General features: G+C 42.8%; 3 protein-coding genes across 15 annotated transcripts; 1 reads left to right on the top strand and 2 right to left on the bottom strand.

The window, feature by feature from the left end:
* Nucleotides 1–14482: 14482 nt before the first annotated feature.
* On the bottom strand, nt 14483–38007 carry Stard10 (StAR related lipid transfer domain containing 10). Of its 2 annotated transcripts, none has more exons than XM_032893080.1 (7): nt 37849–38007; nt 37361–37680; nt 18205–18352; nt 17611–17714; nt 16868–16985; nt 15101–15153; nt 14483–14892 (listed from the first exon to the last, which is right to left on the bottom strand). In XM_032893080.1, exons 2-7 carry the CDS (start codon nt 37565–37567, stop codon nt 14650–14652), a joined length of 873 nt encoding a protein of 290 aa, XP_032748971.1. In that variant the 5' UTR covers nt 37568–37680; nt 37849–38007; the 3' UTR covers nt 14483–14649. The 2 variants fall into 2 exon arrangements, with proteins under 2 accessions (XP_032748971.1, XP_032748970.1); XM_032893079.1 differs by having other exon boundaries at nt 37838–37950.
* A 19869-nt stretch (nt 38008–57876) lies between these two features.
* Nucleotides 57877–70411, top strand: Atg16l2 (autophagy related 16 like 2). 10 transcript variants are annotated; one of them, XM_032893069.1, is made up of 18 exons: nt 57877–58079; nt 59781–59880; nt 60724–60823; nt 62912–62985; nt 63089–63340; nt 63525–63590; nt 63839–63952; nt 65059–65121; nt 66057–66165; nt 66534–66639; nt 67402–67472; nt 67730–67801; nt 67909–68029; nt 68335–68440; nt 69312–69461; nt 69632–69679; nt 69765–69866; nt 70099–70411. In XM_032893069.1, the coding sequence occupies exons 1-18, from the start codon at nt 57908–57910 to the stop codon at nt 70184–70186; spliced, it is 1914 nt and encodes a 637-aa protein (XP_032748960.1). In that variant the 5' UTR covers nt 57877–57907; the 3' UTR covers nt 70187–70411. The 10 variants fall into 10 exon arrangements, with proteins under 10 accessions (XP_032748960.1, XP_032748961.1, XP_032748962.1 ...); XM_032893071.1 differs by having other exon boundaries at nt 57978–58079; nt 60765–60823; XM_032893073.1 differs by having other exon boundaries at nt 58045–58083; nt 60765–60823.
* A 5517-nt stretch (nt 70412–75928) lies between these two features.
* Fchsd2 (FCH and double SH3 domains 2) lies at nt 75929–265761 on the bottom strand. 3 transcript variants are annotated; one of them, XM_032893066.1, is made up of 21 exons: nt 265452–265481; nt 263696–263793; nt 235150–235195; nt 193751–193827; nt 184004–184148; nt 179250–179383; nt 175134–175188; nt 173407–173535; nt 133525–133647; nt 126481–126576; nt 124690–124761; nt 117798–117914; nt 115299–115403; nt 107339–107500; nt 93129–93263; nt 88077–88160; nt 87773–87950; nt 87146–87366; nt 86233–86362; nt 86060–86142; nt 75929–77863 (listed from the first exon to the last, which is right to left on the bottom strand). In XM_032893066.1, the coding sequence occupies exons 1-21, from the start codon at nt 265470–265472 to the stop codon at nt 77780–77782; spliced, it is 2295 nt and encodes a 764-aa protein (XP_032748957.1). In that variant the 5' UTR covers nt 265473–265481; the 3' UTR covers nt 75929–77779. The 3 variants fall into 3 exon arrangements, with proteins under 3 accessions (XP_032748957.1, XP_032748958.1, XP_032748956.1); XM_032893067.1 differs by lacking the exon at nt 124690–124761 and having other exon boundaries at nt 265452–265761; XM_032893065.1 differs by lacking the exons at nt 124690–124761; nt 235150–235195; nt 263696–263793; nt 265452–265481 and having other exon boundaries at nt 193751–193837.
* Nucleotides 265762–288358: the final 22597 nt, after the last annotated feature.

The raw sequence follows: 288358 nt of genomic DNA, 5'->3' as shown, positions 1-288358 counted from the left end.
CTTTCATCTTCTGCTCACTCCTCCTCAGTTCAGGCAGCCACTTCCTGTCCAGTCCTAAGGCCATGACTGGTCCTGACTGGACTTGGTATTTGGGCTTCTAGCCAGGTTCCAGTACCTATTGTTCTCAGGTTTCTGTCACCAATGAGTCTGTCACACCAGATCCAGTGACGTTTTCTAATGGGCTCTGTTCCAGACACCTGTGCTACATGGAACTTAACCCAACACACACACACACACACACACACACACACACACACACACACACACACACACACACACACACACACACCACACGACGCACGCACACACACACACACACACAGACCAGGCTACACACACACACACACACACACACACACACACACACACACACTCTATCCCACATAAACTCCCCCATTGCTCCCCATTTCCAATGCTCCCCACTCTAAATGAACTGCTGTCCCTAAACCAGGTGGGGCCCTTAAATAAATTAGAAAACAGTGCCTCTTCCCTCAGAACCCCACAACAGGATGCAGTTGGTTGTTCTAGGCCTTTCTCTGTAGACCAAGCTGGCCTCAAACTCTGAGATCCGCTTGCCTCTGCCTCCTGAGTGCTGGGATTAAAGGCGTGTATCACTGCCTGGCCTTAACAAACTTTTTATAGCATCTCCCTAATAAAATGCTAACCCACAGTCTTTCAGTAAACAGGAGATGCTAATGACAAAAGGACGGCAGACAAGCCCTGGTCATAATTTCAGGCCTAATTCTTCACTCCTATCCCCATCTTGTATATGTGCACATTTGTGTACTGCTGGGATTTGAACCCAGGAACTCCCACATACCAGGCAAATGTTCTACCACTGAGCTACACAAGCTACATCTTGAAAGACTTTCTACAAATCTCCTGTCTGTGTTGTTTAAAGTTTTAAATAGTGTAATCACTTCTACTATCAGAATGGAGACTGGAGATGAGCTTAGCGGTAGAGCATTGCCTGGCACATGAGGCCTTTGGTTTGATCTCCGTTAGGAGGAAGGCAAGAAGGAAGATGACTTTTTTTATTTTATTTTATTTTATTTTTTTGACACAGGGTCTCGTGCATCCCAGCCTGTCCTCAAACTAACTACGTTGCCTTGAACATCAAATCCTGTCTCTACCACCTGAGTGTTGGGACACAACCATATACCACTATGCCCGGTTTACAGGGAGCTGAAAATTAAACCCTGGTCCTCAAGTATGCTAGGCAAGCAACCTACCAAGAGACTTACATCCCCAACCATGATGTATTTTAAATCACTAGAATTGAGTTCAGGGCTGGGAGTGATGGCCAAGGACTCTGTAAACTGAATCTGGAGACTCAAGAGTTAAGAGGCCAGCCTGAGCTCAGTCCACCTTGCTCGAAAGCAGACAATGAAAGAAGGCTGGGGAGATGGCTCAGTGGGTAAAGCACTTACCACACCTGAGTTCAAATCCCCCGTGCCCATGTAAAGCTAAGGGTAGCAGTAAGCATGCACCTGTAATCCCAGCACAGCCCCAGTAAGACAGGAGGCAGAGACGGGAAAACCAGAAGCTAGCCTGGCGTACACAGTGGTGAAGAACAAAAAGAGGGGATGACACTCTGGGTTGTCTCTGAACCTTCACATAATGCTGTGCGCACACACGCACACGCGCGCGCACACACACACGCACATGCACGCATGTACTCGTGCGTGCACACACAACTTCAAAAATAATATTTCTTAAAGTAAAAAAACAATGGGTTGGCAAGATGGCTCGGCAGGCGAAGGTGCTTGTCACAGAAAGCCTGGTGACACAAGTTTCATCCCTGGAACACATGTAAAGGAGGAAAGAGAATGGATTCTGTAAGCTGTCCTCTGGCTTCCACAGGCACCCTGCGGTGCGTGCCTTCCCCCCGTGTATCATCACGCATGCGCGCACACCACAATAAGTAAAGAAATAAATTTAAACTAAAACACAAAATGAGAGTCAAGGCGGCTTGTTCTCAGAACCAAACATAAGGTAGCCTCATCCTTTGTGATTTTAAATACAACATAGACTTGGTTTGTTTTGGTTTTAATTTTTGCTGTCATCTTATTTATTATTATTTTATTTTATGAGTATTAATTGGTGCTTTGCCTGCATGTATGCCTGCGTGAGGGTGTTGGATCTCCTAGAACTGAAGCTACAGACAGTTGTAAGATGCCATTGTGGGTGCTGGGAATTGAACTGGTAACGTCTGGAAGAGTAGTCAATGGTCTAACCACTGAGCCATTTCTCCAGCCCCGGAGTCGTTATTTTAAGATGGGTCCTCCTATATATAAAACAACCCTGGCTGGCCTGGAATTCAATGTTTGCCAGGCTGATCTCAAACTCGTGACAGTCCTCCTGCCTTTGCCTCCTGAGTACTGGGATTGCAGAAGTGAACCGCCACACCCAGTAATATATATAGATAACTAGCGGAACCATCACCGATTGAATTGATACTGTCCCCGGCCATCTGGTCTAGAGAAGAGACTCATGGCTCCTCCCACTCCATCCTGAACAGCGAGGCTGGGCCTGCTCAATCTCCACCAGGAAGCACAGAACTCCGTTAGTAAACACCAGACTCAGGGACCCTTGCTTTGTTCCCCAAGACAGCATGTGACCCACCACAGCCTCAAACCTCAGCCAGGGCCCCCTCACGCCCAGGCTCCACCCTAGAAGGAGATCACACGGGGAGAAGGTGTAACTTTAGTACCTCACTTGCAAATCAAGAAAGCTGAAAGTCAAAGGGCTGGTTTTAGGCCGCCTGACAAAGTGCTACAAACCATTCCTCTCGTACCCCAACATGAACCTCCTCGTCAACGGGTTCTCCTGCCCCTAGCCATTCCTTTCAGGCATACTTCTAACTCATGCTCCCCCCAATACTTTCCCAGGCCTTTCTGTTTTTGCTAAAGATGGAACCCAGCCCCCTGACACCCCAAGACACACACACAGAGAGAAACCAAGAGACACACACACACACACACACACACACACACACACACACACACACACACACACACAGGGCCTCTACCAGAGCCCCGCCTCAGTCCTTTGCTTTACGCTGTCCGAATCCCGGTTCCTTGCCTTTCCCTGCCCTGCAGATATCAGGCCGCCATGGTCCCCTAACTGTCTCTGCACAGCCGAGGTCCCAAGCCGTGCAGTACTTTCCTGGGGACTGAGACTCCTTGCCCGTACAAGGGCATTCGCTGCCCAAGGTGCCACAGCATGGTTCCAGGAAGATCCTCCTGTGGCCGCTGCACCCTCCACCCAGGGGACCGAGAGACTAAATGGGGTAGAAACAGGAAGCCACTGACCACAGGAGGGAGAGAGGGCACAGGGCTGACCGCAGGATCACAGGCAGCAGGAAGGGACAGTCCAGGCTCACCAGGGGACGGTAGGACCCTCACCACAGGACAGTAGGACCCTCACCACGTACTCGGAGGCTGAAAGCCAGCACTGGCTGCTTGGAGAGGGGAGAAAGCTGGCACCCAAGAGTTCCTGCCCGTGAGGGACGGACTCTGGCTCTCTGTACTGAGAACTAAAGACCCCAGGAAATAGAGACAAGACCTGCCATTTCCTTAGAAGTCCCCCGGGGTTGGCGAGGATGAAGATAATAGGCTGCTGGCCCCTGAAAGGGAAAGCTGCCATGCTGAAGAGGGTCAGCTGGGTGGTCGGGTGGTGGCTGCCCAGGAGCTGGGAATGGAAGAGAGAGGTGGGGAGCAGCCCCACGGGTCACCTCAGCTTCCCCCAGGACACCACCTGACAACCGAAAGGAAGACTCCTTTTTCCACCTCGCCTCTCCAGCCCTCAGGGCGTGTGTGCGTGCGTGTGTCGGGGTGTTCTAGCCTACCCATCATCAGTTTTCCTGCATAGAACACTCCAAGACTGAGCTTATGGAGCCCACACTGTCCAACAAGAATCCCTCCACCACACCACACGCCCTACCTCACAACACTCAACATCCTAGAAAGCAGGTGGTGTGACCAGCGTTACAGATGACTAAAATGAGCCTCGGGAAGGTGAAGTAGCTTACTCACGGTGCCCAAAAGCCAGGATCTGAACCTAGGAAACACTTCATCCATTCAGATTTCCTCAGAAGGGAGAATAAATGTGGAGATGGGCAGGCCCAAGGAGGACACAGGAAGGGCAGAAAGGAAAGAGATAAAGAAGGTGAGTGAGGCCTATGCACGGCCTAGATGACCACCTAAAGATACTCATCCGAGGCAGAGCAGCGGTGACGCATGTCCTTGCTTCCCACACTCTGGAGGCAGAGGCAAGCAGATCCAAGTTCTAGGCCAGCCTGGTCTACAGAGTGAATTCCAGGGCAGCCAGGGCCTCAAAGAGAAACCCTGTCTTGAAAAACCAAATATATAAAAACTAACTAAATAAATAAATAAAAACAAAAAAAGACACGCTTCCATATTGTCCAGGCAATGTTAACAGATGGCCAGACGGACACAGAACACTCAGTGACAGAAGGGTTCCTACTGCTGCGAGACTTGAAATTCACTTGCTTTGTTTTGTTTTTTTCATTTTTTGTGTGTATTTATGTGCACACACACAAACACGCACACATACACACACATGTCCGAGTGAGCACATGCACTCAGACACACACACACACACACACACACTCACATACACACACACACACACACACACACACACACATCTGAGTGAGCATATGCACATTCACAGCTCATGCACACATACAGCATATGCACGCAGAGGCCAGGGAGTTACGCCAAGTGTCTTCGAGTGAGCACATGCACTCTCACACACACACACACACACACACACACATCACACACACACACACACACACACACACACACATCTGAGTGAGCACATGCACACACACACACACACACACACACATCTGAGTGAGCATATGCACATTCACAGCTCATGCACACAGCATACAGCGCAGAGGCCAGGAGTTACGCCAGTGTCTTCGGGAGAGCATGCACACCACACACACACACACACACATCACATCACACACACACACACACACATCTGGTGAGCATATGCACACACAGCTCATGCACACATACAGCATATGCACGCAGAGGCCAGGGAGTTATGCCAAGTGTCTTTTCAATCATTCCCCACCTTAGTTTTTGAGACAGGATCTCTCATTGAACCCAAAGCTCACCAACTTGGCTAGACTGACTACACCGAGCTCTAGGGAGCCCCTTGTCTCCATCCTCCCAGTGCTGGGGTAGCAGCACTGTACCCAGCTCCTGATGTGGGTGCTGGAGATCTGAACTCAGGTCTGATGAAAGCACACCAAGGCACTTTACCACCGAGCTTCTGCTCTAGCCCCCCCGCCCCCCGGAGAATCCTCAGCTACTCTGACATTGCGTTCTTGCTTTCTGTGCTATGAATTTTTTCATTGTCTTTCTTTGGGGGGGCACAGAGGAAGGAGGTATTTGGGGTGTTTAGGGGGCTGTTTTTGTTCCAGTGTTTGTTGTTTAGCCTGGACTGATCTAGAATTGACAGCAGCCTTCAGAATGCAGACACACCACACACAAACAGCAGTGGGGCAGCGTGGGCAGGACAGGATCTACAGATGGCTAGACTAAGCACAACAGCCACCCGGTGAGACAGCAGAGCTGGGCAAGCCACTTGTGAAGTTCAAGGCAGAAGTCTAGGAATCTCTCAGACATAAGGTTCTGGGGTCCCCTGGAATCCTCTGTAGCTGTCTTCCCAAGTGAGGCTGGACCAGCCACTTCCTGTTGGGTAGCTCAATAAATACTTCTGGGGAGCCCACACAGAAGAGAAATGCTGGCTCATACCACCTATGCTGCCCCACAGCCTAACAGGTCTCTGGAACAGCTGACACCTGGCTCCCTGGAATCTGAGCCTGGACACCCTTCTCACTCGATGGCACATGTCCCTCCCCTGCCTGCCCACCTGCCGTCCATTACTGTTCACTGTCCAGGGAGCTCAGACACCAGCCCCATTCCCCTTACAGCCATGCATCCTTCCAGGCCTTGGCTTACACAACTCCTTTTGCCTGGATTACTTCTCCACCCAACCTGCTCCAAAGGACAGTCTCTGACTCCCAGGTCACAGTTGGATCACACGTTTCCTCTCAATCCAATCCAGACAAGGCCAGGGTCTGATTCCCCTGTGGCACAAAGTAAATAACTGGGTGGACATTTCCTGGTTGACACAGGCAGCAGGAACTGCAAGGTCAGCAGCCTTCCCAGCATGGGGACTTTTTATTCTGCTGTACCTGACGCAATTCCACCTCCTACTCTTGACTTCTCAGCACTACCCAGGCCCCAACCACCTGCTCCTAACACATCAGGACTCTCTCATTTCAAGAAGAGGAGTGAGTCCCAGAGAGAGCAAGAGCTTAACCAGGCCCACCTTCAGTGTGGGTTTTCACCTTCCACCTTGCTTGAGAAAGGGTCTCTGGTTGTTCTCTGCTGCATAGACCAGGCTCGTCGGCCCCAAGCTTCTGGACTCTTCTGTCTCTGCCTCACAGCTTCCCGTGGGAGTGCAGGAGTTACAGATGAATGTACTACTGTCAGAGGTTCTGGTCATACGTTATCTGGTTCTCCCACTTGCATGGCAAGTCTTTGCCTCCTGATCGACCTCCTCATCCCAGCCTTACACTTCTGAATCCCCTGCCTCCACCTCCCAGGTGCTGGGATTACAGAAATACTACCATACCCGGTTTTTGCTGTCCTGAGGATTGAACCCAGAACCTAGTGGGTGTTGAATAAACCCTAGTCCAAACTGTGGGGTTTTCTTTCATTTTATTTTACATTGCAGGTGTATATCCCTGCACCGCATGTGTGCCAGTGCCCTCGGTGGGTGGTAGAAGGCATCAGATCCCCCGGAACTAGAGTTAGAGACAGTTGTGAGCTGCCATTTGAGTGCTGGGGATTGGACCTGGGTCCTCTGGAAAAGCAGCCTGTGCTCTCAACCGCTGACCATCTCTCCGGACCTGAAAATGTGGGTTTTCAGGCCACAAGCAGTACAGGCAGGTAAGTGTCCCGGTCAGGTCTCTGATGTTCAGGTCCCTCGGCTCAGTGTGTCATCTTGAGAGCAGAGGAAGGGGCAGCAGGTGTTGGGGACACACACAGCCCATTCTGATGGGGGAAGGTAGACCATTAGCTAATACTCTGGCACCTCTTCACCAAGCAAGCGGGGCCCGCACTCTGGGAAAGTATCTGTCCCAGGCTCTTCCCCTCGGGGAGGGCGTTCCCTTTTCTCCCTGTCAGGTCTGGGGGTCTTGGAGGGCATCATTGCATTTTAGTTACAAAACTACACACAGCCCACTGGAGGTCCTCACTAAGAAGACAGAGAACTGACACTCAGGGGTTTGAAAGCCTAGCCTAGCTCACACACTATGGGTACAGAGAGAGCTCCACCTGACCCAAGTCCTGGACATCAATTGCTGAATCCAATGACAGGGACTCTTCACAGAGGGAATAGCATAGGAAGGGACTGGGAGGTGTACCCCAACCTCCATCAAGGTACCTCCCAGCCAGGGAGCCTTCCGGGAAGCATCACACATACTGTAAGGAACAGGTCTCCTTCCACAAGGGCAGGGCCCAGGTGATGCATTGCTGATGTGGTAAAAATCTAAGGGCACTGGCCAAGGCCCAGCTTCCTGCACCTAAAGATATGAGAGCTCTCCTCAACCTCCTTGACTCAAGCTGCCGCCCACCACCTCTCTCTGTAGGGCCCTCCAGCCTAATCTGATCCTTTGCAGATTTGATCTAGGTCTGCTGAGCCACATCTCATGCTATGTCCGATGACCACAGAGCAACCTTTGACCTTGTTCCATGACCCTGCCAGCCCTTAGGCTGCTGCGCCCTTGTATCCATGCAGCTTCTCCTTCGTGAATGCAGTCAATGGTCCTACCCTCTAGGTTTTCCACTACAAGACTACTGTACTGCATGCTACCCCTGGGCCCCAGAGCTGGCCCTGTGGATTTCTAGAAAGAGAAGCAGCAGAGCAGAACATATGGGGTTGCATGAGCCTGGAGGTCAGCAGGGATTCAAAGGCACTGAGTAACCCACGGTTCCGTAAGCCACAGTCAGATGACGATGTGGCCAAAGGTGACAAAGGGTTTATAGCTTCGGTTCAAGGAGACCCGCTCCAAATCTAAGCTTTGTTGGGCCCTATGACTTCACGTCCTAAAAGCTGGGAACACCTGCGTAAACCAACCCCTCTCTCAAGTCTCTAACGCTTTGCGTGTCAAGACTCGGAATCTTACAAGTCAGTGAACGTGGGTCCAAGGGATGGTGAGCAACACCTCCCTTCCAGCCACAGTCACTCGATCAAGTCCTAGACTGTCTCATTGGTTTCTCTCTAGTGCTGCCCACATATGGGACAGGCAGACCTGGGAAGAGGAAGAAAGAAAAGACTGGAGAGATGGATGCCAATGGGGGAGACCCTGGCACCCAGGAGGCTACAGAGCAAGAACATTTCAGCCTTAAAGTGTTCTGTCCTGAGGATGCAGCCACCTATGGCAGCCTGGCCTGGCCTGGCCCCCTGGAGTCCTGGGCCCCTAAGACTTTAGATGTGGCTCCAGCTCTCTACCCTTAGATGATGACAGAGGAATGGCCCTGAGAGATCCTCACAAAATGAAGCTGAGGGAAAAGAAGATTAGATACATAGGTGGGAGAGTACAACATGGGTCTCTAATCCCTGCACCCTCCCTGGCCCACGGAAGCCCTAAGCACATTGCACTTGACCTCAGGTGGCCTCTGTGTCTTGGTCTCTTGGCTCTGGAAACCTTCCCAGGTTTGTTCAGTCACCAATACCCTACATGGCAGTGATACCAGGGCCCCTAAGAAGAGCTAGCTCCTGGCTATTGAGGACACAGACCTGAGACCTGTGATAAGGCAGTGGGCCTTCTCTGCAAGGACCTCAGGGTGTCAGAGACCACCCTCCCTACCCCGCTGCCCCAGGCAGGAAAGAGAGCACATGTACAGCCCCAGCCTAGACTCCTGTCCCTGCTCTTGTCTCCATGATGCTGACCATCTACAGACCTTGCCTTCCTCAGCAGTAAAATAGAGTCTGGGAAAGCCAGAGGGACAGGGAGGAAATTAATATTTGCCCCGAACTGATCACCACCAATGTCAGGGACTAAGCAACCCCCAGTCTGCCAGTGATTGCAAAGGGAATATTAAGGTAGGGCTGAGTTTGAATCTGCAAAAAATCCTCCCTGTGCTCAAGGATCTCACTCTATGTAACAAAAACGCAGTGTCCCCACGCGTCTAAGAAATGTCTGGTCCCTAGAAAACCACTTTGCCTCGTGGCCTCACTTTGCTCACCTATAAAATGGGAATGGCCAAGAAACAGCAGCTTCTACTGCTGTTATAACTATACTCATATAATAACTTATTATACCGGATAAAATATTAATGTTATTGAGGTAGTCACATAACTCCACATCCCTCCCAGCCACTCTATCCTAGTGATCTAGGACAGAAATCTATTTTCTTCCTTAGTTTTTCTAGACAAGGTTTTTCTATATAGTCCTGGCTTTCCTTGAACTTATTCCGTGGACCAGGCTGGCCTCAAACTCAGAGATCCGCCTGCCTCTGCAGCCTGAGTGTTAGGATTAAAGGGATAGGCCACCACACCTGACTCAGAAATCTTATATAACAGGCTCTTCTTTCTGGCCTATGACCCAAAAGGGGCGTGTGTGTGTGTGTGTGTGTGTGTGTGTGTGTGTGTGTGTGTGTGAGAGAGAGAGAGAGAGAGAGAGAGAGAGAGAGAGAGAGAGAGAGAGAGACAGACAGACAGACAGAGAGAGACAGAGAGAGACAGACAGACAGAGAGAGAGAGACAGAGACAGACAGAGACAGACAGAGACAGACAGACAGAGACAGAGACAGACTGATTGATTCCACAGACTGATTCCACAGGAAAGCTGTGGGTGATGAGTCCTGAGCTGTGTTCCCTCACCACTCCTGATTTCTGTCATCTAGGGGACATTTGCCTCCTTGGGCATGGTCTGACTTCCCCAGAGCCCCAGTTGGAATGTACAGGTCTGGGGGGCCTGGCTTGGGGGAGGGATGGGTGGACAAGAAGTTATGTATTCCCCATTCAGAGCCTGCCCCCACATGTGGCCCATACATATAGAGCCACCCAATTAGACAAGATGGATGAAGCAAAGAGTCAGACCGACAGGAGCTGGATGTAGATCGACCTGAGAGACACAGCCAGAATACAGCAAATACAGAGGCTGCCAGCAGCAAACCACTGAACTGAGAACGGGACCCCAAGGAATCAGAGAATGAACTGGAAGAGCTTGAAGGGGCTTGAGACTCCATATGTACAACAATGCCAAGCAACCAGAGCTTCCAGGGACTAAGCCACTACCTAAAGACTATACATGGACTGACCCTGGACTCTGACCCCATAGGTAGCAATGAATATCCTAGTAAGAGCACCAGTGGAAGGGGAAGCCCTGGGTCCTGCTAAGACTGAACCCCCAGTGAACTAGACTGCCGGGGGGGAGGGCGGCAATGGGGGGAGGGGAACACCCATAAGGAAGGGGGGAGGGAAGGGATGTTTGCCAAATGTACATAAAAATACTGTTAATAAAAAAAAAAAAAAAAAAAAAGAAGTTATGTATTCTGTCAGAACTGGACGAGAGGGATCCTAGTGTTGAGTCAGCTGTAAACTGTGAGTTCTGTCTTTACTTTCAGACACCCGGCAGCCATTCTGAACACAGAACCTCTCTCTAAAGCCCGACACCCTCGCACTGTCTGTGGAGGGACTAAGTCTGGTCTGATGGACTGGACAGGAGTTGAGAGGGTTGATTGCCACCCATGTCCCACATACATGCTCCTCTGAGAAGGGTGTCCTGTCGGGCGCTCTGAAAGAGACAGAGCTCAGAGATCGGAAGCAAGGTGGACAGACAGTTGTAGGACAAGAGTTACCGGCTGTCAAACAGCCCAGTACCCAGTTCAGGCTTCCAAGAGTTAAGACCCACAGCAAAGGGGGAGGCAGGGTCAGTGCTGGACAGGCAGGCCCAGAGCCCAGGGCCTGCCTCCCCTCCCCCTCCTCTAGGAACAGAGGCCACTTGTTTGGGCATTGGCGCTGGCTTTGAGCTCAGCCAAGAAAGTGGAGTGGGGAGGGAGAAGCCCTGGAGAATGTTAGAGGTCCTAGGCCTGGATCTCCGTTAACCAGCACTCTGGTCTTCTGCTCCCCGCTACCCTCTCCTTCACTCAGATCTGGGCAGGATTCACATTGGCCTGACTCTTGCTTTAGCAGTCTGTCCTTGGACCATGAAGCCAGGCTAATCATCCCACCCTCACAGGTGGAAAGGGGACTCTGAAAAGGACGGACCGTGGCAAAGTCACATCAGGCTTGGTAGCAGTGCTAGAATTCCAGACCTGTACCCAGTCTTCATAGACATCCAAGGAAACTTGTCCCAGGCCTTGCCATTACCCGGAACTGAAAACCAAGCTGGAAGGCCCTGCAATCTGCAGCCCACATCTGAACCCCGATGTCTCCGAGAACAAGGGGACTCGGATGAGGAGGACACTTGGCGTGGAGCATCTTTGCACAAAAGCCGATTCTTTGCATGTGGCTGAACTCTGCATGATGGGGGCCAAGGAAGGAGGCCTGAATGTCCAAATGAAACCTGGGGGAGCCGGGGCCATCTCCTCCTCACAGCCATCAGTAACCTGCCTGGGACATCTCACGCGTACTCTATTCCAATGAGCAAATGACCACTGGGGAGCACGGTCCCGGGCTGGGGTCTAAATAAATTCTAGCCAGGATGAGTTCTCTGCACATCTTCCCTTGCCACCCCTTACAGCCACACCCACCTCCCTCGCCTTTGCTCTGGAAGGTTATCAGCATCCCTGCCGCGCGCGGGACAATTTTGCAAACAGCCGCTTAACTACCAAGGTTCATTCAGGCAAACTCTCCTTCCCAGGTCTGCACCTATCCACATCTGTCTCTGGGTTCTGCTGAATTTCTTCCACCCTATAATGACGCTGCTAGGATCGCAGGCTTCCCCTAGCAGACAATCACGACTTTCCGAGAACAGGTATCAGTGTCCCCTGGACCCAGCAGCAGTCAAATCCTTACCTGGGCATCCCCAAGTCCAACCCTGAATCCTCCAGTATAGGTAGGTTTCCCCAAGACACCGGATTTAGAGAAACAGGGCAGACACCTACTGTGCTGGCTCCTAATCACCCAGCACCCAAACCTACCCACGGAGATTTGTGTCCAAACACCTACCCCGCTGCCCCCACCATGCTGCCCCGCCCCCGCTGCACCGCATGCCTGTTCTAAGCCCATCCACCCACTCCCAGCCTGACCCCATTCAACGAACACACCCCTTCTTTCCTGGCAACTGGGCCAGGTAGGCTCTAGAGAAACCATGCCCCCATTAACTGGTGGGGAATTGAGGTGCAAAGGACGGAAGTAGCCTGCCCAAGGTTACCAATGCCTCAGGTCCAGGGCTACGGTCCTAAAGGTTTGAGAGGCTGTAAGAATGTCCGGGGTAGACTAGGTGGGAGTCTTCATTTCTCAAATGGGAAAACCAAGCTGCCTGACGCAACTGGCTCAGAAGCCTGCAATCTGAAAGCAGAAGAGCTGAGGGCTGAAAGCTGGTGTCCACCAGCTCACTTTCCCTGTCCCTACGGGTCTGGCTGGATGCCTCCACCTCCAGAGGCGACCCCACCTTACTTCAACCCCAGGCAAGAGCGCGCACCAGATGACCCCGGGAAAACTGAACGGGGCCTCACCATTCCCCTCTGAGGAATGGGGCCAGTACCGGCCACAACTGGCAATTGGGATGTCCCAGCAACCTCACTGACCTGTTTTGAGCGAAGAGAACTCCACGGGGTGGGACTCGGGGTCCCAGTACCGTCTGTCACACGCGGCCGCAGCCAACTCGCGGCAGCGGTCCGGGCGCGCCCACCTCGCCGGGCGCTTCCGCCCGCCCCACGTGACACCCGGGGGACGTGAGGGCGGGGAACCGGCAGGGAGCCGGCCGGTCCCACCCCCAGCCTTGTCCGGATTCTCAGTACCCTAGACCGACCGGCCCGCCGGGTTTGTGTCTCTCCTTTACCCTTAGCTTACTGAGGCTTTGAAGCTCAGGTCTACCCTGCCCCTGCTGAGACTCTATGGATCCTTGAGTCTCCTTGTCTCGACACCCTTGTTCTAGTGAGTCTACCCTCTGGGAACACACACAGGCAGACACACACAAACACACACCATTGGAGGCGGGACAACCACTTTCCCTGGTTCACCTTCTGCACCATTCTTAGAGAGTACTCTGCTTCGGTCCCTAAGACCACATCTCCCTGCAGAAGGTGCTGGGGAAGTCCCGACAGAGTCTGGAAGCTTCTCACCTCTTCCTCATACAGATGAAATCCTCAGACTTGGCAGGCATTTCTGGGTCCTGAGGCCAGGGCTCCTCTGGGACCAGTGAAGCCAGAGGCCTTAATTTAGCTGCGCTTCCATTTTTCCATAGAACAGTGGGCATATTTGGAAGCTCAGCTTTCAACAGGGTGGGTCAAGGGGGTTTTTCCCTGAGAGAAGGAAGATGCCCTTTAATCAGAGACTACTACATGCCTGGTCCAGTGACGAGCAATTGGTTCTGTTTAATTAAAAAAAAAAAAAACCAAAACAAAACCAAACAAACAATGCTCACACTTGCTTAAAGGTAAAAATAATCACCCTGGGTTATGGGTTAGAAAATCAGAGTCCAAAATTCTCAGGATGTTCTCTAAGTTGCTGACCATTATGGGCAGACCAAGAGCTGGACGTTCCAGGTGACAAAGTCTCCTGTCCAGTCTCTCAGCACTGAAACAGTTCTTCTGGGAAAAACCTGACTGCTAGCCCACTGGTTTTCCACTGGCAGGGATTTCCAGGAGAGGTGAACAGGGTCAGATCTTCCAGACCCCAAGTTCTTGTGGTGCCAAAAATACCGAGAAAAGCAGGGCCTACGACTAACTCTAGGACTCTGGGTATCCCTTGGACAGCAGGGGCAGCCCAGCATAACGTGAGGGCTAGCACCTGGTCAGAGGACCCCTCCGTTCCTGTGACCAGCCTAAGGTCTTTAACATTACGTGCTGTGGGAGTGTCTTCACCAGTACCACCTTTCTCCCTCCTCCAGTATACACACCCCTACCTCAGTTCTGAGTCCTTCAGCCCTGGTCCCTTCCCCTTCCTTCTTAGTGTTCAAGACCAACTGTTCAAAGCTAGCTGGGACCAGAAGTTTGTCACACAGTATAAACCTGACCTCTGGCTAGACCAGCTCCTCTTATGAGCCCTGAAACCACCTTTGTGACCAGCAAAATGAATGTGCAAATGGATGGGGAGAAAGGAAACAAAGGACAAGCCCCATCCTAAATCACACAAGTAGAAAGAAGATGCCTATAGGGACAGAGCCCGGCGAGCAATAATAGTATTGAGGAAAACAACTGTAGAACAGGCAGTGTGGTGCCGGGCAGATGAGAAGCAGGCACAAAGAGCTGGCTGGGGCTGTGTGGTTCATTTATTGGGGCCATGTCCAGCCATGCCGCAGCCACCTGAGCAGGAGCCCAGTGCCCCCAAAAGGCAGGTGGGGGAAGGGAGGAAGTGCAGAAGGCTAGTGCCCCAGGGTTCCACCCCAGTCCTGTCTTGGTCCTTGAAGAGAGGCGGTTCTCAGGTGAGCGAGGTGTCATCATCGCTGCCCTCTCCTGCGCCGCCCACCCGCTCCTCGCGGCTCTCTGTCACGGCGCTCTCGTCGATGTTCTCCAGTGAGTCTGCGTGTTGCACCGACAGCTCTGACAGCGCCAGGCTGGGTAACGGGCTCTGCTCCGGGTGCAGCCATGGCTTGAAATGTGGCTGGTGTTTCTGCTTCCACTCAGGGTACTTGATGCAGGCCTTGTACATCTTCTTCATGGCCTGCAGACCATCGGAACATTGTTAGGGGTGCCTGGAGGGCCACGCCCCTCCAGAGCCCTCCTGCGGTGCACAGCAGGCCCCAGTGTCCCAACTACGGTCATTTGTAAATCTGGTCCATCAGCCATCACCCAGTGTTAACTCTGCCCCTGCCCAACTCCTCGGTGCTACCCGCCCCTCCCCCCATGTCCCAGAGCACACAGCAGCTTACCTTGGGGGCCAGGAACTGAGATGACTTATTCACCACCCACTTGGGTAAGGAGCCTGTGGGGGCAGGGAGAGGCCCTTAAGCACCCAGCCCCACCCACTGCCAGCCCTCCTCCCTCTTCAGAGTTTGTGGGGAGGCCACCCCCTTTCATTCCTTCTCAATGAAGTTCTCAAATCCCCCAAGCTCATCTCTGGCCCCACTGTCTCTCTGCCGAGCTCCAGCTCAGAGAAGAAAACCACAGGATCCTAGGTTACCTCAAGTAACCTGTGGGTTGACATTCTGACCCACCAAGCTCCAGCCTGTCACCTCCCTCTCTCACACTAATAAGCCAGGACTGTCCCCAGTGTTCGGCCTTTCTCTTGTCTGTCCTACTGGGCTTCCTCAGACTCCTGAAGCCCAGCACTCCAGGCGAGCATGCCCTGGAGCTGGACAGGAGCTCCTGTCTCCCTCCAGCTACCTGCTCTGTACACACAAAACACTCTTTAAGGGCCGGGAGCCCTGACCTGGGCCTTGGGGTATTCCTGTCAATGGCAATCCTGTCAATGAGGTTTAACCATCCTCTATTTCCGGGTCCAGTCACCAACTCACTCCACATTCTGGGACACCCACCCTGACCTGCCTGGAGAATCCCAACAGGAATCCAATGTGTGGCATCTTAACACAGACTGATGTTCTACTGGAGGGGATGGGCCCTCGCTCTGGGAATCAGGGACAGAGGAAGGGCCACTTACTTCCTGGACCCCAGGAGCACTGAGGTAGAAGTTGCAGGGAGCTGGCTGAGGACAAAGGCTGGATGGACCTGGAGGTGGGAACTGGAAGGGTGTGAGGGGCTAGAAACCCTGGGCAGGGGCTCAGGCTAGACTCAGGGCGACAGAGTCACAGTGGCATTTTAAGCAGGTTGAGTCAGAGGAAGTAAGTGTTGTTTTTATCTCCTCTAGTAGCTCGATGGACAAAGTGACTGAGTACCAGAATGACAGGCTGGGAGCCATGAGAGGGTAGAAAGGTGAGAACAGGAGGCTGAGTGTGTTAGCATGGAATCCCCAGCACTCCGGAAACAAAGGTGAGTTCAGGACCAGCCTGGGCTACAGAGTGAGTCAGAAGGGAGGGCGGAAGGGACAGAGAGACTAAGTACTGGATTTAGAAGCTGACAAGGAAAAGCTGGCCTCAACTGGCAAGTTCTGACCAGTGGGGGGGCCAGAAAGCAAGCTATTGATCTGAAGAAAGGGTGGGTCTAGGAGGGCAATGGTGAGTTCACAGCTGGATACAGCAAGTCTCAGTGTCCAGAAGACATCCGGAGGCAGACGTCCAGGAGGCTGAGCACCTCCACAGAGATGAGGGCTGAGCACCTCCACAGAGATGAGGGCTGAGCACCTGCACAGAGATGAGGGCTGAGCACCTGCACAGAGATGAGGGCTGAGCACCTCCACAGAGATGAGGGCTGAGCACCTCCACAGAGATGAGGGGTCAGCTGGGGCGGAAGTGAGCTGAAAGAACAGGCTGGAAAACTCAGGCCCCTGGGATGTGGCTGAAGGAGACTTGGCAAGAGCAGGTCCAAGCTAGGAATGCTAGCACCAGGAAGGCAGTTCCAAACTCCTGGGAGGAGCACTGGCTACCTCATGGGTCCATTGCTTTCAAACCACTAGCTTTGGATAGAGATCCCCCCAGTACTAAATGGCTCCTAACAGACGGCCCTCAGGTGGCCTGGCAGATCCAGCTCATTCACTGTACAGAGGAGGAGCCCGTTGATGGGCTGCAGGGCCGAGCCCTCACCTTTGGGGTCCACTTGGGCCAGGTAGGTGATGACACAGCTCTTGGGCCCCGTGCTCTGGATGAGGTAGCCCGTCTGGATGGACACAGCTCGGACCAAGTCTTTCCGAGGTGGGTATTTCTGGGGATGGAAGGCACAGGGAGGTGAGACTTGGGTAGAACAGAGGGAATGTCTCTATAAGGTACACACACACACACACACACACACACACACACACACACACACACACACACACACACACACACACCACGAACCCATAGCTGTTCACTTTTCTCAACAACTGTGCCAAGCCAGGCCTAATGTGGATTAAGGAAAAAAATAATCCGGCCAGGTCATCCTTGCCTCGTCTTATTGTGCCATTAGGAAAGCGCCAGGCTGGGTCAGGGCTTATGAGTGACTGTGAACACTGAACCCTTGCCTAGGCTAATGTACCTGCTGCCCTCTCTGCCCGGGGAGTTCAAGTGAGTCCTACCACAGGATCCTGCCTGTTAGTTCCTGCTAACCCATTTGTAGGTCAGCCTTATCCCAAGGGCTAGTCAACCACATCAGTTCATCCTACCCGCTCACCGCAGACGGCCCACACTGCCCTTTCCCTGGGCTACTTGACAGTCCCCAAAGGGAAGTCATTATCCTCAAAGTGCAGGAAGGAAACTGGCCCCCATGCCTGCCTGAATCACTGGACACCCACAGCCCAGCCCTGCCCATCACCCTTCTGCACACCCAGGGGGAGGGCAGGCCAACTCACAGGGTGTTTCACTGAGTAGTTCATAATGATGTAATCAGCGCCCATGGGGAGCCAGGAGCGGAGGGTGATGACATCACGGTTCTTCAGGGGCTTGGGACACCTCCCTGTAGAGGGCAAGGAATAATTCAGCCAGGCTGCTGGCCCATCTTCCTGTAAGGGAGGGTGTGGTGGAGGCCAGAAATATGGGGATCCTATTAACTGCCATCCAGACAGGAACCCCCAACCCCTACCACAGACATACTGTGAAACCAGAAAGCACAGTAGAATCCTTGTCCCCACTGTCTCCGCCTACCCTGCCTCCCAGGGCCTCACACAGCCCTTACCTCGTTGCTGACTTGACTGATATATGTGAGTATATTTGAATAGCAGACAGTACTGTGAGCTCATGTGCTTGAACGTGTGTCCCTGTGGCATGTGGCACACAACTGTTTGCATGTGTGTCAGTGAGAGCATGTAACTATGACCAAGGAGAGAGCAGCTTTCCCTCTCAGTGTGCCAGCACAGGAGTGGCCACAGCCAGGGAGGGAGAGGAGACCTGGTGGGAGGTGGGGGTGGAGGCTGAGGGGGTTGGAGTCTGGTTCTGCGCCTGCTCACAGGAGTAATATCCTACGTCAGCGTTGACAGTCAGTCGAGCGATGTCGAATGTCTCGATGACATTACTGTCCCACTTCTTTCGATATTCTATGTCGTGCAGGACATCGTAGAGCGTCTCAGCTGGTACGTCACAGCATTCCATCCTGCACTGCAGACAGATATGGGTTGTCAGGGCCACACAGGCACAGGGATGGGAGGGCAGGGCAGAAGAGCAGGGCCCACTTCTCACCAAGAGCCTGGTTCAGATCCCCAGTCAACCCCCAGCTTAAACCCAGATCCTCTTCAGGAGTCCTATTCAGGCCAACCATCCTGCACACTGGCTCTATGCCCTCCCTATCCCCTGGGAGCAGCTTGTGGGCAGACGGTTAATTCAGCAAGGAGCTTGAGACAGGTACACATTAAATGGAAAAATTAAATGCCCAAATATACACCTTACCACCTAGCCACATATCACATATTTGTGTGTGTGTGTGTGTGTGTGTGTGTGTGTGTGTGTGTGTGTGTGTGTGTGTGATTTAACAGCTTTGGAATGCCAGCACTTGAGAGGCTGGGGCAGGAAGATCACCCCAAGTTGATTAAGGGCCAGCCTGGGCTAGATAGTGAGTCGGTAGGAGACTATTTTCAGACATCTTCCTATTATCCGGTTGTACCCTCAAAGAGCTTCCCATCTAGGGGAGAGGACAGCCACACCTTGCTTTATTTAGTCCTTCAAACGATTACGCCAGGTAACAAAGCCAAGGAGGGAATTGAGGTTGAAGAGGTTAAGTACCCAGGCAAGGTCACCTGGCGGGTTAAGTAGCAGGGCTGTGATTTAATCCAGCTCACATGTCTGAGAAGCAAGTAAAGACAGAACCAGGGTTCTCAAGATCTGTATTCAAAGAGGTGAATACAGATCCTTGTTCTATCCTGCCCCAAGAGCCCAACCCCCAGAGCAAAGTATAACGGTTTTTTCCTGTGTAGGCTATAACACGCTCCCAGAACTGACATTCGTCCAACACAGGAAACCCACACACTTTGCTCTCTACCCATGAGAAAGTGAGTACACTCGGCTACACGAGAGGAAGCACTGCCCCCTGCGTCACAGGCCTGGGCACAATGAAAGCACAAGATAGGCTGCTCCTGGCTGGGGGTGCTAAGTATAAGAGATGCACTATGCCCCCCACACCACGTCAGATTACAGAAAATACAGAGCATAGGGGTTGGGGATTTAGCTCAGTGGTAGAGCGCTTGCCTAGGAAGCGCAAGGCCCTGGGTTCGGTCCCCAGCTCCGAAAAAAAGAACCAAAAAAAAAGAAAAAAAAGAAAATACAGAGCACAAGGGAACAAGCGAAGGGACCCCGTGAGAACCGACGTAGACAAAGCCAGGTGCTGGGCCCTGCAGAGCTACTAGCCTGGTCTATGCAGAAGAGTTCTGCTTTGTCAAAAGGTGACGTGAAGGGGCTGGGTGCCACCTTTTGGCTTTTTGTTGTTGGTTTGTTTGTTTTTGAGACAGTTTCCCTGTGTAGCCCTGACTGTCCTAGAACTCACTTAGTAGACCAGGCTAGCCTAGAACTCAGCAATCTGCCCACCTCTACCTCCTAAATGCTCGGATTAAAGGCAAAGGCCTTTTTTTTTTTTTTTTTTGTTAATGAGTTATGTTTATTTTATGTGTTATTTGTGTGTGTGTGTGTTTTGCCTGTACGTGTGTCTGTGTAAGAGTTCAGTCCCCTGGAACTGGAATATCAGACATTCGTGAGCTGCCATGTGCTGGTATTGGGTACTGAACTCAGGTCTTCTGAAAAGGGAAGCCAGTGCTTTTAACTGCTGAGCCATCTCTCCAGCCCTGAGCACCACCATGTAAAGTGTGACTCTGGACTGTGACACATCAGCTATAAATAGGACAATCTTCCTCCTCCTCCTCCTCCTCCAACTCCTCCTCCTCCTCTTCCTCCTCTTCTTCCTCCTCTTCCTCTTCCTCTTCCTCCTCCTTTTACCCAGGGATTTGATCTAGGGCTTCATGCATGCAAGACAAATGTTCTATGACTGAGCTAAATCCCTGGGCCTTTTATTACTTCTTATTTCTGAGATGGGATCTCATTAAGTTGCCTGGGTTGGACTTGCATTTGTGATCTTCCTGCCTCAGCTCTTAAGTGCCTCAGCTGACAGGCCTGAACCACCAGGCCCTGCTTACAAGAGTCGTTCTGGGGGACAACTACAGAAACATGAGGGGTGATCTGAGTCTTAGATGCACTGAAACTGTATGGAAACAAACGGTGGAAATTTCTGCCCCCGACCCCAAGTACATTACAAATTGGAAAGAGCAGGGAGGAAAATCTGTGCTTAGAAAAAGCTCAACCAGCACAAACCTCGGGACAACAGTCGTCTCTGCCAGAGGTGCAGTCTGTTTGCCTGTGTGTTGCCGAGTTTCTGAGATGTCTGTAGTACTGCTTCAGCAGTAACCACCCTCCCCGCCACCCCCCACACACACTTTGGTTTTTTTTGAGATAGGGTTTCTCTGTGTGGCCCTGGCTGTCCTGGAACTCACTCTGTAGACCAGGCTGGTTTTAAACTCAGCCTCAGTGCTGGGATTATAGGTGTGTGCCATCAAGCCTAGCTATTAACAACATTTTTAAAGTGCAAAGATAAGCCAGGTCACTACTACATTCTTAGAGATAAGACCTAGTTTAGAATGAAGAGTTAAGCCATCAGCCAGATAGCGCTGCCTGGCTGAGGACACCAGGTCAGACCTTCAGTCCCTTCTCCACCTTCAGCCTCTGAATAAAATGACTGGAACACACACACAAATGAACAAACACACACACACACGCACACAAACACACATGCATGCACAAGCATGCATATGTGCAGCATTATTAAATTTTATTTTTAAAAGGAGTTTTAAAGTTCAGGCAAGAGGAGGGGACTGGGCTCATTGGCAGAGCTGATGCTTGGCATGGCCAAAGCTATGGGTTCTACCAGCATCAAAAAAATTCAAGATCAACTCCAACCTGTACCTAGAAAACGTGAGTTTGAGGAAGTCATTTCCCTCTGCTCCATTTGCTTTTCTAGTCCATGAAAGCGTGTGACTAGACCCCCATCTATCCAGCAGCGCCCAGTTCCAGCCCTGGCCTGAGTCTGCGGAGGCAGAGGTGAATCTGGCCTGAGCTTAACCTTCCAGACAAGGAAGATGACCTAGCCTTCCCGCTAGGGCCAGAGCAGCCTGGCTCCTCAGGGGCCGGTGTAAAGCAGGCTTCCTGGAGAATCCTTCTAGGAGGGGGATGTTTGCCAAGTTCAGGGGCAGAGAGTGCAGTGAGGACCAAGACCAGAGCCAGACAAGAACACACTCTCCTGGCTGCCTGAGCTTGTCCACCTGGCTCAAGTTTCTGTGGCATGGCCTACATCGCCTAAAACTCAAAACGTCCCTGGTCCCAAACATGCTGGGACCGGTGGATGATTTCAGGTGTGGGTCACAGGAAGTATAGGATGAGCCTGAGACATCTTACTGAGCTAGAAAGGAAGTACTCAAAGAACGCCCCCTCGGGGCAGGTACCACATAAGTGCTGTTCATAGTCTTTCCACTGCATTCTGTTAGGGAACGCACTACTGTAACTTGACCCAGTAACATTCCCGAATCAATCAGCTTTCCCTACTGGGAACTTATTCCTCCCACTTGGTGTTTGGAACCTGGGACCTTTTGAGTATTAGGCTACCCACACCACGCCCCAGAGACTTAGCCAGGTGGACAGCAACTCAGTACACCATGCAATTGCCTGGCTTTGGGCCTTGGTCCTGGCTGCGCTCTCTGCCCCTGTACTTGGATGTGTGCAAGCATGTGCACACGTGTGTAGAGGCCGGAAGTTGACATGGAATGTCTTACTTGATAACTCTCCACTTTGTTTAATGAGACAGGATGCATCAGTGAACCAAGAGCTCACCGATTCAGCTAGTCCAACTAGCCAGCTTACCCCAGGAATCCCCTAGCTCTGCCTGTGGTGTTGGGGGTGCAGGAGGGCTGCCACAGCTGTCCAGCATTTCCAGAGGTGACGGGGACTTCGTTTCAAGTGCTTGCTGAACCATTTCCAGGCTCTTACTGTCCCTTGCAGTTGATAAGCATTTGATAGGCAGTGCCTTGAAACTGTGTACATGATTCAGGTGCGATGCGGAACATTCCTTACTCCGTTGGCCCAGGCGGCTTTATTGAGCTTGGTGTCAGTGCTTACATCTGGTGTCCCCATCTCCTTCACGGCAAATTTCCAAATGTCTTTGAGTGCCTGCCCAAGGGGCACGCTCCTTGAAGCCCACTCCATGGATGCCCGTGTGAATTTTCGGGTCGCCCCCTCGTTGATGGCAAAATGGGCTTTCTTCTCACCACCCTTCTTTGTGGGAGCCATTCTGCTGGGCCCAAGTTGGAAAGGCTACTTTGGTTTCTTATTGGGTTCAGTTTAATCTGCTATCACTGTTTTGTTTTTTTTCATTACTCATTTTAATAAACCTGTCTTAGATGTAATGTGGCTCATGGTAGAGTGATACATGTCTTAGTTTGCCAGGAATTGCAGTCTCCCAGAACTGGCTACTTTCAGTGGTAAAACGTCGAGAGGCCTGGTCAGTCTTGAGAAGTTGGTCAGTCTTCAGGCTGGCTTTCATGTCTACCAGACAAGGTCATTCTTTGTCGTTCTTTGAGTACTTCCTTTCTACCTCAGTGAGATGTCCCAGGCTCGTCCTATACTTCCTGTGACCCACACCTGAAATCATCCACCGGTCCCAGCATATTTGGGACCAGGGACGTTTTGAGTTTTAAGTGATGTAGGCCATGCCACAGAAACTTGAGCCAGGTGGACAAGCTCAGCCAGCCAGGAGAGTGTGCTCTTGTCTGGCTCTGGGCCTTGGTCCTCACTGCACTCTCTGCCCCTGAACTTGGCAAACATCCCCCTCCTAGAAGAGATTCTCCAGGAAGCCTGCTTTACACCGGCCCCTGAGGAGCCAGGCTGCTCTGGCCCTACACCATCCCTTTCCAGTAGTAGCCGGGATTCTCACCTTCCCAGCAGAGGGCTGTCCTAGTCGTCAGCAAGGAGGAGGCCAGGTAGATCTGCCTGGCTGAGGACACCAGGTCAGAACTTCAGCCCCTTCCCCACCTTCAGCCTCTGAATAAAATGATTGGAACACACACATGCACACACATGAGCCCGCACACAAACACACATGCATGCACAAGCAAATACATGTGCAGCATTATTAAATTTTATTTTTAAAAGAGTTTTAAAGTTCAGGCAAGAGGAGGACTGAGCTCATTGGCAGAGCCGATGCTACATGGTCTTAGCTTGTGCAAAGAAAGGAGCTTTAAGTCCCAGCATCTGTACCTGTCAAAGGGGGAGGGGGGGCACCCTTCCCTGGTGCTATGAGGATTAGAGGAGGCTTTCACAGAAAGCCTTCAAATATGTGCCTTCTATAGGCTTCCAGCCCCAGGCTCCTCCCTGAGCTCTCTGGCCGTGCCCAAGGAGTGTCTCCCTGATAACTTCCTAAGGGCAAGGTTATAAAGACAAGGAATTAAAAAAAAAAAAAAATCCAAAAAATGCTGAGAGGTTGGATGGATAGGTAGACACCCGCTATAGGAAGCCCTGCCCAGATCAACCCAGTCACCTTTCATGACCTTCTACTAGGTCCTGGCCTAAGTGGGTGGGACCCAGACCAGGGGTTCTGAGAGGCCCTAACTGCACAAGACACACAGCAGGCCTTGGCCCTCTCTCTACTCTGGCTCTCCCTCCACTTTGCTGTTTCCACAGGAAACCAGGCCCAGGGGATCTGAGAGAGTGCCTGCTTCCTGGGATTTGGGGATCTCCAGAACGGAAGACCCTTCTTCAGTGGCTGGCAAGAGGGAAGAGGAACACATCTGCCAGGCCTACCATGATGTGTAGCAAGGAAGCTCCTCCTCCAAGTCTGTCCCAGATGCCTCCCAGGACATCCCCTCACGGGCTCCTTTCCTAATGTGTCTGCTGTCTTGTCCCTAAATTCTTCAGGCTGTGCTGTGTCCCAGACCTCCTTGTCTTCTCCTCTCCAGGCAATCGTCCTGTCTCAAGTAGGCATTGTATTCTTCTGCCTGAAGTTCTATGGCCCCTGATCATGGCAGCCCCTGACATAAACCAGCTCAGTTAAGACCTGCTTCGTGAACAGGGCCCATAGAGAGGCTGTGCCTGCATAGGCTTCTCTAACTCAGAATGCTGGATGTCAGCTGGTAACTCGTAGTGTTCCAGTTCAATTCAGACGCCTGCACAGCTGGAAAAGACCCTTGGGTACTTGAACAAATTTTTTTGGCTTAAGAAAAATTCCTCTGACAAAGGAGTAGAGGGCTTGGAGTGGATCAGAAATACCAAGAGGCAGGTCCGGGGAAGATCTAGAACTTGTTTTTAAAAGCTGTAATAGTTCTGATAGTCAAAAAAAAAGTTAATCAGGACAGTGGGCCTACAATCTCAGCTCTTTAGGAGCTAAAGAAGGAGGAAGGATGTCTTGAAAACTAGACTGGCCAACATTGTGAGATCTCTGTATCAAATCATCATCATCATCATCATCATCATCATCATCATCATCATCATCATCATCATCATCATCATCATCATCATCATCATCATCTGGCCGGGTGGTGGTGCACATCTTTAATCCCAGCACTCAGGAGGTAGAGGTAGGTGAATCTCTAAGTTCAAGGACAGCCTGTCTACAGAGTGAGTTCCAGGATATCCAAGGCTACACAGAGCAACCCTGCCCTGAAAAACCAATCATCATCATCATCATCACCATCACCATCACCACCTGAAAAATATTGAGGTACCTATTTATACTCATAAACTAACATGAATATACCCACTCCTTATAAGGATGTGGTGACAGTGTGACACAGGGTCTAGGTATAGCTTAGTGATACAAATAAAACAAAGCCTTGGATCAGGCTAAAACAAAGCCTTGGATCAGGCCCTCAGCAGCCCCACCACCCAAGGAAAAGAATGACACACGGTGACAGTAACAACTAGCCATACAGTTCTAGAAAATAATTTGTCAAGCCAGGCCTGATTGGCACAGCCATGAAATCCTAGCTACTTGAGAGGCTAAGGCAGGAAGATTGCAAGTTCAAAGCCAACCTAGACAGCTTAATGAGACCCTGTCTCAAAAGAAGAAAGAAAAACCTCAAAGACAGGGCTGGGGAGAAGGCTCAGTCAGTAAAGTGACTGCTGTGCAAGCATAGGGACCTGGGTTCAGATCCCCAGCACCCAAGTCAAAGCCAGGTGCTGTAGCAGACATCTGTAACCTCAGCACTGTGCTGGAAATAGGTGGGTCCTGAGGCTCACCGCCAGCACTGCAGCTGAAGTAGCACGCACAGACTCAGTGAGGCCATGATCAAAAACTAAGACTGGAGAGTCAAAGAAGAAGACACCAGGTAAAACCTCTGGCCTCTACATTTGCACACACACAGGTGAGTGCACAGGCCCACACACACACACACACACACACACACACACACCCCCCACACACACACACACACACACACACACACACACACACACACACCACACACACACCCCACACACACACACACACCCACACACACACACACACACACACACACACCACACACACCACACACACACATACACACACACCACACACATACACACACACACACCCACACACATATACATACACACCCACACATACATATACACACCCACACATACATACACACACTCACACACATACATACACACCCATACATACATATACACACACATACATATACACACACACACACACATACACACACACACATACACACACACACATACACACACATACACACACACACACATACACACACACACACACACACACACACATACATACACACACGCATACACACACACATACAACTCACACACACCCCAAAAATCAGAAGGCTCAGTTGGTAAAGTATTTGATTTTCAGGAATCAGGACCCGGTTTGATCCTCAAAACTGATATTAAGTGGGGTGGGGGTGGAGCTGCTGCAGAGATGGCTCAGAGGTTAAGAGTACTTGCTCTTCCAGAAGACCTAAGTTCAATTCCTATCACCCACATGGAGCTCACACCATCTATGACTCCAGTCATAGGAGATCTGATGCCTCTTCTGGTTTACACAGGCTCCTGCTACACAGACATACATGCAAGCAAAACACCAACACATAAATTTAATAATAATTTTTTAAAAAGGCAGTAACAAACTTCTAATCCCAGCACTTCAAGAGATAGAGAAAGGCAGATCACTGGTGCTCTTGGACCAGCCTAGTCTCCTTGTCAAATTCCAAGCCATGACAGACACTAGAACAAAAGCAGCAGCAGTAGCAGCAGCAGCAGCAGCAGCAGCAGCAGCAACAGCAAGGTAAATGGTACATGAAGTGTGACAGCCAAGATCTTTCTCTGGCCTCTGTATACATACATGTGCATGCACACACATGCATGTGCACCTAACACACAAAGAACTGAGGTAGAGTGTTTGCCTAGCCTGCATGAGGGCCTGGGTTCAATTCCCAGTACTCAGAAAAAAAACTAAGCTCAGGAAAAAAATAAAGTAAGAAAAGTTCTGTTACAATATTCATGAGCGTGTTATTGAATTTGTAATTAGAAAATTATATTGGAGAACAGCATAAGCAAGGCCTGTTCCATTCAGAATGACACATCACCCTGAGGACTGCGCAGCCATCAAGGGCTGTGTTGTCCACCCCACCCCACCCCCAGGACGGGGGCAGCCTCTCAGCTCTGTAACCCTCGGAGCCCAGAACAGGCTTGGTGGTAAGCCGCTGCCAGAACGGTTCATGAATTACTAACTCTGGTAAGGTGAGCAGCGTCTACCGACGCAGATTCAAATGAGCAAAGCAGCACGCAAACTGTGCCGGTTTCAACCACGCACAGATTACCTGACCCTTGAAAAAGAGCTGGAAGGAATCCTGGGGCTGGTCCCTTTGGGAAACCAGGGTTTAGTTTAGTTTAGTTTTTGGTTTGTTTGGTTTTTTTTTTTAATTAAAAAAAATATTGAGACAGTCTCACACAGACCAGGCTGACCTTGGACTTGCTACATAGCCAAAGATCACCTCAACCCCCGCCCCCTCTGCACCTCCCCAGTACAGAGATCATAGGCTTACACCACTACACCCAGTTTACACAGTTCTGAGAACCAAACACAAGGCTTCACGTGTGTGCCTGCCAGGCAAGCATCTTTCAAATAAGCTACATACCACCGCCTTCTCCCACCGACGCCCTGCCCACAAGGTTTCTGCTGTTTATCCAGGCTGGCCTCCAACTCCTGAGTTTAAGTGGTCCTCCTGCCTCAGCACACCTAGTTATTGAAACTTCGGGCATCTGCCAGGTTTTAATTTTTGGACTCTTCTTACTATTGCTATAATATTTATGAAATGTTTTTTTTAACCCACTTTGCATCTTGTATAGCTGTAATCCTAGTGCATAGGAAACTAATGTAGGAGAATAAATTAGTTTGATGTCAGCCTGACTGTAGTAAGAGCTGTGGAAAAAAAACAACATTTTGGTGTCCTAATTAAAGTTCCATCCAGGCCAGGTGGTAGTGGTGCACACATTTAATCCCAGCACAGGAAGCAGAGGCAAGCTGATCTCTGACTTTGAGGCTAGCCTGGTCTACAGAGCAAGTTCCAGCACAGCTAGGGTGAAACAGAGAAACCCTGTATTAAGAAAGAAAGCGGGAGGGAGAGAAGCTAGGAGGGAAGGAGGAGGAGCAGGAGCAGGAGCAGGAGCAGGAGGAGGAGGAGGAGGAGGGGGAGGAGGAGGAAGAGGAGGGGGAAGAAGTATTGTTGAAGTTGAAGTTGCTGAAGCTTTTCTACCCAGAACCTCTAAGACCTTGTGCCCTGGACCCGAGAGCCCAGGCTCACCCACACCGAGGCCTGACACTGGGCTGACACAGGTTATTGGAAATGCTCAGCAGTATCTGAGCCACTGATCGAGGAAGAGACTATGCTAGAAGTGGGAACCAGAGGGGTCTCAGGTCACTCACTCTTGGGCCAAGGCAGGAAGCAGGCAACGACGACCCTGCAGGACAGAGACAGAAGGATGAGGAACTACAGGCAGAGGAGAACATGGCAAAGCCAAATTCTAAAGGAAAGTCAGATGGGCAGGTGGCACCTAGATGAAAAGGGGGAAAGGCCCTTGGCAGAGACTGGTACAAGCCGGGAACCAGAACTGGCTGGCTTCAGGAAGAAGGCACATGCAGCTGCATGAGGTAACCTGAGTTACCCTGAGTGAACAAGGATAAGGCAGGAAATGGAGCTGTCCCTTGGGTACTCAACCTGCTCATTCATTCATCCATTCAGCCACTGTTAATGGAGTGCCTGCTGTGCCAGGTTCTGTGCTAGTGGCTTGACAGCTTTGCCCACTCTATGGTTAAGTCAGTGTCCCTTAGTGAGTGGCGGTTTGGAAAAAACAGAACCTGCCTAGAGCCAGTGTAACCCAAAGTCTACCCCTAAGCCCGGTCCCTAAGAATGGGCTCTATTCTGTGAGAGAACCAGGGAATACCAGAGGGTCTAGCACTTAGCCAGATGAGGGAGGCCCATGCTAGAGGCTGGAGCTTATAGGGTTATGTGTAGAATGGAGAGGGGCTTTGGGGCTACCTTTGCTTGAGGAGGGCCTACTGGAGGGGTATAGAGAACACACACGCTGTGGACCTAATACAAAGTCCCCGTCCCCCTCTTCCAGCTCAGCAAGCACAGCTGGGAAATGGCCATTGGTCCCCCACAGCCTTCTCTGAAGGGGAGGGATCTGGCAGCAACTACCTGCAACTTAACTCTTCTCAGGCACCCAGGACTGGAGGAGACACAGCCTGCCTGCCGTGTCTTCTATATACAGAGCTGCCTGCAAGGACCCAGCCAGGCCCTTTTCTGCTGCTCCCCATCCAGGGCTGGGTGACTCATCCCTGCCCTGCCTGGTGCCCTCCCTCCCACTGGTCTCCAGCAGCTTCCCTGGACACCCCCATCCCCGGCATCAGCAGCAGGCCCGGCTCTGAGCAGGGATGAAGGGAAGGCCACAGAGGCTGACCTCCTGTCCTCCTGCCTTCCACTCTTACCCACGAGGACAGGGGGAGAGAGATGAAGGAGGGGGAGCTGGGGAAGAGATATTAATGGGAGGCAGAAGAAAGTGAGGTGGAGCAGGGGACCAGTGAGACAAGATTGGACACTGAGACGGATAAAGACAAACACTCCCCGGGTATCAGGGGTCACCGTGGGTGATGATCCCTAAAGATCTAGCAAGCACTGGACTTCTGTCTCAGTAACTTCCTGGGCATCGAGCCCTAGCCAGGCCCCAGGCCACTGGGTACCCCATGCTCAACCCAAGCTTATTAGCTGTCCCAAGTGCCTAGAATCCAAGCTTGGCTCTAAACCAATTCCTTCCTCCCATTTTCCATAGCCCAGCTGAACCGCAGCCTTCCCTCTGGACAAGCCCTCTCTGCTCCACCATCCCTGCTTGGCCTCTGTAGCCACACCCTCCTTTCAAGTCTCCAGGTTCCCAATCAATCGGTTCCCTGAGCTTTCTAAACCAGGAACCAACAATGACTCTGCCAAGCTTGAAAGCCTCTACCTTTCCCGGCTTCAGGATAAAAATCCAACTGTCCTGCCTTCCTCCTTCCTCAGCCCCGTGTGTGCATCCGCCCCATCCAGGAGCTCACAGACTTCCAGAATCTGCCTAGGCCTGGGCACCACTCCCCGTGGAAGTCCTGTCTCCCACCCTGCTCTCATCTTCAGGCTGTTGGTCACTATTCTCAGCACAAGTCTCTGTCCAACACTCCTGCAAAGGCTTTCTCTGTCTCTCCACCAGGCCTGGAGTCTCTGGAGGGGAGCGCCCAGGCCTGATCTGTCGCCATATCCACAACACAATAGCCGGCAGAGTCGGTAGACAGCAGAAGAGGAGGTTTGCTAAGTGAATACACAACTGAGACAAGGAAAGCAAAAGGAGAAGAAGGGCCGAGTAGAGCTATCAGGGACACAGGCAGTTACCAGGCAGGGAGAAGAGAACAGACACAGGGTTGGAAAAGGAATATCCTGAGACCCAGAGAGGAGCTAGAGGCAGACGGAAGCTTTAGAAGCAGCAGGAAGGGGAAGTCATGGTAGAGCCAGAGCTGCACCAGGGGGCGGGAGCTGCCAGGAGACAGCTGAGCAGACATAATTGGATCAGAGACAACTCTGCTCCTGCAGTGAGGGGGTGTGACTCACACACAGAGTAATGCCAGACACAGAAACACAGAGACTCACACTTGGCACACACATGCACTCAGTGTGGAATGACCCAAACGTCTCGGATGCCTGCTTGGGGTTGGGGAACCGTGTACCTGCTTGTGAGGGGGCTCACAGTCCACTCATCCGAAGGCTGTGTCACACACAGCCACCCACAGTCCAGTTCCAAACACAGAAACCTACACGCAGAATCCTCCACCCCCATCAGATTACCCTGTGCTTAGAACAGAACCTCCCTCTGGTATCTTCTTCAGCTGTTTGCTTCTGTTTTGCTTGGCTCCCTGACAGGATATGAACCTCATAACAACAGGGTCTGAGAAGTGTGATTTGGTGCCAAATTCTCACAGAACACTATGCTTGGCATAGAGTATAACGTATGGACTCCGTGATTAAACATATCTATGCTTGAATGAATGCATGCTGGAGACACACAGGGGAGACAGATCACCTCTAGCTATCAGGCCTCTCTCTCTTGCAAGTCTTATCACCGTTCACCCATTCCTAGGTCCTGGACATCAAGAAATGTCCAAAGACAGAGAGTGGGGTCCAGGGAATGATGAGGGGAACTTCAGGAGCCAGCATCGATAAGAAACCCAGTAAGATTAAATGGCCCAGGTGCCACAAGGAGATCAGAGCAGGTGTCACCCCCTACTTCCCACCTGTGCAGACACTGAATACCTGCCCCGGGCCAGAAAGATTCTAGAGATGTGGCATATGCCTGCCTTCTGGGAGCCCAGGCTGGAAGGCAGGGAGGCAAGGGTATGCCAGAGAGGGCCAGTGAGATGGCTCAGAGAAAGGCACCTGCTACCAAGACTAGGACCTGCATAGTAGAAGGAGAGAACCAAGTCCGTCAAGGTGCCCTCTGACCTCCACACTCCTGCTGTGGCATATGCACATACATGCATATGAGCACATACACATAAAACATACAATACATGCATGCATGCATGCATGCATACATACATACATACATACATACATACATACAAGTTCAGAAAACAGTGTCACATGCCCTGAGCTGCTGGCCACAAGCTCCATTTAATGGCAAGTGAGAAGAGTGTGAATTTGGCATGGGACTCTCCAATCCCATGTTTTTGAGCCTCTTTAGGGACCTACAGCATCTCTACCAACGCAAGCATGCTAGGAGGGGCTTAGAGCTTGCAAAAGAGCGCTGAGAGGGTTGGGAACACTGCCAACCTGACACCTACTCTGAGCCATGCTCCTCCTCCTGTGGCCAGAGGATGATTGTCTGCCCAGGTCAGGGGTCTGGGCTGTGACTGGGTTCTATTCCCATCTATGCTTGTTGGAGACCGCGTGCACACCCAGGCCTTCGGGAACACTCTATAGAAGCCCAGTGTAGGTCCCAGACCTGCACAGAGAGCCAAGTCTCCGGGTCACGGTACCTAGGGCTCTGGCTCCAGGTGTCCAGCCAGGCATAGAGGCACAAGGGGAGAAAGAGGACCCAGCTGTCTCCAGGACTGCTCTTTTCTCTCATCTCCTGAAACTTTAAACACTCTCGGCTGGAAACTGAGCTGAGGCTCGTTAAAGTTTAAAAGCCTGGGGAACTGAGTGTGGAGGGCACTAAGACAACCCAGGAACTGTGGACTCCCCTACCCCCAACAGGGACATAGCCTGCAGGCACCCCACCCACCGCCAGGGCAGGAGCCACAAGGGGCTGTGTGCATCATACCGGCTTCCACCTCAGCCTACTCTGCAAGTCACAGTTTGCACTTTGCTGTCCCATCCCTCCTCATTCCTCTGGGCTCATCCAAGCTGCACTGGCCACAGCCCTGCTCTAGTACAGACTCAGTACCATTACCCAGACAGGTGCAGCCTCTCCCGACGGCAAAACCCTGGTGCCATAAGACCCCCTAGTTCCAGAGTTCCAGAAGGCGGCAGGCCTGGCCTAGCTCACTAGTCCCTTTCTACTCCCTATCCTCAACCAGGGCATCTCGTCCAATGCCCTGTCCTGTCTCCCCCTAACCTCCTCTTTGTATCTGTGCAGAATGCTCCAGATGCTGACAAACTCCCACTCTCTCTCCCCTCAATTCCAAAGCCACCACTCAGGCAGCGTACTCCAGCACTGGCCGGCTCAGTGGCCGCTCTGGGTTCACAGCCCTCCATCCCTGGCTGTCCCCTGCCTCCAGCACAGGTCCAGACAGAGGGGCTATCCAGTGACGTTCACTGAATGAGTAACTGAAGTAGCGGAACGGGCAAACTGATACTTCTGTCCACGTCGAACAGAGACCGAGTAGAAGCAGCCTGCCCAGGGCCATACAACCAAGACTTTGAATCGTGTGTTCTCTCTTGTAGAGTTTCAACTCAAAACAGGCGCCTCAAGCCAGAAAGGTTTCCTCAACACCTGCAGTCACTGCTGACGGTTCCCCCTTTTAGTGCACCTTCCCCATAGCACACGCTATTAGCTCCCTGGGAGCCTCTCTAGAACTCTATTCCCCAGGACATATTTGGGGGCCTCCTCTTCTAGATCTCCTATGTCAGGTCATGGCTGGAGCCAAGGCAGGACTCCTCAGAGCTATCTCTGGATTCAGAGTGCACACCTAGGGGCCTTCCTCGCTGGGATAGACCACCAAGCCTTAGGTGACCATCCTTACCTAGGCCCTGTGGTACTCACATCACCTTCCCAAGCCTAAGATTTAAGATCACCTCTACAAACCACCTGCCCAGCAACTTCCTATAGAAATGGACTCACTGACCCCTGAGAAGCAAAGGCCAAACCAGGAGCTGAACTCCCCCAACTCCTAAAACCATGTCACCTCTCATCCTTGACACCACAGACAAGAAAAACAGATCCAGAGAGGTGAAGTAACCCCTCAGACCACAGTGAGGACTGGACTTTTACCCAGTTGGGTCTCCTTCAAGGTATCCTCTCACAATGACACAGCACAGAGAGACCCAAGGACAGAGGGTAAATCTCCATGGGGTTCTGGAGACAGAGAGGCCCATAGGGCTGAGAGACAGCCCAAGGGGCAGAGAGAAGGCAGTTTTGATTGGGGCGGGGGGGAGGCAAGGACCTGAGTTCTGATCCAGCATCAGCCACTTCTAACTGTTTGGTCTTGTACAAGTGGACCCCTATTCTGAGCCTCCATTTCCCACATCTACTCCATTGGACTGAAGAGTCCTACCTTACAGGACAATGGCAGACTTGGTGGTCCTGGCCCTACATATCCTTGTCTTTCCCAGGACAGCTTTGAGTCCCAGACTCTGAAGGTAAGAAAGGTACTCCGAGATCCCTAGGTGAGCCATATATCACAGGAGAATGCGGTATTCATGAATGGGTACTAAGACCTGGACATTGGCTTGAGAGACTGTACCCTAAGTAGCTGTGTCATGGGACAGGTGGGCAGTGAGCCTAAGCCAGGAGGAGATATTTAGAGCTTTCACCAAAGGAGAAGGAAGGACCACAGGACCAGAAGTCAGGAGACGAGTCCCTATTAATGTTTCCTGGGGCAAGAGGCTCTCAAGAACTCCCACAGATGTTCTAACTCCAAGTCCCCAGAGATCCTGACACCAGTCTGCTCTTGTCATAGGTCCTGGTCCTTCTTGGGTCATCCCTGCTACAGTGTGTGCTCACAAACTAGGGCCTGTAGGCCTGGGTGCACCTAGAATTCCCTTCCCTCTCTCCAGTAAGCGCCGAAAGCATTAGGAAGAAGCCAGGAGTCCTCCTCTGCCTGCCACATAGACAGACATACAGTAAGCAACAGAAGACTTGAGCACAGGTCATCCAGAGCCCACTTGCCAGGGCTTCCTTGTTCTTTCTCTCATGTGTCCTGGCCCAGCCACTGAGTTCAGAGATCCTTCAAATCAGAAAGGCCCAACGGCAGGTAACCAGACAGCCCAGAGAGTGGAAGGGATGTGCCTCAGTCACACAAAGCAAAAAGATACCAGATCTAGACAATTCTCTGGTTGAATGACTGAAAATATTTTTCTATTTCTTCAAGCCTGGGCTTTGAGAAACCTGGGTTTGGGTTCTCTGCTTGTTCTCTGCCATCCATACTCAACATCTGCTCTGGTACAGGGGGCCTAGACTTGCAGGAGGAACTGTTTGCCTCCTGTCCACTAACCCAGAGCCCAGTACAGGCCTGAAGCCAGAGCAGGCCAGAGGCCAGGGGGGAGGGAAAGAGTAGGGGTAGCCTCCATTAGCCTCTTTTATTTGTCCTAGCTGTCGGCTGGGCCCAGAGCCATGGTGGCTTCCAGGGACCTTTGGACAGAGATAGGGAGAAGAGCAAGGTAAAATTGATGAAGAAAATAAGAAGGCACCCCCCTATACACGCACACATGTATACACACACACACACACACACACACACACACACACACACACACACACACACCACCGCACAGGGTGCAGGAGAGGGGGGAAGAAAGGGAAAGAGAGGAACCAGAATTTCAACAAACAACTGGGGTTAAGTCCCAGTTTCCTGCAATGACCCAATGATCCCTGGGATTCTGGTTTCTACCTGATGTATGACCTTGGCAAGAGTCACTCACCCCTCTGGGCCTCAGCTTTGTCATCCATCAAACAAGAGTAGGATGATGGGAACATAGTGTCCTTCAGTTCTTCAAAGAGTTATTGATGGGGTTAAAGGCCAGTGTTGCCCAAGGATGCAAATTCATCAGAGAGGGCAGCAGCACTGGAGCATGCTGACCCGGGTTGCACTCCTACCTGTTGTAGGGTGAGCTTTCTTTTGGTCTGTTTCTTTCTTAGTAACACAGAGACAAACTGAAGACTCTCCAGGACTAGCCTGAGGCTAAATCAGATAACCAAAAGAAAATGCTTGGCTGGGAGGAGGGTGCTTATCAGAAAGAGGCTAACTGTGGCAACTAGAAGTCCTGGAATCTGGGGACGGGAAGCTCAGAGACCTCAGCTCATCTCCCAGAGTTCCATCTGTGCTGAGAAGACCAGACATGGAGCCTGGCCACTGCTGATATCTATAACTAAGGTGTCAGTCTCTTCCCTGGGCCTAGGTTCTGCCTCCCTCCTCTACTGTGGGAAATGGGGCTGAGGCAGTATGGGAGAAAAGTTAGAGACAAGATTAGACTTGGAGACTAACCCATCAGGACTCTAAGTATTCATATTCATATTCATTCTCTCTCTCTCTCTCTCTCTCTCTCTCTCTCTCTCTCTCTCTCTCTCTCTCTTTCCTTAAGCAGGTTGTACAAAAGGCTGCCTAGTACCTTAGCCTCAGTATGTAAAGCACTGGAACCCGGTGTGTTGGAGAAAACATATGTCTTGCCCAGAAGCTCATAACACCACAGCGTCTTCAAATATTCTCCCTTCTCAAGTCTAATCTAGCCACAAGGGGTCTGCTTGAGGCAACCTAGTCTCCAGACTTGCCAACTCCTGTCCATCCTGGGCAAGACTGGGTTTATTCATTAACCAAGCCAGATGGAGGAGGCAACTCCACCCTATTGACAAAGGGTGGGAGTACACACACTCCCCCATACACACACACACACACACACACACACACACACACACACACACACACACACACAGATGAGAGCAGTCCCTTGGGAGGCAAACTTCCCAGCCCCTGCACATTGCTGGCTTTAAGCCTTTCTCATTCAGTCCCCCACCTTTGACTCTGTTCTCGTGTCCTTCTTTCTCCAACACCACTACCCTGGTGGACACTGTAGGGAGGACCCTGAATGCAGTCAGCAACACGCTGACACTACCAGCTGCCCTTTCCGCCCTGCTCCTCAGGCTCAGACCCTAGGCTAGGCCTTGAAGAAGCTCCAGCCCAGGGTCTTTAAGCCTAGGGAGAGACTCAGAGCAAGGAGGTGTACGGAAACCCAGAGAGAGTCAGTCAGCCAGGGCATACAGAGAGAGTCACAGAGGGCAAAGGGACAGCAGGGAGAGCAAGCCAACCATGTGGGGACAGGTGGATCAAGCTATAAATGATTAGGACAAGGCAAAAAAAAAGCACAGGGCCAGAGGGGAAAGGTCAGCACCTCAGGCTCTGGTATAAGGTCAGAAGTCACAGACCAGGCCCTAGGCAGCAGGGACCCTGCTAAGATAGTCCAACACCCTGGCCTCCAAGAGCAGGGATGCATCCCACAGACTCAGAGCTGGAGAAGGGTGCTAGGGCCTTCCAAGAGCCCTCTAAGGGGAAGTCCACACCCTGCAATGTGGCACTCACGACAAAACCACATGAGTGAGAAACAGCTACTGAGGCCCCTAGACCAGGATCTCTGCCCCATCAAACCCTAAGCTGCCCTGTCATGACGGAGAGAAGAGAATCATAGGGCTGGGAGGAGGGGAAATGGCAGTGAGGGGCTGGTGAGTATTCATTCATCTGCCTTCGGAGCTGTTTTCCCTTGACCCTAAGACCCCGCTTCCCCAACTTCACCCCCAGTATGGCTCAGGGCAAGAGAGCCATCAGGAGCTGCCAGCCACAGTCCTAAAGGCCTGCTGAAGACACGGAGCCACTGGGCAGGGACAGGGAGGACTAGAGGAACCAAGCAGGAAGGAATCTCATCCTCTGCACACAAGAGTGCAGAGAGAAGAGCAGAAGACCCATCTCAGACTAGAGAGCCCGGGGTGACAGAGGACGTGGGCCATTCACCCACCTACGGAGTCAAACGAAGGGTCCAAGCAGACGCTACTCTGAAAGACAGACCTCTGAGAAACACTATTCCCCTAAGTATGCCTGGCCATCACCCATCTCCTAAACACACTGGCATACCTAGTTAAGAGTTCCGTGAGCCAGATAAGTGGTATGGCCCATGTGTATAATGGGGGACCATACCTCCTCCTGGCTTATATTAGGAGACTGCGCTCACATGCACCCCTCTATGGGCCCCTGATCTGAGTCCGGACGAGGAGACTCCTGTGAGAGACAGTTCAGGAGGAGTGGAGGCTGCAGGTACCACAGAGCAACCCTACCTTGATCTTGTGCAGAGTTCGATCCATCTCCACAGCCTGCACCCACACAGACACGCCGGCCTTGCTGTAGGTCAGGTTCCAGCCCACCTCGGCCTCACACTCTGACCGAAAACTGCGGAAGTCCTGGTCATCGGGCACCTGGACACTTTCACGGCCCAAAGCGGGCCGAGGCCCTTGGGGTTCTGTTGAGGCAGCTGGCTTTTCCATAGAGAGCGTGGGGAGGCCCGGGGCCCTGGTCCTAGTCCGACTCTCCTGGGTCCTCCGCGGAGGCTCAGACAACGTCGGCGCGGCTGCAGATGCTGACGCCACCTTCCTGGGACCTGCAAGACCGGTTTGGGGACCAGAGTCAGTGCGCTAGGGGCGCGGGTGGGGCTAGCCGGGGTCCCGGACCAGCGGACAGCTTGAGAAGGGCAGGTACTGGCCCCAGGCGGTTGTGCACCGGCACAGGACAGTCACCACCCTCCCACAAGGAGCGACCTCATACTTCCCTGGAGCGGCAGTAGGGTTGCTGCGTAGCGGGTGCAGGAGCCCGCGAGAGCCGGGCGGGACTCTGGGGATCGCAGGTGCGGTTCTGGCACGGAGTCCCCGCGCGGTGCTGGCCGGACTCGCACAACTAACTCGGTAGCAAGCTGCGCGGGGCCATGGTGGGGGCGGGGCGTGGTGGCCGAGTCTCACCTGTACGGGCTTCTCTGCCGGGGCCGGCCGGGGCCGGGGTGCGAGCTCTTCCGCCGGCGCTGCTGCCTCCGCTGCCTGGGCGACCGGGGGCCGCGCAGGGGGGCCCTGGGGAGGAGCAGGGGTCCTGCCGCCGGCCCCTGCCCTGCTCCGCGCCCCCTGCCCCGCGCGCCCCCTCCGCCCCTCCTCCCTCCCGCTAGGCTCGGGGCTCCGGGGCTCCGCTCGCCTCGCTCGGTATTTTCCAGGCTGCGGAGGTAAGAGCTGCGGGAGCACCGCGCCCCGCCCCACCCCGCCGGGTCCTAGCGCCCGCCCCCGTAAGCCCCGGAGAAGGGGCAAAGTCCGGGAGGAGCTGTAGACTAGCAGAAGACCCGGGACCAGTGAGCAGTAGCGATGTAGCCAAAAGGCAAAGTAGCCTGGGCTCTCAGAGTAAGGTGCAGGTGCCAAGAGGGATTCTGGAAGTTAACTGGGAGCCCCTTCTCTACTCCTCGCTCCCACCCTTGCAGGTAGGTACACACTTCTGCAACAGCTTGTTCACACACACACACACACACACACACACACACACCACTTCAGAGATTCAAGGGTGGGCACACACATCCATGACAATTGAGAGCCTAACTAGCAGGGATAGGGATGACAGATCCTCAGTAACTAACTTACAGATGTCCACAGCTTGCAAGCCCCAACAACCAAGAGCATAACGAGCCTCCTCCACACACCCAACTCAATTCCCACTAGAGTGTGCAAACCCAGCCGGAAGTTGATCCAACTTAAAAGGCTCAAGGTTCACAGGCTGGCCAGAATTTGGCAAAATTTCCACTTCAGTCTCACGCGGGCCAGAGAGGGGTCCTGAACCAGCACCCTCTCACATTGCTATTTGATAGCTTCCAAACGCACCCCTCTTTAGCTCTCATCCATGTACACACACATCCCATAGGGTAACACTAGTACTCAAAAGCACAGGGCCCCAGAATGCTGGAGCCCCATCCCCGCCCCCTCCCCGGCCACCGCCACCCCTCAACAGAATAGAGTGGCCCAGAGCCCTACTCTGTAGCCTGATTTAAGATGTGTTCGCTAACTCCTCTGCCTACTTTTCCATACTGGAAGCCCTGCCCCGTTGTGCCAGCTCTGCTTCATCTACTCAATTCGAGAGCAAGGGCCAGGCCAGTATGAGCATGACAGTCTGGTCACTGGTCCTGGGCCACAGAAGACCTTTGATATGCTCCTCTGGAGAGAAGGAACAATAAGTGACCACCATTGACTTAGTAGTGCCAGAGTGAGAGCCAGGGTACGAAGCCTCTGCCACCCAGGGCTCCTTCCTGTGCCCTCTGCATTCTCTCCCTGGGCTCTGTCACCTCCTATCTTCACCGTGTAGATTTCTTTTCTTACAGGTGTTAAGAGAAAACCGCAGACTCAGCACTGCAGCAGGTTCACAAATAGATGTGTATTTTTTTTTTTTCCTGAAGTGCTCAGGGCTCTGAGATGTTTGTAAATCGCGCCCAATTTTAAAATGAGCAGGAAGCTGCCTGCGGTAGCGCAGGCCCATAACCCCAGCTACTCAGGAGAGGGAGGAGGAAGATTCAAAGTTTCAAAGGCTTTCCCTGGGCTACATACTGAGTTCAAAACCAGCACAGGCAACAAAGTAAGACCTTGCCTCGTTTTTTGTTTTTGTTGTTTGTTTGTTTGTTTGTTTTGCTTTGTTTCTGTTGTTTTTTTTAAAGGCTGAGGCTGTAACTTTGTGGTAGAGCCCTAGATTTAATCACTAGTACCACAAATAAGAAATAAATCAGTGTAAACACATAGCCATGATGGCAAGTTGCCCTGAAGGGTGTCCTACAAAGTAAGTCTAAAACAAAACAAAACCACAGGTCCCCAACAGCCTGTGCAATTGACCTTAGATACCCAGGCCTCCCATCGGTGTGGGAGGAAGCGTCAGCTAATCACATGCACGCCCTCTAAACTCACCCTCTTTAGAGGTGTCTGGGAATGAGTAGGTGGCTTTGAGCTTGAGAGGCCCCAGGCACTAACTCTCTGAACCTCCTTTGCCCATGTCCACCATCCCCAAGCCTCAGTGTGTTTGTCATACCAACACTCCCAGGCTGGCAGGGACTAGCCACGAGGTAGAGATAGCAGCTGTGGCCTGGTGGCTTTGGGGGCCCCGATAGCACAAATCTTGGCAGATATCAGGCAACAGGATACTAAACCTCTCATGCCCACCTTCCAGTCCAGCGTGGTGGAGAGATAAGGCTGGGGTGAGAGAGCAGGAAGTGGCTGTGAAGGCAAACTGACAGGACCTCCCCAGCCCTGAGGTGCCAGTCTGAGGGAAAAACAGCCAGCTAGCAAGGAACAGATATCAGGAGCCAAGCCATCACTCACATAACCCAGATTAAGAATAAATCTTTTGGGCCTTGAGGGTCAAAAATAGCAGGTGACCTGCTGGAGGATGAGCAGAAGGATGTCACTTCCTCCTGCACATTGATGTGCCCACGCTGGACCCCCATCCCATGAATTTAGGTGTCCCTGGTTCTGAGGCTCCTGACAGCCTTGTGAACATGAAAGTGGTCCCAAATCCCATTGCACCACATCCCTGAGCAAGAGAGACAAGAGGAGTGAGCCAAGCAGATAAGGAACAAGCTTGGGGTCTGGACACCAATCCTAGGACCCAGCCACGGCTGCTTCCTACTGCCTGGCTATGGACCTGGGTTCAAATCCAAACAATACCATTTTTTAGTTCTGTGACTTGAAGTAGATCCCCACACACACCTGTTTCCTCATCTGGAACAATAACCTCTGAGAACGACAACAACGAAGGCTTTGGGCTTGGGTATACATGCCTTTCACCCTTAGATCAGTAACCAGAACTACAACCCAACCAGAGGAAGGGTAGAACAGAGAACTCATTGTCCAAACTCATTGTCTGATTTAAGAAAAAGATTAGAGAAATATCATGATGTAGTTAGATTCTGGTGTAAGATTACACAGTGCAACGGCTGGCAAAGAAAGACACTGCTGCGTCTGGTCAGTTACCTAGAGCGAGAGTCTGCCCAGAATGTGTGTGTGCTACCTCTGAAAGTCCACCAGAGGCTGGGCTGACATTTTCATGGCTCCCAGCTCCAAAATATTAGCACTGAGAAAGTGCCACGGGCTGCAGAGATTCGAGTTTATATGAGGGGTAATCAGCAAGCGGAGCTCAGGGAAGGTGAGGACTCAAGGCTCAGGGCAGACATTGAGCAACCCTGGCTCTCACTTGCACCCTCGTAAAGAAGACCAGTGCTTGAGGAGACTTTCAGCTCCTCAGCACTGTGGCTCTTAGAATAGAGGGGAAGCAGAGCTCACCGAGATTTATACCAGACAGTGGGTGCAGGGGTCAGTCTCGGTCGTGCAGAACCTGCCAGGAACTACCCCGCTACTTCCTCCCTAATGCCAGCAACTCCCTGCAACAGTTCTAAGGACTGATCTCCTCTGGACCCACCCTGACAAGGGGAGACACCACGGCCTAGAGATCAGGAGAATTGGAAATAAAAACCCAGAAACTGGGTATGGTGGATTGTCCGTAATCCTAGCCCTGTCAAGGCAGAGGCAGGAGTTTCAGGAGGAGTTCAAAGTCATCCTTACCTACATAGGGAATGTGAAGCTAGCCCAGGCTACACAAAACGAAGAAGAAGAAAAAAAGACCCAGTTCTCCTGGTCTGAAATAGCCCTTATTCCTATTACATGCCATCTTCTCTACTCGTGGGAAGCTTGACAACTTGCCAGGTCGTTACGTTAACAACCCCCCCCACACACACACACACACTCACAGAGACACGTGCTCGCACAGTGTCTGCTACTTTGCCTTTGTGTTTGTGAGATGTGGTTTACGTCTGTAATGGTCTAGCTCTGTAATCTAGCAGGCTGGCTTAGAAGTTGAGTCAGTCCCGCCTCAGTCTCCAAAGGGTCACAGAGATGAGTGACTGGTGCTCAGCATACTTGAGTGCCCACCCCTACTCACCATCTAGACAGATAGACAGACAGACAGACGGAGGTCTTTGGATGATAAATTACCCCCACGGGCCCCTTTTCCCCACCTTCCTCCTGGGGTAACCCTGTCTGCTGCTAAGGATGGAGTAAATGCCGAGAAGTTGTCTACGGCAACACGGTGTGCCCCGAGCTCACTGTTCTAGAAGACCAAGCAGTGACTTGTGTGACATCACTGGGAAAGAGTGCAGAGGTAGTTCCACACCTAGGCCTTCAGGTCAAAATACTCTCAGGCCTCCAAGGTGGACTGGGACTTGAGAGGGCCACGTCCTATTACAGCGATTACAGGAGCCTTATCCAAGCACCACAAGGTCCGGATCTAAGTGTTTACTCAGGGTGGGTCTGGAGCCCTGCAGAGCAAACAGCCCAAAACTGCCCTGAGGGAGCCCTTAAGGTCACCCACATCCTCATTCGTGGTGACACTGCCACAGCCATATATAGTCACTCGCTGTCCTGTCTGAGTCCCACATAGATGCATATCATTTCAGTCACAAAAAGTGGCCAGCTTGGCACAAGGACATGTACATATATGATTACACACACCGTCAGAGTGAAGTTGCCAGGTGCCTAGTGAAGAGTGAACTTCAGACAACACCCCACACTGGGTGTTGTGCTCATGCCTTGATCATCAGCTCTCCAGAGGCAGGAGGCTCTCTGCGTGAATTTGAGGCCAGTCCGTTGCCATAGTAAGTTCCAGGTCAGCCAGAGCTATGTAGTGAGACCCTAGGTCAAGAACACACATGCACACCAAATACTTTTTTTTTTTTTTTACCACAAACACACCCCAAATGTTTGCTAAATCTGAAAAGCTTGCATCTAAGGAACTGCCGCATCGTCTCATAGCGATTTCCGCAGACCTCAGGTGCCTATGTCAGTTATACATATAAGTAACAGCGATGCACATATAGGTGTGCACAGGCACATTCTGCATGTGTGAGTAGGCACCAGCCCAGGGTAGGACTAGACTCATCTTGGCTCAGCTCCACAACAGCCTTAGGCTGATGGTTAGGCAGGGACCTAGGGCCCTTTGACAGCAGGGAAAATAAACCAATAAGAATCAGAATCTACAATTGGTGCCTCAACCTGAGGTCCCCTGGATATGGGAAGACAGGCTAGGGTCACACCCATAGCATCACCCTGACTACTCCCCAGAGGCCTCTCTAGTTCTACAGGGTGATGACTGTCCTGCTCAGGGCCCTCATAGTCCACCCAGCTTTGAAACTTAAAAAAAGTTAAGGAGTTGGGTGGGCTGTGAGAGGGGGTGCCACTGTCACAGAAACCCCTGGAGTTACTGCCCGCCCTGGCAGAAGAAGGCCTAGACAATCGTCTCCTTGACATCCATTACCACCCAGCCTTAGCACACAGCCTGGGGGTAGAGGGTTGGGGAGGGGGGGTTGCAGATGGATCCGGTGCCTCTAACAGGAAATTCAAGGGCTTCTGTAAAGCTACATCGACCCAGCTATCAATCAAACTGAGTTTCTGCAGGCGTCAGGACCTTGTCAGTGGGGCATGGGGGGGGCAGCAGCACAGGGTGTGGTGGCCATCCAGGCTCTGGGAGGTGGGAGGGTAGGGAAGCAATGCCTTTGGAATCCTTTAGAATCCTCCTTGCTGCCTCTCTTCTCTTATCTCAAGGCAGTTCCCAAAGACAGAGGCAGGAGAGTTGAAAAAGGGACCTGTCCACCGTGAAGTCCTACACTGAGAGGATAGATTTCTCTCTCCTCGGAGCCTGGGGACGTCTTGGACACAGAAACCTACCAAGCTCAGATGGGCAGCCCTCAGACTCCAGAGCGCAGGAATTAGAGAACAGATTGGAAATGACCTGCGGAGAGAAGTACCCAGATTAGCAGTTCAGGAAAGTGGCTTGGGCAAGGAAGCCAGCCTGTCTGGGTCAGGACCTCAATGCTCTGTGCTAGGGTCTAAAACAGTTTACTTGACTTCAGTCCGTCTAGACGGTCTTGCCTCTAAGTGTAGACTGATGAGATTTACATTATTACAGTGGAGTGAGTCGCTGAGCGGCGAGTGCTGAGCTTAGTGCCCTGACCACAGTGAATTCTCACTAAGTGCACATTGGATGATGACATATTGTCCACCTACCTCCTTCCTTATGTTCACACAGCACCTGCCAGCAGGGCACAGGGAGCCCAGCCCGACCTACACAAGGGCAGAGAAGGCTATTTCTCAGGCTGAGTGAAGGGCTGGTGTGGGCGAGCCTCTTCAGGGCCTCTGCTGAGAATGAGGTTCTAGGTCAAGCTTCATCCTGGAATCATACTCCTAGTCCTGCAACGGCCCCATAGTAGGCTCGGCTGCCGTGGGACATCGTTACCTGGGGGACTCTTCTTGCCCCAAGTCTGTGGAGTCCTGGGTCAGTGGGCATCTCCACGTCTTCCCCGGAGGAGGCTGCCTCCTTCAGCACCTTCTAAATTTAGGATTTGGTTCTGTGACTCATTTCTGAATCTGCTTGGCTCCCTCCTCCAGGAGTGTGCTCCCACGGTATTTTTACCCTCCACTGCCGCAGACTAAAGAATACAGGCCCCAAATCCCACAGAAACCCCAGGCTAAGAGGGGTTCCCTGCTCCTATTTGTCTGAGTTGCTCTGCGTGCCTTTCTGACCAGATCCTATGCTCCAGCCTCACTTCTGTTTTCCCAGCTTCCACTAACCCCAACCAGGACACTGATCTGGCTGTGTGGCCATCTTGGGGGCTCTCTCTCCCAGGGGAGAAGTGGGGAGCCAAGTCCTGCCCCCTCTCATCTGGCTTCTAGACAGAGCCCACACCTGAAGGCAGGGGATCTGCTTCTTCACCAGACTCCCTCCCATTGGCCTCACCGCACTTTCCCTCCCCACCTCTAAATAAGGAGTCTGAAGCACATCATTACTCATAAAGGCTTGGAGCAAAGTTGAAATTACCACTCGGCCAGGCCTCTGCCTACCTCCAAGCAGGGTGAGCCAGGGATGTAGTTTCTCATGTCTCGTGCCTTCTGTCTGTCTGCCTACCCCTTCCATCCTCCTCTGGCCCCAAAGCCTGCTTCAATCACAGGAAACACAGGCCAAGAATGGAGACTTCTGCCCTGCTGGGAGGAAGACCCCTTACTATCCCTACACTTAGAAGGATCTAGAGTGAGCCCAGGGTCTGGTTCCGGTGTGGTCAGAAATAAATTCAACATGAGATAAGAATCCCCTTAACTCTGGGCCTTGGGATGTGGGCAGAGCACATGCACTCTCTGGTATCAACACACCGGACATCTCTTTCCCTGGGACAGAAGAGGACTTGAAAGCCTGAGTCCATATTTAACTTTCAGCAGTGTTGGCACCCAGAGGCATGTTGTAAAACTTTGGAGGAGATGGACAAACACAGGGCTGCTGGCTGGAGACGAACACCATCTGTAGCCTGCCACAACCTGTCTTCCCTGGAAGCAGTGAGAGCCAGCACTTATTACTTACCACATGCCTGGTGCTGACCTTTGTACTAGACAGGTTATTACACATTTAATTTATAGTTCACCCCCAGACAGCCCTGCATAATGCTTGCCACCCGCACTTTAGAGACAACTGGAGACATGGAAAAGGGGCAGTGACTTCTCCAGGGCCACAGTATTGACACCGTGAGAGTTAATGAAAAACTGACTGCATACCTGGCTCCCATTGGTCCTGAGAAAGCTCTTCCCAGCGTATGTATTAGATACTCCATAAATGATTGATGAAGATGTTTGGTCACTGCTGTGTAATGGAAAGATCCCCATCCTAGTCCAATTCTGTCCCAACTCATGTGTGTCCTTAAGTGGGTCCCTTCCTAAGGCTGATGTGGTGGCACATGCTTACACAGGAACTCTGGAGCTGAGGAATGAAGAAATACTTCAGGTTTGAAGCTCGTTTGGGCTACATAGTAATATATTGTCTCAAAAAAGAAATCCAGGGGTGGTGGGAGCACATGCCTTTGATTCCAGCACTTGGGAGGCAGAGGCAGTCAGATCTGAGTTCAAGACCAGCCTGGTCTACAGAGTGAGTTCTGGGACAGCCAGGGAAACCCACAGCATACAGAGAAACTCTACCTTGAAAAGCAAAGAAAAAGGAGGAGGAAGAGGAGGAGGAGGAGGAGGAGGAGGAGAAGGAGGAGGAGGAGGAAATCAAAACAAAATAGAAATGGGAGGAGGAAGAAAAAGGGAGGGAGGGAGAGAGAAGGAATGAGGGAGGAAGGGAGGGAGAGAGAGAGAGAGAGAGAGAGAGAGAATATCTCCAACCCCCTCATGCTCTTTTGAGAGAGTCTTATGTATCATACACCAACAGTCATCAAACTTGCTGTGTAGCTGAGGACGGCCTTGGACTTCCGATCCTCCTGTCTCTACCTCCTGAGTGCTGGGGTTTTGAAAATGTGCCACCATATTCAGCTTATGCAGTGTTGGGGACTGAATCCAGGGCTTCGTACATATTAGGCAAGTATTCTACCGATCGAGCTGCGTCCCCAACCTCCCATTTCCTTTAGCTTTAGTTTCTTGGCGGCTGAAAAACATCAGGAGGATCTCATTTGATCCTCCCAACAAGCTGATTCCATCTATAAATGAGGAAAGCTTAGGTTCCCAAGGAAGCAATTTACAAAAGGAACACGGCAAGTCAAAAGTGGAGGCTGGGCTATAGCTCTGGAATCCTACTCTGGTCCTTTATTCTCTTACAAAAGTATGGTGTAAGGATCAAGGCACCAACGAAGGCACAAACGAAGTGGGAGGCAAAGGATCAGATTCTTGGAGGTGGGACAGATCTTGAATTTCTTTTTTTTTAAAAGATATTTATTTATTTTATGTATATGAGTACACTGTAACTGTCTTCGGACACATCAGAACAGGCAGTGGGTTCCATTACAGATGGTTGTGAGCCACCATGCGGTTGCTGGGAATTGAACTCAGGATCTCTGGAAGAGCAGCCGGTGCTCTCAACTGCTGAGCCATCTCTCCAGCCCCCGATCTTGAATTTCTATTTCTACATGTACCCACCTTTCCTGAGTTACCCAAGGAGGCCCCGTAAGCACCCGGACCTCAGTGACTCCCAGACTTTTCCTTCCTGCCTACCCTCGGAGCCTCTGAGAATGCTCCAGAAACATGCAGAAAGTTTACTGCTACAAGGCAGAGAGACATGAAAAACGTACTTCCCTAGAGGGCAGCCGCTTGATCATGTGTGTGCCATGATCAAGCCACCTTAGTACTCTCCATGTTCCAGAAGCTCTTAAAGCCTCATTTCAATGTGTATTTCCTCTCGTTTTGAAGGCCAGCTCCACTGCCACTTCTCGTTGCTGCTGGCCCCAACTAAAGTGACCAGAGCACCAGTACACCCCAGCTCAGGGGTCCTTCCCATTCCTGTCCATTCAGAGTCTGTTTCCCTTAGTGACGATGTTCCTCATTGGCCATACTTGGGACACTATTTTGAAAGCAGGGTTTGACAGCTCCAGCTATGCCAGTGGTCCTCAACCTTCCTAATGCTATGGCCCTTTAAAACAGTCCCATATATTGTGGTGACCCCCAACCATAAAATTATTCCACTGCTACTTTAGAACTATAATTGTGTTACTGTTATGAATCGTAATGTAAATATCTGATATGCCGCCCCCATGGAGTCAGACCCCAAATGTTGAGAAGCACTGATCTACACTGTTCTTTTTTTTCCAGGATGTTCAGATCCTCCCTAGCTTCCTGAGACTGTTGGTCAACTCTGAGAAGCTGGGTCTTCCTCATCATGCCTAGTTGGGTCAGAAGCAGGATAGTGACTCACCTTTCTGGAACAAGTGGGCTTACTAAATGTACATCCAACAAAGCCAGTCTTTGCGACGTGAAGAAGAGCTCCAGGCCCAAAGGCAAATTGGCTGGGCTCTAGCCGCAGCTCACATAGTGACTTGGGCTAGCTCTGGGCCTGTTTGGTGCCTTCAAGTTTGCAATTTGCAAAAAAGAGGAAATGGGTCTCTCGGTCTGCAATCAACTGACGGTAATAATCTTCTGCCTTTACAGACTGCTGGGGAGTTTCATTTTCATCCTTGTATCTCATTTGATCCTCCCAACAAGCTGATTCCATCTATAAATGAGGAAAGCTTAGGTTCCCAAGGGAGCAATTTACAAAAGGAACACAGCAAGTCAAAAGTGGAGGCTGGGCTATAGCTCTGGAATCCTACTCTGGTCCTTTATTCTCTTAGAAAAGTATGGTGTGAGGATCAAGGCAACGAGGGGGCTGTGCTTTTGCAAAGAATAAAAGGTTCACGGAAAGATGAGTGGACAGTTCCGTTACCACACGTTACTGTCACCTTTGCTCAGGCGACCCCGAGCGTCCAACTTGAGGTACTCATCGCGCAGGCGCCTTTTTGGTGTTTACCCAGGCTGCAAGGCCCGCATTCGCGCGTGCGCTTTCCGGCGAGCACGCCCCGAGCTCGGTTGGACTAGCAGCGGCCCTGCAGCCCCCTAGTGGTTGTGGCTGCTCTGCCACTGCGGCCCCCTGGTGTGTAGGCGGCTCCACAGCCTTGGAGCAGCGAGGGGCATAGAGGCCATCGCCCGGTGAAGCTTATTCGACTTACCGTGGCCGGACCAAGAGCTAGAGGGGCAAGGGCAGAGGCCTGGGGGCTGTGCTTCGCCCTGGTGAAAACTACATTTCCGAAAAGTCGGAGAGTGAAGTCACGGAAGGACTTATCCGGAGTTGGAGTTTGGAACCCGTGGAGGTCTTCTATAGGGGGTCAAGGCAGTGAGGAGGAGGAGCCTCAGCTCTAAACCAGGGCTGATTGGTTCTAAGGACACATAAATTACACAGTAGCTAGCTTGTATCTTAGAACAGTAAGTTGTCTGAAATTGCCCCACTGCTGGTCAGCTCTCAGATCACCATTGGCTTGGACTCTTCTGTCCTACCGCTGTCAAACCCAAACCGTGTGTGTGTGTGTGTGTGTGTGTGTGTGTGTGTGTGTGTGTGTGTGTGTGTGTGTGTGTGTGTGTGTATCCTAAGTGCTGCGATGTCAGGCCTGCACCAGTATGCCCAGCTTAATTAAGAACTTTGTGCAATGATAAAAAAATGTTCACTACCTTCACAGTCCAATGCCGTTGCCACTAATTGGTGTCCCAGGAGTTGGAGATGGGAGGGACATGAGTTTGAGGTCAGACTGGGCTCCATAGTGGAACCTTGGTGGTAATGCATTTGCCTAGCAGACAGGAGGCCCTGGATTTGATACAAACGACACATGCCACCCTAATTGACTGCCTTTTTTTTTTTTTTTTCGGAGCTGGGGACCGACCCCAGGGCCTTGCGCTTCTTAGGCAAGCGCTCTACCACCGAGCTAAATCCCCACCCCTTGACTGCCATTTTTAACGAAACTAGTTTTAACTAATGCAAATGGCTACTTTGTAGCTAGGGCTACTTTGTTGCACAGTTCCATAAATTAAATCTGTTGCCGTCTTCCGCATAACGGTCTCACCTTGCTTTGTGAGGCTCACGGTTCAGTTTCTTCCTGCCTACTTCCTTGCTTCTTCCTCTATTGTTTGTCACTTGTAACCTAAAAATTAGGTTGAATTGTAAAAATTTTCCCAACCGTTCATTATGCTGGAATAACAGGCGCAGAAAACGCCAGCTGTAAAATTAACAGGAGATACTATTTTCCCAAGGACATACTGCAGCTATAAAAAAGTTATAATGATCTCCTGTTCTAAGTAACAATGTATTTCTTACCAACCCAGCAGGCTTGTTTTCTGAAATTGTAGGCTATCCGGAACTTTGTTGTTGGAAATGATACGAACAAAATGGAGAGTCTTGCCCAGGGGGTCTGAGCCACTGAGTGGATTTGGGTACAGAGATCCAGGTAAAGAGCTTCCTAACATGGTACATCAGTAGTTCTCAACCTTCCTGATGCTGCGACCCTTTAATACAGTTCCTCCTGTCGTGGTGACCCCCAACCAAAAATTATTTTCACTGCTACTTTGTAACTGTAATTTTGCTACTGTTATGAATTGTTATGTACATATATGTATGTTTTCTGATGGTCCTGGGTGACCCCTGTGAAAGGGTTTGTATGACCCCTAAAGGGGTTACAACCCACAGGTTGAAAACCACTATGTTACATCTATCTTAATTTTATTGCTTTCAAAGCGAGTAAGACTGGGTCCCCTTGGCAGTGAAGACTTGATGAGCCATTCAGGCTGTGCTGCTTGGCTCTCATTGGACAACCAGGCTCACTTGGCTGAGGCTGGGGATAGGTTACTGGGGTTACTGGGCTTTGCAGCCAAAAGCATGGGGTGTGCTGTCCATTGTGGCTGCTGCTTTGAATAAAAATTCCGGAAAGAAAAAAAAAAGCCAAAGTATGTTAAACATTCTAACAAGCTGACCAACTGATAAGAACTTAAATGATCCCGGATCAGTGGAATGTTGCAGGTCTACAGCTAAATTATCTCGAACCATCATTAACCCTTCCAATAGCCATTTATTGCTCATATTTGCACTTGACTTGACACCCTTGTGGCTGTCAGGTAAAACCCTCTTTGGAACGTATACACATAAGTGTAGCTTTCCACCGTCAGCCAAGAATTGCCATCAGATAGCCTGAGGCCTGGAGCGGGGATTGCTCTACTTGGCTGTGGCCTGCCCACCTGATGTTTCTACTAATACATCCGAACAGCTTCTTGGTTTGTCATTTTGTTCTGCTACTATAAAAATTTCATACTGTTATTACTTTGGAGCATGATATTTGGGGTAATCTCTGTGTTCTCTGGGCCATTACACTCATATTTGGCTCCAGAATAAATTCTGTTTTAGTCGCTATGTTGACATTGTGCTGACGGTGGGCGCCATGCCGCTGTGCACTGCAGCAGGCATGTGCAATGTGCTGCAGACACCCGTCAGCCATTTTCCGGTGTTTCTGGCAGAGCCCCTGCAGCAGCCCACTCCATTATGTAACTGGTCCCTGGGTCCTGAGTTCTTCATTGCTGTATTCTGGGTCTGTGCCTTTAACTTAAGATTGATTTCATTCCTTGGGGTAGAAAAGTGAAAAAAGTATGACCAAAGCCTGTAGCAGGAACAGCAGGGCCACCTCTAGGCAAATGCTGAGGTGGGGTAGGGTAGGGTGGGACACAGCCACAAAAGCATCTCCTGCAGCAGGACCTAATTGAGGACTGCCCGAGAGAGCAAGGATTGCTGGTGCAGACAATGCCAGCCAATCAGGGACTGCTGTTTAGAAGCTATGCTTTCTTGGAACCAATGAGGTGCGAGTGGAGGGAGCTCGCAGATGAGCTCGCTGCTGTTTTTCTCACCTGCTCCCAGAGTCTGTGTTGTTGACTCTGCATCACCTCACCTCCAAGCCCCAAGGACAGGTAGGGTCAGGCGAGAAGTTCAAGGCACAGGTAACAAAAGCCTGTGATGAAAACTCCATCTCGTGATTTGTCCCTTCTTGAACTGCTTTTTTTTTTTTTTTAAGATTTATTTATTCATTTATTATATATAAGCACAGTGTAGCTGTCTTCAGACACACCAGAAGAGGGCATCAGATCTCATTACAGATGGTTGTGAGCCACCATGTGGTTGCTGGGAATTGAACTCAGGACCTCTGGAAGAGCAGTCGGGTGCTCTTAACCACTGAGCCATCTCTCCAGCCCGATTTGTCCCTTCTTAACTGTGGTCCCCATGAGCTATACCATGTATATCCTACATACAGTGCTGTTGGTCTACATCAAGATCTTCCAGAAGATCACCAAGCTAATGACCATGCAAGAGCCACCCTCCAGGTGAAGATCTGTGGGACTAAGTCATTGGGGGTGACGGCGGGGTCATGTTCTGAGCTCGGTACTAGTGAATGCCATCAGTTTTATCCAACCCCTTCCTCCTTTTCAGCCAGTCCAGGCTAAGGACAGATGTGGTGGGTACAGCCATTCTCTTGTCACATGCCAATGCAGCTGTCCATTCCAGTTTTTGCCTGCTTGGGTGGAGGCTGCCACTACTTTACAAAGTCACCTATGGGCATATGCCAGGTAGATGCCAAGAGTAGGAATGGACAGATGGACAGGATGCGACACAGCCTTCTCTCAGTGTGGCCTATGACCTTAGCTGTGGTCTCCTCCAGAAAGCACAGACCCACAAGAAACGGAAAGAGGAGGCCTGCGTGGCTGATGCACACTGAAATGTCAGTTACCTTTTCCATTGCCGTGATCCAACACCCCAGAGAGCAACCGAGAGGAGAACGTGTTTATTTCGACTTACAGTTGTATCCAGCTCACTTTCTTCTCGCTCAGCGGGTGACCCCTCCCCATGGAAAAACACTGCTCAGGTTAGGGTGGCTCTGCCCACCTCAGGTAAACCTAATGTAGATCTCCTCTTACAGACATGCCCAGGGACTTGTTTTCTTGGTGATTCTTAGTCCCATCAAGTTAGCATTGGCGATAAATCGTCAGGGACAGTTTACCTCAGGGAGCTTGTGGCTCTGTTTGTACTGCCCTGGGGATGCATACAGCAAGCTGATAGGCATGCGTGATAAGAAGGCTCCAAGGGTTGTACAGAATTTTAATGGTTCTGTGGTGTAGCTTGCTGTGGGGACGATGTTGACAGCCTAAATGGATTCTGAAAGACTGTTGTTTTTCTTCTTCTTCTAAGAATCTGCTGCATCTTTTATGGTAGAAAATGAAAGTATTTTACTTTGGAACACTGTAAAGAATTACAATGTAACTATTTTGAAACCTAGAAGCAGCAGAAACAATAAAAGATGGTTATATTAAAAATGTTCATTTTGCCCTTAGGAGGGTAGCCTAGAAACGTATTAATTTGTCATCAAGAAACTAATGTTTTGTCTGGCGTTTGAAGACAATCTCGCTCTGGCCTGGAATTAACATGTAGCCGAGGAGGACCTTGAATTTATGATCTCCCTGCATCTACCTCTCAAGTAGTGTATACTTACAGGCATGTGTCAGCACTCACAGCTTGGTACGTTTGGTTTTCTTTTGTTTTGTTTTGAGACAGAGTCTCACTATGCAGCCCTAGTTTACTGGAACTCATTGTGTAGACCGAGCTGGCCTCAAACTCAGAGGTCCTCCAGAGCAGTAGGAAGAGTACCTGATGCACTGTCTTTCACAACGGATGCAAGCATTGTCCTCTTGTTTATTGTGGGTCCTTCTCCTGGGAGAGCCCACTGCTGAAGCCACACTGAGAGCATATCCACTTGCCTCAGACTGGAATTAAAGGCATTGCTACAATGCCAAGCATCTCAACTTAAAAACTTATTTATTTTTATTGTATGTGTATGGATGTACCATGTGTGTGCTTGAGGAAGCAAGAAGAGGGTGTCAGATTCCCTGGAACTGGAGTTACAGGCACTGTGAATCACCATGTGTGCGCTGGGGCCCTAACCCCACCTTCTTATTTTTTTTTAATATTAAAAACAAATGGTTTCATTATGTGGCCCTGGCTGCTCTTGAATTTGTGACCCCTCTGCCCCCCAAGTGCTGCCAAGAACAGAAGTGTGTAACGCCATGCGAGTCTAGCAGTTAACTTCATTAGACAATGGCTTTTGCTTTGGAATGGGGTCTTGCTGTGTAGCCCAGGCTGGCCTTTCCCTCTGTAGACTAGACTAGCCTCGATCTTGTGATAATTCTCTTGCTTCTGCTATATGAGTGCTGGGATTACAAGGGGCCATTACAAGGGGCTTAGACTTGTCTGACTGGGCTAGAACAACTTAAAACACTGACATCCACTGGTTCTGCCTCTGTCCATTATGCTTCTGCACATTCTCTTTGGAGGACCTCGCTTACTTCCATCCATCTGCTTAGGACTCTCAGACCCCAGACTCAAGCCTTTCTCCAGTACTGAGGACATCTTCTTCAGGTCTACCCACAAGTTCCTCTGCGTATTCAAAACTCTCTTCTTGGCTGACCTTTTCTTCGGTTGGAGGAAGACCGATATTCACTGAGGTACTGACCACCTCAGGGTATGGGATGGGTGCACATGCTCCTCACCAATAACAGCTATCTTTTCATGGGTGTGATCAAACTGTAGCAATTCAGACATCTGATCAATGTCCTAAGACCTGGAAAGTCAGGGAAGGTGGAAATGCCCTGATGTGTTTCCTGTCTCCTCATCCCTTCCACAGAGAGTTGAGTTTCTTCCTTCCTTCCTTCCTTCCTTCCTTCCTTCCTTTTCTTTCTTTCTTCCCTATGATTTATTATTTATTTTATATACGTGGGTACACTGTTGCTGTCTTCAGACCACCAGAAGCGGGCATCGGATCCTATTACAGATGGTTGTGAGCCACCATGTGGTTGCTGGGAATTGAACTCAGGACCTCTGGAAGAGCAGTCAGTGCTCTTGTCCACCGAGCCATCTCTCTAGCCCGAGAGTTGAGTTTCAAAGTGAAGGTCTTATGTCTCTCTTCCACTTTGATCTCCCATGGAGTCTACCTTGAAGTCCATTCAGCGTCTCCACCTTATCCAGTCCCCACATGCTCTGCGTGTGTTTCTGGGAATCTGTCTCAGGGCTTTGGGCAAGTCAGGCTCACATTCTACCTCTGAGCTCTATTCCCCGCCTGAACACCCTACCCTTCAGGGGCTTTGGAAGTCGCACAGACATCTGCCTTCATGAAGCCTAGAGGCCTTCTTCAGGGCTCATTTAAAAAGCTCTGCAGAGCGTCAAGGAGTGTGGCCTGTGTGTAGCTAGGGGAAGGGATGTGTTGGGAGCAGCCTTGAGATGGCGAAAGCAGCCTTCAAGTTAAAAAAGCAATTGTGTTCTAGCCTTATGCTAGAATAATAAGCAATAGTCTTCAGGTTAAAAAGCAATTATATTTTAGCCTTATGATAGAACAAAAAGCAATAGCCTTAGGTTAGATCAAAGCAGCACCTACAGCTCTACATAAATTCAATAGATAACATAAATCTAGGTGTCAGATCACTGAGTACCGGTGGTCAGGCACTGATGGTCAGGTCACTAAGCAACCCACCCTGCTGTTCCCCCGCTTGGCCGATTTACCCAGCCAATATCCTGGTCATCAAGCCAGGCCCATTCTTTGTGGTCACCCAACCCCTCCCCACATTTTGCTTCTACCAGTATATCTTCAGCCTGAGAAAAATTAAAAATTGTCAGCTTGATCAGACTTCTTGACTTGCTGTCCGTTCTTTGCGTCTCTTGTCCCCCATTCTCTCCTAGGTGGACCCCAGACCCTGGTCAACTGTCCTGCGGGACGGGGCAGGGATGAGTAGGGACAAAGCTTTGCTTTGACTCTCCCTGGTTCTCTCTTGCTTCAGATCAAAGCCAGAGTCTTGTGCATGCTAGGCAGGTGCTTTGCCCCAGCTCTCCCCACCTCCATCTCTCTCGAACACTCCTTTAAACAACCTCAGAGTTCGGCTTACTTGTCAAACACCCTCTTGTCACTCCATCTCACGCCACTGCTACTGTACTTCATTGGAACAGATCTGTATTCCTCATATCTAGATAGCCTTGACCCAGTGTCTACAGTTCCTCTTCCTCGCCCATTTTATAGCATTAGTCACTATGGAATGATCCTGAAATTCCAAGTTTTTCCCCCTGGAGGGAAGAGACAAGAAGTTTCTGTTCATGCTATCTTGAACTGTCTTCCCTTTAAAGGACCGGTCAGCCCTGCGTGCACACACTATTCTAGGGTGCGGCTGTGGGTATCACCCTAAGGTCATGTCAGAGCCCATTACCCAACAATAGTATTAAGAGCTGTTGACATTTAGAAAGTAAATCATGTGAGCTCCAGCCTCGTAGGTGGATCTAATGCCATTGTGTGAGAGATTTTAGGCCAGACTGTGTGGCATGTTATCCCAGAACTAGGGGTGTGTGGTCAGTATGAGGCCTTTATCTCTGAGGTAAAAAGGTGGGCGAGTCAGGAATAGAGCTCAGTGGTAGAGTACTGGGATTAAAGGCATGTGCCACTACTGCCCATCTTTGAAATAAAAATTTAAGGGTACAGCCTATTACTAGGCTTCCCCATGCCCCAGTGGATGACTCTGCAGCCGTCCACGTAGCGGGAGTACTGACTGTGGTGGACTGAAAGGTTTTTTTTTTTAAATAAATAAATAAAAAAAAAAACCTTAAGAGCTGGAAGTATGGCACCACATTCTTTGGATCCTCTACCATTCAAAGATGACAAAATTATTTTAAAAATTTGAGTAGCATTTTGTGAGTCCAAAAGGCATTAGGTGTGCTGAGAAGATGGCTCAGCATTTAAGAGCGGATAATGTCTGAGGCCCTCGCTGAGGACGAGTCTGATTCCCAGCATCTGCATTAGCTGGAAGACTGCCTGTAACTTTAATTCCAGGGGTTCTGGTGCCTTTAGACTTCGTAGGCACCTGCACTCAGGTATGTGTGTGTGACGAGTGTGCATGCACACACTCGCGCGCACACACACACACACACACACACACACACACGATTAAAAAGAAATCTTTTAAAATTATTAGAAAATCTGCCCCAACATGACTTCCCACTTAAAGATGCAGCACACTATGTAGGATGGGGGTGGGGTAGGCAGGCTGTCGTCACAGAAGCCTGTGTAGAGCCCAGGACGTGCATGCTCCTGAATATGATGTGTGAGCAGAGCCAGACTCCCAGCAGGAACACTGGGCACAGTACAGTGCAAAGACAGGCAGTATTCAAGACAGACACATGGGGGCCTAAGGTCAGTTCACAGTGTTTCGGGACAGGGTCTTGTAACCCGAGCTAGCTTGGAACTCACTCTGTACCCCACGCTGGCAGCTTCACTGTGGCTTCAAAGTGGAACAGACACACTCTCCCGGGTGTCACTTGCCCTCACTGTTTTCCAAGTCCTGGAACAGACCCCCATCAGTATCTCAAGACTTGTAACCTCCAGACAGGCCTGGAGAGCTGTCTTAGATTGCCCCCCACCCCCTAAGGATCACCAGGTCTGCCTTCACTAACTGAGGACAGGGCCTGCTGAACCTTCCTCAGTATGTCACGTTGTGAGGCTGTCATACCGAATCTCTCCTGCCATTCTTTACCACAGCCTGTATCTGTAGAGACAACTTCATTACAATTCCCGGTGAGCCCAGATTCCCTGTCAAATGTACTCATAAGAGATGTCTGTGCTATCCAACACTGGGTTGCTGGCTACCTCAGAAACCTACTACAATCCTGCTGCAGATAAGGAACCCCTTCTCTCCTCTGAGCCTGGGGTTTTCCAGATAAACGGAGCCCTTTCTTAGAGCCCTAAATTTTGCTACCAACCGTACCTCTAAATCTTGCTCCTCCAAACAACTCTGCTTCCTGTCCAAACAACTCTGAAACGCTGGACCTTGAATCTAGGCCCTCGTGCAGGTTTAGCAAGAACCTTATTGCTGAGCTACTCCCACCACCCGCCTGCATTGGTAATTTTCATGTCATCGGACCTGTTCACTTGTTCTTTCCGGGGCTTAAGAGTCCTTTTGTCTCCTCTCCCTCTGGGTAACGGTCTTGACCTTAGTTGATCTCTCATATACTCCCTCTCAACAGTCACCATGTGGGTGATCGTGGGGCTCCTCCAGTCTTTTCTGTTAGACTGCTTGTGCCTGGTGCTTGTCCCTGTGCAGCTCAGGGATGGTGGCAGGGTCTTCCCTGCGGGGAACTCAAGTGCGTCCAGCATCCTCAGCTTCTGACGCTGGTCCAGGCTCAGTGAGGTTAAGGAAGACGACTCCGAGGCCCCGCCCTGGACGCGCTCACAGGCGTCAGGGAGGCTGCGATCTCTGCTGCTTAGCCCGGGGACAGAAACTCGCTTCCTGGGGGCTGAAGGTTTTGGTCGGCCGCAGCAGCATCTGCTTTGAGATGTCCAGATCTCCCCGACAAACGCTCTTGGTACAGCCCGGGGATTCCCCGCTGCTGCCGCCCTGACGTCATGGAGTCCCCGGGAGGCCCCGCCCCGCATGATCGGGCTGGAGCGGCGCGCGGCCGCTAGGGACTCGGCGGCCATGGCGGGACCCGGCGCCCCCTGCGATCCCTGCGCGCCCGTTGCCGCCTGGAAGCGCCACATCCTGCGACAGCTGCGGCATCGGGACCGCACGCAAAAGGCGCTCTTCTTGGAGCTAGTGCCGGCTTGTGAGTGCGTCCTCGGGGGCTCAGGGATGACTGGCTTTGAGGAGGTGGGGCTCCCTGCTTGGAGAGAGGGCTTGTCCCGCGGCTCGACTTGTGACTCAGGACAGCGGCGCTGTCTCAGTTCCCGAGGGCCTTGCATCTTGGAACCTGTTACGCCCCTCTCCCGGACAGGCCTGAGTCTCTGCCTGCAGTTTCCAGCCCAGGTGCCGCTTAGCCTTCAAGACTCAGCTCTGCCTCCCTTGAGCATCCTAGACACAAACAAGCTCTGTCTCGGTGCTGGTTTTGTCGAATGCCCCTTTCAAGCAGTCCCTAGGGCAGGGCCTGGTCAGTCCGTTTGGTCCCAGAGTCCAGTTAAGGAAAGCAGGCGTGTCCAGAGCAGCCATGGTAGCTGAAAGGAAGGAGCGAAAGACTCTGGTACGTTCTGCTCCGGATAGGTTATCCTGTTGTACGTTCGTGGAACACCTCAGTGTCTAGCGGATCATATCGAATGGGGCCCCAGGTTTCTTTAGGTTGCTTGTCGCACCAGCGGAAGTTAAACTCTCATGTGGTTATTTCTGGGCAGTTTGGCCAGGAGTGGGTGTGGCGCTGCAAGCCGAGGAACACTGAAGTGCATCTGTATCTACTGCCTTTTGGTCAACTGTCACTTTGTGTTTGAGGTTGAAAGTCTAACCATGCTCCCTACTGCTTCCTCACCTGGTGCTAATTTTGATGCACCCATGCAATTAGACTTGTTTTCCTTGGAACTTTGTAAGGGCTGGCCCTCTCGGGGTTGTATACCTCTACCTCCAGACAGCCTCACCTCTCCAACTGCTCTGGTGGTCAGTGGGACTGTTGGTTTGAGGGAGGGACCATCCCGGAGAACTGTATGGGAGCAGCAACACTGGGGACCTAGAGAGACCCAGGTCTGTGGTTTTGGGTAGTTCAAGTCCTTTAACCTCAGATTTCTTACTTGCAAATGAGGCACCTTGTTTGCCGAGTCTGGGGGTGCTTGAAATGCCTTGGGGTCTATGGTGGAGTTTTGAGGATTAGTCGGGGCCCAGGGACCTCAGTCCTGGTAATAGTGAAGTAAGGGAGATGAGGATCTGGCCGGAGTTTTGCAGCCCCAGTCTGCCTGGAACTGGTTTAAGAAAAAAACAAACAAACAAACAAACAAACAAACAAACAAACAACCGGGAAGGGATGTGGATGAGGGGGTCCAAGGTCTAACCACCTAACTTAAGACGATTCATTAGATAACTGCTCAAGGACTTTCAATATTGACCTGGGAGAAGCTCTTGGGTGGAAGTGAGAATTACTTCATTGTAAACCTTGAGGCCTCAAAGGGGAAGTGACTTGCTGGATGCCTTACACAGGTGGTTTTGTTTGTTTCAACACGCTCAGTATGCAGACTTTGTCTCTGGCAGAGGTGAATTAATCCCAGCCCCTTGCTTTCCTTCTGTCTCTCTTCAAGTGATACCTAGCTATGTTTGTCCCCAGCATTCGTGGTCTTTCTGTTCTTATCTCCTGGGTGGGCTTGTGGGCTGTGAAGAGGCTTTGTCAGACACAGATATCCCCCAGGAAGGGGCAGAGCCCAGCTTCCAGGGGCTTCCCTATACTCAGGACCCCTGGGCTCCTGCAGCCATCCCAACTTGAGGTAACTTATATGTCAGGAGTTTGCTGGCTAGTGCCTGCCTTTGCCACAGGCTCGCCCTTCTGCATTCCCAGATAACCATCTCTTAGAGAAGGCTGAACTGCTAGCCAAGTTCTCAGAAAAGCTGAAGTCAGAACCAAAGGATGTCATCTCCACCCCACATCAGGACTCGAGGTGAGTTGTCTGGGAGTCATCGGAGCTGCTTGTTCCTGGCTCTTTGCTGTGCTCAGCCTTGGCATCTCATCAGTCTGTAGCCATGGGGGATGTGAGCGGGGGCAGGAGAAAGTCTCTCAAGTCTTCCCCAAGCTGCTTAATATCTTTGCCCCAACTCTTCTCTGTGCATTTGTCTCCTGCCCAGTCCTGTTCTCCTGTTTCCCTCTTCTGAGTCTTGTCCCTCTTTCCCCTTCCTTACCTTCAAAAAGAGGCTTGCAGGGGTTGGGGATTTAGCTCAGTGGTAGAGCGCTTGCCTAGCAAGTGCAGGGCCCTGGGTTCGGTCCCCAGCTCCGAAAAAAAGAAAAAAGAAAAAAGAAAGAAAAAAAGAGGCTTGCAACGTATTCCAAAGAGCAGGGAATAGGTTGGAGACAGAACTGATAAGAGGACATAGCTTAGGTTGGCTGGAAATGACTTTGAATTCCAGATTTTCCTGCCTCTATCTACCTCTGTGGTTGGGATTACAACTCTTTTGTCCTGAGATACTTTTAATAGGGTCTCAATATGCGGCCCAGCCTGTCCCTGTTCACAGAATACTGTGTTAGCTTCCCCAGTTCTGGGAAAGCAAGCAGTACCCTTGTGCTAGCACACACTTCTTGAATGCCGCTCGCAGGGGTCTAAGGTCGGGACCATCCTAGAGCACAGAGGTCGTGGATAGATTATTGTTTCTGAGATGCTTGTTCTCTGATTGGCTTTCACCTACCCCAAGAAAAAGCGAATGGCTCCTCAAGCTTTTTATGGGGACAGTCTTAGGGTATACTTTGGGCAGTGAGAGGGGGGCCATGAATCCTTCTTATTGGTTGTCAGGGAGGAGGCCTCAGGGACACCTGACCAAGTCTCATCACCAGCCTCCCTGAAGGTGAAGTGGCAGCAGGAGAAGAAGGGTCTGCAGCTGGTCTGTGGTGAGGTAAGCAGGGTGGGGTCTGAGGGTGTTGGGGTAGGGAGGGACGGTCCACGGAAGGCAGACAGTGAGTGGTACTGTTTTTGCTGCATTGGCTTAGTCTGTCCTCTGTAACTTTATAGTTGCAGAGGAGTCTACTGGAGTTTAGCGATGTGGACCCTGGACTCGAACCTTCACCCACACAAATCTACTTTCCGGGATTCTTTACTCTTTCAACAACTATTTATTGACAATCCAAAGAACAGGGAGTGTGGCCATAAACAAGACCTTGTGCTGTGGGTTTCCATGGAGACGCAATGAGCCAGTAATCACAAGTCATCATGGCACGCCTCCTCACCTGCCCAACACAACATGGCAGCAGGTTATGAAGACATTCGAGGGCCTCTCCCCAGTGTGCTATGTGGTTAAAATTTGAGAGTGGTGTGACATTATCATGAGCAGATATATGTAACCATCATGATATTTCAGTGTTTGTTTACAAGATCTCTTTCTCGATACCTCCTTTTCGTCACACCGGAACATCTCTAATCTCTGTCAACCACTCATCTGTTGCTACCTCTACCTATCGTTTGAACTTTGAAAGCAAGTGACAGGTGAGGGGAACGGAGATGGCAACTGGCTTTCTCATTGTTGAAAACGATAAATGAGCTGGAGTGGTGGTGGGGTGCACACCGTTAATCCTACCACTCGGGAGGCAGAGGCAGATGCCTTTGAGTTCAAAGCTAGCCTGAGCTACAAAGTGAATTCCAGCACAGCCAGGGCTACACAGAGAAACCCTGTCTCGAAAAAATAAAAGCAAAACAAAAACAAAACAAAACAACAGAACAAAACAGATAAATGATGTTGTAATTGGGTTATGAAGCTCCCAATTATGGCTCTTCCTGCCTGCACATGGTCCCTCTCCCGGCTCGCCTATCACATGTGGAGGTATATCAGGCAGGTGAGCAGCCCTGGTTTGCTCCTCAGGCCCTGGGGAGAAAGAATTGGGAGCAAGTTAGTAAGAAGAGTTTCTTTAAAAATTTCTAAAAAGGACTGGAGAGATGGCTCAGTGGTTAAGAGCACTGAATGTCCTTCCAGAGGTCCTGAGTTCAAATCCCAGCAACCACATGGTGGCTCACAACCATCTGTAATATACATTAAATAAATATAAAAAATTTTCTAAAAAATATTTATTTTATGTATATGAGTACACTGTCACTGTCTTCAGACACATCAGAAGAAGGCATCAGATTCCATTACAGATGGTTGTGAGCCACCATGTGGTTGCTGAGAATTGAACTCAGGACCTCTGGAAGAGCAGCCAGCTCTTAACCACTGAGCCATCTCCCTAGCCCATAAGAGGAGTTTCTGAGTCACAAGGGCTCCAAGACTGAGTCTGGCTCCTGCTTTCCAGTGTTCTTGCTTAGTTTTGTGTGCTTCTCTTCTGAGGGCTGCCGGTGGAGGCCAGTGGTAGGGGATGGGCTAGGAAGCCAGATGTTGGGAGATGGGAAATAGAACTCACATCCCATGCACCCTAAATATACCATTACTTTACATGGAGCTTAATGTGGTTAGGTGGCCTGGGTTCAAGTAATCAGGTCTACCACTTAGCTGTGTAACTTTGGGAGAGTCACTTAATGGTTGCCGGCTCAGGTGTAAAATGATAATGAAAATGGAAGAGCTTCCTTTGATGCTATGGAGACTGAGTCAGTGTGTGTACAGTGCTTGGGGCAAGACGTGACAAGTGCTAGCAAATAGTCTGCCATTATTTTAAGTTCCTAATCGTAGTTCTGGTTGACCTTGTGATTAGGAAAGCACTCCTCTGCCATTTTACAGGTACAGAAATGCAGCCGATTCCTCCTGCCAGATTCCTCCTGCTGCAGATTAAATATCTACTGCATGGTCACCGAGGAAATAAAAGACATTGCTAGTACTGACATTTAGGGGTCAGACTCTAGAGCCCGGGTCGGAGAATTATCCCATGAAACTGCAGGGCATCCTTATGCAAGATTCAAACTTATCTCAGCCTGGGCTTCCTTGTGAGGAACTGGGCAACAGGGTGGTGGCTGGCTAGGTTCACCCTGCAAAAGTGCCCATGCCACCTGTCCTCCCCAGATGGCCTACCAGGTGGTGAGGAAGAGCGCAGCCCTAAACACCCTGCAGTCACAGCTAGAGGAGCGTCAGGGCAGGTGAGATAAGGGTCGGGCTTTTTCCTAGTCCCCAAGCAATCCCTAGACCTGTGGTTGGGGGTTAGAGAACCCAAGGAGACACCGGCTGATGTTTACTCCGCAGGCTGGAAGCCCTGCAGGCCTGCGTAGTGCAGCTACAGGAGGCGCGGGCTCAGCAGTCCCGGCGGCTGGAGGAACGGCAAGCGGAGAACTCTGCGCAGAGAGAAGCCTATGAGACTCTGCGCGAGCAAGCTGCGCACCAGGAAGCGGCACTGCGCAGGCTCCAGGAAGAGGCACGCGACTTGCTGGAGCAACTTGTGCAGCGTAAGGCGCGCGCCGCCGCCGAGCGCAATCTACGTAACGAGCGTAGAGAGAGGTGAAAACTCTGGGCCACGCCCCTGGGGAGGCAATTTGGACTCAGCCTGGTCATAAGGTGTGGGGAGGGTGGCGAGTGTGGGGGAGGTCAGGGCCTCTCACTAATCAGAAGGACCTGCTTAGGCTGTGGCGCCCCCTCTGCAAAGCACCTCCTTTAGTCTTTAGGTTGCTTTTCTCTCTGCCAGGGCCAATCAGGCTCGGGTGTCCCAGGAGCTGAAGAAAGCGGCCAAGCGGACCGTGAGCATCAGCGAGTAAGAATGGAGACGGGGACAGGGATGACTCTAGTATTGGGGAGCTGCCTTAGGATGTGTGCATGATACACCGTCTACTCACACCCGACTCCTGCTGGCTATAGATACATTGGGTGCTTATGTGCACACGTCAAGTCACTGGATATGTGTAGAGATATGTGTGGTCACGAAAGCCAGTACTTAGCACCTAGATCATAGTGGTGGGGCAGACTTCCCCATTGGCCTCCTGAGCTGCTTTTCTCTCCCAGGATCCCAAACACTCTAGAAGATGGGACCAAAGAGGAGACTGTGGCTCTAGGTCCTGCCTCGAAGCCCGAGTTCCTGGAGAATGACAGTTGCGAAAAATGGAAGAGGCCTTATAGGTGAGTATTCAGTTATTTTCACCTGAGCTGGCACCCTAACCCAGGAGGCTGTCCACATTTTCCAGGACCAGATTTTGGAGAGGCCTGTGTACATCCCAGAACTGGTCCGACCTCAAGTGCCATGAGGCAGTGTTACCTCATTCTCTACTTCCAAGAACCAGTGCCCTTGAGGGTGAGCTATGAGGCTTATAAAAAGGGTGTCACTGGTAGGGAAGTAGACAAGACCCTGGGACACAAGGTGTCCTAGGTTTGTGTGTGTAAGCACGGGAGTTCATGTGTGTGTCCACACAGGCATGAGCACCGTGTGCAAGGTTAGTGAGCATACCTGAGTGTGAGCCTGTTCACACTTGAGATCAGATGGGAGCCTGAATCTTTGGGTGCTTCTCTGCTGGCCTCAAACTCAGTGTGTAGTCAAGGATGACCTTGAACTTGTGATCCTTCTGCCTTTACCTCCCAATAGCTGGAATTATAGGCATGTGCCAGCATATCTGGCTTGCACTGCATCTTGAGTGGCCTGTCATTGGGTTGCCACTCCTTTCTCATTTGTGGGCCTGAAGGCTCTTTTCCAGAAGACTTTCCTTCAGGCCCCCATGTGCCCGGGACAGCGAATAATCAGGAGCATCATGAATTGCTGCTTCCCCAAATTCTTGACAATCCTAATGAATCTAGATATCCCAGCATATACACTTTCTTCGGTGTTTTGGGGGCTGCTCAGCAAGCTGGGGGGTTTCCTGCTCTCTGTCTCAGCCTGGGAGAACGATTTTCTTCTTTAGCTCTCTCCACAGGCTGGGGCTTGGTTTCCCAGGAGCTGTTCTTGGTGAGCACTTAGGGAGTGAGACTCCTTATACCATCGTGGTGGAGACTCAGGGAGGTGTCCCTCCCTCCCCCCTTGTGGGTTAGTCTATGCCATACCTCTCCTAGTCTTCAAGGAGTCAAGTTCTAGTTCCTGCTGTGAGAGATCATGAGCTTTTCAAAAGTCCCTAGCAAAAAACGGGGAGCAGTGACTGCCGTTGGCCCGGCTGTGAGCCAGACTCTCACGGGAGCAGTGACTGCCGTTGGCACGGCTGTGAGCCAGACTCTCAGTATGTCTCTCCATTCTGCCCCAGGTCTGCCTCAGCCACCTCTCTGACACTGTCCCGCTGTGTGGATGTGGTGAAGGGGCTGCTGGAGTAAGTGTGTGTGTGCACATGTGTGAAGGGACTGGCACCCCCTGGAAGGCTTCCTGAGCATAGCCTCTGTCTGTCCATCCGTTGGTATTTGTCTGTATGTGCATCTTGTTGGGCTCCACAGGCATGATCTGGGTGGATAGCTCAAGACCAACTCTTTTTTGTTTTATTGAATTTTTTTTTTTTTTGGTTCTTTTTTTTTCCGGAGCTGGGGACCAAACTCAGGGCCTTGCGCTTCCTAGGCAAGCGCTCTACCACTGAGCTAAATCCCCAACCCCCGAATTTTTTTAATTTACATTTCAAATGTTATCCCCTTTCCTGGTTTCCCATCCACAAACCCCCTATCCCATCCCTCTCCCCCCTTCTTCTATGAGGGTGTTCTCTCGCCCATCCACACACTCCCTTCCCACCTCCCCACCCTGACATTCCCTTACACTGGGGAGTCCAGCCTTGGCAGGACCAAAAGCTTCTCCTCAATTGGTGCCCAACAAGGCCATCCTCTGCTCCATATGCAGCTGGAGCCATGGAGACCAACTCTTTATAACTCTTTTCCAGGTTCATAATGCTCTGTCCTTGTTCAGGGTCCTCACAGGGGACTGAGCGCCAGCCTGAGGTTGACTGATCAGTTGGGAAACTGAAGCTCAAAAATGTCTAAGATTTGTTCAGGGTTACTTAGCCTAGCAGTGGTAACGCCATGACTAGTGTTCCAGCTATCCCTAACGCTTCCCTGTATCCACCACCCTGTCTTACGCCTGCTTGTCTCAGTGTACACTGCCCATATCCCCACGGTGCTCATGCTGGGTTGTGGACCTTGTTTACTGTGCCATGGGGAATGTCCTGCTACTTGCCATGTCTGCTTCTTGTTGTTGCCTCAGGAGAGCTTAAAGTCCCCACATCAGCAGGCTTTGCTGAATGCTTTTCTGTCCCCACCTCTGTAGCTTCAAGAAAAGAAGAGGTCACTCGGTTGGGGGTGTCTCTGAGCAGCGGTACCAGAGCATCCCTGTGTGTGTGTCTGCCCAAATTCCTTCCCAGGCTCAAGATGTCTTGGTAAGGAAGGAGCTGGGCCACATGCCTGAGGTGCTGATAGGAATGTTCAGGGGTGGGTCAAGTGGGCTGGAAAAAGCAAGGCTGGAGGAGTCTGCCCTCAGCCTGTGGTAGGAGCCACATAGCATTTTACAGTGGGACACAGACTAGAGAGATCGAGAGAGGAAACAGACACCCAACATGGGGGAGGGGGCAGCAAGGGTCTAGGCATAGTTGAAAAGACCTTTTGGATATAGGTTTGAAACTCAGGTTTGCAAAGACCCTCAAAGAGAACTGCCAATCCAACAACAGGTGTGAAAAGTCCTGGGAGTGGGTACAAAGTAATGCATGGAGAAGGCTGGGGTGCCAACCTCCCCACTTTTTTTTAATAGGATGCCCATCTCTCTGAGGTCAATGCTGTTTGTTTTGGCCCCAATAGCAGCCTCCTGGCAACTGGAGGGGCAGACCGGCTTATCCACCTCTGGAATGTTGTAGGCGGTAAGGGTCTTAGACCTGTTCTCCATCCTCCCCTGCTGGAATGATCCTGTGAACAGTGGCTAGAGGACCCCTGGGGAAAATGGGTGCTGGGCTTATTGCTGGGGGACAGACTCTGGGTTCAGACCTGCAGAAGAGGGAGTGCTAAGCCCAGATGGTTGCTGTTGGAGGGAGTAGAGGGACCTCTGACCCCATCCTGAAGACATATAGAGCCAGGTGTTGGGCAAATCCCTGGGTCTACGAAGACACCTTTTAATTTTTAGATAGGGTTTCTCTGTGTAGCCTGTGCTGGCCTGGAACTCACTATGTAGTCCAGGCTGGCCTCAGACAGAAATCTATGTGCTTTTGCCTCTCCAGTGCTGGTATAAACCATGCCCATGTGCCTGGCATAGCTACGTCCTGTTCTAGTATCACTTGCATTACCAGAGATCAGTGAGGTGACCAACACTGTCCACCTCATGCTCTCTAGGGTAGGAAAGAGACTCAACACCAACTCTGGAAGGCTTCCCAGAAGTGGGTCTCCAGCTTGCCCGGCCTGGCCTGCAGTATGACCTAGGGACAGTCCTCCTGCTCTGATCTTCTCTAGCATTGTGAACGAACTAGTTGCCCCTAGGGCTATACCAGCAGTTAGAGGAGGTACCCCCTCCATCCCAGAGCCCAGGTCAGACCAGCCATTCTGTCTTCTACTTCCTGCTCTGTGTCTCAGTTCCTCTATTTTGTAAGGCTAGGAATCTCAGTTCACTGTCCTTTCCCCTGCTCTGTCAGGTCGCCTGGAGGCCAACCAAACCCTGGAAGGAGCTGGTGGCAGCATCACCAGTGTGGATTTTGACCCCTCGGTAAGTAGACTTTGTCCCACGACATTGATGTCACGTTAGTCTCCATACTGGGTAGAGGGCTCTTGGGGCCTGAAGGCATATTGTGGGTGTCTCAGAACCTGCTGTAGAGGAACTGCGCTCACTCCCCTGGGCTCCCCTTGGAGCCATGGCTTGCCTCAGTCACGGGGAAGCTTGGAGGCAGCATCTATGCTGGCTCTCTGGCCTGAGGGCCAATGCCTTTGCCAGACCCAGTATGGCCCAGGACCTTTCCTCTCCAGGGCTCCCAGGTTTTGGCGGCTACTTACAACCAGGCTGCCCAGCTCTGGAAAGTGGGAGAGACACAATCCAAGGTGAGGCCCTGCTGGGGAGGCTGCCTAAGGGTTAAACGATCATGCCTTAGGATTTGCAGAATGGTTATTTGGGAGCTTGGCTTAATGTGTGCTTTCTGTGGGGACAGGAAACATTGTCTGGACACAAGGACAAAGTGACAGCTGCCAAATTCAAGCTAACAAGGCACCAGGCAGTGACCGGGAGCCGAGACCGGACAGTGAAGGAGTGGGACCTGGGCCGTGCCTACTGTGAGGCCCAATCCCATTTGCCCCAACTTGTGGTCATCAGTGCCCTTACCTTGCTATGTTGCGGTAGCTGTGGGATTCATATTCATTCGAACTCAATCCTCTAATGATTTCCTTCTCTGTCACTGCTGCTCACTTCCTGCTTTCTTGGTGACGCTGGTCTTTGGTAGGTGAATTAGAGGTAGCTTGAGCCCTGGGCTGGGGAGGCCTGTACTCTAATCTTGGAAGGAGACTTGACCTTACAACCACAACATTTAGTGGCTCCTAACAATTTTCTGGGACTCTAGGATTTTCCTATTGGTCCTCAGGTTCCAGGACCATCAATGTACTTTCCTACTGCAATGACGTGGTATGCGGGGACCACATCATCATCAGTGGCCACAATGACCAGAAGATCCGGTTTTGGGACAGCAGGTGATGGGTGGTGGAGGCCCTGAGTTCCTTTTTCTGGCTATGGGAGGAAGGGAGGAAGGGTTATGGAACCTTGGGGAAGTATGGGCTGGTACTGCCAGTGAGTGGCTTCTGCTGGGAATGATCTTTGAGGGTTCAGCATGTCTGGGGAGCTGTGCTCCCTTCTTAGTGGCTCTTATTCAGCACTGAACTCCTTCCCAGGCCTTATAGCCAACACAGACAAGCACCTTTTTTTTTTTTTTTTTTTTTTTAAATTATCACCACTTTTTTGTAAAAATCCAGCAATGAAAGAGTGGTGCTTTTTCAAGTGATAGGCCATCATTAGGCATGGATGGCTGACAAAGGCAGAGCCGGAGTTCTGCAGGTCTCTGCAGCTTCTCTTTTTGAGATTGCTCCTTTGCTAGAGCTGAACCCAGGGCTGTGTGTCTGATAGGAAAATGCTCCCAGCCCCTCTTTTTTTTTTTTTTTTTTTTTTTTTTTTTTTTTTTTGGAGCTGGGGACCAACCCAGGGCCTTGCGCTTACTAGGCAAGCGCTCTACCACTGAGCTAAATCCCCAACCCCCCTTTTATGTTCTTAAGAAAGGATCTCAACAAAGTTTCCCAGGGTGGTCTTGAACTTATGATTCTCCTGCCTCAGCCTGTGCCATCATATCTGGTTATCACTGTTACTACTCCTCAGTGACCCAAGCCTTCTTAAAGGCTCCAGTGCTCTAATCTGTGGTGGGAAGGGACAGTAGTCTGTCAGCCTCAGCCCCAGAGATTCAAGCCCTGGGGTACCTCTGGAATATGTTAGCTGGGAATATGGCCACATACAGCCTGTCCAAAGTGTCCTAGGATGTCACTTCCTCATCCCTCTCTATCTCTAACCCCACAGGGGCCCTCACTGCACCCAGGTCATCCCTGTACAGGGCCGGGTTACCTCCCTGAACCTTAGCCATGACCAGCTGCATCTGCTTAGCTGTTCCCGAGACAATACGCTGAAGGTTATCGACCTACGAATCAGCAATATCCGACAGGTGTTCAGGTACAGGCCTGGGCCACTTGGGCCTCTCCTGTGTAAGGAAAGTCCTGGGAGGTTGCCCTGATAGCCCCGTCTAGACTAGAACCTGCTGAAGTACTGATCCCTTCTCGCATCGGAGGAAGACTGGCACACTGGTAGCAGCTTCACTGACTGCAGCCCTATTCTGTCCTCAGGGCGGATGGCTTCAAGTGCAGTTCTGATTGGACCAAAGCTGTGTTTAGGTATGTCTGGGAGGTCATGCCTGCGTAGCCTGTGTTTGTGTGTCTATGCTTCTGATCTTCTCCTGTTCTGCTGTGACCTGTACAGCCCCGACAGAAGCTATGCACTGGTGGGCTCCTCAAATGGCACCCTGTACATCTGGGACGTGAACACTGGGAAACTGGAGACCAGCCTACAGGGACCGCACTGGTGAGCAGCATACTGACATTTCCACATGCAAACTGTCCATGTTCTGAAATGTCCCCAGACCTTTCACATGCATTTGGGCCCATCATCACCGTCCTGGGAGTCCATTTTATAGATAAGGAAATGTCTTGGGCGTATAAAGGCTTCTCAAACCCTGTTGGTTGCATGTCCAGGGTTAGGGTCAGGCTGCCTGCCTGCCCTGCTGCCCTCCTGAGGTCTGTCTTCCTCTCTTCAGCACTGCTGTCAATGCCGTGGCTTGGTGCTTCTCCGGGAACCATGTTGTGAGTGTGGACCAAGGCAGGAAGGTGGTGCTCTGGCACTAGTGGCACAAGTTCCCTATATGGTTTGGACTCTGTTCTGAAGCCAGAAGCCAGAGAGCGTCTTCCCTGTGCTCAGGACTCCAGAGCTGGGGTTGGGGTCTACTGTAGAATTCACGTGAGGGCCAGGCAGGACCTGGCCTGTTTGTTTAAAATCAAAGTGTGGGTTAGGAACTACAGTTCTTTTAAATCTGTTTACTCTCCTCAGTGTTAAAAACTGTATGTAAGCCATGTTTTGTCTCTTTGAAGCATTTGGGGGTAGAGGGAGACTTAGACTTGGCCTCTTCTTTTTCCATTGAGCTAGGGACATATAGTAGAGCTTCTGCCTGGGAGATGGGCTGTGCCAGTCAAATCATGGAATAACATGAAGAAAGGCCCATGCTCGGGTAGCAAAGAGCAGCCTTTCTCTAGGGAGTGGCCCTGATGGAAAGGGTAAATAGACTAGAGTGACACTGGAATAGTTGGTCGTGGCCTGCCTGGAGCCTGGAACCACGGCCTGACCTGTAGTCCTATCTTCTGAATGATGGGTGACCTCCTCCTGCCACTGTCTCCTTCTCTTCTATGTCACCTCTGCCCCTCACAGCTACAGCGCAAGTCTGCGTGGCTACTGTGTTTAGTGCTTCTCTGTTAAGCTTCCTTTACTCCCCTACTCTTGTCCTCACCAGAGCACAGTTTCCTTAGCTTTGCTGTTGTCTGGACAGGGTCATGTTATGTAACCCTGTCTAGTCAGGTACACATGTAATAGCTCAGAGTAGGCTCAGAACTTGTGGAAATCTGGCTTCAGCCTCAGTGCCTGGATGGCAGGCATTGACTGTCCCAGCACTTAGCATCTAAGGTGTCATGGTCAGCATGGTCAGAAGTCCCCTTACGACATTCAGAGAAGTCTAGCACTTTGGTCTCCTATACATGCTTCGTCTTCTGCCTTCAGGTTCTTTTCTCTCCCAGTAGCAATTCAGGCTATCTTTTGGGATCCCTTTATTGACAGCTTATCCTCACCTGTCAGGCTCAGTAAGAGGCCTGGGTCCCCTACTTCAAGTTTGCCTCCCTTCTCAAAGCTGGGAAGAACTCTAAGAGTAGGAACAGTATCCCTGCCTCCAGGCCTGGCTCAGAGGCCACAGGAAATACTTCCTGGGTGGTCATATTCTCTGGCTTTGCAAGTTCAACAGTTGAAGGGAGGTTCCAGGGAGTTCCAGGGATGACACATTCTAATAGTTCAAACTCAACTCCTCAGCCTTGACCTATCCCCTTGGCGTAGCTCTCAGTGGCCACCAGGGGTCACTAGTTTCCCGGTCAGCAGGAGGTTTTGTTTTTCCTTCATTCTGCCTTTCTTCTGGGGAAGACCAACACACCCAGTGGCTACCATTGTTGAGGATCACTCAGACCTCTCTTGTTCTGCTCTCTGCAGCTTTGTTTGTTTTCCCTAAGCACTTGTGATGGCTCATGTTCTACAAGTGAGAAAAGAGGCCTGAAGGTTGACATTCAAGGTCACACAGCTATACAAAGCTGAATGGTTCCGCACCACACCGTGCAGCCTTTTATTCTGAAACATAGCCTCAAAAGTCCTCCTTTATGTAGCTGAGTATGACCTCGTTCCTTCCCTGTGCCTCTGCCTCCCATGTGCTGCCATTACAGACGTATATCCCCATCCCATATGGTGTTGGAGATTGGAACCTTGGGGCTTTCTGTGGGTCAGGAAAGCAATCTACAAACTACATTTTCAACCTACATCCTCTTTTTATACAGTTATTTTATGTGTTTGACTATTTTGCCTGCTTGTATGTAAGTGCATTGTGTGTATGCTTAGTGCCCACAGAGGATAACTTAAACTGAAGTTATGGATGGTTATGAGCTGTCATGTGGCTGCTGGGAAATGAATCCAGGTTCTCTGCAAAAGGAGCAAGTGCTCTTAACCTATGAATTGTCCTCCAGTCCCTGCACCACAAAACCAAAATTTCAAGACAGAGGCTCTCAACCGGCCAGGGCATTTCCACCAGGGGTACACAGAGCTGTGCCTAACCTGACTCACCCAAATGCTCTTCCACCTTGGACTCTGTGCAGAAGATTATCTCTGGAGGCATGTGCTGAGATGTGTGAGTGAGTCCTAGGCGGCTACTGCACCAGCTCCAGCATCTGGGCCCAGTCCCTCCAGATGTTTCTGTCATACCTCAGGAAGGGGGCTGGAGAGATGGCCCAGCAGTTAATTAAAAGCACTCGCTGCTCTTCCAGAGGTCCTGAGTTCAATTCCCTTTAACCACATAGTGGCTTACAACCATTTGTAATGGGATCTAATGTCCTCTTCTAGTGTATCTGAAGACAGCTACAGTGTATTCATATAGATAAAGTAAATAACTCTTTAAAAAAGTTACCCAGGAAATGTAAATCACTCCTGGGTACAGGGACCTGTCTGCCCCTCTGGTTCTCCTGAGGGAGTGCATGTGAACCTCTGAGGAAGAGCCAAGGACAGCAAAGGAGAATTTCTAGGGTTCCTAATAAAAATTGGAATGGCCTGATCTTGCCTAGTGTCACAAAGCAGAACTATGTGAAAGGGGTTTAGGCTTATTTGGTAGGATGCATGCTGAGGAAGCATGGAGCCCTAGATTCAACCTTCTGCATCATATAAAACTGAGTATTATATATTATGCCTAGACTCTCAGCACTTAGAAGGCAAGAGGATCAGAAACCCAAGCCATCAAGAGCTGGAGGTCAGCCTGGGTTACATAAGTCTGTTCAAAAAATTTAGAGAAGTCAAAACATCAAAATATTGGTGAACTTTGATTCTCTTTGGCAAAACTAGATTCAGGTTCAGTAGAGGAGACTGGCTTAGTCTTGTAGAAACCAGTTTAGCTTCTGCTCCCACTCCTATCTTATTATAAATCTCAGGGAAGTCAGTGTCTTCCAGGCTGTGTATGTGCACCTCCCCACTATGAAACCTCCTTCAGGAGCTGATCTACAGATGTGACGGCTCCTACCTGAATTGGCGAGGCTCAAGCCTGACTGATCCTCAGACCCCAGGGAGAAGAGGCAAGTCCTGATGGAGGGATCCTATTGCCAATCCTAGCTCAAGCCTGTTCTCGAGTCTCTCCCCCAAGATATGAGTGCCCTGTCAGGTATAGGCCCAACTTGTGAGATTCAGACTCACCATGGGCACCATGTCTGCTGGAAGTATACCTATTAGTAACTATCATTAGTTCATCTGTACATTGTCTTATTTAATCCTCCTGGATCTGAGGAAGTTTCTAGTATCTTCTCACTCCCTAGTTACAGATGAGGAAACCGAGGGCTGAGACTTAGATTGCGGCAGGCAGATCCATGCATGGCAGAGGTTGCCCAGGGGTCTTCACCCAGCTCTTTCCCTGCCCCTTACTGGCGTGTCTGGCACACAGACCTGTGCACCCTTCTCACAGGTTCTATTATGGTTCAGGATAATATTCCAAAAACATGTTCCTTGAGCGGCGCTCTCAGGAAAAGACATGAAGTAGTCCTATGTGTTTTTTTGGCCACTGGTCCAAAGGAAAATAGCCCAGGAACAAGACACTCTTTGGTGTTCTCATAGTTCTTGGCAGCTCATGCTTTTACAAAGCAAACCCAGCAAAATCCTAGGAGGACACTAAACTGGTTATGTCAGGTTGCAGGATTTCAGGAAAAAAAATGTTTATTCTCCCCTTGTCCTAAAATTTCTGTAATTTGGTTTTATTTCAGACACATTGTGTGTGTGTGTGTGTGTGTGTATCTCCAACTTAAACTAAATAAATGCAGAGATTCACTGCAGCCAGATACTGTCCTAAGGTCACTCAGAGATGGGCAGTAACCAGAACCAAATCCTGAAGCTGTTGGACTCCTCAACAGTATGACTGGCGTGGCCCAGGGGTGGCATCGTAATACAGACCATAATGGCTGCCTTGTCCCTAAGAAATCCATGTCTGTTTTCAAACGCTGTGAGCTTTTGTGTAAGTCTCCTGCATCTAGAATAACTCAGCTGATCTAGGGGGGAGAATTAGATAAGCCCATCAAAGTCACCTTCACTGCAACATTTAAGTGGGGCAGTGGCAGCTGGGAGGAAAAGCTGTTCTATTAGGTAGTGGCAGGTAAAGCCAGGTAACATCCGGCTTTGACTCTGACTTATGGGCCTGGGCTTAGAGAGGTAGGGGTCAGGTAATCAACAGTGAATCTATGGCTTGGCAGCTTGGTCAGTTCCTGTGACAAAGGACGTCAACATGGATGACACTGGGGTAGGAGGACAACTACCTGACTCTACTCTAAATTAAAGAATAGGCCTCTAAGACTAGTGTCAGACTTGAGAGTGAGCGTTCACTGCAGAAAATGTGTCCTTACGGTCTTCTAGATCTATGGCACTTCAAACCCCATCTTCCTGTGGGTTACTAAGTGGCTCGGAGATAGAAAAGGATCCTTTGTCCTGAAGACCTTGAAGGCTGAGAGATGACAGTGCAGATGGTGTTGGTGTGCCATCCTTTGCTGCATACTTTGTCTCCTACCTGAATCTAGGCTTCTCCTCAGGCCAATAAGTCCTTGTAGCTGCAGCAAGTGGCTCAGCCAGGATTTAAATAACCTGTACCCGACTTCCACGTCCATGCTGCTCCATGTACTGTTGGTGGAAATGCAAACTCATACAATTCTTTTGGACGCCAATTTGGCAAGCATTTAACAAAAGAAAATTACACACACACAGAGACACACACAGACACACAGACACAGACACACACACACACACCCTTTCTGTCAAATTTTACATTTAGGAATTTGCCCAATATTTACACTGCTAACAAATTTATAAAGAAGTATATACAATGATGTTAGCTTCAATTTCCTAAAAGCAAATGGCTAGATATTACTTAAATGCACTTCACTAAAGGAACATTAGATAATTAATACCCAAACAACTGAATATGCGGCCATCAAAAGGAATGACAAAAACATGGCTGGCAAGATGGCTCAGTGAGTAAAAGCTTTTGCTGCACATAGCTTGGCCGCCTGAGTCCAAATTTCAGAATCCACAGAGGAACACAAACCAACCAACCAACAAAATGTTACAATGTTACACATTTGTAACCTAGCAGTGGTGCAGGACCATGAGGGCCAGCTAGGATGGAGTGCACAGTACAGCAAAAAAAATCCCAAAAAACCAAGATCCACCACAGCAAAGTGCACAGAAAGGCATCTAAAAATTGTCCTGATCCTCAAATATGTGTTGTGGCACAGACACACATACTTGCACTCATAAATCATACACAAGCAAAAAGACAATAATAAAGTAAATAAAAAGATGACATAAACTCTAGAGTATTACCTAACGCGGGTCTAAATCAGCAGAGGAAGCACACATGCCCAGGAAAATGCCTGGGAAGGCAGCAACCCTGCTCCAGGTAAGGGCTGGATCTTTAGGTTCCTCCACACCAGTGGCTCAGTGAGTAAAGTTTTTACTGCACAAGCTTGGCCACCTGAGTTAAATCCCCAGAACCCATAGGGGAACCTTGATTTGTGGTTGTTTGGAAGCAAGAGAGACTCAGGCTGTAACTAGATCACAACATGACTCATTTTATGGTCCTGGCCTCAAATACATGACCTGTCTTTTCTTCCCTCTTGCTGGACAAGAATAGCATCAGGATCTGTGTTGCCTGGGTAGACTCACTTCCTGCCCTTAGCACAAGTGATTTAAGGATGGCCCACAAGAAGCATCCTCTCTCTCAAAGCCCACCTAGTCAACTCTTTTTATCAGGACACTTGGAAAACTTAATTTCACTTTTTATTATTCAACATTTTATACATAATAAATACAAACTTTTTACAGCCACTGTAAAGAAAGCGCATCTGCACGGTGGCTCTCTCGGAGCCCTGACCTGTGCACGGTGATGCCGGGTTATTCGGCCTGGAGAGAAGGGTTATTTTTTTTTTTTTAAAAAGGAGGCATATTTTTACAACTTTGTTTCTTAAAATAAAATTAGCAGCTCTTCCAAAAAATATTTTAAAATATAACAAAAGAGTTCAAATAACTCTGAGGTTATGGGAAACTCAAATCCAAGGACAATTTGGTTAGCTCAACAGAATATGGGTGGCAGGAACTGCTCTATTATAAGCACTTTGAAGATCAGCAAATTTGAAAATCTTAAAATACCCTTTTAATTTTTTAAACTTAAGAATAAGTTTGATAAACATAAAAAGACCTCAAATAGATCAACAGATAAATGCAAAAACCAAAAATCCAAATTCATGGAGAAGATTCATCAGAGTATCATTGCTAAAGTGATTGAATGACTGAAAATCCCTTCAGCTCTGATATCAGTCAAAATCCCACGGGGACATGTGACCATTTCAAGTTTTTAGAGATTCTCAGGAGGGATGGAAAATTCAAAGCATCATAAAACCTTTAAATCTGATTTTCTTTTCCCAGTCAAGGTAAAAGACAAATTGGCAAGCATTGCTTTGTTCCCTAGGTCAAGATCTACAGTCCAGAGTGCTCGGCCCTTCTAGGCTGAGCCAAGGGGAGCACCATGAACCTCTTCCATGACCTGCAGGAGGTGCTGGCCTCCTTGGTCTCACCTGGGCAGGTGTGCAGTCCTTTATCCTTTCCACAGAAAGCAGGTTCCCTCCAGGGCCCACAGATTCTTCACCCCAGACAAATGTCAGGGTAGTGGGACCTGAAGCTGTGCTTTCAGAGGGCGACAACAAGTCTGCACCAGTCAACCCAGATGTCTAGGCCAGTACTCTGGCTTGGGAATAAAATGAGGGCCTCCCCAGTAGAGAAGCTGAGCGATACAGGCCCTTGTCCTCAATGCAGCCGGACGCTTGGATTCAAAGGACACTGGCAGAAGGAGATACACTGTAAAAACCAAGAGGAAATACCCAAAGGTAAAAAGAGCATTAAAGTGGCTCATTTCCGACGTGGAAGCAGCATCTCTGCGTCTTCCCCAGCCTCCCTTCTAGTCTATGTGATGGGAAAGATGTGGCCTCAGCCCCTCCAGGTCAGCCCACTAATACTAAATGAATGGCGTAAATATTAATACAAAGGACACTGTTATTTTAAATCTGTTAGTTGTGGAAGAGATGTGCATTAATGCAATTGGCGCTAAGCTCAGACAGTCCACCTTCTTCCCAATAAAGTTGCATTTTCAGTATGGGAATGAACCTGGGGAGGAGCCAGCCTCTCCTGGATCCCTCATTTCCTTACACAGTCAACATGATTTGAATAATAATCAGAAGAGCAAAATCCACTTGAGGAAAGATGAGATCTTTGCCACAGCCTCGTGGCCACAGTAATATACTGTACGCGTTCACACAATTGGTAATTCTGGGTCTGTGCCCTGGATCTAGGCCTGGCCTTGAGTCTCATATAAAAATGGGCCACCATAAGGCATGAGAGCTGCTCCCCTCTGCTTCTAGGACCCGCTATGAATTGTGCTATGGTAGGAGAGATGACATAGAAAATGACAACAAAAAAGGCACAATCAGGCCAACCAGTCACACCGAATCCTCCTTGGTTTTGCTCTGTTCAAGAGTCATCATCATGCAAAGGTGCCTAAGAAAGAGACTGGCCAAACTCCAAGCCTGGCCTTGATTGTAGCAGGAACGGAGGTAAATCCATGGTCACACCAGTGTGATCTCCACATCCTCCATCTTCTCAGCTGTCCGTCGGTGCGTCTGTGTGGGTGGTGGGGGTGCCGCCCGAACCTGAGCAAGAGACAATTACAGGGTTATCAGCTTCTTGACTCAGAGGCTGCTAGCATGTGGAAAGCTTCAATGCTCCTCTAGACGTACACTGACACCTGATCGCCTGGGAACGCTCTCAGTTTTCTGTGTGTTCCCTGCCCTGAACAGCAGGCCCCACTCTGCACGAGATGTCAGGTTAGATTGTTTGTTATGCTGGGAGCACTAAGGGCTGCAAGTCGCTGTAGTCCTAAGACACTTCTCCAAAGTAAAGCTGGGAGTGGTGAAAAGAAGACACAGTATGGGGACTGGAACTACTCTATCAGGAGAGACATGGGGAACAAGGCTGGAGAGGTGGGCGGGGGCAAGTAGTGAAGGGCCTTCTTAAGTTACAGTAAGAAACGTGGATAGTCAGGCAGGGCGGCACACACTTGAAAACCCAGCATGCAGGAGGCAGAGGCAGGAGGACTGCAGAAAGATGGAGGCCAGCCTGGGTTACACAGTGATATTTTGTCTCAAAAACCAAACCAAACCAAAAAACATGGGGCTGGAAATGTAACCCAGTGAGGGAGTGCTTAGCAGGCTCAAGGCTCTAGATTCAATTCCCAGCACTGAAAAATGAAGTTAAAGGAGAAAGAAAAGAGACAAACTTTATTCTCTAGGTAGAGGTTTTGGTTGGTTATACAGAGTGTCAGATCTGGATGGGAAAACATGATACAGCAGTGTAGGAAGAGACTGTAGTGGGCTAGAGTTCTCTGGAAGATGACTTAGCAGATAGTCTGCAGGGCAGTGGAAGGCTCTGACAGTAAACCCAGCAGGACCTGTCACTGTCCTTGGGTTGAGGGGTAGGAGGCTGGGACCAAGGCAACAGGAATGGTTCCAGGGCAAGGAGGAGGGAGTAGCTTCCACTCGCCCACACAGGCAAGATGGAGAGGGAACAAGTCCAGAAGGGAAGAGACTTAACTCCATTTTGCTGAGTTTTCAGGTTTGGGAAATCTAAGGTGTGAGCCCACAAACACCAAGCTTATGAGAGTCATGAATGTGGGGATTGCTGGTATGGGAATGGTCATGGGAGTAGATGAGATCATGCGGGAAGAGTGAGTTCAGTGCAGATGAGTTCAGCAGATGCAGCTGAGACAGAACAATGGCGTGTACCATTGAGACAACAGGTGGGTCCTCTTTACTCCCTCTCAGAGCCTGGCAGCCACTGTCTCCTTCAGCATCCCAGTGGCTCCCTCCAACTGTTCTGCTTCCCTCCACACTCTCTGTTAAGCTGCCATAGAATTTCTTTTTCTTTTTGAGACAAGTTCTTCTTATTATAGCCCAGGCTGGTTCTGAACTCATGATCCTTCTACCTCAGCTCCCAAATATTGGGAATTACAGGCATGTGCCACCATGCCCAGCCAGTAGCAAGGTTTTAAAAGTGTACAAGCAGTCAAAATGCTATCCTGCTCTTCCTCTACAATGCTTTCCATAACAATAGAGACCTATAAGTCCATCAAGGTTCTCAGTGCACATCAGTTGAATGAATCAAGTCAGTGGATCAAGGGATCAAATTTGAATAAAATAAAATGCCTCACAGCTTCTAGATTACCAGTTTTCAGGCTATGGCCTGGAAGTGTAGTAGTAGATGAGAGGGAGTGACAGCAGAGTGTGGGGGAACAGACAACTAACTGTAGAGATCACTCTTGTCAAAACACATCCTTCAGAACACAAGTTCTCTGAGGCCATGAAGTGTATCTTACTTCAAGGTCCTTCAAAGATGCAAACACAGAAAAACAGACTCTTAAAATACTGTAATTAATATATATGAGTGTTTTGCCTGCATGCATGTCTGTGTACCATGTGCATACAGTGTCCTTGAAGGCAGAAGAGGGTGGTAGATCCCTGGAACTAGAGTTCCAGATCCTCTGAACCCAGATCCTCTGGAAGAGTAGCCAGTGTTCTTAACTGCTGAGTCATCTTGTCAGCCCCAGGAAAATGCGTTCTCATTTTGGTGGGAGGGGGGAGACTAGAAAGTTCAAGACAGTTTCTCTGTGGAGCTGGCTGTTATGGCTTTGTAGACCATTATCAACCTGGAGCAATTACTGGAATTAGAGGTTAGCACCACCACCACCAGGCTAAAAAATGGATTCTTAATAAATATCTGCTAAGAAATTGCTTCATTTCATGATTGTGCTATGTTTGTATTTAAGTACTGCACAGCTACCCTCTCTGATCTTACCTTGGCTCAGGGAGGAAAGTTCCAATGTAGACTAGATGAGCTATTATATAACCTTCCTTTTAAGAAAAATGATTTTTAGTTTTCCAAGTAGACCCCAAAAAGCAAATCTGAGTAGTCATTTTAATATCTAATAAAATAACTTTCATCCAAAATTAAGCAAAAGAGATGGGGAAGGACACTTCATATTCAAAGGAAAAATTCACCAAGATGATGTCTCAATTCTGAATATCTATGTCCCAAATTCAAGGGTACCCATATTTGTAAAAGAAACATTGCTAAAGTTTAAATTGTACACCAAACCGGGGACGTCAATACCCCACTCCCACCAATCGACAGGTCATCCAGTCAAAAACTAAACAGAGAAATAATGAAACTAACTGATGTTATGAATTAGGACTTAACAGATAAGTTAAGAAACACAAAAGAATATACCTTCTTCTCAGAACCTCATTGAACCTTCTCCAAAATTGACCATATAGTTGGTCACAAAGCAAGCCTCAACAGATACAAGAAATATTGCCTTGTATCTTATCAGACCACCATGGATTAAAGCTGGACTTCAACAACAGAATCAACATAAAGCCTACGAACGCATGGAAACTGAACAACTCTTTATCAATGATCTCTGGGTCAGGGAAGAAATAAAAAAGAAATTAAAGACTTTCTAGAATTTAATGAAAATGAAGGCACAACATGCCCACACTTAAGGGACTCAATGAAAGCAGTGCTAAGGGGGAAAGTTCATAGCACTAAGTGCCTCCATAGAGAAATTGGAGAGATCTCATACAAACAATTTAAAATTACATCTGAAAGCTCTAGGAAAAACAAAAAACAAAAAACAACAACAACAAAAAACAAAAAAAAAACCCAAAAACAAAACAAAAAAAACCCCAAAAAAACCCCAAAAAACAAAAAAGGAAGCAAACACACCCAAGAAGAATAGACCGCATGAAATAATCAAAATCAGAGCTGATATCAATCAGTTAGACACAAAGAAAACAATATAAAGACTCAATGAAATCAAGAGCTGGTTCTTTGAGAAAATCAACAAGATAAACAAACCCTTAGCCAAACTAAAAGGAAGAGAGACAGTATCCAAATTAACAAACTCAGAAACAACAAAAGGCAATGAGGAAATCTAAAGAATCATTAGGTCATACTTCAAAAGTCTATACTCTACAAAACTGGAAAATCTAAAAGAAACAGATGATTTTCTAGGCAGATACCTACCAAAGTTAAACCAAGATCTGGAAAACTATTTAAACAGTCCCATAAACTAAGTAAAGAGCAGCAGCCATTAAATGTCTCCTAATCAAAATAAAAACAGAATTCTACCAGACTTTCTAAGAAGAGCTAACACCAATACTCCTCAAACTATTTCACAAAACAGAAACAGAAGGGACACTGCTAAAATAATTCTATGGGGCCACAGTCACCCTGATACCTAAACTACATGTAGACTCAACAAAGAGAGAATTTCAGATCAATTTCTCTTATGAACATCAATGCAACAATATGTAAAACAATACTCACAATCAATACAAGAACACACTAAAAATATCATCTACCATGATCAATTAGGCTTTATCCCAGGGATGATGGGGTGATTTATTATACAAAAATCCATCAATATAATATACCAAATAAACGAACTGAAAGAAAAAGAAAATCACAGGATCATCTCATTAAATGATACCATAGGTGTGTGGATTTGTCTGACAAAAATCCAATACTACTTCATGTTAAGTCTTCAAAAGATCAGGAATTCATAGTACATACCTAAGCATAACAAAAGCAATACACAGCAAGCCAACAGCCAATATTAAATTAAATAGAGAGAAATTTAAACCAATTCCACTAAAACCAGGGACAAGATAAGGCTGCCCACTCTCTCCCTATCTATCTAATACAGTACTTCAAAGTTCTAGCTAGAATATTAAGACAACTAAAGGGGATCGAGGGGATAAAGGGGATACAAATTGGAAATGAAGAGGTAAAAGTGACGATATTTGCAGATGATATGATAATATACATAAGCAACTCTAAAAATTCTACCAGAGAACACCTTCAGCAAAGTGGTTGGATACAAAATGAACTAAACAAACAAACAAAAAACAGTAGCCCTCCTTTATACAAATGAGAAAGAGAATGAAATTAGAGAAACAATATCCTTTACAATAGCCACAAGTAATATAGAATATCTTGGTGTGACTCTATCAAGCAAATGAAAAGACCTGTATGACAAGAAATTCAAGTCCTGGGCTGGAGAGATGGCTCAGCGGTTAAGAGTACCAACTGCTCTTCCAGAGGTCCTGAGTTCAAATCCCAGCAACCACATGGTGGCTCACAACCATCCATAATGAGATCTGATGCCCTCTTCTGTTGTGTCTGAAGACAGCTACAGTGTACTTATATATAATAAATAAGTCTTAAAAAAAAAAAAACAAAAAAGAAATTCAAGTCCCTAAAGAGAGAAACTGAGGAAGATATGAGAAGATGGAAAGATCTCCTATGCTCCTGGATCAGTAGGACTGATATAATGAAAATAGCCATCTTACCAAAAGCAATCTACAGATTCCCATAAAATGCAATTCCCATAAAAATTCCAACGTAGGGGTTGGGGATTTGGCTCAGTGGTAGAGCGCTTGCCTAGCAACCGCAAGGCCATGGGTTCAGTCCCCAGCTCCGAAAAAAAAGAAAAAAGAAAAAAAAATAAAATAAAAAAAATTCCAACGTAATTCTTTACAGACCTTGAGGGAGCAATTCTCAACTTCATATGGAAAAACAACAACAACAACAACAAACCCAGGATAGTTAAAACAATCCTGAGAAAGAAAAGAACTTCTGGCAGTATCACCATCCCTGACATCAAGCTATACTACAGAGCAATAGTGATAAAAATTACATGGTATTAGTATAAGAGCAGGCAGGTTGATAAATGGAATCCAGTTAGAGACCCCGAAACAAATCCACACACCTATGGACACTTGACTTTTGAACAAAGGCAAAACCTTAGGATGGAAAAAAGAAAGCATCTTCCACAAATGGTGCTGATCTAACTGGATGTCTCCATGTAGAAGAATGAACATAGATCCATATTTATCACCATGGAGAAAACTCAAGTCCAAGTGGATCAAAGACCTAAACATAAACTCTAGTAGAAAAGAAAGTGGGGAATAGCCTTGAACACATTGGTACAGGAGACAACTTCCTGAACAGAACATCAATGGCTTAGGCTCTAACATTAGCAACCGATAAAAGGGACCTCATGAAACTGAAAAACTTCTGTAAGGCAAGGGCATTGTCAGTAAGACAAAATGGCAACCTACAGATTAGGAAAAGATCTTCACCAACCCTATACCCAACAGAGGGCTAATATCCAAAATATATAAAGAACTCCAGAAATTAGACAACAAACCAAACAACCCAATTATAAAGTGGGGTACAGAGCTAAACAGAGAATTCTCAATAGGGAAATCTCACATGGCAGAGAAACACTTAAATGTTCAGCATCCTTAGTCATCAGGGAAATGCAAATCAAAATGACTATGAGATTGATTCCATCTTGCACCTATTAGAAAGGCTAGGATCAAACACTCAAGTGACAGCACATGTTGTCAAAGATGTGGAACAAGGGGAACACTCCTCTATTGCTGGTGGGAGTACAAACTTGTATAACCACTCTGGAAATCAAACTGGTGGTTTCTCAGAAAACTGGAAATAGTTCTACCTCAAGACCTAGCTATACCACTCCTAAGCATATACCCAAAAGATGCCCCACTACACCACAGGGACATTTGTTCACCTATGTTCATAGCAGCTTTATTTGTAATAGTCAGAAACTGGAAACAACCTAGATGTCCCTCAACTGAAGAATGGATACAGGAACTGTGGTATATCTACACAACAGGTTACTCAGCTATTAAAAACAAAGACATCATGAATTTTACAGGCAAATGGATGGAACCTGAGAATATCATCCTGAGTGAGGTAACCCAGAGCCAGAAAGACATGTATGGTATGTTCTCAGTTATCAGTGGACATTAGCCATGAAATGCAGGATAACCATGCTACAATCCACAGACCCAAAGAAACTGAGTAGTAAGGAGGTCCCAAGGGAAGATGCATGAATCTTACTCAAAAGGGGAAACTAAATAGTCATCAGAGGTGGATGGGAAGAGGGAATGGGTAGAAGAGGAGGGGAACAGATATGGTGATCAGGTATGGGAAGAGAAGGAGGTGGGAGATGGCTGGATTGAGAATGGAAATAGCTGAGTTATCTCTGGTGACTCTCTGGAAGCCTGGGACAGGAGAGGATACAGGGAGTCTATGGGGCTGACTCTAGCTGAGATCCTATTAGTGGGAGATATTGAGACTGAAGTGGGTGCCTCCTGTACTCAGGCAAGTCTTCCAGAGGAGGAAAGAGGACATCAACCTACCCACAAGACCTTCAACTCAAAATCTGTCTTGCTTACAAGATTTGCAGAGATAAAGATGGAGCAGAGACTGAGGGAACAGCCAACCAATGACTGCCCCAACTTGAGACCCATACAATGAGAGAGAGAGCTAACCCGATACTATTATTAATACGCTGCTATGCTTGCAAACAGGAACTTAGCTTAGGTGTATGCTTAACTGTTGGAGAGGCTTGATCCAACATCAGATGGAGGCAGATGAGGAGATCATAACCAAACATCAGGTGGAGCTTGGGAGTTTTGTGGAAGAGTGGGAGATACAAGTGAGCCAGAGGGGTCAAGGGCACCACAAGAAGACCTACAGAGTCAACTAACCTGGGACCATGGGGGCTCAGAGTCTGGGAAACCAACCAAGGAGCATGCAGGAGCTGGACCTAGAGCCCCTACACATTCATAGCAAATGTGCAGCTTGGTTTGAATGTGGGTCCCCTAAGAAGTGGCAGTCTTGGTCTCTGTTCCCTGCCATTGGATCCCCTTCTGATTACCTGGATTGCCTAGTTGGGCCTCAGTAGGAGAAGACATGTCTAGTTCTGCTGGGACCAGATGTCCTAGGGTGAGGCAGTACCCAAGGGAGGGGGTTTCCCCTTCTTGGGGCAATGGGAAAGAGACTTGTAAAGGTGGGACTAGGAAGAGAGGAAGGAGTGGGGGCTGTGACTGGGATGTGAACTGAGTTTAAAAAATGATTTTACTTTATGTGTACGTTTGTCTGTATGCAACCATATGTAATGTGCATCCCTGGCTCCCGAGAAGGGCAGAAGAGGGCCTTCCGGACTTCCTGGAATTGGAGTTGCAGACAGTTGTGAGCCACACTGTATGCTGGTGCTGGAAACCAAACTCAGACCCTCTACAATAGCAGCAAGTGCTCTTAACTGCTAAGCCATCTCTCCAACACCTATGATGATGATGATGATGATGATGATGATGATGATGATGATGATGATGATGATGATGATGATGATGATGATGATGATGATAATGATGACCACGGCGGCGGCAGGGTCTGGCCTAGGATTTGATATATAGCCTAGAACTCAGAGATTCACCTGCCTTTGCCTCCTGAATGCTGAGATTAAAGGCATACACCACCATATCAGCTCATTTTATAGCCTTTCTTTTCTTTCTTTTGTTCTTTCTTTCCTTTAAAAAATTTATGTGTATACATGCTGAATGCTGCTCCCTTCTCCTGGTAACTTGCCACACGGTTCCTCCACCATCTTCCTCATCTCTGAGAGGGTGCCTCTCCCATACCCCCTCACCTTGGTGTATCAAGTCTCTATAGGATTAGGCATATCTTGAGGCAAGAAAAGGCAGCCCTCTACTGCATATGTACTGGGAAGCCATGGCTCAACCATTAAAGGCTGGACTCACAACAAAAATATAGCTTTTCTTTCTTATAGTTTTTTATACTTCCCAAAGCACTGCATGGCAGATCAATAGCAAAATGGACCATGTGGGCAAAATAAATCATTTTCAGTTTGGAAGAACTATGTAATCCATAACCCTTCAAGGTGGGAGACTTACAGGCCGCAGCTTGCCATACGAGGTGTCAGGAGTCTGTCTTGAGGCCTGTGAGAATCCTGGTGACTCAGCATGAAGGCAGTTTTCTGAGGGAGAGAATCCAAGAGGTTATGATGGGATAGTAAAGATGCTAGTGTAGAAGTAAGTGGTGAGGGGCAGATGCCCAGAACTCTTACCATTGGCTGAAGGAGACCGGGGGAAGAACTGGGAGCTCCTCTTATCTGGACTGGGGTAAGGGCTGCTGGGAGGCTGGTCATACAGAGGCAGTGGAGGCAGGGATGTGTGAGGCTTGGGGGATGGAGAGACCTGCAGCAAAGGAGGCAGAGTTACTAGGTGGCCTCCTCAAGAGGAGAGCTTGGCTACTCTGCTGCCCAGCATGCCTTCCTTTTCTTTGGCGCTCACTTATAACTAACTGTTGAGGGCTGTCAGCTTCACAGAAGCAACTGGATCTAAAATAAACCCTGAAGCTTCAATTTTGTGTTGTACTACATTATTCTACTGACTGTATCTTAGAGCATTTCCAAGTCAACCCTTCTCTGGGGTTCTCTATTAGGCAATTCAGTTAAATCTGTGAAGAACAAATGGTGTCTATGTGTGTGAAGTCAAGTCATTGGTTGAGTTTCTGATTTCTAGGTTTTCTACATGTCAGACTAAGCAGACACAATCACACGCCTTATCCTTCCATCTGCTAGGCTTGCTGGAGCAAGAGGACAAATTAAACCAACAATTTCCGGTAAAAATCACCCTTAGCTGTGGTAGGGACACTGAGCCCCCTAGAGCTCTGGCAGAACCTGGGAGAGACAGAGGTTCTCATGAGGTAAGGCAGTCTGGTTAAGGGTTATACTGTAGAATCTGGCTGGAGACAATACATCCTCTCCCTGGCTTCTTTCTCTCCAGCAAAATCATCTCTCCAATGTCCTATGAAACTTAGTATTTTACTGAATTCAGAGAAAGCAGTGTGGGAAAGAGAATGAGATGTAAGACGGTCACTTTCTACAAGGTCCTGAGAAGCCTCTAGTTTTCTAAATTCAGTTGGGTAAACACTTGGCTACTAAAGGTGAAGCTCTTCAGTCTTGTGCCTTCTCACACCTGAATATCTCTTGTCCATGGAGTGTCGCCATTCTCAGAGGCTGAGAGCTCTTCCACTAGCACCGATGGGAAAACGCCAATTCGGCCACTGAATTCCCCTTCCCAGAAGCCATCATCATCTTGGTTCTCTTTGTTCACAATGCGGATAATTGCTCCCTCGGGAAAGGACAACTCATCATCTGTCTGGCCCTCATAATCATAAAGTGCTTTCACAAAACAGACTGGAAGCAAGAGAAAGACAAACTGGTAAGAGACAGATAGATGTACTGCTTTTGTCCTTGATTTTGAGAGAAAGTATTCTCTGTAGCCCAGGCTGGTCTCAAACTTGCAATAATCCTCCTGCTTCAAACTCCCAACTACTAGGTGTACTCAGAATGTGTCTTAGCAAGATGGCTGACTCCATAACCACCCTTGCTTTATGACAACTAGTGAGCATCACACAGGACAGGGTAAGTTGTAAGTTATTATTCACTGAAATTATCTTTATGCCTCTGCTTTTCAGGACTAGATATCAAATATAGGAAAACACAGGACATAAAGTGCTTTTAAACCCACTGTAGGCTAATTTTCAGTTACGAGTTTAGGTCAAAAACATGACCAGATCGAGTGTCTTATTTTAGTCTTTACCACTGGCATCTCCATTCAGGCTGCCTGAAACAAGTTCTGCTTCTGTGGAATTGCTGGACGTGTGTGACCGACTGTCCAAAGCAGCCAAAGACTGTAGCATGCTCAGTAGGCTGTTTGAGGTGGGAAACTGTAGGTACTTTTCTGGCACATAACCCACTTGGCCAACTTTATTTCGAGCCTGGGTAAAAGACAAGGGAAAAAAAAAAAACAGGTTTGTATAAAGAATTTGGACAGAGCATACCAAGAACCAAATCAAATGCCTGAAACATCACAAGAAGGGGTGATATGAGCAAAGGAATTATACCTTTACCCAGTCTTCCATATCTCCATCTTCAATCACTTCTAACACCTCATGTTCCTCAATGGTCAACTCATCTGGTTGAGAAGCCTGCAATGTAGGATGGCCATGAACAAAATCAAAAAGGTTAGATAAAGAGCAGATGTGAGCTGGTCATAACAAAAGCCAGGGATCAAAATATTGAAATGATTTTGAGAAACAAAATTTCAGTGTTGTAAAACTATCATAATGAGGTGAAGTTTTACTTCAGAAAACTAAATAAAATAAAACTGCAACAGAAACTGGATCCTCAAGAGGTAATCAGGTTCAGTGAGCAGAGCACTGTGCTGAAGCAGAGGGCCTGGATGTTGGCTCCAGCTCGCTATCTGCCGTATGTTATTCAGCGTGATGCCTCCATTTATTCCAAATGCCAACCTTGCCATTCTCCAAAGAATGGCAGTCAATGTGACAAGTAAAAGCACAGAACCAAGATGACCTGGGAGGCGTGAGTAACAGGGAAGGCACTGATGGACGTGCATGCAGTGGAGCGCAGACACTATGTACATGGATTGCATGTTGCCCAGCGCTCTTCTGGAACCACTAAAAAGTTATGGCCAAAAGAAGAAAGCTATGAGCAAGCCAATGACTGAGGCTAGGTTTTGCTCCATCTTGATGGGGAGACCGGGCTGATCAACATGGAGAGTTCTCCATTAGCTGTAGTTGCTTTCTGTCTCAGTTGGCACCTGCCACCATGTCTTCTTTTGAGACACAGAACTTGGAGGAAACTCAGATGCTCCAGAGGGAACTCCATAGAGAGAGCCTCCACCAAGGCTTCCTGAAGGGTCTTGTCTGACACCTGTGACATTCGTCTTCTAGTTCTCTAGCAAAAAGCCTTCAAAGCTTCCCCACGACCACACCAGGCCTTATCATTCTTCAAATCTCAAGTATAAAATACCTCTAAACTGTGCCAACAAAAGAAAGTAATAAAGTAAGTCACTTTTTTTTGGACATATGGTCTCATGTTGCCCAAGCTGACCTCAATCTTGCTATGTAGCTGAGGACCTTGAAGAGCATGAATTTCTGACCCTCTTGCATTCACTTACTGAGTGCCAGGATCACGGTGTGTTGCACCACAACTGGTGCTGATACTGAGTCACTTCCTGAGAAGGATTTCCCATTTCATTAAAACTCAGATTATGGATGATGTCACAGCTTTCTGACACAAAACAGGACTGAAGATGAATGACCATTCATAATACTCTAATGACAGATTTTAATAAATAGAAAACTATTTATTCTTCATATTTTCTTCAGTGGAATTTTCTTGTTACTCTGAAACAACATTGTGTGCCAGATAGGGTAACATATGCCTTAATTTCAGGCTGAGACAAGAAGAGGAGTTCCAGGATAGCCTGGGCTACAAAAGGACATCCTTTTCAAAAGAACACAAAACTATACACAAAGATACAAACAAACAAAACCACTAGTAAATACATTAGCAAAAGCACCTTTGAAATGAAGTCACTTTCCTAAGTACATGGCAAGACTTAGTATCAATACAACCAGGCTTGAGTGTGTGTGAAGGCAGGGGAGGGGAAGAGGATGGGGGCAGAGAACCTTTATTATTATTTTTACTTATTGTTTTATCTTTTGGTGTTTTTGACACAGGCTTTCTCTGTGTATATACATGGTTGTTCTGTAACTTGCTCTGTAGACCACGCTGGCCTTGAACTCACAGAGATCTGCTCGCCTCTGCCTCCTGAGTGCTGGGATTAAATGTGTGCACCACTGCCATGAGGCTCAGGGCACCTTTAAACATACTGTTGTCCTGTGACAGACTATGGAGGTTCATATCTAGCTCCGCAGCAGTGGGCCAATAGAAGCAAGCACTCGAGTGGTGGTGTAAGATCTACAGGGAGTGGGTGGGCCCTGTGGGCCTCTGAAAGCCTTGAGCCAACATACTCTTTCCTGTTCTCTGAACACACAGTGCTCTTCCTTGCCTCTGTTTTGTCCTCTGTCTGCCAGCTCTCCTCTGTCTTTCAGATGAGTAGGTCTGATAGCTTTGAGTGTTAAGTCCAGCTTCAGTCTATTTCTATGGACAATAACCATAGGGTGTTGTTGAGGGACTGGAAAGATGACTCAGCTGTTAGAGCACTGGTTGCTCTTGAGAGAACATGGGTTTAATTCCCAGGGAAGCTTACAACTGTCTGTAGTTCCAGCTCCAGGAGTTCTGACACTTTCACACAGCTACACATACAGGCAAAAAGTCAATGCACATTCAAAAAAGTTTAGAAAAATCTTTAAAAGAGAGAGAGAGGGAAAGATATTTTTGATCTATGGTTTGATCTTCTCATCCTACATTACCCAAAAGTAGAATATATGGTCCATTAAGGGCCTTTTTGGTCAATGCCACAATCCTATAAAGAACAAAACAATAAAAAAAAAAAGCCACAAACAACAACAAAACCCACTGCTGGTAAATAGAGGTGTTCACATAAAGTTTGTTAAATGAAAGTTTGATAATCTTTTCCTTATAGGGTTATGAAAGAGGTTAGGAATGGGCAAATCAACAGCGGCTCTTAGTACTACTTGTGATTTGCGGCACAGCTCATGTTTTCCCATAACAGTCATCATGAGAAGCCTCTTGCTTCTTCCCTTTTACTTCCCTAAGACTTCTGTATCTCTCTGATACAGACTTCCATGCCTGGCACTCCAGCTAGTAATTCATTCCTGTGGGTTTCCTTTTAGAATGACTTAAAGCAGGGCTATGTTTCTCACTTCTGTCATCCCAACTATAGACAGCAAATAGTTATTAAGTGCCTACTAAATATACAGTCTTAAACCCTGTCCTTCAAGTCTGAATACCCAGTAAGCCAGACATCCATTCCACTTATCTTTACATTTCTGCATTTTGCTTTCCGGGTTTAAAAAGTCATGCTTATTCATTGTAGAAATTGAAGAATGTGCACAGAGATTGTGGAGACACTATACAATTTGGTATTCTTCCTTTGTATTTTACATTAATAACAAGTTTTGTTTGTTTTGTTTTCTCTGAGGTAGGTTCTTACTATGTAGCTCTGGTTGGCCAGGAACTCACAAAGATCTGCCTGTTTTAAGCATTAAAGATGTAAACCAACATATACTATCCTTTTAAAAAATTATAGGTGAGTTTTGTCTACATGTATATCTGTGTGTTTTTGGTAATCAGGTCTCTTTTTCTATCATAGCCCCAGAGATGGGGATTTGAGCCCAGAGTCTTCCTTGCTAGTGAAGTACTCTACTACTGAGCTAAATTTCTGATCCCTAAAGAGTTTTAGTCTGGTTTCAGTAGGGAAATGACTGGGTTTATCAGCAGAAGAGACAGGGAAGAATGTGAGCTGTCTGACATCAGGTGGAGGCTTAGGGCTCTATACTTAAGTATCACAAAGTTTGTTTCTGGAACTTTCAAGTAAATATAACAATAAGAAGTAACATCAGGAAATACTTTGAGCTTTATACTTTAAAAGACCTTTCCAAATGTCTCAAAAGATGCTTAAATTTTCAGATTATTTTTCTTTCTTTCTTTTTTTTTTTTCAGAGCTGGGGATCGAACCCAGGGCCTTGCGCTTGCTAGGCAAGCGCTCTACCGCTGAGCTAAATCCCCAACCCCAGATTATTTTTAAAACAAGTTACATTGTAAAAGCCCTAACCCTTTAGAAAACATGATATATTACAAATTTAAATTTAACAAGTAGATGTCAAACTCAAATTCCCTGGAATGACTGCTATTGAGTGTAGATGGGGCCAGCTTTCAGCACACAAGGGTGAGGTGGGTTATCAGTGTACAGCATTAACGTTTCTCTCTATACCATCCCCTATCATCTTTGGCACCATCCTCTACCATGGTGCCTTATTACACAGGACTCATTTGTTCATGCCTCCCTTGCGTCATTCATTTTCTGTGCCCAGGCATCGTCACAGGTGCTTAGAGTGATGTGTTATGGTGTATATCTGCCACTTAAAACAAACCTTACCACAGAACTGACTCCAGGGATTTAGCATCATTTGCTTTGTTTATGTGGCCTGAAGAGCAGTGTAAAGCAGACAGAGTGGACACCTCAGTGAGTAGTGGCTCTATATTAGGCTGTGGAAGTTCCCGCCATGATGTTTGCGAGACACCGAAGTCACTTAATGCTGCGTTCTTCAGAACATATCACTGTTCAGCAATGCATGGTCAGCATATGTGACAGAGGACAATGGGTCAGAGTACACTTTTAAGAGTGACCTTAAGAGGTACCTTTTTCTTTTTTTAAAGGAGAAAGATTTTTTAAAAAATACAATTTATTTTAGTGTGTGGGTGTAAGCGGCCCTGAGAGGCTAGAAGTCAGGAGTTGGAGTTATAAGTGGTTGTGAACTGCCGTATGTGGATGCTGGGAACTGAACTTGTGTCCTTTTTAAGGGCAAAAAGAGCTTCTAGCTGCTGAGCCATCTCTCCTGCAAGGGAGGTGCTTTTTAAGCTGAGCTCCAAGGGAGAGAAATAGGCAGCTGAGACTTGAGGAAATAAAGAGTTCTAGGCAGAAGGCGTTACCAGTACGAAGATGTTCAGGGGGCAGGAGTTGGGTGCTCCTAGAGTTTGAACTGCAGCCACTGCCTATTGTACTGATTTTTTCCTACAATTGCTCTTTATAAGACATTTTCCTTCTGGCCTTAATCTTGAGGGGCTTCCTAATAGAGGGTCTATGCCAAGCTGGCGTACGAACTGAAAGTTTATGAGATACAGGTTCTGTGCTCAGTGCTTTGCTATGGAAGTGTTACTTAGTCTTCACAGTAAATACAGTTCCTATGATACAGGAAAATTAACAAAGAGACTTCCTAAAAAACGGGTTAACAGAGACCCAGTATATGGTTGGGTAGCTCAGAGCAGCAGAGACAGGGTTTGAAGCAGAAAAGTCTGATGCAGAGACTAAGTATTTTACCACCATGTCCTGTTGCTATCAACAGATGGCGGCTCTATGCGAGCCAGCGTAGTGTAAGCAGATGCGGCTCCACGAGTCCTCAGAGTTGTCATATCACTATCAGTGGATATATGGAGATACAAACCTTATAGGAATAAACAACTTTGCAGGTGAGTGGATAATTTCTTAAGGTGCCAGAAGGGCTGGAGCTGCTGTCATCAAAAACATCCATGTTGTCTTCAAACTCTTCTCCTTCTTCTCTTTCAGCATCTGCATTAAGCTAGGAAAAATTAGAAGCCATTGGCTATTTTGCTTATTTCATAAAAATGGTAGAAAACAAACAAAAACTGAAATTGAGTTGTTTCAAATAGTAGCTTAACCTCACATATTATAAAAGAGTAGGGAATTTTAAAAATCGAAAGTAAAATGCTGTGTCAGGTGTAGTACACACGCCTTTAATCCCAGCACGAAGGAGCTAGAGGCAGGCAAATCTTTGTGGATTGGTGGCCAGAATGATCTGCAGAGTTTCATGCCACTTGGGGCTGCGTAGTGAGACTGTGTCTTTTTAAAAAGAAGGAAAACATCAGTCTGGGAGGCTGGTGGTTTTGCAAAAAGCACTTGTTGTGCCAACCTTGATGACCTGAGTCATCGCATGGGGAAGGAAAGAGACAACTCCCACGGATTGTCTTCTGACTTCCATGCACACCACGGTACACACACACACACACACACACACACACACACACACACACACACACACAGTAAAACACTTCAGTGATGCACACTTATAATTCAAGCATTTGTGAAGTGGGGGTTAAAATTCAAGGCTGGCTTTAGCTGGGTAGTAGATTCTGGACTAAGTGGCTCTATCACAAATATTCTTCTCAAATATACAAGAAGTAATTTATCGTTAGCCTTTAACTTTTTGCTGTTAAATGCTGGCAAAAAAGCCTTCTTAACATTTTTAAATGCTAACATGAGGAAATATCGATGGTTGCTAGAAACACTTTACACATTTTTAGAAAATATACTGCCCAACATATAGCTTAAATTATGACCAACAGCAGATTTAAATATGATAAAGTACTCTGTTACTGAATATTACCAGAACCACAGTGAAGGAGCTAGAGTGCAGCTCCTTTGACAAGAGCACTTGCCTAATATGCATTCAGACCTGGGTTCCATCCTTTACCCCCACAAACCCAGATGTGCTGGTGGTACATGCTTGCAATTTCAGCACTCAGAAATTCAAGGTCATCTTTGGCCACATAGCGAGTCTGAAGCCAGCATGAGCTACAAGAGACCCTTACAATGAAGCCACGGATGATAGATCATGTCTGTAATACCAGCACTCAGGAGGCTGGGACAGGAGGACTGCTTTAAGTGTGATTTCAGTCTAGGCTACAGGGTGACACCTGGTAGCACATGCCTATAATCTCAGCACTTTGAAGACAAAGGCAGGAGGAGTATTCTTGGCTATATAGTAAGTTCAGGCCAATCTGGGCTACATGAACCCCTATATCAATCAATCAATCAATCAATCATTCAAATAAAACACAGCCACCAAAAGAAACATAAGACAACAATGAACAACCCACTAAAGCCCACCCCAATGAGATACTACTCCGTATTTGTTAGTGTCTATCATTAAGGAAAAAAGAGCATGTATTGCTACATTCTTATACACTTTACACTGTATACAACCTTATATACTTGTAGTGGGAATGTAAATGGCACATCTGCTGTGAAAAATGGGATAATGTTTCTTTAATAAATTAAACATAGAAGTATTTAAAATTTTCCTTGGTATATATCTAAAAGAAATGAAAGCAAAGACTAGAACAGATGTTTGTAAACTACTGTTCACAGTAGCAATATTACAACAGCTAAAGTTCCACTGGTAGAAGAAAAGGTAAATGAAACAGTACTCACAGATAATGGAATATTACTCAGCCTTAAAAAAGAAGGAATGCTGGCTGACCCATGCTACTACATGGATGTATTTTAAAGACATTATACTAAGTAAAGTAAGCCATTACAAAAAGATAAACACCAACTCCATTTCTAAGAAGTATGAAGACTAGCCAAAGTCTTGGTAGTATAGCATTTGTTGGGACTAAAAGTGGCTCATGGGAGTTATTGTTTACTAGGTACAGAGTTTTACAGTTTTCATTTGGTTGTTTATTTGATACAAAGTATCACTGTTATCCCAGACTGACCTGAAATATATGTATCTCAGGCTGGTCTCAACTTAGAATTTTTTGCTTCTTCCTTCTGAACAATCAGATTACCCATAAGGTCACCATGGCCAGTGAAATTTTTCTTTTTTTTTAAAGATGTATTTTATTTTTAGCTGTGTGTGTGTGTGTGTGTGTGTGTGTGTGTGTGTGTGTGTGTGTGCATGCACATGCCAGAGGCATTAAGATACTAGCCACCTGTTGTGGTGCTGGGAAATGGGTCCTCTGCAAGAGCAGGACAAACATCTTTAACCACTGAGCCATCTTTCTGGTCCCTTTAACATATTTCATATATTCAGAAGACCTTTCTTTCATACTCTAGGGAAAGTTAGAGACATTTTACTGTATTACACAAAACACTCAGACATTGATAAAAATGGGGTAGAACAAATTTCCAAAAATACATATGGAATGTTAACATGTACTGTGCTTTGGTACTGGGAATCAGTCCAGAGCACTTTCTCTTGCCATCATGGACTGATACTAACATCCATTTACCTCCTGTTTTTAGTTCATGTTTGATTCTCACGGAAAGGACTAGAAGGCTTTAGTGACAACACGGGTGACTGTCAGATGCTTTGCATGGCTCTAGCAGCTTTTGAAAGCACAGTATCTTAGACTAATCTCTTCCTTTTCCTTCTTTATTGTTCTCATGGTTTCTTGACACAGCATTTCTAAAATCCCACTCTTCCTTACTCTCTTATCTTAAGGACTGCACTCTCAATCCTTCTTTCTCCAATCAAAACAATTCTTCTTAGCTAAACTTCATTTTTCCTTTCTTAAATGTTGTAAAAGCTTTCTCTTCCTGCAAGGGCAGTAAGAGGAACCCTGTGGGAGTTTTTGTAGCAGCTGTCTTTCTGCTACTTGACAGTTCAGCTCTGGGGTGCTCTCAGACAGGATGCAGTGACTGACAGGTTGGATGTGAATACTGCTGTATGTGATCCTGGGCAAGTCATCTGGCTCCTAAACTTCAGTGACTTCAACTCTTATGAAGACAACTATTTTTCTAATGAAGACAGGTACTTTTTCACAGGGCTATCATAAGGTTAAAGACAGTAATGCATTTTAAACCCTGAATACTCACTTGGCAAATGGGAGGTACTTAGTATGTCATTAACTTTTGCTGGTTTTTGAGACACAGAGAATCAGATGAAGAATTTGCCAACACTCAACACAGAGGAAAGCAGCTACTTGCAGAAATTTGATTAGCAGAACCTTTGAACTCTGCTTGGACAGAGAAGTGACTGCAGAGCACAGGATCTTACTCCAAGCAAGGTCTAAGTAGACAATATATAAACTTCTGTTCAAAGCAAGAAGGAACATTAGGGACCAGATTTGAATTTCATGCCAGAAACAATTTTAAAAAATTGGTTGTGGGCTTGTAAAGTGGCTGCATGGGTAAAGGTACTTGCCACCTCCTGCAAGTTGTCCTGCAGTAAGAATATGGAAGACACAGACACTTGACCTTCAAGTTTGCTTCTATTTGATCAACATGGCATGCCCTACCCCCAATAAATAAAACATAATGACATTAAAAATATGGTCAAAATATATGAAAGTTTTCAAGACACAGGCCACCAAGTGATGAAGACAGCCGCCTGGGGAATGGGAACAATTTGCTCAACTTACTCTCAGAAAAAGCTTCCAGGCTAAGAACAGTTGTGTGTGCCATCTCAATACAGTGGAACAGGGAGTTCATGGGGGCCAATGTGGCAGTAACAAGGAGACAGAACGGGATCCTGAGAAATTTTCAGAGGCCTCAAGTCTTCAGCTGAGTAGTTTATGTGTATGAACAGAGTAGCTGAAGCTAGAAACAGAACCACCTAGATTTCTAGAAGTCACACAGGTTTGGGAAAGGACTCATTTCCCTAAAGCATGGTGCGTCAGGTGGGGCTCACAGAGCAGTAAGAATATGGAAGACACAGGCCATGCATTTGTAGAACACAGCACTCAAGAGCAGTAAAATGTACACTCTTGATATATCACACACTGGGTCACAAAAGAAGTCTCAGTAAATTCCAAAGAACTGAAGTATGTTACTGATCTACAGCATAACTGAATTAGAAATCTAAAGTAGAAATATATCTGGAAAGCCTCCCCGAAGTTTCAAAAATTCAACAGCGGAAAGCCGGTCAGAAAGCATCTTGAACTGAATGGTAACACATTAGGAAAAACGCAAAGAACATAAAGGGGTAGATAGCAGGGATGTTTACCAAACGCCTCCACAAGAAAGGGGAAACGTCTAAAATCACTATCCCCAGCTTCTACCTGAAAAAAAAAATCATAGAAGAGCCAATTAAATACAAATTAGATGGGAGAAAGAAAATAATTAAAATCTAAGCAGAAATTAATAAATCAGGAAGAAACAGGAAAAAAAGCCAATGAAACCAAAAGGTTGGTGACTGTGAAAACCATCTATTTAATGAACCTCCATCAGAGCAGAATGATGGGGGTGGGTGGGGGTAGAGGAGAGGAGACAAAGCCATACAGGAATAAGTGGTAACTGACATCACTAAAAGTGCTCTAGATACTCAAAGAATAACCGAGAATGTTATAAAAAAACTTTATGCCAATAACATTGGTAAGTTGGATAGAACAGATGATTTTTTTTTTAAACAAGAAACCACAAATCAAATTACCAAAAGTCTATTTAAAGGAGAACAGCCTCGGTGGCAGTTATCTGCAAACCCAGCAGAGGAAGGAAGAACAGCCAAGGTCAGCCTGGTTTACATAGTGAGATCTAGGCCAGTAAGGGCTAAAAATGGAGATCCTGTCTCGGAAAGGCAGCCTTTTCCCAGCACTTTTTACACTTTTAATTTTGAGACAGGGTTTCAATAAATTGCTCAGGCTGGCCTTGAGCTCACTGGCTACTCCAGATCTTAACTTGTGATTTTCCTGCCTCAGCCCTGCAGGTAGCTAAATTACAGACCTGGGTCCCCAGGATTAGTTTCTTAAAACATTAACTATACACCCACTATACAGCGAATGTTGGAAGTACTTATCCTACCCAAATTCAAGACTTACAAAATGACAGTGACAGTCCAGAACAACCCAAATGCCCATCCATGTAGGACAGCAAACACCCGCAGTTATACAACAGTAGTTCAGCAGTGAAAATAAACACACTGTCAGCACGCAACACGTGTGATCCTCAAAATCATCTTTTGTGAGTTCCACACAAAAGAGTTGATATGATTCTCTTATCTAAATTTCAGAGAACACCCTAACCTAAAGCACAGAAATTAGACCAGGGGTTAACTGAGGAATAAAACATGGACATGACTATGAAAAGAATGAGGAAAGTTTGGGAGAGTATAAATACGTTTGTTACCGGAACTGCAATGCTTTCACTGGTGTCCACATATGTCAAAACATATCAGAATGTGAATGTCTTCAACCGTTAATAAAGCTGCTGACATAGCAAAAGCTTGGGAATTTGAATGTCAACTGCCCACAAGTACACAAAGATTTAAGACAAACCACTCATGGGAGTGGGAAGAAAACATCCAATGGTGATTAAAAAAGCACTACACAATAAGTAAAATGATTAGAAGACAGAGAAGCCCACAGAGCAAGGGCATGTGGTCTGAGGGCTGCAGAGGCAGACACCTCTGGGTTCAGATGTCATCTCGCCTCACTCGCTGTAAGGAGATACTTAGGCCCCCAAGTCCCATCAACTCATCTGTAGTAAATACACCCAGAGTAACTATGCTTACTAACCAATTCTTCTCACACAGATAATGTACAAATGTGCCTGACATAACACTGGAGGCCTGCTCTTTCCTTTTAGTGACAATTTAAAATCAGCTGATAAAGCTAGAGGAAAATGCTCATCTAGACGGTGAGAAGAGTGCTTCTTGACTTGTTTTATGAGTAAGAAACTGTCACAGGCACTTCAGTAATGTCACTATTTTCATTATCTTTGAGGCAGGGTCTAGTGTAGCTCAGGTTAGTCCCAAACTTACTATGTAGCTGAGAATGACCTAGAACTTCTGACTCTCTTCCCTATTATTTTTAATGAGTATTTGGGATTATAGGGGTATGCAATCACATTTGGTCTAGGTGATACTGGGGACTGAACTCAGGAGTTCATGCATATTAGCAAAGGCTCCAACAACCCAGCTGCATCTCCAGCACACTTTTAAAAGTTAGAAACTAACATTTGTATCCATGTAAGTCAAAGTGGATAAAACATTAAGTTTAGCTAGGTGGCTGTGGAGCACGCTTTTTTTTTTTTTTACATCATTATAGCTCTTTATAGTTTGAAGCAAAATTGAGGTTACATTTTGATATATTGGTACTGGGTTTTGTAATGGAGCACGCTTTTAATCCCAGACGCTGAAGGATCTTTTTGAGTTTGAGGCCAGTCTTGTCTACAAAGCTATTTCCAGGATAGCTAAGACTATATAAAGAAACCTGGTGGGATTGCAAAGTGGTACAACCACTCTGGAAATCAGTCTGGTGGTTCAGAAAACTGGATATAGTACTACCTGAGGACCCAGCTATACCTCTCTTGGGCATATACCCAAAAGATGCCCCAACATATAACAAGGACACATGCTCCACTATGTTCATAGCAGCCTTATTTATAATAGCCAGAAGCTGGAAAGAACCCAGATGCCCTTCAACAGAGGAATGGATACAGAAAATGTGGTACATCTACACAATGGAGTAATAATCAGCTATTAAAAACAATGACTACATGAAATTCTTAGGCAAATGGATGGAAGTAGAAAATATCATCCTGAGTGAGGTAACCCAGCCACAGAAACTTAGAACATCCACAATACAATTCACAGACCATATAAAACCCAAGAAGAAAGAAGATCACACCAAAGTGTGGATGCTACAGTCCTACTCAGAAGGGGGAAGAAAATAATCTCCAGGAAGTAGAGAGAGAGAGAGAGTGATCTGGGAAGAAGAGAGAAGGGGGAGGGGAAAAGGGGGGCCAGTTCAGATATGGCAGGAGCTGTGGGAGGCTTACAGAGGGTCAGGAATTTGAAAGGAGGTTTGTAGCAGTGGGAGAGGGGGAGCTGGGGGTATCCACTAGAAAGTCCCAGATTCCAGGAACCCAAGAGGTTCCCAGGACCCAACAGGGATGACATTAACCAAGGTACCCAACAAAGGGGAGGTAGAACCTATAGAGACCATATCCAATGGATAGGCATGGCCCCTGGTTGAGGGATGGGGCCACCCACCCACCTCAAAACTATTAATCCAGAATTCCTCCTGTCAAAATGAAATGCAGAGACAGAGAGTGGATCACAGACTGAAGGAAAGGCCATCCAGAGACTGCCCTACCTAGGGATCAATCCCGTCTACTGACAGCAAACTCAGTCACTATTGCTGATGCCAAGAAGTGCTTGCTAAAAGGAGGCTGGTGTAGCTGTTCCCTGAGAGGCTCTGCCAGAGTTGGACCTATACAGATGCAGATGTACACAGCCAAACATAGGACTGAGTGTGGGAACCCCAATGGAGAAGTCACAGGAAGAACAACAATATCAACCAACCAGACACCCCAAAGCTCCTAGGGACTAAACCATCAACCAAAGAGTATACAGGAGGTATCCATAGCTTCATGGGTACCTGGATATATAGCAGAGGACTGCCTTATCTGGCATCACTGGGAGGGGAGCCCTTTGGTCTTGTGGAGGCTCAATGCCCCAGGATAAGGGAATGCTAGAGCGCTGAAGCAGGAGTGGGAGCAACCTCATAAAGGCAGGGGGAGGGGGAAGGGGATAGGGGGCTTGTGGAGGGGAAACTGAGAAGGTAGTAACATTTGAAATGTAAATAAATAAAATAAACAATAAAAAGTGAAAAACAAAACAAAAACCATTATGTTTTTTATGAATGTAAATTATCTCCTAAAAACTCTCATTATACACAAAATAAAGTTGATAACCATAACATATTAGTCACTACTTAAAAAAAATCACTACTGGGGGTTGGGGATTTAGCTCAGTGGTAGAGCGCTTGCCTAGGAAACGCAAGGCCCTGGGTTCGGTCCCCAGCTCCGAAAAAAAGAACCAAAAAAAAAAAATAAATAAATAAAATAAAATCACTACTGTTTTGCTTACTTATTTTGTTTTAGCTGCCCAGGATAGCTTAAAACTCCTCCTCCCAGCCTCTCAAGTAGCCGAGCTTATGTGTACCACTATATCTAGCTCATTTTCATTTCTGCTGGACATTTTAGTGATTTCAAATGTATATACACACTTTATTTAATCATATACTTCTGTGGTGAGATTATACAGCAGTCATTTTCCCTACTAGATTTTCAAGAATATGACCACAAACAGTAGCAGTGTCTCTCCTAGTGTTGGAAAGAATACAGTAAACATCACCACTAATAACCACAGTGATTTTAAAAAAAGATTTATTTTTATTATTTTATTATGTGTATGTGTGGGTATATGCACAAGAATGCAAGTGCCCAGAGGTCAGAGGTGTCAGGTTTCCCTGGAGCTGAAGTACCAGGTATCAAACCGATGTCACCAAGCTTGGTGGCAAGCATCTTCCTCTGCATATATGCTTATTATATGGTTAGTATTGTATTGTGGCTATCAAATATGGCTGGTTACACTTTTCTCAGTGACTTTTCAGTCCATCCTCTTTTTGGTCTTGGCTATTGGCAAGTGAGACATGATCTCTCAATCTGTAGACATTAAGATAGACATAGTCAACACCCAGTAAAGGGTCTCATGAGAAGGGCTAGCTGAAAGTTTGCTTAAATCAGTAATTAACCTGATCTTACTAGAACTTAAAATGACAATTTCACCAGAAGCATAGACTTTTAGAGCACAGAGCTTACTTAGATCAATAAAAAAGCCTACTGCCCATTTGAAAGTACTATAAATATAAAAGCAGTTGAAGATTTTTTTGCAAGGATATTCTTTTAACAGTTTCTGTTTGTTTTATTTTAGAAGCTCACTCTTTCTTTTAATTGAGATTAGCTTAAGACCATAAACAGGTTTTCATAATTTAAAAACAAATTCCACCAGACTGCAAGGGCTATCAGGACCATTAGGCATACTGAGGAGTAAAGGCCAAGCCCATTCATCTCCTTGCTTCAGCCACATTACAGCACAGTCTTCAAGATGGCTGGATCAGGATTTACTTCTAATTCTGCAAATGTCAGATCCCTAGGGAGTCTGCACAACAAAGCAGACTGTCAGACTGCCTTAGTGCAAGTGTTGAGGGAAGTCATGAAGATAGTGCCAGTTATAATCAGAAACTCTAAGGAAAAAGAAGACTAGAAAGAATAAAAATAAACCCAATCTCAAAGGACTACAAATTCTGTTTGGTCCCACTCTGGGAATCAGCCCTAAAAATGAAAAAAGAAATTTAGTTGTTTCTTAGTATTCAAGGAGGATTGAATTGTGGATACCAAATCCCAGGGACACTCACGGCCCTTATATAAAATGGTATAGTATTTAAATATAACCTATACATATCTAATAGATTGTAAATGCTATAGAAATAATTGTTGTGTTGCATACACACTTAAAAGAAAAGTTTCTAGGCAGTTTTTTTTTTCTTTTTTTCAGAGCTGGGGACCGAACCCAGGGTCTTGTGCTTGCTAGGCAAGTGCTCTACCACTGAGCTAAATCCCCACCCCTCTAGGCAGTTTTAAAACCCCAAGTTTCAGACCTGTGGTTGGTTGAATCCATGCATGTAAAATGGAGGATTATAAAATCAATTGCATACATGCAAAAGTTGCATAAAATGACTACAGAGACTCTAAAAGAATGATTATGAAGATTATTCAGGGACAAGAAAAATTAGACTGAAAAGATTATGTGAAATTAACATTCCTTATTATGTTTAAATAATTTTAAAGGTTAGGTTATAAACTAGGTATGGATTTAAGTGGGAAGGACAGGAAAGTAAGAGGAGGGAAAGACAGATGAGTGATTTAGTGGCTCCTGGGGTCACTGTCAGCAATCTATCCTCAGGTGCTATATATAGACTCCAGTTAGCCAGCAACTGAATATCTCTCGTCTCCTACTTCCCCTCTCTCAGATTGGGTCTGACTACTTAGTCCTGGATGGCCTGAAACTCTCTATGTAGTCCAAGATAGAGGCTGACTACAGAACTCAGGAATTCTATTGGCATCTGCCACCTGAGGGCTGAAATCAAAGATGTGCAGCACCACCCCCACCCCAACTCCCCTTTCAAATGTGTCGCCACATGCTGGGACTCTTTCAGTTGCCTCCCCACCCCATTCTATAGTCTGCATGACAGCATGATATAGGAAGAGTTATATAAGTCTGGTTCTCTGAGACAGACTATGTAGTTTAGTAATATTTACCTCCCATGAGACACTATTTAGCTATACTGTTACTGTCTATGATAGTCATGATCCCCAGATGACTAATGCTTTGTTGGCATCTACAATGGAAGAAACTATTTGGTTGCCAGAATGTGTATTTCAGCCTCATGTTGCCTGGCCAGCTAGCTGTCAGTCTGAAGTGGTACAGCATTCTCTGAATCATTTCAATGTTATTTAAGACAAAGGTTAAATAAATACTATTTCCTTTAGCAGAATAACTGGTAAATCTTCCATGAAATATAACCTCTAAGTTGAAAGAGGGAATATACAGACTGGCTGGCTGTTCACAGTGGCCTTATCTGTGATAGGGCCCAGAAGCTGGAAATGACACAGATGCCCCACAATGGAAGAATGGACAAAGAAAATGTGGTTTATTTACATAAAGGAATACTATTCAACTATTAAGAACTAGGACATCCTGAGTTTTGCAGGCAAATGGGTAGAACTAGAAAATATCATCCTGAGTGAGGTAACTCAGACCCAAAAGAATATGAATGGTATGTACTCACTAATAAGTGGATATTAGCCAAAAAAGTACAAAATACCCAGGATACAGTCCACAGAACTCAAGAAGGTTAACAAGCTGAAGGGCCCAAGTGAGGATCCTTCAATCCCGTTTGGGAGGGAGAAGAAAGCAATCATGAGGGAGGGAGGGAAGGAAGGAGGGACCTGGGTGGGTGACAGGAGGGAAAGGCGAAAAGGGGAAGATAATCAGGTATTGGGGGCAGGGGGTGCTAGATTATACCAGAGACCTGGAAGGTGAGAGACATGTAGGACTCAAAGGGAGGGACCTTAGATGAAATGCCCAACAGTGGGGAGAGGGAACTCACAGAGTCCACCTCCAGTAGAAAGACTGGGCATCTAGTGAAGGGATGGGGTTGCCATCCCACATCCAAAAATTCTGACCCAGAATGGTTCCTGTCTAAAAGAACTGCAGAGACAAAAATGGAAAAGAGACTGAGGGAAAGGAGGTCCTGTGACTGGCCCAACTTGGGATCCATCTCAAGAGGAGGCTTCAAGGACTGACACTATTACTGATGCTGTGGTGTGATTACAGACAGGAGCCTAGCATGACTGCCCTCTGAGAGCCCAACAAACAGCTGATCCAGACAGATGCAGATACCCAATCAATGGACTGAAGTCAGGGACCCCTGTGGTTGAATTAGGGAAAGACTGGAAGTTGAGGAGGAGGGCGACCCCATAAGAAGACCAGCAGTCTCACCTAACTTGGACTCCCAACATGTCTCAGACATTGAGCCACCAGCTAGGCAGCATACACTAGCAGGTACGAGTTTCCCCCTTCCCAGAAACATATACAGCAGAGGACTGCCTGGTCTGGCCTACGTGAGGGGAGATGCACCTAACTCTTGAGAGACTTGAGACTTCAGGGAGTGGGGAGGCTTGTTAGGGTGGGGTGGGGTGGGGTGGGGTGGGGTGGGGTGAAGACATCCTTTTGGAGACAGGAGTGGGAGGAGGAATGGGATGAAGAACTGTCGGATGGAAAAAGATGGAAAAGTACTACTTCCCAGAGGCTGATACTTCCTGATGAGCTGACATCTAGAAGCTCCTAAGCACATCTCATTTACCTTCTTCCTTTAGACTCAGAAGCATAGCTTTTATTTAGCTCTTATTTAAGTCCATCAAGAGCTAACTTTAAACAGCATTTCTTTATGGGCAAACTCTTCCTGAGCTGGTACTGAGATTTTCTGATAGTATGTCACAGAACCAAAGATTCTGTGGAGATCTTAAGATCTTAAGGAAATCTTAAGAGTTGGTTAACCTAAGATTTCCTAAGAAATCCATAGAGGGGTGACTTTTTGCAAAGTATGTTGATGAATTTGATGTAAAGGACTTGGAGTTTGCCACACAGGGACCTAGTCACATGCTGTCATATACCCTAAGATCTATAAAGGTCTGCCAGTTCTCCCAGCTGCTAAGCACCGAAGAAAGACAAAAACCCATCCACCTTTGATATGTTTAGGAATGAAGCAAAAATTGAGGTTATACATGCCTGCTCAATGAAATTCACCCCCGAAAGGTGCTAGCTCAAGCTGTCATTCTGACGGGTTGGAAGCAGGATGCTACAGAGCACAAAGAAGCTTGTGCCTGGAACTTGCTGTGGCCATGAACTGGAGCAGAACAACCTGAGGTAGATGGGAATGTAAAGATTTGACAGGACAATGTTCCATGACATGGAGCAACTCTGTTCCTATGACAACAGGACAAGCTCTCCATCCCCAAAGTCAAGGGTATGATGTGCATGACTTCCAACCCCACAAGCCAGACTGCATTTAATAATGAAATAACTTTCTTCTCTCTCTCTCTCTTTTTCTGAGAAAGGGTTTCTACCTGTAGTCCTGGCTGTCCTAGAACTACTTCTATATACCAGCTTGGCTTCCTACTCACAGAGATCCAACTGCCTCTGCCTCTTGAGTGCTGAGATTAAAGGTGTAGGCCACCACCACCCAGCTAAAAATAAACTTCCAATAGATTGCTTTTCCTTATAATGTATACCTACACACAATCTCTTTAAATGTATCGATGCATTCCCACTAGAAAACCAGAGTGCTATGTTCTAAATGTGATTAAACTTCCAGGATGCCAGCCAATTTATGTAACAAGGATACCTAACATCTGCAGGGCCCGACCAAACATTAGAAGCAGCAGGAACAACCTTAGCTCTTTGTTTACTATTATCACGTCCTTCCATTCATCCACTCAGTTCTTCCTGCAACAAACACTAAGTATCTACTGTGTACCAAGGCACCGAAGACATGGCCATTATATTCTACAGAGGAAGAAGATAAAACAAAAGAAAACAAAGAGAGAAAAAGAAGAAAACAAAGAGAAACAAACATTGGTAAATCTCATTAAGAAACAAGCAGGATGAACCCTGGACTTGAAGGAAGAAAACAAGTTGTGTGCTGGTTATTACCTGTCAAACCCTCCTTGCATGGGGTTTTTGTTCTGTCCTGGAACTGAATTCATCTTTATACCAAGCCTGTGAATTTTATGTGCATGTGTGTATACATGTGTGTTCATGTATGTGTGGAGGCCAGGTGAGCCTTGGCTGTTATTCCCTAAACACCATCTACCTTGTTTTTTGAGACAGGCCCATCTGGCTTGCTACCTGGCTGGCTAGTGAGTCCAGGGTCTCCCGTCTCTACTTTTCTAGCATGGAAGGAATTACAGGCACGCATCCCCAAGTCTGGCTATGATGATCAGGTTCTGCAACTTGAACTCAGGTCTGCTTGCAGGATAAGCACTTGAAGACCAAGATATTTCTCCAGCTCAGACCCTACATTTGAAAGGATAGTTTTCAACTTTCTTTTTCTTTTTCTTTTTTTTTTTTTGGACCAAACCCAGGGCCTTGCGCTTGCTAGGTAAGCGCTCTACCACTGAGCTAAATCCCCAACCCCAGTTTTCAACTTTCTAAATGTTCATTTCACTAGAAAAGATCTCTGAGAATTACAGAAATACTAGTTTTTCTTTTCTATTACTTTCAGCTAAAATGCATATTTACCTTATAAATGGAATAATACGTTTGGGGGACAGACACCAATAAGACCAATTAGTGGCAAAGTATTCTTTACTGTATTAAAAAACAAAATAAGACACTAACACACTTGTTCTCTCCCTCCTCTTCTCTTTCCTGTATTAAGTAGTTTAAATGAAATGACAGACTGAAGGTAATAACCTTCCACTGCTCTTATTTTAAAGTTTTATCTCAGAGCAAACAACAGTGAAGGTCAGTAAGCCAATGAAATCCAAGAAAAGAAACTGTACCGAGTGTAGAGTGCCGTTGCTGGTCACGGCTGGAGGGCGGGCCCACCGCTCATTTTCCAGTTCCTCCATCACCTGGTTCATGGCACTCTTCAACCACGTATCTACAGAAACCCCAATCTGCTTCAGTAGGTCTAGCCGAGCCTCAGCTTTCAATTTAATGATCTAAGAAAACAGCAAACAAACAAAGTTGGATCTCAAGGCAATTTTCCCTCACACTGATTAAATTATTTCTAACTTATTAACAATCTTGATATTTATCAATTGTTATATATTAATTTTTCATCTATAGAAGAGAGAACATGAACACAAGCATATAAGGCAAATGGCATACTTATATCTTATTGATTCGGGGTTGCTGGAGATTGGATTCAGGTCCTATGCATGTGACACGCTATCCCCCAGCTGTACCTGCTGAACCTTGTATTGCATCAAGACCACAGTACTGATGACACATAAAACAAAACGTGACTAAGAAGTGATGAGAATACCACAAAACCTTCCTTTTGCTGTTAAGAATGTGGTTTAGAACATGTTGAAGTCCAGCATCTTCAGGAGCCTTCTAAGCTAACCCTGGGATTTTGCTTTTCCTTCATAAGCTACTGTTAATGCTTTGTGAACCTGTTATCCTCTTGTTTTAAAATGCTATGACTCTGGACTAGGACTGTTTTATTCTTAAAACAAAATACTTATTAATTTAGTATAAATATGTGTTTGAGTATATGTATGTGCACCACATGACTGGAGCATGAAGAAGAAAGAAAAGGGTATTCAATCCCCTGGAACTAGGTACACATAGTTTTGGTACAACATGTAGGTGCTGGGATTGAACCTGGATCCTCTACAAGAGAAGTTAAGCACAACTGAACAATCTGCCTAGCTCCAACTGAATTCTGAGTAATAATCTGGAATATGATAGTTTTTACGCTTTGAAATAGTCTTTTCTGTCTTTCTATAGCCCCTATGCTACTACATGACTACACACTCCAACAAACCATAGGTTCTCATGCATGGCTGACGCCAGTCACTGATGGGCAATGCTTCATGCAGTGTGAGGCCGGTCAGTGCAAACATCCTTTCTATGGTTCTTCTAATGATTTTCTTTTCTTGGGCAGCTATTCACACCCTTCCTTCTGTTTATGAAACAGTCTGTACAGATCCAGTAATAATGAGGGAGGCATTAAACACCAAGCTGCTCAGGTATTTACTTTTTTGACACAATTGAGCCTCCTTAGCACTGAGCTATTCTCCTAACATGTGTTTAGGAATCTTTGACTGAATTCCTACATAAAAGCACTTCTACTGCTCTTCCAAGGAGAAATTTTTACTTTGAACTTTAGGTGAAATTAATTTTGAAAGACTGTCATTCAATGACATGGACGTAAAGTATTTTTTTTTTTAATAATAATGCTATTAACATTTCTTTTTAACAATATCCACACTTTCCTGCATAGGCTTTAAGAACTTTGTTTTTGACTTGGCTGCCACAAGTGATTGTTAATTAAGTCCTTTTGATTTTAAATTAAATCATGATGAAGCTGCCAGAAAAACTTGAAATTGAGAATAGAGTTGCTCTTCACTAAATTCAAGACACACAGTAACTGCCTCTTTTGTGGACTCTGTTCCTAAACCATAGGCAAGTATCCATAAAATGACAGAAGCACAACCACGACCACACATTTGGGTACTCACATCAGTACACACACACACACACACACACACACACACACACACACACACACACACACACACACAGCATTCATGGGAATCATACATATAAGTCAAGAAATATTCAGTACATTTTATTTCCTCAACATTAAGTTTTCTAGTTTGCATTAAGATTTTTTATTTATTGATTGATACAGGGTCTCATATAGTTCAATCTGGCCACAAACTTGAACTTCTTATCCTTTTGCTTTTCCAAAGTACTAGGCTTACAGACACATCTTATTGTGTTAAATGTATACAGCATAAAAATTTCCATGATGACCATTTTTCTATTCTTGAGATTATAATACAATTAAAACATTTCCCCCCAAATTTCCTCTAATTCCTCCCACAGATCCCTTCTTGTCCTCTTTGACAGCCATGGTGCCTTTCTTCATTAACTATTGTTACATGTATATATGTATATACATATACTCTTTTAAAAATGCAGTCTAATGGGCATTAAATATATTAACATTGTTGTGCAACAATTACACCGGCTACCTCCAGATTTCTTTCATCATACACAACTAAAACTAGGAGCTAGAGAGATGGCTCAATAGTCAAGAACACTCTTCCAGAGGTCTAGAGTTCAATTCCTAGCAACCACATAGTAGCTTACAACCTTCTGTAATGGGAACTAATGCCCTCTTCTAGTATACAGATATACATGTTGACAAAACACACTCATATAAAAATGAATCATTAAAAATACTTTTGAAACCCCAAAATTCAATACACTAAATAACAGCTTCTCATTCTCCTCCCTTGTCTTTATAATTATTATCTGACTTTCTGTCTCTTTGCTTTTAACTATTCTAGGTATACCCACACAGTATTTGCCTGCGACTGTCACCCTCTGATTACTGTTTGGAATATGTTCTTCCATCTATTTATTTTTAATCTATTGTCGTCTTTGGATTTAAAATGTTTCTAAGAGCATATGGTTGAGTCATTTTTAAAAGATTTTATTTATTTTTTATTTTATGTGTATGAGCGTTTTGCCTGCATGCATGTGTGTGTACCACATGTGTGCCTACTGTTTCCAGAGGTCAGGAGGGCACTGGATTTCCTGGATCTGGAGTTACAGAGAGTTGTAAGCTACCATGTGGGTGTTGTGAACCCAATCCAAGTTCTTTACAAGAGTAGCAAGGGCTCCTAACTCTAAACCCTATATACTTTTTAAAAACCCATTCTGCTGAATTGTCCTTTGGTTAAAGAATTTAATACACTTACATTTAAAGTCACTAATATACTACTTCTTCTAGCCTGCTATTTGTTTTGTATATGCTGATAGCTTTTTATTCTTCCTTTCCTGACACAGTTTTCTTTTGATTTTAGTTTTTTTTAAAGCTTTATCTATTATAATAATGTATGTGTGTGTGTCTTTTTAAGTTCATGTGCACCGCAGGCATGCCGGAGTTCCCAAGAAGCCAGAAGAGAGCATCAGATTCCCTAAAACCAGAGTTACAGGTGATTTTGAGCCACTATGTAGGAGAGGTGGGAGCCAAATCTAGTCCCCTGCAAGAAAGGTAAGCACTCTTAGCTGCTGAGCCATCTCTCCAGCCCAAAGCTGGTTTTAATTTTTGTAGTGAGATGTTTTAATTCCTTTCTCATTTTCTTTACAAGTATGTGTATACTATATATATTTCAGGTATATATTTATAGGAAATTATTACTATCTTAAGCTATAACACTCAATTATTAATTTGTAATTATATAGGTTAGAGGATTAATGTTTGTTTATGTGTGCACATGTGCATGTGGGTGACAAATGGCATTTCAAAAAATTCAAATACTTAGAAACTAGGGTAAGCCAGGCTTAGTAGCACATGTCTTTAATCCCAGCACCCAGGAGGCAGAGGCAGGTGGATCTCTGAGTTTGAGGCCAGCCTGATCTACAGAGCAGGTACCAGGACAGCTAGGGCTACAGAGAGAAAACTTGTCTTGAAAAATCCATCTAAACAAACAGAAAACCCCAAACAACCAAAAAACAAACAAACAAAAACAGTGTAAAAATACTATTACTCATGTTTTACTTAAACAACTGTATCATTCAAAAAAAATTTTTTTTTTTTTTATTTTTCAAGATAGGTTTTCTCTATGTAGCCATGGTTGCCTCAAACTCAGAGAGATCTGCCTGCCTCTGCCTCCTGAGTGCTGGGATTAAAGGTGTGCATCACCAAGTCTGGCTCATCCTAATTTTTGATTAGAGACTGAGGAGTACCACAGCTAATAAAAATATTCTTGTGAGAATTGTAGAAATCATAGCAATGTAAAAACGGTTTATTGTGAAATTCTTTTTCTAAGAATCTGGTACACAGGAAGCACTCATTAAATTGCCTAATTAATCAATATGACTTTGCCTCAACTTAACCAGCCAAGAATTAATCAATGACTACAGAATCCTTGGTCTCTGTATTTACATTTTCAATTTCTTCCCACTGAAAAAGTTTCTTTCATCTATTACAGCATACTACAACAGTGCTTACTCTAACTAGCAATAAAAATGAATGGAGCCATAAGAGACTAGACAGAGCAGATTAATAAACAAGGGAGGGAAGGAACCATTTATGTTGGCAGGAAATATGAAGAAAGTACAAGGGTACGATAAAATTTTAACCAGTGTTTTTCCTTTTGATGAAGTATTTATAATAAAATAAACAGCAACAATAATGCTAATAATAATATGAGCTAGAAAAAAGGAGGAACAGAGAAATGATTACTGTCAGTTTCTCTGAAGAGCTCAGTGATTTAGTCTATCTAAAAATTCCAATAGGACAATTCTGCAACTGCCGCCCTAATAAAATATGCCTCCCATCTGTCAACTAATTTTAGCCTGGCTATTTTTGATTATCCAATAAGCAGAAACTAAGTGAGAGCTCATTTGAAGACAATTTTACAGATATTTAAAATTAAGATAATAGATATGATACTATGGTTCTATATTTTTAGTAAGAAAATTATCTTTGAGAAAAAAGACTTAACTGCTTATGTCAGGAACGGTAAGACATTGTGTTGTGTATGGAGACAAAGTTTGGAGCAGAGACTGAAGGAACGGCCATTCAGAGCCTGCCCCACCTGGGGATCCAGCCCATATTGCTGAACAATATTGCTGAAGCCAAGAAGTGCATGCTGACAGGAACCTGATATAGTTGTCTCCTGAGAGGCTCTGCCAGAGCATGACAAATACAGGGGTGGATGCTCGCAGCCAACCATTGAACTGAGAATGGGTGCCCATTGGAGGAGTTAGAGAAAGGATTAAAGGATCTGAAGGGGTTTGCAACCCCATAGAAAGAACAACAATACCAACCAACCAGAGCTCCCAGGTACTAAACCACCACCCAAAGAGTACACAGGGACAGATCCATGGCTCAAGCCGCATATGTAGCAGAGGATGGGCCTTGTTGGGCATCAATGGAAGGAGAAGCCCTTGGTTCTGCCAAGGCTTGATGCCCCAGTGTAGGGGATCAAGGCAGAGAAGTGGGAAGGGGTGGGTGGTTGGGTGGAGTAACACCCTCATAGAAGAAAGGAGTGAGGGATGGGACAGGGGATTTATGGACATGAAACTGGGAAAGGGGAGAACATTTGAAATGTAAATAAAAATATCCAATAAAAAATTTTAGTTAAAAAAAAAGACATTGTGTTGTGGAAATCCCTCTTAATGTTTTAGTTTTAAGTTAACTAATAGTGAGTTTGGCATACTAATAGGAACAATAGGTCATTTTCTCTAAATAGAGACTGCGTGACCTTTTATTGTTACACTAAGGGTGAAGAGGAACAGTCTGGAGGAGTTAAGGTACTAGAGGCCAGGGGACCATGGGGGAGTCTGGAAATGAAAATATAAAGACATACCTTCAGAAACATTTTGAGATTTATCTCATAGTCATTCTAGTTTTATTAATGTTTCATTCACAGTGTAAAAGCAACAAGTACAACTCTTGTTCACTGTAAGCCACTGTTTACACTGTTTACTGCTCTGCGACTGCCTGCCAACAGTATTTGGCCAGCACCTTAATGTAGAGAGGTTCTAGACCCTGGGTCTAGAGAGGAAAGGGCTATTCATTGGACACTTTGCTGTCCTTGATACGGAGGTTTGAGACCAGACTGTACCAGGTAAAATGTGGAGGTGGTTACAGAGACAAATGACAAGTCTTCTCTGACTCAGATCACCTCCATGGGACTATGCTCAAAACATGCTTACATTCTCTGTGCTTGCTAAACCCCTGAGGCACTTTCTTAAGACTTTTAAAGGGGTATTTGAAAGTCACCAGTTTAGATGAACAGTCAACTAATACAAGAATTCCTTATTTGAACGCCCTAATAGATGTTGACCCAGAATCTGTGTGTGACATTATGTATGTTTCTGTGCATGTGTTATATGGGTGCATACATGTGGAGGTCAGACATCAATGTTGGGTATTTTTCTTAATTTATCTCTATACTATTATATTTTTATTATTCTTTTTAAATAATAATTATTTATTTTTCGTACATGAGTACATCATAGGTATCTTCAGATATACCAGAAGAGGGCATCGGATCCTATTACGGATGGTTGTAAGGCACCATGTAGTTTTTGGGAATTGAACTCAGGACCTCTGAAGAGCAGTCAGTGCTCTAACTGCTGAGCCATCTCTCCAGCCCTATTCATATTATTCTTACTACTACTATTTCTCCTCCTCCTTTTCTTCTTTGAGGCAAGGTCTCACTCCGTAGCCCCAGCTGGTCTGGATCTCAGGATATAGACCAGCTGGCCTTGAACTCAAAGAAATCTACTTCTTTCTGCTTCCTGAATGCTGGGTTTAAAAGGCAAGCATAACCAAACACATAACACATTATTATTACCATTTTTTTTTTTTTTTTAAGAAAAGGCCCTCTCACTGAACCTAGCTCACTGATTTGGTCAGAATGACCAGCCAGTGAGCTCTATGGATCTGTTTGTCTCTACCTCCCCAGAGATGGTAATTACATGGGGACTTGGGATTGAGCTCAGGTCCTCTTGCTTGCATGGTAAACACTTTAGTTATTGAGCCATCTCTCCAGTCCTCACTCAGAATATTTTCTCTAATTACAATGCTACATTATATTCCCTACGGTCTATATAGCTATTAAAAAGAAAACATTTCCTAATCTCAAACTCAAGTCTTCCAATTTTTGGTTCAAATTCTGCCAGCTGGGTCTGCACGGTTTAGAGCATCCACTGGAGACCTTGAGCTGCACCTCCAGAGGAGGGCGCTGTTACAATCAGGGCAAGCTAAGACAAGGACATGAGGACAAGCTGGATAAAATAGTCCACAACTCCAAGTGGGGCTTTATTGAGCTACAGGATGGTGGTCATTTAAATACTCATTTTTGATTAAGACATACATCTGTGCTACCTCCTCCACTGTGACGCCTTATGTACTACTTACCGACTACAACTCAGTCTGAGCTCCCCCTCTGCCCTGATAGCCCCTCCTTCAGAGTTCCTCTGGCTCTGTGTTAATATGATGTTCCATACCCCTGGCTTTATGCCTTTCTAACAAGAACACAATGTTGGTTTGTTGTTGTTTAAGTCTTTCTTCACTACTCTTCAATATGTGTGCACAGGTCCTCAGTGAGCTGGCTCCACCCACGATTAGTGGTTTATCTCCTTTCTATAATCAGATTTTCTTCTGGTATCTTTACACCATCGTATCCAGCTGCTAAAGTCCCATGCACACTACAACATCATTCCTTCTCATTTCAACTTCCCTCTTCTAGGGGAGAGAGTATTCGTTATGGGCATCCTTTTTGTGGGAAAGGTTTCATACTTATACAACCCTAAAAAGGTCCTAAGACCCCAAAAAAGATCAAAACCCATAATTACATGGTCTTTTTTTTTCTTAACCAAATCTTCACTTATTCTCCTGGATCTAGGGACTCATCCCATACAAAGATATTCTTACCATTTGAACATGCCTGTTATCAATTTCTCTACCATTAATTTGATTGACTTATTTAACGCTATGTGAAAACTTTAAAATCAACGTGAGCATTGTGGCCTCGCTTTTGCTCTTTAATGTTTCACGACTGTGGATCTTTGCAGTGGTTTCAGAGTTCTTGTTCTAAGTGCTACAGGTACACAGACATACGACTGTGGACATGAAGATGGCTCATTGTTTTCAGTTTAATACCCGTGTAGAAGCTCATTTCAAAGGCACATTTCACAACTGTAACACTGTGTCTGGAACTGAGTGACACACTGCAGTTGACGGCTGTCCTGCTGTCTTACCTCGGCTTTACGGATATTTTCTCTAGCTTCATCTATTTTCTGTTCCAGCTCTGCTCGGCTCTGTTCTGATACAGCAACTCCATGGCATTCTAGTTCATTTAGAACCTATCAAAGAAAATAAAGATTTTTGTTTTCATGTTCTTTCCTTGAATATTTACATAATTCCAGAGGGTTCAGTGGCTAAAGCAATAATTAATTTAAAATTTTTTATTTCATTAATTTTTAAAAATTGAAAGTTGCAAAACAAGGAAGAGTCCTTGTCTTAGCCTTCCCTGATGATAACGACTTATAAAAGCATGCGGTAACAGCGCCCTCCTCTGGAGGTGCAGCTCAAGGTCTCCAGTGGATCCTCTGAACCACAGCAGAACAGAGCCTTAAGTTTACTGTGGTTTCCTGTGTCCTGCAGTACTGCACACGGCACCAGGGTTGACCTGCCTTTCCATGGCTCATAAGCTGGTGACCCCCCAGTTCTGGTCTTGCACAATAAGGCCACAATTAAGTGAAAGTTGGGATTCCGTGAACACTAGCTCTGTGATGCTGTTGTAGCTCATCTGATAACAGAGATGGCAGTGACGAAACCCACAGGACAGTAGAGTTGACAGTGAGGACACTCTGGGTAAAGTAGTCCACAACTCCAGGTGGACTTCGTTGTGCTACAGAATGGTGGGCATTTAAACACTCACTGTTTGCTTATCCATTTTCCATGTAATATTTTGGACCTAAGGCTAACAGGAGATGGAGAGTAAAAAAAAAGTCAAGAAATTGATAATACAATCTATATTCCTTATTTTCATCGCATAATTGTGACATGGATAGCTTGAATTTTTAAAATGGATAGATGCTGAGTTTTTTTGGTTTTTTTAAAAACAGGATGTTATGAAGCGTAGGCTATTTTCAAATTCACCAGGTCTCTGTCTTGAATTCTAATTTTCCAGTTTTATCTCTATGATTACAGATTTGTACCACCACACCTGCCTGATTATGGAGTATTCTCATAAAACAATTCTTGTAAAGAAACAAAAGACCTAATAACTGCACAATGGATCCGTCACATACACTTTACATCAATATACTACTGCCCCATCAATTTGTATTTTTCCAAACCATTATTTATGAAAATCTTTTATATGGGAATAAAAAAAGTGACATATCATTCCCTCAGTGTTTCTACCAAGCCTTGTCATGTATGCAGAAACAGATCTCATTCTTTTTAAAGCATATACCCAACAGTTCAACAACATTGCACTTATACTACTGCTTCTGGGACTTTTAAACTTCTTCTTTTTTTTTTTTTTTCTTTTTTCTTTTTTTCGGAGCTGGGGACCGAACCCAGGGCCTTGCGCTTGCTAGGCAAGCACTCTACCACTGAGCTAAATCCCCAACCCCTTAAACTTCTTTTAAAACAGCAAATGGCACTACACAAAGAACTTGTCTAATGACTCTTTGAAAACACAAATGTGTGTAGAGATAATCTCTTGTGCACTGTGTAAAAGCATTCACCTGTCAGTAAAAAGCTGATTGACCAGTGAACTGAGGCAGGATTAGACGGTGAGACATCGAGCAGAGAAAGAGTGGAATTCTGGGATTGAGTCAGGCAGGGAGATGGACACAGAGGAAGGTGGTTGCATGAAACAGGACCAGGCTACCAGCCACGTGGCGGGACTCAGAATAATAATAATTAAGTTATGAGCTAGTAGCAGAACAGGCCAAAACTTACGGTCTAAGCATTTATTCATAAATACAATTAAGTCTCAGAGTTGTTGGCTTGGGGAACTTATGTGCAGGTGGGAAAGCCCTCGGCTACTAAAGAGATACTTGTACATATTGCTTGTTCACTGGTTTGCTGTATTGGTGATCAAGTCAACTGCCTTGCACAAGTAAGCAGGTGTTCTCTTAGGAAGCTGGACTTCTATATTTTAATATGAGTAGACATGGCCAAATATATATATTCTACATTTTAATACAAAATTTTGAAAATGATTTAATTTTTATGGCTTTACAGAAAGCATAGTTTCATGTGTTACTGTCCACCTGTATTTCTGTGATATCAGGCACACACATATGGTGCACATGCAAACACAAATAAAAATAAAATTCAACTCTTTGACTCTATCTGAAATCTCATAGAAGGCTTCTGTGACAAGAAACGGTATAGACAAGAAGTCACTGAAGAGAAGTGTTAAAAACTGAGAGCTTTTTAAGAGCTGAAGTACAGCTCTTCACAGTTGATGGCTTCTGGTGTGGTGGGGGAGGACGGCTGACCACTAGGAGTATGATTATTCTCTGTTGAGTATATGGGTAATGCAAATTAGACTTGGTATTTTCTTTTTTCATTCTTCTTTTCTTTGGAGGAGGTGGACCTGAGAAGACTGAGAAGTGAATGTGATCAGGGTACATTAGGTGAAGCTCCCAAATAAACAGTAAGAAGATTGGGTTGGAAGAAACCTATCTGCAATCTGACTTCAGCCGCACACAGCCAGTGAGTGCTATCATACTTACCCGCTGCTGATGAACAATATTTTTGTGCTCACGTGCCACACGAGTGGCCCATTTTCGAGCCTCCTTATTTAGACTGTGTTCCTCTGTAGTACCAGTTTCTGATTCTAATTGTCGACTCTACAACACAAGAGAGAACAGAAAGAGAAGGACTGTTATCTCCACTGTAACTTTTTCCACTCTGTAGCTGGACCAGAGGGTCTTTCCTTAATCAGCACTGACAATGCAAGGCATATCCTACTAATGTGGGAAGCAAGGCCTCACTTCACAGAAAATCAGTATGAGATAGCTACACAGAGATTAGTAGCCTTGGAGGCCACTGAGGATGAACCAATCCCTTATGGTCAGCTTTGGGCCCCACCTTCTTTTTCTTTGGTAATGCTAGAAAGGTATCAATTTTGCTACTCCTTATCAGTGAAGAACTTATCAGGAAGTTCTCAACCTTCCTAATGCAATTCCTCAAGTTGTGGTGACCCCCAACCATAAAATTATTTTCACTGCTACTTCATAACTGTGATTTTTGCTACTGTTATGAATCGTAATGTACTTAGCAGTCTTAGGCAACCCCTGTGAAAAGATCATTCAAGCCCCCAGAGAGTAGACACAACACACAGGTTGAGAACCACTGTAAAGTTTCCTTGTCAAAAGAATGGAATATCTCTGGCCGGGTGGAGACAGGCATTCTGATCTGCATCAAGGATCAGAACATTGTACACATACTGTTTTCTCCCTTGAGTGAATCCAGCTGGGCCTGTCAATCACCTGGCCGCAGTTCGCTACCAAGGAATTCACCTGAAGACATACAAAGAAGAGGGGAAGAATAATCCCCTTAATGAGCTAATGCACTTACCTTTTCCAGAAACTCCATTTAGAGTAGCAGATTGAAAAAGTTCTGTCACGTAGTACTATGGAGACTGCCTGCCTTTTTTAGTTACTCTGAAAGCCTGAATACACACCCACTGAATCGCATATATGGAGGCCAGAGGGAAACTTGCAAGAGTTGGTTCTCTCCTTCCACTACATGGGTCCAGAGGATTGAACTCATATGGTTAGGCTTAATGACAAGTGCCTTTATCCATTGAGCCTTCTCACTGGCTCTGTTCTAGGTTTTCTCACTTGTCCTCTGAACCGCCCACAGCTCCTCCCCAGATTTCAGCCATGCAGTCACGTGCACTATCTGTCTATCACGTGTGCTAGCCTCCATTGCTGGACCTGCCTGTTTTCTTACCTTAACTTGAAAGCCTTTTCTTTCTCTTCTGTCTTACTCCACTCAGCAGCTATTAGGGCTGCTTGCCTACCTTGGTGTCTTTTTCCCCCTCAAACACTAATACACTTGTCCTTGAGATTCCTTATCATCTATTTCTAAATTTTGACAGGATCTCTTTATGCAGTTCTGTATGTTCTACTCACTTTGTAGGCCAGGCTGCTTCTAAATTTTTAAAATTGAGGTTGATAACTCAAAAGAGGGAACCCTAAATTCTCTAACAATAAGAACACAAGACTAGGAAGACAATGTGGAAGCATGAGTGACTACAGGTCTGCCTGGGCAAAATAGCCAACAAGACCCAGACTCCCAAACAAGTGGAACAAATGAAATACAATGAAAAAATTGTGTATTTTAAGAAAAATATCTGGGTCTTTATAGGTCATAATATTCCAAGCACTGTGCATGTTCACAATTTCATAGTTCTGTAATTTAAAATGCTTTGCAAAGTGTTGTTACAATAGTACCTGTGACCTTTCTAAAACTCGACAAATTCTAATGAAGTAAATTTTTTAATCAATAAAATCTGACAAATTAATTTGTGACCTGTGACCCTCCTCCCTCCTCTTTCCTTTTATCCTTTTGGGTCTGAGTTACTTAGGATGATATTTTCTAGTTGATTGCAAAACTCATGATGTCCTCATTCTTTTTTTTTTTTTTTTGGTTCTTTTTTTCGTAGCTGGGGACCGAACCTAGGGCCTTGCTCTTCCTAGGCAAGTGCTCTACCACTGAGCTAAATCCCCAACCCCAATGTCCTCATTCTTAATAGCTAAATAGTATTCCATTGTGTAAACTAACCACATTTAATGTATCTATTCTTCACTTGTGGAACATCTGGGCTGTTTTCAGCTTCTGGCTATTACAAATAAGGCTGCTATGGACGTCGTGGAACATTTGACCCTGTGGCATGTAGGACATCTTTTGGGTATATGCCCAAGAGTGGTATAGCTAAGTACTCAGGTAGATTTGTTTTCAATTTTCTGAGGAACCTCCAGATTGATTTCCAGAGTGGTTGTACCAGTTTGCAATCCCAGTCGCAATGGAGGAGTGTTCCTCTTTCTCCATACCCTTGCCAACATCTGCAAGTTTTCGATCTTAGCTATTCTGATTGGTGTGAGGTGGAATCCTCCAAGTTAAAGGCTGGTCTGCACTACATATAGTGCAAACAATACCTGAGCATGAAAGAAATAAAACAAACCCCAAACATACCCCTACGATGACCAAAAATCTTGTGTCTGAGATTCTCTAGGACACAGAACATGGTTATGGAGCAGCCTAAGAAGGTGCTTAGGAGCACAATCACAAGCGAGGCAAGAGTGAACTTGTGAAGTGTCAACATATTAAGTCATCTGTGCAAAGTTCTGAAGAACCAACCATATGGTAGGCTTCCTAGGAAAGACAAATAGGCCCCTTTGAAAGGCCGAAGAGATGAGAACAACCCCTTTAAACACTGAAGTTTCTAGAAAATGACACCTGTCCTCTTAAAAGTCAGCCTTTCATTGTTGGACACAGTGCAGTGCCTGTGCTCATATACTTAAGAGGGCAACATCTATTTACTTGACAGGAAGACTTGCCACAAATTCTCTTATCACTATCATCCTGGTGCATGAGAAACTGCTAAATGCAACAAAGTTTCCACCAGAACAAAAAGCTGTCCCTCATGTTACAAATTCTCAGCTAGGTGGCTGTGGCACATGCCTTTAATCCTAGCATTCAAGAGGCAGAGGCTAGTCTTTAATTTTTAGTAAACCTCCTACCTCTGCCTCCTGTGGTTTGGGATTATAAGTGTGGGCCAACACACCTGACTTTAGAGAGGCTTTTCGTTTGTAAGTATCATCTAAGAAATTGTAATATGAGGATATAAAGAACACTTTAGAAATCAAAATGGTATATGGAAATATAGACAAGAAAGTCTCCTTTCAGAGTTGACCATGAATCAGCTATTGAGTTATTAAACCAGATAACTTGCCATTGGTTGGTGGCATTTGTCTTTTTTTTTTTTTTTTTTTGGGGGGGGGGGGGTGGGGGTTGAACCCAGGGCCTTGCGCTTCCTAGGCAAGAGCTCTACCACTGAGCCAAATCCCCAACCCCTGTTGGTGGCATTTGTAATCACATGATTGTTAGTACTACAATTCCCAATTGATGGTAGTAATGAATAAAAATAAACTTGACTTTAAAAGTTCATTTTAGTGGCTGGGGAGATAGCTCAGTGGGTAAATGCTTGCCTTGCAAGCATGAGGGCCTGAGTTTAAACACTAGACTCAGTTACAGGCACACATGTACATGCATACACAATTGTACTAGAACACACACACACACACACACACACACACACACACACGCACTCACGCACATACACACATCCTTTTTGTATAGTATTCTAAAACATAAGTCATTGTAATATATTAAGATAACTTGAAGTTTTGTTAGTATGAAATAAGTTATGTTAAACAAGTTTCAGTGATGGAAAAATGGCTAGGTCATTAAAAAACTCTGCTCTTTCAGACCAGAGTTCATTTCCCAGCACCCACATAGGGCAACTATAACTTCTGATTCAGAGAATCCAACATTATGGTCTCCTTGGGGAGATACGCACGCTCATGGGCAGCCACACACAAGTAGAAATAAATCTATGGGTGGGGAGGAGAGGAATGAGAAACTCTAAGCCTCAAGAGAGCACTTGCTTTCAAACTCTGTCAGCTCCAGCACTTGCTGAGTGACTTTAAACAAACTTCCTCAACTTTAGAGCAAGAATACAAAATTGCATCTAAAATAGTTGTTAAGAAAGATTGAATAAGTTAATAATAAGATATACAACTAGAAAAATGTCTAGCATGAAGTAATGTTCAGAGAATGTCATCCATTAATTTTTATTATTTTTCGATTACAGTTATATTGTTTCTTGATACCTACATGATAAACTTTAGCTCATCATCAAGATTTAATCCATAACTAGGGACTGTGAGATGGTTCAGGGGTAAGGGCATTTGCCATCAAGCCTGATGACCTGAGTTTGACTCCTGGGACCCACATAAAAGGAGGAGAGAATTAACTCACAACCTGGCCTTTAACTTTTATATTAGTAAATAAACATTTAAAAGAAGATTTGCTTAAAAAAAGAATCTAAAGAACAAATTAAGAATTTATAATGGATAAAAGCTTTAAGTATATATTTTATCAAAGTAGATATATGAAGGTCTGGTAAGCTCATGAAAACATTCAACAGCTACTCATCAAGTAAATAGAAACCAAAAACTGCCATAAAATACTATTTTATAACCACAAGAATGGCTAAAATCAAAGAGATGGGCTAGTGTGTAGCTCAGCAGCAGAATGCTTCCCTAGTACACATAAAGCCCTTTAGTTTGACCTCTAGCTTTGTGAAATGAACAACAAAAATAGAAAGATAACACAGATATTTGTAATGATATGGAGAAGCAAGAGCCTTCATATAAAACTAGGGGAGACAAAAATTGGTGCAGATACTTTGGCAAACAGCTCAGCATTTTTCTAAAAATGATTTAAACATAAACTGTTAATGACCCAGTAACCCTAGGCATATTGGTAGCATTATGTCCCCATCACCCTCCCCATCCATGTGCATGTGTGTGTGTGGGCCAGAGACAACCTTGACCATCCCTCCTCAGGTGCTGCCCACTGTTTTTTGAGATACAGTCTCTCACTAGCCTGGAACTCACCAAGCAGGCTAGGTGGACTATCATTCAAGTTATAGAGATTCACCAGTCACAGCATTGGGATTATTTTTCAAATTATAATTACAGCATTTCTCCTTTCCCTTTCCTTCCTCCAAACCTTCCCGTATACCCATCTCTGCTCTCAGTCAAGCTCATCTCTCTTCTTCGGGTAATTGCTGTTGCACACATGTATGTATAGACATATTCCTAACTGTTACCTGCTCAGTCTGTATGTTACTTCTAAGTATATTTTAGGACTCACCACTTGGTACCAGACAATGAACTGGTTTGCTCTTCCTGGGGATTATTAAGCATACCACCAAGCCTGATTTTCTTAAAAATATGGGAACTGGCTTAAACTCAGATGGTCATGTTTATAAGACGAGCACTTTACCGACTTAGCTGTCTTCTAAGCCAGGTGAGAGCCAAGGTGAAAAGCCACCTAAATGCCCACCAAATGACAAACAGCATGCAGAATATTCATACAATGAAATATTAATCAGAAATTTTATATTCAACAACATGGATAAATCGGAAAGACATGCTAACCAAGAGAAACAAGACACAACAAACTACAATACTGCATGATCTAATTTAGTGAAATGCCTAGAAAAGGCAAATTACAGAGACAGAAAATATGAGTTGCTTGTGGCAGAGGACGGGAGTGAAAATGAGGGGATCTTCTCATGGTCATATGAGTGTTCTATGATTTACTTATGATGATGCTTAAATAACTCTGTAAACACAGAAATTATTGAGTGTACTGGACTGAGTAATTTATATAAGTATGCCTCAACAAACTATTCAAAAATTATCATAGCAGGATTTACCGATTATATCAGTTACTGGACACCAAGAAGAGAATGTCACCAAATACACTTAAAACCTTATTCTTATCTGTGAACATGTTAGTGAGCTCATCTAGTCCAGAGTCTGTAGTTTAGCATATAGCTGAGTGACCTGCATATAGAGTAGGGATTCAGTGTTTGCTGAAATAACATAGGCTTCAAAACGAGATGAGAGCAAGAATGCTTTTTAGATGCAATACAGACTGAGAACAGAGGTAATCAGTCCTTCCTGCATGGCTGGGGTTCACCTCACAGGATGAGTGAGTTAACAGCTCTGACTTGGACTCTGCTCCACAATAGGTTTAGTGCTACCACTCTAAAAGGCAGGCTCCATCCTTGCAAAGAACCCTAGACTATATGGAGAGGAAAAAATATTGAGGCAGGGATTACTCTTTCTGAATAGAAAAAATTGCACACAAAGGCTGAAAAGATGGATCAGTGGTTAAGAGCACTGGCTGCTCTTACAGAGGACCTGAGTTCAGTTCCCAGCACCCACACAGTGACTCACAGACATCTGTAACTCTAGATTCAGGGGTTTCCTAGCACACACAAAGTGCACAGACATGTGTGAAGGTAAAAGCTCACACACATATATTTTATAGTTAGCGATCTAGAATGATCTTTGTAAAATTGCTCTTATCTTCTTCATTATAAAAAAAATTGTTCCACAAGCACTGGACGTTCCTTTTCAGAAGAGAAAATGTATAGCAGAAAGAATATAAAAGCTGACATCACAACAGCTATGTGCCATTCACTCACAATAGGACTCTGGCCAAGTTTCTTTTACTTATTAGGCTCTAGTTTTCTTTTAAGAAAGGCAGGATTAGCTCAATGCCCTCACACTGAGGAAAGTTAAGGTACTCCAGATAAGATGAAGAATGAGCGCCTCACTTTCTTGGTTACAAACAATAAGGAACAATTTTCTAATTTGTAAGATAAAAACTGAAAGCCATGGCTGATTATTAAAGGGCCCCTTAGCCATACATAATATGACTTTGACTCCAACATCAATCATATCAGGTTCCACCCTTCAGTGACACGCAAGCCCACACACTCCACCCTTCCACCCTTTCCCATACCCCATATACCTCAGCTATCGTCATTCTCAGAGCACTGACAGGAGAGAGCTCAATATCCACCAGTTGGGCAGCTTTTAAACTCTGCCCAGTAAAGATTGCACAAGGACAGAAAACAGCAGAGTTAGAATTTTAAGGCAAACAGAGACATCACAGCTAAGCATATTAGCACAGTGCCTAGAAACAGAGAGGTCTATAGTTGAGCTTTGGAAAAGTAAGGTGAGAGTCACTATTATTCTAACTTTTTGATGGTAAATGGTCAAAGAAAAAAAATATCTCAAATCGGCCAGAGTTTTAAGTTTGTCAAATTTGATAAATTTATTTATGCTACGTGTCTTCTTTTTCTTTTATAAGCAACATCTCATTTTGTAGCTCACGTTACCTTCGACTATTAAACTCTGAGGCAACTCTCCTGCCTCAGCCTTCCTGACTGATGGAATTACAGGAGTGAGCCACCACACAGAATCATATCTTCTCCTTTTCTGCTTATGCATTCCAGGCTTCAGAAAAGTTAAACTCTAAGAAAATATCATTGAGTCATTAAGCAAAGCTGAGTGATTTTAAAGGAAGGAAAAACTAGGGAGGTAGCTTAGCAACAGAGCACCTGTCTAGCATGTGTGAAGCCCTAGGCTTTATCTCCAACACTGACAAAAAATAAAAATGAATAAAAATTTAAAAGGAGAGGCAATGCTGTAACAAAAAATGATTATTATACAAAGAAAAATAAGAATTTCATCAATTTCTTCCATATAACCTGCAACACAAGGCTATTTAGAATGTAACGGGGGATGGGGAACTGGAATGATGGCTCACACTGTAATCCCAGCATGTGAAAGGCAGAGGCAAAGATTTCTGTGAATTTGAGGATAGTCAGTGCTACAAAGCTGAGATCTTATTTTAGAAGAAACTAAAAAAAAAAAAAGAGTCAAACATATATGTATGTATTAGACTCTTGAACTATATACAAGTTCTTCAGGTATTGACTCTTATTTTAAGACTTACAAATACACTTTGCTTTTGTCTTAGCTTACCTATTTTAAGAGAATATGCTAGATATGTTCATACATGTCATCCTTTTGTATTATTAAGTTCTGTACTTTTATTATCAAAATAATATTTTGTTTTTTTCAAAAGCCAAATAATTATAAACATTTTTAATAAACAGAAAAACATGACTGCTATTTTAAAACTGCTCATTGGGACTCAATGTTGATAGTTTTTTTTTTTTTTTTTTTTGGTTTTTTTTTTCAGAGCTGGGGACCGAACCCAGGGAATTGCGCTTCCTAGGCAAGCGCTCTACCACTGAGCTAAATCCCCAACCCCAATGTTGATAGTTTTAACAATTTGAAATATGAAGGAAGTTAACAAAGACCTATAATTTATATAAAACCAACCAAAATATTTTCATACACATTTTTATCTGTGTATATTCACACACATTTCATACACATTTAATCATACATATTAATTAATTCTATTCCGATTAAAATTTAGCTACTGGCTGGTTTGAAGGATATAATATAAAGAATTTCATGCCCAGAGAACATAATTTGTACTTGAAAAAAATCCACTGAATACATTTTCTTTTCTGGTTGTTTTCAGATTTCTGGCAACTTTTCTAACCTGACTTACATAGTAGAGAATTGTTAGCACAAAGACACAGGGTATGCTAGCCACACTAAGAAAGGACCAGTGCGGTTTCTCTATGCTTTCACTTGTTATAAAATTAATGAGATACACTCAGCTTCTGCTGCTTCTTCAAGAACAAACAACCAGTAAAATCGAAGATGAGCATTCCCTTACAGTATCACTGTCACAAGGCTGGAACTGGAAGGGCTGAGGCTTGTGAAATACAGCATTCTCTTGTAGAAACAGCTGAAGGTTATAGTCCCGTACCACCTAAAGACAAAACAGGAACCTGTAAGTCTTGAGTAAAGTCAAAATGTCCAGTAATTATATTCTAAAGTTTAAAGTTAAGGGGCTGGCCAATGGCACAGTGGGTGAAGAGCACTTGCCACACAAGCCTGGATTCAGTCACCAGAACCCAGGTAAGGTGTAAGGGAGAACCAACACCGCAAGGCTGTCCTCTGATTTCTACAAGAATGCTACTGCATGCCTCCCATCATATGCACGTGCGCACACACACGCACACACACGCACACACACACACACACACACACACACACACACACAACATGATGATAAATTTTAAAATGTTTAAGACATTTATTTAGCTCTTTTTATTTACTTATTTTTGATACAGAGTCTTACTATGGATCTCTGACTGGCCTGGAATGTATTCTGTAGACCTTGAACTCACAGGGATTCACCTGCCTCTGTCTTCTAAGTGCTGGAATTAAAGCTATATATCACCATATCTGGCTTACTTTCTTTAAAACAAACAAACAAACAAACAACAATTTATTTTATTTGTAATTATATGTATGTGCATATGTCTGTGTTTAGGTCTGTGTACCTATGAATGCAGGTCTCCATGGAGGCCAGAAGGTGTCAGACACCCTAGAATTGGTATTACAGACAGCCTGAGGTGGGTGTTGGGAACCCAACTTAGGCCCTCTACAAGATCACTACTTGTTCCTAACCACCGAACCATCTCTCTATACCCTCTGTTATATTCTAAACAAACAAGAAATCTTCCAGTATTATATGGTGAAAAAGAAATAAAAATGTTACACATCTTACTTTCTGTTTAACTGAGTTCTTACTTATGTGTCTGATTTTCTCAAGAATCTAAATTTGGAACATACTAGTTTAGACACGATTCTGGATTAGGACACCAAACAAATAATATGCAATATTTTAGGATGATAAGATAGCTCCATAAAAAAACCTTATTGGGGCTGTGAGGCAGGAGATGGACAAGATTAGAGAGGAGCAGAGTTGGAAGCACATACTCCCTCTTGGTTTCTCCTAGCTCATTTTCTTGTGTAAAAAAAAAATTATTTTCATTAAGTGTATATGGTTCATAGGCCTCTTAAGTCTGAAAGCCAGCTTACTGCATGATATATATACCTCGAGAAAGGCTAGGTGTGAGCAGTATTTAACAATCCAAGTTCTACTTAGCCACCGCGTGGCCTTTACTCGTCCTTTATTTGCTGTACATCAGAGATCATTAAAAACTGGTCAGAGGTGCAACTCCACTCTTTTGCATACAGTTATATATTTACCTCAGTGCCTTTTATGAAGATCAAGTCCTTTCTACTTAATAGTAAGGGTACATCTGTTGAGATCAGTTGCCTATGTAAATACAGGTTTATAACAAGATCAAACTTTATTCCACTGGTCACTTATGCCTCTCCTGATGTCCATACCATACTGTCTTGATTTCTGTGACTTTATAGTAAGCTTCATACGCTGGAATTATGAGTTCTCCAAGTTTTGCTTTTCCTTTTCAATATTACTTCAGCTATTTAGGGTTTCTCACAGTTCCATATAAACTCGAGGTTTGTCTTTTTCACTTCTATAACAGAAATGGCTATTGGAGTTTTGATAGGGGTTATATTAAATCTGTAGAACTTTGGGTGATACTATTAAGTCAGCAATATGAAACCCTCCAATTTATTTTCATTATTTCTATTTATCTAGATCCTCTTTTGCAGTATTTTGAAATTTTCAGTATGTAATTCAATGGTTGAATTTATTCTCAGGTACTTTATTCTTTGGATACTACTGTACTTGGAACTGATTTAATTTTATTTTCAAATCATTAATTGATAAGAGTATAGACACACAACTGATTATTGTGGTTTGATCTTATTTCCAGAGTAACTTTGCCAAATTGCTTTTTTTTATCTGGATTACTTCAGTAGTTTCAGTAGAATCGTGCCATTTCCAACTAGCGATACATTTTATTCTTCTCTTTCTAAGCTAACTGTTTAAGTTAGGACCGTGAGTATACCACTGCGGTATAGTCATGAGGGTGGTTCCTGATTTTGGTAAACATACGATAGTCCACTATTGAGCATGGTATTAGCTTTTGGATTTTCACAAAGGCATGGTGTTCTACAAATTCCCACTCACTTTTAGTTTACTCGGGTTTTTTTTTTTTTTTCATATCCCTTGTTTTTTGTTTGTTTGTTTTGAGACAGAGTCTCCTTGTTATGTAGCTCTGGCTATTCTGGAACTAGCTATGTAAGCCAGGCTGACCTCAATCTCATAGGGGCGCACCTGCCTCTGCCTTTCTCTGTCTCTGTCTGTCTCTTGAGTCCTAGGATAAAAGATGCTAACAGCCAGCTTTTCATATCCACGGTAACGATCGTAATTTTGTTCTTTAATTTACTAAATTTACTTTTCTGGTTAGTTTTCAAGATATTACATATATCAATGGACAGTTTCCAAAGAAATACAGGATAAAATTGTCAAGTTATAGACTGTTCAGTGAGCTACACTACTATTTGGTAGAGATATCTTTTGCGGGCAGAAAGCAGGCACATAGAAACACACTATACAGGACAGCAGAGCTGCTTTTGCAGCTACCATTCTAGAAAAAATATCTCTGGCAACATCTGCTTCAGTTACATATACAAAGCATTTCATAAAATATTAAGGAGAAGGGCAAGCTTTATAAATAATTAAAATTTAACAGACGCTCCTAGGACCAGCTGTTTCCATTTGGGGGATGAAAGCTGCAGAGAGCTCTTTCACATTTGTAGATGTAGTGTCCACATGAATTACCCTTGCAACATCTTTGGGACTATATTACATTGTAAGCATGTGAGAAAAACAGAGTTTTACCCAAACAAATAACAGTGTAGAATAAAAAAGTCAAGATTTTCAAACATTCCATTCAGGTAGCAATCTCTAGGTTGCTTTCTGAACCATAACCGAACAGCATAACAAGCCGTTTGTAACAGAAAAACACATGGCACAAAACTCGTAGGTGTGAGATCTTCTCGCTTACAACAGGGCACATCTCCAAGCTACATCATTCCTATTGAATTTTTATTCCTACCACTTTCAGTCTTGACATAAGAGCGTCTCATTCACACCTCACCCCCAGGGAGAGAGGCTTGTGAGTAAAAGCAAAAAATAAAAGCTTATTTCTTTGTATCCAAAGAAGTTCATAAATTCTTAATTAATTTTCAATAAAATAAGAAAAAGAGATAAAATATCACAGTAGAGTAACAGTACAGTAACAGAAGCACTGTGTGTGTGTGTGTGTGTGTGTGTGAGAGAGAGACAGAGAGAGAGACAGAGAGAGACAGAGAGAGACAGAGACAGAGACAGAGACAGACAGAGACAGACAATCTCAGGCTCAGTCTGTCTTCTTTTCCAAACAAACATGGGATTCACAATGTAAGAAAACCCAGAAAAATCAAAATCAAATATATGCACAATATTAGCCAGTTTTCACACCTACGTAATTTTTTATTACTTTTATTTTTTTTACAGTCTAGTCGTTGCTCCCCCCTCCTGGATGCCTACATATTTTATAAACTAAAAATAGTGAGATTTTCTTGAAAAAAGAAATTTCAAAGAATTCTGCCAAAAGATAACCTGGCAGAATAAAAATAGATTACAGTTTCCAGTAAAGCTGGAAATGAAAAACATCATTCTGCCATATTGCCAGTAAATGCAAATTCATGGACTAATGAGAAGATGTAGAAATAAAAATAAGAGCTCTTCGTAGAAGCAGGGCGTGTGTGTGTGTGTGTGTGTGTGTGTGTGTGTGTGTGTGTGTGTTTGTGTGTGTGTGTATTTAACTGATTGAAAACAAGAAAAATAAGCTTTTCAAGAAATAGCAAGACCCCTGTGGTTGAATTAGGGAAAAGCTGGAAGAAGCTGAGGAGGAGGGGGACCCTGTAGGAGGACCAGCAGTCTCAATTTTCCTGGACCCCCAAGATCTCTCAGACACTGGACCACCAACCAGGTAGCATACAGCAGCTGATATGAGGTCCCCAACACATATATAGCAGAGGACTCCCGAGTCTGGGTTCAGTCAGAGAAGAGACTGACTAACCCTCAAGAGACTGGAGGCCCCAGGCAGTTGGGAGGTCTAGTGAGGTGTATGTGTGGGGTAGAAACATCGTCATGGAGACAAGGGGCAGTGTGGGGTGGGGGGAGGAGGTATGGAACATGGAATAGTCAGAGGATGAACCAGGAGGGGGATAAAATCTGGAGTGTAAATAAAAGATTAGGAATACCCAAGATACAATTCACAGACCACATGAAGCTCAAGAAGGAAGACCAAAGTGTGGATGCTTCAGTCCTTCTTAGAAGGGGGAACAAAAAATATTCACAGGAGGAAATATGGAGACAGTGTGGAGCAGGGACTGAAGGAAAGGCCATCCAGAAATTGTCCCACCTGGGGATCCATCCCATATACAGCAACCAAACCCAGACAATATTGCGGATGTCAAGAAATGCACGCTGACAGGAGCCTGATATAGCTGTCTCCTGAGAGGCTCTGCCAGAGCCTGACAAATACAGAGGTGGATGCTTGCAGCCAACAATTGAACATTAGTCCCCAATGGAGGGGGTATAAAAAGGACTGAAGAACAACAATGTCAACCAACCAGACCTCCCAGAGCCCCTAGGGACTAAACCACCAACCCAAGAGTGCACAGGGATGAACCTATGGCCCCAGCCACATATGTAGCAGAGGATGGCCTTGTTGGACATCAATGGGAGGAGAGGCCCTTGGTCCTGTTAAGGCTTGATTCCCCAGCATAGGGGAATGTCAGGGTGGGGAGGTGGGAGGGAGTGGGGGGGCAGGGGAGACAGTGGGTTTCTGGAGGGGAAACCAGGAAAGGGGATAACATTTGAAATGTAAATAAAAAAATAATCCAATAAAAAATGTCAAAAAAAGAGAAAAATGTTAAATAAAATTATAAAATAATTAGCAAGAATGCTAAATAAAGAATATAGAGAGAAATACTTTAGATAAAGTAATAAGTGAAGAAACAGAGCAGTGGAAAACAAAACAAAATGTAGTTCTGTCAAAATTATTAAAACTGACTGGTGTCACCAAAAATAAAGTACAAACACAGAAACAACAAGGCAAATGTCCTCAGAGACAGACGAGCTTTTAAAAGATGTGTACCACCAGATCTGGTAAGTGGACAATTACGTAGAAAAACAAAAACTGCTATAGTGTAGCAAAATACAATAAAAAAACTGAGAAAAAATTTCAGAACTGACCACTAAACAATTTTTTACAGTAGTCAAAAACCATTATGAAGGAACAAAACCAATATGCTTTTATAGACTTTCCTCCAATATTATCTTATGACTTCAAATATATACATTAAAACAGAAGAGAATTGGCCACGTGTAGTAGAGCACACCTTTAATCATGGTGCTTTGGAGGCAGACGCAGGTGAGTTCAAGGCCAGTCTGGTCTGTATGTTGAGTCCTAAGCCAGTCAGAACTACATTGTGAGACTGTCTCAAAAACCAATGAATGAATGAAGAAATAAATCAATCCATAAATAGAGTAAAAAGATGTCCACCATGAACACCTGTATACTTATTACCACAACTCCAAAATTAAAATTTTACTTCTTTTTCTTTCAAAAACATTCATCCATTCATCCAATCCTCCTTTACGCATCAATGTTTCGCATCTTTTATAGGAATTGGGTAGAGTATTGGAACTTGCTACCTTAAATGCTTTCCCTTCTTTAAATGTTTAGAGAAGACTGATTGATTTTACATGGATGAGTGTTGTGCATGTATGTGTGTGTTATGTGCACCATGTGTGTGCCTGGTGCCCACGGGGGTCAGAAGAGCGTGTGTGTCAGATCCCATGAACCAGGAGGTAGAGTTGGTTATAAGCAATCCACGCCATGGATGCTGGATCTGAACCTGGACTCCTTGAAAGAGCAACATGTACTCTGAACTGCTGAGCTCCTTTCCAGACCCACCTGACTGATCCACACAGAATCAGGAGTTAGCTCAGGTGCACTGCAACAAGAATGTTGCACTGGGAGCTGTTTAGGATAAAGAATCTGTGTGCCTTTCTCATTCCTGACTTGTGAAGATGGACACCCTGATTTCTAACAGTTTCTAAAGACATTACTCAGTTTTCATTCTCCTTGGTGAAAGAAAGAAAGAAAAGAAGGGAGGAAGGGAGGAAGGGAGAAAGGAAGGCAGGAAGGAAGGAAAGAAGGAAGGATGAAGTTGGTCTTAGAAGTAGTAGATTTAGATAGAATGTATACATTTTTAAATGCATAGAGTCAGGATATAGTCATAATGCATTTTCTAGAAAGAAAGTAACATTTACAGGCATAATTTGTCTCCTAAAGCAAAGATTCACCACCTTTAAAAATAAACATAATTTATCTGATTCTGAGGACAAATAATCATTAATTTTCTTTGTAAATGCAGTGTGGCATGTAGGCAAAGTTAGTAGGTCAATATTTTAAATGAAAATATCATTCATAACCAAAGAATGATAGCATATAGAAAGTAAGTTTAAATTTACACTCCAAGGCATTATAGAATTTATTTCTAAATCAATTATCACATGCTGCATTCCTTGTGTACACTTTTCTTCCTGTCTGCATTGATAGATGACCTTGTTTTTCTCTCAGATGAATGAGTTGAATGGATTTCAAGTTCCTGTGAGCAGACCATTCTTCACTGATTCTTCTCAAAGGAAATGTGTATGGCAACAGGCTGATGTCTCAGCTAGCCTGCGTATCACATCCCTTCATTCAATCCGTCCGGGAAGTGATCAGAACATTCTCCCACTTTGTTAAGGAGAATTTTTTCAGAATGTCCTTTAAAACTTGTTTCTACATCATTAGTATCTTCATTTTGAATATTCAAAATAACTTCAGATTATAAAATGGCAATTCTACCCATTGCATTGAAGACACATTACCTTGCTGGAGTTTTCTAGTAAAAACTGGAATGTATTCTGCATAGCCTGGCAAGCTTCTAGCTCGGTCCGGCTGAAGGCTATTAAGTAATCCTTGAGATGCTCATATACATTTCCATCAAGAGCCTAAAAGACAGGAAGATTACAGAAGACAAGAATTATGACAGAGCTTTGGCACACAATTCCTTTGTCTTTAAAAATGTAGAAATGTGCAATTTCACAATCTATTAATAAACTGACAAGAGGCAGAGAGTATTATACAAGAGTATGTGAACAGTGAGCAGTTATAGAGGAGTGTTGAATTTCTAATGAATAGCAACCAACAAAGGGAAAAATCTAATATTGCTAAAGCTTAGGGAAAAAAACCAGAGTATTTTGGAAAAAAAAATCTGGGTTTAGATCTTTGCTTCTCTGCTTCTGTAGACACTTCATGACAATTAGGTGTAGGAATTTTACAGGGACTCTTAGAAAGAAAGAATCCAGGTACAGAGCCTGGAACACATATACAGTAAACACAAATTTCCTCTATTAGTGGTAAAATTAGGCTTTAGTATATATTTGTTACAGAGCAATCTGAGAGAAACATAAAATGTCATGAACATTTACGCCCATGTGTTTATCTACATGGAAAACATCCCTGCCACACACAACTTAAACAGAGAGGTCAAAGGTTAAACACTCAGGACTCAATAACCATTCCAAGAACTTTCCTGTCATTCTAACCTATCAAAACAGCAGCCTGATCTTTTAGAAATCTATATTTTTTTCTTCTCATCAGTTATCAAAACTGTCACAGGGCTAGTTCTGCATAGTGACTGTTGCTGTTCTCCAATGAGAGCTCACCAGTTCTCTCAAACACACAAAGTGCCAGTGAGCTTTCTTTCATAATGGCTTGAGTACATTTCTTTGTCCCAGCAATGCTGCCAACCTTTCCTTTGTCCCCTAGTCATTCTAGGGGTCATTTCACCATGTGTGCATGTGTTCTGGATTGCAATATTATTCTTATTACTTCCAAATAAAATGTTTTTGTTTTGGAGTTTCACTCCTAAGTTTATTTCAGCTTTCGCACCTGCTTCTAGTTCCCTGGGGAGACACACAGGACTGCCTTTGGCCATATGGCAACTTTTGTCTTCTGTAGTGCTGCACTTTATCAACAATCAATTCCTAACGATTCTCTGTGTCCTTGTCACCACTTGTGTGTGTGTGTGTGTGTGTGTGTGTGTGTGTGTGTGTTATTCTTTGTGCTTTTTCCTGGTACTGTTGATATTTTATTATTTTATGTGTATGAGTGTTTGCCTGAATGTGTAAATACATGTGTACAGTGTTCATGGCAGTAGAAGAGCACATTAGATCTCCTTAGACTGGAGTTATAGATGTTTGTGAGCCATCTCTTCACCTCTGAGCCATCTTTCCAGCCCCTTTGACCTGTGTTTTCAAACATGAGAGCTGTTCTAATGATGAGATAATATCTCAGTGTGACTTGAGGGTTCATTTCTGTAGTTACCAATAATGCTGAGCATCCTTACATGTTTTGCTCTATATCATTATATTTTCTTTAGAGAATTATCTAACTCAAATCTTTGACTTTTTTTTTGAGACAGGGTCTCCTGTAGCACCACTTGAACTTGTTATACAACTAAAAGTACTTTCAAGTTTCAAAGAAAAATATTTATTTATAGAAGATACACATGTGTCATGGTGCATATATGGCAATCAGAGTAGAATTCTGATTTTTTTCTTGCTATGTTGCGGAACCTGGGGATCAAACTCAGGTTGCCAGGCCTGCACACAAATGCCTTTACCCACTGAGCCATCTCACTGGCCCACCCTTAGCTTTTGACCCTTCTGTTTCCACCTGAGGTCCCAGGTATGTGCTGCCACACCTGGTTTATACAGTAATTGAATCCAGAGATTTTTGCATAATGGCCAAATAGTCCACCATCTGGACCATATCTCCAGCCTGTTTCATAGCTCTTAGTTGGGGTCTTTTCTGATTTCAAGTGGCAATATAATATATAATTCTTTATATATTGTATATACTAGAGATTTGCAAGATATGTAATTTGGAAATACTTCCTCATTTTATGAGCTGCTTTTTTTTTTTAACTTTCTCAAGTATCTTTTGAAAAATGCGTTTTAAACCAGGTGTCAGTGGGATGCATCTTTAATTCCAGCACTTTAACCCCAGGTGGAGACGAGTGATTTCTGAGTTCGATAGGGTGAGTTCCAGGACAACCAGGGCTAAATTATGATGCCATCTAACATCGTTCTCTTTTCTTTTATTCCTTGTATGTTAGTGCTGTTTGTAAGAATCATCTATATAAATTTTTCAATAATTATTTTTTGTATTTTGTGATTGGCTTCTACATCAAGCTTTTAATATAAAATTAACATGAAACAAAACACAACTTGTCCCTGAAGCACAGTAATAGTGCTGAATCTTCTTTCATCACTAGATGGCACTATTGAGCACTATAAACCCAGACTGCAAATGCCTTAAATATAATCTTCACATAGTTGTGAACATCTTCATACACTGTGCTGTGTTGAGATGGAATAAAAATTTCTAACTTAAATCATGATTTTCATGAACTTGTTTTAAAAAGAGACATATATCTTCTGATATAAAATGTTTGACTTAGAAATGTTCTCAGTACAGGGTCCCCAATGGAGGAGTTAGAGAAGGGACTGAAGTTGCTGAAGGGGTTTGCAAGCCATAAAAAGAGCACAATATCAACCAACCAGACTCCCCCCCCCAGAGCTCCCAGGGACTAAATCACCATCCCAAGAGAACACAGGGATGAACTTATGGCTCCAGCTGCATATATAGGGCCTTGTTGGGCATCAATGGCTCGATGCCCCAGTGTAGAGAATATCAGGGCAGGGAGGTGGGGGTGAAGGGAGGGGTGGGGGGGTGTGAGGAAGCACCCTCAGAGAAGTGGGGGCGGGGGTGAGATAGCGGGTTTCTGGAGGGGAAATCAGGAAATGGGATAACATCTAAAATGTAAATAAAAATGCAATTAAAAAAACAGAAATGTTCTCAGTAGCTCACCATAATAATCTTGTTTGGAAGAATCACTCATTTTACCTATATACAACACATGATAATATAGGTATCATGAACAAGGCATGCACTGTAAGGGAACTACATTCCTATGTAGTCTGAATGATATTGCTATTGAGTGTCAACCGTACTTAGGCATTATATTAGCTATCTGAGTATGAGTACCAGGAAACAGGGAAGTAAGGAAGAAATCAAAACCTTTACAGTTAACTTTAGCAGGGCTCATCATCAAACCTTGCACTTCATACATGCAAAGCACACACTCTAGCACAGAGCTACAGTGCTAACCTTCAAAGTACTTTTGTTATTTCTCAGCCATTTCCTATTCCAGTTATTTCTGCCAACCCATTTCCTCTCTCCCTTCCTTTCTTTCAACAAGTTCTTATTATGGAGCCCTGGGTGGCCTGAATCTCACTATGAACACCAGGCTGGCCCCAAACTCACAGAGAACTGCCTGCCTCCGTCTGCAGCACTCAGATTAAAGGTCTATGTATCCATGCCTGCTCCTGACACTCCACTTCACACTGCAGCTGGCCAACATCCCGACTAGCACTTTACATGACTACTTAACACTTCCCTGGCCAGGCATCATGGTCAGGAGAAAGTCTGCTTGTTTTGAACTTTACCACTGATCTCATGGTTTGGCCATGCCTTCTGTCTGCCCCTTTCACTCACCTGTCTGCCATTTGCCTTCTGTGTAACACTTTCCCTAAATTGAGCATCTCTGAGCTCCACCAGCACTTCTCTCTCGCCTCTGAGCTGTCACATGTGGCTTCTCTTCATTTTCTCTCCCTGCATTGCTCATTATTATTCATCCTTAAGAGCTTCTCTTGAGCACTATGAACTCTGGATGCTTCTTGTCATTTTACCTCATGGCATTACCTTGTGCTCCTGACACTGGCCTGTCTTTCTTTTGGTTCTTGAACCTTTGAATGGGAAGGGCCATGTCAGTCTGTTTAGCATTGAATCTTGAGGGTCAAGTATGGAGGCTGAAAGACCGACAATGTTCAGCAAGTAACTGTTTGATAAATAATGTACCAGATCAGAACCTCAGGTTTAAAAATATAGGTGAATCCACATTAATCCCCACGACTGAAAAGCCCGACAGTTAACATGAGCAAAAGAGAAGCAACTGAGCTCACAAACTGTATGATGTGGAAGTTCCCAAACTTAGAAAAAACACGTGTGTGCACCAAATAATGCCCCACCTTCTATTTTCCTTCCATGATTACAAAATTACTGTAGTGTATATCAGTCATATTCCAAACTGTGTCTTTTGGTTACATTGTAAGAAAACCCTCCATTTGCATTGACAATTGATTGCAAATAATTGCCTACTTTGCCTTCCTATATTTTTGTTCCTCTTCAGCCAAACTGATTAAAAGCCATCTCTACAGCCAGATATTATGTTTCTTAGAAATTTAAAGTAAAAACTATTCTTTTTAAAAATATTTTACACTGCAGATTTTATTCCCCTTGAGGTCCACCCTCCAACTGGAGAGATAGCTCAGCAGTTAAGAGCACTGACTGCTCTTCCAGAGGTCCTGAGTTCAATTCCCAGCAACCACATGGTGGCTCACAACCATCTGTAATGAGATCTGATGCCCTCTTCTGGTATGTGTCTGAAGACAGCTACAGTGTACTCATATAAATAAAAATAAATAAGTCTTTAAAAAAAGATTTATTTTTAATTATTTGTATCTGTGGATGCCCATGGAGACTAGAAGTATCAGCTCCTCTTCATGGAGCAGGCAGCTATAAGCAGCCTAACACAGGTGCTAGGACGTGTACTCGGGTCCTCTGCATGAGCAGTATATACCCTTCTTTTAAAAAATTTATTTATTTATCATATATATGTACGCTGCAGTTGTCTTTAGACACGACACAGAAGAGGGCATTAGACCTCATTACGGATGGTTGTGAGCCACAAGGTGGTTGCTAGGATTTGAACTCAGGACCTCTGGGAGAGCAGTCAGTGCTCTTAACCACTGAGCCATCGGCAGTATACACTCTTAACCACTGTGCCACCACCCATCCCCTTACAGTAAGAACTATTTAAATGGTAAAGACAGGAGGAGCCACAACTGTAAAGGTGTGACAGAGGCACTCATGGTGATGGTGCACATGAATAGTAATTTATATGCTCTGGATGGGTTCCTGGATTGTCTCCAATGCTTTACAATTTTGTAAGCAAGTCGTCCAAATATATCTTTCAAAACTTTTGACTATGTAATAAAAATTTTCAAAGTCCTTTAAAATTATTTTATGTGCATTAGTGTTTTGGCTGCATGTATGTATGTGTACCATGTGCAAGCCTGGTGCCCGCAGAGATCAGAAGGTGATGGAACTCCTGAGACTGAAACTACAGATAGTTATGTGCCACCATGTAGGTGCTGGGAATCATCCCAAGGTCCTCCGTAGATTCCCAAGGTCCTCCGTAAGATCAACAAGTGCTCTTAACTGCTGAACCAACTCTTCAGCCCCTTAATAGAAATATCTAGGAAAAGACTCCTGTAATACGTAAATTGAGAAACCATAGGCCTTAAGTCAGCACATGTGAATGGCCAACAGCATTTTAAAAAAAACACTGAATTTGAACGTCTTTAAGTGGCCATGTTTCTTTGCAGTTAGCTACAGACTAAATGGAAATGTTTTTCTACATATTATTTCTGGTTTCTTTACTCATTCTATTTGCACAGTCCCTAACATCTATTGAATATGGAATACAAGTTCATTAGGGCAAGTACTCAAATTGGAAGGAGAAGAGGGGGGCATCATAAAGACAAATTCAGAAACGTGGAATTCTAGTGCCCTCTACTCAACATCTACTTTACAGGAAAAGTATAAATTTCCTGGAACTTGCTCAAAGAGGAAAATTATGATGAGCTAGGAATTAGGAGAAAAAAACATGCCATTTTTCTAAGTATTTGATGTAATTTCCCCTTAAGAGAGAACTTTAAACAGTGGCCTCCTTATTTAGATTCAGGAAGGTCAGATTCTGTACTCAGCATTATGCTGAGATCTTCCTTCAAGCAGACTAGAAAAACAAGCTCTTCTTTTTCTGAGACCAGTGGGTATTTCTAAAATAGTGCTGGGCAAAAGTCAAGGAAATAAATATCAAGATGATAAATGTGAGCTGGCTTAAAATTAAATCATGGAATCCTTCAGTCCTCCTCTGCTGATACTGGAAGAAAAACACTGGTCGCCAACTTGCTTTTGTTTATTTTTTCAGAAGTCCCCAAATTGTAACAGTAAATGAAAAAAAATAACATTTTATAAATCTAAAAAAATAAAAGCAAGTTCTGGGCTGCATTTCTTAAGTGTAAATATCTTAACCCATGGCTGCATCTGTCGAGTGATATGAAATAAAATTAGGAATACCTCATCTAGTTTTATACTTGGTCATTTTACTTAAAAGCTCTGAGCTACTTTAGGTTCTGCGAAGAGGAAGCAAATAAGATACTTTTCATCTGAATTACAAAGCAAAGCAAGGAAAACGTCTAACACTGCTTTTTTAAAATTTGTGCTCTCTACTGAGTACCCATTGGCAGGAAGAGAAGTCAGGATGTGAGGTTTGCCCAACTACTATGGCCATCTGCAGTCTGTTGCAGTCCTGGAAAACATAGGCTGCAAGGCCACTGGAGCGTGAGACAAGAGCAAGTCTCCTACCACACACACATGCGTTAAAATCCCCACTTCACCATGACTTAGCAATATCACTCTAGAAAACACTCACGCTTCCTGAACGTTCCAGATTGAATGAAGTCTAAAAGAATGCTACCCATAAAAAGATGGTTATTAAAATAATAAAACTGAACTATTTTAACCAGAAAACTTCAATGATTTCCCACTTACCATAGTAAAAGAACTGAGTGACAGACTTGGTTTCTGCGTCTGAGTCTGTCATGAGTTTGTGTAATGTAATTTTTCATTCTATTTCTCACCAAAAAACTGACATAATAGCTTTCCATAGAATCTGTTAAGAAGTCCTTTATGTGCTATTTTAATTACCTTATTTCTTTCACCATGTTTTTGTTAATGATGTTTGTAGCATGTGTCTGGAAGTTACAAGTAGCATTTTATTTCAAAACAATCTGGTTTGGATTAATACAGCACAATACTAGCAGCATACGGCAGATTTGTTCTTATGTTGCTCCATTTTCCCCCCCTTTCTGGCTATTACTACTGTGCAAAGCATGTCTACATTTAAGTCATCACAATGCTTTATAACTGCTTATGCAGTGACTCCTCTCTCTCTCCCTCATGTTTCACGTGGTCAAGGCTGGTCTTGAGCTTCTTATGCAACTTAAATTTCTTTCCTTTTTCCTGCCCTGAGTCAACGTCTCTCTATGTAGTCCTGGTTGTTTTGAAACTTGCGATGTAGAGTAGGCTAGCCTCCAACTCACTAGGACCTGGGTGCCTTTGTCTCCGGAGGGTTAGAATTAAAGGTCTGTGCCACCAGGCCAGGCCATGGACTTGAATTCTTAATTCTCCTGCCTCCACCTCTCAAGTGCTAGGGTAAGAGACATATACTTCTGCACCAAACCTTATGCATTGTCTTTGAAAGCAGACCAGTATTAACCACTTATTCTTGCACAGGATAATTGCAACATATTTACCTCTAAGTTCACAGACTCTTACTAGCTCAGTTTTGTTGCCAAATCCTCTCAGTATTTATCTGTTTGGGTAGTGCTGAGGGATACAACCTAACACTCTAACACATTAGAGAAATGCTCTACCGCTAAGCTAAACTCCAGCTCAGTTACTTTCCTTTTTTTTTCTTTCTCAAGACAGGATTCTACTGTGTGGGCCTGGCTGTCTGGGAACTTACTCATTAGACTAGGCTGGCCTTAAACTCAAAGATGTCCATGGGCCTCTGTCTCCCAGCTGATTATTTCACTTTTAACTTTTGATTCACCTTAATAATTCATTCTCCTTATTGATATTTTTTTTAAATTTGGTGAGCCTTAATTTTATATTTTCCTTCCGCTTTTTAGACATAATTAATTTTAGTTTTCTGAACATGTTAGAATAAGCAATTTAAAATCAGTGTTCAAGTAGATTTCAAAAATAAAGTTCCCCGGGAACAGTTTTATACTTAAAAACATTTTCTCACCTGTCTGTCTATCTGTCCATCGTCCTTCCATTCACCTATCTATCATGCATGTGTAATAATGTACGTATGGAAGTCAGTAAGCAACTTTCTCCTCATGTGGGTTCTGAGGCCTGAGTTCAGATCAACTTGGCTGCAAGTACCCTTGCCAATTGAGCCATCTCAATGGCTCAACATTGTTTATTGACTCCTTTTTTCTTGTGCATGGACCACCTATTCTTGCTTTTTACAGGTCTCAAAACTAGTTAGTAATCAAAAGAGATAGAGGACATTTCCTACTCATCAAAGAAAAAAAATACATCAAGAGGATGCCTCAGTTCTGAACATCTATGCCTCAAATAAGCTTACATGACACAATGAACGCCAATAGTGGGAGACTGCAATACCCTACTCTCACCAATCAACAGGTCATCCAGGCAATAACTAAACAGAGAAATAATGAAACTAAAATTTATGAGTCAGATGGACCTAACAGATATCTACAGAACCTTTCATCCAAACACAAAAGAATATACCTTCTTCTCAGCACCTCATGGAACCTTCTCCAAAATTGACCATATAATTGGTTACAAAGCAAGCCTCAACAGATACAAGAAATATTGCCTTGTATCTTATCAGACCACCATGGATTAAAGCTGGACTTCAACAACAGAAACAACATAAAGCCTACGAACGCATGGAAACTGAACAACTCTTTATCAGTGATCTCTGGGTCAGGGAAGAAATAAAAAAGAAATTAAAGACTTTCTAGAATTCAATGAAAATGAAGGCACAACATGCCCACACTTAGGGGACTCAATGAAAGCAGTGCTAAGAGGAAAGGTCACTGCACTAAGTGCCTCCATAGAGAAATTGGAGAGATCTCATACAAACAATTTAAAATTACATCTGAAAGCTCTAGGAAAAAAAAAAAAAAACAGAAGAAACACACCTAAGAAGAACAGACTGCATGAAATAATCAAAATCAGGGTTGACATTAATCAATTAGACATAAAGAAAACAATACAAAGAATTAATGAAACCAAGAGCTGGTTATTTGAGAAAATCAACAAGACAGACAAACTCTTAGCCAAACTAACTAAAAGGCAGAGAGACGGTATCAAAATCAACAAAATCAGAAATGAGAAGGGAGACATAAGAAGAGACAATGAGGAAATCTAAAAATCATTAGGTCATACTTTAAAAGCCTGTATTCTACAAAACTGATGAACTGAAAAGAAATGGATGATTTTCTAGACAGATACCATTCACCAAAGTTAAACCAAGATCAGGTAAACTATTTAAGTAGTTCCATAACCTAAAGAAAGAGTAGCAGCCATTAAAAGTCTCCCAAAATGGGGGGTGAGGATGGGGATAGTCAGTGAAATACTCGAAAATCAAATCTAAGAACACATCAAAAACATCATTCATCCACCATGATCAAGTAGGCTTCATTCCGTGGATGCAGAGGTGGTTCAATATACAAAAATCCATCAACATAATCCACCATATAAACAAACTGAAAGAAAAAGACCACACGTTCAATTAATAGATAATGAAAAACACATGACAAAATTCCAACACCTCTTCATGTTGAAAGTCTTGGAGAGATCAAGGATAGAGGGCACATACCTAACTAAACACAGTAAAGACAATATGCAGCAAACCAATAGCCAACATCAAATTAAATAGAGAGCTTAAAGCAATTCCATTAAAATCAGGGACAAGGCAAGGCTGTCCACTGTCTCTGTATCTCTTCAATGAAACGCCTGAAGTTTTTAGAGCAGTAAGACAACTAAAGGAGGGCAAGGGAAACAGACTGGAAAAGAAGTGGAAGTATCGCTTACAGATGGTGTGACAGTATTCATAAGTGACCCCGAAAATTCTGCCAGCGAGGGTAGTATCGAAAATACATAAAGAACTCAAGAAGTTAGATACCAACTAACCAAATAACCCAATTAAAAGTGGGGTACAGAGCTACACAGAGAAATATCAATAAAGAAACCTTGAATGGCCAAGAGGCCCTTGAAGAAATGTTTAACGTCCTTAGTCATCAGGGAAATGCAAATCAAAATGACTCTGAGGTTATGCCAGAATTTTATCAGAAAATTGGGAATAGTTCTACCTCAAGACCCAGCTATACTACTTCTGGGCATGTACCCAAAAGATGTTCCACATACCACGAGGACACTTGCTCCACTATGGTCTTAGCGATTTATTTGTCAAAGCTAGAAAATGGAAATCTGTTTCTCTTACATATATATTTCCTTCCCAGACATCGGGTGTGGTACTGAATATGGCCCCATCCTTTTCAGCTTCATAGTAGCTTCAGACGGGAACAATTTTAGGAAATATTACATTCATATGTGAAAGTTAAATTTCTTCATGCCTGTTTTATCTACACAATTTGTAGTACTATGACAAAGAAGAGTCTATCATGACAAATAATAACAAGCTAACATTACATTTAGCAGTTTAATAAAATATTTTTTTTTTTTTTTTTTTTTTTTTTTTTTTGGTTCTTTTTTTTGAGCTGGGGACCAACCTTACCTTTAGGCAAGTTACCACTAGCTAAATCCCAACCCCAATAAAATATTTCTTAAGAACTTGTTTTGTGTCAAGAACTATACGCTAAGGTTTGAGATTGGGTTTTTATGTGAATTTTCAATACATAACCATGAGAAACTAACTAGACCATAGACATAAGCATATAACAGGATAACTGTAATTACATAAGTGACAAAAGAGAGGTTTCTAGACAAAAATGAAAATTTAGTATGTTTTCTATGGAGGAAATGATGGCTGAGCGTGTTCACTGCAGTTCTGGATCCCTAATCCAAATGTCTACAGTGCAAATGTTACGCTTGAATCCAAGTGTCTTCTACAGACCTGTGTGCTGAAGTGTGGTACCTAGCTGATGGCACTGTTTTAAGAGGTGGTAGAAAGTTTGGGAGGAAGGGCCAAGCCAAAGGCGGTAAGCAAGGGAACAAGACTTGGCAAGTTGTTCATGGTTCTGGGTCCCGTCCACTTTCTCTGCTTTACAGTTCCTTTGATGTGAATTGTGCGTCATCAAGTCTTCTACACAGATGGACTGACTTCTCTGGAACCATGAACCAAAATTTATCTTTCTTTTCCCTTTGAATTATTTGTACCAGGTATTTAATCATAGTGTAAAGAAAGTCTGGCCAACACACCAAAATCTCAAACACACTGAAATCTGAAGCTATTCTGTGCAATGATCCTCAAAATTTTTAATTTAGAAAAAATTATTTTTCAAGATTAGGGATGCTCAACCATGAAAATATCCTAAGATATAAATAATTCTCAAAAATCTGGAACTGGTCCTCAGTCCTTCAGGTAAGAGATTCTGAATCTGTAATGCGTTGTTTTGCTAGCTGTAGGTACACCTTGACACTTGAGGCAGAAAATACAAGGAATGTGGCATCATGTTTGGGTCTTTCCAAACCTGCTACTGATGCTTAGTTTCCTAAGCAACTATTATAAGCTCTTCTTGTCTACATCTTTGAAACTTTCTCACTTCTTCAAGCCATTTCACTGTGCGGCTTATGGTAGGCATCATAGAAATAGTAACCTGCTTTGTAAAGGATCTTTTAGGATGGAAAACGTGATACCTTTTGTTATAAGCACAATCACACAGAGATCCATTTAAACACTGTTGTGGGACTTTTGTCATTGTGAAATCATTAGGAATTCTCAATGCTAAGGCTGATGCCAAAACTGTTTCCTACTTATGGTAGAACTTATTTGTCCTGCTTCTCTGAAATTAGAGCCAAAACCCATCTGTTATGTCATAAATGCCTTTTGGTTTGGACATGCTTGTCCTCTTTCATATTCTAAACCCATTTGACTTCTTTAGCTCTACCTCCTTTCTGTACTCTTGTTTTAGTTCAGGTATCTAAATTAGGTCACTGGAGTTACTGGGGTATATTTCTCTACCTGGACTGCTCTCTTTCTATCTCAGTTTTAACACTTGAATATTTCCTCAAGACACTAACCAGAATTAGTTTTATTTCCCTTACAATGCATATGCAGTATTCATCCTCACTTCATTTCATATTATGTATTAACTCTTTGAATTTAACTGCCTTAGATATTTTATACCATATTCTGTATTTCTGTGATGTCTAATATAATGTGTGTATAGTCATATATAAATATATGTATGTATAGTCATAATATATATAGTTTTTTCACACACACATGTGGTTTTTACATATATATATATGTATATATATATCATATATGGATAGATATAGACTCCAAGTCTACTTAATATCATTACTATCTTTAGCTCTAACTCTTATTTTTCAATGCTTCATTTACCTTCAACTTATAAATGGTCAGAGTAGTTTAACTAACACAGAAATGAAAATGTTCAATTTAATAGCAAGAAAAAAAATTAAGATTAGTTCAAGGGCCTAAGAGATAGCTTGGCAGTCTTCCTAAGGACCTGCTAATTCCAAAGGACTTAGCTCTGATTTCCAGCACCCACACCGTAGCTCACAACTGTCTCTAACTCTAGTCACAGGATGTGACGCCCTCTTCTGGCACTCACAGGCACATGCTGTTCAATCATACACCCAGCCAGAAGACACACACATGAAAGTAACACATTGTTAAACAAAGGATGACAGCTCAGGCAAAGGATGGTGGTGCACACTTGTAATGCAAACCTTTGGAGGAGGCAGAGTAGAAAGATCACTATAACTGGAAAAGAAAGAGAGAAAACTATATTTATTCAAATTGTTCCTTTAGTTTTCTTAATTATGAAACACTTTTGTTTTTTAAAAGGTTCTTTGATGTGATGTTGCAATTGATTGAGGCAGAGACTCACTATGTACCTTTGACTGGCTGTAGACCTAGCTGGCCTCAAATTCATTTTGATCTGCCTGCTTCTGCCTCTCAAGTGCTGGATTAAAGTGTTAGTTACCACACCAGGCTTAAAACACAGTTTTGACACCCATGTGACAGGCGTTTACATATACTGCTTTTAGAAGCAAAAATTGATGGGTTTTCCAGAGGTCAATTGGCCAGTTTATAAGTAAAGGATTAACAAGGTTTTTGACCAGAAATAAATTTCTTGAAGATATCTTTAAAAATTATTAACTAAGGATATGAGAGATTAGAAGTTAGACAGATTCCCTGGTAGGTAGACAGACAGGGAGAGGGCCATGGCTAGGTATATAAAAGGTGATAAATTTCCAAGAGAGCTGACTTGAGACATCCTCTTGATGTGAGACAAAGCCTGACAGCTTTAAAGAAAAGCCCTGTACGATGGAATGGTCTGAAGTTCGAGGCCTGCTCCTCAGGATGTGCCACAAAACAGTTCTGGGCCAAGCAACCTCATTAGCTTCCTTCAAACTGGCTAACCTTCAAATAGGGGAGGAAGACTCTTCAGAGGTTTCAGCCGTGATGTACTCCAGAAGGGACTGGTTCTCTGCTGTGCATGGGGTCTTTTCTCTCTGTGCCTGCTGCACATGTGTGCTTCCTCACCCCCAATAAGCATCGTTCTTGAACTGCTGATTCTGTACGCAGAACTTGAGATTTCTCTGCTACACCTGTTATACTTCAGAACTTTCTTGCCTTTTAATTCTTTAACTGGCAGAGAAAATGATTAAGACCCCTAGACTGTTTCATGTGTAAGAGTCATAGAAAAGGATCTCCAATGCAGATTTATAAAAGCAGGAAGAAAATTCGTGGTTATCAACAAAATATACTTAATAAGATCTCTTTGGACAGAGGGCGATATGGAAACTCACTGTGTAGATTATGCTGGCCTTGAACTTAGAGCAATCCCATCTCTGTGTCTGGAGTGCTGGGATTATAGGTGTGCAATTCCATCCCTGATTTAAACGGTATGTTCAAATACGCTTAAAGTTAGAAATAAGTATACCTTTCCTTTCCTCTTCCGGGGACCGTGCTTAGAGGCACTCGGGATGCTCCAGTGTTTGACAACCGTCGCAGGCTTCCTACAATACAGCCTCTAACAAAACAAGGCTGTCTTGAACCCCTGGCAACAGGACTGTTTACCTTTATACCAAGAAGGGTGGGACAGCACCTAAATCTTTTGGGGCTGCCCAGGCAGACAGCGAGGGGTTCGTGCTGTGAGACCCAAAGTCCCTGTGAGATTGTCTAAGACAAAGAAGCACGACAGCAGGGCCTATGGTGGCTCCATGTGCGCCTATGGTGTCTATGACAGGATCAAGCCGGTTTTCCTTATTGAGGAGCAGGAAATCGTTGTGAAAGTGTTGAAGGCACAAGCACAGAGTCAGAAAGCAAAATAAATATGCAACTTTTTAAAGTAATAAAAATCAAGACTTGGTCTACAGAAAAAGAAGTAAGTATGAGAAAAAGAGAAGAATATTATTTTTGAAATAATATATGACATACAGTCTACAAAGACAGGACTCACCAAGATGACAATGGTACACATTGGGATTATTTTGATTTTACTTTCCCCCCTGTACTTCAAGATTTCTCTTTTCACATTTTGGTAATCAAACAGAAATACAACTTTTAAAAAGTTAAATAAAAATATTGCTTTTTTTATAAAACATTATGCCATATACCATATGATTCACTTTATTTTTATTCCAGCTACACTAATGAGTGAGGAAGAGCAGCCAGAAATAGAAGACACTAGTGAAGAAGGAAGGAAGGGAGGGAGGAGGAAGGAAGGGAGGGAGGGAGGGAGGAAGGGAGGAAGGAAGGAAGGAAGGGAGGGAGGAAGGAAGGGAGGGAGGAAGGGAGGAAGGAAGGGAGGGAGGGAGGGAGGGAGGAAGGAAGGGAGGGAGGAAGGGAGGGAGGGAGGGAGGGAGGGAGGGAGGAAGGAAGGGAGGAAGGGAGGAAGGAGTGAGTTGGTTTGAGAAAAGGGAGTGGTGGCAAATGGTGCTGTAAAGAGTAATACAGATAAAAGACAACAAAGGTGTTACTACTGACACTGTGGAGAAGGGCTTGATTGGCACAGTGGAAGTGGAAGCCACACTATAATAGAATGAATACTGGGTGGGAACAGAGATCAAAGACAACCACAAAAAGTCATCTTAGAAGTAAATAAATTAGAAAGGAAGGGTGTGTGTGTGTGTGTGTGTGTGTGTGTGTGTGTGTGTGTGTGTGTGTGTGTGTGTTTATATTTTTTCCTCGGGGAGAGGTAAAAAATATTTATATGTGTAGCATATAAATGTAATATGTTACATATATATACATTTATGCATGTGTTTACACAAAAATTATAAACTTCAAAGTATACAATTTAAAAATAAGTAACTCAGCCAGGTAGTAGTGGTGTACACCTTTAATCTCAGTACTCAGGAGGCAGAGGAATCTGATCTCTGAACTCATGACTAGCTTAGCCTACAGAGCGAATTCCAGGTAAGCAAGGTCTACATAGAGAAACCACATCTCGACAAAACCCCAAAATAAGTAAGTAATAGAATCTGACACCTGGAAAGATGTGTTGGTGGTAAAAGCATGCAGAGGCCCCAGGGTTGTAACCAGCGCATACATGGTGGGTTGCAACAATGTCTAACTCCAGTTCCAGAGGATTGGATGTCCTCTTCTGGCCTCCCACATCACTGCATGCACATGGTACACTTGACTCATGCTAAGAATCTACAGCTTGGGAGAAAATGTTTGCAAACTGGGTTTCTGATAAAGAACTTTTACTTAGAATTTATAAGATCACAGCTGGACATGGTGGCAACACTTTTAATCCTAGTACTTGGGAGGCGGAGGCAGGTGGATCTGAGTTGAAGCTAGTGTGGTCTACAGAGTGAATTCCAGGACAGTCAGAGCTAAACATGCAGATAAATGAACATACAGGGCTGAAAATAAGTAAATAAGTGGAAAACGAAAAGAAAGATAGAATATATAAGCTCATAATTCAGTAAAAAAATACAACCTAATTTTGAAAATTGATGAAAGATCTAAGTCAACGTTCACCAATATGATGTACAAATAACTACTAAGCCCCCAAAGGGAAGCCCAACACCACTAATCGTTAGGAGAATGCATGTTAAAGCGTATGCTGGGGATAGAACATAGTCAGGAGCAGTACATTTGCTTCGTATGTACAGGGCCCAAGGTTTTATTCCAAGCATTGTTTTTTTCGTTTTTTTGGTTTTTGTTTTTTTTTTTAAAGGGAAAGCAAGTGCCTAAGAGATGGCTCAGTAGGTAAAGCCACCCGTGCCAAGCCTGGTGACCCGAGACGGACACTTGGGACTCACGGGGTAAAAGAAGAGAACCCATTCTTAACATGTTGTCTCTTGGCTTCCACATTCATGACCCCCACAACCGCCAACACACATACACTAAATAAAATATAAAAACAAAACAAGGAAAGCAAACCATAATGAACCATCATAGCAAGAATACCTCTGTGGCAGTAAACAGCAAATGCTAGTAAGCTGAAAAATGGTTTGCAGTTTCTCAAAAAAAGTTACACAAAATGCACCATGATTTAGCAATCTCTTTCCTATATATTATGTATTTATTCACAACATATGTGAATATTTGTAGAAAATCATTCATTAAGAGCCAAACTTCCAGGAAAAAACTATATCTTTCAACTGAGGAGGAACTAACAATCAAAAATGTGGCATTGCAGAAATAATTACAGTACAACTGAGCAACCAAAGGTGATGAACCAGAAGCTACATTGTGGAGAAGTTTAAAAACTATGCTAACTGAATGAAGTCAGATACAAACAACCATAGTATAGGATTCCATTCATATAAAATGTCCAGAGAGGATGACTCTATAAACAAAAAGCAGAGTGGAGAAGAGGGTAGGAGCAGGGCCTAACCACACATAAAGTAAAGAAATAAATTTTTAGAAAAGATTAAGAAAGCTGCTTTTAAAAATATTAGTACTGTATCAATAGTGTTTATAACCAATATCAACAAATAAGATATAATGCAAGGAAAACATGCAAAACCAACAAAATCAAGAAAAGAAGGAAAAATGTTATTTTCCAGTATAGGGATGACATACTGAACACTAACGTTAAGATTTAAGTATAAGCTTACCCAAGCTGAGTAGTAGTACAACTACATAGGGCGCTGAGGCAAAAGAAATGCCAAGTTCTATAAAGTAGACATAAGCTATAAACATGTGGAAATGTATCATCAATCAAGTTAAACTACAGGACTCTTGGTTTAGCCTGTTTCCCTCATTGTTTATGTATTCTTAAGGCTGAAAAGGTAAGTAGCAAATATTTTTACTACTGAATATTATTCTAAGACACCTAATTTTAGAAGACAGATATAACAGGAACAAGATTTAGAAATGATTCAAGTTGGTCAGTGGAGACAATGAGGACAGTTCACCTCCCGGGGAGAGAGGCAGTTCTGTAGGAAACAACCATGCTTCACGTGTTCATGACTTTGGAGTCTTCAGAAAGATTCCCTCCCTATGAGTTCACCAATCATTAAGGGATTTGCCTTTGATTATGGGAAGACAGTAGAGGTGAAACTCACATCACCCTGGGTTAGTGATTAACAGTTTTAATGAAAAGGGAAGACACAAAGAGAGTGATAGGTGAAGGGCTGGGTGAAAAGGAAGAAAGGGATTACGGATGAAAGTGAGAATGTTCTGAGCTAGTGGACTTGATTCTTAAAACATTTTTGTTTTAACCATTTTCTATATTAAAAATAAAGTTGTATCTAAAAGAATAAAAAACAAAGTCCAAAAATGACCTCATTTTGTTGGGCATGAATGTCACCTGGGACACTGGGGTGAATGAGCTGGAATGGGACGGGGTAGTTCTGGGTAGCAGCATGAGCTAGCTACTACATGAGTAGCTGCTACAGTAGGAGACTATGTCCACAAAGAGGAATCCTGGGTGCTGCCTTGCTGGTAGACTATCACTTCTGTTCTGTATGCTTTGAGTAGACCAGTGCTGATGATGACTAGTAGTAGCTGAGTAGTCTTGTGTGTATGAATGTTTAGTTGAGCTTAAAAGATTCTCCTTCAGAATTATGCTTGAGATTCGCTTTCCTGATCAGTAAAATGAAAATATTACCCACCACACACGACTTTATGAAGACCAGAGAGAATATACGAGGCCCCTGTCAAAGATTATTTAGGTCTAAGATTTCTTTCTATACAATGCATATTAGATTCTTACCCAAACATACATCCCCCTCTCTCTCTGTGCGTGTGTGCGTGTGTTGTGTGAAGACAAGGTTTCCAGGCAGCTCAGCTCTTGAGCTTCCTGACTCTACTTCCCAAATGCACCAATATACACAACTTCAGAATCATATTTCTTGGACCTCCCCCCCCCATTTTGTAGTTATCTTTTTATTTTCTTCACAGCTTTAAATTTAGCAACAGCCCTCCCCCTCGTTTGATTATGGTTTTGGAGATATTTAAGAAAGCACTGTCTATGGCCAAATGGACTTACACTTTACTCCCTAAGAGTCCTGTAGTTTTAGCCTTGGCCTTTAAGTCTCTAGCTCATTTTAAATTAATTTCTATACAGGGCAGCAGTGGTTTAATGACGTTCTGTGCATGTGCACATTCAGCTGTGATCAGCACCACCTGCTCAAAGATACTCTTTCTCCCTCTGAATGGTTTTAGTATTCTGTCAAAAATCAACTAACCATCAACTACTCTTTTGCACTTCTCTTTTTAAAACTAAATTTGTGTATTTTTCTGTTAGGTGCTTTTATTTTCCTATTAACATCTATGTTATTGTATGACTACTGACTTATCAGGTATTCAGAAGTGAGAGTTGTGGCAGAAACTGCTCTTGCTCTCTAATCATTTAGTTTTTATCCTAATTAATATAAACTTAGTCTGCTGCAGTAGAATGGTAATGTAACAGAAGACTAAAAGAGGTGGTGTCTGCTAAGTGGTAGTGTAGAAAGCAGTGAGGAAATGTGCTGCAAAACTGGGAAGCAGGCCAGGATAGAGACCTTGTGCTTCAGGGCAGCATTTCTAAGCCTCTCACTGATGTAAAGCACAAGCTTAACACTTAGCTTAATAAATGTCACCTATTGTTATTGTCATGCATTTTTAAAAACTGAGACTGCTGTAGCTAAGAGATGGTTAAAGGCTGAGTGCTTGCTGCTCTTGCAGAAGACCAGAGTTAGGTTCCCAGCATCTATATCAGGCAGGCAGCCTGCAACTTCTTGTGACTCCCTCTAGCCTTCTTGGACACCTATATGTACATGGTGCACATAAATTCATACAGGTGTAGGGGTGTGTGTGTGTGTGTGTGTGTGTGTGTGTGTGTGTGTGTGTGTGTACTTGAGAGAGGGTGTTAAAATTTGGAATTGTCAAATCTATCACTATTTTTCAATGTAGTACTTGTCTTTGCTGGAATACTTTATTTTTTTTTCTCCATCTTTATTAACTTGGGTATTTCTTATTTACATTTCAAATGTTATTCCCTTTCCCGGTTTCCAGGCCAACATCCCCCTATCCCCTCTCCCTCCCCTTCTATATGGGTGTTCCCTCCCCATCCTCCCATTACCACCCTCCCCACAACAATCTCGTTCACTGGGGGGTTCAGTCTTGGCAGGAACAAGGGCTTCCCCTTCCACTGGTGCCCTTACTAAGCTATTCATTGCTACCTATGAGGTTGGAGCCCAGGGTCAGTCCATGTATAGACTTTGGGTAGTGGCTTAGCCCCTGGAAGCTCTGGTTGGTTGGTATTGTTGTTCATATGGGGTCTCGGGTCCCTTCAAACTCTTTCAGTCCTTTCTCTGAAGCTGGAATACTTTAAAATCACACCCTAACACTAAGTGTGGATAAATACTCATTTTTTTTTGTCATCAACTATAGGTTAGTATGCTGTAAAAAGCACTTTTTAAGAGCCTAAACATCTTATCTTTCATAATCTGTTACTTTCCCACTGACTTGAAGTCTATCTTTTCAATCTTATAAGTTCTAAATATCTAGCTGCAATTAATCATGGTTTAAGAGGAAATGAGGCAAAGTTGTATAGCAGATAAGATTCCATTTTCCTTGCAGCTGAGAAAAAAAAAAATTCTAGCTGACAAAAATCACACACACAAAAAAAAAAACACCCAAAAAACAAAAAAACCCCATATTCTCCCTTCACTTTCAGAAAGACAACTTTCTGAATTCACACTCTGAACAGGTAAAGTTTAGAAGAGTTCTATTTGGGGTAAGAACAACAACAAAAACTCCCCTGTTTCCTGGTACATTTGCATGTTTTACCAAAGGCTAGGAGGAGGAAGAGCAAAAAGTATCTTCTGGAAACTCCCCATAAACCGCAACTGTATTGGTCCTGCTTGGCCACTCAGACAATGCAACCACTCTCTATTTTAATGCCAGAAAGATAAATAAGGTCTCTAAGGGGAAAGCTAATATTAGTCTTTATTGGCTTAGATAGAAACTACTGTAATCTTGTTATTTTTCTTAAGATTTATTTATGCTATTTTATATGTATGAGTGCTTTGCTCACATGTATGTGTATGCACCATGCATGTGCCTGGTGTCTGTGGAGAACAGAAGGAGGTGTCAGATCCTCCATAACTGGGGTGACAGATGGTTGTGAGGTACCATGTGGGTTTTGGGAACTGAACCCTGATTCCCTGCAAGAACAAAGCTCTTACTTGCTGAGCCATTTCTGTAGCCCTCTCTTATTCCTTACTTATACCTTCATCTTTACTTTGAAATGAGAAATTAATTAAGACACTTAAAGCTTACTTTTGAGACACTGAGCTACCTTAATAAGATGATGAACAGTAATAAAAATGAATATTTGAAGAACCCCTGTATTGCAATTTATGCACAGGGTATTGCTACATACAGTTCTGTAGATGGGTAAAGAAGATCTCACTAGTTAACAAGCAGAGTGAAGCAATCAGTGTGCTTTGGAGGAGGGCTTTTGTGGCAGAACAATGCATACATGCTTACTTCTTTCAATTTTGGTTTTTGAAACAAGGTCTCATACTATAACCCAGGAGGCCTTGAAATCACAGTGATCCTTGTCTCAGTCACCCCTGGAAAGTCCATGTGCTGGGACTGCAAGGTTAAACTGCTACACCTGGCATGACTTACTTCTTCCTATGGTAAAGAATTCACCTTCTCTAAAGCCTTAGATGCCCTAATGAAAACACTACTACTCTTCTACATGTTTTACATGAAAATTTAAAACTTGGGTTACTAAAAGTAAAAAGGCAAGAGGAACTTATGGAGACATGGTGTCTCAATAAAAGTTGAAACAAAAGAGGCACCAGATATTAAGAAAATTAACGTGCTAAAAGACACAAGGTAGCTCTGGGTCAGAAAGCATATTAAGAAGGAAATTCTTTAAAGCATGATGCAGAGAAGACCTAACACGCACAAGAAACTAGGCAGCGAGACAAACCCTAAGTCTTAGGGTTCTACATAACTCTCAATTCCATTAATAGCGTGTGTTAAGATCTCTAATCTCATGGTTGGGGATTTAGCTCAGTGGTAGAGCGCTTGCCTAGCAAGCACAAGGCCCTGGGTTTGGTCCCCAGCTCTGAAAAAAAGAAAAAGAAAAAAAAAGATCTCAATCTCAAATTCAATTTTATTTTAAGACAGTGACTCTCTACTTAACCCTGTCCTAGAACTCACTATATTGACCAGGTTTGCCTGGGACTAATAGAAATCAGCCTGCCTCTGCCTTCCAGAGTGCTGGGATTAAAGCCGTACAACACCATGCCCAGCTCAAATTCAATTGTTAAAGCACCTGAACTTGGAAAGTTAACCCCTCTCAACCCCCGAGCTTATGTGATACTGAACCTTTTGTAAATGAGTACAAGGTCTCATTTATATCTATATGAAAGACAGTATGCCATAATAACAAAGCCAGCATTTTACTGGCACAAAGCAGATGTAAAACAATGGAACTGAATTGAACCCACACATTTATAAGTATTCCATCTTTGACAATCATCATAAATACTCATTGGAAAAAGGAAGACTATTATAACAAATGGTTCTTCAAAAACTAAGTCTACATACAAGAGCAAAACTAGATCCATAGTCTGACCAAAAATCAATTTAAAATGAAGCCAAATATGGAACGAGACTAAAAAGATGAATGAATTAAAAAACTCTATAAAAACGAATATTTACATGAACAATGGGATTTTACTAAGCTGTAAAGAAGAACGTAATGATGACTTTTGCATAAAAATGGATGGAACCAAGGATCATAGTGTTAAGTAAAATAAAGCAGACTCATAATAACACTGTATTTTTCATCAGTAGAATCTAAATTAAATTTACATGGGCGTACCCGCACGCCTGACCACACATACATGACATAAAAATAGAAGGAGAATTATAAGAGGAGAGGAAAGGATCTAAACCGAAAGAAGTCAGTTAAAGAAAATAACTAAGTATAAGAGTGAGTATGGGCTGGGAGAGAGCTGGTCTCCCGAGAGCACAGGTGAGACTACCACTTCTGCTCAGAGCGACCTGCTGACCTGCCCAGAGCCCTCTGGAAGGGGGAACTGAGAAGGAGTCTGGGACAGAAATATAGGAGAACAAGAACAAGGATAAACAAGAAGCCCTGAAAAACGAAACACAAAAATCCCTTAAAGAATTACAGGAAAATACAAACAGGTGAAGGAATAGAACAGAACCATCCAGGATCTAAGAATGGAAATAGAAACAATGAAGAAATCACAAAGGGAGACAACTCTGGAGATAGAAAACCTAGGAATGAGATCAGGAGTCATAGATGCAAGCATCATAGACAGAATACAAGAGATTGAGGAGAGAATCTCAGGGGCAGAAGATACCATAGAAAACACTGATACAACAGTCAAAGAAAATGCCAGACTTCTCAACAGAGATGATGAAAGCTAAAAGATCCTGGGCAGATGTCACACAGACCCTAAGAGAGTACGCATGCCAGCCCAGGCTATTATATCCAGAAAAACTCTCAATTACCATAGATGGAGAAACCAAGATATTCCACGACAAAACCAAATTTACACAATATATTTCCACAAATCCAGACCTACAAAGGATAGTAAATGGAAAACGCCAACACAAGGTAGGAAACTACAACCTAGAAAAAGCAAGAAATTCATCTTCTTACAACTAACCCAAAAGAAGATAGCCACAAAAACATAATTCAAACTCTAACAACAAAAATAATAGGGAGCGGGGTTGGGGATTTAGCTCAGTGGTAGAGAGCTTGCCTAGCAAGCGCAAGGCCCTGGGTTCGGTCCCCAGCTCTGAAAGAAAGAAAAAGAAAAAAAGAAAAAAAAATAATAGGGAGCAACAATCACTGGTCCTCAATATCTCTCAACAATAATAGACTCAATTCTCCCAATAAAAAAGACATAGACTAACAGACTGGATACTTAAACAGGACCCAGCATTTTGCTCCATACAGGAATCACACCTTAGTGACAAAGATAGATGCTTCCTAAGCTGGAATAGCCATTCTAATATCGAATAAAATCAACTTTTTAAAAATTTTTTTTTAAATTTATTTATTATATGTAAGTACACTGCAGCTGTCTTCAGACACACCAGAAGAGGGCATCAGATCCTATGACAGATGGTTGTGAGCCACCATGTGGTTGCTGGGATTTGAACTCAGGACCTCTGGAAGAGCAGTCTGTGCTTTTAACCGCTGAGCCATCTTTCCAGCCCTAAAATCAACTTTCAACCAAAAGTTATCAAAAAAAGATAAGTCAGGATACCATAAACATCAAAGAAAAATCCGCCAAGATGAACTCTCAATTCTGAATATCTATGATCCAAATGCCAGGGCACCCACATTCATAAAAAACCTTTACTAAAGTTCAAAGCACACATTGAACCTCACACAATAATAGTGGGTGAATTCAACACCCCACTCTCATCAATGGACAGATCATGGAAACAGAAATTAAACAGAGACACAGTGAACATAGCAGAAGTTATAAACCAAATGGATTTAACAGATATCTATAGAACATTTCATCCTAAAACAAAAGAATATACCTTCTTCTCAGAACCTCATGGTACCTTCTCAAAAACTGACCATATAATTGGCCACAAAACAGGCCTCAACAGATACAGGAAAGTTGAAATAATCCCACGCATCCTATCAGATCACCACGGACTAAGGCTGGTCTTCAATAACAACAATAACGAGAGAAAGCCCATATATACATGGAAGCTGAACAACACTTTACTCAATGACAACTTGGTCAAGGAAGAATAAAAAAAGAAATTAAAGACTTTTTAGAATTTAATGATAATGAAGGCACAACATACCCAAACTTATGGGACATAATAAAAGCAATACTAAGAGAAAATCTCATAGCTCTGAGTGCCTGCAAAAAGAAAACAGGAGAGAGCATATATCAGCAGTTTGACAGCACACTCGAAAACTCTAGAACAAAAAGAAATGAATAAACCCAAGAGGAGTAGACTGTGGAGTAGACGGCAGGAAATAATCAAACTCAAGGTTGAAATCAACCAAGTAGAAAGAAAAAGAACTATACAAAGAATCAACAAAACCAGGAGCTGGTTCTTTGAGAAAGTCAACAAGATAGATAAACCCTTAGCCAGACTAACCAGAGAACACAGAGACAGTATCCGAATTAACAAAATCAGAAATGAAAAGGGAGATATAACAACAGATACTGGGGAAATTAAAAAAATCATCAGATCCCACTACAAAAGCCTATACTCAACAAAACTGGAAAATCTGGATGAAATGGACAGATACTAGGTACCAAAGTTAAATCAGGATCAGATAAACCACATCAACAGTCCCATAACTCCTAAAGAAATAGAAGCAGTTATTAAAAATCTCCCAACCAAAAAAAGCCCAGGACCAGATGGGTTTAGTGCTGAATGCTATCAGACTATCATAGAAGACCTCACACCAATACTGTCCGCACTATTCCACAAAATAGAAACAGAAGGAGCACTACCCAATTCCTTCTATGTAGTCACAATTACGCTTATTCCTAAACCACACAAAGACCCAACAAAGAAAGAGAACTTCAGACCAATTTCCCTTATGAATATCAATGCCAAAATATTCAATTAGATTCTCACAAACCAAATCCAAGAATACATCAAAATGATCATCTACTATGATCAAGTAGGCTTCATCCCACAGATGCAGTGATGGTTCAATATATGGAAATCCATCAACATAATCCACTATATAAACAAACTCAAAGAAAGAAACCACATGATTAGATGCTGAGAAAGCATTTGACAAAATTCAACACCCCTTCATGATAAAAGTCTTAGAAAGATTAGGAATTCAAGGCCCATACCTTGAATACAATATACAGCAAACTAGTAGCCAACATCAAACTAAATGGAGAGAAACTTGAAGCAATCTCACTAAAATCAGTAGACAAGGCTGCCCATGCTCTCCCTACCTATTCAATATAGTACTTGAAGTCTTAGTCAGAGCAATCAGACAACGAAAGGAGGTCAAAGGGATTCAAATGAAAAAGAAGAAATTAAAATATTATTTGCAGATGATATGACAGTATACTTAAGTGACCCCAAAAATTCCACCAAAGAACTCCTAAAACCTGATAATCAACTTCAGCAAAGTGGCTGCATATAAAATTAACTAAAACAAATCAGTAGCCTTCTTCTACTCAAAGGGTAAACAGACAGAAAAAAATTAGGGAAACACCACCCTTCACAATAGTCACAATAAAATACATTGGTTGTGACTCTAAGCAAGGAAGGGAAAGATCTGTATGACTAGAACTTCAAGTCTCTGAAGAAAGATATTGAAGAAGATCTCAGAAGATGGAAAGATTTCCCATGCTCATGGATTGGCAGGATTAATATAGTAAAGATGGCCATTTTGCCAACAACAATCTACAGATTCAATGCAATCCACATCAAAATTCCAACTCAATTCTTCACAAAATTAGAAAGAGCAACTTGCAAATTCATTTGGAATAACAAAAAACCCAGGATAGCAAAAACTATTCTCAACAATAAAAGAACTTCCAGGGGAATCACCATCCCTGACCTCCAGCTGTATTACAGAGCAATAGTGATAAAAACTATATGGTAATAGTACAGAGACAGGCAGATAGATCAATGGAATAGAAATGAAGACCCAGAAATGAATCCACACACCTATGTTCACTTGATCTTTGACAAAGTTGCTAAAATCTTTCAGTGGAAAAAAGACAGCATTTTCAGCAAATGGTGCTGTTTCAACTGGTTTATCTCCTTGTACAAAGCTCAAGTCCAAGTGAATCAAGTACCTCCAGATACACTGAAACCAGATACACTGAAACTTATAGAAGAGAAATTGGGGATGAGCCTCAAACACATAGGGACAGGGGAAATTTTCCTGAACAGAACACCAATGGCTTATGCTCTAATATCAAGAACCAACAAATGGGACCTCATAAAATTGCAAAGCTTCTGTAAGGCAAAGGACACTGTCATTAGGACAAAACGGCAACCAACAGATTGGGAAAAGATCTTTACCAATCCTACCATCCAATAGATGGCTAATATTCAATATCTACAAAGAACTCAAGAAATTAGACTCCAGAGAATCAAATAACCTTTTTAAAAATGGGGTATAGAGCTAAACAAAGAATTCTCAACTGAGGAATATCAAATGGCTGAGAATCACCTAAAGAAATGTTCAACATCCTTAGTCATCAGGGAAATGCAAATTAAAACAACCCTGAGATTCCACCTCACACAAGTCAGGATGGCTAAGTTCAAAAACTCAGGTGACCGCAGATGCTGGTGAGGATGTGGAGAAAGGAACACTCCTCCATTGTTGGTGGGATTGCAAGCTGGTACAAACACTTTGGAAATCAGTCTGGAGGTTCCTTAGAAAATTAAACATAGGACCAAGCTAAACCACTCCTGGGCATACACCCAAAAGATTCTTCAACATATAACAAGGACACATGTTCCATTATGTTCATAGCAGCCTTATTTTTTTTTTTTCCGGGGCTAGGGACGGAACCCAGGACCTTGCGCTTCCTAGGCAAGGGCTCTACCACTGAGCCAAATCCCCAACCCCAGCAGCCTTATTTATAATAGCCAGAAGCTGGAAAGAACCCAGATGCCCTTCAACAGAGGAATGGATACAGAAAATGTGGTACATTTACACAATGGAATACTACTCAGCTATTAAAAACAATGACTTCATGAAATTCTTAGGCAAATGGATGGAACTAGAAAATATCATCCTGAGTGAGGTAACCCAGTCACAAAAGAGTACACATGGTATACACTCTCTGATAAGCAGATAATAGCCCAAATGCTCACAATACTGAAGATACAATTCACAGACCACATGAAATTCAAGAGGAAATAAGACCAAACATTGATGTATGTACTTCTTAGAAAGGGGAACAAAAATACTCACAGGAGGAAATATGGAGACAAAGTGTGGAGCAGAGACTGAAGGAACGGTCATCCAGAGGCTGCCCCACCTGAGGAATGCATCCCATAAACAGACACCAAACATAGACAATATTGCAGATGCCAAGGTGTACATGCTGACAGGAGCCTGATATAGCTGTCTCCTGAGAGACTCTGACAACCATTGAACTGAAAATGGGGTCTCCTCTGGAGGAGGACTGAAATAGCTGAAGGGGTTTGCAACCCTATAAGAACAACAACATCAATCAATCAGACCCCCTCCAGAGCTCCCAAGGACTAACTAAACCAGCATCCCAAGAGAACACAGGGATGGACCTATGGCTCCAGCCTCATATGTACCAGAGGATGGCCTTGTAGGGCATCAATGGGAGGAGATTCCCTTGGTCCTGTAAAGGCTTGATGTCCCAGTGTGGAGGAATGCCAGGGTGGGGAGTTAGGAGGGAGTGGGTGGGTGAGGGAGCACCCTCATAGAAGCAGGGGGAGGGGAGATGGGCTAGTGGGTTTCTGGAGGGGAAACTGGGAAAGGGGATAACATTAAAATATAAATAAAATAATATCCAATAAAAAAGTGATGAGTATCTGTGTGTGTCTGTGTATGTGCATGCGAGTGCATGAAAGTGTCACTGTGAAATCTATCATGCTGTATACTATAAGAATAAAATGTTGGGCTAGAGATTTAGCTCAGTGGTAGAACACTTGCCTAGCAAGCGCAAGGCCCTGGGTTCGATCCCCAGCTCTGAAAAAAAGAAAAAAGAAAAAAAAAAGAATAAAATGTTACCATATCACTGAATAAATTTCATCCAAATTAACTTACTAAACTTGAACCAAAAATATTTCTCATTTAAAATTTTAAGTATACATAAAATTATAAACATTAATAGAGTACTACTTAATGTTTTGATGCACGCCAGTGACAGAATGTTAGGAGATTTGATAAAGCAGATTTCAGAACATCCTGCACTCTAACTAGCTGCTATTCACTTACTATAACTCGTCTTCAAATGAAACCTATGTGCTATTTTCTATTTTTTAAAAGTTACAATTCTCAGTACTATAGCATCCATTTTGTAAGCTACTCAAAAGTTCTGTCTGCCTTGATAAAGTTGCTGGTAGATAGAGAGGATTGGTACATAATAATGAAGAAATGCAAGGGGTTGCAATATACTCTGATAAAAACGCAGTGTTTTTTGTTTTTTTTTTTTTTGTTTTTTTTTTTTTTAAAGCTTTGAGAAGATTTCTGAAGCTGCAGAAGGCTAACCCGAAATCTCAGGATGACAGAACAGACGGGGTGGGGCATACATATCTGTCACTCTCCATTCTTGCCCACTTGAGATTTAATGTAGTTTTGAGTTGGTTTCACCATGGAGTAAATGAACACATGGTGACCTGGGAACGGGAAGACACCATGCCTGTGAAGCTGGTTATTTACACCTTACTCGCACCTAATGCTTTCCATCATCTGTGCTATGATGTTAAAGCCTGAACTTTCGTTTCAGGTGCATTTTAAAACTATGATCTTTGCCCTTCCATTTTTTTGCTTACTCTATAGACATAGTGAACCCAGGTGTTTCCGGCTAATTCTGTGGTCTTGACTGCGTGCTGTTTTAAATATAGGAAGTATGTGTAGTTGAGAAATAAATACTTTTGAGAACTGAATCAAGTGGCTTGAAGGACTTACTCTATTTTCTCAAACCTTCCCAAACAACTTCTTAAATCCAATACACTAAAACTCTCTAAATTACTTCATTCTTGTTTACAGTTAATTATATGTCATAAGTCGTCAAGCATATCATATAAGTATGCAAATTAGGTTATAAATTATAAGTGTTGGTTCAGTGGTAATCAAATCAGTTGTGCAAAAAGAACAGCGTGTCATTAGTCCTTTTCTACTCTCTATCTCTACTCCATCTGTAAGAGTGGTTCCTTGTAACAAGACTAGGTAGGCTCTGTGGGAAGAAGCTGTTGTATCTTTGACAAGGTCAGTGCACTACAAATGTTCCTAAAACTCTAGAACTCCACTCAAATAATCAATGAGATCTTCAATTTTATTCTTGGAATTCCTCCAATTGAAGGTAGCAATAAGGCAGATGTTCTCAAGGTGGGATTCAAGGGAACACAGGAAAGACACTGAAGGCCCTTTTAAGGCATCCCAGAGGTCATAATTATTTTTCTAGAAGCACTAAGATTTTATTAGCTTTTCCCACTCTCATTCCCTCCAGAAGCACATACAAGTTTTCAGAGGATGGATAATATGGATGACTCAATGGCTCTGCTAGTCAGAGAAATCTGTTCTTGGACATTCTGTTGTCTTAAAAGTTTCTCAGTTTGATTTCTAATACAGTAGTTACAGCCCACATCAATAAAAGCTTATTAAGTTCCGATAACTTTTAAGGGCAAAAGGTAGTTCTGAAACAAAGTTTGAGAAACACTGGTGTAAGCTGTGGAGAGTCAGGATAGTGGCCCCCATTCTTAATCCCTGGACTTCAAAGGACACTGAGTGTTTATGTGTGAGAGTGCATAAGTGTGTGAGTGAGCATGTGCACACATGGGGGCTAGAGGATGATGCCGGATATCTTCCTCTATCACTCTCTACCATATTTCTGAGATAGGACCTCTAATTGAACCTGGAGCTCACCATATTGGCTAGTGTAGCCAACTAGCAAGTTCTCAGGGTCTGCCTATTTTGGCTGCTCAGCATTGGACAATCAGCAGGGGGCTGCCAGTCACAAATTTTTAAGTGGGTGCTAGGGATACAAATTCAGATCCTCATGCTTACATACCAAGCACATTCCACAATGAATCCTCCTCTCAGCCCTTCTAAATAATTAAAAAGCTATCATTAACGCTGTCAGCAAGTACTCTTGGTATTCTTTCAGTCCCCTACTCTTGAGACTCCAGCCCTCTGAGGCCCCATCCGTGGCCATCAGCTGACATCTAATTCACCATACAAAGCTAAGCTGAGAGGCCAACTCTTTTATGAGGACAAATTCTCCATAAAGAAAGGCCACTGCAACCAGTACCACCTCACTCATCCTACACTGATTTTGGATGCTAGGTACACAATAAATAAAACAAAACAAGTTGTCTCTTCCTTTAGGACAGAGAAGGGGAAGAAAGGCAAAGATAAAATAACAGGTGCTAAATGTCAACAAACCAGACCCCGCCCAGAGCTCCCAGGGACTGAGCCACCACCAAAGAGTTCACATGGGGGACCCATGGCTCCAGCCCCATATGTACCAGAGGATGGCCTTGACCAGTATCAATGGGAGAAGCCCTTGGTGCTGTAAAAGCTCCTTTCCTCAGTATAGGGAAATGCCAGGGTGTTGAGGTGGGAGTGAGAGCATCTTCATAGAGGCAGGGGAAGGGGGAGGGAAGGGGGGGGAAAAGGAGATAACATTTGAAATATAAATACATAAAATATCAAATAAATAAAATAAAAAATAATAGGTGCTAGAAAAGATGCAGAAAAACATCTTTACTTATTGATAGATATGTAAAAAATGGTATAGCCCTTGTATAAACAGTGTAGTTGTTTCTCAAATAATTGAACATGACAGTTAAAAGGTTAAAAAAAAAGTTAAGCGCCACCTATTAGAGGGTGAAGAGGTAACAAAGAATGTGGTATGTAAACCCAACAGAAAATAATTTAGCTTTACAATAGAAAGAAACTGAGACAAACTACAGCATGAAGGAACCTCTGTCTCTCTTTTATGAGGTAGTGAGAGGATTAAACACAGGGCCTGAAGCATGCTAGGCAAGCATCTGACTACTGGGCAATGCCTTAGGACCAATGGATAAATTGAAGATAATACACTAGGTGAAATAATGCCTCCCCATTACACACACACACACACACACACACGATATTTCACTTACATGAGATGATTAGAACAGTCAAATTTATCCAGACATAATAATAATAGGCAGACTGGTGAAAGAGGAATTAGGAGTTACTGTGCAATGGCTAGAGTTTAGTATAGGGAAGATGAAAAAGTCCTGGGGTTAGATGGTTCTAATAGTTTCATAATAATGAACACAATCTTAACTGGCATAAAGAGGGAGTTTTATGTTATGTATATTTTACTACAATTTTTTAAAAGTTAGTTTTCTTGATATCATAAAACATCTATTAACATGTTCATCCAGTACTTGTAATTACCATTATTCTGCACCTAACCAGTGCAATAAAACATGAATAAAAAGTATATTAGAAAATTTTTTCTTTATTTAATATAAAATTATTTTTATTTAATTCAACATGAACATGATCATTGAATACTGTAGAGTCCACACAAAAGTTACTAAACAAATAAACACCATGAGAAAGTCAACAAAAGTCTCCTAAGGGAGGAGAAGCCCTTGGTCCTGCCGAGGCTGGACACCCCCCACACCAGTGCAGGGGAGTATCAGAGCAGGAAAGCAGGAAGGGGTGGGTGGTTGGGTGGGGGAAAGGGGATAACATTTGAAATGTAAATGAAAAAAAAAATAAAAAAGTCAACAAAAAAAGAAGAGTACAGGATACAGGATCATATAGCTGACTATATTTGTCAAAGATAGGCACAGCCATATTTTTGTTTACAAGGTGTACTTCACTAGCATCACCAGACTCTCTTAATGTAAAATTTGTTTCTTTAACACTACTGGATACTGGGCCAAACTTTGTAACTGCTTCAATAAGAACAATGTATCAGAGAGACTGTGTGAATTCTGAGATTCTCATAAAAGGTGATTTCCCCTCCAATTTGTCCCTGGAAACCAATCATAATATTGTGAGAAAACCTAAGAGACAAAAGGAAGCCATGAGCAGAGAGGCTCTACCTGACAGCCATGGAAGTTTTAGCCCTAAGGCAGCACCAACCACCAAGTATGAATGAAAGCAAGCCCCCAGCTTCAGCTGCTAGCCTTTGAACCACACTAGCTGACATGGGCTGGTGCAGAGATAAGTTCTATCTTGGATGCTAATCAAAGTGCAGATATGACAGCAAAATAGATGGTGCTATTGTTTCAGGCCACTAAACTGCAGTGATTTGTTACAGTCACCAGCAACGTAGTAACTAGGACAGACCAATAACTAAAAACATTAATTTTATTTCCAGACATTACCAAAAAATATTGAAAGAAAAGATTAAAACATAACAGCTGTTGTTACAGTGAATGATATTACTTGGGAATAAATTTAACAAAATATGTGCAAGGTTGCCAATGTGGGCAGAATCATGCAACAACTGTACAACTCGCTCTAGAGTCTGTGAGCTCACGAGGCTGATGAATGCAATGTTAGAGCAGAGAAGCCAGAGTGTGTTCTCTAGCTATAACAAAAGAAGAAGTCAGAGACACACAACAGGAACTCATGAATGGAATCTATCCAGCTACTGCCGGTTTATTAATGAGGTAGTCTATATGAAGGACATAACAGCAAACTCTAACAGTTGAGAATTATCCCAACCTATAAGCCACCAAGAAAATGAGAAATCAACCCAATCATGGGAGAGTGGACTCTGCCAATGTGAAGGACCTTGGAAACAGATATTTCCTAGAACATCCAGATAACAGAGCTCAGACAACACCTTAATTCTTGTGAGGCTGGAGACATAAAACCTAGCAAAGTCCACGTGGACTTCTGACTTATGAAACTATGAAATGATAATGAAGGAGTGTAAAAATGTACTACATTCTATTAGCACCACGCTCTAACCAACTGAGCTAACCGGCCAGACATGTACTACATTCTAACAGGTACCAGATATAATGAAAAGGAAGACAAAGGTATTCTATGTATTAGTGTGATTATGATGGTTATTATGTAGTAATACGTAGCTGCTAAAACAAGGCCCCCAGTATACTTAAAATAGATTCATTTTTTTGTATGTTACCTGTACAGTTAAAAATTGATCTTAAAAAGAACTGATTTCAGTCTTAATGCTCTGTGGCTGGGAAGTCAGGTAATCAAATCCTAGCCCGGTAGCTTCCGGGCTAGTACTGTCCTTACACTCCTGCCACTCTACAGACTACTCTTAAGTTGTATGTATTCTCTGCTCTGTGCCTCTCATTCAGACTCCTAGAGGGTATGAACAGACTGCACGTTCTGATTTGCATTTTAGTGCTATTTAAAAAGATATCGGGGGAGGGGAGAGTGGTGTAGTAAAACATCCCTTTAATACATTCAGAAGGCATGGGTAGGCAAATCTTTTGTGAGTTATGGGTCAACAGTCTACACAACAAGTTCCAGGTCAGCCAAGCTATACAGTGAGATTCTGTTTCAAACAAACATATAGATAGGTAGATAATAGAATCAACGACCATATTCTGCTGTCAGAATAGTAAAATAGACAAGAAGGAGATGTTCTGGGAGAACCACACAGGATTCCATTTCACTAGCAGCATTTCAATTCTGAAGCCATTAAAATGCATATGTGTTATTCTTTGAGATCATTCCTAGAGTTAGAATATTACATCATCTTTTAAAAGTTCTATACCAAGCTTGCAAACTAAGGCCCGTGTGCCAAATCCAATCCAACATTTATTTCTGGTAATAAATTTTTTCCTGTACCACTGTAACAGTCCTCTGTTTGTGATCTGTTGATGGCTATACCATAACAAGGAAGCCACTTTATTATAAGGTCCAAGTAAAACTCTAGAATACAAAAGATATAATGAACTAATAAGTAACTGAATACAATCATAGATGTTGTTGTAGAAAATGGTCAGCAAGGTTGATGACTGCTCTAGTTTTTCAGCTGTCAACTTGACACAGCCTAGAGTCATCTAAAGGAACCTCAATTGAGAGATTGTCTGCACTAGGCCAGCCTGTGTGGGGAGTCAGAGACCAAGGCAGATTTTATCCCCCTTGAGGTCTACCCTCCAACTGGAGAGATGGCTCAGTGGTTAAGAGCACTGACTGCTCTTCCAGAGGTCCTGAGTTTAAGTCCCAGCAACCACATGGTGGCTCACAACCATTTGTAACAAGATCCAATCCCTCTTTTGGTATGTCTAAAGACAGCTACAGTGTACTCATATAAATAAAATAAATAAATCTTTTTTTAAGTTGCTTATCTTTTATTCCTTTGCCCAGTTACCAACCAGGACACATCTATTTAACTTTTACTGGAGACCAACCTGTTTTAAAAATAAAACTTCAAGATTATTAAACTTTTTTAAAGTCTTTCATCAGCTAACATTTGTTCTACTTTCTACTCTGATCCACTTCCCTCTTCACCCAGACCACAAAGAAAATATTCCACAAGCTTCTAAAATGAAAAAAAAAATGAGTATGTATATTGTATAAGAACATATATAAAAGGGAACACAAAATGGGGGAAAGTGATCTACTTTCCAGAGTCTATCAATAGATTTTTTGTTCTTGTTTAGTTTAAGTTGAAGTTAAAAACAAACAAACAAACCACCCTGCTCCATGTTCTACAGATCTAGAGTGAGATGTGCAGAAGCTGTTCTAATCAGTACTGGCATACGGAATAAAACATATTCCCCAGGAATACATCTAAATATTTAACATATCTTATTCTGCAGAATAATTAAGATGAGATGTTTGATAATTTTAGTTTACAATTTGCTTAGAAACCAGGATATTCACAGCATGCTACTGTTTTGAATAGTGATACTATTTGTTATAGTAACTTTTACTATTAAGGAGATTCTAAAGTATGAGGGGGGACACAGAAGGTTACTAGACAATAACACATGCTATGATATCAGAGACTTTGATTTACTTTCTTGCTGTATACTAACCATACCTCACTGAACCTTTTATATCTGATCAATTAAGCAAGCATATGAGTATTAGAAAAATATTATAGAAATTAAAGCCTTTTTAAAAACTTTTTATTGATTCTTCATGAATTTTACATCATGCATCCTACAATCCCACTTGTCCACCCTCTACCCTTTTAACTTTCACCAAAAAATAAAAAAATAAAAATAGGGGGAAAAATGTTTCATCATGGAAGCTGTGGTGTGTCATGATGTCACACAGCATATTCTTTTGTCCAAATAGTTTTTTGTTTGCAAATCCTCGTTGCAATAAGTCTTTGCTCTGGATCAAAGACTCTGGTTTCTGCTACATTATCAATACTGGATCCTCACCAGAACTCCTCTCAGTTATCCTGTTGTAGCCCTGTGTCAGGGAAGTCCTGCAGCTTTGGATCTGCAGAGGTGGCCCTTCGCACTCCAGCAGTTCATAGAGGAGATGGATATTGGAGTGGGCCAACTCAGAGCCCAGGATAGGGTCTGAGAAGAAGCTGGATCAGCCTACCCACTCTCCTGCACCTGCACCACCAGGGCCAGCTTTTCTACTTTGCCCAGGCAAGAAGGGGAAGCCAGGCTCTTATGAGTTCACACTGTTGGCTGGCTCATCTACACCCAGCTACCAGGATACTGTGCTGCCCAGGCAAACTGGGAGAGAGCAATTCTCCTACACCAAGGTGACCAGAGAGGGTCAGGGCCAGCTCAGCATAGTGTTCAAACAAAAAACATGACCTCAAGCAGCACCCCAGACCTGGGACATTTGCATTGCCTTTGGTGGTAACATGGGCCTCAGACATCAACACAGTCCCTATCTGTATCAGGATCACATACCCAGTCATGGCCCCCAGTGGCAACATGGCCCAGATGTCATCATGGCTTCAGGTGGTAGCACAGGCCACTCAGATCAGTATGTGCCCTGGCAGCAACAGAGCCCTCAGACATCCACAGGATCTCAGGTGGCAGCCCAGACCACAGACATCAACATAGACCCCAGCTCCAGCAGGACCACAGACCCAGACATGGCCCTTGGTGGTAGCCTGGGCCAGACTGTCACCATGTCCTCAGGTGGCAACAACTGAAATCATTCCACTGTTGTCCTCTGTCCTCCCATTACAGCCATGGACATCAACATGGTTTCAGGTAGCAGCCCACACCAATGGCATCCAGATGGCCTTTGGTGGCAACACAGGCCACAGATATTAGCACAGACTGTGGCTATGGTAGGGGCATGGACACAGACAAGGCAGCAGACTGGCTGGACCTCTCCATGGCCTCACTCCTTATATCTGCCCACTCTTCACCACCACCCATCTTCAGTTCCACCTCTCTCTACAGTGCACATGATGCATGGCTTTGCTTTCTCTTCCATTTCTCCACTGTGTACTCCCTATTTCCCACCTCCATATCACATATCCACTCATTGTAGTAGTGCCTGCTCATTAAGATTGTTTTTTAAAAAATTATTAAATTATTAATATTATTTAATTAAATATTATTTTATTTATGTTTATGTGTACATGCTCTTGTTTGCCTGTACATATAAACTGCATGCAGGGGCTGGCAAGTACCAGAAGAGCACACTGGATACTCTGGAATTGGAGTTATAGGCAGTTGTGAGCTATTGTAGGTAACCAAACCCAAGAGAAGCAAGTGCCCTTAACCATTGAGCCCTTTTTCTAGTCTGAGGATTAGGGTGTATAAGGCTGAAAAGTGCCCATTTATTTTTCCTTCTCTCACAATTTAGCTCAGTAGCTACCACACTATGACTATTAATTGCATATAAATCCCCTGCTTCTAAGGCACCCATACACGTGTGCTTGTTTGGTTATGATTTTGTAGATTCATTATGTAGCTCAGGTTGGCCTGGAACTCACTATATATACAAGGATGGGTTCAAACTTGGGATCCTCCTGACTCAGCCTCTCAAATGCTGAATTTACACTTGTATAACACCATCCCTGTCTTACTACACACACACACACACACACACTCACACACTCACTCCAGATCCTAACTGAGACCATATAAATCATAACATTTATAAAAAGAGACATTTCCCCCAAAAAAAGTGCTTAAGTACTACTGTGAATTCAGTGATAGAAATTTATTAGGTAACTAAAAACATGATTAGTTTGAGTTTTCCAATTCTGCAGGTCATAGAGTTAGCATGAGGAATAAAATAGGTTTTTTCTTTCTTTGTGTTTTTTTCTTTTTCTTTAATTGAGACAGGGTCTCCCTATGTAGCCCTATCTATCTAGAACTTGCTAAATAGATTAGGCTAGGATTAAAGGAATACACTACCATAGGTGGCAAAATGAATTTGTACAAAGCATTTAAAAAGAACAAAGAATCCCATATTCGTTTGAAGCAATTCAGTGCCCTAGTAAACAATCTACTCAGTGTTTATAAAGTACACACATGGAGACTCCAAAGTTAAGCTCAAGGATAAGTAACCATCAGATAGATGGCTGATCAAGTCTACTAACTACCATTTTGTTTGTGATGGAACAATATTTTCCCCCAAATGAGGTATTTTCCATGGTTTATTAAGATCATGTTTTGTTGTGTTTGATGTAGTTTTAATTTTGAAAGTATAATGTATTATTTCTCTTTATTTTTTAAATCAGTACTAAGGAGTGAAGTCAGGGTCTTGTGCATGCTAGGCACATGTTCCACCACTGTGTTAAACCCTTAACCTGGGATTTCATTTTTGTTGCTGCCTAAGCTAATGTAATAACAATTTTAAAAATATACACAGGGGAGATATATTCAGGTTGAGTGTAAAATCCCTGATTCAAGCAGCTGACATCCAAAACACTACAAATTCTGAAGCACTTCGGATCCCAAGCATTTCAGATAAAGAATATTCAATTTGTAGTTATCAGGTCTGCTCTAACAGAGGACACAGAAAGGATATACGGAGTCACTACTTTTAATTACAACTTATCTAAAGACTTATCCTTAACAAACACATTCTCTGAAATTTCAACTAGTATTCTCTAGAGAACCATGTTAGAACAGGAGTTTGCAGTTGGCCCTTGTAAGTTTGCAGCACTATGTAACATCTAGTAGGACCTATAACAGCTGCAAGTCTGGCTCTAATAGCAGAATTCTCAGACTGCTCTCATTATTATAACCTGCATTCTGATCACCAACAGTCCCAACAAGATAGTTGGGATGGAAAAGGAATTCTGGGCAATAAACAAACAAGAAAAAAATTGCAATATGTTAGTTTTTAGTTCTGTGACTTCCTCCATTTTTTTTCCCTGAAGATCCCAGGAAATGCCTTGCCTCTACTTTCAAGGAATGAATTTGTTGTTTCTGGACAGAGTTGATCTCTTTCCCAGAGCTAGAGGAAAAAAGCCTGTGCCAACTGCAAACCCACTCTTAACTGCTGATCTCTTAGCAAACAATTCAACATGGCAGGGGTTGCTGCAGTCATAAGAATCCTTCAACTGAGGCCAGGCAATGATGGCGCACGCCTTTAGTCCCACACTCAAGAGGCAGAAACAGGTAGTTTCTGAGTACTAGGATCAGCCTGGTTTACAGAGTGAGTTCCAGAACAACCAGGACTATACAGAGAAACTCTGTCTCAAAAATAAGAAAGAATTATACATCTGAAAAGGGTATGTTTAAAATACAAAAGAAGGGGGTTGGGGATTTAGCTCAGTGGTAGAGCACTTGCCTAGCAAGCGCAAGGCCCTGGGTTCAGTCCTCAGCTCCGGAAAAAAAGAAAAAAAAAAAAAACTTTAAAATACAAAAGAAAAATAAATTAATGTTTGGCTTCTTGAGAAAAGAAAAGAAAATGAAATGTAACTCAAAGTGTGCACTAGGTTAAAATGCTTTTCTCCTCTTCTGTTCCCTTTCCTTCGCAGCAAAAGTGAAAAATATAGGTAGCACAGCTGGAGAATAATCAAAATGTTTGAGGATACAACTGTCATCCAATCTAGCTACATTTCACAGTATCAAGAGTAGACATATCTGCATATAACTACTAGATATTTTCTTTTGTTTGTCTAATGAATACCTCAAATCACATATTAATGTATAATTTTAAGATAAAATTATGAAAATTTAAATTGATATTAAAAATAATAGAAAACATAGTTGATAGTTAAAATTATGATTAATAAAGAATTTTGTTTGCTGAGTATGGTAGTGTACACCTTCAATCACAATACTTGGGAGGCAGTGGCATGTGGATCTATGAGTTCAAGAACAGCCTGGTCTACATAGTGAGTTTCAGGACAACCTGAGCTATAGCTAGATCATACCCATCTTCTATCTAATAAATCAATAATTGCTAAATATAATACAATTGTTTACTGTGATTTAGGTTTAATTAGGTTTTTCTTTTTCTTTCTTTCTGTGGTGCTATGGCTCAACCTCACACACAATAGGTAATTGTTAAGCTTTAATGCCAGCCTTAAACATTTTCTTACACTAAAAATCAGTTCAAGGTTACTAAATCAACCAAATAATCGCAAGTCTATTCCAATAAAATACAAAATAACTACAACACGATAACTCAACCTCTCATGTCACAAGCTTTTGCTTAATGAAGCAAAATTATCACGAATACTAATTGCATTACCTTCATGATGTTAAGTAAGTCTGTTTGATAGTAGCGGTCCTGATGTGCATTTGCTGCGGCTAGCGTAAGAAGGTAATCATTTCTTGCGTGGGTAGCTTTGGTATTACATTCAGTTCGCCGGGCTTTTAACTACAACACAGTAAACAAAAACAAATTATCAATAAACTGACATTACACTGCAAAACATGTATGACCACTATTCTTAGGAGGATGGAGGAACATGTCTGTAAACCAAGCACGTGGCAGGCTGAGGAAGGAAGATCTTGAGTTTGAGATTAGACTGGGCTACATAAACAAGACCCTGACAAAAATGAACCGGGTGGGTACTGATAATTGGTACTGGCAGTTAATGAATGATGACTCACCAAAAGTAAAAAACCAAGTAGAACAAAAACTTAGGTATATAAAAAGTATTCATTATTACTAAGAAATGAAACATAACTACATATAGAAGAGTATTTTAAAAATCATTTTTGTAATTTTTTTAAATTTTCATACATAACCATAGAATCTATATCATTCCTGCATGCTCCCTCCTCACCATGTTCCCTCCCAAATTACACACACACACATGCCTATATGTGCTATATGTGTACAAGTATGTAAAATACACACATACACACACATATCACACATGTATATGTAACCAGATGAATACATTTAGATTTGCTTGTCAGTTCCTGGGTCCAGGGCTAACCACTTAGGACTGGACAACCTATATGAAAGCTTATCCCTGGAAGAAATGGATTCTCCCTCTCCTAGAAGCACTGAAGACCTGTAGCTCCTTATCTAAGGGTGAAACCAAGTGAAAATTTCCTGTCTGTGTCGATATTGTCAACTGTGCTGTCAGTATGTGCTGGCCGCCTTAGGCAACCATACACTTGAGAGCTCATGGGAACATATTCCTAGTCACATCTAGGGAACACCACGTAACAGTTAAAGTATCTCAATTATATTTAACAGATTTCTGAAACTTTCTATAGAAACTCAAAATATTTCATTCATTTTATTCAGGTGTGACAATAAAGGGTTTGGATTTAAATATATTACCTTCCAAAACATTGGTAAATCTAGAGTTAGAAAACAGTTTACTTAAATTAACTTTCTGTAACACTGATTTATTCATCATTGGAGGGGTGTGGCACTTTCCATGCATGCTTGTTAGAGGAGAACACACAGGAAGTAGGTTCTTTCTTTCCATTATGTAGAATCTGGGAATTGAACTCAGTTCATCAGTCCTGACTGAAGATGTCTTTACCTGCTGAGCCAACTCACTCTCCACAAACTATTTAAACATTTCTAATGCGCCCAAATACCTGCCTTCTGCTGGGGAGCTTCACGGGAAAACCAACTCATCAGCTTGCTTAATAGCCATTCTACGATCCAAAGGCCTATCCTGCTAAGAGTTATGTGTGAGAGAAATAGATTTTGAGCAAGCACTTCCTAAAATCCCTATACTGTATCTCTGAACTAGGAAATAAAGATAAGGATATATAAAAGCAGGTAAAGATAAGAAACCTATCCTTAAAGCAGTCTTGAAAAGCAAGGTGTGCTCCAAGTGTCAACAGCTATGTGGAAAATCCACATATTGGGAGAAAAGCTCTTGCTTGGGTTATTGACATTAAAGTGGTTTTTCCAACATAGCAGTAACCCCCCTTTCCCCTTGATAGAGTCAACTGATTATTTATGAACCCAGAGTCTTCTTACTTGCATTGTTTAAAACTCACCTTCACACTTGCTTTCTGTAAACTGATTCTTGATTGAAAAAGACTAAGTTTAGACCTATAATAAAAATAGAAAAGCATATTTAAAAAGATTATAGACTATATAGTGAAATTACCTTATATCATAATTACTTAATTTTAAATGATCCTTTCAAGACACTGTTCTAAAACTAAGTTAAAACTGGAAAACCAAAAGTGATGCTTATTGCCTTTATCTGTATTTATCAAGCTGGAACTATATCAGAATGCAATCCACAGGCTCTGGAGACCCCAATCCCTACAATAAGTTTTTCATGTTTGCTTGCCAACCCTGTGTTCCCCTCAGCCCAGTAAATGTATTCTGAAGTTACTAAGAAGGCCCGTGTACTCTGTCCTATATGATTCTGATGGTGCTATTTACTCATTTTCCATCCAGTATTAGTACACTTAATTTTGTGAAAGGAACCATAATGTAACCCTAAGTCCTAAAAACATGTTGTTTTTCTATATATTTTAAGACTAGAGATAACTGAACAGAGAAAGTCAACAGGCAAATGCTAAGTGAACAAGCAAGGCTCTGTGACCAGTGATTCCTCTGAAGCTGCAGGTTTGTCTTGACTGCAGTGTCATGGTGATTGCCATGGGAGAATTCAACACATGTGCTGGCAGCTACGCCTTAATATTAAGTACAGTCTCAGACCACTTGGGATTAGAAACAAAGCAGTCAGTCTCTGAAGAGTAGCAAAAGCTGACTCTTATAACAGTTCTAACAAGAGCGAAGACGACCAGAGACAAACGTGCACTCTCTCTAACTCTTCTTTACTGTTTAAAAAAGATGTGCGTGGTCTTCCTGCAGGCGATTTAAGTTTGTGGCTAGATCACTTGCCTAGCAGTACAAAGCTCTAGGTTCAATCAACAGCATCAAAACAAACAAACAACAAACAAACACATAAAACTAAAGATAGTCCAGACTCCAGTTATTTCCTACCTTGTCATATTTATATTTCATGGGGGTTTGTTTCTTTATTAATTAGATTTCTATTGATTTTGACTCAAAAACAAAGGGCAACGTATTTAAGATAAGAAAGCACTAATTTAGGAGGGAAAGAGTGTTTAAAGTATTCTTAGTTCTCTTTTTCTGTAGTCATTATCCAAACAGACTGCAATGCACCTAGATTTTCCAATGCAAGGTTTTAAGTTTCCAGCTTCTGCTTCATGTGCTAATCTGCACATATCCCTTGAATAGTACTAAAGTAATACTAGTGACAAAATAAGGCAGTTCATGGCAGAGTACTATTCAGATGGCTCAGTAGGTAAAAGTGCTTACTGCCATGTCTGATACTCAATCCCTAGGACCCATATAGTGAAAAGAGAACAGACTCCTGTGAGTTGTATTCTGACCTCCACTTGCACAGTGTGGCATGCCTGTGTCCAAACACATGCATATATACATGCCTACACACAAGATAATTGAATACATAAATGTAATTTTTTAAGGCATTGTTTGGTGCTGGGGAGATGATATAGTTGGTTAAATGGTTGTCATACAAGTAGGAAGACTTGAGTTCAAATGTCAATCCTGGGGAAGCAAAGACAGGAGGATCTCTGGGGTTTGCTGACCAGCCAGCCTAGCTGAAATCAGTGAGCTTTAGGTTCAGAGAGGCTCTCTCTGAAAACTAAGGTAGAGAGCAAGTAAGGAAGACGCCTGACACCTACTTCTGGCCTCCACACAGACATACACATATCATGGGCACTTGCATATAAAGAAAAGAAAATACCTATCCTTAAAGACAGATATTGCAAAAAAGTAGATAGGATTTTTACAAATAATATACTATACAAAAATTAAAGTATGCTATTTAATAATCTTTAAAAAAAGTCAAACTAAGCTTTAAGACTTCATTCAAGCATTACTGCTTCTATAAAGGCTTCTCTTGCCATAATGAAAAATTAACCCTCATTCTTTCTGCTTTCAATAGGGTTCTCATACTCCTGTAAATAGTTACTGAGTGATTTAAAACACTATTTCTTTTGAGTTTACTGTGAATAAATGAATCATTCATACAGCTATGTTTAAATAAATGCTATAATTCTAGGCTCTATATTTGAGGGCACAAATCTTACTTTACTGTATTCATGTCTATACTCAACAACACCCAAAATAAAGTACTAATTCAACAAACACTGAGTGAATGGATGATGAAGCTGGACTACTTTTTAGTTAAATTAATTACTAGAGAAGTTGTATACTGACCTAAAATGTCTTGCTTTGTAGTTAAGCCATATAAAAAGGCAGCTCTGGGTGTCCCCAGTCTCCTAGGCTCTATACTAGAAGTCAACTAGACCTCTTAAGCAGCCATTCAATGTTTCACTTTCATCCTCTGCATCACAGCTACCTGATGTATTTACATTAGTTCTACAAATCTAAGAAGTCTCAGGTCTAGACCCATGGAAAATAAGTCCATGAAGCCTACTATGACTGAGTAAACTTTACCAATCAAAAACGTTCAGGTCTGACCTAGAGATAGCTCAACAGTTAAGAGCACTTGTACTTGACCCACATGACCACTGACAACTGTTAGTAACTTCCCAAGAGTCTCTCTTATAACCTTACCCACACACAGTGACAGTAGTAAATTAAATAAAAACCCTTTCAGGTCTCAGTGAGAAGATAGACACAGTGAAATACATGAACTAGCTATACTCAAAAAAATTTAAAGGACATGAAGTTGAGAAGAGACGGAAGGTTGACATGGATGTGGGAAGAGTTAGAAGGGAGAGAGGGAATGAATATAATCAAAATACACTGTAATGTGCTTAGAATTCTAAAAAAAAAAATAATAAAAATATTATGGTAAAAACTTCTTGCATATAAAATGTTAGATACCATTCCCTGTGCCAAGGATGTACGGGAAGAGTGCAAGGCTGTTTGCTTTCATGCCAAGGAATTCAGAATCCTAGACTCTGTACAGGCCAGCACAGTGAACACGAATGAGTCTTTGTTCTCCTGCTCACAGACCTCTTCAGGATTCAGTTCTGTAACACAGGTGGTGGTAGTACTGGTGGGCTTTTCTCACCAGTGTAAGAAATATCAAATACCATAAAACTTGTGTTTAGAACAAGGAATTGAAATCCTTTTCTCTCTCCCACCTTGTAAGACTTTATGCAAATGTTTTCATTCTCCCCACCAGTAAAACTTCTGTTTACACAAAGGCCCACTGCTGTACCAGAGGTATCGGAAGGTCTAGTAGTCTCTTCTCTTTGGAGAAGGGACCCTTCCCACTTCCTTCATTTCCTATGCACCAATTCTTCTGCAACTAACAACAACCTGAACAACCTGAACAACCTGAACAACCTGAACAACCTGAACAACCTGAACAAGCCTGCAAGGCTGGACCCTAGTCACCACCTGAGTCAGACTGAAAACCAATGCTCTCTGATGCATCTGCTCTTCCACGCTCAGACGCTGTCACACTGTCACTGGAAACATCTGCTCACGTGACTTACATCTCCTTTAACTAATTTAATCCTTCTTTTCCCTGTCAAAATAAAGAACTACAATGCACTTTTCTTAAAGTGAAATTAACCAACTGCTAAAGCATAGATGTAAATGTATGTATATATGTGTGTGTGTGTGTGTGTGTGTGTGTGTGTGTATGTAAAGTATGTATCTATATTAAATTTCATGGTAAAAAAAAAAACCCAGCACTTCAGTTTTTACATGGATCTAGCCCCTGCTTACTTGATGTACCCATGATCCTTCAAGGACATGTGAGATTCATAGAGGTTTGCAACACTTAGAGCCAACATAATCAATATGGTCCCCATAAGCCTGATTTTCAGACAGCATAGCAACTTTAAGCTGTTAGTAAGCTCTCAAGACTGTAAATACAATGTTTATTTCTTCTTTCCTTTTCAAAACTCAATTTAATTATCAAATATCTCTACTTTGCCACACTAGAATAGATTAAAACAGCCAAAAGAAAAAAAAAGTGATCAACAGCACAAAATATATGGCAGTCAAATGAATCCAGCACAACGTAAGAACAAGTCTAGACCTTCTACTAAGAGAGAACAAAGAATTAACAAAGATGACATTTATTTACACAGCCATTTTCTTAGAAATGCTAAGATACCCACTTTGCTTCGATGTCAGCTTTCTCTCTTACTGCATGAGCCATCTGTTCAGTCTCAAAGTACTTCTTTTTGCCTTTCACTAAATCTTTCACAGTTTCTTGTAATTCTGTTTGGATCTTTGTCAACTGATCCACACACTGTAAAATACAAAAATGCAATTATTAAAATTTTAGTTTTTAGGCTTACAGAAAACGAGTTCATCCTTAGGACTGTGCAATATGCCTTCAGGATGGAAATTCAGGAGAAAAATCAGCAATTTATTGTCCCTCAGTTGCAAATTAAAATCTGGTGAACGCTGGTACTTCCATCTCAAGCACTATACCAAACAGTGTTCAGTTTGCCTACCCATGATTCTTTAGAAATATCCCCAATGCTGCTGCTGATGTTAAGGAAAGGCTAGGAAAATCAACTATGAAAAGACACAGGCTATTGCAAATATCTTAATAAAGCAAAAGAAGTCAACTTTGTCTTTCTTCATAATCTGAATATAAAGTCTGTTTGAAGTATTAAGAAGACTGAAGGGGTTAAGATAACTAGAAAGTCTATGTGGGGGCTGTAGAGATGGCTCAGTGTACTACCTTTGTACAGGACCCTTGGTTCATTTTTAGCACCTGAACTGCACACTGTGGAACCACCCGTGACCCCTGCTACCAGTTGATTCTTTATGCATTTCTGTGTGGTGCTAGAGGAGCCTAAACTGAGGGCCTTGTAAGCTGTGCATATACTTTACCACTGAGCTACTTTTACAATCATTTCAAGGATAGTAAATATAACCTACTATAAAGAAAAAGATATGGGTAAGCAAAAAGAATAGCAAAAATCTTTAGGTTACTATTGTTCTTGTTTTGATTTATAAGCAAATTTCAGCATATAATTAAAAAAATAACCAGGCGTGGTGGTGCATGCCTTTAATCCCAGCACTTAGGAGGCAGAAGCAAGTAGATCTTTGTGAGTTCAAGGCCAGCCTGGTCTAGAAAGTGAGTTCCAGGACAGTCAAAAGTACACAGAAAAACCCTGTCTCAAAAAAAATTTAAAAAAATAAACAAATAAATAAAAACAAAACAAAAAGTTCTGGGTGGGATGTGGTGGCATGTAACAATAATCCCAGCAGACAGAAAAAGGGTCAAGAGTTCAAATTGAGCCTCAGCTACATACTGAGTGTCAGGTCAGCCTAGACAGTCTGGACAAAACAAAACAGCAGCAACAACAACAATACAAAAAAAGGTATGGTTTTATTGTCAAGATAATATCTTTTTTGTTTTTCAAGACAGCGTTTCTCTGTGTAGCACTGGCTGTCCTGGAACTCATTCTATAGACCAGGCTGGCTTCAAACTCAGAGATCTGCCTGCCTGTGCCTCTCACCTGGCTGTAATATATATATGTGTGTGTGTGTGTGTGTGTGTGTGTGTGTGTGTGTGTGTGTGTGTGTGTGTGATATATACATATATATATTCACAGAAACTTAATAATTGCAATATGTCTTGTTTATCACTAAGTATTATTTTTTAAACCAGACAAAACAGAGAAAAATTAATAAGAACATGAATTTAAGTTATTTACTAGATCTATTCATTTTATGTATGTGTGTACACACATACACATATACACACACACATACATACATACACATATATACACCTTGTACATGCTTGCTGTCTGTGGGGGTCATAAGAAGACATCAGATCCCCAGGAACTGGAAGTTATGGATGGCTGTGAACTATTATGTAGGGTTCACATAGTGAATCAAACTCAGATCATCTCCAAGAGCAGCAAGTGCTTTTAATCACTGAGCAAACTCTAGACCCCAGAATACGAACTTTAAAATGCCATAGATAAGCCGGGGCATGTTACATGCCTATAATCTCTGCAATTGGAGGCTGAGACAGACATTTGCCACAAAATCAAGACTAGCTTGGTCAATAGTAGGTCCCAAGTCAGCTAGAGGTATACAGTGAGATCTTGTCTCAAACAAAAGATAAATCTTAACATGTTGCAGAGAAAGGATTTTGAGTAAAATGTAGTTCTGATACTGAGAGAATAACTTGGATCAGTCAACCTTCCCATAGTCAGGTACGTGTGTAAGCTGGCAGGGTGCTTGCAGACTACGGGACTGGGAGAACTGGGAGAAAGGATGCACACCCGATGAGCTTTCCATCTGGCTTTTCTCTCCACTTAGAGCATCAGGGCACAAAGACTATAATTAGGGATAGTGAGGTGGCTCAGTGGCTACGCCAAGCTGATGGTCTGAGTTTGATTCCCTGAAACACACTTGACAGAAGGACCAAGGGCCTCCCCTCTCACTGATGCCAGATAAGGCCATCCTCTGCTACATATGCAGCTGGAGCCATGGGTCCATTCATGTGTACTCATTCATTAGTTGATGGTTTAGTCCCTGGGAGCTTGGGGGATCTGGCTGATTGATATTGTTGTTCTTCCTATGGGGTTGCAACCCCCTTCAGCTCCTACAATCCTTCCCCTAACTCCTCCATTGGGGTCTCCATGCTCAGTCCCACGGTTGGCTTTAAGCATCTGCATCTGTATTGGTCGGGCTCTAGCTGAAACTATCAGGCTCCTGTCAGCAAGCACTTCTTGGCATCAGCAATAGTGTCTGGGTTTGGTGGCTGCACATAGGATGGATCCCCACGTGGAGCAGTCTTTGGATAGTCTTTCCTTCAGACTCTGCTCCACTCTTTGTTCCTGTATTTCCTTTAGACAGGAGCAATTCTGGGTTAAAATTTTAGAGATGGGTGACTGACCCCATCCTTCAATCAGGGGCTGTACCTAACATCTGGATATGGTCTCTACAGGTTCTCTCTCCTCTTTGTTGGTTATTTCAGCTAATGTCATACCTGTTGGGTCCTGGGAGCCTCTTGCTTCCCTGGCTTCTAGAACTTTCTGGTGGCTACCCCCAGTTTCCCATCCCTCATTGCTACAAACCTCTGTTCAATTTCCTGACCCTCTGTTCGTCTCCCCTATCTTCTCCCATACCTGATCCTGGCCCCCCTTTTCCTCTCCCTCTCCTCTCTTCCTCCCAAGTCCCTCTCACCCTCTACCTCCCTCCCATGATTATTTTGTTCACCCTTCTAAGTAGGATTGAAGCATCAACACTTTGGTCTTTCTTCTTCTTGAGCTTCATATGGTCTCATTATCAGGTATTATGGTAACTTAATTTACCAAAAAAGGACATACTTTAACATCTAATTCTCTACCCAGAATCTAATACAATTTTATTCCAGGCTAAAAAGAAATTAAACTAGCCTGAATGAGAAAATGTGAGAGGCTTTGATATCTCAGGGGAAATGGACCTAAGATGCTGTTGTGTATCAAGGACTTGGACTTTGTGGGAAGGCAACCTGGGCTACAATCTCAGTATTTCCAGATGTTAGTTACATGACTTCAGGGCTTTTAATCCCATTAATCTTAGTTTCTCATTAATAGTACAGAGATTAAAATAATATAACTACCTCAACAGGTGACATTTACAAACTAAGGTAAGAGCAACAAAGCACCACTCTGACACATAGTAGTTATATATTAAACACTTCTTTTAACAGCAAGCTTTCATAAAAATGGCATTCAACAATGACTTTTTCATATCAATTTTTAATTGAATCAAAGAAATAAGTTCTTTGAAAATATTTACTTATGTATATATAATTAATCCTTTTTTAGAGACAAAGTATTTTTCATATTTGATAGGTCTGTCTTCAACTGGCTTTGTAGCCTAGGCAGGCCTCAAATTTGCAATGTTCCTGCTTTGGCCTCCTGAATAGTAGGTATGTATCACCATATCCGGCTATTCTTAAACTAGTCACTGGTCTTGTTTGGAGGCAACATGTGAGTGAGGATCTTAATATGTAGCTTTGGTGGCCTGGAACTCATTATGTATATCAGGCCAGTCTCAAATGCGTAAATATCCATGTGCCTATATATTCCAAGTGCTGGGTTTAATGTGTATACCACCACTCCAGATACATTAAATTTTTAAAAATTAAAGTTACTAGTATATTCGGTAAAATGTGTCAATTTCTTTCTTATAAGTTTCCCAAAATGGCCCAACTTGAAATTAAGACTGCTTAGTGAAAACTTTTTCAAGACTTAATGGGATAAGAATGTAACTACTTTAACACATATCAAATGAATAATTAAAAATTATATATCTATATTTACTTGAGCTATTTAAATGTTATTACTCTATAGGCCTGTCTGGCCTAGAACATGCTATGGGGACCACATTGGGCTTGAACTCACAACCATCTGTTTTGTCTCTTTCTAAATTGTTGGAATTAAAAGTGTGCACCACAAACCCTGGCATAGGTGTTATTCCTAGGAAGTATTTATTGAGCATTTTCAATTTTTACAAATTTAGACTGTACCCTAGTTTATCAGCTAACAAAATATTTCAGTCAAAAAGGACATGAGACTGAGAAATAGTGGCACACACTGTTAGTCCCAGCACTCGGTAGACAGAGGCAGGTAGATTTCTGTGAGTTGGACTCTAGCTTGGTCTACAGAACACTATCCAGAATGGCAGGCTAAACAGAGAAATCCTGACTTGAAAAAGCAAAACAAACAAACAAACAAACCAAAAAACCAAAAAAAAACCCCACATGTTGAAAATCCTGGTAAAATGCTAGCCAGGAATATTTGAGAATATGTTTTTTTAAAGTCCTAAGTTTTAAATGCAATTTAACATAATCTTACTGATTATAAATATTAAAATACATATAACAGATGAAAGAAAATATAAACAATACCCGCTTTAGTTGTTGTTCTTTTAAGCTTCTTACTGCTCTTGCAGGTTCAGAAATGAAGTTTTTATAGTTTTCACATATATTGATCCGAGACTGGGCTACCTGCATTGTTCCCTCGAGAAAAGATTTCCAAACAGGATACATACTCCTAAATTCAAAGAGAAATAGACAAGTATTAGGCGTGGAAGAGTAAGGGACTTCAGTTTTCTGTTATTAATAATGGAGTAGAAGGAATATCAACGTTACAGTTTGAGACAAAGTGAAACTATAAAATGAGTGAGTGGTGAACTTTCAATGTCATGAACAAATGATATTCCTTCGATATGGATAATTTCCTATTTTACAGACAAGGTGAATAAGGCTGAGACTTACAGAATAACTAGGTCACTCATGAATGTGCCAGCACTGAAATGAAGACAAGGACTAGACACCTCTAAAGCACATTCTCTTTCAACTCCATTGCCTTACATAAGCCTATTCAGCTGGAAAAACTGTACCCAGAACAAAACCACTATATGCCTGAGACACCTATTTTGTCTGAGACAGAAACCAGCGGCAGTGCTCTACATCTGTCTCTGCTGTAACATGCCTGGCCAGCATCACACTGTGCTCTGGAGTCACTCCAAGCAAACCTCACACCTTGCCTGATACTGTACTGAGAGCCTCTTGGCAAAGTCAAACAATTAGTCATCTTTAACTTTTTCTAGCCAATTTCCTTTTCAAATCATTTTTTTCTAATTTGCCAAAAGCTTTAGTCAGTTCCAGAATTTTGTTACATTATAAGCATCTTTTATAACTTATAAGAATAAATGGCAATTTATTTTTTAAATGACATACACTAAAACTGATAGATTTAATTTTATTTTCTGAATTTCCCTCATATTTAAAGTATTTTTCTATGATAATGACAGGATTATACAATACATAAAATATAAACAGATGACAGTATTGAGATAAAAAAATGAAAAACCCAAGCTGGTTTCGAGGTCAGCCTGATCTAGACAGCAAGTTCCTGTTCAGCCATAGCCACATAAGACACTGTCTCAAAAAGCCAAGCCAATCTAAAACAAACCAAAAATTTGATAAACTGTGATCTTCAACTAGTGAGTCTTAGGTATTACTCCATGTAGTATCCTCGCCTGGTTTAGATATGCGCATATATTTAGGGAGAAATATAGTACTTGCTTCTTTGTAAAATCCACTGTGCATGAGCATAAAATCATGGGTGGATCTAATTCAGTAAAACTGATGTCTTCCATGGCCTCGTACCCTGACAGTTGATAGGACTCATAAACTATCATACAGTCAAACAACAGATAGTTTTCCTCAGTACTGAGAGGAGAAAAAAAAAAAAAAAAAAAAAAAAAAAAAAAAAACCTTCAAGGTTTCTCTGTGTGACTCTGGTTGTCCTGGAACTTGTTCTGGAGACTAGGCTGGACTAGGAGGTCCACCAGTCACTGCTTCCCAAGTACTGGGATTAAAGGTGTGCACCACCACCTCCTAGCTAAAAACAAGTATTTTCATAAAACTGCTTATATAGAGAAAATTAATTTCCCTACAAAGTGAAAACTCCATGAAAGAAGAAAGGTGATATGCTTGTGGACAACTGTGTTGCAAAACAGAATAGTATGTATTCACTTAAAAAAAAGGAATTAATGAATGAATATATACACCTCTCATATGAAATGCACAATAAAGACAGGTCTTTTCACTAAAAATCATGCTTTGAAATTACTAGATTTCTAGCAGCAAACATACTCTAAACAACAAGGTCTTTATTTTGAAAAGCATGGAATTCAGATACCAGCCAGACGCTTCACTTTTAGATCTGTTTATTTGTTTGATATTTCCCAACCTCACACTTGCCACAATACTCTGGCCTCAGCCTCTCAGAGTGTTGGGAATTATAAGGACGCACCTCCATGCCTGGCTCAAGTAACTTTATCATGTAGCATTGTTAGGGAATGGTTTTGTGCACTATGTCTTCAAACGCTGAATTTTGTACCTGGAGATCTGGGTGTGGTCCATATTTTATTGTCATTATTATGAAGGATTTCCTGACTCAGTATTTTGTAAAATATTGTTCTCTATCATTTTCTGATTGGTCCACAAAAAGCAGATCAGCCTATTATCTGGGCAGGAGAGTAGAAGGTGGAACTCCCGTGCCTTGAGAGAGAGAGAGGGTCTCCCTCCGGTGGGTTCAGGAGTTGCCATAAGGATGGAGGAGGAGGCTAGGGGAGATCAAGATGGCAGATAGCAGAACAGGTGGCTGCAGAGTTGGCTGGGAAATTAGGCCAGGCCAGCACAGTCAGGTAGAATAATTCAAAACCTGTCCAGCTTAGAGTCTGAAGCTTTATCTAGGAGATATGAGGGGCAATAGAAAAGTCTCCCAAATTACTTTTAGCAATTTCTTGCCCCAACTTACTAATGTACAGGTAAAAATAGCAAGTCTCTATGGCATTGTTCTCTTTGGTTCGTTGTACCTCACTACTCTTCACTCTTTTGCTGATTCTTTTTCTCTTCCTGAGCAATCAGTGCTGGAGTGTCCCAAAGTCCATCCACTTCTTCTTCATATTCATTGATCCAGGTTCATACATTAAATACTATCCCTATACTGATAATTCTTGAACTTTCAAAAGTCCTTTCCAGACAGCTTCCCTAACCTTCAACCACTTATTGAACAGACATTAAATATTTATAGGCCTTGGATACATAACATAACAAATTCTTGATTTTACTAGACTCTTCTTGCAATATATTTAGTAATCTCATGGATGGCTATAGGAAAAATTGATTCTTTTTTCTCTCAAATCACACAAGCTTTTTATCAAGGAATCTTGTTTGCTTGAACATACAAAACATAGCAGAATCTGATTACTAACGATCTCCTGCATGCCCCCATCTGTTGCAAGCCACTGTCATCTTTTGTAATGTAAGTTTCCTAACTGACCGCTGCCTCTGCCCTGTCTGAACAATTCATAGTGACCACTTCTATCTAAACATCATAAAATTGAGCAAAATTTTAAAACTGCCAGCCAGTATCAACTTCCTTGATATGATACTATACAAGAAATACATAAGGTATTGGCACTGAGAAACCTGAGTAAAGAATGTGTTTTGTATGTTATTGGGGGGGAAGGCAGTTAAATTACATTTATACAATTGAATATTTGCTTAGCTGTTTAAAAAAATCATGAAATTTGCAGGCAATTGGATAGAGATAGAAAAAAAAATCATCCCAAGCGAGGTAACCCTGACCCAGAAAGAGAAATATATTAATGTATTCACTTATACAGGACATTAGCCATTAAGAAAATGATAACCAAGCAACAATCTGTAGACCCAAAGAGGTTAGGTAAACAGGAAAGGAACAGAGATCTCTCTAGGAGGGGGATATAGAATCAGCTTTACAGGTGGACTGGAGATGAGTGTGTATGGAAGGGGGGAGTAAGAAGAGAGAGATAGAGTGGAGATCGAGAGTATGAAGAGAAATGGCTGACATGGGGGGGTGCATTTTGGTGATGGTGTGAAAACCTAGTGCAGTGGAAACTTCCTTAAATCTATAAAGATGGTCCTGATGAGGTTTCCTACTAATGGGAAATACAGAGTTTCAACGGCGAGGTCAGGCGAGGCTTCCAGTGATGGAATTATGTTGCATTCAACTGAGTTGTTAGCCAAGGAGGTCCTATGGAAATTCTCAAACAACCCAGGCTGTTGCTAAGACAAAAGGTTGTCCTCCAGAAACCGACTGATAGCAGGGCCCCATTGCTGAGGATAATACCCACGTGACTCACTGAAGATGGAGAAGTCAAATTGGAGCAGACATGGAGCTTTAACCCTACCCTGGTCTCTTTGGTGTGGGAAGGTACTCTGCAGGGTACCAAAAGAGAAACACTGTCACCAACCCAGTCACAAAACCTCTGACCTACATCTGTCCTGCCTGTAAAATATGTTAGCGCAATGATAGCACAGAATTCAACCACAGTAGCCAACTGATTTTACTTAAGGCCTACACCACAAGAAGGAATCCATCCATACACAACACTGTTTCAGTAACCAAGAACCAGAGACCGCAAGTAAAACCAAGCACTACCTATCTAAAATAATAATAAATAATAAAATTACTCCTAATGATGTTCTTCTATATTCACAGATCAGTTCCTTCCTTATCCAGTCATCAGAGAGCTTCCTCTGGCAACAGATGAAAACAACTGCATAGATGCACAGCCAGACATTGTGTGAAAAGAGGGAGTGTCTAAATTGGAAGTCTCTATCAAACCCTTCTGTTCAGAACACAGAGAATCACTCGGAAGAGGAGGCAGAAAGGTTGTAAGGGTCAGATACCAGAACAAGTTCTTCTGGATCAACTAAGCAAGGTGCATATGAGCTCACAGAAACTAAAGCAGAAAGCACAAGGCCTACAAAGGTCTGCGCCAAGTCCTATCGTACATAGTATAGTTATTAGCCTAACATTTTTATGGGACTTCTGACTCGGAGGACGAGTGAGTCTCTGACCCTTGTACCTGGTCTCGGGACTCTTTTCCTGTTGGGTTGCCATATCCAACATTCAATATGAAAGTTTTTGCTTCATCTTATTATATTTTATTTTGTTGTGTTTGGTTGTTATTTCTTAGAAGTCTATTCTTTTCTAATGAGAGACAGAAAGGGAGTGGATCTGGAAGGGGAGGAGAGGTGGGGAAGATTGGAGGAGAGTAGAGGGTGAGGAAAGCATGATCAGGATGTATTATAGAAGACAATAATCTATTTTCAATAAGATAGAAATAATTAACTAATTAATAAAAATAATAAAAACAAACCATTGATCTTCTCCATGCCTAGAAATATAATCTCCAAGCACATAGTAGGTTCACAAGGTTAACTTGCAGTAAGGATAACAGGAATAGGGAGTGTTGTACCATGTAATACTTACTGTTCCTGGCAGGAGGAAAGGAGACTATTGTAAGACCAACTCACAGTCTGGCCGAGCTGTGATGAAAACTGCAGCAAAGCTGCGGAGTTAGAGAACCACAGGCAAAGAGAGGCTGGCACAGACAAGAAGTCAGGTAATCTGAGATAGGCCTCTTTCATGGCTAAACAGAAATTTAAATTCCTTTTGTTGGCAAGGATAAAAACAAAAGATTTTCAAGCAGCTGGGTAGTGGAAGGCCGATTTTACAAAGAAACGAAGACAGTCATGATGAAAGGTAAAGAGGTTTTGTAAAAGGAATTTTAAAAGGGAGCAATCACGGGCAGAGAGAAGCGCTCCTTAGCATTCCAGAAAAGAGAAGATGAAACATGAAGAAGTGGAAGGTGCTGACTTTATTTTCTAAGCTGAAATATATCTTCTAATAAAGGTGTTAGAGTCAACTTACAGACATTATTTACTTATTTAATTTATGTCGGTGTTTTGTCTGCCTGTCTGTAGCACATCAGAAGAGGGCACTGGATTTCATGGGACTTTGGTTACAGATAGCTGTGAGTTGACCTGTGGGTGCTGGGAATTGAACCCGGACCTTTGGAAAGGCAGCCGGTGCTCTTATCACTGAGCCATCTCTCCAGTCTCTATAGACACTATTTAAAGCCAGGATCGGTGAGGGAAATCTCTAGAAAGCCAAAGAGGGAACTCCGAGAAACACTGACAGTGAAAACCTACTTGCAAAGATTAAACCTTTACCCAGAATTTCCTTCTTAATTATTTTCTCAATTATTTACCCCACAGACTTTCATACTTTCACAGTGTACAAAGATGCATTTACGGGGACAGGCGACTTATTCACTAAAGCATTATTTATAACAGTCATTGATTACCAACATGGAAATGAATGACAGGGCTCATCCTTACTGAGATATTAAAACAGCTATTAAAAAGAATGAAGAACCCCGTGAAAGGGTGTTTAAAGTAGATTTTGTGCATGTGTACAGGCATATGCACATTTTTGGCAGAGAGATGTCCACAGGAACATATGCGTATAATAACTCTAGCCCTGTTAAAAAGAATAAAACTGTATGAACAAATCATGAATAAATCGCACAGGAAAAATATAAAAGCCAATAGCGCACATGCCTTTTATAGTGATTACTCGTGGGGACAGAATGTGAGAGGACAATAACTCGGGACAGAGAGGCCGGACTCACATTGCTTATACTCTTCTATACTAATGATAATCATATATTACTTTGATAAGAATTTTTAAACTCAAACTATCAATTAACAAATTTAACAAGTGAAATTACTAAAACCAAATAGGCTTCAAAAAAACCCAAATAAAAAATGGCAATTTCATTCCCAATAAATACCTCTAAAAAACACTCAGCACCTAAGTCTCAAGGTGGGGGGGATTTTAAAGAACAGAGGGTCATAAAGTTTCCATGAGAATGTGTCTCCTAGGAACATCAGAAACTACACCCATAAAGTCAACCAACATGACGGTTAAACATGGGCTGAACAAGGACAGCACTAACAGACAAGTGGACAGAGGGAAAGCCCACAGCACCTCAACCATATGAAGAGTTTTGTGCAATTAGGGCATGCTGAGAGCAGAAAAAATATCTGCCCCAGGGAAGAGCATATGAACTGGTTATCCAATACTGAATGGTCAGTCCTAGAAACATCTACATAAGTAATATTGTATTTCTGAACCAGCTGCATTTATGTATTTAGGAATATATGTATGTGTACATATACATATGTAGCAATAATTAATAAAAAAGAGGCCATAAATTGAAAGAATGGAAAAGTATTATGGGAAGGTTTGGAGAGATGAAAAAGAAGAGGGAAATGATGTAATTGGGTTATAAAAAAAATTAAATTTCTTAAACTGGAAATTGCCATTCTTACCCTCAGTTCTAATCTCTCTATTAGACAATAGAGAGAGTACCTTCCAGAGTACCTTCACCATCCTCTCAAATTACCTAAATTAAAATTACAAAATTAAAATTTCTAGGAGTAGACCTTGTACTATCATCAGACCAGTTGGCAAGCTTAGGAAGTGCCACTGATGGAAAAAGCAGTTCTGAAAAACAAAGTGACAGAAAGTGACGTTGTTTACAAGTCTCAAAGTCCCTAATGTGCTATGGACGTAGTAAGGCCAGTAAAGAAAATGTGGCAAAATCATGGAAGCCATGGAAAAGGTAAAGTTAAGTGGTCACACAGAAAATAAAGTCAGGCTAGGAGGTGACTTGGGCTGGATAACCAGAGGGATTGTTTCAAGAAGCAGCATCAATTTTGTCTGTAAGTTGGAGGACTAAGTCTGTGTTAACAGACAGACCTACTGGCTATGAAAAAATAGATATCATATTACTAAGTTAAAGGAAGAAAATAATATGAAAGGTTGAAAAGAGAAAGTCCTGGGAGTCATTGTATAATCTCCCTCCCCTCCAACTATTTTTAGTCAGTCAGTAAATATTTATCAAATGTCTTCTGTGCCAAGAACTATTTTAGATACAAAGGAAGCTGTCTATACTTTGTTTGAGAATAAACCTGGCAAACCCCAAAACCAAACTAACTATAAGTCCTCAGGCTTCACGCTCTTAGAAACCTCGGAAATGTTCCCCACAACCTCATTTTTACAACTTTCATGATTCAAATGAAGATAAATGAGGAACTCTGGAGTTCTATACTTTGGGCATTTTTGTGCTACTCTACCTTATACTATGATCGTGGAGTTAGTTAATCATTACCTTCTCTACCGACATTCTTCAATGCCTCTGTTACCTTCTGAATAAAAATACAACCCCCTAGGTATGGTATTCAAAGCCCTTTATATGATGTTTACTTATGTACTCTCCACACCCACAATCTTGCAACCTGCGGATTTCACACTAGCCATTCTGAACATTTCCCTGTTACCCAATACTGTATTTTCCTGTGCTCCACACCTTCACATGTCCCTTCTCATATTCCTTTCACAAAGTTGTCTGCCCGGCAAAGTCTTGCACACTCCTTAAGACAAAATGCTGTAAGCCGAGACTGTTCTGTCATGTGTACCCCTATAACTTCCCAATTCAACAACTGTTCATAATGGCTACCTTCTGTGAGTTCCTGAAAAACAATGTATCTTTTGAGGTCTTTAAAGTTTACTTTAAGAGCTGACTTACTATATAAAATAAAGATAATTATATTTACCTCACTAGGTTGTTTTAATAATAATGAATGAGAATAAAGCTCCTGCAAGATGTCTGGCATTTAGTAAATACTCAGTAACTGTTCACTTAAAACACCTCTTACAATAAGGTTTTATAAGTGTGCCTGAGAGAACAGCCACTACCCTTCCTTCCTTAGTAATCTAAACAAACGAGAATACATCTCACCTATCAGTTGCAATCCTGTATCTGCAACACAGTCTCTCCTGAAGGCTGATAGACACCAGCAATACAGAGCCTGCATACTAACCACAGGCTTTATTTTACCTATTTCTTTTATTCAGAGCATGATCCCCAATCTCTCTTTCCCATCAGCTCAATTGTTTTGGTAAGTCCATAAGATCTCTATTTTTATTCCCCATTTTACTTTAATATAAGAATTACACCATCTATTATGTTGTGTGTATGGAAGTTGAAGTGTGCCAGTGTAAACAGCCATTGGGATCTCTTCTAACATCATTCTACCTTCTAGACCCATTCTTAAGAAATGCTCTGTTGACGTACTTCAGTCTTTATGAACATTTCTGTAGCATGCTTTCTGATTCAGGCTTTAAACACTTCTTACACAGGCCTTAACTATCCAAATTTGTTTAACTGTTGCTCACTGGAATTAGTCTTAATTCCAAAAAGATGGTAAACTCTGAGTTCTTTAACTTCTCTATCTTCCAAACCAAGGGCATCCCTGAATACAAAAGCCAATAAATGATTTCCAATTTTGATGCTCCACAAGGCATCAAAGTCTAAACAAAATCACAAGCCAACGGTAGATCACTGAGTACAAAATCTGCACTCTGTTGTCACTGGTCTTCTTTAAAAGTTGCATGTAGAACATGAATGGGTAAACTTCCAGACAGCCCGTTATACACAAACACTTCTGGTGTTACATGAAGTATTATGAAGCTCACAACAGTTTCAGACGTACTTTGGACGAATCAATGGGCACTCAGCAGTGTGATCTTGCTTCACTGCTACTGCAGCAGCATGCTAGGACCAGAAGTGCTTCTATTCCTTCCATTCCACAGATGGGCATTGGTTAGCATATAATTTTGGCTTAAGTTATGTTGAAATAATCTAATTCACAGTTTATCTATATATGTTCTAGAATATAATTTTAAAAATAATTATGTCTTAAAAACAGAGGCAAAGAAGCAATTCTTTAAAAAAAAACAAAAACAAACACACACACACACACACACAAAAACCAGTGTTACATTATCTGTGATAGACCTCTAAATAACACCACTTTAAAAAACAAGCCAGGAACTGGGTTAATACAAAGTACATGCCACATGAGCAGGAGACACAGAATTACCAGAACATAGGCGAAAAACTGGGTGTAGTCGCATGCGCCTGTAACCCCATCACTGGGGAATGGGAAAAAAGAGGCTCCCTAGGGCTCACAGGCTGACCACCCTGGCCTTATTGGCAAACCACAGAGTCCACAAGAGACACCGTCTTAGAAAAAAAGTTGATGGTACCAGAGCAATGATATCTGAAGTTGACTGAAAACACACACACACACAAACACACACACACACACACACACACACACACACACACACACACACACACACACACACAGAACAAGCAAAGCCATTTGGTAAGTTACCTGTAATCATTCCGATCGTCAGTTTTTATTCCAGGCCAATCTCTTTTCAGGTATTGACTAGCCAACTTCTGGATACCCTGTTAAAATACATAAGGGTGAGAAGGTTGGGACGTATGTAATACTCATTTCATGTAACCAAATGACTTGTCTAAACTACTGTTGTAATCTCAGGCTCACACTGTCACTTGGCTGAAGCATGGGACATATTTCTAAACTCCAGCAACCAAACTCAAGTACCAGGAGAGGAACAGAGTATTTACTGTGGAACAGACAGATATACACTGGTTTCTTGAACTGAAGAGCAAACTTTGATGATGTTCCATATTTTAAGACAGATTTTAAGTATCTTTTTATTAAAACACATGGAGCAGAAGTCACTTAAAACAGAAAAAAGTTTTATTAAGAAATATACTCACTTACGTATCTTAAAACCAGTGTTACTTATACCCTGCCTCAGCACTGGCACTTTTCAAAACTTGTCTTGGTGACCCTCTAAACTTGGATTGTACAGTTCTGAGTTTTCAAGTATGAAATGTCAAATACAAAGGTCAAATCCAGGTTGGTTACATTCTACCTTAGATAGAGAGAAGCAAAGCAGAAATACAGATAGAACAGCCACAAAGTCTTAAGAGTTCTCCCAAAAGCCTGCTTTTGAATAGAGTGTGGTGATTGGGTATGCATGTTCAGTTAGCTTCACCTCCTGTGCATGGGCAGCTCTTTAGTCCCAGTCCTTCGTGCACTAAAGGGAGGCACTCTGGACTGGTCCTGAGGATGAGCTTTTCTCACAAGAACTGGCAGGGTAACTCTCCTGGTTATTTCATTTGATGTGCTCTAAGGTCTGCCTCAGTGGTGTCAGATGTCAATCCACACACAGTAGGAAGAGTGCAGTACCAGAAACCTTGGGCTTATTTTCAAGAATCCTCATTTCTGTGGATTTTGTGCACCTGCATTTTGTGAACTCCAGAGAGGGCGTTGCAGAGTCTGGTTTAGTGCTGTGGAAATGGGCTAGTTTAGAAGCTGTGTTGTTTGGAAAGCAGGCGTGTTGACTTTAGGAAGAAAAACTGTGACAATGTGTACACACTTCTTTTAAAACCAGACTGCAGCTTAACACTTGATTTCAGACGATTAGGTTGTTTTTGTTTCTGAGACCTAGCACCTGTATATTTGCAAGGGACGGGATATCTATACATTGACGGTGTGTTTGAGATGTTTGAAAATTGTTCCAGATTATACCTTTACTATCAAATGAATAAATGACTGGTTAAAATAATCACGACTGCAGAAATGGTCAAATGGTGGCAAAGACAGAAGGGTCTTTATAAACTGACTGAAGGAAAAAAACAAAGTTACTGTCATTGTCATCCAATCCCAAGGAAAGAACACCCCCAAGGCAAGGCAGGCATGGGGTTCCAGCTGAACACTTACACATTCAGTCTTGCAGGGATGCTTTAGAGATCTCTGTAGCATGTGAGGCTCTGAACAGGTGGGAATCCACACTTCCGAGTGCGGAAATGTGGCAACCCTTATCTAACTTGAAATCAAAACCATCAGATTTTATTTTTTATAATTTAAGAAAAGTAGAGATGAAATGAGATTTCTTTTTTTGTTTTTGGAATGAGATTTTTTAGTTGGCTTCAGATTAGTCATTTTACGTGTAACTAGTGTGGATTTTATAGCTCAGATTATATTTGTATATAATTATTAACTAATCTGTAAGCTGTAATAAATATATTTGCAATTAAAAAGTATACTCGCAATAATCTATACAATATGAATGTCAACAAAACAGTATTTTTCTGTGTATATATTGAAGATTTAGGATTAGAACAGAGAAGAACCTTCTGTGGGGAAGTAAGGTTAAACTATTTATTCTATATTCTATATTCCTTTTAGATAAACACAAATGTGGTCCAATAGCAAGACTAGCAGGCCCTATGTAATAGATCTTTATTTCTATATTTATAGCCATAAATGCCATGCTGAAATGAATAATAGTCAGAGTAACTGGAGGGCTATCAACATAAAGAGAGGGTAGTTGAGGTAAAATCAATGCTTCACTCTATACACAGTAGCTTTCTTATAAGATCTACTGCTAAATCAATTAAGCCTAACTCATCAAATGCCTGTGCTAAAACAGCATTCTTTCCACCCAATGCATAACAAGAACTAAAGCTCCTCTGAATCTTACGTTCTTTTTGAACTTGGCAATAGCTGGGTTTCACTATTTCCAGGTATGATATATTCTGAGAACTCACCTTAACTACAATCTCCAGTACTTCTACGTAACATCTCTTATACTCTAGGTACGCCTTCCTTAGATACATAACCGTATCTTTCTCACTTCTGAATCTTGTTCATATCATTTCCATTACATAAAATATCTTTCCACTATCTCTCAATCATACCTGTCAAATTCTCACCTTTCTTTTAATGACTCTTAGTCTTCCTAATCATACACTCATAAGTATAAGCAAAAGAACAGTTTCAATACACAAGTATTTCATTTCATTCTACTAAAATAATTTATCATACTTTATTTATAGAATGAAATTTTATATGAATGAACTATCTTTATGAACTATTTGGTTCCCCTGAAATACAGTTCTTAAAGAAGAGGCAGGATAAACACTTGATAGTTCAGTTCTGATCTATTACAGACTCATATTTTAAATAATGGGTGTATTCTCATCAACTGTAATCACATATAATCTGTAAGAGGCCCTCCAAACTGGCTCCATTATCATGACCCCAAAAGGCTTTGGCTTACTCCTTGCTTTCTTTTTAGTTCCTAACTGAGACCCACAATTAGTTTTTCATGGACTCCTAAGAAATGTAGTAGCACAAGCTAGGTATGTCCTTACTTTTTTTCTATCTTTTTAATCACTATTTACACCTTCAGTCACTCTGGCATACAATCTTATTTATTCATAATCCTCATATCCTGTTAGTATCTTGATTAAATATTTTGTTTATTAAATATAGATTCTATTAGGTAGGGCTTATGTTTATTTATATATTTTTAATCAATAAAGTTCTATATTCCTAGGCTAAAACAGAGTAGCTAGCAGTTAGGTGTTGCTAAAATATCCACTGACTGCATGAATAAATTCCATAACATATATTATTGTCTTAATATATATCAATCTTTTGTGGTTTTGTCATTTTAGGTTTGACATGTTTAGATCAAAATTTCTGTGGTCCTTAATTTTTACATAGGAAAAATAATATAATGACTATTAGTTTTGACTAGGAAAAAATTCAATTATTATCAAATTTGGCTATCCTTATGATTAAAAGGGATTATGTGTATGTCTTGGAACAATGAAAAATATTCCCTGGAGTTTATTTCAATACCTATTTCATACTGTACATTAATATTTGAAAAGTTAACTAAGACAAGATTAAAAGAACTCACTACCTGTAGAGAGAAATAAGCAGTATAAAACATAAAATGCCAAGCAACATGGAGCTTCCAAAAATAAATATATAAATGTCCAAATAAGGAACTCTGTGAGAGAGACCTAAGGAAATGGGACACTTTGTAACATTCAGATATTACTTAAGGTAATTTGGTTCATAAACAGTTAAATGCTATCCAAGCCTATAATCCCAGCTCTTCGGAAATAGAGGTAAGAAGGACTGCCATAGTCTAAGGGCAGCCTAGTCTACACAGCAAGTCCCAGGTCTATATCAAAATGACAAGTTAAGGTTGAGCTAGAATCTCAAGTTCTTAAAACTTTTATAAAAAGACATCATTTAAGATAGATTTTATCTAATTCTAAAAAAAAAAATCAACGAATTAATTTGCTAACTTTTTGTGCATTCTAAACCACAAAAGCAGTTTCTAGAGCTCTAAACCACAAAGCTGGACTGTATTAAACTGAATGAACCTTTCAGAGATGAGTTGGGGGATTCATAAACTGGACAAACAGTGAGCTCTCTAGATGAAAGACTTTATTCAAGTTAGTTCAGAGACAGGAATCATGCTTTCTATGTGCTCTATGCAGCTGTTCAAGGTCTCATCTGCATAGATGCTCAGAAATACTCCATGACCATTATCAGTAAGGACCTAAGAAACATTTCATGCCTCTGAGGACATTTTATATACATAAATTAACTAGCTTACCTTCTAAATTATGCTTAAAGCTACAACATACAGATGAATGGTCTGTTACAAAGAAAATTATCCACACTAATTAATTTGCTAAGGAAAATAAAGTTATGGCTGGTCATCTTTAAAAGGCTTTTTCTTCAGCCACTCCCCTGACCCATGGGAGTAGTATTGCTCTCTAAAACTGGTCCACTAGGCATATATTTATTTACATTGACTTGAACACCACATACAAAAAGTTCCTTTGACTAGCAATTTAATTCCCACTGAAGCAGTGACTTCCATAAAAATGTAGTACTATCAGACAGCCTTTGGAACATCCAATGGCATCCTATCCAACTTTTTAAGAAGCTGTCAGTGTTTGATATAAGACTTGCTTTGTTTTACCATTCAATAACACTTGCTGTATTTCCCTAACAAGTGAAGAAATACAAAGAAAGCCACTGTTAAGTAGACACTGAGAAATGGACTGATGGTTTAACCTTTGGCCCATTCACAACAGCAATCTGAGCAGGAGTGTGCTCCTGGCTCCCTCAGAGCCATTCTGTATATAGCCATTCTTTCCGCAGCACAGAATGAAATTACAACTTGAATTTCACTAAGATTGACATTAGATGGCATTTTTAAATATTAGAAAACAACATTCTGCATATGCTATGCCTTTGTATCGCAAAATTGCCAATGTTATGTAATGATATTTTAAAAGCACACCGCATAAGCTACGTGGAAGATATGATAACCTTACCACATGCCCGCATCAAATTTCACAGTAACAAAAGCTTTATAGTCACTCTCCTTTAAATGTATTCATTTTTGTATACGCTGGGAACTGAACCCAAACCGTCTGTAAGAGAAGCAAATGCTCTTAACTACTAAGCCATCCATTCAGGGCCCAATTCTTTTTCAATTTCTTGTTTTTACAAACAGGGCCTCACTACATAACCCTGGCTAGCCTAGAACTATCTGCAGACCAGGCTGACCCGGAACATACAGAGATCTGCCTCTCTCTGGTTCCTGAGTGCTGGGAGTAAAGGGGGGACCATGAGAACAGTTCTAATTCCACCCTTCTTAAAAAAGTTTGAAATGCTTGTTGGCTTTTTTTTTTTTTTAAGACAATAACAACTGAATTGAAGTACATTACTAAAATCGACATAATGGTAAGTATAGAAAATTAAAAGACAAAAACCTAACTCTTTAAAACTTTTACAAACCAATGCAAATTATATTGGAGAGTAATATTCCAACTAGAAATTATGTAACAAAAGTCAAAGGAAATACACATACACTACCCTATTTGATAAAGGTTTTACTCAATAGTTATATTTTAACAATTCTGCAATGTGGTATACAGCTAGCAGGATTAAACAAATAAATACATAGAACACAGATGATAGAAGCTATATGTTACTCAATGTTGGAAAGAGGAAGTTACAATCAGCGAGATGGAGAAACTGGAACAAGTAACCTTGTGGGTAAATTAGAACAGGGGGCATCTAAATAAAAATATGCATAAAAATAATTACATAGATAGATGTACATATGTGAGTAGTAAAAAGCATCTAGCTCTGTCCACTGAAACTCCTAGAAGCAACGACACAAAAGCAGTCACTATATACACGCAGTGTCAAGATCTTGGCTTCCATTACATTTTTTCAATAAGAAGAATTCCTTACAAAAAGGCTGATTTCTAGAGGGAGGGTAGAAAATGCTCTAGGTGCTCCTGAACCACCTTATAGTGCCAGATGGTAAGAGACACACATCTATAAATACAAACACACATACACACATGCACACACATGATGGAGGAGTCATGTCAACAGAGTCCAGGAGTCAACAACAGGCCTTCCACTGGTCAAGAATACAATAATTTGGGACTAAAGAGATGGTGAAGAACATTGACTGGCCTTCCAGAAGACCTAGGTTTGATCCTAACACCAACATGGCAGCTCACAACTCTCTGTGATTCCAGTTCCAGATAATCCAATGCCCCTTTCTTTCCTCCATAGTCACCAGACAAGCAAGTGCTGCACAAACATACAAGCAGGCTAAATACCCAAAGACATAAAGTGGAATTTTAAAAAATAAAATAATTCCAGTTATAAAACAAGGCAGTGGTGGAAGATAAGCAACCTAAAACATAAAATAGTCTATTCTAATATAAATAAATAGGAGAGCCCCAAATCCCAGTATTTAGGAAGCAAAGGCAGATGGATCTCTGTGAATTTTAGGCTAGCCTGGTTAAAAAATTAAAAGGAGACAAATCTTCCACACAGGAGTTCCAACTAATAAACAGCTAATGGGACACTAAAAAAAATGAAGCTGGAGACCTGAAAGGAAAGAGGAGGGGGAGGGAAGATGGGGGGGCAGGATCAGGTGTTGGAGGAGACAGGGGAGAAGTACAGAGGGTCAGGAAATTGAACAGAGGTGTGTAGCAGTGGGGGACGAGGATCTGGAGATAGTCACTAAAAAGTCCTAGATGCCAGGGACCCAAGAGGTTTCCAAGACCCAACACAGAGGACATTAGCAGAAATATCCAAAAACGGGGAGATATAACCTGTAGAGACCATATCAAGTGGATAGGCATGGCTCCTGGTTGAGGGGTGGGGTCACCCACATATCTCAAAACTATTAACCAGAATTGTTCCTATCTAAAGGAAATGCAGTGACAAAGAGTGGTGCAGAGACTGAAGGAGGCCATGCAGCGACTGCCCCACCTGGAGATCCATCCCATCTGTAGACACCAAATCTAAATACTATTGCTGATGCTAAGAAGTGCTTGCTGACAGGAGCCTGGTATAGCTGTCCCTGATAGGCTCAGCCAGAGCCTGACTTCTACAGATGCGAATGCTCATAGCCAACCACTGGACTAAGCAGAGGACCCCCAGTGGGGGAGTTAGGGGAAGAACTGAAGGAGCTGAAGGGAAAGAACAACAATATCAACCAACAAGAGCCCCCAGAGCTCCTTGGGACTAAACCACCAACCAAAGAGTACACATGGAGGAAACCATGACTCCAGCTGCATATGTAGCAGAGGATTACCTTATCTGGCATCAATGGGAGGGGAGGCCCTTGGTCCTGTGGAGGCTTGATGCCCGAGGGTAGGGAAATGCTAGGGCACTGAGGTGGGAATGGCTGGGTGGGGGAGCACCCTCATAGAAGCAGGGGGAAGGGGAATGGGATGGGTAGGTTGCAGAGGGGAAACCTGCAAGAAGGATAAGATTTGAAATGTAAATAAATAAATAACCAATAAAAAAGAAATATATATTTATATAATACATACATATATATATATATATATATATATATATATATATATATATTGTGTAAAAGTTTCCACCACTTGAAAGTGGACTGTTCTACAAAGAGAGTGATCTGCTTCCACAAAGTAGAGAATAGCAAAAGGGAAGAAGCCTAGCATACACATTCTTGATATATCATTTTGACTAAAGAATTATACAGGTAAATATATTCTAACATGATTGGTATTCACATGTGGGTTAGCAATTTGGAAGGATTCAGTGGTTTCCTGTCAGGTATTTTGCTGTATTCTGGCTGTGTCTCTCAAAAACTGAGGCTAGTAGGGCACTCACTCACACTGTAGTAAGACTCTCTGGAATATTTTCAAACCCAAACAATAGCAAAATTCCATTGCTCCCTTTCTGTATCCATCTCTGTTGAAGGGCTTTTACTCAATTCTGAGTAAAAGCTTTTTAACATTATTATAACACTTAAACAGAATCACACAAAGTATCTTGAAATGTTTTCTTAGAAGGTTCTGACAACTGGGATGTGTTGTGTCATCTTTAAATCACTCTGTTTATATAAAACTCAGCACTACCTTAGCATATATAGGACAGACAGCTTATCTGTCTAACATCAGCTGTCCACTAAATACTGATATTGTGTCAATTCCACAACGGAAAGCACATCCATTAGAACGTCTAGATATCTGGCCTATGCAATGCAACTGACAACATGAGTGTGTGATTGACTTAGGTCAGCTACCAATTGCAATGAAAGGCATCCTCCTTTTTAAAGAGGCTATCCTGGGTTTTGTTATTCAGCTTCGTCGACCAATGGTGAATATTAAGGCCATACAAGTTATTTGGGTTTCTTCAACTTCGTTTTCTTCTTCATTTTTTTTTTTTTTTTTACCTGCAGGAAAAAAAACTGCAACAGAAATACTATTCAAGCCTTAAATAGGAAAAGGCTATAGAACAGAACACTCTAATTTAGCTTTCTTCTAAAATTCCAATACCTTCATGGCATGGATAACTTTAATCCTAACACTTCAACACAAAAGCAAAAATTCTATGAATTCTAGGCTAGCATGATCTACAAAGTGAGTTCAAAGACAGTTAAGGTTACATAGTGATAACTTGACTCAAATAAATAAATAAATAAATAAACAAATAAATAAATAAATAAATAAAATCTCATTAGCTTTTACCCTGTCTTCCATAGTGATAACTTGACTCAAATAAATAAATAAATAAATAAATAAATAAATAAATAAATAAAATCTCATTAGCTTTTACCCTGTCTTCCATAGTGATAACTTGACTCAAATAAATAAATAAATAAATAAAATCTCATTAGCTTTTACCCTGTCTTCCACTTTTCAATAGAATTCTTGGGGTTGGGGATTTAGCTCAGTGGTTGAGCGCTTGCCTAGGAAGCGCAAGGCTCTGGGTTCGGAACCCAGCTCCGGGGGGCGGGGGGGGGGGAGTTTTTATCTAAGAATGATAGCTACACAGTCATGGGTCTCTGGTATTTTGGGGTTTTGTTGTTGTTGTTGTTGTTGTTGTTGTTGTTTTTTACCTGCCCCCAATCCCTTGTATTTGGTAAATATTTTTTTCCCAAATCACTGTGGCTGTCAGGACAGGGGTTTGCAATATTTTCATAGTTGCTGTCATCTCCCAATAATAATTTAATTTGATAATTGGTTAAATTTTTGGACCGGTTTATTAAAGCATTTCCAAGACTGGGAATAGCCAGTCTAGAATGCTTTAAGTCCTAGGTTCTGTTCTTGCATCAGGAAAAAATGTATCAATTGAAAAACACAAATTATAGTCCTTCTGGACTTTAGAAAAGAATGTTCAAAATTTTTAAGCTTTGTGAAAATATTAAAAAGCAGCAAACACCCCTCTTCTTTCAAAACTATACTATTTAAAATATCATCCTAATTTAACATCCTGTTTTCAGGGTGAAAATTAGCTAGTACCTATTTGAGAACCTCCATCACAACAGGATTTTTATTGGGGAGAAATGATTTGGTTTCTGTTGTTTTTTCTGCTTTTGTGTGTGTACAGTGTTATACTAGTCAGCATGACTAGGCTACCCACTGATGTCAAAGACAGCTGTAAAAGCAGTTCTTTCTCAAAAGCAGAAGCTGGAATGTATTTAATCAGCAAGCAAATGGTATCTCGTGCTTGGCAACAGCCATCTGGGAACAGAGGTGGAAATTCAGGAGAAATAGCTCAAATGCATCTGAACATTCAAAGCAGAGGAGAGCCATTCTTTCATTTTCCTTGATGGATGGACAAATGCACAACGAACCACTCAAGCTAGTATCTGAGACTTGACTGCATACAAGATGCCCAAACTTCTCTGTGAACTTTTATAACCATCATCTTATGCAGCTGATAAGCAACAGAAGTTTTAAAAAGTTAATTTATATAAGATAACCCAGTTAGTTAAGCAGACTCAGATCCAGATAATTTTTCAAAGTTTAAAATACTTCTGAACTACTCAATTAATTCAGATAAAATCATGTGTGCTATCTCAAATTACTATACATCTTGATTAACAGCTCTAAATAAGTTCTTTAAAGAATAGAACTATAAAAACCAGGCATGGTTCACAAACTTTGCTCAGTAAATAACTTTTGAATTAAATCATCCCTTACTCTGGTGAATGATTGATTATACACATACACTGTAAAAATAACAACTTTTATTTTCATAGCAAAGAAATTGATCAGAAAGTACAGAGTTCCTACTTAGTTGTCTGCACCGGTTATTATTAAAATCTTTCTTAATATAATACATTTCCTACAATTAATGAAATATTAGCACATTAACTAAAGTTCATGGCTTGTATTACTGTTTACTATGTATCAGTTTTGACGAATTAACAACATTGTGTACCTACAGATTCACTACCCTAACCTCTGGTGCCTCCCATCCTGCCTCACCCCAGAGTCAGTCTCTTTCAATACTGATCTTTATTATTTACGTAGTTTTGCAATTTTTTGGCATTTATTATTAGTCACTTTTAAGAGTTCTATATTACTGATACGAATAATTTTTGGCAATTATTTTCTCCCAGTTCAATGGTTTTTCTTTTAACAATATCACTTACAGAAGAGCTGTGACATACTGTCTATTTTTAACACTGAGTTCTTATTAACTAGTGAAGGGGTCTTTAGGAATCAGATTCCTGAAACACACACACACACACACACACACACCCCAAAATCAAATTAATCTAAGATAATAAAAATGATCATGACACAGATACACCTTAGTGTTGCTTGTTTTAAAGTAAAACTATCATGTAACTACTGCAACTAGAAATGGGACAAGTTAGTAAATAAATTTAAAAACCCTTTTAAAAATTCCATTTTTCACACAAAATTTAAACTTCACTTAGAGTCAAGTGACTTCAGAAAAAACTATTTTAGCCAGGCATGATGGCACATGACTTTAAGGGCCAGAGCTTGAGGCAGAGGCAGAGGCAGGTGGGTCTCTGAGTTCAAGGCCAGTCTAGTCCGCATAGTGAGTTCTAGGACAGCCATGGTCATGTACAGATTCTGTCTCAAAAGTAAAATACAAACAAACAAACAAACAAAAACCACAACTTACTACTTTAAATTCCAACACTCAAGAAGCAGAGGCAGGCGAATCTCTGTGAGGCCAGTCTAGTCTAAATACCATGTTCCAGGCCGCCAGAGATACATAGTGAGACGCTGCCTCAGGGGAAACAGACACTGAAACTGTCAAGTAGAATATCTAATTGGACTATTTTGCAATTCCTAGCTGTTTAACATACAACATAAATAATTACTCACAAAAAGATGTCACTAATGCTAAAAGCAGGTGTCAAAGCCTAAGCTTAAACTAACAAAGATAGTTTCTACTTTCATAAAAAATATCAAATTAATAATTATATCAATAATATAATGTATTCACAAAAAAATCACATCAATTAAACATAACATCTCAAAACTCAGAATAGAGAAAGTTACCAAAGCATCAACTCTATTCAAACTATATATCCTATACCACTCAAGCTTTTCATCCCTTTTCAACTTCAATAAGATGAATTAGAAAATGTGCATTTTATTTATTGATGATCAGGTAAATTCTGACATAAACTGGGTAGTATTGAATAACAAATGAAAGTCATTCATTTTTTTAAGTTGTAGTTGCTCCATCACTCTTTTTTAGTTTTTAAAAACTTATTATTTGCTTAGTATGGGAGTATGTATGTATGTGTGTGTGCACACAACAGTGCAGATATGGAGGTAAAGTAGTTGGTTCTCTCCTTCCATCATGTGGATTCTCAGGGTCAAACTCAGGTTGTCGGGCTTACTGGCAAAACACCCTTAGCCTCTTAGCCATCTCTCCTGAACAGTCCTTAGATTTTAGAGAGAGGAAGGCCTCAAACTTAGATCCTTCTGCTGCTACAGAACCAGTGCTGGGTGCAAAGTAACACCAGACATTTTAAAGCAAAATTTACAAGATTTCTCCATAGAACCTGAAGTGCTAGAATAAATGATACAAGTTGATTAGACTATTGCCATGGGGATAAGATACTGACAATTTAACAAAGATCACAAGTGATTTCCCTGAGTACCTATCACTGAGTCTCTGGCAAAGTGGTTAGGAATACAGTCGAACAAACATGGGTTGAACTTTAAGCTCATCTACTTGTATTGACCTTGCAATTTCATACTTCAAAAATAAAAGCAGTAACAGATCAGCCTCGGTGATGCTGAGATAATTAAATGAGTTCTGTGAGGAGGGAGGCAAAGGCTGAGACAAAGCAGAGCAGACCTGTATGTGCCCCAGGCTTTAAGTATTGCCCGAGCATTTTCAACTATATGCTAATGTTACTCTAAGTACTGGTCACAGTTGAAATGTCTGCCATTCTTTAAAAAGGTTGTTGTTAAAATGAGAACAGTCAAATATGTAAACTAATATTCACTTTTAGGTAACGAGACTAAAAACAAACAGTGAACCAGCTTAAGGAAAGGCGTCAGTGCTAGAAATGAGATCATAGGATCATCAAAGCTTCCTAAAAGAGCTGAATACTCAGGCGGGCTTTAAAGGGGAAATTAACACACCTACAGACACAGTATCAGAACCAAGATAATAATTTTGAACTTAAAACAAGGCAAGAAACAACAAACATAGATAATAGTAAAATCTCTCAAAGAGCAAACATTGTAATGTCTACCCTAGTATGGGTATAGTCAGGGTTTTTATTAGTTAGCATGATAGATAAAACACCAGGACCAACAGCAACTTGAGGAGGAAAGGGCTTATTTTATCTTACAGATTGTAGTGCATCATCTAGAAGTCAGGGCAGAAACCTGGAGGAAGGGAACTAATGCAGAAAGCCATGGAGGAGTGCTGCTTACTGTCTAGCTCTCTGTCTTGCTCAACCTGCTTTCTTATACAATCCAGGGTCACCAGCCCAGGGGTAGCATGATACACAGTGGGCTGGGCCCTCCCACATCCATCAATAATTTTGAAAAGATCCTAGAGTCTTGCATATAGGCCGATCTGATGGAAGCATATTTTCAATTGTGGTTCCCTCTGCTCAGATAACAGTAACTTGTATCAGAAACTAACAGTATTTCACAACATTGTTCATGGTCTTTTAAATTTTTATTAGTGCATACAAGTAAGTATGTAGACACACACACACTCACACACACACACACACACACAGGGGGTGATGTGGGGGAAAGGGCACATACAGCAATCAAGGAACAACCTTTTAGTCAATTCTCTCCTTCTAACTTCACATGGGTATGAGAATCAAATTTAGGGTGGCAGGTTTGAATGGCGAGTGCCTTTACCTAATGAGATGTCTTGCCAGCCCAGATATTTATGACGTGAAGTTAAACAAATGTGGGGTCAAATTTCAGCCCTACTACTTATAAAGGACAAGACAATGTAATTAACAACTCTAAGCCTCAGCTCACTTGATTGGAAAATGTAGACAATAAAGAAGCCTAAATCTAATCATCAGAATAATTCCTAGCATACAGCAAATTAACTAACAAATGGTGATTATAATTAATGTGAACTGAAAACCGAATATTATTATTAAATGCAAAATAAAAAGAAAGGCCATGAATTTGAGAGAAAGCAAGGTATGAAGGTAAATGGGAAGGGTTGGAGGGGAAAAAAGGGAAGAAAATGGTATTGCAATTTCAAATGAATAAAACATTTTAAAAGGATAAAAAGCAAAACAAAACAGAAAACTCCACTAGTCACTGTTCTGTTGCTGTGAAGAAACACCATGATCAAGGCAACTCTCATAAAAGAGAAGATTTAATTGGGGCTGGCTTACAGTTTCTGAGGCTCAGCCCACTATCATCAAGGTGAGAAGCATGGCAGCGCTCAAGCAGACGAGGTGCTGGAGAAGCAGCTGAGAGCCATTCATCCTGATCCATAGGTAGAGAGAAAGAGACTCGGCCTGGCATGGACTTCGGAAACCTCAACATAATAATTCCTCCAACTGGCCACATCTACTCAACAAGGCCACGCCTTCTCTTCCTTGACATTTTTTCAAAAAGTTTCACTCCTAAGTGGTCAAGCATTCAACTACATAATCTTATGGGGGCTATTCTTACTCAAGCCACATGGCAAATTTCAAAATACAGCACATATCACCATGCCTACTTTTAAACTGTGAATTCTAGGTATCAAACTTATATCCTTACAATTCCATGAGAAACGCTTTCCAGCCCATGAGTGGACATGTAATCACATAAATCTTAGTTGTAGTTGCGCTGTGTATCTTATAACTTTTTATGTACAGCTATCTTATTTTTGTCAATTAGATTTTGCATTCCTTCTATTAAAAAAATAGCTTTTTATAATCCAGAGGATAAGAGTTCTCTGGAGTACCACAGTATAGCATTTGTATCCAATTCTTCACTAAAATTTATACTAAAGAGTAAGAAATATAATTTTTTCTATTTTAATGTAAAATAGCCATTAATGCTAGAGACTATTCTAACAAAGATTCAGCAAACCAGTATTTTTCACAGAAAACTACTAAATTAAAAAAATGTTTTCTAGCTGACATATATATACAATACCACTTACCATTAACAAATTCTAAGAAACTTCAGAATTTAGTTAGTTTAACTCCCTTAAACCAAGAAAAGATCCTTCATTAAGCATACAATGCCAGTGAACAAGTCTTCTTTAGTGTTCCTGTGTGTGTGCACACGTCCACACACGCATTTGATTTAATTTCTCTGACTAGCATACATGATTTCTATCAAGTAATGTTAATTTACCAAATCCCCAAAGCACTTCCTTACTTCTTTCTAACATTACCTAAGCCTCCATCTGCAATTCAGAAACAAGCTCAGCATGTTTTGTACACATCTGTAATCCTAGCATTTGGAGGCTGAAGCAGAAGCATCCCAAATTCAAGGCCAGTCTGGACTACAGAGGTAGCTGAAGGATAGCATGAGCTAAAAGAAAGAGACCCTGTATCAAAAACCAAAACTATGCCTTAGTGGTAGAAGATTTGCCTATTATGTGGGCAGGATAACCATTTAAAACCCAATGCAGACTACACAGTGAGTTCCAGAAAGGGAAAGAAGGGAATGAAAGAGAAAAAAAGAGGAAAAAACACTGGCAGAAATCATCATCTTCACATTAAAATTAAGGTGATGAACAACTTTTTAAAAAAAATCAATTATTTCTGTTCGTTGTGTTTACTTGAGCAAGCATTATTAGAATCACTTTCATTATGAATTATGTTCCCAATTATAATTTTAAACTGTTAAGTTTGCAAGAGAACTTAATATAATCTGTAAGTCTACTTTAGTTGGTCACAAGAAAAGTTGTATATTGCAACACATAAAAGCAATCCACAGAAGGGTTGCCACTAAAACTGATTCATAAGTGTGTGTGTGTGTGTGTGTGTGTGTGTGTGTGTGTGTGTGTGTGTGTGTATACAAGATAATATGTCTGTACAAGATAAACTCTTGTGAGTTCATCTGGCTGCTCAATGGACTGTGACTCGAGTTCTGGAATATGTGACACCCTCTTCTTGCCTCCTTGGTATTTATATACACATGACAGACATACATATAAGAAAAATAAAAATAAATCTTAAAAAATGATGTATTTTCAAAAGCTGTATTAATTCTCAAGTAAAAGAGAATAAAAAGTACCTAATGTACCTTCTACTGAAGATTGATAATGTCTTAGCAGTATTCGATCTTCCATTCATTCAATAAATACTTAATAAAAAACTAAGAGAAATGATTACTATCATGACCAGGCAAAATTTTTGGCAAGAGGTTTTTAAAAAGAGTTATTAACCATTGTTTACTTATTTCAGAATGAGACTTGTCATATATGATTACAGAGTCTATCAATTACAAGTTGATTTTAACATTAAATTCAATTCAGTAGCCATTATGTAAAAGAAACAGAACATAAGAGTTTGTCACGTATACTAATAAAATGAATGGAGGCTGAGGAGACATGTAGTCTATAAAGTGCCTATCACTTAAGAATGATCACTTGTACTCACATGGCACCCTGGCTCCCCAGCATGGTGGTAAACATCTATACCCAGCACTGGGAAAGGACGTAGCTGTACAGGTCCATCTGTGGACCATATCACCAGTCTAGCCAATCAGTAAGTTCCTGGGTCACACAGAGAGGCTGCATCAAACTGTAAGGTGGAGAACACTTGAGAAGATACCCAAGTCAACTCTGGCCTTCGTATGCATGCATTTATACTGGGTACATAAGATCACACACACAAAAGTAAAGCAAAATAAACTCAATGTGCATATGTATATCTATTGCAAACTATATGTAGATGAATAACAGAAACTTCTTAATAGTAATAATATGTGCTCTAGTAAGTCAAACCCTCCAAAATTCTTGTATAAATTTTACCAAGGAAAATGAACGGGTGCCATTTCAGGACCTTAGACATTTCTTCTTTCCTTCCTTACTTAGGTGTTTAAGTTTCTCACATAAGTGCAGTAGGCTGTTAGAAAACATTAGCCAACACAATTTACAGAAGGATGAACATAAATCATTTTCAAAGTTTCTTTTAAAATTATCACATCCTTAGTATTCATGAGGATAATTTCACAAAAGCAGTCACAAACGAAGGCAGAGGAGCATGGCTATATATAGTTATGCCAGTGGAAGGAAAAGGAAATGTCTCTTTTCTTAAAAAGGAGAAAATAGGTTCAATGAAAATGTTTCCTAAATAATAATTTCATAATACTTTAACTAAATCATTCATTACTCAGAAATAACACTTTGGAGACCCAGATAATGGTACACAAAGCTGAGTTCATTTGATTCAGACAGGTGGCTGGTCTAGAGCTGTGTTAGCAGCCCAAACCCACCCACAATAGCCCTAAAGACGATTATGCAAATGCCAGCTCCCGAGTATTTTCCCAGGAACGGGAGAAGGGTTCCTAGGAGAAGCTGCGATTGTTCAGCAATCATGTGGAAAAACAAGCAGAGTTGTGTTGGGGATTTTTTTTCTCTCCCCCTTAATTGCTTGAGGCAGAGTGTTTTCATTAAGGGAACTACTTCAGAATGTATGAGCTATATAAACACTTACACATACACACGTGGGTATCTATTTGATGTACATGTCTCAAAAACCATAAGCAGTTTATCCCACTCTCATCCCCAAGGTCCCCTGGCTGAACATTCTCCCTTCTTATCAATGCCAGTGCTCATCTGTTAGGTGCCTGTTCCCTTGCCAATAAGACAAAGAGAAATTTAGAAACCTTTTTAACATTTTGCTTTGCACCTTGTTTTACTTTTAGAACACTCTTCATTTCCTTTCTCATTAGGGACACAAAGTAACAAGTGAAACCCGTATGAAATACAACACTGACAAGCCAACTCTACTGCTTAACTGCATGCTACTAACATTTTGATATAAAGTCATCAGGGTCTTTAGTTTTCAAGCAGCCTGCTTCTAACATCTGATTTTATGATTCTCTCTAGAACTAAAAGGACTGGGCTTGGTAGCATATGCCTTTAATCTCTGAGCTGGGAAGGCAGAGATAGGTAGATCTCTGTGAGTTGAAGCCCAGCCTAATCTACAATCTAGGCCAACAACCTGAGTTTAATCTCCAGGATTCACCTGGTAGAAGGAAGACTTCCACAGTTAGACCATTTAGAGAGGGGATGGGGAGGGGAGGGGAAGAAAAGGGAGGTAGGGAGGGAGAAGAGAGAGAGAACTAATGTTCTTTCACATTTTTTTACGGTGTGATTTCTGACTATACAACATTCAAAAACAATATACCTCATTTACTCCCTGTCTTGTCGTACTCAACCCTCAATTCTCTCTTCTGTATTAGACTGTGTCACTGCTTATTTTGATTAAGCTACTAAGATGCAATTTCCTTTGTTACTGTGATGGAACTGGAAGGAGTATATTTAAGGAAGGATTTTATTTAAATAGAAGCAGAGATTATGACATTCATCATAAATATAATCTTAAATATATTTAATTCATATAATATATAAATATATTATTTTAAAACAAGGCATTGTAACTTAAAAGTTGAATAAAGAATACAAGCATATACCCCACTACTCATGGAACAGATTGGTATCTTTAAGAGCTCTTTTAAATGATTTGCCAGCTTTGAAATGACTGTTCCTTATGAGAACAAAGAACTGTAATCATGTCTCCACTTCGTTACAGTGTGTTTAATGTCATTCATACACTCATTTGTTACTCCTAAATTCAAACGAATGTGTCACAATCACAGCTTAAAAAGAGTACACACCCTGGTAAGAAAAGTATTTAGTTTTCTTTAAAAAGGGAGGGAGGAGTTGTATATTCTAACATAGGTATACAGTAGAAGGGCAAATGTAATGCATTCTATTTCCTGTTCAAAATATTTTTTTTTCTTTTTTCTTTTTTTAGGAGCTGGGGACCAAACCCAAGGTCTTGCGCTTACCACTGAGCTAAATCCCCAACCCAAATATTTTTAACATATCAAGGGTGGCTAAAAATTTAAAAGACCATAGCACATGTAAGCAAAGATCAGAGAAACTTGAAGCCTTATATGTTGCTACTGAAAATGCAAAATGGTAGAATTGCTTCAAAAGTCAGCTTAGGAAGATCCTGAAAATACCAGGAATTAAGTTGGCTATAAACCCAAGAAAACTAAAAGTGCATGTCCACTTAAAAACTTGTACAATAAGATGGCTCAGCGGGTAAAGGTCATGCTACCAAGTCTAACAACCTGAGTCTGATCTGAGTCACTTAGTGAAAGGAAGAAACTAACTCCTGGAAGTCATCCTCTAACTTCCAGACGTGGGCACAAACAAGTGTAATTAAAACAAACAATAACAAAAACCTTGCAGGTATGATGGCGTACACCAAATACACCTTTAATCCCAGACGCTTACTATGGTAAGAGGCAGAGGCCCCTAACTATAAACTTCTCTAGCCAAGATCTGGGATGCTCTATCCTGAGTTGTTCTTCCCTGTATAATCCAGCCATTTTGGTTACCAGGCCCTTTACTCTCCTGGCTTTCCCTGCCCCTGCTCCTCATAAGGCCCACTCAGGTCATGTTGACTCTGGACTCTCGCTATATTTGGCTGTCTATTTTGTGTATTACTGAATTGCCTTAGTACTTTTATGGGTCTTTGGAGCAAGAAATGGTACAAAGGTGATATAGTCTATCCTTGCTTGCATCCACAATTTCCTTCACAATAGCCACAGATAATATAAAATATCTTGGGGGTAACTCTAACCAAACAAGTGAAAGACCTTTATGATAAGAACTTCAAGTCTATCAAGAAAGATCGAAGAAGATCTCAGAAAATGGAGAGATCTCCCATGCTCATGGATTGGCAGAACTGACATAGTAAAAATTGCCACCCTACCAAAGGCAATCTACAAATTCAACACAATCCTCATCAAAATTCCAACACAATTCTTCCAAGACAAGGAAAGAGCAATTCTCAAATTCATCGGTAAAAGCCAAAAAAAAAAAAAAAAAAAAAAAAAAAAAAAAAGAATAGCAAAAAAAAAAAATTCTTAACAATAAAAGAATGGCTGGAGGAGTCACCATCCCTGCTCTCAAGCTCTAATACAGAGCAATAGTGATAAAAACTGCATGGTATTGGTACAGAGACAGACAGGTTGATCAATGGAATAGAATTGAAGATCCAGAAATAAAAACACACACTTACTCACACTTGATCTTTGACAAAGAAGCCAAAAATATACAATGGGGGGAAAGATATCTAATGGATATCTGTATGTAGAAAAATGAAAATAGACCCATATATGTCACCATGCACAAAGCCCAAGTAGATCCAAGTGGATCAAGGACCTCAACATAAAACCAGATACACTGAGTCTAATAGAGGAGAAAGTGGGGAAGAGCCTTGGACTCATTGGCACAGGCACAAATTTCCTAAACAGAACTCCAATGGCTCATGCTCTAAGATCAAGAATTGATAAATGGGACCTCATGAAACTGGAAAGCTTCTGTAAGGCAAAGGACATAGTCAATGAGACAAATCAGCATCCTACAGATTGGGAAAAAATCTTCACTAACCCCACATCTGATAGAGGACAAATATCCAAGATATAGAAAGAACTCAAGACGCTAACCACCAAAACAAACAAACAAACAAACAAACAAGCCAAGCAAAAAATGGGGTATAAAACTAAACCGAGAATTCACAATAGAGGAATCTCGAATGGCTGAGAAATGTTCAAGTCCTTAGTGATGCAAAGCAAAACAACCCTGTCAGAATGGTTAAGATCAAAACCTCAGGGGACAAAAAAAAAAAAAAAAAAAGAAACTTCAGGTGACAACACATGTTGGTGAGGGTGTGGAGAAAGAATACTCCTCCATTGCTGGTGGGATTGCAAACTGGCACAACCACTCTGGAAATCAATTTGGAGGTTCCTCAGAACACTGGAAATAGACCTACCTAAAGACCCAGAAATACCACTCTTGGGAATATACCCCAAAGATGTCCCACCAAGCCACAAGGGCACATGTTCCACTATGTTCATAACGTCCTTATTTGAGATAGCCAAAAGCTGGAACACAACAAGATGTTCCACAACAAAAGAATGGATACAGAAAATGTGGTTCATTTACACAATGGAATACTACTCAGCTTAGAACAAGGACAACCTGAGTTTTGCAGGCAAATAGATGGAACTAGAAAATATCATCGTGAGTGAGGTAACTCAGAACCAAAAGGACATGCATGATATGTTCTAGGGTAATTCAAGCATTTGGGCTAATAGCCACTTATCAATGAGTGCATATCATGTGTGTTTTTCTGTGATTGGGTTACCTCACTCAGGATGATATTTTCCAGTTCCGACCATTTGCCTACGAATTTCATAAAGTCATTGTTTTTGATAGCTGAGTAATATTCCATTGTGTAGATGTACCACATTTTCTGTATCCATTCCTCTGTTGAAGGGCATCTGGGAAGACCTCAGAAGATGGAAAGATCTCCCATGCTCATGGATTGGCAGGATTAATATAGTAAAAATGGCCATTTTACCAAAAGCGATCTAAAGATTCAATGCAATCCCCATCAAAATACCAATCCAATTCTTCAAAGAGTTAGACAGAACAATTTGCAAATTCATCTGAATAACAAAAACCCAGGATAGCTAAAACTATCCTCAACAATAAAAAAAGGACTTCAGGGGAATCACTATCCCTGAACTCAAGCAGTATTACAGAGCAATAGTGATAAAAACTGCATGGTATTGGTACAGAGACAGACAGATAGACCAGTGGAACAGAATTGAAGACCCAGAAATGAACCCACACACCTATGGGCACTTGATTTTTGACAAAGGAGCCAAAACCATCAAATGGAAAAAAGATAGCTGTTAAAATTTTAAATACTGACATATATAGTTTCATTTTAGTGTGGTTTAGAAGCATTTCTAAATATAAAGCTGCAGTTTCATTTGCTTTATGTTTAATGCTGTAAGACAGCAACTGCAGAGGTCCTTTGACTCTCCATATGAACATGTGTGCTGATTAGTCCTGATTACCAAAGTGGTAGGATTGACAGTTACCCTGAAGATGAAGACAATCTTTTGGGTCAGTGCATGAGGGTGTTTCTAGAGAAGTTTAACAGTGGCAAGAAAACCAACCCTGAATGTGGGCAGTACCACCCTATCCAATGGAACTCCATTAGAGAGGCTGAGCATCAGTATTCATCTTATGTTGCCAACCACAGGACACAATGTGACAAGATGCCTTAAATTCCCATCACCAGCCTTCCCTACTACACCATGAGCCAAAATACAGTCTTTCTTCCTTATGTTGCTTTTGTCAAGCATTTTATTGCAAGAACAATAAAACTAAAATAACAGGCAAGAGGACAGTTTCAGTAACCGCACTAAACACTTTTCCCAATTGTCTTTTTTCCCCTATATTTATTGAAATATAACTTTCTACAAAATTTAAAATTTTTAAGCTCATTATTAGAACCTTTAATGCATCTTTCCCAATCACTCATCTTATTGAGTTTTCTAAATTAGCCATTCACAAATTAGTAAGAGACACAGAAAAAGACAGGCAGACAGACAGATACATAGACAAGGACACAGAAAGACACAGGAGGGGGGCATCCTTTAAAACAAACAGCTGTAGTGCATACAGGGTAATAAATTACAGCAGTGACTACTTTAGTAACTTGCTGGAGCACAGTTACAGCCATGTGTTTCCCAACTGTAGCTTGCATTCTCCATTAGCAAAGATAGTTAACTTGGCAGAGACCATATGACATTCAAAATATGAAATATTTACTGTTTTGTCCTTTAGGGGTGAGAGAGGGAGTTGGCCAAGCTCCTCTCTGGATGGCTAAACATAATCCATTCCAACGAACTCTCATTCTTATCCTTCCTCCAATTATTCATAAAGTTAAGACTGAGGTAATTAAACATTCTACCCTTACACTGCTGCCTCATACTCCTGACTCAGCCTGCTGAGGGCTGAGATTATATGTATGAACCACCACGCCATCTTTATTCAACAGTTTTTAAAGTGATACATTTATATTAAGAAGCAATAATCATCTGGGTGTGGTGGCACACACCTGCAATCTTTTTTTTTTTTTTTTTTTTTTTTTTTGTTTGGTCAATTTGTTTCCATATGTTCAACCTATAATAGGTATATAAAATCTTTTAATTAATTTTATATCTATTCAAATACAAATTATATCTTCTGGCATGAATGAAAAAAGATTTTTACAATAAAGGAAGAGATTTTAAAATCTTAAAGGTGGTCATATGTTTAAAAAGTGGAAATAGGATGGGCTGTTGGGCTAGGATGTGATATATACATGTAAAACTGTCTAGGGTTGGGCTTTGTGAGATTTCCCCCACCCATATTAACCAAAAAAGGTTGGTGTTGTCTTTTTTCACATCTTTTTTAAGCACATATGTTTATGAGCAAGATTTCTAGTTTCATAAAGCTCTTAGAATCTTTCTTCCCCCTCTTTGATGCTCTCTAGAGGCTTAGGTGTAGGACTTGTGTTGTAGATGTATCAGTTGTGGCTGGGCATTGCAGGATCACTTGTTATTGCATACTGATTGGTTGACACACCTGCAATCTTAACACTCTAGAAGCTAATGATTATCGTGCCTATGAGGCCAGTTTGGGCTACAGAGTAAATCCAATGTCAACCTGAGCTCCACAGCAAGACTCTGTCTCTTAAATCACAAATAAATAACCCCAGAGAAACAAAAGAATAATGAGAAAGTCAGGAAGATCTATCCTACTGAAGACTCAGATCATATGGACCTCTTCAGCCACTCCCCAACCTCAAGTCCCTGAATAAAACTGTTTGACTCCTCCACAAAAGAAGGAAAAGCATCAATAATCAAACAGTACAGAAAATACTGTTGTACGGATATACTTTGGATTTTACTTGCTACTTGTAATCTAATCTTAATACATTAAACTCATCCATTGTTACCTAATTCAATTATATTAAAATAAAATCCTGTTCTGAAAAAGTAATGTCAAAGTAGGTCATTACAGTCCTTTATGAATTATAAATGCAAAACCTAGAAAATAGAAGGATATCCTGCTATTCTGAGAATGATCCCTTACTGTTAAACACCTCTTAAATAATTTCCTATGATTTTTAAAAATTCCCTTGCAATATACACAATGAATACAAATTCTTAAAAATTGTTAACATAAGCTGCAATTCATTTTAAAATCTTTAACATGAGAACAATAGTGGTAGGATATTTTAAGCACTTATCAATATATCAACAAGTATTTTGGTTCTGCCCTTTATAAAGTGTGACTTATAAGAAGGGAAACATGATACCTCTCCATGGTGAGTTTCTACCCTAGTTGAAGTCTTCCAAATACTTGCAAAGCAAGCAATGCTTCTGACATCTAAGGGTACAGAGGAATTTGCCAACGAAAACAAAACTTTAGAAATCAGAAGTACAAAGTGCTAGCTTTAAGCCACAAAATATTCAAGGAAGTTATTAAAATAATTATGAAACATGTTTTTCATTTTATTTTTTATTAATTTAGATGATGAGATGGGCCCCAGGGCTTCATACAACCTAAGCTCTTTACCACTGAGCTATACCCTTAGCCAAGTTATCACTTTTTAAAAAATAGTTTTTATTCTTTTACATATGAGTGTTTTGCCTGCATGTTTGTCTGTGCACCATGTATGTGCCTGGTGCCTTGCTTGTGGAGGCCAGAAGGTAATAACAGATCTCCTGAAACTGGAGTTGTAGATAGTTGTTAGCCACCATATGAATGCTACAAATTGAACCTGGGTCCTCTGAGAGACCAAACAGCAAGAGTTCTTAACCTCTGAGCCATCTCTCCAGCCCCTATTATCCTACCTTATAGACTGGTGACATGAAGCACAGGTAGTTAAGGTCTGAGGTTACAAAGCCACTAACACAACTGATATTCAAACCATAGTCTTCATCAGGCTTTATTCTCAACTTAGAAAAGTTTTATTCTTCAGAATTCCATCTTTTTTTTTTCATTTTGGATTTTTGAGACAGTGATTCTGTGTTGCCATGGCTGGCCTTGAATTCAAAGAGCACCTGCCTCTGCCTCCTAGTGCTGAGATTAAAGGTGTGTGCCAACAGGGCCCATCCAGAATTCCACTTTTGAGGGTTAAATTTTCTAATGAATAAAATCTAAAAATGTATAAGCTAGGTTTCAGGTAAGGAATTGAGCCAAACAGCCCAAAGGGTCTCAACATATATGAATAGGTGTACCACCATGTTCCACAGTAATTAACTGAGTATCATAGAGAGGCACAGGCTTTCTGTCCTGATTATTACTAGTATAAATTGTTCCTTGTGACTTGTCATATTGCTAGCATAAAGTTCTGAGTAAGCAACTATACTTTGTCCCATACTATAGTCATTTAGACATATATATATGTCTATTTTATATATATATACTATTTGATTACAAACCTTTTGAAGATAATCAATTTTTATCTATTCTTACATATTAACTTAAGAAACCATGTGCTCCTCTTTATTAAACACTCACTAAATTGTAACATTTAAGACAGTAAAAAACCACTTGCTTGAATAAATACATTTGTTAATACTTCATTAAAATAAGTGGCTTGAGTCAATGTTTGATTCATTTTTATTAGTTTTATGAAACTGCCTCCTCCTGGTCATCTGCTCCTACATTCCTTCTCCATTTCCTATTTTATTTTAAGACAAAGTTTTACTTATATCTCAATCTTGAACTAGTTTTATCAAGAGCATAATTCTATTAAATTATATGGAGTAATTTTTAAAATGATGAAAGGTAAGTCATTATATGGATAACAGAACTGGATCTTAAAAAGAAAAGGTTTACAAACTACTTAAATCAAAGTTTGGGTCAAGCAAGATGGTTTATCAGGTAAAGCATTTGCTGCACAAATATGACAACCTGAGTTTAATCTGCAGAACCTGTGTGACAAAATTAGAGTTTCTATTGCTGTGGTAAAACACTGAGCAAAAACAATTTGGAGAGGAAAGAGTTTACTTCTACTTTTAACTCTCAGATCACATTCTATTGCCGAGGAAAATCAGAGCAGGAACTCAAGGCAGAAACTGAAGCAAAAGTCATGGAGGAATGCTGCTTATAGGTTTGTTCTCCACATACACATACATGTGCCCAGAATGGCACCACCCACAGTTGAGATGGGCCCTCCCGAATCAATCTCTGGCCCGTAGGCCAATCTGGTAGGGCATTCTCTCAACTGAAGTTCCCAATGACTCTGGCCTTTGTAACTGTGGAAAAAAAACAAAACAAAACAACCATACAACTAACCAAGCCGCCATGACATCAGACAGCTGACTCCTGAAAATGACTTCTACCTTCACACACATATCATACCTAAATATACATATACCGATACAATAAGTTTTTAAATAACAAATGTAAACTTTATGTAAATGATTAATGTATAAGAATATTAAGAAGTAATTTATGCTATAGGAACAACTGTTGTTCTCAATTTTTGGTAAAAAGTTAAAAATATTTTAAATTTTATTTTATGTATATGAAATCTTTGCCTCCATATATGTATGTGCATTTCTGGTGCCCTCAGAGGTCAGAAGAGGACATCAGATCCTCTGACTAGACTTACAGATGGCTGTACAGCACCATGGGGTTGTGGAAATAGAACCAGTGCTTTTAACTGATGAGTCCTCTCTAGTCCTCTATAAAGACATATTTTTAACAGGTTTCTCCAATGAAGAGTAACATCAATTTCTACTCTAAATGTTAATATCTAGAGGAAGAAAGCATCCTTCATTTTTCACACAACCAGTGTTACAACGTGTCAAGTACTACACTAAGTACTAGAAGACTTCATAAGCAAAATGGAATCCTGCATGCCAGGACTTTACAGGTCAGAGTGCAGCACAAACACTCACACAAGATGTTTCCTAGGAAGCGCTATGGTCCCCTCTTCTTTGAATTTTTATTTTTATTTGATGTATATAGGTGCTTTGTCTGCATGTGTGTATGTGTATCATGTAAGATAGTCAGAAGAGGGGATCAGATCACCAGTGATGGGCTTTACAGATGGTTGTAAGCTGCCATGTGGCTGCTGGAAACCAAATCTAGGTCCTATCTCTACAGCTCCTGGTTAATAATAATAATAATAATAATAATAACAATAACAACAACAACACCAATTAATGGATAGAGGGACAGATAAGATACTAGTCTCTATGGGCAATTACCTTATTTGCTGGGAGGGTTTTAAATATTTAAGTAATTATTTAGTGGCTTTGTTTGTTTAATCTGCTTGAAGCTATAAATAGACAGGAATGGGTGTTCTCATCATTCTGAATCTCTAGTAAAATTCTAAAGTCCCTGAAACTTCCATGAGAAGTTTCTGGTGCTTCCTAGTTTCAGCTATTAAACAATCTCAGGGGAATAAAATGGTACAGTTTAGTTTAGATTCCAATCTCTGATTAAAATAAGAAATACAAACAAATGCCAAAACTATATAGAATTTAGGATTTGAAAAAGGTACATAGTTCTTAAGGTTTGACTAGTTTTTACTTACTCAGAATTTACAAAGTTAAACTGTGAGAAGAAGAAGAAAGACTATAAATATGAAAGACTAACTCATTAGAAATTGACCCCTTGAGTCTACAGACAGTGACAGAGAAAAGAGAGTGCAGGTTTTTAACTGGACTCTAAGGCTCAGACTGTACCAGGGACACTTCCAGAACCTACGATTTGAATTTTAAAGTGAGATAATAGCCCAGATCTGATGGTGTCAGTGTAATAATTTTAAATACAACAATGATGACTAGCTGCCTCTGAGGTCGACCCATGCTTATCACCCTGTACAAAGCTTAAGTCCAAGTGGATCAAGGACCTCCACATCAAACCAGATACACTCAAACTAATAGAAGAAAAACTAGGGCAGCATCTCAAACACATGGGCACTGGAAAAATTTCCTGAACAAAACACCAATGGCTTATGCTCTAAGATCAAGAATCAACAAATGGGATCTCATAAAACTGCAAAGCTTCTGTAAGGCAAAGGACACTGTGGTTAGGACAAAACGGCAAACCAACAGATTGGGAAAAGATCTTTACCAATCCTACAACAGATAGAGGCCTTATATCCAAAATATACAAAGAACTCAAGAAGTTAGACCATAGGGAGACAAATAACCCTATTAAAAAATGGGGTTCAGAGCTAAACAAAGAATTCACAGCTGAGGAATGCGAATGGCTGAGAAACATCTAAAGAAATGTTCAACATCTTTAGTCATAAGGGAAATGCAAATCAAAACAACCCTGAGATTTCACCTCACACCAGTGAGAATGGCTAAGATCAAAAACTCAGGTGACAGCAAATGCTGGCGAGGGTGTGGAGAAAGAGGAACACCCTCATTGTTGGTGGGATTGCAGACTGGTACAACCATTCTGGAAATCAGTCTGGAGGTTCCTCAGAAAATTGGACATTGAACTGCCTGAGGATCCAGCTATACCTCTCTTGGGCATATACCCAAAAGATGCCCCAACATATAAAAAGACACGTGCTCCACTATGTTCATAGTAGCCTTATTTATAATAGCCAGAAGCTGGAAAGAACCCAGATGCCCTTCAACAGAGGAATGGATACAGAAAATGTAGTACAGCTACACAATGGAATATTATTCAGCTGTCAAAAACAATGACTTTATGAAATTCATAGGCAAATGGATGGAACTGGAAAATATCATCCTGAGTGAGGTAACCCAATCACAGAAAAACACACATGATATGCACTCATTGATAAGTGGCTATTAGCCCAAATGCTTGAATTACCCTAGATGCCTAGAACAAATGAAACTCAAGACGGATGGTCAAAATGTGAATGCTTCACTCCTTCTTTAAAAGGGGAACAAGAATACCCTTGGCAGGGAATAGAGAGGCAAAGATTAAAACAGAGACAGAAGGAACACCCATGCAGAGCCTGCCCCACATGTGGCCCATACATATACAGCCATCCAATTAGACAAGATGGATGAAGCAAAGAAGTGCAGGCCGACAGGAGCCGGATGTAGATCGCTCCTGAGAGACACAGCCAGAATACAGCAAATACAGAGGCGAATGCCAGCAGCAAACCACTGAACTGAGAACGGACCCCTGCTGAAGGAATCAGAGAAAGAAGTGGAAGAGCTTGAAGGGGCTCGAGACCCCATATGAACAACAATACCAAGCAACCAGAGCTTCCAGGGACTAAGCCACTACCTAAAGACCATACATGGACTGACCCTGGACTCTGACCTCATAGGTAGCAATGAATATCCTAGTAAGATCACCAGTGGAAGGGGAAGCCCTTGGTCCTGCTAAGACTGAACCCCCAGTGAACGTGATTGTTGGGGGAAGGGCGGCAATGGGGGGAGGATGGGGAGGGGAACATATAAAGAAGGGGAGGGGGGGAGGGGGATGTTTGCCCGGAAACCAGGAAAGGGAATAACACTCGAAATGTAAATAAGAAATACTCAAGTTAATAAAAATAAAAAAAAAACACACATACTGCTCTTACAGAACACATGCGTTCAGTTCCCAACACCTGTATCAGACAGTTCATAATTGCCTGTAACTTCAGCTCCAGTGAACCCAATTGCAGCAGGGAATACCTATACACATAATTAAAAATAAAAAATAAGTCAGTGCTGGAGAGTTTGCTCAGGGGTTTTAAACACTTGGTGCTCTTAATAAAGGTCCCAGGTTTGATTTTCAGTACCCACACAGTTGCCCACAGTCATCTCTGACTCCAGTTCCAGGGCACCTGATGCCCTCTTCCAGCCTCCTTGGGTACTAGGCAATGTGATACACATACATATGTACACACAAAAAACTCCTATACATAAAAAAATAAATTTTCCTGGGTATGATTCACACACCCACCTTTAATCACAGGACTCAGGAAGCAACAAAAGGAGATCTCTGAGTTTAGGCTAACTTAATCTACATAGTTTCAGTGCAGTCAGAGATATGGAGCGAGACTCCATCTCAAAAAATAAAATAATATAAATCTTTAAAAAATAAATAAATAGGGAGGGACTGAGGAGAGAAGAAAGGGGAAACTGCAGCAGGGATGTAAAAAAACTTATATTAAAAAACTATTCAAAGATAATAAAAATAAACAAAAATAGATAAAATACTGGTATGCTCATCTACTCCAAGAACTTAATTATGCCATTAATTCAGGAGTTAGCATATTCATGCTTTCGATCACATTGTAGCTACACTAAGAAGTTTGAACTGAAATCTGGATAGGAAAATCATACTGAGTTATATACTGGTCCCAGAGAGCTGCTAAACGAAAGCTCATTAATGTGTGTTTTCAAGACCAGAAAAATGTATGTTTTCCCAGTTCCACAGGTTAGACTTCTGAACCTGCAGCCTTCTTTGTGAATGAGAGAATCTGTTTGGGCATCTTTATTGGCGCATAGGGATAGCCAGTTTTCCTTGACATTTCTGATTCACAGACTCATCGCTCCAGTTCCTGTCTCTATCTTTACATGCCTTTATACACTCTGTGAATGAATTCTATGTATGAACGTCCCCATTAAAGGCACCAGTCTCTGGGTTAGGGTCAGCCTACTCTAACCCATCTACAAAGTTACCCTTCCAGATAAGGTCACATTCACGTGTTCTGCTAGTTAAGTTTAGAGTCCCACTACCAACCCACTACAAAACCTTATTTGCTTTCAAGAATGCATAAAATAATTGAAAAAGAAATCATCCCTAAAGCATTTTAAAATGATTATATGACCTGAGGTCTTCACTTATCTCACTATAAACTGACTCCTATTACTGAAGTTACGATATGTACAATAAGTTGTCTAATTTGTAACTATAGTAAGAAAACATGAAGTGTACCTAAAGATCCTGGGTACTTTCTAGGCTGAAGCCAAATTGCTTCTATGTCTTAAATGAAATTATAAAATAATCAAAATGATTAAGAAAGAAAAAAAGGTATTAGGCAATCAGAGCATGACATCAGGCCAATGTGACTGAGATACATTGTTCCATAGGAATACGTAGGCAAATATATAAAGAAAATAATTGATTAAGAAAACATATGAAGCCCAGCATGGTGTTAAATGCCTTTAATCCCAGCACTTAGACTCTATGAATTCAAGACCAGCCTGATCTACAAATCGAGTTCCAGGACAACCCGGACTGCTACAGAGAAACCCTGTCTTGAAAAACAAAAGCCAGTTCTGTACCCAGATCCTGTGGGGAGAGAGCTGGATTCTCATAAATGCAGACAATCCTGAGAGCACAGGAGAGATGGCCACTTCTGCTCATATTCCTGGCCCAAGAGGAATCTGCCTGGAGCCCTCTGGACACAAGAGGAACAGTTTGGGACAGGATCCTTCCGGTTTCTGCCTGGGACAGAAGCTGACCCTAGGACACAGCTCTCTGTACTCAGATTCCGCTGAGAGAAAGCCGGTCTCCATGAGGGCTGACACACAGGCTTACAAGAGGGTCAAACCACTGTCAAAGACAGTAAGACCAGCTAACACCAGAAATAAGAAGATGGCGAGGGGCAAGAATCTAAGCAACAGTAAGTCCTGGATACCCCAAATCACAGGAAAAGCAAGATTTTGATTTGAAATCACAACTCATGATGAGGTTAGAGGACTTTAACAACAACATAAATAACACCCTTAAAGACAACACAGGTAAACAGGTAAAAGCCCTTAAAGAGGAAACGCAAAAATCCCTTCAATAATTACAGGAAAACACAACTGAACAGGTGAAGGAATTGAACAAAACCATCCAGGATCTAAAAATGGAAATAAAGACAATTTTAAAAATCACAAAGAGAGACAACACTGAAGTTAGAAAACCTAGGAAAGAGATCAGGAGTCATAGACCCAAGCATTACCAACAGAATACGAAAGACAGAAGAAAGAATCTCAGGGGCAGAAGATACCATAGAAAACACTGACACAACTGTCTAAGAAAATGAAAAATGAAAAAATCTCCTAACCCAAAACATCCAGGACACAATAAGAAGATCAAACCTAAGGACAATAGGTATAGAAGAGAGCGAAGATTCCCAACTTAAAGGGACAGTAGATATCTTCAACAAAATTACAGAAAAAAAGTTCCCTAACCTAAAGAAAGAGAATACACCTCGGCAACAAAGAGAGACACTACCTCAGGGTAAAAAGCTAGAAAACAAAACATTTCCAAGCAAATGGACACAAGAAACAAGCTGGAATAGCCATTCTAATACTGAATAAAATTGACTTTCAACCAAAAGTTATTTTAAAATATAAGGAAGGACACTATACTCATCAAAAGCAAAATTCATCAAGATGAACTCTCAATCCTGAATATCTATGCAAGGGCACCTACACTCATAAAAGAAACCTTATTAAAGTTCAAGGCACACATTGCACCTCACACAATAATAGTGGGAGACTTCAACACCCCACTCTCATCAATGGACAGATCATGGAAACAGAAACTAAACAGAGACAGTGAAACTAACAGAAGTTATGACCCAAATGAATTTAACAGATTACCTATAGAACATTTCATCCTAAAACAAAAGAATAAACCTTCTTCTCAGCACCTCATGGTACCTTCTCAAAAACTGACCATATAATACAGAAAATGTGGTACATTTACACAATGGAATACTACTCAGCTATTAAAAAGAATGACTTCATGAAATTCATAGGCAAATGGATGGAACTAGAAAATACCATCCTGAGTAAGGTAACCCAATCACAAAAGAATACACATGGTATGCACTCTGATAAGTAGATATTAGCCCAAAAGCTCAGATTACCCAAGATACAATCCACAGACTACACGAAGCTCAAGAAGGATGACCGAAGTGCGGATGCTTCAGTCCTTCTTACAAGAGGGAACAAAAATATTCATAGGAGAAAATATGAGTTTGGAGCAGAGACTGAAGGAAGGGCCATCCAGAGACTGCCCCACCTGGGGATCCAGCCCACATACATACAGCCACCAAACCCAGACAATATTGCTGAAGCCAAGAAGTGCATGCTGACAGGAGCCTGAAATAGCTGTCTCCTGAGAGGTTCTGCCAGAGCATGACAAATACAGAGGCAGATATTCACAGCCAACCATTGAACTCAGAACAGGGTCCGCATTGGAGGAGTTAGAGAAAGGACTGAAGGAACTGAAGGGGTTTGCAACCCCATAGGAAGAACAACAAGAGCTCCCAGGGACTAAACCACCATCCAAAGAGTACACATGGACAGACCCATGGCTCCAGCTGCATATGTAGCAGAGGATGGCCTTGTTGGGCACCAATGGGAGGAGAAGCCCTTGGGTCCTGCCAAGGCTCAACCCCCCAGTATAGGGGAATGTCAGGGCAGGGAGGCAGGAAGGAGTGAGTGGATGGGTGGGGAAACACCCTCATAGAAGAAGATGGAAGAGGGAATGGGATAGAAGGTTTATGGATGGGAAGCTGGGGAAAGGGGATAACATTTGAAATGCAAATAAATTTTAAAAATCCAATAAAAAAAGAAAAAGAAAAAACAAAACAAAAGAAGAAAGCATCTGAAGTAGTTGTATAAGGAAGCAGTTAAACTGTATTAGCAGTTAAGCACAGATCATTGTGATCAATCCTGCCCTCATATGAACAGTCCAAAGCCATACTGGTCATATGAAGGTAGTCTGAGGAAAAAAGCCTGTGCAATAACATAGGCTGGGCTCTGTACACGGGGCATTTTCATTTACCCTTTATTTTAATCATTCAGTTATACAGCAGCTTTTGATGGACCTGAGTTCATTTGTGGATTAAATATCACTTTAATTGAACCCTGACAAGACAGGTAAGTGATTTCAAAAGAGTCCAAACAAAACACCAACTAAAGTAAACATTAATAATCCAAATAAAAGCAAATAGCAAATCTGTTACTTCGCTACAAAGAGCATCTTATCAGCAGCAATATAAAGTAGACATAATGACCATCTGATAAAATCTGACAATAAATAAAGCAACTAAGTATTCATACTTAAAATATCACAGCAGGAAGTCATTAAAAGATAGAGATAATATATTTCATTCCTTAAAGATTTTTCTTTTTAAGCTTCCAGTTCTTTCTCTGATTCCTTCAACGGGGGTCCCGTTCTCAGTTCAGTGGTTTGCTGCTGGCATTCGCCTCTGTATTTGCTGTATTCTGGCTGTGTCTCTCAGGATCGATCTACATCCGGCTCCTGTCGGTCTGCACTTCTTTGCTTCATCCATCTTGTCTAATTGGATGGCTGTATATGTATGGGCCACATGTGGGGCAGGCTCTGCATGGGTGTTCCTTCAGTCTCTGTTTTAATCTTTGCCTCTCTCTTCCCTGCCAAGGGTATTCTTGTTCCCCTTTTAAAGAAGGAGTGAAGCATTCACATTTTGCTCATCCGTCTTGAGTTTCATTTGTTCTAGGCATCTAGGGTAATTCAAGCATTTGGGCTAATAGCCACTTATCAATGAGTGCATATCATGTGTGTTTTTCTGTGGTTGGGTTACCTCACTCAGGATGATATTTTCCAGTTCCATCCATTTGCCTATGAATTTCATAAAGTCATTGTTTTTGATAGCTGAGTAATATTCCATTGTGTAGATGTACCACCATTTTTTCTGTATCCATTCCTCTGTTGAAGGGCATCTGGGTTCTTTCCAGCTTCTGGCTATTATAAATAAGGCTACTATGAACATAGTGGAGCACGTGTCTTTTTTATATGTTGGGGCATCTTTTGGGTATATGCCCAAGAGAGGTATAGCTGGATCCTCAGGCAGTTCAATGTCCAATTTTCTGAGGAACCTCCAGACTGATTTCCAGAATGGTTGTACCAGTCTGCAATCCCACCAACAATGAGGAGTGTTCCTCTTTCTCCACACCCTCGCCAGCATTTGCTGTCACCTGAGTTTTTGATCTTAGCCATTCTCACTGGTGTGAGGTGAAATCTCAGGGTTGTTTTGATTTGCATTTCCCTTATGACTAAAGATGTTGAACATTTCTTTAGATGTTTCTCAGCCATTCGCATTCCTCAGCTGTGAATTCTTTGTTTAGCTCTGAACCCCATTTTTAATAGGGTTATTTGTCTCCCTCTGGTCTAACTTCTTGAGTTCTTTGTATATTTTGGATATAAGGCCTCTATCTGTTGTAGGATTGGTAAAGATCTTTTCCCAATCTGTTGGTTGCCGTTTGTCCTAACCACAGTGTCCTTTGCCTTACAGAAGCTTTTGCAGTTTTATGAGATCCCATTTGTCGATTCTTGATCTTAGAGCATAAGCCATTGGTGTTTTGTTCAGGAAATTTTTCCAGTGCCCATGTGTTTGAGATGCTGCCCTAGTTTTTCTTCTATTAGTTTGAGTGTATCTGGTTTGATGTGGAGGTCCTTGATCCACTTGGACTTAAGCTTTGTACAGGGTGATAAGCATGGATTGATCTGCATTCTTCTACATGTTGACCTCCAGTTGAACCAGAACCATTTGCTGAAAATGCTATCTTTTTTCCATTTGATGGTTTTGGCTCCTTTGTCAAAAATCAAGTGCCCATAGGTGTGTGGGTTCATTTCTGGGTCTTCAATTCTGTTCCACTGGTCTATCTGTCTGTCTCTGTACCAATACCATGCAGTTTTTATCACTATTGCTCTGTTATACTGCTTGAGTTCAGGGATAGTGATTCCCCCTGAAGTCCTTTTATTGTTGAGGATAGTTTTAGCTATCCTGGGTTTTTTGTTATTCCAGATGAATTTGCAAATTGTTCTGTCTAACTCTTTGAAGAATTGGATTGGTATTTTGATGGGGATTGCATTGAATCTGTAGATCGCTTTTTGGTAAAATGGCCATTTTACTATATTAATCCTGCCAATCCATGAGCATGGGAGATCTTTCCATCTTCTGAGGTCTTCTTCAATTTCTTTCTTCAGTGTCTTGAAGTTCTTATTGTACAGATCTTTTACTTGCTTGGTTAAAGTCACACCGAGGTACTTTATATTATTTGGGTCTATTATGAAGGGTGTCGTTTCCTAATTTCTTTCTCGGCTTTTTTCTCTTTTGTGTAGAGGAAGGCTACTGATTTATTTGAGTTAATTTTATACCCAGTCACTTTGCTGAAGTTGTTTATCAGCTTAGTAGTTCTCTGGTGGAACTTTTGGGATCAGTTAAATATACTATCATATCTTCTTCTAATAGTGGAGTTTTACTTCTTCCTTTTATTTTGTACCCCTTTGACGTCCTTTTTTGTCTGATTGCTCTGGCTAGAACTTCAAGAACTATATTGAATAAGTAGGGAGAGAGTGGGCAGCCTTGTCTAGTCCCTGATTTTAGTGGGATTGCTTCAAGTTTCTCTCCATTTAGTTTAATGTTAGCAACTGGTTTGCTGTATATGGCTTTTACTATGTTTAGGTATGGGCCTTGAATTCCTATTCTTTCCAGGACTTTTATCATGAAGGGGTGTTGAATTTTGTCAAATGCTTTCTCAGCATCTAATGAAATGATCATGTGGTTTTGTTCTTTCAGTTTGTTTATATAATGGATCACGTTGATGGTTTTCCGTATATTAAACCATCCCTGCATGCCTGGGATGAAGCCTACTTGATCATGGTGGATGATTGTTTTGATGTGCTCTTGGATTCGGTTTGCCAGAATTTTATTGAGTATTTTTGCATCGATATTCATAAGGGAAATTGGTCTGAAGTTCTTTTTCTTTGTTGGGTCTTTGTGTGGTTTAGGTATAAGAGTAATTGTGGCTTCATAGAAGGAATTGGTAGTAAGGAGCAAGAATTTAAAAGCATAAAAAGTAATAAATACTGAAACATAGCGGTGCACACAGTTAGTCCTAACAAACAGAGGTTACGGCAAGAGGATCATGAGTTCTGGGTCAGCCTGGGCTACATATCGAGAGCCTATGTTTAAAACAAACAACTCGGGGAGGGAGAGAGGAGGGAACAAGGTATGCTATCTATAAGAATTTCAAAACCACATCTCCGGCCTACATTCCTCCCTCGTTCCACTCCTATTTTATGCTAGCCTAACCATTAAGTTCATTAATAGGAACAGGTTCTGGAGAAAAATAGAAGCAGAATAAGCAATTATTTTTACTCAATTCCTTTAAAAATGTGCTATAGAACGGCCATGGAAAGATGAAAGTCTAGCAAATCTGCTTGCCCAGAAAGACCAAATTTAATCACATCTACAATTTCCTCTTCTGACACAGCTTTACAACTTTAACTATATATAATTAGACAATCTTACTTAAACAAAGTTAGCCTATTCCCTCCAACTGTGTTTCTAACACCTATGTAAGCCAAAAAAAAAAAAAAAGAAAAAGAAAATGTGATAAAGTCATTTTTAAAAGCATCAACATAAATATAAAAGTAACTCCCTCAACTTTATTCTGATGAGCTTTCTGCCATAGTAGTTACTCTGTCTCCTTATTCACAGAATGAGATGGAAGAAAAAAAAGGCTTCAAGTATATAGTTTCCTTAATAACACAGAAAAGCTAAAACTGAACTAACTACACTTTAAGCCCCTATGCAGATGGAATTTGCCTGAGAAATATGTAATATATAAATATATATATACATACATACACACACACACACACACACACGTAATCCTAATTCTCAGGTACCATGTTCTACTGCTCATAAATTTATTTCTTAAAAGAATAAAAATAGTAAAAAAAAAAAAACAAAAAAAAACTTTTAGGTGTCAGAGGGTGCTATTACAGGGTAACTGCCAGCCTGAGTATGTTTGTTCTGTTTGTCCTTCAGTAAGGAGCCGCCCTTAAAAGTCCACAATCTTTTCCTGTTCTTTCTCTCCAACCACAATAACCTTTTGTATCCTTCCTTCACTAGCAACATTCTGCCAAAGACTACAGGAAGTACATTAATACACAGAAGTTGCCTGCAGCAATTTCAGCTTGAGTACTGCAAATGAATTTCAACTATCTGACTAGCTATCTTTAAGCCAGACTTGATTTTACCCTAAGATTTAGTGCTACTTGGCCATCTTTTAGGGCTACTTTATTTGCAATGATCCATTTGTTATGTTAGTATAAACACACATGTGAGTCATCTGTTATTTCTGGAGAATTACAAAGTTAATTTCACAAACCATGCTTAAAAATAAAACGTTAATACTCTTATAGGAAACAGAAACTGTCTTACAACCTGAAAGGGTTCACCACTCAAATTCCATTAAATGTAATTAAGTGTAAATCAAATGACAGTCAGCAACATTTCTTTTTTTTTTTAATTACTAACACTACTTTAAAGATATATTACAAGTATTGCATGTGCTTGAAGGAACATCTTTCAAATTGCAGTCAAATAATCTATCTCAAGTTCAAATGATCTCACACTCACATACACACAGATATTAGGAAAAGTCTCACTCTGCAGTACATGCTCCCCTAAAACTCATCACAAGCCCCCAAAGTACTGAAATTACATGCATGAACCATACCTATTTCTTCTCTTAATAAACAATTTGCATTTCATTTGAAAATTTAAGGCAAAAATAAAATAAGTTTCACAAAAGATCAGTCCACCTATTCTCCCAGGCAGAATTTGGTTTTTTAAAATATTATAGTATTAAAATGACTCTTCTATATGTCCTCTGACTCTCATAAGTGTTCAATCTTTTTGGCAATCAATATTTTGTATAGAGAAGGCCAGTATTGCTAGTAAAAAAAATCCCTAAGTGACAATAAAGAATGGCCATTTGACCAAAATGACATGTCAGTGGCTTTGAACAGAAACAATTTAGTATAGCTGACAGGAAGACTACATATTTCCATAGAAAGAAGTGTAAGCTCCTTCAACTCTTTCAATACTTCCTCTAATTCCCCCCAAGGGGGTCCTGTTCTCAGTTCAGTGGTTTGCTGCTAGCACTGACATAAGAACAACAATGCCAACCAACCAGAGCTTCCAGGGACTAAACCACTACCGAAAGACTATACATGGACTGACTCAGGGCTCCAACTGCATATGTAGCAGAGAATAGCCTTGTTGGGGCACCAGTGGAAGAATAAGCCCTTGGTCCTACCAAGGTTGGACCCCCGGTGCAGGGGAATATGGGGGGGCAGTAAGGGGGATGTATGGGGGAAATACCGGTATAGGGGGAGGAGGAGGGGAAAGGATGGGGGCTTATGGACAGGAAACCGGGAAGGGGAAGAACATCTGAAATGTAAGTAAAGAAATATATCTAATAAAAATTTAAAAAAAGAGAGAGAAGAAGAAAAAAAGAAAGACGTGTAAGAACTACACCCACCCCACTGCCTTTGTGAGCACTATTATATCCACAGTATCTAGAAATGTATTTGGTAAGGGGCTGGGGATTTAGCTCAGCGGTAGAGCGCTTACCTAGGAAGCGCAAGACCCTGGGTTCGGTCCCCAGCTCCAAAAAAAAAAAAAAAAAAAAAAAAAAAAAAAAAACCTAGAAATGTATTTGGTGTTTTGTCAATATATGAAAAGATTTGTATATAAACATGTAATTTTAAAATAGTATATCATTAGCTTCAGAATGTAGCAAAGTAATAGAATTTGTCTAGCATTTATTAGGCCTTGGGTTCAATCCCAAATAACATAACATAAATGAAAAAAAAAATTTTTTTTAAAGATTTATTTATTTATTTTGTATATGAGTACACTGTAGCTGTCTTCAGACACACCAGAAGAGAGCATCAGATCCCATTACAGATGGTTGTGAGCCACCATGTGGTTGCTGGGATTTGAACTCAGGACCTCTGGAAGAGCAGTCGGTGCTCTTAACCGCTGAGCCATCTCTCCAGCCCGAAAAAATTTTTTAAAAAGGAATTAATATTGATACACGGGGAAGAAGACAATTATGTATGAATGTGCAACCCTTTACTTTATATGTTAAACTTAAATTTTTAAGTAAATTTTTAAAGAACAGCTAAAATAATAAAAAATAAAAAGTTCAAAACATAAATTAGAATTTCTCTTTTCCTTTTTTTTTTTTTTTTTTTTTTTAAGTGCAGGTAATCAAAGTTTTTTTTGTTTGTTTGTTTGTTTTCTTTTTCTTTTTTTCAGAGCTGGGGACCGAACCCAGGGCCTTGCGTTTGCTAGGCAAGCGCTCTACCACTGAGCTAAATCCCCAACCCCCAGATAATCAAAGTTTAAGTCTTGCACATACTGAGCAAATCCTCTGAGCTATGTTAGCAGGCTCCATTTTATGAATCAGTCTTGCTCGCTTATTCGTTCACTGATCTTTTGCGTGTAAGGAGGTATACATGTGTGTGAGTATGAGTGTCTGTGGAGGTCAGGGGACTATCTCAACTGTCAGTCTTTAAACTCTACCTTGTTTAAGACAGTCTCTTCTTAGCTGTAGCCATATATGCTAGGATTGCTGCCAGTGTGTGTCTGGTGATTCTCTTTTCCAACTCCCATCGCACTGTGAATTGCAGATACATGCTACCACATCTGGCTTGTATGTGGGTTCTGGGGATCCAAATTCAGATCATCACTTTCCTACAACAAGAAATTACTCCTTGCAACCATCTTTTCAACCCAATCTTCCTATTTAGAGGACACACCAACAATAAATAACAGCTGAAACCATGGTGCTCCCAAAATGGACCATTAGATAGTACAATGACAGAAAGAGGTAGTATCACAGGAATGTCCCAAAAATGGCAAATGCTGAAATTTTCAACTAATGTTTAAATGTTTATACGTAAGCACTGGAGAGTTAGCTCAGTGGTTAGGAGCAGTGGATACTCTTACAGAAGAGCCAGGTTCAATCCCCAGCACCCATAACTGTCTATAACTCAAGTCCTAGGGGATCTGATGCCTTCTCAGCTTCCATAGACATCAGGTATATACATAGTACACAGAATTACAAGAAGGCAAAGCACTAGTACATAAAATAAAAATAATTTAAAAATTTACAAGAGTATATTTATATAATAGCTAAACATATATGCCTTTTAAAAATATTTAATACCTTAAGCCAAAAATAAATGTTAAAATTTACACAAATTCTTTTTTATTTTTCTCTAAACTTGGCCAAATATTTCAATGTAATGAAATTTCATACTTCCACAATAGTAGCAAAATATGGCATAACAAAAAGTAGAGGAAAATGATTTTGGAAAATGTAAAAATTTATCATCATTACTGGAGAGTCAACCATTAAAAACTGAACCATGACTGTGACATTTTCTAACCTACCATAGCCACCAAACAAATCATAAAACCTTATTAGGCTCAATATCACCCACGTAGCAATATTGCTACATAATCTTGAGTCTAGAGTTTAGAGCCCTGGTGCCCATGTAAATATGGGGCCAGCATAGTGGTCCACCTGCAATCTTAGCACTCTGAGGTGCAGGCATGGGATCCCTAAGCAAGCTGTCCAGCTAAATTAACTCTGCCAGCTCTGGGTCAAGTGAGAAACCTTCTTTACTATAAGAAGCAATGGGACTTCCTTTAAATTTTAAATGGATCAAAAGTAGGGAATTAGCTAGAACTACACGATGAGACCTTGTCCCAAAAATAAAATTAATTTTGGCAAAAATAATTAATTTTGGCAGGGCCTGGCCTGGTGGCACACAGCTTTAATCCCAGCACTCAAGAGACAGAGGCAAATAGATCTCTGTGAGTTTGAAGTCAGCCTGTTCCACACAGACAGTTTAGGATCAGCCAGGATGACTTGTCTAGAGCTTGTCTTTTAGTCTTTTTTTGCAAAAGGAACCAGAGGGTGGTGGTGGCACACACTTTTATCCAGAACCCCAGAAGCAGAGACAGATAGGTCTCTGAGTTCTAGGCCAGCCTGGTCTACAGAGCTAATTTCAGAGCAGCCAAGCCATAGAGAAACCTTGTGCTGAACCAAAAAAAGTTCTTTTATAAGGAAACCAAAGGAAGATAGTCAGAAGTGGTCAGGCAGCTAAAGAAGATTCCAAGGTTCTCTTTGACAGGAGATCTGATCTTAAGCCAAGAAGAGACATACCTAAGACAGGGACTTCAACCCCCCACTCACCTGTGCATACTCTCTTTCAATAGCAGCCTTCTTCTGACTGAAAGTCCTAGAAATACAAACAAAAATTAATCATTAAAAGCAGAACTTTAAAATCCCATGTAAATCTATTAACACAGCTTTAAATATTGCCTAGTAAGCTATATTGGGGAGGGGGTATTACTCTTTATGAGCTCAGGAATACAGGAAACCACACAGTACAGTCTCTGCAATTTTTCATAGCAGTTACAGTAACAAGTACAAGGCCCCTGGAAGCTGTGATGTAAGAATATACTTTCTATACATGCATTATTTTAGATTCTATGGCTCATATGCTCATATTTTGTTATTTTGTCTTTTTTTTTTCCCGGAGCTGAGGATCAAACCCAGGGTCTTAAGCACTCTACCACTGAGCTAAATCCTCAACCCCCATATGCTCATATTTTAATATTTATAGCTGGGCACAAAGATGTATGCACAGTCCCAACTACTCAGGAGGCACAGGCAGGAGAATTGTCCGTAAGTTTAGAATTAGCTTAGGTAATATAGCAAAATCCCTGTCTCAATAATGATGATGATGATGATGATGATGATGATGATGATGATGATGATGATGATGATGATGATGATGATGATGATGATACAAAGAAGTACCCAAAACAAACAACCCAACTAAATGGCTATTAATAATGAAAACAAAATGCTATGTGATAAATGGCTCCAAGGCTGGGGAGACAGCTCAATGGTAAAGTATTTAACACTTTGTCAGATCCCTAGAACCTACATACAAGCTGGGTCCAGTAACACATGTGCATCTATCACAGTACCCACACTGAGAAACCAGAGGCTGAGACAGGAGAATCACCAGAGGCTTTCAGGCCAGCTAGCCTAGTATACACAGCAGTGAACAAAACAGAGACTGTCTCAAGTAAGGTGAAAAATGCAAACCAAGACATGAAGTTGTCCTTTAACTTTCACAAGCATAATGGCACATATGCAGCCAACCAGAGACAGACAGACACAGATACACACGCATACACACCATAAAATGGATGGATGGATGGATGGATGGATGGATGGATGGATGGATGGATGGATGGATGGATGGATGGATAGATGGATAGATGGATAGATGGACGGACAGATAGATCAATGAATGGATTGAAAGATAGACACACACACACACACACACACACACACACCAAAACCTTTTTAAAGAAATTATATGCCAACAAATGAGGTAACATTAATGAAAACTAATATCTAAAAACAAAATCTACCAAAGCTAAAACAAGACAGTTCAGAAAGATGGTATTGAGATAAAAAAAATATCAATAACAGCAGAGAGACAGGGCATCAAGTGAGGGATGGGGCTGCTTCCCACAGTCAAAACTCTGACCCATAATTCTTCCTGTCTGAAAGAAATGTGGGGATGGAAATGGAGAAGAGCCTGAGGAAAAGAAGGTCAAGCGACAGGCCCAAAGTACAGATTCAGCTCCAGGGAGGCCCCAAGACCTGACACCATTACTGAGGCTATGGGGAGCACACAAAAAGGGACCTCTCATGACTGCTCTCCAAAAGACCCAACAAGCAGCTGAAAGAGTCAGATGCAGGTATGTGCACCCAACCAATGAACAGAAGCTGTTGACTCTTCTGGTTGAATTAGGGGAAAGCTGATGGGAACTAAGGAGGGAACCCTGCAGGAGGACCAGCAGTCTCAATTAACCTGGATCCCAGAGATCTCTTAGACACTGGACCACCAACCAGACACTGAGGTGAGGCCTCCAAACATACACAGCAGAGGACTCCCGAGTCTGGGTTCAGTCAGAGAAGATGCACCTAACCTTCAAGAGACTTGAGGCCCCAGGAAGTTTAGAGGTCTGGTCAGGTGGGTGAGGTGGGGGACATTCTCGGGAGACAGGGGTAGGGGTGGGGGGGTGAGGGGGTAAGGGGGAGAGTAAGGGAGGTGAGGGGGTTGTAGGTATGGGTGAACCAGGAGAGGAATAAAATCTGGAGTGCATAAATAAATGTATAAATAAATAAATAACTATTCTTTGTAAACATAAATGAAAAATATTCTCAACACAAAACTAGCAAACCAAGTTCAGCACCACATTATAAAAATACAGGGGGCTGGAAAGATGGCTCAGCAGTTCAGAGCAACTCTTGAAGAGGACTGGGGTTCCATTCCCACCACACATGTAACCCACGACCACCAGTACCTCCAATTCCACCAGATACAACATCCTCTTCTAACCTTGAGCACCAGGCACATATGTAGTATACAGACAGGCAGACAGACAGGCAGGCAGGCAGGCAAAAATACTCATACACATAAATAAATATCAAATAAAAATTCACATCAAGATCAAGCAGGATATATTTGTAGAACACCAATTGTTTCAGCACATAAAAATAATCACTATAACAGAAATTAAGGTGGAAAAACAATGGAATATACCTAACAAGCATCTAAACACACACACACACACACACACACACACACACACACACACACTAATGCATAAAATATATTCAACAATTTGGTAAAATTCTATACACTTTCATGATTAACAGTGTCAAATGAAAAAAGAAAAAAACTTTAGATTATTTATTTTATTTGTATGAGTGTTCTGCCTGCATGCATGTGTGTGTACCCCACGGTGGAGGTCAGAAGAGGGCTCTGGAACAGCTAGAACTAAAGTTACAGTGGCTGTGAGCTGCCATGTGAGTGCTGGGCATCACATTTGAGTCCTTTACAAGAGCAACGGTGCTGTTAACCGCTGAGCTAATTCTCCAGTCCAGGTGGAGTACTCTTACATGAAGAAAGTCTGAACAACTATACAAATTGTCTACTAGAACTAGAATGTGAATTCAGAGAAACAGTGAAATACAAAGTTAACAAACAAATTCAGTTACATTTCTACATACCATGATCAATGCTTAAAGGAAATGAACACAAAGTCCACTAAGTGCCAAAAATGATGAAATTAAATTTCCCCTTCCAGAAAAAAAGTAGGGGTGGTATGTAAGGCAAGGCCTTTATTCTCAGTGATATTGTACACTGCTATTAAGCATCCGAGATCCAGACCTCCATAAAATTCTTTAAATGTAATCATGAGAAAACATAAATTGTATATATGAGTATATACTCACATAATATAAATACACTAAAACAGTAATGAAACTTTCTTAGGTCATGGAATTACAAGTTTTTGTTTTCCTTTCTCATCCTATAATTTCTGATATTAGTAAGAATTCTAACTAAATTTGAGGAAAGTCATTTTAAAAATAAGCAAACATTCAAAAACATGGAAAGACACCTTTTCTTATCATGTTGTTCTAAAACTGGACTTACAAGTTATTATCACTAATATTGCCAAATATGTTATCTCCCCACTGAGTATAAAAGCCCATGCAAAGGAAGTTAACTACAGTGAGCTGACCTACCATTTCACCTCTAAAAGCATTTGGATAACATGTCTATAAAATTCCTTCCTTCCTTCCTTCCTTCCTTCCTTCCTTCCTTCCTTCCTTCCTTTTCTTTTAGTGAACCAGTGATTTATTGGGGTTACTTAAGTCTATAAACTTTCTAAGTAGGATTTTTCCAAAGAGCCAGCGGCTCCTTAGGTCATCTTCAAACTGCTTCACTTTATTCTGTAATGCTACCTTCTATACTACAAAAAGTGGTATTTTTTCATATTTTACAAAAGAAGAAAGCAAATATTTAAATCATTTAGGCTTAACTTATTACTCATCTTAAAATAAGAATATCCGGATCAATAAGATGGCTCAGCAGTCAAAAGTGCTTGCTGCCAAGCCTGACAACCTACGTTTAATCCCCAGAACCACAAGGTAGGACAGAATTGACGATCATAAGCTGCCTGACCGCCACACACAGGCCATGTCACACATGTCCACATACATATGCACAAAGTAAGCTTACACAAACATTTTTAAAGGAAGAAAAATGTTTAATCCTAAGCATAGAGGAACTGAGTCTATTATTCTGAATATACAAGTCAACTAATTTATTTTCAAACTTCATCGTCCTGTGTTGTGTTCTGTTAGCCCCTGGTAATCACTAATGTAAATTTCTGTCTCCACAAATTTTCCTATTTTATATATTTCATATGAAAGGAGTAAGACAACATGTGACTTTTTGTACCTGGCTTCTTTCAGTTAGCTTACTTTAAAAATAATATGTATATGTGTATTTACATATATACACACACAAGCACAGTACAAATGAAGGCCAAAGGACAACCTGAGGTATCCACCTATTTTGACATAGGATATCTCACTCACCTGAAGTTCACCCATTTGACTATGATGGCTGGCCAGCAAGCCCCAGGGATCCTCCTGTCTCTACTTCCCCAGTGCTGGAATTGCATGCACCACCACACCCAGAAGTTTTACATGTGTTCTAGAGATGGAACTCAGGTCCTCATGCTTGTGAGTGCTTTCCTGAGCCATCCTCCCAACCACATTTAGCTTACATTTAAGATTCATCCAAGTAACATGTTATCAATGCTTCATCTATTTTTAACTGCTGAATAATATCCCACCATATTATACCACATTCTGTTTATCCCTCAATGCAGTGACAGACATCTGAGTCACCCCACGTTAGCTATTATAAATAATATTGCCATAAACATCCACATACATTATACAGGCATACTACTGTATGCATATAAGGTGTATATGTAGCTGCATGCATGCTATGTAACAACGCAAAAGTCAGACAACAACTTCATTGTATTGGTTCCCTACTTCCACCTTCACATAAATGATGATGAGTGGACTCAGTTCATCTGAATATATCCACTGAGTCATCTGCCTGCCTGAGAGGTGTATTTTAAATTATCTTATGTATGTGTAAGTAGAACAGCTATATCACATGATAATTTGGCTTTAACTTTGGAGGAACTATTGGAATGATCTCAGTAACAAGTATACTATTTTGAACTCCAGGCATATTTTTAATTTAATAGTTAAATACTAAAAAGCAAATCTTTCAAAATAGGCCAGGTATGGTAGTACATAACTATAATCCCAGCTACCTGGGAGGGTGAGGAAGGAAGATCACAAGTAGGAGCTCAGCCTGGCCAGGTTAGCAAGACCTTGTTTCAAAATAAAAGGAACAGGGCTAGGGATGTATATAGTAAGAGTAGTAGAGTGCTTGCCTAGAATGTACATGGCCTGAGAGTTGACCTCCCCAAATCATAAATGTTCTTTAGGGTTTTTTTGTTTTTGTTTTTGTTTTGAACGGAGGCTCCCTGAGTAGCCCACACTGGCTTCAAACTTCCCATTTCCCTACCTCAACTTCCTGAGTGTTAGGATTACATACAAATCTTCTTTTTATTTACTCTTGAGAGAGAGAGAGAGAGAGAGAGAGAGAGAGAGAGAGAGAGAGAGAATGACAGACAGAAAATGAAAGACAGAAAATGAGAGAGCATGTGTACATGCAAGCACCCAAGCACTTGCCCCAAAAGCAAGAAGTATTGGATCCCCACAGAGATGGAGTTATAGGAGGCTGTAAGTCACCTCATATGGGTGCTGAGAGTTGAATTTAAATCCTCTAAAACAGTGGTTCTCAACCTTCCCTAATGCTGTGACCCTTTAATAGAGTTCCTCATGTTTTGGTGACCCCCAACCATAAAATCATTTTTGTTGCCACTTCATAACTATAATTTTGCTACTGTTAAGAATTATAATGCAAACATCTGTTTTCCAAGGGTCTTCAGCTACTCCTGTAACCCTCAAAGGGTTCACAACTCACATATTGAGAACCACTGTCCTAAAAAAAAAAACAATCCACACTCTTAACCTCTGGGCCTTCTCCAGCCTCATACAGATGTTCTTAATGGCATCTAGGATAGAGAATCTTACAGGCTTCGCATGTAGCTCAGAAGTAAAAGCTCTTCTTAGCACAGGAGAAGATAGGATCAGGGTAGTGGTAGCTGACTAGAAATTTCTTTTAAAAAAGTTAATGTCACATCAGTGTTATCTCTAATCATTACAAAACCCACAGAATCAACTAACATAGGCTCATGGGGACTCACAGAGACTGAACTGACAGTCAGGGAGCTTGCTTGGGACTGACCTAAATCTGTATGTGTTATGGTTGTATAGCTTGGTCTTCTGGCAAAACTCCTAATAGTGGGAGCGGGGTCTGTCTCTGACTCTTTTATCTGCTTCTGCAACCCTTTTCTTCCCACTGGGCTTCCTTGTCCAACCTTAAGACGAGGGGAGGTGCCTAGTTTTATTGCAATCTTTTCTGAAGGGAAATGGAGGAGTGGGTTGGGAGTTTGGGAACGAGGAGGAGAGAAGAGAAGAGAAGGGAAAGTGTGGTCAGCATGTAATTATGAGAGAAAAATACATTTAAAAAGAAGGCCTAGAATTATGAATCCTTCACAGAAAGAATTCATGTTATTTTGTTCAAATTTTATCAGAGGTATAACTATAATAGATATGGCCTTTAAAATGCATTTCTTAAATCAGAATCCCTGAAAATAAAAATTACTCCCTAATGCATAAGCTGCAGAGTGAATGCTATGTTAGCATTATGAAAAAAGTATGATGTTGTTTATACATCTCAGAGCTTGGGTGACCAGGAATACTGTGAACAAGCAGAACAAACCTACCTACTTACTCATCCATCCATCACATACGTGTGCATTTGGATAGATACAGGTGTTTGCTTGTTTGTTTGTTTGTTAGATAAGAACTTGTCAAATAGTCCAGACTGACCTCAAGCTGCTGCTCCTCCTGCTTCTACCTGCCAAGTGCTGTAAATACACATAGGCACATACACCTAGGTCTGAGCAGTAATATTTTCAAAGAAATACTTTTTTTCTGAGCAATGTATCCAACAGAAGCTTAAAATACTCAATGAAGCATGCTTTTTGTTGCTCTACTTATAGCTGGCCACAAAAGGCAGAACAGATAGAAGGTAATTCTTCAAGGCCCAGGCCTTTCAGAACCCTAAGTGATATTCACTCCAAGTCACCATCTGCAGTAGCCCCTATGCAGCAGTGGGCCTGACCTCCTCGGAAGCTTTCTGTTCACCTCAAAAATCTGTCATTCAGTGTCTTCGTCAGTGGTCTTAGTTCTACCTTCTGAACAACACACTGTAGCTTTTCCATGAGAATTTGCTTCGTACTTGGATGCTCTTTCTTTTACTAGCATAAAGACAGCTTTTTCTTAGATGTCATGAGCCAACTAGCTGGCTTCACATTTTCCTCTGCAGTTTTTCACCCTTCCCAGTGTTCATAGACTTGAAGGGAGTAGGGTAGGCTCTGGATAAGGCTTTGGATAATGCAGAGTCATGTGTAATCTACGCAAACAACGGGAACTTTCTCTAAAGCAAAAAGGCTTTTGTGTTTTCCCTGTCTCCTATCATTTGTGTCCCCTGGAGTAACAATTTTAAATTTCCTTTTTCAACCTTTTCTTTGTAGTCACAACTTGGTTAACTATTTGGCACAAAAGGGTTATCTTTCAAGATGCCTTCCCCACTAACCTTAATCTAGCTTTTGTCCTCAAGGGAATCACATGCCCCTCTCCCTTCAATTGGCTGGTTTCCATATAGTTGGGAGTAGGAAGGCTAAGAAAATGGAAAGGTGTAGCATCACCTGATCAGCAGAGCAGTCAGAACACATTCAATGGTTACCAAATTCTCCATCTGATGTGGGTACAGTTCACGGTATCTCAAAACGAATATAACAGTAACATGAGGGGGTCATTGACTGCAGAGCAATATACAAACAATCATGAAAAAGTTGTCAATTATTTCAAGAATTATCAAAATCTGACCTTGAAACACAAAGTAACAAGCCTCTGGGAAATGGTACTAACTAATTTATAGCAGGCTACCACAAACTTTTTATTAAATATAGTTTACTTTTACTTATTGTGTCTTATTTTGGGGGATTAACTCTTGTTACATTGCCAAGACTGGTATTAAACTCATAGACTCAGACTTTCCCAAAGTAGATGGGACTATAGACCTACTCTACTATAACAAACCTCAAAGTTCAATTTGTAAAATAAACAAAATAAAAAACAACATATTCTGAAGCACAATAAAATAATCTGTACCAGCATAAAAAATGAGCTATGAACCTTGCTTTAAAAGGATTCACTGACAAAAGGCCTACAAATGCTACAGACAAGTAGGAACTACTCATCTTAGATCCCTTTAGTTTCCCTGACTATATTTCGGTTTTTTATCAATAAAATGAGACAACAAAGCAGTGTGTTGGTTCATGTCTACAATCCCAGCGTTGAAGAGGCTACAAAAGTATCTTAAGTTTAAAGTAACCTATGCTACATAGAGGTGTCCAGGTCTGTCTAGGTCATTATATAGAGACTGGGTAGTAGGCGGGGGAGTAGGGCAAATGTACACTACTGTGAGAGAAGTTTACCTCATAGAATTATAAAAATTAAATTAGTGTATGTTTTTAAAGTACTTGGAACAAACAGCACATGGTAAATGCTATAAATTTATTTATTAAATAATTTAGATTCAACATTTTGACTAACAGAACACAGAAAATGCTAACAAAAATGTGTATTTTAGTACTATAGTCTTAAATGACAGAAAAGGTCAGATCACCCTTCTCAGATACCACAAAAAGTAATAGAAATTTTTTTAAAAAACAAGTAAATCATAAATGTAAAGTCAGAATATGGTTTTATACTAATCCCAGCTCTTAGGAGTCTGAAAAAGAACACCTCAACAATTTAAAGGCCAACCCAGGCTACATGGTAAGACACTGTCTTTAAAAAAAAAAAAAAAAAAAAAAGATGTTAACATGATCTCCAACAAAATCAGAAGATATAAACATAGGAATAGAAAATGTGTTGATAGACAGACAGACGGACAGACAGACAGAAAATAAATGTGCTAAAATGAAAGACACCTGGATAACAAAGGAAAAGTTAAGACATGGGCTTCAAGTCTCAGAGGAAGGAGGGACTACATTTCTTGACAGCAGCTCCTGAGGCATAAAACTTAAAATCAGCATTTGCAACAAGAAAAACTGGGATTATGGGCTGGCAGAGGGATTCCCTTCATGTTTTGAAGAAGCAGAGGCAGAACTGAATTAGGAATTACACAAACAAGCTGGCAGCAAGTAGACTGCTGGTGCAGCAGTGCAAATCTGCACTGCAAACAGCCTGTGAGACAGACAGGCTGAGGAGAAGGGGGTGTGGGGAGTCCTGGAACTTACTACGCGGTCCAGGTAGGCCTTGAAATCACAATCTTCCTAACTCAGCCTCTGAAGAACTAGGGTAACAGATGTGCATGCATGCCCACTGAAATAAATGTTTTTATCAAACTCATACATGCAACCCTGCTCATAAAAAACTACTATAAGGGGTTGGGATTTAGCTCAGTGGTAGAGCGCTTTTAGCAAACGCAAGGCCCTGTTCAGTCCCCAGTTCAAAAAAAAAAAAAAAAAAAAAAAAAACTATAAAACTGGACAACAGTAACTGTTGTAAATAACCTCTCCAACCCAAATAAGCCCGTGCAAAGAAAACACAACCTGATTAATATGAATACAAGCTCACGCCTAGATTGGGCAGATCTACTACACTACTCTATTCCCCAGCTATGAGATCCCTTATAACTTGAGGTTTTTCCAGATCGTGTGCTTCAGCTCCATCTTCCTTCCACCTCCTCTCCCATCAACAACCCCTTCCTCTCTCTCCTCTCCCTCGCCCCCATCTGTCTGTCTGCCCTCCTGCCTCCCTCCCTCCCTCCTCTCCCTCTCCAACTCTTCTGCTCCATCTCCCCTTCCCCTGCCCAATCACCGATTCTGGCCTTTATTTTACAAGTTAAAATGGGGAGAAGGTTCAGTTGAAGTCACCTGAGTCCTGAGTAGTGACTAGGTAGCCCTTCTTTCTGAAGCGAAATTAGCATCAAAGTACAAACAGCTCCAGGGCAATCCACAACAACGAACCACAGTGGGTTATCAATATTTGATATCCTAAAAAAAATACTTTGGGAGAAAAACCACTATATTAAAAAACCAACAAAAAAGGAGAAAGGAAAATAAATAGAACATTTTAAATTAAAGGGGAGAGGGGTGGACCAGAAGAAAACTATGCTCGATGCTTTGCATAGCAGTGTGTATCTGTAATCCCAACCCTAACTACTAGCCTGATCCTACCAATCTGTTGAGCCTGCTCTCTGAAGTGGCACTGCCAACAGTGAGCTGGGCCCTCCCACATAAATCATTAATCAAGAAGGGGCCCCATAGATTTTCTCACAGGTAATCTGATGGAGGTATTTTCTCAACTGAGAAACCAAGCAGCACACCAAACCAACCGTGTACCTGAACCTAGTGGTAGAGCAACTGTCTAATAAATCCAAGCCCCTGAGTCTAATTCCCAGCACTAGAAAATTCATCAGCTAATTAATTAGTTAATTAAAGCACATGTCTTTATTCCTAGCACTTGGGAGGCACAGGTAGATAGAGCTCAGAAAGTGCAAGGCCAACATGATCTACATATCAAGTTCAAAGCTAGCCAGGGCTACAGTGAATCTGAAAAACAAAAGGATGAGGAGATGAATCTTACTGAATGCAAACGAAGTCCTCAATAATGTCCCAGCTACTTGAAAACCCCCAAACACTAACTTTTTCTTAATGTGTTGAGAGTGGGGAGATGGTTCAACTTGCTATACAAACATGAGGAACTGAACTCAGATTCCCAGTACTCATGCAAAAACCCAAGTGCTGGGGAGATGGAAACGGGGAAATCATTGGGTCTTGCTAAACAATTAGTCTATCTGAATCAGAAAGCTCTAAGTTAAATGAGAAACACTGTCTCAAAAGTAACAAGAAAAGCACTGGCGAGGACAGAACAACACACAGAGAGAGAAAGAGATACCACACACAACCACCTATACACACAAAAGCTAGAATTCATCATTTCTGAAAACTTGACCAGCTTCACTTTTATGAGATCCAATCAGTTTTAATTTAGATATCATCTCTTACAGAAATCACAAACTGAAACCAGAATAGAATACTAGAATATTCAGTAGTGAATACTCAGAAACTAGAATACTACTCAGTAGTGAAATTCAAAACAGAAAAAAATATAGTTTCATGTGTTAAATAAATAAAGCCAGATATGCCTTTATGCCTTTATTCCTAGCATCTGGAAGCCTGAGGCTGGAGGACTGTGCAAGTCTAGACTAAGTATCATTTTCTATATTCCCAAAACACCTGTTTATCTATCTTACTACTACATTACACTGAAAATGCTTGCATTTCTGCCTCCCCATTCCCTTTCTCTTTCCCATCTCTCCCCTGGATGTCAGAGAATTTGCTATGTAGACCAAGCTGACCTCAAACTCACAGAGATCTGCCTGCCTCTGCTTCCTGTATACTGGGATTAAAAGTGAGCACCACCATGTTGGGCACTTATCTCTCTTATGCAGTTTTTATATCTACAAACATTAAGCTTTATACTGACACAAAAGTTTTCAATTAAATTAAAATTAATGTACATAAAATATAAACTGTTCCTTTCACGTGAAGGAAAATGTACTTCGATTTTTAAAAAGAAGTGTCCAAACACTAAAAAGGAATTACCAACATCCTTCATACTGTTGACTAGGAGCAAAGACATGCACCACAATGACTGGCTAGCCTTTTAATTTTTTAAAAGCACCCATGTAACCTTTCTTTTTGCAATGTCTAAAACAAGATGCCTGAAGTCCTAGTAAGTACTACTACTGCAAATTATAAGCGGAAAACAAAACAAAACAAAACAAAGCAACAGCAGCTCTCAAAGACCTGACAGTCGCATTTTCCAACCACACACAGAATTCATCTTCAATGCAGGCTGAAATAAAGAAGCTAGTGGCTATCCGTGTAATTCCAGCCCAGCACACTTGGCTCAATGTTGGCATTAGTGAGGAACACCATGTTCACTTTACACCTGCTGCAATTAAATAGCACACACAGTAATATCACTTTACTCTGCTACTACTGAACGGAAGAAAAAGATAGGGTGGAGAGGGCAAGAGCAGTACAGCCAGGCACAGTGGCACACGCCTGTCATCCCAGTGCTGCAGAGGCAGAGGCATGAGGACCAGGAGTGGAGGCCAGTCTCAACCCTGTCTCAAAAACAAATCATTAATTTAAAACAAAAGAGCTAAAATAATCGGTAGTGAAATTCAAAATAGAAAAATATTACAGTTTTATGTGTTAAACAGAATAAAGCCAAGTATGGCCTTATGCCTATCTTCCTAGCACTTGGGAGACAGAGGCTGGAGGACTGCTGCAAGTTCAAGGTTAGCCTGAAGTATATAGAAAGTACCAGCCCAACCAGAGATACATAGCAGAAAGGAATACAAGTCTAAGGAAAAGCAAAAAAGAAAAAATGATAAAGATGCAAACAAAGAAATACATTTATTAATAAAGTAATTCACATATCACCTGATATTCAGAATTGTCTTAACTGTCCTCAGATTTCTTAAGTTTGGAATCTGTTTCACAAGTTTTATGAGGGAAAAGGCCCTCTGGAGATCTATATTAGAATTTCACTAGATTTAGAGGCGGAAGAGCTGATGCTTAAATGAGTCTTTCATCTGTGGATCAGTATATATTTTTACATTAGCTCAAGTCTTCTTTTAGAACTTCAAAAAGTTATTTTTTTATTCTTTCCATAAAGTTCTGGCACAGCACTAAAGATTTAATCTTGAGTGTCCTCATGAGTCAGCATGTTTACTACAGCTCTTGTAACCAGAATCATTTTCCTGCTACTTTTATAAATGGTGGTTTCTAGCGTACATAAGCAATGTTCATTTTATTGTAACTAGCAGCCTTGCTCAATTCTTAATAGTTCTCAGATACTGCATCTATTCTCAAGTGAATCCAAATAGACAGTGCTCACTGTGTGTGCTCATCTGTTTGCTTTAAGACAGGGCCTGACTTTATAGCCAGACTGCCTTGGACACTAGAATTACAGTCATGCACCTCCAAGCTTAGATCCTTACTGTTTTTAAATAATGGGAAATTTAACATCTTTTTTCCTAATCCTGTACTCTCAGTCCTTTTTTTTCCTGTCTTCTGATATTGAGGACTGAACTAGTCAGCATTCTTCAGGAGAAACAGAATAAACAAGATATACAGGTAAGTGGCAGATAAAGAGATAACAGGGATTTGAGAATGTGGTCCATGCAACTGGGGGTGCTGACAAGTCTGAAATTTGTAGAGCAGGCTAACTGACTAGAAACTTAAGTGGAAATTAGTGCTGCCGTCTTGAAGGAGAATTCCTTCTAGAAGCTTTCAGTTTTGCTCTCACTAAGGCCTTTCAAATGACTGAATAAGGCATAGTAACTTCATTGAGGGTAATCTCTTTACCTTAAGTAAACTAGCTATAAATGTCAACCATATCCACGAAATTCCTTCACAGCAACACAGAGATTGATAATCGATTAAGTAACTGAGCACTTACTATAGCCTTGCCAAGCCAAAACATAATCTAACCACCAAAGGGGGTTGGTTATATTTGTCTCATCATGACCTTTATGAAAAGTCTTTTAAACAACATCATAAACATATGTCAACAGGCTTTTGATAGTCTTCAATACTAGACAGTAACCCCTGACTTATAATAATTATTCTCTTCCCATTTTTTTTTTTTTGGTAAACTGAGTTTTAGATTTGTTTTGTTTTAAATACAGTCTCTCTACATATCACAGTTGGCCTAAAAATTTCAACCTTCCTGCCTTAACCCCCTACATGCTGCAACTGAAGGCACGTGCTACCATATCAGTTCTTATAACTTCTTAAAACACATATTCTGTTGTGTTGGGATTTTTTTCTAATTTGTTGAGATTAACACTCACGCCAACAAATTTTTAGTGTTTTTCTCTTTTCTGACAATTTCATTAAGCCAGAAAATGGTGCACACTTGTAATCCCAGAACTCAAGAAGCAGAACTAGTAGTGAGATAATGAGTTTGAGGCCAGCATGGGTTACAGTGAATTCAAGGCTTAAAACAAGAGATCCGACTAGGCATCGTGGTGAACACACACCTTTGATCACAGCACTGGGGAGGCAGAGGCAGGTGGATCTCTACGAGTTCAAGGCAGCCTGGTCTACAGAGTGAGTTCCAAGATAGCCAGAGCTGTTACACAGAGAAACTCTGTCTTGAAAAATCAAAAAAACAAAAACCTAAAACAAACAAATTTTAAAAAGCAAGAGACCCTGTCTCGAACAGTTAAGAACCACACCATACATTGGTATAGAGGAGTAGAAGAGTGCAGTATACACACGAGGATGTGAACTCGGGGTCTCATACACATTAGGTATGTGTTGTGTAAGTGAACTACACCTAGCCTTGCTCTCCTTGTTACATACAGCATTCACTGTGGTTGCACATTTAGTCATTTTCAACACTGGTTTACTTTAACCTTTTACAGGTGGTTTTGCTTCACTTTAGTTCCCCAACACAAGCAGGAGAGTTAGTGGAAAGTCCTAAAAGTTAACTATGAAATTTTTCAGACACAAAATAATTTTGCAGTTGACATCCACATAGCCACTACCTAAGTTCTGTCATATCATTTCATAATATTTGCTTTAACATATATCTGTATCTCTCTAACCATCCATGCATTCATTTTACTTTTGGTGCAAACTGTTTATAACAAATTAGTGCAAACTATACACACTAAAACACTTGGGCCTAAGTCTTTCTGCATGCAGTCCAACAATTTCTTAGCCTATTATGATAAGCTACATACAACTAAGTATACCAATGTTGTATAAAAATTATCATACTTGTGACAAATGTATAGCTATAGAACCAAGACACCAGTAAAATTATAGGATTACATCCTATATTCCAGACAGCGCCCTCATGGTACTTCCTAGTCAAGTCCCAACCTTATCCTCCAAAGAAAAACAACAGTACATTCTTTTTGAGGCAAAATTTCACAAATATTGAAAGCTAGCCTCAAATCAACAATTCTGCCTCAGCCTGAGTATTAGGATTACAGATATGTACCAATACAAATGGCTCTGATTTATTTTTCATCAAAAAATTAGTTTGGGGCCAGCAAGATAGCCTAAAAGGTAAGAGCAGTAGCAGCCATGCCTGACAACCGGAGTTGGCATCCCCTAGTTCTACATGGTTGAGAGGAAGAACTGACTCCCATGAGTTGTCATTTGACCTCTATATGTATACCATCATGTGTTTGCTCATAAACACACATACACATACACCAACTAAATAAATAAATAAATAAATAAATAAATAAATAAATAAATATGGGGGCTTGGAAGACGGTTCAACAGTTAAAATGATTGCTGAGCCAACTGTGAGGACCAGAGCTCACAGATCTCCAGAAAACCACACAAACAGAAGAGGACACCTGGAAAGCTAAACGCAGAAGGCAGAGAGCAGGGATCCCTAGAGCACACTGGCTAACAGGACAAGCCACATCAGCCAGCTCTGGGTTTGACTGAGAAACTCTGCCTCAAAGACTAGGGCAGAAGAACAATCAAGGATGCTTCCCATCATTAACATTGGTCCTCCACATGCATGCTCAAACATGTGCATGTACATACATCCTCATACTCATACTCAAACTCATATACATGCAAAAATATGCATGCATACACATGCATATCACATACAAAGAATGGAAAAATAAATGGGTAAATATAATTCAAATTTTTAATGAATTAAGTAAATAATAACCATTGGCCCAGCATGGTGGAACACATTGAAATCCCCAAAGTTGGGAGGCACGCTCACAATTGCCACTAATTCAAGGCCAGTTGGATCAAGAAAGGAAGAAAGAACAGATGGAAGGAAGGAAGGGCGGGAGTTGGTTCACAAGAAAGGAAGACTAACTAATACTCGTTAGATGAAAAGTTAAATTTCAGCAGTAATTGGGATAAACATTTAAGGCATGTTATGTTTAATAGGCCTGCAGTTAAACATTTATCTACATTACTAGGTCACTCAATTTTAATTTGGATAGTAGGTAACATTCACACAATTCAAAATTCAAAACACACAGAAAAGGATAAACAGCAAGAGTCTCCCTGACTGCCCTCATCTAGCCACCAGAGAGGAAAAACAAATACCACTAAAACATAATCCAGAGAACACACGTACTCCAAGTGTTTCCTTGGGACCACAGACACAGTATTACTTTTTCATAATACCCAAAATTACATTTCCTTTTGATTTCCTGATTTCAAAACTCACAAAACAAAATACATTTGGGTGATGAGATTCATATATGAACACCAAAAAGGAGATCAAATGGACAGTAAAATAAAGCATGCCCAAACAATATACTGAAGCAAGACAAACTATCAGCTATGAGTGCATAAGTTAGTCCTGCCCTACCTATGACAGACAGCCTGCAGCCGTAGAACACATTAGCTACATTAGTCACTGAAAACACGCAGCTGTCAGTGCATCAAGTCATCCTGAAGATTGACAACTGCAGGTCTCAAATGGGTATCTCAAGGGTTTACAAAGGAAAACACCAGCTTGCTATCACAGGCCTCCTCAGGTAAAATCCTCCCTCACAATACATCCTTCAAGACTGAACTGCCAATCCTGTTAATGAAGGGATCTGTCTAGTTATTTGTCTTTCCTGACTTTCTGTCCAGACACTTCACTAACCTCTCACCTAAGAAGTAAAAGGAAGTAAGAAAAACAAACTTGCCTAAAGGGCTCTTAGATCGACATTTGCGTAAACTATTAAAGGTCCAGAAGTGACAAAAATTTAACCACTCCTATATTCCTAAAAGGAAATTCCTAAGAGCCGGCTGGCTTACTGGGCATTACGTAAGGCAAATATAAAACCCTTCTCCTAACTTGAGATACCAAACTCAAAAAGAGTTAAAGATACAAATAGTTTATATGGAATCCATGATTCACAACCTGTTTGAGGCAACAGAATTCCAGCAACATCCCTGGTATTCTAACTCCAACACATTAATACTTTCATAGGAATCAGTAACTGTAAATTGCAAATGGATCCCTGGCGCCCATTTTGCCCAGCAACAATCAGGGTAAACAGTTATGTAGTGAAACCACTGTCACTGTCATCATTACTTATTTCTTGGTGAAGACCCAATTTAAGAGGATCACATTCTCAGCCACCGGTGCAACAGGTCAGGAAAGGGCATGTGAAACAAATTTGGCCAATGAGATAACATACAAATAATAGAATATTTTAGTTAAAACTTTTCGTGAGTGGAAGGATAAAAGGAAGACCTGGGATGGGGAGGGGAGTATGAAGGAGACAACAAATGCATCAACTGCATAGGAAGAAATTGTCTTTCCCTTTTCCACTTCACATCATCTTATGAAATTATGACAGAAGAGCTGGGTGTGGTGAGTCACACCTTTAACCCAAGCACTCAGGAGGCAGAGGCAGGCAGATCTCTAGGTTAGAGGCCAGCCTGGTCTGCAGAGCCAGTACAGCCAGGGCTACACAGAGTAAACTATCATGGAAAAGAAAAAGACAAAAAAAGGAAGGGAGGGGGGAGGAAGGGAAAGTATGATAGGAAAGCTATCTGGCAATGATGAAAAGAATCACTGCTTACACAGAAAAAGTACCCAGAACCACTGATCATAGTTAAAGAGGTGCTAACACTACTGGAACAGTTTATTTTTGGGTCCATTGCAGTTCTCAATCCACAAGCTAACTCTTTAGGGGATAGTCACAGACCAAAATTTCTCAATTGATGTTCTCAATTGCTTTCCCAAACTACAACTCATATGGACTTGTAAAGCATATATACTACATACACCACACAGGAGCTAGTTTGCATCTACTATTTTAATTATCAAAAATAACCTATAAAGTATTATGATCACTGCAGCCAGGACACGTGGGATTTGTTAAGTGACCTGTGCCAGTCCTATATTTAATAAAAGACTAAGCAGTAGGGGTGGTAGTACAATGGTAAGCATCTACACAGTGCGTGGTGCAGTCATCACTCTACCTCACCAACACAGATCTTCATTCTCACTTGGGTACAGCTAAAGGACCAGGTCAGGGAAGAGTGCCCCCCAAATTATCCAGCACACATCTATGCTTAATCCTAGTGGTGAAAATGTTTGCTACTCCTTAGTTTAATTTCCTTCAGCTTGGAAGAGAATCCTCCATTCAACTCTAAATTATTAAGCTACAACGATGACCCTATCTAAAATCAAAAAAACAAAACCCAAATCTTTAAATTTTAGAGATAAAGATCTATTTAGTAATGCCTTATAAGTTAATAAGCCATTGAATAGCAAGAGGAAGAGGTATTATTAAAATCTTGGCTCTTTCAATTCAAGGAAGCAGTAGTCAGTGACTGAAAAAAAAAAGCAAAGAAAACCTTCCTTAAATAGCCCTTTTCAAACTGCATATTCTACTGGTTTTATCTTCTTAAACTCCTCCCTACATGACTAACCATGATTTGGAAGCATGTATTTTATTTAGAGTGATGGGTACTCTTGGCTGTCAACTTCACTGTATCCGGGATTACCTAAAACCCAAGCAGTAATAGGTAAACCTATGAGGGATTTTTCTTAATGAAATCATTTGAAGTAGGAAAACCCACTTTTATCCAGATCACTTGAGGTGGGAAGATTCACCTTTAATCTGAACCTCCTGGTGACGGCCTATTTAAAGGAAGTGAAAGCAGGGATCTCTTCACTCTGCCTTTACTCCACTGCTTGCTTGCCACCCAACCTCTTTCTCTGGCAAATATATTCCTTTACTGGCATTGGAGCCCACTGAGACTTCCAGTCTCATGGACTGAATGACTACTGGATTCTTGGACCTTCCATTGGTAGACAATCATTGTTAGAGTCACTAGATACAGCCAGCAAGCTATTCTAATAATCCCTGTTACACACACACACACACACACACACACACACACACACACACACACACACTCACTCATTCATTCATTCTCTAAGTTCTGTTCCTCTAGAGGGTCCTTTACATGACATGTTATTTTATTTCCCATTAAGAAAAAAAATGTAGCTATCTACTTTATCTTTTGGGACAATATCTCTCTTGCCTAGGGGCTTGCCAATTTGTCTAGACTGGCTGGCCAAGAAGCCCCAGAGACTTACCTAGGTCTGACTGCCAGTGCTAAGATTACAAGCACATATCACCTCATGTAGCTTTTTGGATTCTGGAAACTAAACTCTCAAGAGATCCTCTTGCCTCAGTCTCCTGAGTGCTGAGATTAAAGACATAAGCCACTACACCCAAATCTGAATCACTTTCTTCTATATTAGTTAAAGATCCCAAGTTTTCCCATATCATATATTATGGGCCATCAAAAGCCCACTGGATCCAACACTTACATTCCAGGCATTATGGAATTTCCATTCAAACCAATAGATACCTCTTCTGCCATCATGTGCACTAACAGTGACAACCACAGCACAGCCAACCACAGCACAACAAGGATACATCTTAAGAAGATGTAACAAAAAGGGTTTCCTATAGTTGATGAAATACAACTACCTTTGTCTCCTTAAGACTTTCTTCCCAGACTTTAATTTCAACTGCAAGAGGTGTTGCCGAAACTGAGTATCTGATCCGTGTTCCACATCTCATTTAATTTACAGCAAAAAAAAGTAAACACTCATCTTTCCTCACATACGTAAAGCACGGGCTGGAGAAAGTTTTGTAATGTGTCAGAAATTAGCCAGGCAATTAAGAGACAGAGCTAAGGGATTGGGATTTAGCTCAGTGGTAGAGTGCTTGCCTAGCAAGCAAGGCCCTGGGTTCGGTCCCCAGCTCCGAAAAAAAAAAAAAAAGAAAAAAAAAAAAAAAAAGAGAGAGACAGAGCTAAGCTGCAAGCTCTGTTCTACCTTCAGTGGGCTTATTCTTTGCGTTACTTCAGCCATTCACAATATGTAACACACACACACACACACACACAAATAACTTCACTGGGGTTTATAGCCCTATAGTAGTACACTTGCCTTGCATACTCAATCTCCAGTGGAAAACAAAACAGCTCAGTGGATGAAAAAAAAAAATTAAGAAAGACACTGGGTTAATAACACACAACTGACAAGAGAAATATTCAACAGAGAAGACACTGAAGAGTTTCTCACATTAAAGCTTGAGAAACACAGATTTAAAAAAAGAATGCAGAGCCGGGTAGTAGAAACACACTTTTAGGCCAGCCTGGTCTACACAGTGAGTTCCAGGACAGTCAGGACTACTCAGACAAACCCTGTCTCTAAAAACAAACAGACAGACAGACAGACAATGCAGGGCTGGAAATGTGGCTCGGTGGTTAAGAGCACTTGTTAGTCTTTTAGAGGACCCAGGTTCAATCCCAACACCCACATAACAGCTAGCAACTGTATATAACTAGTTCGAGTGGAGCTAAAGCCCTCTTCTGATCTTCACAGGCACAAATGTGGTACAGAGACATACATGTCAGCAAAATACTTACACATACAGTAATGATAAAATAAACTTAAAACATAAAAGTTTAAAAAGTAAAATAAATGTAAACAGCTGGGCAGTGGTGGTAGCACACACCTTTAATCCCAGAACTCAGGTGACAGAGGCTGGAGGATCTCTCTGAGTTTAAGGCCAGGCTGGTCTACAGACTAAGTTCCAGGACAATCAGGGATACACAGAGAAACCCTGTGCTTGGAAAGAAGGAAAGACAGACAGGCAGACAGACAGACAGACAGACAGAGAACATTTAATTAAATAATTAAGAAACAAGTATGATTCCACAATTCTTTCCCATATATGATGACCTCCTAAGAACATTTATTTAAAAAATAAATAGTTTTGATTTTGGGTCCCTGCATGCATCACATGGATAAACCATTCTTTAAAAAAAAAAAAAAACCCACATAGTCTCTAGTATTTAGAAATTTGTTTAGTCTGAGACCTTGGAGAGCAGGAAGGAAAAAAAGTAAAATAGGTACCAGGCAGTGGTAGTACAAGTCTTTAATACCAGCACTTGGTAGGCAGGGGCAGGTAGATCTCTGTGGCTCTGAGTTCAAAGCCAGCCTGATCTGCAAGGCCAGGGTTGTCACATAGAGAAACCCTGTCTCAAAGAACCAAAAACAAACAAATAAAAAATAAATAAAGTGGGCTGTGAAAAGTGGCAAATGTTTGTAATACCAGCATTCAAGGGGTAAAAGTGGGAGATCACTACATGTATATATGTATATATGGCCTAATATACATATATACCAAGTACCGGGCTAGCCAGGACTGTGTAAGGGAGACCCTGTCTTAAAACAACAACAAAAAGTCAAGTATGCTTGTTCATTGTTGACAAAAATTTCAACAGGAAATGCATCCGTATGAAATCTCCCCAAAGAATGGAATGTCCTTGATTAACAACCAATGAGTTCTCTTTCCTTCTCTTAATTCACTCCCTGAAAGCAATGAGCAGAAGAGGGAGGACAGCAGAGGAAGACGATCTCATAACTGGCCTCCTCCCCTCAAATTCCAGAAGAAGAGAGTAGGGTGGGACCTACCACATGTAGCACAAAATCCTCCTGTTTACATCTCATTATATCTTTAGGTTTGCCCTTCAGCTTCTTTTAGAATCATAAGAATTTCATCTGTGTAGATGGGGCATGGTGTACGAGCCTATTAGCACTATCGAGGCAGAGGGCAGAGAACAGGCCATCTTCAGCCACACAGGGAGTCCCTAAGTCAATCTGACTTGAGAGAGTTGGTCTTTCCTTCCAAACGTTAAGTGTAACTCAAACCAATAGGCTCAAAGAGAATCACCTTTACCCCCTGAGCTTCTTCAAAGGAGGCTCAATAAGGTCCTTTCAAAAAACAAAAACAAAGTATTCTTATCATTCATTCATTTCTCTATATTAAAAAGAAAAAGCCAGACATGATAATACATGCCCAGAATCCCAGCAATTGGGAAGAAAATCAGGAAGATTACCATGAGTTCAAGACCAGCCTGGGGTAGAGTGTAAGATCCTATTTCAAAAACAATTTAAATTTTTTCCAGTTGGGAATTTAATAACATCTGAATAAACTGAAGTGTTCCAAAGTCCAAAAACTGTTAAGGAGATGAGTTATTAAGTACTCAAGCTGCATTGGACGGAAAGAGGGTGTTTTAGCAAGAAATACTGTAATCTATTACTAGAGTAACTACTTTGAGATCCATCTTTCAATGTTCCAAAAGTCACCTGCTACTAATGCAAAGCTATTTCTGTATTAGCCTAGGTAGATACACTCTGAAAAATAATGTTCTCATGACAGCTTTAAGTCATGATTATAAGAAAATCAAATGAAATTAAAGTTTCCACACTATTTATCTCCAGATAAATTCACAGATATACAATACCTGAAGATTCATAACAATAGAGACACATCAACTAATGTATTGACCACAGCACAAAACATCTAACATAACATTAAAAAGCCATCTATAATCTTACACTTTCTAAAGGTTTAAAGTGAAAAAGCCCATGCTTTTAAATAGGTTCTCATAATTCTGAATTAATAGAAGTTTGAATTTTATGTGTATTGTTTGCTTAAAAAATGATGCTTTGTGGGGTTGGGGATTTAGCTCAGTGGTAGAGCACTTGCCTAGCAAGCACAAGCCCTGGGTTCAGTCCCCGGCTCCGGAAAAAAAAAGAAAAAAAAAAAAATGGTGCTTTGTAAATTGATACTTACAATGTTTCTTTGTAACTATTTCTTGGTTACCCATACAATGTTCTGCCAACAAATCAAAAATAAGGATGCAATAATAGGAATGCAGATCTTAACTCTTTATCAGGTACCTCCTTAATGCTTCACAGTTAAAAAGCATGTATATGTAGGCCTCAAAAATGCAAAAGCAAATAAGCAGAGAAATCTGTTCAGCTGGCATTTAAATATCTTCAGATGCTTTGAATGGCTATTGATAGAAAGCCTTTGTTATTGTCACTAAATTTAAATATATATGCTAATTTTGCTACAGTGGAGTCCTAAAAGAGTTTTTTTTTTTAAATAAATAGAGCTGTGATAGATTTTTCAAGTCTATCTTTGCTTGAATGAAGATAGACGTGTTATACCTAGGTTTTGTTTTAGTAAATATTTTATTTTGTGTGTTTGAATGTTTTACCAAAATGTTAAAACTGTGTGCCACATTCTTGCTGTGCCTGGAGAGGTCTTAAGAGGACATCAGATACCCTACAACAGGAGTTACAAATGGTTAGGAGCCCCCATCTGAGTGCAGGGGATAGAACCTGGGTCTTCTATGAGAGTAACCTGTGCTCTTAACCACTAAGCCATCTCTCCTACTTACGCCTAATTAAAAGGTCCCTGTATAGCATAATTCTACCCAAGACAAATTTTTGTTTTTGGTCTTTGAGACAGAGCCTTACTATGTAGCTTTAGCTAGATGGCCTGGAGCTCCCTAGTAGACCATAAAAACTTTCCCAAGTGTTTAGATTACAGATATGCGCTACCATGACCAGCTCTTAAAATGTTTATTTTGTTTCAAGGTTTTTTTTTGTTTGTTTGTTTGTTTTGGTTTTATTTGAAACAGTGTCTCACTATGTAGTACCAGCTGACCTGGGACTAATCTGTAGATAAACTGGCCTCAAATTCAAAAAAGATCCTCCTGTCTCTGCCTCCCAAGTATTAGGATTAGAGACATGATACATTACACCATGCCTGGCTTAAAATGTATAAAATACATTCTTGTTTGTTTTTGAGACAGGGTCTCTCTACATAGTCCTGGCTATCCTACAACTCACTACGTTCCCAGGTTGGCCTCGTGCCCATGGAGATCTGTCTCCTTTCTGCCTCTAAGTGCTTGGATTAAAGGAATGCACCACCATGCCCAGCTTAAATGTATTCTTAAGAACACTCATGAACAGAGCTATCATACTAGATAGGGTATAATATTTCCACAGGGGGAATACAGAGCTTTTCCTATTACATGAAACTATAGAAAATTTTCATATGTTCTATGTAAGTAGAAGGAAGTTCATAATAATTTATGTAGCAATCTGATGACACATGACATAATCACCTATTTTCACAAAATGTGTCAAACCAAAGGCATCTTTGAACCAGGACAGCCACTAGACAAAGAGGCCTAAAAACATGTTTTAGCATGTAATAGTATATGCTACTTACAATTATATGGGAGTAAAAAAAAAAAAAGACTGCACTGATTTCTTTAAAATATTCTGCTAATGTCTGGTATACTACTCATAACATATTTTTACTTGTTTGGTTGGTTTGGGTTTTGGATTTTTGAGACAGGGTCTCATTCAGTATCCTGATCTGGTCTGACATTCCCTATGAGCCTAGGGTGGCCTCAAACTCATGGCGATTCTCCTGCATCAGCCTCCCAAGTGCTGGGAATATAGGCATGACCCACCATGCCCAGATACATCTTAAATATAACAGGGATAAAATTTATGTCAAATAGCATAGTGGGGCTGAAAAAGATGAGGATCAGATCTCCAGCACACATGTAAAAGCAGGATGTGACAGTGCTTGCCTAGAAAATGACAGACAAGAGGATCCCTGGGAGTTGTTGGCCAGCCTATCTGGCAAAATCAATAGGCTCCAGGTTCAATGAGAGGCCCTGTATCAAGCAATAAGAAGGAGAGGTGCTAAGGAGATGATTTCATGGATAAAGTGCTAACTGGGCATAAGGACTCATTTGGATTCCCCAGCAACCACATAAAAAAGCCAAGCAGACATGGCAGTTTGTAATTCCAGAGACAGAGGATCCCTGTGGTAAGCTGATTAGTTAGCCACCCTAACTGGTGATCTTGAGGTTCAACAAAGAGCCTACCTCTCAGTAAATAAAATGGGAATGAGACCTCCAATACACATATCCACACACACCCACACAGACACACACCACACACACACACACACACACACACACACACACACACACACACAAGCCACACCCCCACACATCACACAAAAATAAATAAAATGGAAAAATACCTAACATCAACATCTCACCTGCACAGGCGAACACATGCATATGCACACATCCATGCACATTGTGGTGGTTTGAATAAGAATGGCCCCCTATAGGTTCACATATCTGAATGCTTGATCATCAGGGAATGGCACTACTTGGGAGAGATTAGTAGGTCTGGCCTTGTTGGAGTAGATGGGACCTTGTTGGAGTAAGTGTGTCACTGGGGGTGGGCTTTGAGGTTTCAAAAGACTAAGCCAGGCTCAGTGTCCTCTCTTCTTGCTGCCTGTGGAGCCAGACGTAGAACAGAGAAAGTTACTTCTCCAGAACCATGTCTGCCTGCATCCCATCATACTCCTCACAATGATGACAATGAACTAAACCTCTGAAACTATGCAAGCCTTAGTTAAATGCTATCCTTAGTATCCCATGGTTATATTGTCTCCTCACAGCAGTAGAACACTGACACACATATATGTATGTATACATATACATATAAGCAGGACACAGTGATATGTGTCTGTAATCCCAGTTCTCATATGCAGAAGTGGAAGAATAAACTGGTCTACATAACATGTTGCAGGCTGGCTAGAACTATATTGTCTCAAAATGAATAAATGAATGAATAAATAAATAAATAACACAAATTGTGTACTACAAATAAAGACTTAACCTCTAACTTAAAAGCATTCACATGCATGAAGTAACCAAATCATACAAAATCAAAATTCCTTGTGATCTCAGAGAATAATTAACTTGCAGCAGTGATGGTAACCAGAACTGTCAGGTTAAAAAAAAAAAAAAAAAGTAGGGGAGATGACTACGGTGGCTGGTACACACCTGTTACCTCGGTCCTCAGGAAGCAGAGACAGGTGAATTGGTCACAAATTCAAGGTTCCACAGCAAAATCATGAATGAAAATGCCAGAAAGGAAGAGGAGGAGGAGGAGGAAGAAAACTATAACTATAGAGTAATAGATAATCAGATTCCCGAGTGGCCAAAAGAGAAAGGATTCATTAAATGGCAATATTTAAGCTAGAGAAAGAAGTCTGTAGTCTGTACTACTATCTAGAAGGCCACAGAAAGAGAAGCTGCTAACAATATGGAAGATAGACTACTAAAGAGAGATTGAAGAGAGGAAATCGTGAGGACTCTGTTGTGATAACTAGGATATTGGTCTAGCAATGCAAAGCAGAATGGATGAATCAGGAAGAATTCAAACAGTAGCAACAGGAGGAACAACAATCAATATCGGCTTAGCTTAATGTATGTTGCATCCGTATGTACAGTCATTTGATCTGCATAACCTTTATGAATGAAAGTCGCTATCACCCCAATTTATAAATGAGAAAACTGGCGTTTAGGAAGATTCAGTCAGTTTTCAAAAGTCAGCATGGCTAATAGGTGAGAGTTTGGACAAAAATCCAAGACTGAATGACTCCAATGTCCAGACTCTTGACCATAAGCTCCTCTACTATAGTTCAAACAAGAGGAGAAAAGACTGTAATCAAGAAATCCTTAAAGCACACCATCAATGGGTCTTCATGACCACATGCCCTAGGCAATGTCTCTACTTACCCATGAACTTTCCCTTCCTGAAATTCTTCGGAAAATTATTACTTCCTTCATCTAGAGATGTCTTCTAAAATATCTAGGTGGGCTTAACAGATGTACAAAACTGAATTTTTAACCATATAAACTTTTAGTATCTTGCAGAGGAATTTTTTTTTTAATCCAAAAACTTGCTTGTGGCAGCTGTGAATGGATTCCAGTGACATAGCACATGCTTATACAAGGCCTTGGGGTTCAACGCCCCACTTAACGTGCCACTTAAAACAAATACCTCTACCCTCACCACGAGACCATAGGAAGAAAACAAAACCAAAAGACATAGAAAATAAAACAAGAAGCTGGAAAGATGGCTCAGTGGTTAAGTACAGTTCCTGACCTTCTAGAAGACTCAAGCTCAGTTCTCAGCACACATATCAGGAAGTCGTACAACTGCCTGCAACTCTAGCTCCAGAAACTCAACACCCTCTTCAGGCCTATGTATCTACACATGAATAGCATACACACATACAAAGATACCCACATATACAGGTAAAATCTAAAAAAGTACTTTAAAAGAGAAATTCAGAATTGAAATAGGGCACTTTCTAGTCAGAAAAGCGATCTTTGAATATTCAAAATTAATGAAAACATATTTATGTGCCTTAGAAATCCTACAAAGACCGTTGCATAGAAGAAATGCTCAATACAAAAGGGTCTAAAGTAAGCATGGGGGGGGTCTTTAAAATGCTTAGTTATCCAAAACATACATAATTTTTCCTAACATTATATGATAATGCTTTTCATAAAACATGATGCTGGAACACTCTGGGAAAAATATCCAACTGATGGTTTACAGATTTAATTCCAACTTGATAACTATTATAAAAGTAAGAATTGGATGGACCTGCTCTATTTGAATATGCAAATCATATTTTTATCCTTTACAAAAATATTTGTTGAACTGTCAATTTGTGCACTGCAGGATTGTTAAATATGTGGCAGGCTAAGCGTGGTGGTACATGCCTTCAGCCCCAGAACTTGGAGGCAGAGGGAGGAGAATCTCTGTGAGTTCCAGGCCAGCTAGGACTACAATAGAGAGACTCTGTCCCATCAACAAGAAAAAAAAAAGAAAGGAAGGAAGGGGTACTTCCTTCAAGAAAAATAATCCAAACTGAACAGTGGCAGCGGTGTCTTTAGTCCCAGTGAGCTTGTGAGGCAGAGGCAGGTTGATCTGCATTGAAGGCCAGCCTGGCCTACAGAGTGAGTTCCAGAACAATCAAGACTACACAGAGAAACCCTGTATCAAACAAACAAAACAAACAAACAAATTCCTACTTTCTGCTCATATTTTACAGTATCTTTTCTTTCTTTCTTTCTTTCTTTCTTTTTTTTTTTTTTTTTTTTTTTTTTGTAAACAGGGTTTCCTTGTGTAGCCCAGGCTGTCCTGGAACTTAAGCTCCAACTATCTCAGCCTCCAGAGTACTGGGATTCCTGGGATTCCAGATACATGCCACCATGTCCATCTTACTATTCTCAGTTACAACATTCATCTTCACAGTGTTAGTGCAATGTCTTATCTATTAAATTCAGAGTCTCACTTGTTATGGATATAGGTAGCTTTAATAAAACATGACAGATCATTCTCACTAAATTGCACATTCAAACACAAAGTAGTATTTGCCATGTTTTAACAAACAGTGCTAGTCTAGTTTCATCTGGGGTGACTGGCTCATCCCAAACACTAACCATTAACCACAAGTGTCAGCTTAAACATGATAGAATTGTTAAAGCCAATAAATACCTTACAACTTAGTAAAAAAGGTAAAAATTTCCAGTTGGGTGATTACAAACTGACTGATAGATTCTTAAAGCTCTCGTTTTCGAAAAGTGTGTGTACACAGAATTCAAACTGTGTTAGTTCCAGTTCTAATTTCCAGCTGAGTCAAAATTCTACAGCCTGAAAGCAGGAAATCCAAAAGGAAATTCCATCATCAGATCCTAGGGCTTGGCAACTGGAAGGTTCTGGGCAGCAGATACAGAAGTTCTCCAACTCTTTACGGTAATCTTACCTCATATCTTCAAGTAAATCGCATTCTGCTTGATGTTTGGCTTGAAGTTTTGTCATCTGCTCACCTTGAATGTTTCTCAGTTCTTGTGTAACTTTCACCTAAAACATAGCATGTATTTATGAAGACTTTTACCACAATTTGAAGAAAAAAATTACCTAAAGAAGACAGTATTTTTTAGACTGTATACTTCTAGTTTTCCTGTCCCTGCCATCCAATTTTATTACTTAAGTTTAATGAAAAAAAAATTAGCCAAGAAATGTAAAACCAGGGCTGAATAAAAATTCACAAATACAAAAAAAAAAAAATGAAGCTTAAAGGGGTGCGAACTGTGATTCTGCTTTCTCTTTCTTTCCAAAAATACAGACATTAACCACCAGGAGCAGGGAGTACAGATGAAAGAGTATACAGTACCTAATACCTCGCGACTGAAATTTACATAATCGTGAAATGATATGCATGAATAAGCTACATAAAATATTCCATAATGGCTGCAAGAAGGCACAGTCTCAGAATGATGCCCTCCGCTCTGACAGCGCATCAAATCACAATCTCTTTCTCACAAAGGAGAACTCAAAAGTGACCTTCCAGCATATGCAGGGCTTTTAAACTAAACCAGCAAGCCATGCCGGGTGGCAGCCCACTTCAAACAGAGAGGACCGCCAAAGCCAGCTGGCTGGAGCCATCCTGGCCAGGCCGGACCCTAGGATTGAAATTGGTTTGTGATCCTGGTGGATTCCTGACCACCAGAGCAAAGCTACATGGAGACCTGGGGTACACGTGCAGGGGAAAGGGGGAGGATCAGTAACTAGAAAAAAAAAAATCAGATTAAGAAAGGAAAAGAAAAGGAAACATAGATGAGTTACACATAAGGCAAATGTTTGCCCACAAGGGAAGGATTTAACTGTCTCTCCCACTGTTCAGAGTAGATACCTAGTATCCATCTGAAAGATTTAAAGAGACAAGGACACTGCCTTAGCAGTGCGGAAAGGTGTAGAAGGGAGCAGCTGGGAAGCTGCTGACAAGCCCCAGAGCACCTTCACTGCCACCTAGGCCATCTTAACCCCAACCGTAGGGCTCAAGCCACATCGCCAGGTTCTGGCTTTCCTACTGGGAGCTCTGCTGTTTCCCTGGCTTCCTAGCCCGAGGCGGGGCAAGAGGGATGGGGGGGTAGCAGGACCCGTCAATCCTTAATTTGCTTTCCCTTGGGGTGGGAGGGCGGAGACCGTTCCAACTTCTTTTCCGCAGCCCCGTGGGAAAAAAGACAGGCCAAATCTTGGGGCTAGACTTGAAACAAATCCCCCCGCGAATTTGCCAATGGGTGGAGTGTCGACAAGCGACTGGAGGGCTCGAACCTGGCGCAGACTAAACAATCCGTCACGCACAAGGCTCTGCAAACCTGCAGGGGCTCCCCCGCCTCTCCTCGGTGCAGCTCTGAGAATGCACTTTGCTCTGGGCAGCACTGCCATGCAGACAGACACACACATGCATGCCCGAAAAAAACTCTAGCGAATGTCTAGGGGGGAGGGAGGTGTCTTCCCTAGTACAGAGAAGCACTGGCCGCCCCTCCGTCAGAAAGACACCCCACACACGCGACCCCCTGCCTGGAGCGGGCGGCAACTCTGACAAGCCAAGAGGCTAGAGTGGTCATGGCCCCTTGCGGGAAGGGGGAGGGGGCGCAGCGGTCGCCCCAGCCGCGTTCTTTGTACGCACCACCACCCCCCAAATCTCCAAAGCCCACCGCCAGCTGCGCCCTTACCTTCCTCGGCGGCGGCTGCATGATGCTGAAGGGACATCAATCCTCCGCCCACCCCCGACGGCGGCGTTTAAAAGACTGTGAGGGTGAGGAGGGTTGGAGAAAAGGGGGCGGCCCAGCAAGCTGCAGGGCGCGCGCGTGTGTGTGTGTGAAAGGAGAGCCTGAGAAGGAGAAGGAAGAGGAATCAATCGGCCCAGAGGCTGCGAGGCAGGCGAGCGGCAGGAGCACCCGGGTCGCAGCAGCGAGTGTGGAGAGAAGGAGGAGCGCGGGAAGGCCTGGGGCCCAGGCGGCCTGGGGGGGTGGAGGAAAGGAGGCGAGACAGCCAGGGGGCGGGGCCGCGAGCAGGGGGGCGCTGGGGGCTCGCCGCTTGCCCGGCGGCTGAGGAGGAGCGGCCGCGTCGTCCGCGCTCGCCGCCTGCCGCGGCCCGGCTGCAGCTGGCTGACGCGGCGGCCCCCACCCACTCGGGGCAGCCCGGCCCTCGCGGTGCCCAACGCCCCCCGCCCGGCCCGGGAAGGAGGAAGGCGGCGCCGCGCTCCCCGCTGAGCTCCGCCAACCACTCAGGCCGCGGGAATTTCCGGCCCCGGCGCGCGCCACAGCGCCCCGCTCCGGCTGCAGAGGGATGTGCTTCGGGCCACCGCCTGCTTCAGGATGGGAGGGGGGAGCCAGGCCGCGCTACGGGGCTCCAGATCTCGGTGTGAGAAAGGGGGAGGCTTAATGGATTGTTCGGTAGAGGGGAAGGGTGGGAACGGGAACGGGACTCGAGAAATACCCTAGTTCTCTCAGACGATGGAACGTTCCAGACGCTTCCCGTCCTCCCTCCCCCAACACCGAGAAGGCAGCTGGGGGCTTCCCGCGCGCCTTCCCGCCAGCCTGCTGGGGCGCGCGACTCCTCCCGGGAGCGCGCACGTGGGAGGGAGAGGGCTCTGCTCCGACGCACGCGCACAGGCCGCCCCCGCCTCCTGCATGCATCTGCGGCTGCACAGTTTGTGTGGGAATTGGCATGAGTAGAGGGGGGCTAGGCTCATAGTGGGATTGTTTGCGATAAGGAAGGAGGTAGCTAAGAGAATTCGGGATTTTTGCTTCCTCTCAATCCCTCAGTTGTACCCTCCCTCCTAGTCAGCCAAATGTGCACTGAGATTTTAGCCTGAATAAGTCCTTTTACAACTGACCGCAGGTGCCAGACCTATGCCATTGGAGGAGGGCAGGTGAAAATAACCTAAAATCGCCAGGCAAAGGAACGAATGGCCCTCTATTCCAGAGTACTTAGCCAGACATCGTGGAGTCGACTGGGGGAAAAAATGAAAATCTCTTGAGTCGGCAACTCCCATATCACAGATAGGAAGGCTAGTGTCCTCAGAGAATTGGAGACGTCCTCAAGGTCACATGGCATGACTAGAATCCTTGAGTCAGGAAGGGTTATTTGGGTTATAAGAAACAAGCAAGGGCTGTGTGTGAGGAGGGGTACGTTTCGAGGTGTTAGGGTGCATACCTAGCAGCCAGGGAGGCCCTGGGTTCATCACTAGCATGGCAGAGGAAAGAAGGAATAGGTGGAGATTTAAGAAGCATAGAGAGACAGCAAGGGCCACGGAGGAAACCTCTGAAGGAAGTCGTTGTCTGGAAAGGAGGACTTCTAGGTCAACCCGCTTTGACTGTCCTGAACTAGTTGGATGAACTCAACCTCATCTGACAGTGACAACGCTCATTCTCAGCAGGGTCCCATCAGGTACCTTCTTGCTCTGTCCAGACCACCCACGGAGTACCAGGCTCCTTCTGGGTTGCTTGGAATAGTGGAAAACCCTCTTCCTCATTCTTCAGCACTAGCTTTGAGCCACAGATCCACACACAGCCACAGTATGGACTGGATCTCCCCCTCCCCTACTTAATTCAGAACTTGAAGTCCCAGATAGCTGTTCTCAGTTTGCACTCAGTTCAAGCAAAAAAGGAAGGTCAATGAAACGAGACTAGACCAACATGTCTCACCAGATAACCTACTGACTCTGTGACCAGAAGGTGGACTTGGACCCAACTGTTTTACATTGAGTTAACCCTCATTCTAACAGCGGAGTCAGAGTTGAGAGCTGTGTATAAACTAGAAAGCCTTCTCTACTATTTCTGGTTTCCTTGAAGCCATTTGCCACCTGTGTCCTCATTCAGATCCAGGAAGGCCTGGGGCAAGGAAACAGTGGATGGGAACCCAGAGTCCCAGCCTCCACTGAGGCACAACTACTACAGGTAGGGAGATGGCCCATTCTCAGTCTCACCACTGAGCATCATCACACTCCTCCAGTTTTTGTTTCCTTCCTTACAAAATGGGACTTTAAAGTATCTTTACAGATGTGTTGTACAAATTAGAATTTCTCCTACTCCAGACTTGGCACATGGTCAATACTCAATAAACATTCATTGATTCGTTCATTGATAAAATATTTGTTGCCACCTGACTTTGAGCAAGGCAGAATCACCCAGAGTTGCAGACTAACTATTGCATGGAAAGGATAGGGTAACAGCACCTGCCCAGATGTCCAAGGTTTTCCAAATTCTAGTCCTGGGCACAGCTGCTCTGACTCAAGGTTAGCCTGCTTCACATCCCGGGAAGTGAATACTGAAGATATAAAGTTTCTAGATGCTGGAAGATTTGGGCTCTCACCTGGACCATGGATCTGCTGTGCATTCAATGGATATTGTAGCTCATCTAGAGCATAAGATAAATGATACTGGGCATGGTCTCAAACCCATGAGTGTAATGTAATCCCAGCCCTGGGGAGGATGAAGCAGACAGATCATGAGTTTGAAGCAGCTCAACTTATCTACAGAGACCGGATAGGTAGGTAGGTAGATAGACAGACAGACAGATGTGACAAAAAAGAAAGGAAAGTGGGATTGGAGAGACGGCTCAGTAGTTAAAAGCACTTATTGCTCTTGCAGAGGACTAAGGTTCAGTTTCCAGCGTAGCCACTCACAACTGACTGTAACTGTAGGCACAGAGAATCCAATGCCATTTTCTGGTCTCTGCAAGCCCCAGGTCTGCATCTAGGGCACACACATACATGCAGGCAAAACACTTGTACACGTAAGCTGATAAATCTTTTTAAATTTTTTAGTTTGCAGTGAGCTTCCTTATGGTTTCTTCAAGCTGATGTTTACAACAACCCTATGGCATTATTTTCTTCATTTCTACAGTAAGAACCCTCAGACTCACAAGCTATAAGTGACTTGCCCTTGTTAGGCTTCCAAGTTCACCCTGCACATGATCAGCACTAACCCTTGGACTGGGATCCCAGGGTGAATGAAAAGGGGCAAAGGAGGAAACAGGCTGAGCGCCATCTTTAATCTCTCCATGTACTGACTGCAGGTACAATGTGACTGACCACCTCATGCTTCCACTGACATGACCTCCAGGACAATCTGCATCCCCTTAAATCCTAAGCCAGAATAAACCCTTCTTTGCTTAAGTTGCTGCTGTCAGATGTTACATCATGAAACCAAAATGGTGACTAATGTCTCCAAGAATAAAGCAGACTTGGAAGCATAAAATACAGGATGGAGCAAGGGATTTCTGCGATCTATGGAAAGTTGACTTAAATGCCCCTTTTCCAACAAGTATGGGAACTTGAAGAGTTTTGCTTCTGTAATAGTAGTCAGCACACTGCTACCAGGAAGATCTTAGATTATTGAAGGGAAATCTGTAGAGCAGTATGCTCTGTGCCCTCAGAGGCAGAATTAACAAATCTTTTTAGGTCTCAGGAAGGTGTTCCAGGCAGACCAATCCATGGAGGGAGGGAGCATTTCCATCCTGACGCTGTGCAACAGGTACTGACTCCTTTCCATCAAAGAGACCACACACGGAATTCTTACTCTGGAAAGTTATCGACAGCGAGCATTTGTTGTGCCTCCATGCTTCAGACATTGAAATAAGTGTGCTTTTTACATTGTTTTTTTCTCACAACATCCCCTCATAGTACATAGGACCCCATTTGCATAGACTGAGGCTCAAACAAGCATAAAATGAACTACCCAGAGTCACTGGGCTGATAAAAGAGAACCAGCCCTCTGACTCTGAAGCAGTAAGTAGGCACCTGGAGAGGTGATTAAAGTCAGAGCCAGGATTAAAAGTTGGCATGCTGTAGGTATAAGTGGGAACTGAAAGGCCAGCTCCTCTGATACTCCCAACTAGTTCCTGGAAGTAAAGTATACAGAAGCCCTTTTGTGGCTACAATAGATGACTCTCTCATCCAGCTGCCCATGCTGTGCTGACACACATAGACACCCCCCCCGACACACACACACACACACACACACACACACACACACACACACACACACACATACATGCACTGCCCTCTCACACATACTCCCATAGCCCTATCTGCTTCCTTTCTTCTCTGCCGTTATCCCTGCACCTTGACACAGGCTGCTCAGGAATTCTTGTCAGCACATCCAGAGGCTGGTCATTCCCTGCCTGGGCCTCAGCAAGCCCAGCTGAAGGCACTACTGAAGATGATTGGGTTTGAGGAGCCCACTCTCATTCCCCTCATTACTACCCTGGTCTCATCCACCTTCCCTTTCCCCACTGCCCTTTGTTCTCCTCCAGATGGATTCCCTCACCACAGCCCTCCAGGTAGCCTGGGGGGGGGGGGTTACCTGTCTTCTCCAGTGAGCTCTCAAGACAGACTCCCACTCCAGCCACCAGAATAGAGCAGGGGCTTTCCCTACGGCACCCAGTGAGTAGGTAGCAGAACCAAGCCTTGGATTCCATCAACTGCTCCTCAACAAAGGTCTGGGTTTAGTCACAAGTAGGTCTTGGGGTGAAACCAGGGCTCTGTCCCAAAGAGCTCCCAATCTCAGTGCTTGACCCAAGGTCACAACCTGGGACATGCAAGGCCAGGAAACTCAGAGGCCCAATCCTATCATAAGATAGCAGAGACTTAAGCCCAGAGGCAAGTCCTTAAGGTGCAGGCAATGGAAGAAGAAATTTCCTGGTCATTTGGGGCTCCTGCCCGTGAGTATTACAGCTTAGGGCATAAGGACAGGAGATATGGTTGGAGCTGGCAGACAGGTGAACTAAAGTTCTAACCATATCTTTGTTAGGTACTTGCTTCCAGACATGTCACTTCAGCCTTGGTTTCCATTTCTGCAGAATGATAATAACAGAATTCTTTTTCCTGTCTCCCTCTTAGAGGGACTGCCGTGCAGGCTAAATGAACTGTCAGGTGTGAGGAATATGTAAAGAGCTGAGTAGGCATGTCAGCGAAGGACTGCCAGTCTGGATGCAACAGAGAAGGCTGAGTGACTGTCTGTGTGGGGTGCCGAATGGAGCTTCTACCGATAGCTGCACTGTGATTACAGCTCTGAAAACCAGGTATCAAGGAACGGAACAGTCAGGTGGGTGGAAGCACGCCAGCTCAGTGATCAAGCAAACCTTGAGTCAGATGGCATGCTCCCTTTTCCGCCTCGGTCTGGCTCCTTGACAATCTTAAAGACACTTTTCTAATGGTTTCCCTTATTCTGTCAGAGGGGAGAGAATGAGTGTTAGAGTTGTGGTGAAAATTAAATGGACTGTTTCTGCAAGTGCTTCTAATTGTGCTGGCCCAGATTGCTCTAGTACTATTGTTGAGAGAGAGACAGAGACAGAGACAGAGAGAAGAGGCCGGGCTGGCAAGATAGGTCTGTGAGTGAAGGAGCCTGTTGCCAGGCCTGACTGTGAATTTGATCCCCAGGACCCATAGTATAGGAGAGAACCAACTTCTACAAGTTATCCTCTGACCTCCATGCATGCCACAATACAAAATAATCAAAGCAGGTTTTTAAAAAAAAAACTAAGGCCAATTTAGTGGTTCATACCTTTAATTCTAGCACTGGGGAGTGAGAGGCAGGAGGACCTCTCAGTTCAGGGCCAGCCTGTTCTACATATCAAACTCCAAGACAGCCAGGACTATAAAGAAAGACCCTGTCTCAAAAGCAAAAACAAACAAACAAAAATAAATTAAAACTATTTATTTGTTTGTTTATTTAAACAATTAAAAAGGCCAGCCCTACTAGTACATTTTTGTAATCCCTCCACTTAGGAGATAGGGGTAGGCAGTTCTCTGTGAGTTCAAGGCCATTCTGGACTACATAAGGAGCTTCAGACCAGTCAGGACTACAAAGTGGGACTGAAAGGAAATAGATAATAAAGAACCCCTCCTCCAGCTAGAGAGGTGGTTCATGGTTAAGGGAAGTGGCTGCTCTTGCAGAGGACCCAGGTTTAGTTCCCAGCATCCACATGGTGGCTTACAAACCATCTATAACTCCAATTCCAGGATATCCAGCACCCTCTCCTAGCCCCTGCAGGCACAAAGCACAAAAGTGGTGCCAGACATACATGCAGACAAAACAGTCATGCACATAAATTTTAAATGGTAGTGATGATGGTGCACACCTTTAATCCCAGAACACAGGAGGCAGAGGCAGGCAGATCTCTAGGCTACACACTCCAGGCATAATGGAGTACCCCTTTAATTCCAAACACTCATAGGCAGAGGCAGATGGGTCCCTGTGAGTTCCAGGACAGCCAGAGTTAAGAAAGGCCATGTCTTAAAATAGAACTAATAGGAAACAAATCTTTTAAAGGGTTGTTTTATAATTCCCATGAGGGAAGATTAAGCCCCACTGGAGTCCTAGGCCTGCCTCTCTCTTACTGTGGGCCCCTTGGAGAATCTCTGATTCTTCCTCAGCTAGTTTCTTCATCTGTAACACTAGGTTTCCACTAAGAAGCTTTTCCAAGGCCCAGCCTGGTAAGCATAGAACCCCTCAGGCTGAACTTGAAGAATCAGGCAGAGACCCAAGAAGAAAGATGGAATTGTGGGGTAGGGACAGCAAGATGGGCAGTCTGCAGCACTGTCCATGACATGAGCTGCCTTGTAAAGGAAGTAGGCCCTTCTCAGCCTAGGAAGCCTGCCTGCCTATTTTCCCACAGTCTGCCCAGCTAACACCTAAACAAAACATGCTTTCCTGCTCCCTGCTGCCTGCTGGAGGGTGGGGAGCCAAAATGAGCGTCCTGGAGGCTGGCAGACACCCTGGCATCCTGCCTGTGCTCCCTGGGCACCCGCCCTTCCCGTCTGCAGCACCACCCTCAGCCCTTGCAGCCCCTCCACACCCACGCTCCCCTCCACCCTTTCAAGATACCCCCAATTTCTAAGCCAGCATGACTTCCTAGGCCAGCTTGGACCACTAAGTCCAGGTTTAATTCTCACTATGCTGTTGTGGGCAGAGCATCTGGCACCAGAATGCCTGGAGTGGCTGTCGGTCGCCGTGGGAGGGACTTCCCTGGCTCAGGAAAAACCGCTTCCAGAGGGAAAGAGCAGGTGGCAGTCTCCCCACAAGACAGATGCCGCCCACAATGTAAGCAGAGCCAATCCTGGGGTGAGAAGCATCAAATCTGACAACACACACACACACACACACACACACACACACACACACACACACACCTTCTGTCTGATGCTTATCTACACTAGGCATATTAATACTAACCCATGCCTCATAATAGCTACCGTGTGGTAGACTCTATTCCAAACACTTCACCCAGATACCTAGTTTCACAACATCTGAGGTAGGTACTGTCATTGGTCCCATTTTATAGGTGAGGCATTGATAAGTAATTTGCCTAAGGGCTCAGTCCCTAAGTGGCATACTGGGACGTGTCCTCAGTTAATAAGGCCAGTGTGTGCTACGTTAATCCGCCACTGGATGATAGTACCCCCCCCCCAAACATCCCATCTGCACTTGGAACCTGGCAAAATACATCTAGTACATCATAACCCAAACACTTTGACAGATCTGCTGAGGATGAGAGCCGTGTGGAAAATATCATTTAACCCTCTCTTAGGATGGAGTAATTTTTTTCCTTTCCAAACAAGATCTCCTGTATTCCAGGCTATCCTCAAGCTCCATATTCAGCCGAAGATAACCTTGAACTTCTGGTACTTCGACCTGTACTCCTGAATTGTTGTGACTACATGCACGCACCAGCGTACATAATTTATTCCACATTGGGGACTGAGCCGGGAACCCTCCTGCATGCTAGGCAAGCACCCTACCTGTTGTACTGAGTTACATCCCGGTCCAGTGCAGTAATTTGACTTGGGAGGAGAGGCAGTGGCTGACACTGGGAAAAGAGCTCTTGTGATATGAATGAATGCCCTTGACTTCCTTGGGGTCCATCTCTAAAATAGGTTACAGTTGCCCGCCCTCCTCCATATAAAAGTGTGGCTGTGTTGAGTCAGTGTGTGTTGGCGCTACTTTGCTGGGGTGTAGGGAGTTGTTTATAAGCGCACCCAGCAGGTTCCTAACAACAGCTGTCATAATAATAGCTAACGTTTTCTGGATGCTTGGGGGGGGCACCAGACACAACTCTGTAGGCTTTGATGTATTCACCCACTGATTCTCTCAACTTCATTATCTCGATGTTAAAGGATGGAGTTAAGTAATTTGACTGAGATCATAGAATTGGTAAGAAGCAGGGCTGCCAGATGGCCCTGCTCCTGTGTTCTGGGGTTAACCACTCCATCTGAGTTGCTGGATGCACCCAGCTTCCTCCTCACGGGAACTAGGCACCAAGTTTAACTGAGCAAATGGGGACCGTACCTGTAGTGTTCAGGAGCTCCCGATGTAGACGGACAGACAGGGTCTGAATCTGAGAAACTCCCAAGCACAGTGCTATGTGAGTTCCCAGTGAGGAAAGACTGAGCTCTGTGTAAAGGAAGGCACTCAGTGGCTGCACTGAAAGTAGGCCTTGATGCCTGAGATCTTGGTACTAAAAACAGGAACAGTGAAAGCAAACGCTAGACTGGACAGGCCTGAGCCAGCGGGACAGCCTTAACTAGGGAACTCTTTACAGGTCCCTTTCTCGATTGTTTGACCTAAAGCATAAAACGCACAGTCCCTTGCAGCCAGACATGGGAGTAGATACCTGTCTAGGGTTTAGGAGGGGAATGAAAGAGCATCAGTATAGCTGGTCTGTGCTACTTTTGGGTTCTTCTTTTTTCCAACCTTTATTCCTCACCACCACCAGTCCCCCCAACTCCACATTCACTAGATAGTAGAGAAAGAAGGAGAGAGAGAGAGAGAGAGAGAGAGAGAGAGAGAGAGAGAGAGAGAGTCCTGAATCTAATTTCTTTCTTTCGTTTCTTCTTTGAGCACGACTACCAACAAAACTGCAACCAGTCCCCCTGACAGACCACCATTCATGGCTACTGGGGCTCTAGCCTGTAGTTACCCTCTAAAAAGTGCACAGAATTCCAAGCATCACACCATCACAGAAACTATCTACAGCTGGCAAAAAACACACCTCTGCTAGAGCACGAGGCATATCATAGTCAGCTGCTACAGACAGCCCAGAGCAGTCCCATGTCCCCACACCTGGGAAGAGAATGAAAACACATTCTTATAATACTTCTGTGTTTAATTTTAAAGAAACCAAAATTCCAGAGATCTCACTACAGATCGGGAAATCAAAGTCATCCTCAGCTACATGGTGAATTTGAGACCAGCCTGGATTACATAAGATTCTGTCAGGGTTGAGACGGTTCTCCGTAAGTTCAAGGCCAGCCTAACCTATATAGTGAGTTCCAGATCCTGAAGTCACAGGGAGCTGCACAGGGAGACGCAACTCAAACAGAACAGAACAAGCAATGACTTTATGGTTCTTACTTCACTGTGTTATAGGAACACGTTTTTGCTGCCTTTCCTGTGCTATCAGTGCCTCCCGATCCCCAAGCCAGAGGCCTCTATAACATTTGTCTCTGTCTGTAAAACCAGTGACAGTGTACCTAGAAGGCAGACTGGTTGGATAGATTTGAAGCCTGACACTTGGAAGTTCACCAAAAGTGGAACAGGTAGAACCCTAAACATGGCCACCCAAGTCATAGAAACAGAACAGTTCAACAGGCTAAAGGCAAGGTGTGCCTGGAGGCCGGAGTACACAGCCACGCCCTTTACCCCCATGTAGCCTTCTTTCCTTGTCTGCTGCACAGGGACTTTGACCTTCAGTAACTACAAGAAGTAGCTTGTGAGTGGGTGGCCTACAAGGAGAGGACGTGATGGGTTCTAGAGGGATAAGACACTGGGCTAGAGAGTTGGCTCAGTGATTAAGAGCACTGGCTGTTTTTCCAGAAGACCTGGGTTCAATTCCCAGAATCCATGTGGTGGTTCACAACCATCTGTAATTCCAGTCCCTTTTCTGTACACCTCACACACCAAGCACACAAGTAGTGCACAAACACACATGCAGGCAAAACACAGGTACATAAAATATTTTCTTAAACTGCACAGGGTCTCCACAGATTCAAGCCGGATGGGATCCTAGTACTGAGAGGGGAATAAACATAGTTTCCATCCATAACCCAGATTCTCTCCAACTCATAACCACTGACTAAAGAAAGATTAATTTTCCCCAGGCTCTCTATGGTATACAAACCACAACACTTAATAGCAGGCCCCATGCCCAGCAGTAGATGGACCACGCAAAACAAACTCAATGGTATTTTTGCAAGTTTTTGGCTCATAATACTTAGGATATTTTTCTTTTTACCTTATAGGTTTTTTGTTTGTATATCATGGTTTCCAATTTCATGACTTTATAGAATTTCTGTGTGTGCAAATATGTGGGTCCCTGAGTCTATATGTGTTTCCTGTGCTTTTCCTTTGAATTTTTGTTTTGTCCTATTCTGTTCATTTGTGTTTTTATTGTTATTATTATTTTGAAGGAGGGGTTCAAGATGGGGTTTCTCTGTGTAGCCTTGGCTGTCCTGGATCTCACTCTGTAGACCAGGCTGACCTCAAACTCACAGAGACCCGCCTGCCTCTGCCTCCAGAGTGTTGGGATTAAAGGTGTGCACCACCACTGCCTGGCCATTATCATTTTTTAGGTACCTGTTTGTTTTTTAATGAGAGAGAGAAATAAAGGGTGTGAATTTGGGTAAACAGGGAAGTTATAAAAGAAGTTGGGGGGCTTTCTCTTCTTTATCTCATCCATCCCCCTTGTCTCATTCTTCCACTAAACCTCTCCATGTGGAAAAAAAAAAAGGAGTTGGGGGAGGGTAAACCTTGATTAGAACATATTATATGAAAAGAAATCTATTTTCAATTTTTTTTAAAAAAAAGGAAAAAATGTACTTTTGTTTAAAAAAGAAGACGGAGCACAAGACACCTAGGGCTAGGTCACACTCACCCGTGTCACCCCTCCCCGCACACTGAGCCTTTGTTTGGGAACTTAGCGACAGCTTATGTCAACTGAGCTCTCAGATCGGCTGGGCTGACTTTTTAACCCCTGCTGCTTTTGCACTGTGTCCGTAACTATATACACAAGATACTGGAATTTCTCAAACACGTCTCACAGCCCCGCCCTCCAGTGTGTTTATTGTACCCCACTCTGACCTTGGCACAGGTGTGGTCCTCAGAGCTCAGTCTCTGTAGATGTTGGTATAGACAGGAGAGCTCAAAGGCTGCTGCCAGGCTCTAGTTTGGGTTTTTGTTTTTTGTTGTTTGTTTGTTTGTTTGTTTTTGTTTTGCTTTGCTTTGCTTTGTTTTCATCGCTGGAGATCGAACCCAGAGCCTTGTGCTTCTTAGGCAAGGGGTCCATCACTGAAGTGCGTCTCCAGCCATAGTCTTGATCTTTAACCTCAATGGCCGTGGTGCGTTCTAAGACTTTCTTCTTGGGGCAGCAGAAAAATCTTCTCTAAGTCAGTGCTGATCCCAGGAAAGTAACTGCATCAAGGCCCCAGGACACTGGACCTGAGCAACAGTTGTTCCGGTACATATGGAGGTAACTTTCCACTCAACACTCCCCTCCATCCCTATCCTATGCCTCAGGAGGCTGACCCCTAGAGGCTGTGCTTCCAGGCCTCCTTGCCAACTTCCACTTGGGTTGGTTGGAACAATGAGGGGCTTGAGGGGCAGAGAGGGGTTGCCATGTTTTCTCATTGCTCCCTGTTGGATCACCATCCCACTAGGCAGCACTGCCCCTTCCTAGGTTCCCGTAATAGGATTACTGAGTAAGCCCTTCCAGGCCTGAGGTAAGAGTTTCCACAGTTGCTCAAAGGGAGGCTCCAAGGCCTAACACCATTACCGATGTGCGCATTACTATGGTGTGTTTACAGACAGGAGTCTAGCATGGCGGTCCTCCCAAGAGGCCCAACAAGCAGCTGACTGAAGTCGGGGACTCCTGTGGTTGAATTAGGGAAAGGCTGGAAGAAGCTAAGGAGGAGGATGACCCCAAAGGAAGACCAGCAGTCTCGACTACCCCAGACCCCTGAAATCTTTCAGACCCTGAGCCACCAACCAGGCAGCATACGCTATCAGTCTGATGAGGTCCCTGACACATATACAGCAGAGGACTGCCTGGTCTGGCCTCAGTGAGAGATGAGGCACCTAACTCTTGAGAGACTTGAGGTCCCAGAGAGTGGGGAGGTCCGGTGGGGGAGGGAATGCATGTTGGGGGACATCCTCTTTGAGACGGGAAGGGGGAGGAATAGATGTGGAACTGTGGGAGGACTGAACAGGAGGGGTGTAATGACTGGATTGTGAAAAATAAAATATATATAAAGTTTTCCCAGTGCTAGCCTTTAGATGATGACTCCCCACCCTCTTGTTGTCACTTTAGCCTATGCACACTTCAGTTTGCTTATCTCTTCACTGAAATCTCTTGCAAGCAGAGGCAAGATCCTTCCTCCTGAGTCTGCCATTTAGATCAGCCATATCAAGACTGCCGAGCCAAGTGAGCAGCCCCACCACTATTCCTACTTTGGGACAATCATACAAAGGGTTTTCTAGGGAACTGCAGGGTCTGATTCTGACTTATCTGTCACTTGAAAAGCCTCTTGTGGGCAGTCAGTGAGTTGGAGCACTGTGGCAAGGGGACAGCTGCTGCTGATGTGACGCAAGACACAGAGCAAAGTGTGCCTCCAGGCAGTGCTTGGTCATTTCATTCACCTGCTCAGGCAACTGAACAGGAAGCAGCAGGAAACCAAGGACCAGGAGCTTCAGGCAGCCTCTCCAGGGCTTGGCAGGGTCTGGCAGAAACCCTAGGGTGCTGGAAAAGTGTCGGGGGGACAGTCATGTCCAAAGAAAGAGCAAAGGTTTGGCAAAAGACACTGAGGGCAAGGATATGATGCTTCTCATTGCCCCTTGGCTTTCCTCAAAGTCTAGCCCTCACCATACCCACCCAGGAATGGGACTCCTGGCCAGAGATGGAACTCCAGTACCCTCACAAGCTGTCCTTCTCCCTCATAGCTGGGCTGCCAGTCGCTCAGCCCCCTTTCACTTCCCTTGCTAACCACACCTGCCAGACCAAAGCCACAGGAGCGCCTACATTTCAATTTTCATTTCCTTCGCATCTTTGTGTGTTTCATTTTCTCAACAGGGGTGGGGCCTGACACCCTCAGCTCTCATGTCAAGGCCTCTTTGCAGTTACTCCTGCCTGACTCAACCACATGCTCTGTCCTCTGCCTTCCTAGCTGCCTAGATCCAGCTGTCTGCCCTTGAGCTCCTCTGCTCAAATGCGCCCCATTTTTTCCAAATTAAGCCCAACATTTTGGGGATTTTTTTTTTGTTAATGTCCACAATTTTTATTTCAAGAACTTATTCAAAATATCCCAGATAAATAATTTTTAATTCTCATTATATTTATTTTATTTATCCTGATTAATTTGAAAGCAATATAGCATGTAACTGTCTAGACTGTTTGCAAATATACACAGCCAATCAGATCATTCTTTTTTCATTTTGTTTTGGATTTGTTTTGTGTTTTTTTTTTTTTCAACAAGGACTCAAGTAGTCCAGGCTGGCTTCCAACTCACTATGTAACCGAAATGACCTTGAACTCCTAATTCTCCTTCTTCTACCTCCCAAGTGTGTGAGAGATCACCACACCTATACTTTGAACCTTCCTTGTATATTTGAAGCCTGTTCTTCAGATAGCTCATGGTGGCATATTTCAAGTATTTTTTAGAATAAGGCAGCTGCTATGATCTAGCTACAACTTTTCAAAGTCTACAAAAACTTCCACCTAAGATCAAGGATTTTCCATTTATTTTGATTCTCGCTTAAAGGACTTGCCTGAACTTGGTAGATAATTCCATCACCTACAGGAAAAGATGCCGTAAAGGGAAAATTTTAGAGTGCTCCTTCCTGCCCACTCCACTACCCACTCTTCACTGTAAACTTCTCCATGGGTGCCATTGGTTGGCACCAGCTGGCTTAGGCATCCTCACCTCTCAAGTGCACTCGCGCTGATCACACCGCATGCATTGTCCCCGGGCTGCCTTAGCAACGTCAGACTTTTTAATAGCTTCTGCACATGCTCTTCCCCTTGCCTTCAGCACCTTTCCCCCTTTCCTCTGCAGGCTAAGCTCGCATCTCCACTTCAAATGCCAGTTCAAAGCCATCCTTACTAATTAACCACTCACTCGTAACTGGGTGCTGCTGCCCGCCTTTCGATCCCAGCACTAATACAGAGGCAGGCAGATCTCTGAGTTTAAGGCGAGCCAGAGCTACCTAGTAAAACTCTCTCAGAAACTAAAATACTAAGACTTCTTTGTTAGTTTTTGGTTTTGTGGTGTTTTGTTCTGTTCTGAGACAAGGTCTCATTCTGAGGGCCACACTAACCTGGAACTCACACTGCAGTTCAGGCTGGCTTCATGCTCACAACCTACCCTTTACCTGAACCCTATAGATGCTGGGGTACAGGTGCGAGCCACCAGGTTTGTCAAAGCCACTGCTTCTGTGAGGATGTCCTCCTTTCCCTAACTCAGGTTGTCCTCCCAGGTCTAACCTTATTCAGATCTTGGTGACAGCACCAAGCTTCTGAATTCCTCTTTCTTTCCAAACTCGGGCCCCACCTGAGCAACAGATTGGCTATGTGGCCTTAAGCAAGTCACTGCACCATCCCTGGACGTCCCCCTGAGTGGACCCCTTCCCAGTTCATATATCAAAAATCACGATTATCCCATTTCCCCCTAACGATCCTCCACAATGCTGAGTCCACTGCCAGCAAGGTTACAGAGGTCAGACTCCTTAAAAACAAGTTGCCTCTTATATCCCCATCCCCCCCCCATTCCAGAAAGCCTTAGTGCAGGGGTGAACTTAGCCAAGCCCCGTTTCTTACAATAGAAGTGCTGAGCTCAGAGAAGCATTGAGATTTGCCCATCATGAACCTAGTTCAGAACTTTTTCTTTTATCGTCCTGAATCCTTAAACCAGCCTACTTTCCACAGATAACCCCTCACCAGGACTGAGACCAGACAGCAAGCCTGTATCAGGCCTTCTCCTCACCTGTTGCTGCCCCATGAACTTTCAGGGGTCAAAGCTGCAGATGCCTGACAGTTTTACTTCCCTCCAGGCTACAGAGACTTCGTAAGAGCAATTGTCAGAGCTCAGGCACTTCCGTTTCACTCTGAACCAGGCTTCCTTTCCACCTCTTCTCTAGACAGCAAGCAGGCTGTGGGCCTCTGGGTATGCCAGCTCCCAGATGATCTTGTTCCTCCTGGAGGCTCAGGCCAGTCAGCATCGGTTCTGGACTCCCTAAGGACAAGAGAAACCCTTGTATGCTTGAGGCAGGAAGCCTATTTGCCTCAATCTCTGGAGAGTAGGGTCTTCACCTTGATGAAACTTCATTTTACCTGTATAGTTGGAGACAGAAGAAACACCCAGAAAATCATAAGCCCTCTAGTCCTGATGGAACCTGTTCATTTTAACGATGGAGAGGTCCTGTTGTAGAAAGGGTTGGCTCAGAAGGCAGTGATGTTCCCTGGGCATTTATAGGGAAGCCTGATCTAAACGCATGACCTCAAACAATGCTCCTCTAAAAGTGCTTTTGTGTATGTTAGGAAAGAGACACACAGAGAGGAAGTGTGTGTGTCTGTGTTGTCTTTATGGTGCTAGAGTTAAACCTGGGGTCTCACAGATGCTCGGCGATGTTAAAGTAGCTCTCTACCACCAAAATGCACCAGCCTAAAGTTTTTATTGTTTTTGGACAGGGTTTCACTATTTTTGCAGACTGGTCTCAAACTCATGGGCTCATGCTAGGTGATCCCATGGGCACATGCACAGCATAATTGTTTTATTTTTCTATGTCCCTTTTACCAGTGAGGCAGGAGCCTCTTCTCCCTTGCCCCGATGCACACCTACCTGCCTCCCTGCAGCAGCCCCAGGACACTGGCTGCCACTTAAACCAGTTAACCTTTCAAATGGTCTGAAACTAATTACCAACGCTTAACCACAGAAGACAAGAATGTAACATAGTGTGAGTGGGTTCCCACCAAGGCTGAGAAACATCTTTGGGATATCCAGAAGCCTTTTGTGCCTGGGGTCTGGGTTCTTCAGCCGAGAGGAGTCCAGACACGAACTACTTTTAATCAGGTCTTCTCGCCAGCACGCAGTTAATCCACATGCACCTGTGAGGTGCCACTGGCAGGAGGATGGTGGCTGGCTTCTCCATTTCTCTAGCTCATTTTTCTTTCTACCTCATCATCCCCAAGGATAAGGAAAGCATTAAAGATCAGGCAGTCTCAACAGGGGATGTGGCTCGGTTGATAGAATGCTTGCCTTACATGCACAAAGCTCTGGGTTCAATCCCCAGCACTGCATAAACACGGAAAGGATGTGCACTTTGTAATCTCAGTACTCTGGAGGTGGACTCAGGGGGCTCAGAAGTCCAAGGCCAGCCCTTGGCTACATACTTTATTGGATGGACCAGCTAGAGATCCTGTCAAAATACAATACATGTGTATACACAGAGGGAGGGGGAGGGGCACAGCCCCGCCCCCTCTAGATCCTTTATTGGACTAATGCCAGAGGCATACAGTATTTACTCTCTGAAATCCAACAGGCTCTTGCCTTTGGAAAACTCATCATCAAAGGAGAGAGAGAGAGAGAGATTTGTAACGCACCCCACAGAGACAGATATGGTGATTCATGCTTATAACCCCAGGTCTCTCGAGGTTGTGCCTGTAAGAGGCTACAAGATTTCCATGAGTTCAAAGCCAGCCTGAGCTACACAATGAGTTCTAAACTAGTTTTGACAACAGAGTAAGACCCTGTCAAAAGAATTAAGTGGCACCCAGCACTTGGGAGGTAATGGCAGGCTTATCTCTGTGAGTTCCAGGCCAACCTGGTCTACACAGTGAGTTTCAAGACAGCCAAGACTACATAGTAAAACCTTGTCTCAAAAAAATAAAATAAATGAAGCCTATAGAGGTGCATATGGTGAGTAAGATTTCTCCAGGAAGCAGAGGAGACCCATGCCTGGAATCTTGAAGCATTAATTCACCAAGTAGAGAAGTGGAGGGGCAAGGAGTATCCCAACTTGCCAGTTAATGCAACCCGGTCTGATTCAGACGGCCTGCTTTCTGCATAACTCTGCCTTTCCCTCAGGTTTTATCAGCTAACTTTGTTAGCCAACAAACTCTCCCGGGTATTCTATCTATGGAGCGCCTATAGTTGGTCCTGGAGCTACCTGGTTCTCCTCTCCCCTCCTGATAGAGGACAGATGCATAGAAAGTTAGTGACTACCAGTGTGGACTGTGGCACAGGTGTGCAGCTCAGAAAGCAGCTTTGTGGAGTCGGTTCTGTTCTTCCACTTTTTTGTGGGTTCAGGGGATTGAACTTGGGTCCTTAGTTTTGTACAGCAAGCGCCTTTTACAGGCTGAGCCATCATACCAGCCCCATGGAGGTCTTTCTTAGACAATGACTAGGACCTAAGATATAACATCTTATCTCCTTTCAACTACATCAAATAACTCACTTATTGGCCATGTTGGGGACCAAACCCTAGGGCTTTCACATGCTAGGCAAGTGTCCTAGCACTGAGCCACTGTATTTTTAATACTTTATTGTTTTGTTCTTCTTACTGTTGGTTTTGGATTGTGGCTTAAACCTAGGAACTCTCAAACATGCCAGACAAGTTTCCTACCACAGGGCTACATCCCCAGACCAATTCTCCACTCTTTAAAATTGATTGGTTTATTAATTATGTTTTGAGACAGAGTCTCACTATTTAGTCCCGGTGGGCCTGGCCATCACAATGTAAACCAGTCTGTGCCCCAGACTTGTAGAGATCTGCCTGCCTCTGTCTCCTTAGGGCTGGACCTCAAGGTGTGAGCCACCACCCCCAGCTTTTTCACTCTCATTTTTGAAACAGGTCTTACTCTATGCACTGGCTGAACTGCTACCTGCTATGTAGTCCAGGGTAACCTCAAGCTCACCACACACCTCCTTCCTCAGCCTCTCCAGTGCTGCCATTATAGATGCATACTACCATGCCAGGCTCATTTCTCCAATTTAGAGGTAATGAAACTGTAACTCCCAAAAGGCCAATGCCTTCCTTACTCAAGGTCACATAGTGAATTAGGAGAGAGGGGTTGTTCACCACTAGCATCTGGGGCCAGAGGCAAAATTGATACCCATTTGTAGAACTAGGCTGGGGCAGGGGTGTTGCTGGAGAGGGGTGTCTAGAATCGAAGAGGAAAGAAAAGCTGAGAACGTAGAGCAGGATGCAGTCAGGAGGGTGTGCCCTTCTCCCACACCATGGAGCAGAAGAGGACAGGAACTCCCAGGAGACTGGGTGGCAGCTCATTGTTTCAGGATGGCAAGAACTGATGAAGGCACAGTGTCATGGCAGCTGACCCTGGGCTCGAATGCAACTTCTGTCTCCTAGTGGGGCCCTATCTACTCATCTCCACTCACTGATGCGACCACTGGGTGGGATTACTTTCAAGTGCCTTGGAGACTCGGGGTGCCTCTGGTCTCTGCTGTTAGGAGCTTCCAATTGATAAGCTAGGCAGTCAGACTGGACTCAAAGTCCAGATCTCCAGGCACCATATGGAAGAAAGGCACCAGCAGGTGTGCCCTGGGTGCTGGGGAGTGGGTAGGAAGAGTTCTGGACAGGTCTTTGGACGTTAGTTTTCTCGCCCTTCCCAAGGAAGACCTGGAGTCAGCGGTCTATGGGGTCTGGCCTCCTTTGCTTTGCAAGGGAAGGAAGGTGGGGTCGAGCTCCTGGTGGGCTGGTGGGTGGGAGGCAGAGGAAGTGGCTTAAGCCACCCTCGGCTGCCTGTGTCTGTCTGGGCTGACCCATTACAGGCAGGGAAATCACAGACTCAGCGCTCAGACATCTGGGAGGCTCTGGGCAGCCTGGGTATTTTTAGAAGGCCAGACATGCCCAGAATCCTGGGCGTTGCTGAGCCAGAAAAGCAAGGAGGGCAGCAGAATGAATGCAAACGAGAAGAAGTGGCCTGAGCCCTGCTCTCTTCACTGAGATCGGCTGGCCTGGCGTTTCCCAAGACCCCTGCCCGGGCCTGCTACATGCAAGCTGTCCCCTTGATGTCTACCGGCCCCTGCTTCCTTCTGGGTATTCAGGTGCTGACCTATATGACACGACCTGTCCAGCGTTCTTGCTCTCCACTGATTTGGTACCTTCTGTGGTTCAGATGAACTGCTGGACCCTGGGGACTTAGAAATGAAAGGTGTGATCTTCCAATCGTTTGTGGGTAACGGTGAAATGAAAATGTCAGTATCCTGAGATCACTGTGGGAGAGAAGGAAGTTGGATCTGGGGGAAACCCTCAGGACTTCCACAAGGATCAGACGATAATCTAGAGATGAACATGTCAACTTCCAGCTGTGGGACAACCCCTGGGCTAAAACTGTGGGGTCATTACCAGTCCTTTTCAGACCCTAGCCTTTTTCTCTTACATTGTTCCCGAAACAGGACATCTCAGAGGTGGGGTGGCCAAGTGTGGCCTTGCCTGTAATCCGAGCACCTGGGAGGCTGAAGCGGGCTCACCAAGTCTGCGGCTGCAGAGTTAGCTGAGGGTAAACCTAAGCAGCGTATTGAGACCCTGCCTCGAAAAGGCATCAAGAGAAGGGGGAAGGGAGAGAATGGTGGAATTAAGGGTAACGTGACCCCTTTCCACGCTTATCTGCCAGGAAACATGCCTTTTGCAGTGGTAACCAGAAAGAATGGTTATCCCCATACCCTTCCCCTAAGTTCATCCCCACGAACTCCTCCAGGTAAGTCCACTCCATCACATTACAGACAAGAACCCAAGTCCTACAAGGGGCTTTTCTAGCCCGGGGGGACTCTGAGTTAACTGGAATCTGCAGGTCCCTATGTGATCGGAAGTACAGGAAGGACACTTACAGGCTTGTCTATCAAAGGGGAGGGCCGGAGCATTGGGTGGGTGAAGAGCAGGGGCGAATTCCCCTGCCCCATCCCTGCCACAGTTCTGTGGCACAACTGCACCTTCAGTTTAGACCTAGACTGCGCCTGGGCTTTTTCTCTGTCCTTCCTACCTAGGATTTTTCAAACGTCTCACTACCTAAAGCTTCCTGCCTTATTTGTGATATCTGTGACTTTTCTACCTAAGTTATTAAACTCGCTACTTGTTCCATAATGATGATCTGAGCAAACTAACAAGACATCCTGGCTAGATGCAGAGTGCCTGACAAGAAGGTTCTTCCTTGTCAATACCCATGTCCAGCCTTACCAGCAAGCTGGGGCCATCTCCTAAGGTGACTGCCTGGCAGCATCTCACATTGAAACTTATCAACTTTGAGACTTCCTGTTCTATCCCAAGTGATTGCCTCTTCCCTGCAAGGTCTTGCAATGAAGGCTGTCACCGAGCAACCTCTGAGTCTCTCGGTCTGGGTCTCAGATTCTTCACTGTAAAATAGAAAATTGAGTCAAACAAAACCTGCAGCCCCTTCTGGTTCCAACACGCTAGGATTACAAATTGTAATTGAGTCATTTTTCCGCATGCTCCTTGGATCCCCAGGCTGCCCTGGGTGCTGTCATGTGGGTCTAAAGGTAGAAAAGTGGTGTCTCCAGGAGGGCAGGTGTAAAGGAAACAGCTTGAAGAAGGTTAGGATCATCAAGAAGAAAGCCACCGAGCTGGCATGGTGAGTAGAGGCCCAGCCCCAGCTGCTCAGGGTCACTTCCAGGGCTGGTGCAACTCAGCATCCTGAGCTCCTAGGAGGACAGAGCCCAGCGTTGCCCTCTAAAGTAAACTGATAGAAACATTCGACACCAACTCAACCCTGGCTAGGACTCAAAGCCACTCTACCTGTCTCCATCCTAGTTATCAATGGGATAAGTAACAGCTCAGGAGACTTTGGCAGTGCCAGAACTACTCATTCATTCCCACCAACCTCATTCCCACCACCCTCCACTCCCACCCTTGGGCCCTCCTGATGCCCAAAGGTGGCTTAGACTTCAAGAGTGCCTCTGTTGAGAAGCCCTCCCGGATCTCCCATCCTAAGCAGAGTGAGTTGACAGCCTTTCATGAGCTTGGTCTGCCACTGTCACTGTTTCATGACCACCTGCTCTTTCTCTGGATCTTTAGTGCCCTTGCTAGAGTGTGTGGAGAGGATACTCTTGGACTTTAGTTGAACAAGTCCTTGAAATCAGTCCTGTTCTTAGCACAGCCTCACGTCAGGTTCCCCAGCATTAACTCTGGCCCTCAGGCCTTTTTCATCTGACCCACTGCAGAGAGAACTTGCTGTTTGCCTTTTGGGGTTGGATATGGAGTTCTATTAACTCTCTCTTTCTCTGTTTTCTCTGGGAAAGTTTGAAGCTCTGTTGCTTGGCCAGGGGATTTCAAGCCTGAGAGAGAACTGGGGATAGGAGGAAGCTTCTCTCTTCCCAGATCCTCCAGACCACAGATCCCTCCGACCTCAATATTCTCCAGAGTCTACAGAAAGCTTTGCCTCGTGTGACAGCTTGCTGGCCAGATAAACTAATCTGGGAACCTTATGTTCTGGCCCGTCGGTTATCTTGTTATTCTGTCCCCTGAAAGGTCTCCTGAGTACACAGGCTGGAGCACTGATCATAATATTGAGTATGAGGACAAGCTAGGGTGTGCATGGAGTGTAGGGAAATGCTTTGGGTTAGGTGACTGTCCCCACCAAACCTAGGAGGAAGTGGCTTCATCTCTGTATGTGTGGGACCATCTTAGCTTTCAGTGATCCCTCTCAACCTTAACCCAGTTGAAGAAGCTTCAAAACAAAGAACTCATAGGTCATTTCCTCTTGGAGATACTCCCATCTAACATGGTGTGCTTCCAGGGCAGAGGTGACCTCAGTTTCTCCATCTGTACACTTGAGTAAAGTGAAGACTCTAATCCCTGGGAGCCTCTGGCCAGGACCATCTCTGGCAGAATGAAATGGAGGAGGCTGTCCCTGTGTGTGGGAACTGGGTACAGCATACTTCCCACACTGTCTTATCTCCTAGCCATAGATCAAAAGTAAACCCCTCTGCCCACAGAAGCTGATGGAACCGAAAACAGCCCCCCCCGACCCCATCAGGCTGCCAAATTTCTGCCAAAAGTGCCTCAGTATTTTGTAAGCATGTGGTAAAATACATATGACATAAAGTTGAACATTTTAAAGACAGAATTTATTGACAATGTCATATAACGGTCACCATGACCCATTTCCAAACAGAGACTCTGTAATCATTAACTAGGAACTCGCTGTCTCCTTTAGTCCCTGGTACCCTCTTATTGTACTTTTTATCTTGATGATTTGCCTGTTGTAAGTACCTCATTGTCTTAGTTGGAAATCAATATTTAATTTAAAGATCCTATTAAGACATGCCCATGATCCCAGTACTAAAAAAGCGGAGGCAAGAAGATTGCTGTGAGTTCGAGGCCAGTCTAAGCTACAAAATAAAATTCCAGGCTAGCCTGGCTACAGTATGAGACCTTGTCTAAGTAAGTGTGTGCGTGCCTCGGAGAGCCAGCCTGTGATCCCCGCTACTCTAGAAACGGAGGCAGGATGATCGCAAGTTTATGATCTGCCTGTGCTACAGAGTTAGTTAAAAACCAACCTTGGGTAACTTAGACTCTTTTCAAAATAAAAAGTAATTAATGAAAGAGTAAAA

The sequence above is a fragment of the Rattus rattus genome, chromosome 2, assembly GCF_011064425.1.
Source record: "Rattus rattus isolate New Zealand chromosome 2, Rrattus_CSIRO_v1, whole genome shotgun sequence".
NCBI lineage: Eukaryota > Metazoa > Chordata > Mammalia > Rodentia > Muridae > Rattus > Rattus rattus.
Note: the sequence above shows the minus strand (reverse complement) of the source record. Positions and strands in the feature narration are given on the sequence as shown.

Bases quoted from the DNA above. Each gene is read 5' to 3' on its own strand.
- Atg16l2 (XM_032893069.1), top strand. From the start codon at position 57,908: ATGATCGGGCTGGAGCGGCGCGCGGCCGCTAGGGACTCGGCGGCCATG. The intron at 59,881-60,723 runs GTGAGTTGTCTG...ATTGGTTGTCAG, and splicing joins ACCCCACATCAGGACTCGAG to GGAGGAGGCCTCAGGGACAC. The intron at 66,166-66,533 runs GTAAGGAAGGAG...TTTTTTTAATAG, and splicing joins CCCAGGCTCAAGATGTCTTG to GATGCCCATCTCTCTGAGGT.
- Stard10 (XM_032893080.1), bottom strand. From the start codon at position 37,567: ATGGAAAAGCCAGCTGCCTCAACAGAACCCCAAGGGCCTCGGCCCGCT. The intron at 18,353-37,360 runs GTAGGGTTGCTC...ATCTGTCTGCAG, and splicing joins GAACTCTGCACAAGATCAAG to TGCAGGATGGAATGCTGTGA. The intron at 15,154-16,867 runs GTGAGGGCTCGG...CTGCCCCCACAG, and splicing joins GGCCCAAGTGGACCCCAAAG to GCTCCTTACCCAAGTGGGTG.
- Fchsd2 (XM_032893066.1), bottom strand. From the start codon at position 265,472: ATGCAGCCGCCGCCGAGGAAG. The intron at 193,828-235,149 runs GTGAGTGGGGGG...GTATTTTAACAG, and splicing joins TTGAAAGAGAGTATGCACAG to GGTATCCAGAAGTTGGCTAG. The intron at 126,577-133,524 runs GTAATGTGTCTT...TTTTGTCTTTAG, and splicing joins TACTAGAAAACTCCAGCAAG to GTGGTACGGGACTATAACCT.